The following is a 288,358-nucleotide window of genomic DNA, read 5'->3' on the forward strand; positions in this document are numbered from 1 at the left end:
AGTGGTCTAGCCATCCATGTGCACAATGGCAAAGGAAACCGATGTCATAGATTTTTAATAGACTTGCTCTACAGAAAGAGAGAAAAAAAGAGAGGAAGAAAGGATTTCAAATAACAGCAAACTAAAAATTACCCATTCCTTCATGGACAAAAGCCCAGGGAAATAATCTTGGACAAAAATGGGGCTGTTGAGGCCTCAAAGCTTACACATCTAGGCACATTCTGTCAGGGAACCGCAAGAAAGGGCTTAGGCAGGTCCAAGAGATGTAGGGCAGAAGAGACTCAAAATTCAAAATATACCAAATCAAGGTCATGGCTGCCATTGTCTCTGCCAAGGACTAGGAGCAGCTTCCCATGTGTCTCTCATCTCATGAGTCTCTTACAAGTATCTCTTTTAAGTGTCTCCTTCCGCTAGCACCAGGGTGCAAGTTGAAGCCGGAAAAGGAAGATACCATGAGTATCCAGTATGGCTGCTTCACTGCACCCCTAGTTCCCAGCAGCCCCCCATTCAGGAAGTCAGGTTCACAACATGCCGGGAGTTGTAGTCCTCAGAGCTTGAGCTCTCTCCTGTGTGAAGATGGGGTAGAGTCTAAAAATGTTAAGGGATGGAGTTCATTCAGAACATCATTTACAGGCTCAGAACTTGCTCTTTATTGTTCCTGTAACAAAACCTTTTCCATACCTTTCAGGCCATGTACTGCCATCTTGTGATGCCTTTACCCCTCCAACTTGCCTTGGGGTTCATTTAGTGAGGGTGAGGGGAAATAAACAGGATCTTTGCCTCTAAAGGTACTAATAAATGCAAGCTGACCTCAGCCACCAGCAGGTGTTGGTACTCCTTAGCAGGTGCTGCCTATTGGTCCCTGAATGTGGGCCAGCTCCAGGCAAGAGGAGAAAACAAGTCTGAGGAGCAGAACCTCCCAGTCTTTGGCCCTGCCATGTGGGTGAAGAATGTGGATTATGCTGCCCTTGTGAACAGAATACTCTATCAGTTGGCCTCGGACTAATCTGCTCAGGGACACGTGAAGGGGAAGGTTGCAGTGTGACCCTGGCAATCCTCAGCACCCTGGGGCTGACCAATACATCAGCACTTGATTTCTGTGTACAGTTCGCATACGTGGGTGGGCGGTCCAGGCCCTTATTCCAAGAGTTTCCAAAGTATATAATTTGTAAGTGTCTTTTTTTCAAAAAACAATAAAAACATTTTAATTATAAGATTAATAAATAGAATCTGCAGGCAAACATAAAAAGGAAAGATAACCACATATATATTGGTTTATATCAGTTTTGTGTTTTCAATATACATATATGCATATACAACACTGCTTTTTGTTGCGTTTGTGGGGGAAGGGCTCACAGTTCAGTTCATATCAAATTTTAGTCTACTTTATTGACTTAGCAAAATCTTATATAAGTACTTCTCTGTCATTAATTTTTAATGGTTACAGCTTATCCTAGCATATGTATGCATCATCATTTGCCTAAGCAAGTCCCTTGTAAATGAGACCAACTTGCAGGAGACTGTGGATGTGGCTCCCGGACACATGGTGTGGATACACAAACACAACTGATCCACTTAAGACTTGGAAGTTAGATGTTTGTTGCCAAAATGTTTGTCCCTCAGCATCCACCTCAGAGTCTGCAATTTATGGAGAGTGATTAATAACTTTGAAAGTAATAACTTTGAAAATGACTGAAATGCCAGGGTTCTTCATTGGAGAAGTGCCAGCAGGGAATGTGTTAGACCCTTGAAGAGAGGGTCTTCTTTGTGCCAGGGCAGCACACACCAGTACACCAAGTGTACTCAGCTAGCCCAAGAGGATGTCCTCCAAGATGCTCATGGCTGAGGCCTTGGTTGGCTTCTGACACAGGGCTCCAGAAGATACCTTGGTGCTAAATCGCCTCTTGAGGGAAGGCTGTTTCACATTCATGGGCTGGGTCATCTGTGGACTGGAACAGAACCCAGTTACACAGCTTCACGTTCCAGAACTTAATCATATGGGAGCACAAGGCAGTGAAATGGGAAAGCCCCTTGGAGGGAGGATCAGTTGTGTTTGTGTATCCACACCATGTGTCCGGGAGCCACATCCACAGTCTCCTGCAAGTTGGTCTCAAGACTGTGTAAATCACTGAGCATAATTCCTTCTTGTTCCATCCACATTGCTGCGAATGGCATGTGTTTATCTTTTTTGATTGCCGAATAATATTCCATTGTGTATATATACCACATCTTCTTGATCCAGTCATCTATTTTTGGGCATTTGGGTTGTTTCCAGGTTTTACCTGTTATAAATAGTGCTGCAACAAACATAGGTATTTATTGTGTCCTATGTTTATTGTGTCCAATGTTTTTGTGTCCTTTGGGTAGATCCCTAGTAATGGAATTGCCAGGTCGTATGGTAGCTCCACTTTTAGTAGACTGAGGAAACCCCAGACAGCTTTCCATAGTGGTTGGACCAGTGAAATAAGCCAGAAGGAAAAAGAAAATTGTCGGATGGTTTCACTTATAGCAGGAATATAGGGGAACCAAATAAGACATCAGCGTAAAAAAATAACAGTACAAAACACAACAAAGCAAAAATGGATAATTATAAATCAGAGACATCCTGCAGGGGAGGAGGTGGGAGAGGGATCAGAGGGAGGGAGGAGCACAGGGAACTGAGGTGATGGTGCACGGGTACATTGGTGAAGGAAACTCTATGGGGACTACACCTGAGGGGGTGGGGGGGAAGCAAATATTGTTTAAAAATGAACAATGATGTTAAAAAATTAAAAAATAAATTAATATAAAAAAGACTGTGTAAATCCACGTATACCCTCCTTCTCTACTTTGGTTAATAAATTAAAAATTGGCTAAGGGAAGAGGGTGGTTAACATCTTCCTGGAACATGATAGTCACCATATTCTGACTGGACAACAGGCAACAGAACCCCAGGGTGAAAAACTGAGGAGGAAAGGCCTAGAACTTGCTTCCTGACCATAGCTGACACAGCCCCTAAACTGAAACAACCCTTCCTCAGGGGGATGAGTTACCACTGAGGTATCTTTTGAAACCCTGAGTCACTTATCTCCAGGAAATATGGGTGTGGACCAGACTGGGAACTCTCTGGATCCTTCTCAGTGTAACTTGGTCCCACCCTAATCATCAGGGGATCTGGAAGAGACCCATATTTTCTGTCCCAGATGCAGACAGATGCAGACAAGCTTTAGGTTTTGTGGGATCACTAAGTCCACAATGGAATCCCAGAGGCTCAAGAGACCCCAGCACCACCTTGTTTCATCCCACTTTCTGGTTCTGCCAAATAGAAAAATGTCAGGATAAATGAAGGAATACATGAACAAATTAATTGCAGCCTCCCTTCCTCTGCCAAAGCAGAGCTTGGTGGTGCCCCTCTGCAAGGGTAACCAAAGGCCTGAGGTTGTTAGAGAAAAGACAAGATGTTAAGGGAGTCCAGAAGCCTCCCCCTCAGGGAGAGAGTGGCCTGTGGTCAGAATCCCAAAACTAAGCTCTACCCATGGGGGAGCCTGGACAACCACACCTCTATTCCTCAGTTTTCCAAACTCAAAGACAGGAAGAACAGTCACAGCTTCTGTACTTCATTAATGGGATAATAAAGACAACCATTTTCACTGAAATCTTATCAGGTGTGCCCACCCTCCCTGTTGACGGGCCTGACTTAATCTGTGTGATAAAACCAGATCATAAAAAAAAAAACAAAAAAAAACAACAAAAACCATGTTAAATGGAAATCCCATTTTGGTGTTTTTGTGGGGGAGCTCAAGAACACCAGGTGGAAGTTGAGTATGTTGATGAGAGATCGGAGAGAGCTGGTCTTAAAGGAATTCCTAGCCTTGGGCTATTGCAGGGAGAAGGGCAAGTCTTTTAGATAAAGCATCCAGGAGTTCTTCACAGAAAAGATTTGCCCCTGTTCCTTAACAATATTATGTCTTTCATCAATTTATTGGCTCACTGGAAAGTGTATTTAATATTCAGACCACGCACTCTTGCACGAGCGCTGGGGAAGAGAAGCACAAAGCAGTATTTTTGAGGACTTGGCTGTGTTCTCAAAGGCCTTGTGTTATAAGAAGGCCAGGAGGCCCGGTCAATGAGACAGTGCACAGAGGGCCCAGATTGCCTTGGCCCAAACCCGCCATTTATCAGCTCCGTGACAAGGGGCAAGTTACTTAATCTTTGTGCTTCAGTTTCCTCATTTTACAAAATGGGAATAGTGATAGTAATTCTTTCATGGGGCTATTGTTGGGAATAAGTGATTTAATACATGAAAAGCACTTAGAACAGAGCCTGGTATGTAGTAAGAGCTCAAAAATGTTAGCAATTATTCACGAGAAAGGGAATTCACAAGGATGGGTGGTGTCATCATCCCATGTTAGCAGATTATTCCCTGCATCTCGAAGTCCCATTTAACATTTTGCCCATGTTAAGTATATATCATGATATTACTTGTGTTGTCCTCAGATCTAACAATTGTCATCTTCAGCATCCATCATTTGTGCAAACATGGACCCTGGCTTTCAGCCCTCTGGCCTGATGACCTTCAAAAACAAAGTCCTTCTGAAAAAAAAAATGATAAAAAGGTAAGATCTCAAAAATCTGACTCTATGGTAAGATCCTCCCAGGTTCTGAGCGTAAGCAAATTGGGGCAGGGGGTTTTGCATTCTGCTGTAGTTTGTGAAGATGTGTGGCTTCATCAGGATTTCAGAGCCACAGGGTCACTGCCCAGACTGCCTGGCCCTTTGCAAGTAAGCTGGTGAGGATCCCTACCTCACGTGCTCACAGCATGTTATCACACGTATGCACGCACGCATGCACGCACACACACACATGCATGCCCAGGTTTGTGAGCAAACCCACAGTTGCTTCCAAGGACCATCTTCTTGCCAGACTATGGGAATGTGTCTTAGATCTAGAGGTAAAGCAGACAGGGTTGGCTCAGGCTCTGTCTGCTCTCTCCATGTGTTATCGCTAGTGACCACACATAGGGGCTGTCATTCCCCCAGGTGCTGCCTAGCAAGCTCACAGGCGAGCAGCCCAGGATCAGGGGAGGCTCTTCAGAAAGGCATCTTCCCACATGCAAGGAAGGAAGAGGGCAACTGGGGCCCAAAAAACTCCTTCTTTTGGACATATTTGTGTCAAGCTCCCTGTGCCAAGCAAGCTCCCTTCCTGAGCTCTTGGCCATATATCCCCCCCTCAACCCAAAGCTCTGTCTTCCCACAAAGCAAAAATGAAGACAGAGGACAAGTGGGGGAGTCAGACTCCCTCTGGAGCCCAGAGTAGTGTCTCACAACATGTGTGGAAGGAGCAAGTTTGTTTTGCTTTGGCTTCATGGGGTAGGTCAGTAGCAACTAAGATGCCCCTTGCATCTAGTGGTCTAGAGTCAAGGAAGCAGATCATAGACACCCAGTGGGACTTCTCAGAACACCAAACACTGCCTGGTGATGGCAGCCCAGGTCCAGGCTGGAAACAAAACGTGGAGTTCATCCAGACAGGGACCAAGTGCTTCACAGAAACCTGGTGACTAACCAGGTTCACACCTGGAGTTGTCGGACACCTGGACCCTGACGAGCATTGCTCAGCTCTGTCATGCATGACCACATTGGATGTGGTGGATGTCCTCTGTGGAGCCAAGTCACCAGGATCATCAAGTAAAGTTTCCTTTATTTGAGGAGGCGATATATGGCCAAGAGGGCAGAAAGGGAGCTTGGCACACACACAAAAATTAAGACTAAGTCTCACATTTTTTAGAATCACTATCACCATCATCACCATCAACATCATCATCATCGTTATCATCATTTCTGGAGGCCTGACCACCCATCAGATGCTATACTAAGCATTTTGCAAACAGTATCTCACTTAATCTTCCTGAAAACCTTGGGTGGGGAGGGAGTTAAATCTCATTTTATCCCCCTTTTCAGATAAAAATTGAGATATTTGGGCCTCCCCGGTGGTGCAGCAGTTGAGCGCTGGGCTGCGAAGCTGCCTGCAGCCTCTGCAGCACCGGTTCGATCCCTGGTCGCTGGCGAGGGTCCCACATGTCGCAACAGACCTCTCCTTCGGTGCCTACTGCTCCCCTTAGCAGCGTATCTCGTCAGTCTGCCTGTTCTGTTCCCCGCTGTGGCTCTGGTGAATTCTCTCACCCTCCCGTGCTTCTGACTGTACCCAGTGCTTGTATAATTAAAAAAAAAAAGAAAAAAGAAAAAAAAGAATGTGGAGAAAAAGAAACCTTTAAAAAATTTGAGATATTTAAGAAATTAAGTAACTTGTCCAAGTTATGTCTAGTAAATGGCAAATAAAAGTTGGCAAAGTAAATGCTTGAGCCTAAAACTCCGTACCTAGGCATCGCACAGTGGCCGTGTCCTTGCAGTTCTGATAAGGACTGAACTCCAGGGACAAAAAGGAAACAGCAAAAGCAGCTAGATTTCTTTTTTTAAGATTTATTTATTTATTTATTTATTTATACAAGCACTGGGTACTGTCAGAAGCGAGGGAGGATGAGAGAATTCACCAGAGCCAGAGCGGGGAGCAGAGCAGGCAGAAGGACCGAAGTACACTGCTGAGGGGAGCAGCGGGCGGCAGGAGAGGTCTGTGCGCCATGCGGGACCCTCCTCCGGTGGCCGGGGAGCAGCCGGGGATCGAACCAGTGCTGCAGAGGCTGCGGGCAGCTTCGCAACCCAGTGCTCAACCGCTGCGCCACCGGGGAGGCCCAAGCAGCTAGATTTCTAAGCTTTTGACTCAGCCAAGGGCTTGGCTTTCCTTCTCCTGTGGAGAGCTGAGGTAGAGAGGCCCAGTTATCAAGACCCAGGTCTAAAGCCTGTCCTTCCAATGACCAGAGCCTTCCATGCGTCAGGTGAGGAGAAAATCATAGCCATTCCCACCATCCCCCTGAGATACAAATACAGCTAAAATCCTTTAATCCTCTCTCCCCAAGACAAGCTTTCCAAGCTAGGCAGCAGTGGTTAAGAAAGTGCCCCTCCTCTGGCTGTAATCTTTCCCCTAGTGCAGACAATGAGCACCAAAAGAAAATGTGTCCAGTACTCTGTGATTTCACCTCTTACTCTCAGATGTTGGCTTCAGCTGTCTTGGAAGATTTGACTGAGTGGAAAAATAACATATTTTTAGAGTACTTCATTAAGAGTACTTCATTGCTGGGGTTTTGAAGGTCAAAAAGCAGTCAAATATCAATAGCTTCACATGGTTCAACTTTATACAAAATTTGTTGACTGACCGAGTTAATTAACCAATTATTCCAACCAGGCCTGCCAGGTAACTGGGGAAATAAAACTAATTCCTGCAGCCCTCCTAGAACTAAATTATGTAGTGATGGCATTTTACAAAGCAAATTTTACACCTGCTCTCTCATTTAACCTGCACATCTGCCCCCATTGTTATCTCTCTATTAGCAAGGGCACCAGCTCTACATAGCAGAGCCAGGTGGATGCCAATGTCCTTCTGAAGACCTCACATCCTCTGAGGTGGCTAGGTTGGTTCTTGACAAAGAATGGGAGGGGTGGGCCTTAGGTGGCCAGAGAAGAGGGAGGGGGTTCTAGACAGGGGAATGACATTCACAGACACAGGGTGGGACTATACTCTGCATTTCTGGGACATAGACAGAACACAATGGAGTAGAGGAAGCATTGAGTAGGGCAGGTTGACTAGGTTGGAAAGAGAAATACGGTTGAAATAAAGGAGGGTCTTTAAAAATGGGAAGGGGGGTTGCATTTTCAAAATCATCAACCCTAGTGCTGGGAAGAACCCAAAAAGATCATTTGTTCTAACCCAGATTTCAGACAGGAAAGATGCTACCTTCCTGATTTTACAACACAAATATTTGGTTAGAGTGGGAGGGTAAGCTAGAATTATGATTTCTTGCTTCCTTATCTGTTGCTAGTTAGATCTCATCACACTGAACCAGACTTTCCCTGAAGATTTTCGCCTAACGAACTGTCTTATTATAGGCTGTTACTATTTAAAACTGTTTCACGTTTCTAAAGTGGCAACAAGGAATCTTAGGTTCTTAATAAGAATTTCTTGGCAGTGACATAATGAAAGTGTTTTCGAACAATTAGACTGTCACGATCTTTCCAGATAGATCAGAAAGGAGGGAATCTGGAGTCAGGAAATGGACTGAATCAGTGAGGCCTCAGTGATGCACCGGATAGGGAACCCATGGGGAAGACAAGAATTATAGATGATGCCAGAAAAATGGTGATCTGCTGACAGAATGGGGGAGGACCAGAATCACAGCTGCTCTGTGTGGCTCTGTCATGTTTAAAGGAGGGAAGCTAATGTTTTGGAGGAGGTTGGAGACAAGCGCCTAGATGCCCATGTGGGCTTGATACTAGACAAGGAGATTTGGGAGTCATTAATGTTGAGGATGGAAGCTACGCCGAGAGCAAGGGTCTTGTGAAAAACAAGGGTTGTGGCCAAGAAGAGAAATGGTGGTCCCAAATCCATTTTTTTAATAGAATAGAAAAGTTACTGGGAAGGGTCTTCCCAGCCGTGATCTACATTCCCCTGCCCCTCTTGCATCTAGAAGAGGCCAAGTGTCTGGTTATTGCCTCAGGAGAATGAGCAGAGGAGATATGTATTACTCCAGGCCGGAGTCTTAAAGCAAAAATGTGTTCTCCATTCTCTTTTTCCCTTAGGTTGGCTGGATGCTGTAACCATGAGGTCCTAAAGTCTAGGGAACCAGTGAATCCATAGAATGTAAGGATCCCAGATCCCTGGGTGAAGGAAACCTTCAGCTAGCGGGGAAAGTTGCTGTGGGCTAATAACTCACATGAGAAATAGACTCCTTTTGTGACTGGGTCAGAGTAAGTTTGGAATCATTTGTTATTGAAAGTTGGTCTACAACAAGGGCAGTGAAGGAATGCCAGGTTGAAGGTGAATGGCAGGGGAAAGAAAATAGAGAATCAGTATATTCAGCTAAGGAAATAAGAGAGGTGGTTAGAGAAATAGAATGGGAACTCCAAATATGCAGAAATCAAGGGAGGAGCAGCCTCAAGCAGAAAAGATGTGGCCTGAGGGGTTAAATGTTGAAAGACAGGAGGAAGGTTGATAATGATGGAAAAAACATTAGACCTAGCACTAGGAAGATCTTTCACAACCTTCCAGAAACAACAACAAAAAAAAAAAGATATGGGCAGGCATTTCAGACAAGACCCAAGGCCACGTGGCCAATGTTCTCTTTCTTTCCACTTGTTTTGCTGTTGGACTTTTCTCTCCTGGCTCTCAAGGAGCCTGAACTTCAGAACATCCCCAAAGGACTATGCAGCACCGTCCAAAACCAATGAAAAAGTGACGTGAACCTTGCCATTATGTAATGCAGTGGAAGAGTCTCTTGGTTGGGCTGCTTTAGGGGAAACAACCCCTGACACATCTGGACTGCAAGTCCAATAGGACCAACAGGGGAGGCAGATTTCTTTGTAAGGAGAAAGGGGGGAGAAAGAGCTCTATTTGACCCAGGCTGACGGCAGCATGCCTGGGGGAAGCAGCAGGCCTGGGGGAAGCAGCAGGTAGGAATCCTCTGGACTGTGTAGCAACAGGCAGCACCTGCAGGTCAGGAGAAGGAGCCAGCAAAGGGGCTGGAGCCAGCGCAGAGCAGGAGGGAAGCCAGGCTTGCTTTCTGTATTTGGGGAGTTTTGAAGAAAATAGTGTAAGTCACACAGTCTGCTCTCTCCTGCCTTATTTAGCTATAGTAGTTTAAATGAAGTACAAAAACAAAACAAAGCCCTGGTAACAAAGTCTCTTTGAGCATCATGAAGTCAGTTGTTTGAAGCTCTGGATTCAGACCAGGGTCCAAATCACCCCACATGATGCCAACGAGTGGCTGGAGTGGTACAGAGGGACTCTGTTTCCATCTGTTCTGCCCATTAGTCACCCAAATACAAAGTAAAAATATCATCATATATGGCAACAATGAAACTGTGAATAACTGTATGTTGGGAAATACTCTGGAAGCTCAGCTACATCACAAGGCTCCACGTGCTCATTCCAAGCCAAATATTGCCCTTGAACTCCCCTTTCACTGAAAATGCAGAGTCTTGCTGGCTCCATGAATGGGTGTCTTCTTGTCCTTGGCATGTCGTCTCACCCTCTTTCATCTCAGGTTCTTTGTTCAGGAAGCAACCTCCTAGCACTGTGGTGAGGACTATATGAAAGCACATGTAACCACCTGTCTGCTCTTACTCCCCACTTTTCTGCAGAAGCTTGGGCCTGGTCTGTTTCAGAAGTGGCCTTTGCTACCGTGTGAGATGGGAATTGCAGAGCCCAGGAATCAATGACCCGGGCCGTTGTCTGGATGGAACCCAATGCTCAGAGCAGCTGAGTTCTTGCAGGTCATTGCTTTCCTTGCAGGGGAAGCCAAGTCACTCATCCAACCTAAAAGGCAGAAACCTCAAGTGCAAAGCTCCAAAAACAAAAGCATTAAAATACAGATGACAGGATATCTCAATTTCCCACCTACGATGGGTGATCAGCCAGGATTTTCTTGACCAGGATGCTCTAGAAAGAGTCAGGCAGTTCCCAGCCTTCTTTTGGGGGTGTCTACTCCATTGCCAATCAACCCTATGTTAAGCCAAATCCACCTTTTTGTAACTTCCTCCCAGGCATCTTTGTTCTGCTCTCCAGAAATAAGCACAACATATTTAATTCCTTTCCAGATGATCACCACTTGAGTATTTCACCATTGTTATCAGGTCTCTCTTTCCTTGACCACATCATCTCTTTTTCAAAGTTGTTACTACCTCCACTCCCTCAACATGATGTGTGAACTTTAACCATTCTTTTTACCTACCTCTAAACTTGCTCTTGTTAATTAAAGAAATTTTTGAAATTTTATTAATAATAGGGTCCTTAGGTGATCCCAAGATACCCAAATGCAACTTAAATAAGTCCAAGAGAACATTACCCACCTTGATCTGTATATTGATAGGATTTATTTATTTACTTACTTATTTTAGCAGCCAAGTACATTGCTGGCTCATATTCTTTTGGGTCAACTAAAGCTATTAATTCTTCTGATTTTAAACAACACTAGATTAACTGCCCTGGTAGAAATTTGCTGAATTTCCTCTAAAGTATCTGTGAAGCCACAGAAAGATAAAAACCCCATTTAACATCAAAAGCTAGGTCTAACTTCCCAAAATTTAGAAGGAATTTATACTTAAATTTTTTCTTAAACATGGAAAATCAACTGACTAACATCTGGCTTTTTCTTCAAGAAACAGAGGATCTCTGACCACCTAAAAGAAGATAGAAAGAGGTTTTTTCCCTCTTGGCTATTCTATTCCCCTACATAGAGACCTGGGAGATAGACACAAGAAACCTGGTCATTATTGCTTTACTGCATGGGAGTTACATTTTGAGTTGATGGAAGGTTTTTTTTGCCATCTCCATTTTTCAACATTCATTTAGAGACTGTTTCTAGGAAGTGTATGAGACTAGGGATATTGATGCATTGCATTCTCAAAGAAACAACCACCCAAATTAAATGCTGTAGCTGGAACTATAATGAAGTCCCTCAGTAGCAATACCTAGGTTACAGGGTAACCTAGGCCCAGGCATGGAACAGGAAATCAGCACAGCAGAGCCCTTACATAGGCATGCTATCTAAATCACAAGAGTTGGGTAGATATTCATTCTCATCAATCAATAGGTCTGAGAAGATTCCATTATTACCCAAGTGTCCAATCATAGAACCAAATGAAATCAACACACCCTGTCTGTGAGTGAATCTGAAACTGGTCCTCTCTCTTTTCATTCAAAAATGAGTAATGAGAGAAAAGAAAAACTGTCATTGGAAACATGAAAACAATTACACAGAAGGCCACATGAAGAACATTCCTCTGCAAATGACCTCCTACAGGGAATCAGAAAACATTTTTAGAAAACTATGTAATATCCTCAGGAAAAAAAAGCAAGAAGACTTGGCTTCTAGTAAGGTGTGGATAGTTACAACTGAAGAAAGACTGGGAAGCAAAGACAACAGAAAAAGAACAACAACAAGAAAGACTGATGAGATAAATGAAAATACTGATATTGCCAAAAATATAATGTTTCATAACAAATAATTTAGCATGAAAATATACATTGGAATAAAATAAGAATAGTACTAGCCATGTGGAAAAGTTAGAATTCTGGAGCTCACACTGGCAGTGTTTTTCTATAATACAAAGGAAAAGCATGAGGAAATGAAAATGGTGGGTGAAATGATGGTAGATGCAGAGGTCCGAACACAAGATGCAGCCTAATAAGCAGGCTCAAACAAGAACAAGAGAAACTGAGACAAATCAAAGACATAATTGAAAGTTGCTTTCTTGTGATGAAAAATCTTTGAGTATGAGACTGATAAGATCTATTATGTTCAAGATAAAATAAAGAAAGGTGATATATAGCTTAGCTGTATCCCGTGTAATTTTTTTCCTATAAAATCATATTTAATAAAAAATAAAACTTCAAAAGCAAGTAGTATTTAACCTAGGGTGCAAGGATGGTTCAATATTAAGAAATCTAGTAATAAAATCAATAAAATCAATAATGCTGTTAATATTGATCAAAAAGTCAAACAAGAAGTCACCTGATGCTAAGAAAGCATTTGTTAACATTCAACAACAATTCATGACCCAATATTTCAAACTCTTAGTTTTTATGCTCTTTGCTATTTCCAGCAAACTGTGAACATTTATCATCTTTATAACCAGACTAGAATATGTAAAAGGTTTTTTAAAAGCCCCTTAGGGAAGATAATGTATTTCTTTGTAGTCCAAGCTCCTAATTCATATAGTGGTGTCATATAATGAATTTTTTTTTTTAGTGAAGCATTCCATTAAAATAAAGTAGTCTAGTTTTTGAGAATTGTTAAGAAAACAGAAAAGAGAGAATTTTTCTTTGTCTCACAGGAGAACTTGTTTCAGGAGTGTGCCTTTTCCCATGTATAGCATGAATGCTCAGCAGTGTCTTTCGGAGATGAATTACATTTTTTAGGAGATGCCTTGGAAATTGTTCTCTTATTTTCTCCACAATTTGTCTATTGCCCTCTGAACTCTGACTACCCCCCCCACCCCCGTACTTACTCAATGCCCTAATCTGACCCATGTGCAGCATCTAACTGATGGCTAATGCTCTACCTGAACAACTGTATTTTAGATTCAACAGATGGGCCTGAGCACATCTCCCTCTCTATCCAAACAACCCAAAATGCCATGGAACTATCTTTATCTTCTCATTTTTTTTTTCTTATGGGTGTCCATAGTATGGCTATTCTGTTGTGCTTATTTGTTAAACACATTTTCCTTTTGAAGGATTTCCTTTCCTTCAGTCACTTGGGTTAAAAAATAATAATTTAGTTATAAAGGAACAGAAACTAGGGGCTTCCCTTGTGGTGCAGGTGGTTGAGCGCCGCACTGTGAAGCTGTCCACAGCCTCTGCAGCGTGAGTTCAATCCCAGCTGGCTGGCGAGAATCCCACATGGCACGGCAGACCTCTCCTGTCACGCCTGCTGCTCCCCTCAGCAGTGTGCTTCATCAGTCTGCCTGTTCTGTTCCCCGCTCTGTCTCTGGTGAATCCTCTCACCCTCCCGTGCATATGGCCTGTACCCCGGTTCTTGCATAAATAAATAAATCTTTAAAAATAATAATAAATAAAGGAACAGAAACTAATCTGATCTCTGACTTCTTTGCAATACTAATGACCAGACAAGAATATAACTGTAACTACAAACTTTGATGGATAAAGGATTGTGATCTGTGGATTTTAAATCTAACCATGTTGTGATTGATCAAGGAAGGCAACAGAAAGACATGCCTAAACAGTCAAGGACTCAGAGATCAGCCCATGGTCTCTTCCTGGACATTATTTGAAGACATTCGCTGACCAACTGATACAAAAAATTAATAGTAAGTATACATACACAAAAAAGCAGAAATTCCCTTAAGCCATTTGGAACCACATTTATAATTCAGTAGATTGTGTTATCTGGGACACCGTGTTGCTCAGACCAACTTTCCCTTTGTAAGAGACATCGTTGATTGTTACCCAGCATCTTCTTCCTTTTAACACAACCCATCTCTGACATAACCATGAGTCTCAAAGGAAGCCATCATCATATCCAGAAACAAAGCATGCACTATGATTAGGGCCCCTCCATTTTATGATGGTTCTAGGTATGGACATATGAAATCATCAATGAGACATGAGGGAAATCTGCAGATAGAGACTTCAGGGGAAAGTTTCCCTACTCTCACCCACGACTTGTCTTCCCTGGTCATTCCCATATCTGGATGTGCCATGTCTGGGAAATGCTGCAACCATGAGAGGAGGTGGTCTGAGGAATATGCCAACATATCAACCATGGCAAAGTTGGAAGAGAAAAGGACCTGAGTCCTTGCTGACATTATTGATTAGTTTAATTAACCAAACTTGAGCCTGCAGTGTGATAATATGATATGATATGACATTATACTAGACCTATTTATTATTCTGTACAAATGGGTCCAAATTTTCTGTTTTTTTTTTTTTTTAAAGATTTATTTATTTATGCATACAAGAACTGAGGTACAGGCCAGAGGTGCGGGGGGTGAGAGGACTCACCAGAGACAAAGCAGGAAACAAAACAGGCAGACTGACTGAAATACACTGCTGAGGGGAGCAGCAGGCGAGTCAGGAGAGGTCTGCTGCACCATGTGGGTTGCCCCTTGGCTGGTCAGGAATCAAACTTGTGCTGCAGTGGCTGCAGATGGCTTCATAGGTTGCGTCTTAACCCTTGCACCACCAAGGAGGCCCTAAATCTTCTGTTATTTATAATCAAAAAAGCATCCTAAGTGTCACAGTCATGAAGTGTTAACTAACCTATGTTTGCTGCCTCCATTCCTCTTTCAGTATCAAAAAACATATTTCTTGGGCCATATCCTTTAACCTACAGTTCATATGGAATCTCTTGCTTATTACGATCACTCATAACAATAACTGGTGCTGTTCTTGTCCAGATTTTTCTGACAATGGCTAAGCTTATTACATAGTGAAGACCCTGTGCCAAGAAAATTACTAAACAAAAGATCTTTTCTCTCCCTCCCCACAAAAGCAGTATTGCATAGAATGACATAATGAACTTTTCATTGCAAAAGAACTTGAGAAATGATTTTTATGCATCTTTAAGCCTCATGTTAAAATGACCTAACTCATCGGAATTTTTTCTTTTTAATGAAGAAAGACAATAAATCATCAAGGGACAGATATGTCAGTATATGTCAGTAAATGCCTCTTCCTAAATTACATGATTTGTGAATATTCCCGGATTGAATGGCACTTAAACCGGCTTAGTATAATGCATAGAAAAAAACTAAGAATATAACCTAGGCCATTTATGATGATTCTTTCTACATGGTGAGGCATGATTGATTATTAATTTCTTCCTTAAACATATAAATACTTGTATTCACATTTGTAATATCTTGTCCTTGTATTGTCAGTACATGGTCTTCCTTGACCCAGTTAGTACATGGCACCACCTCATTTTCCTGACAGGAGCAAAGTGGGCAATTTCCCCTTCTCTCCATTCTGAAAGGCAAGTATATTCTCTTCCCCAAGTCAGATTTCCCTGAATTAGATTCACATCTTCTACGTGTAGCAAGATCTTCCACACCAAGATCACAGAGTTGGCTGTTCTCCTTTTAATACCTTTGATGTACTCAGATAATATCCACTTGTTCCTCAAAGGGTTGTCCTATCAGAAGCACCAATTTCTGTTTATTCCAACCATGCTCTAACTTCTTCCAATAACTACTTTTTTTTTTTTAAGATTTATTTATTTATTTATTTATTTATTTATTTATTTATTTATTTATTTATACAAGCACTAGGTATAATCAGAAGCCCATGAGGGTGAGAGAATTCACCAGAGCCAGAGCGGGTTGCAGAACAGGCAGACAGACGGAGGACACTGCTGAGGGGAGCAGCGGGCACGGCAGGAGAGGTCTGCATGCCATGTGGGACCCACACCGGTGGCCGGGGATCGAGCAGGAGATTGAACCAGCACTGCAGAGGCTTCAGGCAGCTTCGCAGCCCAGCGCTCAACCACTGCTCCACCAGGGAGCCCCCAATAACCACTTTCTTGATATTTCTCTTCAGAATCCTTTTCCTGGTTTCTTTCCTAGGTTACTTCTTTCATGGCTAGACACATTTTATTCTTTGTGGCAAATCAAAAGACAGCGGGATAGTCCTTCAAGTCCACATGGGAGATTACCCTGCATTTGTAGCTCTCAAAGCTTAAGACCCTCTGGCAAGAACAATGGCCTAGCATTTACAAGCCTGTAAGTCTACTTCACTTTTCAGTGAACATATTAACTCTTATATCAGCCTGGTCCCCAGGAAACTGCCGCAGCAAACTGCCCGTGAGTTCTGCCTGGTCAACCCTTCTTAGGAAAACTGATTTTAATTCTCTCCTTGTAGATATATATCTAGAGGGCAGATCTAATAGGTTTTGATCACATGACACAATGGTTCCTACAAGGGTCTCCCTTAACTCTCTGCATGAGATCTTGAACACCATTGGAGCCCAAGGGTGGCAGGGCCCCTTCACTTGTAACAGATACAGACATTTATTTTGAGATGGCTGTTTTGATGTGGAAGGACAGGCTTGAATCAAGTAACTCAAGAAAAGGTAAATCCATTTATATATGTAAACATAAGGCCAAAAAAAAAATCAAGAATGACATCATTCAAGTAAAGAAACTATAGTATGGCTGGGTCCCATGGGGCAGAGAACCAGGAGCTGGAATCTACCAGGAGAGAAACCAATCTCTTTGGGCATCTCTCAGCTTCCTGAGCTGACCAGCATCCTCTGCTCACCCCTACTTTGAAAATCCTCCTAACATTGGAATGCCTAAGTTTTTATCATGGCCACCCAAGACCCTACCTAATGGCAACTCTTGATACTGATATATTTGACTTTTGCCTTCACTATTCATTGACTTCATTTTAAAATAGTTACAATTTAAATCAATAAAAATAGAGGATAAGAAGCACCCCCCCAAAAAAAAACCACCATCCCACTTTCAAGTATCAACATCATGTTAAACTTGAATCTCTCCACCTTTGAGTATTTTAAAGCAAATAACAGAAATCACTTTGTTTCAATTCTAAATGTATTCAGTTTCCATATTTTAAAATCACTGGACGTTTCCATCAAAGAGAAATCTGAGTAGCCTATCTTATCATTGCAAATTTAGCAATATAAGTGGTTACTAGATGTCAAAGATTGGATGTCTCTGAGTCAAGTGACCAACACAGTCCAATTGAGAATGACATGGAAAAGTGATTCTTGACCGCAAAATGACTCTCATGACATTGGTCCTCCAATTGAGTGGAACAGTGTTCTGTATAAGGAGGTCAGATGTGGTACACATCATAGCACCTGATCAAATAAACCCTAAATCACAGAGTCCCTCAAAGGGCCATGATTACAGATGAGGAAGGTACTTGCATCAGGTACAAAATTGAGGGTGAGTCAAAATAATTAATAATCAAGATAAATAGTATTTTAATGCAATGTTTTAAAGAATTAAAATTATTTTTTGAAAATCCATGATGAACAAAATACCAAAATGTTAAATAAGGGCCTCCTTGGTGGCACAGCCTGTTGGCTGAATGCTGCACTGTGAAGCTGTCGGCAGCCTCTGCAGTGCAGTTTCGATCCTGGCTGGCTGGCCAGCGAGAATCCCATATGGTGATGCAGACATCCCCTGTCTCGCCCGCTGCTCCCCTCAGCAGTGTATTTCTTCAGTCTGCCTGTTCTGTTCCCCTCTCTTTCTCTGGTGAATCCTCTCACCCTCCCATGCATCTGGCCTGTACTCCGGTTCTTGTATAAAAATAAATAAATCTTTAAAAAAAATGTTAAATAAGATGGCTTTGTCTACAAAAAGAGTAATAAACTTTTCATTGATTGATTGTCTTGCATATTTCAGGTACTTTACATTCATCAAAGCATTTTCTTCTCATTATAACCCTATAAAGAAGGTATGATGAAATAGCCTATTAAAATTTTAAATACTAAATTATATTTTCAATTTTTTTTTTTTTTTTTACTTTTAAAGATTTATTTATACAAGCACTGGGCACAGTCAGAAGTGCGGAGGGCAAGAGAATTCACCAGAGCCAGAGCAGGGAGCAGAACAGGAAGAAGGACGGAGGTACACTGCTGTGGGGAGCAGCAGGAGGCAGGAGAGGTCTGTGTGCCATGTGGGACCCTCACCAGCGGCCAGGGATGGAACCGGCACTGCAGAGGCTGCAGGCAGCCTCACAGCCCAGCGCTCAACCGCTGCGCCACCAGGGAGGCCCTTATTTTCAATTTATTTTTAATAAAAAATCATTTATTGGTAAAGTTAAATATGTCATCAGAAACTTCGACAAGACACATATTAAAAAGTGACCATAGTTTCTGTTTTCAAAATGTCTTCTTTAATTTTCTTTTTCCCGGTATGCCCAGTTCAATGACCTAACTTGCTTAGAAAAATAAGCCCTTTCCAAGAGAAACAACATTTAAATCAAACAAAATCCTTACAGCAACAAAAATTTTTAATACGATTGTTTTAAGACTCTGATATATCCGACGGGCTGAGTTTTTGGAACCTCAAGTTGGGGTGCTTTATCACTCAGGGAATTAAAACTTTAGGGGAGTTTTATAGCTGCAGTTTAGAAAGTTTTGGGGAAAGTTTATTTGCCTTTAAAGTAAAATACCACTTTAACAAAAGGCGGTTTCCAGTATTCCTCTTTACCCTGGAAATGTAGTGTTGACAGCTACTAGTAATCTTTTACTTATTTTTTTTTAAATATAGTTTTTTGTTTGTTTGTTTTTTAAAGATTTATTCATTTATTTATACAAGCACTGGGTACAGTCAGAGGCGCAGGAGGGTGAGAGAATTCACCAGAGCCAGAGCAGGGAACAGAACAGGCAGACAGACAAAATACACTGCTGAGGGGAGCAGCGGGTGGGGCATGAGAGGTCTGCGCACCATGTGGGACCCTCGCCAGCAGTCGGGGATCTTACCAGGGCGCTGCAGAAGCTGTGGGCAGCTTTGTAACCCAGCGCTTAACCGCTGCGCCACCGGGGAGGCCCAATCATTTACTTATTTAATAACTATTCATTACGTGCCTACATGGTCCAATGCACTACACTTGGGACACAGTTTATGAAATAAGACAACCAAAGTTCCTGCCCTGGTGGAATTAACATTTGATTTTAGTATTATGGTAGAACTCAGGGTGTTGTGTGACTATAGATTTTGTTTTATGATACTTAAAAGAAATCCATCATCTTATTTGTGCAGTTATAAGAAAAATAGGAAATGGATTCAACTTCAACTGGTTATAATTTGACTGCACTAGAATATCCCCAAATTATTAACAATCTTTAAACCTATATTATTATTCTCTTAAATATTCAAGCTAATTTCCAAATAATGGTTTATTAATCTCCCAACTAAACACTTAATAATTAACAGATTTGCTTGTGCTACATGGTTTGTGTGAACCGGGAAATCTTAGGATTTTCCCTCTCTTCTTCCAAACTGCTTTTCTAAAAACAATTCAAGAAAACAATAAGGAGTTAGTGAATGCTGACCTTTATGTTTTTATCATGGTAATGAATGAGGGTAGTTAATTTCATGACAACTTTAACCTCCTTTTCAAATTATTTATGCCCATAAAATGTTCCCACATGTTATCAGATAACTCCCAGCTGCTCTTTGTGCTGAGACATGGCTTTTCTGGTCATGACATGACTCCAGTGGTGGCAATCCCAAATACAGAGCTGCTCTTCCTGACTCTCCAGGTCTGCAAGACATTTCTTAGGAACTTAAGCCAGCACTGGTGGAGCAAACCTTTACTGAGGTAGGTGATCTTACTGGTTTCATAGTTTTTATTGCTGCCTTTGAAGTCTTGCTAATTTCCACGGACACATGTTTTCTTGAACAAAAATATATCAAGACTTCATCACTATACATTATTTTTGCAAAAAAAAAAAAGTAACTAAAGTCAGGAATGGACATCATTATTGATCATGGAGAAACAAAAAGAATTGTAAGGGAATACTATGCACAACTTCAAATGAAGTGAGCGCCCTTTCCATAATGCAGTGAAAAAGCCCCTTGACAAGATGACTTCCCCAAGCACATATTAGCTAAACCAAAGAATCCTCAGAGACCAGACCCTGTCCTTAAAATCATTCTTCACCTAGAAAAAGGGAAACAAATCTCCTTTGTCTTCAAGCCATTTTCTCCTGCTTTAGTTATATTATATCTGGAAATTTGCTGAATTGAGATCTGTGAATAAGGAATCAAAAAGCTCAAGAAAGTGTTATCTGGGGTGGGGGGTGGATTTTTTAAAAAAGAAGCTATTGTTGGGAGCAGTGGCCTTCACCCACTTCTGGAGAGAGTGGCACCCTCAGCCCTGAGTTGCAGTGGGAGGCTGAGGGCTGTTTTCTCTCAGCCATGAGAAGCTGGCCAGGTGTTGAATAATGTGTGTGTTAAACTTGGAGGTGGTGGACTGGGCTGAGCCAGCTGACCCAGTCAGAGTACCTCATGCTTGTCCCAAGTAGGCAAAGGTTGTGGGCTGCGTCCAAGTGGTGCTGAGAGACAGGAGAGGCTGGCAAAGTGGAAAGCAGGAATCTAGTAACTGTGAGCTCTCTCCCCAACCACGCTTGGGTCTTAAACTCAAGCAAGTTGACCTCGTTGAGCATCCAACTTTTCAGCATCTGACTGATGGAACAGTCCCTGCAGAGAAAGTCGAATTTCCTCATCATGATTGGGTTGAAGTCATGTAGTGGGATGAAGCAGAATTGGACACCAGCTCTGAATTTTTTCCTTACCCAGGTCACAAGACCTCCAAAAACTTTCTGGAGAGTGGTGCTTTCCCAATACCCAGACAGTTATCCCAGGGCCCCTACACCATGAACTTTACAAATCCTGGGCAGATTATCAGAGGCTGGGGAAGAAGGCTCCCTGACCACAACTCATAACCCTCCAGGAAATGTCACTTCTCTTGGTTGATAAATATGGATTCCCCTGGAAAACTGCCAACTCCCCCAAGGCTCATGGTTTTCACAGCACCCCTAAGGGAGTATCTTACTGGCTGCTTTTTCTTAGCAGCTGAAACAGTTGCTTTGTTTGAGTGGAGGCTACGGAGGCATCTATTTGCATGAGGCATCTCACCCATGGGATCCCCCAAATGCAAAACCGCCATTCTTCCTTGAGAAATGCCCAGCATCCTCCCTCCAGCGTTCTCACGTGGACCACATTCCCAGATGGTGCCCCCGCATGTGACCTGAGCTCCCGTGGCAACCCCAGTGGCTGCAGAGGCCCAAGAGCACAAGCGCTTGTGTCATCATGATCTCAGAGACCCACCCCTCGGGCAGGCGGGCTGGCTGTCACAGAATTAATTTAAAAATCTAAATTGACTGTTGGGGTGTGAACCCAGAACAGGCACCGTCATCTTTCAGGCTCCACCAGGCAGTGGGCAGCAAGAGATGGTCTGAGTCACTGAGCTCAGGTCCCTGTGGAATTTAAGAGTAAACAGGGAGTCACAGGCCTGGGTCACTCCCTGCTGAGTCAGCAGGTCTCCTCTGGGTCCCCCAGACCCCGAGACCTCTCTCTCCCCTGCTAGGGGCTCACCCCTGGAGGAGCTCCCCTCCCGCAGGAGAGGACAGAGTGAAGTCTGCTTAGGAGTCAGCAGACGGGAAGGAGGGGATAGCAGGTGTTCATCTCACACCAGCACTTCTGAGCATACACGCGCATCTCCTTTCTCCTTTCTTCCCCTTTTCTTTTTCCTTGCCTTCTCTTTTCTTTTATTTATTTGTTTGTTTGTTTGTTTATACAAGCACTGGGTACAGTCAGAAGCACGGGAGGGTGAGAGAATTCACCAGAGCCAGAGCGGGGAGCAGAGCAGGCAGAAGGACCGAAGACCGAAGTACACTGCTGAGGGGCGCAGCGAGCGGCAGGAGAGGTCTGCGCGCCATGCGGGACCCTCCTCCGGTGGCCGGGGAGCAGCTGGGGATCGAACCGGCGCTGCAGAGGCTGCGGGCAGCTTCGCAACCCAGCGCTCAACCGCTGCGCCACCAGGGAGGCCCGTGCCTTCTCTTTTCCCACATCCAACTTGGGGAAGTAGGAGTTGGCGATACTCAATGACCCAATACAGAAAAGTAGGAAGGACCCAATAACTGGTTGCAAAGTATCTGATATTATATAGATATTATCATATACACATAATTACACATCAGAAAAATCACACCTCTGTTTCACCTTTGATATATTCCTCGTGGTTTTGAATTACAGGAGGGTCCATGGGAACAAGCCCCCATCCCCATCAGTCCTAGCGGCAGGGCTGGTGGTGTTTGAAAAGCTGTGGTCAAGGTAGCAGGGATGGAAGGGAGACACTTTCAGATCTGAAGCTGTGTCCAAGAACTACAACAGTGTTAGGGATTGTTGGTAGGCATGAGCAGGGCCAGCTGCTTTGGGAGGCTGCATTAGAATGTAGGGGCAAAAGCAAAAACTTTGTGATCACACAGGCTTAGTTCAAAACCCAGCTCTGATCTCAGCTTGTTATTCAAAGTCCCTGACAATCAGTTTTGTCATCCACAAAACAGGTGGTCCTCAGGACTGGTGAGCTTAGATGAGTAAACCACTCGATACGTGCAGTATTTAGTCGATGATAATTATTATTTTGCAGCATAAGTTTTTTGTTTTGTTTTGTTTTGGTTTTTTTTTTTTGCAGCATAAATTTTAAAAGCAGTTCCGCTCTTTGTCTTATTAAAATTTTCACCAAGATAAATTAGAACTCCTTTAAAATGTTTTCTTGTATGTAAACTATTAGGGTTTAAAAATACCTTAAAATGTACAAAGACTCTCTATTGAGGGCTGTTAAATAAACCAAATAAACTTTAGATTAAGAACTTAAACCTCAATTCAGGCATAACATATTAATCTGCTCAGGTGAAGGAATTATTATCATCATGGACGTCAATTAAGCTAATACAGAAATTTCACCTGTAATTTTAAAAAAGAAGGAAGTATCTAGAAAGAGTGGAAGCACTTTCCTTATCTAGACTTTGTTCATTATCAATTTTTGTTGACTTAGACCCAGCGTCTAAGAGAAGCGAAAGGAACTGACCTGAGGTGACAGAGGGGTAGAAAGCTGGGGGAGGGGATTTTCTGTCTTGGAAAAGACCAAAACAAGAGCTTTCATGGAAGTAAAGATTCACACAGGAAAGGCCTGAAACCAACCGCTAAGTGGACGGCTCCCGGCTCCCTCCCGCTGTGGTCCTGATCCCTCCATGGTGACTGATAACCCCATTGTGTCCTAGCCTAGTGCTTCCTGGCAGGAAATCCCAGCCCCTGCTCTGGGATAAGACCAGCCTGGGAGCAGGTTCTCTGGGGGTGTCTCCCTGCCACTTCCCACTCTCCTGAGCAGGGGTCGGGGTCAGGCTCCCTTTTCCCAGGACCTCAGAGGTCCAAAAGGTCAGGCTGGTGTGGAATCCAGTCTCTTCTATGCGGAGGTCAGTCACTTAAGCCAAGCCCAGGGGTGGGAGTGGGGTGCCAGCCTGAGGCCAGGGGTCCCAGGAGGGTGAAAGATGAGAAGTGAGATAGAAGAAAATACAAATTTTGAGATTCACAAGGTGGCCTGTGATGGGGGCACACAATGAAGTCAAGAGTCAGGGTAAAATGTGATTCGAGGGTTGAGATAGGAAGACTTCTCTCTCCACTATAATTCTTTTCCTGGTTTTCATTTTGTATTTTGGCCAACTTGGCTAATAAGTGAGGACAAAATAAATTTGAGTTTCTGCATCTGCTTACTCCAGACATGATGATATTGAGCCCTGGAAGGCCCAGACCAGCCCTTCCCAGGGCCCTGTGCGCATGTCTAGTCAGCCGTTTGGACTAGAGGCCCAAATAAGCAGGCATTGTAGTGCCTGATGTAGGTTTGTCTCTGTGCATGCATTTTTAAAGCTGAGATGAGAGGATTTTTTAATAATAAAATTAATAATAACTACAATAAGATTAAGTAAGTCATACAGCGCTGTTATAAATCTTTTATAGGTATCTTTTTTATATATTTAGATATAATAGCTATTTTATCTTCACAACAACTCTGAGGAAGAAAGTAATATATATTATATATCATAGTAGTTTCATATATGGGGTGGGTGGAAGGAAGGAAGGAAGCTGCAATAGAAAGTTTTGAGGAGTTTGGTAGGCCCATCTAAATTCAACTTCCGGTCTCCTGATTTGCAGAACCCACAAACACTGACCTAGGAGACGCAGTGTGGAGTGTGTATGCATTAAGCTGGCTAATATTTGCCAGCTACTATTTGCCGAGCACCATTTCAAGAGCAGGTTATGCTGCCTCCTGTGCATTCATCAAGCTTTTTTGGAGATAGATTTAGTGTCCCAGGTCTTGGAGTGAGACTGTGCTTGCTCTGTCCCAAGAAGTCTAGCTTTATGTCTTTGTGCAAATAAATAACTTTGCAATCTGAACTTCAGTCTCTTCATCTATGAAGTACCTGTACCCACTTCATGGACTGTTGTGGAGATTAAATGAGATACTAGTAATGGTTTCCTAAAGTGTCTGGTAGGTACTAAGTGCTCTGCCAGTTATTATTAGCTCTGACCTGCCCTCCTGCTTTTACTGTTGAAGATTTGCCATCTGAAGCTCTAGCCCTATCTCTCAATTGTTTTAAACTTCTCTTATTTACACTGAAACTAACTCTTCTACTTTCTAGAAAGAAAGCAGCCCAGTTGAGGGGCCTCCCTGGTGGCACAAGGATTAAGATGCAACCTACGAAGCTGTCCGCAGCCACTGCAGCATGAGTTTGATTCCCAGCCAGCCAGGGAGCTACCCACATGGTACAGCAGACCTCTCCTGACTCACCCGCTGCTCCCCTCATCAGTGTATGTGGGTCAATCTGCCTGTTCTGTTCCCCACTCTGTCTCTGGTGAATCCTTTCACCTTCCGTGCCTCTGGCCTGTACCCCAGTTCTTGTATGCATAAATAAATAAATATTAAAAAAAAAAAAAAGAAAGCAGCCCAATTGAGAGCAACTGACAATTTGGTCAAGTAGCACACAACATCAAGAAAAAGGAAACAAGAAGCAAACAGATAAAAAGAAAGTTCGCAGTTAGCTTTCCAAACTACAGTAGATAGTCTTCAAATTCAGAGTCAACAAAACACAAGTGTTTAAGTTTACTCCGGTCAAAGAGATTTCCTTAGTGAGAGAAAATCCTGCCCCACGCCTCATGTTCCTTAGGGTTCAGTTTACATTTTGAAACTCTAAACCCTCCAGTTACTCTTCTCCAAATCCATCAGCTGTGACCTGCACAATGACCATGTCACTAATGCTTAGTGAGAATTCGGAGCCAGCATAGAATACTCTGTTCCAATCTGAGTATTGTCCATTCCTTTTGTGGTCAGGAGCTTCCTTAAAATCCAGGATTACAGAGCAAAAAGGCACTGAGGCCAACATTGAAATGATTCCCGAGTCCTTCTCACTCCCTCCCACAGGACAAAAAGCAGCAGCTTGGTTACTGCATTTCATCCTCATTCCTTGACATGGGTTCAAGACAAATCTTTTTTAGTGTAACTTCAATTGTTGAAATAGTAAAATACAGTCCAATAAAGAAATGAGATTTGCAAGGTGCTAACAGGAATCTAAGATTGCATGGAGCACGAGGGGCCTCCAATTAGCTTCCATATCTCCTCAGCTATTTATCCCCAGACTTTTTTTAAAAGCTGCAAACTAGGGGTAAGTAAAGGTGTCTCTGTAATCCCTAAACATGGTTATTGGTCAGGAAACATGACTTTAAGGCAGCCAAATTTAGGGGTAATTGAAGAGGCAGCACAATCTAACAAGCAGAAGATCCAACTGGATTTTCTGTACCTTCCTCCATGACCAGAAGGTTCTAGAATTGGCTCAATGTTTCCCACACCATTGATTTCATTTTCTCCTTGGTAAAATAGAGTCACACTTCTAGGTAATCTCTAAAGACCTGTACAAGAGTCTATGAAATATTTTTTAAAACATGTTTTTGCACATTTATTATATTTATAGGGAAGTCTAATAAATATATTTATTAATAATATGGGATGGACAAAGTATGAACAAACAATTAATGAGAAAAAAATACAAATAATGAATACTCTCAAAGGTCGGTTTTACTAATAATCACAATTCCCTACTTGTCCAAACAATAAATCTTTTTTGAAAATAGTTCATACTAAAAAGGTTTAAAAACATCCCAAGAAAGGTTGAGATCATCTTGTTTGCCTGGAGGGTCATGGAGGTCCAGCTGAACCCCTAGGTGGGGCAGGGTCTAACGTGGTCCAATGCCACCCCAACCTTCCCCTGGTCCTTGCAGTGATCGATAGGTTTTGTTTTACTGGAGTCCACACACCCTTCTACTGACCATTTGTTTGGGGGATGCTGGCCAGCCCCTAGTGAGTCCTGACATTTTTTTTTTTTTTTTTTTGGTCAGAATGAGCAGAAAAGTGAGGTTTCTTTCTGCTGGTACTGAGAGCTAGAAAACAGTAGAAAGTAGAATGGTGCTTGCCAAGAGCTGGAGGGACAATCAAGAGTTGTTTAATGGGTATAGAGTTTCCATTTTGCAAGATGAAAAAGTTCTGGAGAGCTGTTGCACAACAATGAGAACATACTTAAGGATACTAACTTGTACACTTAAAAATGATTAAGAGGGCAAATTTCATGTGCTTTTTAAACAAATAAAGTTGTTTTTTATTATAAAGAAAGAAAAGAGGTCATGGGACCCTGTGGCCCATGAAGAAAATCTAAATGAAAATGAAGCCAATACAGAAAAAGCAAAGCTGAGAAATTAGTTTCTGTTAAGTAGGCATGAGTCTCTAAATCCCGTCATGTCTGAAGCAATGCATATATTAAATTTGAAAAGCCTATAATATTGCAAGGTTTATGAACAACAACTCAAATCCTATGCGTATTCCTTCCCAATACCTTTATTGTCCTCTTAAGTCTTTTCTCCCACTTTGGATGTGTGTGTTCATATTTCTAATCATGGGGTTACACTGTTACTTCTCACATACCCTCAGTTTACCCCATACCTTTAGAATCCACCTGTATGTGGATCCTATAGACTAATAGAATTAAATATGTTTTCTCCTACTAATCAGTCTGATGTTAATTTGTTGCTCAAGGAGAACCTGGAGGCTCAGGGGAAATTTTTTCCTTCTCCCCAACACTTCCAGGGTTCAGTATGGGAATGGGCTTACTTCTGCTTTGTATTTCTTTGTAATGAGTGTAGGGGTGTACCATCCAAATGCCTCCTGGTTGAATGAGTTTCTAATTTCCCAACTGTGCAAGTACTGACTAACAAAGGCTTACAGCTGAGTTCCTTCCAAGAAACTGGCCCTGAATAAAAGAAACTTCTCCCAAGTTTATCTCCTTTCCAGGGGCAGCTGCAGCCAAAGACTGGTCACAACAGGAGCACGAGGCCAAAGCCCCTTGCCTCAATTTGGGACCACCCAGAAGCTTCCAGAGAGGTTAGCTGAGACCACGGTGACTGCGTCACAGCTCCACTTCTCTCTGCCCAGCCCTGCTTCTTCCACACTCCCCTCCTAGGGTGTGGCTCCCAAGATCTTTGCTCAAGAAACCCCTTGAGCATGTCTCCGTCTCAGGGTCTGTGTTGCAGGGAACTCAATCTAAGATACCTCAGTTCTTTCATCTGATTTCATATTCTGAAGGTTTCTTGGCATTTCTCACTGCTATTGTCTCCTCTCTTTGTTTATACTTATTTTTCCCCTCTACTTTCATTTCAGTGATACTTTTATAAGGCATCTGGAATAAACACATGTATGCAATCTGTTGCATTCAACCAAAAGTGTGAAAACAGATTCATAACACCATATAATGAATTCCACCCCCACTTCATATAGGTCACATGAAAATTATTCAAAAAACAAAACACAACAAAGCAAAAACGGACAATTATAAATCAGAGACATCCTGCAGGGGAGGAGGAGGGAGAGGGATCAGAGGGAGGGAGGGAGGAGCACAGGGGACTGAAGTGATGGTGCACGGGTGCATTGGTGAAGGAAACTCTATGGGGACTACACCTGAGGGGTTGGGGGGAAGCAAATGTTGTTTTAAAATGAACAGTGATGAAAAAATAAAAAAAATACATAAAAAAATAAAATATCAATTGGTTAAAAAAAAAAGAAATTAGTCATGAGAAAAAAAATTAACTCCATTTTTTGAGCACCATTCAAGATAGAAAATTAAGGAATGAGAAACTATTCTTTAATGGGTAGATGGTAAATGGTCCAGATCATCAATGGAAAAAGTTAGCGAGAAGCCACCAAGTTTTGCTGGCACACTCCTGCCCTATGAATCCACACCAAGGGCTGAGCCTGCCCTCCTTTCTCTCTAGGTCTGTGCACATACTGCTTTCTTGGCCAAAAATGTCCTTCCTTCATTTACCTGACTAAATTTTCTGAATCTTCCAGAATCCAGCATTGCACATTACCAACCTCCCACATCCAGCATGAGGTCAGGAACTTCCCTTTTGTGCTCAAAGCACCCACACCTACCTCCATAACACTTAATACACCAGAATGAAATTGCCTATGACTTTAAAGAACCTGAGCACAGGACCTGAACATTATTCATCTTTTTAGATCTAATATTTCTGAAAGTACTTGACAGATAGTAGATGCCCAATAGGGTCTGTAGAATAAATGAAAAAATAAACTAACTAGTGGACAGATGATTCAAACAGACTCTGCCTGAGGGTCAGTTGTGGAAGAACAAAGCCTCAAGCAGAGAAACAGTGTAGTTTCTTCCGATAAATGGGTCTCACCTGGCTAGTCCTCACCGAACATGGTAAATCAGAGCCCAGAAATTCTAGAACAAAAGTATCAGGCCTGCCAGGTGTTGTTGAAATTCAAGAAAAGGTGCCAAATTGGCTATTTTGTGATACTAACCCAGAAAAGACAGAGGAGATGTTAGGAAATATATAAAAATCATAATTATCAACCATAAATTGCAAAAAGCTATGAGAAAGACATCTTCGTAAGAGCTTAGAACAATAGCAAGAGCTACTAACACCTCTATTTTAGGGATTTTTAAAAGATCTGTACATGTTTTCACTCAACTGATCTTCAAAATAATATTCTGAGTTGGTTATTTATTTAGATTTTATACATGAGGAAACTGAAGCACAGAAAGTTTGTCCAAGGTCATTCAACTAGAACGTAACAGTGTCTGGATTTGAATCCAGGCAGTGTGAGCCACACGACAATGATTCCTCACCTCCCATTTCCTGATCTTAGCAACCCACCACCTCCCCCAACTTGCTGAAAGGAAATTCACCCTTTTGGATGGAACAGTAATATTCCCTCCTTGGCATATTGCATTCTTGACTGTTCCATCTCGCACCTACATACATAACAAGTTAGGTGAAGGAGAGAGCTGGGAGAGAGAGGCACCCAGTGTCATCCCTTGACAAAAGAATAATTGATAATAAAAAAAAATCAGTGTCAAGGAAACAGGGGGAAAGGATCCCTGGAGGGCAGGTGACTGACAGAGCTCACTGCAGAGCTGTCCCCTCAGCCCTGATGGCAGGGTCTCAGTGTCTGCTCTCAGATTTGGGGACACCTAAGAAGAAGGGGCCAAGATGCTGCAGAGATCAAGCCAGAGCCAGTGACTCAGCCCATTGGGACCCAGAGCTTCAGGAACACATCACAAGATCCTGAGACACGTCTCAAACACTTGCCAGCTGAGTCCATCTGGAACACAAGTTCTGGAGTGCAAAGAAGGGGGGAGACGAGGGAGGAGCCCTGTGTGCGGGGCAGTGAGAGCTGACTCACTCAGATGACTTCGCAGGCCAGCGGGGATGATCCACAAGTCTCGGACCCATCCCAAAGTGCTGAGAGCGGCCAGGAGCTGGCAAGGCTGAACCCGGAGGCCAGTTTCCCAAGTAGGGAGGGAGAGCCTCCCCAGGGTCCCTGCCTCTCCCCAGGCCCTCACCCTTAATCCTGTCAAGGCCTTCTGCTTTCTCAGGGTGGTCCAGCCCTACATGTGGGAGGCAAAAGAAAAGACACTGTCATCACAAATCCCTGGGGCAGTCTTGTGGCTGTTCCTCTGCATCCCTTCAAAGGATTCAGAAAGAAGCTTGTAAGCTAAGTCACACAATTGTTCCCACTTGACCAAGCGGAATTTTCGCTCTTTTAATTATTGAAGTCCTGATGTGGAATTATTTCTTCCATGTCTGTCTGTCCCTCTAGGCAGCAAACTTCACCAGGGCATGGATGGGGTTGGTTTTGTTCGCCAGTATGTAGGAGAGTGCCTGGTACACGGTTGTTGCTCAATAGATGTTTGATTAGTGATAAACTGTGATTGGACCAGATCTTATAGATTAGTATGAACAAAACTCTCTCCACACCACTTTGCAAGGATCAGCCTTCAGACGGTCTTGTCCCCCTACCCCGCTGACCAGGGATCCCTTTGCATTGGCAGCGCTGAGAGTTGTTAGCCTCTCCCAGGGAAAGACTTGGAGCCAGAACCTGTGTGAGGGCTGAGGCCCCAGTGACAACCCAGGTGTCAGGGACTGGGCTGGGGTGGGGGCTAGACTGGAGGAATAGGATCTCTAGGAATCACTTAGGGACTGAACAAATCTACTCAGGAGAATAATTTGAGAAGCTGGAGAATCAGCTTTTGAAAGGAAATGTCAGAAACTGGGGGGAAACAGCAAGTTCCAAGGGTGAGCTCCTTGGTTCTGAGGAAGTGTACTGGCGCCCAGTCAAACTGGCTCGCTTCCAGATTTTTATTTCTGGTGTTCTGTGGTTAAATAAAAAAAGCCTATAAACTTAACTCCAGTTAGGAAAAAAAACAACTATTTCAAATATTGATTCCGGATAATCCCTTCAAAACAGGCAGGCAGACCCCCAGTGTGAAGAGAGGGAAGGCTCAGGGGTGGGGAACCTGGGGAGGGGGAGAGGGCTGAGCCAAGTGTGGCTCTGTGACTGAAACAGAAGAGCCGAGTCCCCATGGGCCTGAGCTATATGGGTGACCTACCTTCCTCCCATTGGATTACAAGGACCAAGAGACAATAAGTCACTTTGCAGACATGCAGCCTCCAGCAGAGCTTCTCAAACTTTCTGCACTGCTTACATGCTAACCTTTACATTGACAATTGGAAACACTTACTCTTGTGCCAAAAATAATGCTTGCATATTTATTTTTAAAGTGGAAATTAATTTAACATAATTATATCAAATCAGTAAAAATATGACAAATACCAAATAGAAAAATTGATAAGGAATATGCACCAAAGGAAAACAAAAGCCCAATACACTGAAGAGACAGTTGTTACAGAAATGAAATGAAAACAAGGAGGAACCATATGGTGTATTTCCATAATGGAAAAGATCAAAAGAAATAATGTTCACAGATTCTATTAGAGAACCAGAGGCAAATGAAATAGTATAGAAACTGAGAACACAGTCAAAATAACACACATTTCTTTCCAAACACCCTCAATAACTAAGTATAAAATGAAATGAAAAAAAAAAAGTTTCATTTTTAGTAGCAACAACAAAATTTCAAATGCCCAGAAATTACTCTAACAAGAAACAAAGGACACATATGAAGAAAAGCCTTCTGCTTTATTGAGACATAATCAAAAGAACCATATTTCTAAAAATCTCCAAATGAACTAAATCTTTATGTGTAATATATGAAATCATAAAAGTTCTGGAAGAAAATATAAGTCATTCTGAGATAGAGAAGACTTTCTATAGATGACTCCAAAGGCAAAAACCTTTAGTGGAAAGTTGAATAAATGTCTATATGTTTAAAGATAAGAGAGATTTGTTTCAGTATGTTAGTAAATACATAAACCAAACTAAAAGGCAATTAACAATCCAATGACTACAAATACTAGGGATTTTTCTCGAGGTTCAAAGTTATTGCTCATATTATCTTTTGTTATGGAACAGTCATTAACATCTACTCTAAAGTAGCATTTTGGGGAAAATGTCAGTAAGACAGTTCAGTTCTTATTTCTCAACAGCAGACAATTCTACGGGCTTGCTTTCAGTTCCTCAAAACATATCGTTTTTCAGTCTTTATGTCTTTCACACTTGCTGTTGTTTTTGCTTAGAAAGTAAATATTCCTTCTCTCACCACCATGGGCAGCCGTGTCACATTTTCACATATTCTCAAAAGGCCTACTATAACCAGTCTAACTCAAGATACTCCTTACTCTTTAGCCCACAAATATGTCCTGTTCCTTGATAGCGTTATCAAAGCCATGCCTTATAATTATGGGTGTTCATGGGTGACCCTAATTGAGAGCAATAACTTCAGGGCAGCACAGGAAGACATCTATCCCACACACAGCGTAAAGCAGTTCCTGGCACAGACAGTACACATGTGTGCAGTGAATAAGCACTCATCTAGGCCTTGAAGGTAGACAAGACAATGAGACACAGTCCCTGCCCTGGAGCTGATATTCCAGGGGTTGACTCGTAAACTGAATTCATAGCTGAATGGATGGGCTGGGGTAAGCCTTTCATGATAGTGTTCTGCAGGGATCACTAATTCAGTCTGTGACTTTTCTAGGAACTAGACCCTGACTTGAATCATGAGGAATCTACCTTAAACCCCAGTCAAGACCCCAAACCCAGCCCCAACATTCTGCTCTATTTAAGGAAGTAAATACAATTCAACAGAGAAATTACTGAGAAGGATTTTCCTTTGTCCCTCATGTCTTAAGATTCAAGAGAGTCCAGGGCATCCCTGTTGGCGCAGGCAGTTGAGCACAGCGCTGTGAAGCTGTCCACAGCCTCTGTAGTGCCGGTTCGATCCCCACCGGCCTCGGAGCAACCCACATGGTGAGCAGAACTCTCCTGGCTCACCCTCAGCAGTGTATTTTGTCAGTCTGCCTGTTCTGTTCCCCTCTCTGTCTCTGGTGAATCCTCTCACCCTCCCGCGCATCTGGCTTGTACCCCAGCTCTTGTATAAATAAAATAAATCTTAAAAAAAAAAAAAAGATTCAAGAGAGTCCACATCCCTGCAGGATTTCTCATGGTCATTTTTCTCTGACCCCCTACAGCCCCACATGGATCCACATTAATATAGATTTTCTTCTTGCCAACTCTCCATTCCCATTTTTTATATTAAACCAGATAAATTTCTACTCATATATTTATGTGGTTGAAGCAGAAAGGAAAACAACACAAAATCAATATGTTTGTGGGTTTTTTAAAAGGAACATTTCCCAATACATTCCCCATGTTATAGAAACATAGATGGAACTGGAGGGGATAATGCTCAGTGCGTTGTCAGAAGAATGACAAAGACAGCGGGCCTTTATTTATATGTGGAACATAGAGAAACAAAACAAAGGCTCAGGCAAACCCTGGAATTCTGACTATGGAATTGAGTCTACCAAAGAGGGAGGTTGAAGAGCATAGTGTGGAGGGGGCCCAGTAGACTCTGGCAGAGGCCTGGTGGTGGGTGGGGTGTGGTAACATACATCTGAAGAGGTGTGAATCTATACCTCTCAACCATATACAATGCTGTATATCCAACATTAATTTTTTAAAAAGATGAAATCTTGCTCTTTGAGACAACATGGATGAAATTGGAGGAGATTATGTTAAGTGAAATATATCAGAAGTAGAAAGACAAATATTGGATGATTTTACTCATTTGTGAAATATAAAAAACCAAAGGAACAAATGAAACTAAAGCAAAATAAACTCTAGAAATCTGACTGCAAAACTGAGGCTACCAGATGGGGAGAGTGGGGGTGAGGAGCAAAGGGCCCAGTGGACTCTGGTGGAGGATATTTGGGTTCTTTCGTGGTGGGTGTGGTATGTGGACAAACTCTGAGGGAGTATCAGCTATGCCCCTAAGCCATATTCAATGTTACACTCCCTCCATAGACATAATTTAAAAAATTTAATTCAGCACATCAAAAGGAACTTCAATACTTGCCAATAATTTTCATTATAATAAGGCATTCTGTGCAGTGAAATAAGCATTATGCATCATATAATGAAGCAAGGAGCCACTGTTAAGCTGTTTTTTAACTTCAAACAGTTTGTAACGTGTTGTACAATTACTTTAAGTTTATCATCTTAGATTTCAGATCAAGTATCTGATGCTATATTTGAGCCTTAAGGAAAAGATAATTATAATATGTATTTTATCTTTATCATCTCTGAGAAATTTTTATGGCCAAAATACAATCACAAAACCAGCAACAATCTGCTTATCCATTATACCATTTATTCTTTTAAAATAAACTTAGTGTTTTTACACAAAAGTAAGTAAATAAATAACTAACCCCTGCATCATGGGAGGATGCTTCCCTATCAATAAGCTCTCTGTGGCAAAGGAAACTGGGTATATCAGTGCCTCGAGGGACTTCCCATCCTGTGTTTGTTATTGTCTTATCATCTCGTTCAAAATAAAGTTCTAAAACCTCATGGCTTCTAACCAGACCAACAGGGTTTATGACAAGGCACAACCAAACCCCTTTTCTCTTACACATTTCCCAAACACACATCCACACCCACACTTAGCCTTAGCATACGAATTCCTCACAGAACATTTTAAGGCAACCAAATATATAAAAATCTATATTTACACAAAGATTAAGAGGAGTTTATGTCTTTTCACAAAAGGATCCTTTGCTCTGGAAAAGGATTCACCACAGGAATCTTTTAAATAACTAGTTCAGCAAATGATTTAAAAATAGGACTTGGTTTCAATCATTTCCTCTAGAAAAAAGAAAGAAGGCTGTATTTAACAAATACCTACTTCTGTGCAGTCAATGGACCTGTACCATTGGCCATTATTTTATTTAATCTGGAGACCCTATGACTTCAGTGAGCTACGCCAGTTTATATCTAGTTATTATATCCGTTTGTTTGTATCTTTTGGGTTTCTTTCAGCATTACAAACCATCACATTCTTTCTCAAGAAATATATAAAAATATGTCATATGTCACTTTGTTTTGGGGCAAATAAGTCTTACACACCTCAAGAGCACTCCAGGAGGGGACATTCACTTCCATTGTGGTTAAGTCTAGTCTCCCCTTGTAAATAACGCTTAAGTGGCAAAAAGAAAAAAGAGAGAGAGAAAAAAGGTATGAAATTATTCTCATATTCTAGACAGGACTGTGATCTGTGAGAGAAGGAAACCCAAATGTGAAACCTCTCACTAGCCCTAACTTTCTCCCTGGAGGCCCCGTGCCCACTGTGATGCAGGAGGAACACACAGCTCACAGTCCCCAGGCGCACCCCAAGAAGAGAGATCAGAATTCTGGGCTACTTGAAGTGGCTGGAATTTGTGGGGCAAAACACTTGGAGAGGAGGGAACTCTGCAGAGAAAGAAATCTAAACAATGAGCTTAGGGTCTTTGGGACTCTCTGGCGGAATAGGAAGCTGTGTTTTCTTGGGGGCCAGACTCCACAAGACTGCGCAAAGAACAATTACCAGGGAAGGAACAATCACTGCAGTACTGTGAGCTAAACAACCACTGAGACACACGGGACTGAGAGATTAAAGTTCTAACCAACCAGATGGAGAAATTTCACAGGCAGACAATAGAGAGCCCAGGAAGGCTACATCTTGGAAGGGTTAATCTGACCTCAGAGTAAAAGACACAAGTTGGTCCGCAAATAAATGAACTGCCCTCTAAAATAAGATTCAACCTTGTATTGAAGATGACAACAAAATCCAAAATTCAACAGCGTAGCATTTATAATGTCCAGCATCCAATCAAAGATTATTAAATATGAAGAAGTGGGAAAGTGCAACATGGTACAGTGTTTCTTTTAGGACTGAGAACTCTGGTTTAATAAGAAGGGGAATAATATTCTGGTAATTTGGTTTAAAGCCTACATTTTAGAAGGATTTAAAACTGTTCCAAGTGGGGGGAAAAAAAAGAAAAGAAAGATTTTGTTCTTAGGGTTCTTTTTTGCCTCTTTCTGAAAATCATTCTTAAATCATATGAATAATTTACAACTTTATAGAATTATTATGCTATAAAGGACCAAGAAAGCAGCTATTCCCCTACTTGAGAGATGAGAAAACCAAAGCCCAGTGAGTTGCTATGGTAATAGCAGCTGGATAATTACCAAGATAGGTTAGCTTTTCAAATCTATGCCTTTTCCATGCTGCTTTTGGAACCATCTAGTCTTTTAAAATTCCACAGTGTTTACTGCAGACCTACTATAGAAAGCACTATTCCAGACAATAGACATAGAAAACAACTAAGTCAGATAAGGGCCTTCTTTCATGGAGCTCACATGCAGCATGCAAGAAAACAAACAAGAATTTCAGATTAACTAGACTTATTGTGGTGATCATTTCACAACATCTACAAACATTGAATCATTGTACTGTATACTTCAAAGTAATACAATATGTCAATTATCTCTCAATTTAAAAAAGGAATTCCAAATTGGGAGTACTCAGAAAACGGTAGAGGAGAAAAATGAGATACAGAGTGATTGAGACTGAGAGTTACCTAATTTGGTTTGTGTGATCAGAGAAGTCTTACCTAAGGAGGTGATAGCTGCCATGAGGCCCTAGTTATGAAAAAGAGCTAGTCCTGTGAAAATATATGAAGTAATTATTCCAGGTCAGGGGAATAGTGAGTGCAAATGCTGGGGGTGGGGGTGGGGGTGGGGAGGGGATGAGCTTGGTGTGACTATAGTAACAGGGGGTGGGGAGAAGAATAGTGATGAAGAATCAGGGGTTGCACATTGATATCCTGGACTCATTGCTCATTTACTGTACCACTTAGTAAAGTCTAAGCGGCCATTACCCTCCTGGGTTCTGAAATATTATGCCTCTCATTTATTGAGCAGGTACAAATGCCTGTGCAAGTATATGCCAAGCAGAGATTCAAGAAGTAAGATAATACCCTACGTGTGGTATAAGTAGAGCCTGGGCTTTGAAATCAGCTGGCCTCATTTGCACCTACATGTATGAATCGCATGTTCTTGGGCAACTTCTTTGGAGGCTTATTAGAGTCTTGGTTTCTTTATTGATAAAAGTGGACATAATGTTAACCAGCTTAGAGTCACCAGAAGGACTGAATGAGATGTATAATAAAACCTAGTCCAGTGTTTGGTACATAATTGCAGCTCCAAAAAAATGTTATTCTCAATCTTTTTTTTAGGGACTATGACAGATAGCATTCATGATAAAGACAGAGAGAATGAAAGGATTCATTAATTACACAGTCTGTATGACATGCATACTACATGCTAGACACTGTTTTAATCTGTGGAGGTAGAACAGTAAGGAACTTCCATTCTGGATAGGGAGTGACTAACAATAAACAAACTACATCACATAAAAAAATTATTAATGAGGAATATATGCTAGGCAAAGAATTAGACTGAATGATGTGATGGAGCAGAACTGAGAGTCTGGGTAATCTTTTCCATGTGATAATTAAGATGAGATCTGAATAATAATAATGAGGAGCTAATTGTGTAATAATCTGGCTATAGCAAATGTCAAGGCCTTTAGGTAAGTAAGAAACCACAGAGCATGTGGCTGAAGCTTAAAAGATGGGCAGCAGATTTATATTAACTGAGGTCCGAGATGAGGAGGGGTCATAGCCTTATGGCATTCAATGCTAAAAGAATCCAGATAAAGGGTAAATCTCCCTAAGATATAAAGAATTCCTAGAAATTGAGAAGGTAAAGAACAACACCAATAGAAGAATAGGTAAAGAACAAAAGAGACAATCCACAGAGAATGAATGATCCTTGTACATATAAAAGTATATGCAACTGCATTCATCATAAGAAACATACAAATTAAAATTATATTGTAATACCATTTTTATCCATCAAATTGACAAAAATATAAATACTAGATCTATACTTGGTTGGCACAGCTGTGGTAAACAGGCTTTATTGATAGAAGTGTAATATGGCGCAGCTTTGATAGAATCCAATTTGGTAACATTCATTAGGAATATAAATGTATTTACTCTTTGACCCAGTAATCCTTTATCTGGAACTTTATCCTTGAGATATGTCTGCACACAAACCAAAGAGCCTAGAAATGAGGCTTATTATGAGAGAAACAAGCCAACACTTGACTGAAGGGGACAGGTGAAGTAATTATGGCCAGTTCCCACAGCAGAATCCTATGTGGCTAGAAAAAAAAAGGGACAGAAGCGACCCTATATTCTTATATGGAAACAAAATTCATTAAGTAAGAAAGCAAAACATACAACATACACAGTGTGCCACCATTGTAGGTAAGAAAGGAGAAAATAAAAAAGGATTCCTAGTTGCTTGCATTTACTTTAAAATACATGATAGATGGGCCTCCCCTGGTGGCACAGCAGTTGAGCACTGGGCTGCGAAGCTGCCCTCAGCCTCTGCAGCTCTGGTTCGATCCCAGACCACCAGCAAGGGTCCCACATGGTGCACAGACCTCTCCTGCTGCCCGCTGCTCCCCTCAGCAGTGTATTTCGTCAGTCTACCTGTTCTGTTCCCCGCTCTGGCTCTGGTGAATTCTCTCACCCTCCTACGCTTCTGACTGTACCCAGTGCTTGTATAAATAAATAAATACATCTTTAAAAAAAAAACAAAACAAAAAACATGATTGACTCCTAACAGTGATCACTGATGGGGAAAACAGGATGCATAGGCACAGGAGTAGAAGCAAGTCTTGTGAGTATGTATTTTTATATTGTTAACCTTTCTAATTCTAAAAATTGTGGTTTTACACAAAACCTCACAAACAAAAAAGTTAGAAACAAAATGAACAAACAAGAAACACTACTTATTGGACTGAAAATAAAAGCCTGGATAAAGAACCTGGACTTTATCTTAAGTGTGATGGGAAGCTATTGTTTCAAGCAGGGGGTGACAATCTCTAGTATACTTTGAGATCAGGATCTAGAAAACAAGTGGGGAACGAAGTGTAACGGGACAGAAGTCTGGTATGTTGGTTCACATTAGAGATGAGAACAGCTTCAAATACAGGGGTGCAGGTGCTCTTTGGAATTAATGTTTCTGTGTCCTTTGGGTAAATACCTAGGAGTGGAATTGCTGGATCTTATGGAAGCTCTATGTTTAGTAGGTCCAGAAATCTCCACACAGCTCTCCATAGTGGTTGGACCAGTTTGCACTCCCACCAGCAGTGCAGGAGAGTTCCTTTTTCTCCACATCCTCGCCAACATTTGTTGTTGTTAGTTTTTTTTAATATGTGCCATTCTCACTGGTGTAAGATGGTATCTCATGGAAGTTTTGATTTGCCTTTCCCTGATTGCAAGTGATGTTGAACATTTTTTCTTATGCCTGTTGGCCATTTGTATTTCCTCTTTGGAGAAGTTTCTTTTTAGCTCTTCTGCCCATTTTTTGACTGGATTATTTTCTTTGTTTTTGTTGAGTCTTGAGCACCCCTATGTTTATAGCAGCACTGTTTACAATAGCTAAGCTTTGGAAACAACCCAAATGCCCAAAAATAGATGACTGGATCAAGATGTGGTACATATACACCATGGAATATTACTCAGTATTCAAAAAAGATAAACACACGCAATTTGCAGCAACATGGATGGAGCTGGAAGGGATCATGCTCAGCGAAATAAGCCAGAGAGAAAAAGAAAAATAGCGGATGGTCTCACTCATAGCAGGAATCTAGAAAACCTAAATAAGGGACCAGGAAAAAGAATAACTATAAGAAAGAAAAAATCAAAATCAACAAACAACTATGAACCAGAGACACCCTATGGGGAGGGGAGGAGGGGGGAAAGGAGGGATTGGGGTCAATATAAGGGGGTTGCAATTGTATGGTATAGGGTAAGGAAAAATGTCAGGCTTTTCTGCCCTCCCGCCATCAGGATAGATGATGGATCCTTGCGGTCCTGAATGCATGCCTGATGGCGGCACCTGGAGTAGGGTGTGGGCAGAGGTAGATGGGATTCACCTGGGCTGAGACTGGGCTTTTAAGGGCGGCGTCACAGGGACGCCAGCAGAAGCCCAGGAGAAGCCAAAAGAGAAGCAGAGATCACCGGAGAGCCCAGATAGAGTGAGGATTTGCTGGGAGCTGGGAGGCCTGCCTGTCCTGGCCCCCCAGCACCCTTGCCTGCCCTGTACCGGGTAAATCCCAATAAAAGACCTGCAAAACCCCTGAGGGCTCCAGGACTCCTCCTTAACCCCTTCTGCTGGATCATAGAAAACCTGCACTGTGGTCTTCCTGACCCTACATATGGGGAATATAAAAATAAAATTAAAAAAAGAGAGATGAGAACAGCTTCGATTAGGGATGAGGTGGTGCAGGGGCAGAGAAGCAGAATATGTCTGGGAAATAGGATTTGCTGAGGGATCAGCTATCAGGGGTGGGGAAAAATAAATTGTGTGCCTTGAGCAATGGGGTGGGTGATGGATGCTCAGAAGATGGTGAAATAACTTACAGGTGGGGAGGTTCATCAATTTCCATAGAGAAGACTCAGAACAGCAGAGCCATGGAGGACGGTAGGGTCCGAGGAAATGGTGAGAAGGTGCTGCAGATGGAGAGGAGGGAGTGGAGCGGCAGAGAGCACAGGACAGAGGTCAGGGGGCATGGGGGCATGCCCCTGCACACAGGGCAAAGGACAAGGGCAAGGGGAGAGCTCTGCCCTGCTGAGTGGGCGGGTCTCTCTCTCCTAAAAGTTTATTCTGTTTTTCTTCATTGCAACTCAGATCAGACACGTGGGCATGAAATGACCTGAAACCAAATCCTCCATTTCCATTACATGCTACTTTTAACTGCTTCCTACACTTCCTGTGACTATTTCCTTGAAGTAACTGAAGTTTCTATCACATACATTGGCATTCTGAGAAATACAGTAAAAGGGAAAAATCAAACAGTCAAAATGAGGGCTGTCTGGTTGGGTTAAAGATTTGTTGCTTTTTCCTTTGCTGGCACAATAACAGACTTTTAAAACTTTTTTTTGAAACTGTAATGGAATAGTAAAGAAAGGTCTATTTCCCTAGAGTCCAGATTCAACACTCCAATAGATACTTCTATTTTACAGCTCAGGGCTAGGCTAAGGAGTGATTTATTTTCATCTCTCCTCTCCACTTAAGAAGAAGATTTGCTAAATAGACTTCAAAGAAGAGACACCTCTGCAGATGTACTTCTCTTGAAAGAGTAGAGGTATTTGAAATGAGGATAGCAAATCTCTGGTTTCCATTTTGGAGTAATGTCTTATGATCTGGGTTGAGTTTCAATATCATCTTTCTCTCTTCCCAGCTCCCCTCCACACTCACCAAAGAGTGTCGATGTGTTTTTATCCTTGTAACATTCAGCAGTATTTCAACACTTCTTGTCAAGTGTGCTGTGTCCTTTCCAGCAACTATGTTATAAGGCATCTATGAACTGGGAGGAGCAGCAAAAGCTGCCTCACCTGAGTGAGTTATTAAAATTTTCATCTTTGGGGCTTTAACTGGTCAAGTGGAAGCAACCAAGTTGGATTTTAAAGTTGAGAAACTCTTGTTCTCCTTGTCCACCCTTCTTGTACAGATGATGTGTCATGGTCTATAAAAGGGTAATCAGTTCTGGGGAACCCGAGTTCAGCGAAAATATGGAGAACATGTTAATAGAAAGGAAAGAAGAAAAAGGCCAGGGGTATGTGTGTGTCTATGTGTGTATGTATGTATTTGTGTCTCTGTGTCTATGTGGGAGTGTGTGTCTGAATGTGTATCTTTGGGTCTATGTATGTGAATCTGTGTGTCTATGTGGGTATGTATGTGTCTATGTGTATGTGTGTCTGTGTGTGTGTCTGTGTGTCTGTGTGTATGAACTGCTGACCCTCATTTCTTTTTTTTATTATTACACTTTTTTTAATATTTTTTTAAACCCACACTGGATTTTTAAAAATTTTTTAATTTTATATATTTTTTACATCATTTTTCATTTTTGCACAATGTATGCATTTTCATCTTGGTTATAGTCCCCATACAATTCCCAACACCCCTTGTTTTGATCCTACCCCCCTCCTCCCTCCATAGTGTGTCTCTGGTTTATAGTTGCTTGTTGATTTTGATTTTTACTTTATTATAATTAGTCTTTTTCCTGGTCCCTATTAGGTTTTCTAAATTCTTCATTCTTTTTATATCAAGGTTTGGTTCACTCCAGTCATATGGTTCTATCTTGAAAATTCCACTTTTTCTTAAATGAAATCTCAGAGGCAATATATGGGGAAGGTCATCAAAAATCAGTTCAAGCTGTGACCTTCTGAGGAAAGGAAGATGATGTCATATGACCTTTATTTTAAGTGTGAAATAAAATCTACATAAAGTGCAGGGTTCAGTTCCTTTTAAAGGTTGAGACTGAAATTTAGACACAAAGTCAGCAAATATGTTAAAAACTTAAACATATTTCAATGACATATTTTTTAAAAATATATTTATGTATACAAGAACTGGAGTACAGGCCATAGTTGCAGGGGGTGAGAGGATTCACCAGAGAAAGAGTGGGGAGCAAAATAGGCAGAATGACTGAAATACACTGCTGAGGGGAGTAGTGGGCAAGTCAGGAGAGGTCTGCTGCGCCATGTGGGTAGCTCCCTGGCCAGCCAGAGGATAGAACTCATGCTGCAGAGAGCTTCATAAGTTGTGTCTTAACCCCTTGTGCCACTAGGGAGGCCCCTTCAATGACATCTTTAAGCCAGTCACTTGCTTTGAAACAAAAAAGATACCACGTTTTCTTTGAAAATGAGATTTGGTAATATTTCTTCATTTTACAGAGTTATAAGATTTGCAAGTGACGGAAAGAAACCAACTTTTTATAAATGATGCTGATTAGCTGTTGTTCATTTTTTCATAAACATATGTGGGGAAGAAGAAAAGCAGCAGCAATAAATTATCATACAAATCATAAACTTCTGCCTTAGTCAATTCATGCTGCTGTAACAAAAACCATAGACGGGGTGGCCTAAGTAACCAACATTTATTTCTCATAGTTCTGGAGGCCAGAAGCCCAAGATCAAGGCACTGGCAGATCTGGAGTCTGGTGAGGACCTACTTCTTGGCTGGCAGGTAACTGTCTTCTCATTGTATCCTCACAGGGTGGAGAGAAGCCAGTTCTCTTCTGTCTCTTCTGGTAAAGGCACTAATCCCATCAGGAAAGCTCCCAGCATCATGACCTAATTACACCCCACAGACCCTTTTTCCAAATAGCTTCACTTAGGGGATTGAGTCATCAACATATGAATTGTGAGAAGACATAAATATTCAGTCCAAAGCATTCCAATTTCCCATCCCTTCACCTCCACACTCTGCCTTTCTTATATGCTAAATCCATTTATTCCATTTCCAAAATGCCCAGAGTTTTAAGATATCAACTCAGAAGTGCTAAGTCTTATCTAGAATGCACCTAGATCTAATATGAATGAGAAGTATGTAAATTCATCCTGAGGCAAAATTCCTCTCCAGCTGTGAACTTGAGAAGCCAAACAAGTTATGTACTTCCAAAATACAATGGTGGGACAGGCATAGGATATAAATATTAAAGGGAAATAGAATAAGCCATCCCAAAATATAACTAGGAGTTCAGGATAAGCTACCCCAAATATGCAGTTTTGATATATTGATTATTTTGAGTTATATGCACTTGAAAGAGCAAATTCAAAAAGATGCTTTCTCTGAACTCACCCTTACCTGCCAAAGCCAGATCCTCCAAAGGATTGTAGTTTTAAGTCCCCTCCCCCAGAGTCTTCTCATCCAGGGAAGACTCACTCATTGAATCTTCACATATAGTCATAAACTATGGTACCTTCCATCTAGTCTTCTAAGGACCTGTTCATCTTTCTTTAAAGTCATTTACTCTCCCTAAAAAGCCCATATTCCACTTCACCTTTCCCTATAAAAATGGTATTTAATCTTGAATTTTAAAGTTACCTCCTCATGGGAACTTTGATGGTGGGGGTTGTGTGGTGACTTATATCTGAGGAGGAGCGAATCTCTCCCGTAAATCACAGTGTTGTAAACCCATGTTCTGGGACACCCTGGTGGCGCAAGGGGTTAAGCACCGCACTATGAAGCAATCCGCAGCCTCTGCAAGCACAAGTTCGATCCCTGGCCGGCCAGAGAGAAACCCACATAGCGAAGCAGACCTCTCCTGACTCACCCGCTGCTCCCCTCAGCAGTGTATTTCAGTCAGTCTGCCTGTTCTGTTCCCCACTCTCTCTGGTGAATCCTCTCACCCCCCACATCTCTGGCCTGTACCCCAGCTCTTACATGCATAAATAGATAAATCTTTAAAAAAAAATTAAACCCATGTTCTATCAATAAAATAAATGATGTCACCTCCTTGAGGCATCTCCTATGTGTACAAGAGGGCTGCATGTTAATCAATTTGTTTGCTTTTCTATTGTTAATATGTCCTTTATTACAAGGGTCTCGTAAGAACTCAGAAGGGTAGAGGAAAAAAATATTTTTTTGTCCCAACAATTCCCAAAATGAAGAAATAGGAAAGCAGAAATGGGGGTTAGGTTCCAATGAAGTTCAGAACTTAGAAAAAATAAATTCCATGAGTTCTTAAGGCTTCAGCACAATTCTCTCTGACTTGATTCTTCACCCTCCAGACCCCTAGGCTGGCAACACCATGCTTATGGCTCAGGCATGTTGAACTATAATAGGTTTGGGGTGGATGTTACTTAAATTAAATTTTTGTTTTTTCAGATGACTTCTCTAAATTCTTTAAATAACAGGGAAAATCAGACCTTTTTTTTATAATGGTAAACAAGCTGTATCTCTTGTTATGGGCCATGGAAATTTTATAGAATCTGGTGAAAACTATGACTAGTCATCATCTATTCCAAAAATTAGATCTATTTCTGGTCACTGTACCAGTTTGAATAATCTATTTAACTCTTCTTAAGCTAATCCTATACCACTTTGATTATAAAATTTTATATCAGGGCCTCCCCGGTGGCGCAGCGGTTGAGCGCCAGGTTGCGAAGCTGCCTGCGGCCTCTGCAGTGCCGGTTCGATCCCCGGCTGCTCCCCGGCCACCGGAGGAGGGTCCCACATGGCGCGCAGACCTCTCCTGCCGCCCGCTGCTCCCCTCAGCAGTGTACTTCGGTCCTTCTGCCTGCTCTGCTCCCCGCTCTGGCTCTGGTGAATTCTTTCACCCTCCCGCACTTCTGACTGTACCCAGTGCTTGTATAAATAAATAAATAAAAATAAATCTTTAATAAAAAAATTTTTTATATCAAATTTTTTATCTACTAAAACCAGACCATCCTCCTCATTGTTTTTCAAAATCTGAATTCAAAGGGAAATAGAGGGACTTTTAAATTAAATTCAGTAATTATCTGGAAGAAAACAAAATTAGACCTTTACCTTCATACCATCACAAAAATAGGAATAACAATCTAATTTTAAAAAATAAATTAGTAATATTACTAGTCCATAGCTAGATTATTAGTACATGTCTAGAGTTAGAACTTTTAAGCAAGACAGAAAACCCAGAAGCCAAGAGAAAAAGATAGGGATATTCAACTACATATAATTAAACATTTTACCTTGGCACTATCCATTATAAATAGAATGAAGAAAAAGACAATTATAGGTTAGAAAATATTTGTCATACATGACATGTGACATATTGCTAATGTGGAAATTATTAAGAGAAACACAACTGAATAGTAAAATGGGCTAAGGAAATGAACAGGAAGACATGAAAAGGCCAGTAATTGTATGATGGCAATTTAAATGGATCGGAGTGACTGGAAAATGAAGATACTACAAAGTCAAACAATGAGATACAACTTTTAACCATTGGCAAAATTTTAAACATGCACTAATGGTAACAATAATAGTAGATGATAATTATTAAATCATTGGTATATGCTAAATATTTTAGGTGAATTATTTAATATTTAGGGAAAAAAACGAGGAAGTTTGTTTGTTTTAATTAAGGAATTTGCTCAGCTAGCAAATGAGAGAGCCAAGATACATAACAAGGCAACCTTCTGCCTGGAGTCCAAGCTGTTTCAACAAGCCCAACGCGATGATGAGGGTAGGATAGTCTGATTTGCTAACAACCTGTAAAGAAAGTAATGTAGAAATAGATATTAATATTTAAAAACTCATTTGGGAATGACTTGCCAATCCCAAAACAAAAGACCACCATAATCCTAGCATCATCTATTGTTTGACATCTTGGTAGAACTTACCTGTCAAACCATCAGGGCTGGGCAGCAATTGGTTTCATAGTATTTTTTTTTAAGATTTATTTATTTATGCACACAAGAGCTGGGGTACAGGCCAGAGGTGCAGGGGGTGAGAAGATTCACCAGAGACAGAGTAGGAAACAGAACAGGCAGATCTACCAAAACACACTGCTGAGGGGAGCAGCGGATGAGAGAGGAGAGGTCTGTTGTGCTATGTGGGTCAGCTCCCTGGCTGGCCAGGGAATCAAATTTGTGCTGCAGTGGCTGGCAGAAGCTTGATAGTGCTGTCTTTAACCCTTGCACCACCAGGGAGGTAGTTTTTAAACCACTGATTTTCATAATGGTTAAAGATGTATTCTCAATTTTCAGTTGCTTCTTGAATCAGTTTTGGCAAATTATTTTTTCTAGGAATTCATCTATGCCATTAAGTTGTGTCTCCCAGCTAGGACTCAGCAAACCACCCCCAGCTTCAAGTTCTGACAATTCCCAGCCTCAGGGATGAAATTCCTCCTACCTGTGTTACTTCACTGCCCTCTTTTTACCTTTCCAGTCATCCAACCCCGCTCAACCAATTCCCCATTTTCACTGTTGCAATACTCAGTGTGGTTTCTGTTCACCAGCAGGACCCTGACTGATGCCTTGCCTATGCAGTCTAGATTTTCCAGTTTATTATAATAAAGTTATTTATGGCAATCCCTTATTTATTAAACTCTCTGCAGTATCTCATTTTATGTTTCATTCCTGATGTTTGTTGCTATGAGCGTAATATCTGAGAACACACTAAATCAGAATTATCTCTAAATGAGAGGATGACAGGTTTTTTTTTAATGTTACATATACCTACATTGTTTGCATTCATTTTATACATATATAGTATATACAAGAAAAATCATCATTTTAGAGGAAAGAACTAAAAAAAGGCATGGATTCTCTCACAAATGAAACAAAACACAAACGAAGGAATACCCAGACACATGAATGTAAATAGTTACAATTTCAGTTAATAGACTCTAAAACCCATTAATGGATGGTCTAGGTTTCTGCTCTAATGGATATAAGGAGAGTTTAATGGCAAAAATTGACTGCCAGTTTCTCCCTTATAGCAGTTGGAGACCTGGCTCCGCAGAAAAATGACAAAGACATTTCTCTTCTGTGACAAAAGACCCCAGCCTCGATGGAGTAATGTGTTCAGAGGTCCTTGTTCCTACTGTGTGGGCACCTCCATGTGTGAGCTGTGAGGGGTGGGCTGTCTCAAACCATCTAAATCACTAATTCTCAAAGGGGAAATAGGTAGGGACTTGAGTGTGGTTCATAAACACACATCAAATGTTATAATTTAATCTTTGAGGGCCTCCCTGGTGATGCACGAGGTTAAGTACAGCACTGTGAAGCTATCTGCAGCCTCTACAGCACGAGTTCAATCCTTAGCCAGGGAGCTGACCCACATGGCGCAGCAGACCTCTCCTGACTCGCCTGCTGCTCCCCTCAGCAGTGTATTCCAGTAGATCCACCTGTTCTGCTCCCCACTCTATCTCTGGTGAATCCTCTCACCCCCTCTGCACCTCTGGCCTGCACCCCAGCTCTTGTATGCATAAATACATTTTAAAAAAAATTAAATTAAAAATAATTTAATTTTTGACAATAGCATATTGTTTGCAGAAGATAATTTTGTCTGGTGGGGAAAACACCACACCGAACCAACTCCAGAGAGATGAGACAAGTAGCTGGGAAGGTAGGCAGATCATTCTCTTCACCCATACTCAGGGGGTTGAACTTCACCCTGAAAGCATACCCTGAAAGCAAATACAGGAATTACTTAAAGGCTTTAGGTTGGGAAAAGACATGATTTGAGTCTCTTTAGAATTCTTTTGCTGCAGGGTGAAGAGTGAATGTAGGGGAGGAAGCCCCGGAGTCAACTTTAGAGATAATGATCAGGCTTGGATAAAGAGGCATTTCAGAGGTAGGATATCTTTGGACTTATTCATTTGGGGGTGGATGAGCCAAAGAGGAGTCAAGTCAGATTCCCAGGTTTCTGGTGTGGGCAGCTGGGAGATGGTGCCATCTTGATAGAGAAAGCTGGCAGCCGCATGAGAGTATTTGGCGAGGATAAAAAGATTAGATCCAACACACATACTATTTTTCTTTCCTTGCCTCTAGGAGATTGAAACAAAGTCCAGGAATGGATTCCAGGGCTGAAACCCACCTCCAGGTCCTCTGCCACCTTTTCCGGAGAAGTGACCGCTTCTGTAGCACCACCCTCTGGGCTGCCCTCCCTTCCCCTCTGCTCAGTGAGCTGGAGTGTTCTCTTAGCCATCACCTCCAGTCTTCCTATCAGCATAGTTGGAGCAGATAATAAATTTAGGATAAAGTCACAATGAAAAAGGGTTATAGTAGCCCAAGGGTAGACTAACAATCAAACAAGACACATATTAATAATTGATATATATTTTTATTATGCACAGATAAAAGACTTAAAACTGTGGTTATCAAAACTATACATCTAAGCATGTTCACAAAATTGCTGACACATTGAACAGAGAAAAGAATACACTAGGGGTGTTCAAACTGGCCACAGGGATTTTAAAGGTACTCTTTTTACCCTCATAGATGATGAAAATCATCAACAAAATCAGGCTCATTCAGAAAAAAACCAGAAGAGAGAAGTATTGTATCTGGAAAGTGATAATCATCCTTTCAGTAAAACATCTGTCAGTTTCATGAACAACCCCCAGATAAACAGGACAAAACACATGATTCACCCAACAAAATGTGCTCTGTTAACACAACCAGCAGTGCAGCCATCACACAAACCATGAGGTAGTTACAGTACAAAAATACTGGCCCGTGATACGGGCCCCACACTCGCTCTCAATCATGCCCCCACAGAACACACACAGGAAATGGGTTTACAATCTTCTTACGAGACAAGGAAAAGACCATTTTTTTTTGTTTTGTTTTGTTTAGAAAATACAATAGAAACAGCTTAGAAGAAATCTCTGACTTTCAAAATAGAGACTGTTAAGTCTAGACCACATGATGAGAAGCTAAAGGCTATTACACAGGTAATCTGCCTTGGAGTTTAGAGCATTTCAACAATAGCTTTACATCAAACAAAACAAAATGGCCTCTGTGAATAAAGGGTGTAGCCTGCAGAAGTAACAAGACTCTGCAGATACAAGAGTTTACTGGAATATAACAACAGTTTTAAAGAAACTTGCAGAATGTGTTATAAAGTAGAGCTTGTAATTTGTATTAAAACTGTGAAGTAGGAAGCAATTGGAAAAATGCTGTAATGAGAAGTTAGGAAGAAATTTTTTTTTTTTAATGATCAGTTTTTAGAAATGTTTTCAGAAATGCTGAGTGACATTTACTCTCTGATTAACATGAAGTCAGGTTTCATGAACAGGGATTGCTGAATAATACTTGTGACAATAAGCTCCAAAAAAAATCAAAGATGATGATTTTCTCCCCTCTTTCCTTTAAAATCTTTTGGTTTGCATCTATAAATTTGTAAATTAATTTTAAACTATTTATAAAATCATTGGCAATGTAGCATCTCTCTTAAAAATATACATTTAAATATATTACAAAAGGTTTTAATCCCGTCCATCTATGCATTCAACCTTTCAATACCTCTTAATAGCTCATTTTCTTTTTCATAAGATGGAAAGGGTTTTTTAAAAGGCAAAGAACTGATCAAAAGAATTCACAGTAACTGAAATTAAACATCTCATATGGAGTAAGTTAAATTTATCTAAAACACTTAAATATATCTTTATACACATATTTTTGTAGTAAAATATAGCTATAAGTGACTTAAAGACTCTAGTCTTCTTTGAAGACATCTTTAAACTTTTTTTATACATAGAATATGCTTAAACAATACATTCTGCTGAAGGTTAGGCAAAGCGCATTATTTTTCAAACACAGGTAGCGTAATCTAGGTCCTCCACTCTGATACCATGTATGTTAGAAAAGAATTAACCAAAGGGAAAAACATTCTTTTTTATCTCACATCTTCATTTGAAAATGTGCAAAAATTTTCAATGTAGCAATGCAGAGAGCCTGAAAATCTTAGCTCTCAAGTAATCTCTTCTGGTTAAAATTATCCTGATAAATATCTACATGGAGCAAGTCAATCAGAATATTGTTTACTCTATGATTGTGTAACAGTGATCATTAATCTCCACCTACTTGTTTGCCTCGTAGACAGATTCTACTCTCAAATCTTGGGTGCCAACATTCCTATTTAGGGTTCCATTCACAGAGAACCAGGCATAACCTGCTTATTTTAAGGATGGTGAGATTTGCTTATGAATATGTTGGCGTACAGTCTAGCCTTGTTCTATTTGTAGAATTCTGAGTCTGGGGGGAATTCTAGAAAAGTGAGTACTATTTATTTGCAATGAAGCTATCCTCAGTAGTAAATTATTTGGCATGGAGATGTTCCTCTGGCATTCTTTTAAACATAGAGGTATCAGTTGAGCTTATTTTAGCTGCAAAGTGGCATCATATTATTCCATTTCATGAAATTCACCTCAAATTCTTCTTGAGTTTGGGATATATTTAAGGCAAGAGAACTGAGGCAACCAAATGGGTGCCTTTTTTCATATCTCAGTACTTTCTTGGCAGAATTGGTGAGATAACTGTTCCGATAAATGATCAGAACTGAGCTAAATCTGCCATGCCTTTTCATCTCACAAGAGCTTGATTCTTCCAAAAGGAGCTATTAAAATGGTTGACGTGTTTTGAGTGGAAACACAAATTCTACCAAACATATTTATGAGTAAGTTCCAACTCGGAAGGTGTAGGGCATTTTCAAAATGGGAATGGGTGTTCTCTTCAACTGGAAACGAATATACCAGATGACTTATTATCTACTTGTACTTGTACATATACCCCCATGCAAATTCCTCCTAACTTTACAACTGAATTTTGTCCCAATTTATACCCTAATTCATCAAGATAAAATGTCATCAATGGCACAAATCTGCAGTCTCAAAGATGCACCATTTTCCATTTCTCTAGGTCTGTAATGAAGTAGGAAATTTGCATTAAGACATTTTTGCAGTTGTCTGCAGTGTGGGCAGGAGGAGAACACTGAGGAGGGAATCAGCATGGTTTTGGCCCGGGGCACAAGAAAGGAATGTTGCCTTGATATGGGTCAGGATGCAGTCCCTGAGGGCAGCGGCCATCTAACCTGACAGATTAGCCCCCAAGGGGTGTGGCAGCAGGTGACAAGTGTCCATCCAGACAAAGGTGCAAATTTGACAGGGAGAAACTTTAGAAAGTCTCGAAGCATTTCTTTTGTTTTACATCCTGGTTCAGTTATAAAACCATCTTTGACCACATCTCCTCACTGGTTCTATTCTCTGTTTACCAACTTCTTAAATCTCAAGAAAAACTCAGGGTCCCGTTATGGATGTTATTACCTGGACAAAGCAGCATTTTAAGAACTGGCATGTGTTTCACATTGAAAACCCCCGAGCCTGTGAGGGGCTGGTGAAGAAGGCCACCACCTTAGCTTTCTCACATGAATTCTAGTGTGTTACAGTCCAGAGGTCACATTTACAGTAGCCCTGGGTGGGGGGAGGTTGTGAATACAACAGGTGATCTTTACATCAAAATTCATTCTCTCCTTGCAAGGGGACCACAATCGAGCCTTCGAAGTCTGAGTGCGTGTCAGTGCGGCATCAGGCCTGTCCTCCCCACGCAGGCGGGCTAGGCCGTGCTGCTGCTGGAGCAGGGTGTGCTCTGTGTGCTGCCGATGCTGTGCGCTGCGCTGCTGTTTTCTGATGCTGGTGGGGAGGTAGGGACTTGCTGCCTTCCTGCCGTCTCCCCTGCAGTCAATAAAGAAAAGGGTGGGGGGAGAGGTATGTTATGCGTAAGTACTCCTGTAGAGAACATTTTCCTGGCTGATGCTTTTCTCCACCATGGTTGGAAGCAACAGGATCAGAAAGTCTCACACCATCAGGTTGTTGTGTTTTTTTGGTGCTTTGTTTTGAAAAGCTCTTGCAGGAGAAAACTTTTCAAGCTGACTGATGGGGAGTTATAGTGGCTAAGATCCCAGCTAGTTAATGAATCCCCAGGTCCAGTGCCTTTGCAAATACTACCACCACCTGTTCTGTGTGATCCAGCTGACTAGCACCTGCATCCAAGAAGCTCCATCCATCTCCTCTCATGCAGGTACTGCACGAGTTGGAGGGTGTGATGTTTCAACCGGGGTAGGAGAAGCTAGGCAGTCCAGGGCCTCTTTCTGAATGCATCTGTATAAATGGGGGCGGCGAAGCCTAGATTTTACCCTAGCTACAGCAGAGAACTGTAGCTAGGAACAAAACTACCTGAGGGATGGAGGCAGGAGGAGGTTACTACAGGGTTGCGCAAAATGGAGGTGGAAAGGGGCCTGGTTGCTGGCACATGGGGACTGTGGTTGCCAGGGAACCTCCCACCCCCATTCTGAGGTTCATTGTGAGGTGCAACATGAGTCTCTCCTAACACATTAAGAATCCCACTTTTCATTACACACCCCAGTGCATTTTAGCTAAACCTATTCCTTATGCCAAATGTGCAATGCTTTGGAGAGGGAGGGACCCTTGGGTCACACACATGGTTTGCATTTAGCCCTGCAAAAGGCTCTAGAGCTAAATCTTTTCCTCAGCAAAACTAGCCTCAGGGCAGCCCTCAAAAATGGCTCTAGGTAGGGAAAAGTGATCAAGGCTCTCCCATGACAGACACTGCGTTTTCCTTGAAAAGTCAGCGCATCAACCTCCTAAACTTCTGGTCAGCAGTCTGCTCCCTTCAATATGGGAAGCCCCAGAGGGCCAAGTCTATTTATGAATGAGCCTCCTCTTTCCTGTCCTGCTGAAACACACAGCTATGGGCCAGAGATAAGCAAGCCTCCCTCCAGCTGCTTCATTAAAACAACACACAGAGCAAAGGCTCTGCCCTGCAAGAGCAGGATCTTAGCCGGTTACTTCCATCCCCTTTCGGGGGCCCCTCAAAAGCCTCTGCCAGAAAGCAGTTCTGCAAAACTTAGAATGGCTCATGCCCTTGGGTCTGGTTACAGCTGGTTACAGCTTTCCCTGACACCACTTTTACAAACACATTTTTGCATCAACCTCAGGGCATTTATATGCTTGTTGTGTATTTGGCAATTGCTATATTTCCTCTTGTTATTTTTTTTTTATTTTCTGAGAATGGTGGGATGGAGGGGGAATAAGGGGTCAATATTCCTAAGAGGCCATGAACCACTGTAGTTTCACTCTATTTTTCTGGGAAATCTGTATTTTGGACCATTCCCAGCATTGTCCTGGGGTCTGGGGGATGGGGGAGGAAGAGGGAGAGAGAGAGAAATTAAAGGTGGAAAAGTTTGCATCAACGACTGTGCCTTTCTGCCAGAAATTCACTTTTCCTAGAGTGGGAGCTTCAATTCTAGAAGGAAATCAAATCTCTTGGCTACACTGATATGTACCCAAAGAGCTCCCCCAAACCAAAACACCTCCTGTGATCTGAACAACTTTCAAAGTTCATTCCCTAACACCTCACATGTGGATCCACACCCAGCTGATCCTCACTGTCAATTAAGACTAATGTGAAGCACATTTTAAAAATATCGTTTTCCCTATTTAAACAAAGGATACACCAAAACAGCAGGAAGTCAGTCAGCCCCTCTTGGCTCACCTGAGCTTCAAGTTGCTCAGCTCATGCACGATGGCCTTGCCTCATCTATTGACAGTGAACAAGTCTGTTTCATCTAGAACTTGACACATACTTGATTATTCATATTCAGGAAAAATGCCAGTACTACTCCCTGCCCAGGAAGTCTGAATATTTGCTTTCCGATGTCTATTTGCCAAATATAATTTGTTGCCATGTCAGTTTATTTTAATCAGTGCCCATTAAGAAGGCCTTTCAACTTGCAGAGTTTTGGAAACTCTGGTGCTGCTAATGCAAAACACTGACCAAGAGGAAGCCCTGTGCAAAACACAACAAAGCAGCCCCCTGTACTCAAGGCTGCGGAATTCATGTCATCGAGATGCAGGAGTCAACTTAACCTAATAATCTAGTGACTCTCAATCAACAATGTGACGAGGAAAATCTTGTCTGAGGGTCTGCTGGGAAATGTTGAAAATGACTTCTTCAGATTATTCCTTCTACTTCTAGTTCTGGGGCTATTTTTACATGTCAGAAATGAGATTTCTTGATAGTAGCCATGTTGTTTAAAAAAAAAAAACTTTTACCTTTGGAGAGATTAAGAAAGCGTTTATTCATTGTCAGATGGAAGTGGCACTACAGAAAAATCCAACTGAAAGAAACAAAGTTTAAGGTATAGCTGCCTCTGCTTAAAAGCCAGGAAGTTAGTCAGGGCTGACCTGGATTTTCTGCTCTCTGTACCAGTGACCCTCTGATTACTTGGAGCACTGATTTTTCTCTAAAATGTCTGTTTCTCTAAATCAACCTGCCAGCTTCTGGGAAAGATGGGCGAAAAAAGCAGAGTAAGCCAACTTAGCCAGTGTAAGGTGTCTAAGGAAGCTTATCAAATGTGGCCATCAGAGAACGTTTCGTCTTCATGCCTTTGTTCCTAAAATCTCCAACATATTGAGGAAGAGGGCTCTGTGGAAGAGAAGAGTGAGCAGGAGAAGCAGGCATGCAGTGCATGTGCAACATCGGAGGAGGGTACATTAGGACAAGATAGAGGATTAATTTCATCCAGTTTACATATCAGCCCGTGGCTGAGCCTAGATATTGCCAAAGATGCTTTCAGAAACAGAAGAATATATTTCTTAAGGGACAACCTGTTTTATTTCTTTAGCTTGTCCTGGAGTTGTCCAGATCACGTTTTCTGCCACTTCTTTGGCAGTCTACTTCACAACTGGATTCTAATCTTTAACTTTTTCAGAAGAAACTGTATCTAAGAAAGATGAATAAATGAAGAGGCTCTACAGGGAAATAACAGAAGAATTCTAAAGACAGCTGAGGGGAGTCTCTGATTACTTAACTCCAAGGAAACTTCACAAACATTGCCTGTAGAAATTAAAGAGGAGCAGAGAGCTGTTCTGGATCTCCCTAGATGGGAGAACATTAGGAGGTGAGTTTAAATGGCAGCACTAGGGACTCAGGTCATATAGAAAAGAACTTGCTGATTATGAGGACTGGCTAGTTATAAGGGAAATTTATAGAATTCTCTTTCTTGAGAAATATTTATGCATGATTAAAAACCATATGCCTGGAGGTAATAGAATTTATGATTATTTGATGCCAGAAAGAAAACAAAGATCGCTTCCTCCAGGCCTAAGTGTTGGTTGCAATTTTGCACCCATTAGTGCCTTGAGTTCTTGATATCCTAATTGTAATTATTTCATAAGCTCCCTCCTGTAAAGATAGTGAACTAGACTCTAATACCTTTAATTAATTTTTTTAAAGTTATATTTATTTATGCATACAAGAACTGGGGTAAAGGCCGGAGGTGTGGGGGTGGTGAGAGGATTCACCAGAGACAGAGTGGGGAACAGAACAGGCAGATTGAAATACACTGCTGAGGGGAGCAGCAGGCGAGACAGGAGAGGTCTGCTGCGCCATGTGGGTCTGCTGCGCCATGCTCCCTGGCTAGGAATTGAACACGCACTGCAGTGGTTGCGGAGAGCTTTATAGGTTGCGTCTTAACTGCCACCCCAACACCCTCCACCCTCCAAGCTAAAAGACCTTTCTTTTGTAGACAAAACTCTGCAGAAAGGTGGGTTAGATGTTGCTGTAAGTTATGGGAAAAGGAGACGTGCTCCAAAGTAGGATTTAAAATCTTTCAAAATAGGGCCTCCCCGGTGGCGCAGCGGTTGAGCGCTGGGTTGCGAAGCTGCCCGCAGCCTCTGCAGCACCAGTTCGATCCCCAGCTGCTCCCCGGCCACCGGAGGAGGGTCCCACATGGCGCGCAGACCCCTCCTGCCGCCTGCTGCTCCCCTCAGCAGTGTACTTCGGTCCTTCTGCCTGCTCTGCTCCCTGCTCTGGCTCTGGTGAATTCTCTCACCCTCCCATGCTTCTGACTATACCCAGTGCTTGTATAAATAAATAAATAAATCTTAAAAAAAATAAAATAAAATCTTTCAAAATATCTGGCCTATCACTTTCTGTGCTCCTACAGCAGCATCCCTACTTGCGTGCACTTGCTCCTGGTTTTTCATGTGTGTATTGTTTTACCTTTAGCCTCAGCACTAGGGTGAAAAGGGTGGATCCTGCCTTTCTGACAGTCTCCTCTCTGTTCCAGCTGTATCCTCCCGACCCCTGCAAGATACAGGGGTCACACCTTAGCCTGTCTTCTTGCTGCTTCTCTCTTTACCTAGACTGGGCTTGGGAATTGGAGAAAATGCCTATCTGTCAAAACATCTCCTTAAACATTTTACATGGTGGTAGGAATTTGGAGTTCAGGTGGCTTTTCAGATGCTCTTTAAGTACTCTCACCTCCATGAAGTAGGGATCATCTCTGTGTTTATTTACTAATATGATTAATACACCTGGCTCAGGTAACAAGACTAGCGATTGAACAAACTACAGCTTTGAATCCAATCTGAACAGACCCCAGCTAAGGGCTGTACAGATACATCTATAGGAAACGCTTTCCTCCACCTTTCCTGCTTCCTCCTCTTACTATATCAGACTTGGAGTGTATCCTGTTCAGGAGCCACAAAAGCAGGGTAAAGTAAGATCTATTATAACAACATCTAACACACCCCTCCTGCAGACTTTTGCCTGTAAAACAAAGGTATTTTAGCTTGAAGCAAGGGAGGGACAATTTAAACAAAATTTTTTTTTTTTAAAACAGTAAGTGACTGAAAGCATCTCTAAATTAAAGGTAGTCTTCTCTAGTCAACATTTCTTACAGCAGTGAGCTTATGAAATGGCAATTTGAATATCAAGCAATCAAGACACTAACTGATACAAATGGCAACCAATGTGTAGGCCTAGAGGAAAATCCACCATCATGACAACTTGCTGATTTTTTTAAAAGGCACAAACCAACACAAAAGAAAGGAAGCAGAGGTAGAGACAGTAGCACTAAAACACTGAATCCTGGTGAGAATGTGTATGAACTGAAAACTGAGCTTGCAGATTTTTTTTTTAAAACATTTATTTATTCATGCATACAAGAACCGGGTCATGTTTTAACAGGCAGACTGACTGAAATACACTGCTGAGTGGAGCAGTGGGCAAGACAGAATAGGTCTACCGTGCCATGTGGGTATCTCACCGGCTGACCAGGATCGAACCTGCACTGCAGAGGCTACAGACAGCTTCACAGCATTGCACTCAACCGCCTGTGCCACCAGGGAGGCCCCTGAGCTTGCAGATTTAAGAGAGCAGGAATCTAAGTTACTGATAGGAAAAGCTTAAAACAACCAATTCAAAACAAGAGAGATCTTAAAGGCTCTGAGAACTCTGGAAGAGAGAATGGACATGGGGCTACATACAGTGGGGACGGGGAATTTCTATGAAAGCAAGTGAGATTTCTCTAAATCTCCTGCCTTACCTCCTGTAGCTGGAACCCCGGCCTCCCTCATCCATGAGGAAGACAGAAGTTCACTCTCGGAAAAAGAATGAAACTGAGAGTTCCTGGAATGAGCAACCCCAGGGACAGCTGAGGACAGAGACCACAGGAGGGATTAAATGAAAATCTCCACATTGGCTGTTGTAATCCCCAAAATGCTGACAGGCAAACCTATAGCCTTCAGGAAGGAAACAGGAAAACCTGGCTTTATAGAAAACATGATGAGCTCACGAGGAAAGCGCCAATGATGTGATATCAGGGGCTCCTCAATAAAAGGCCCAGCCTAATCAGCCTCAGTGAAGTTTACAGTCATCATCCTACCCACAAGCTCAGGATGTAACCACTCTGAAATAATCCCATATCAATAGTCTCAGAGAGAGAAGATATTGCACCCTGAAACAAGGGTGATTTTTTAATTCATAGGAAAAAAATTCTTGGAATTAAAAGTTTGAAGGCAATATTAACTGGAAACTGTAAGGTAAAGATGAAGAAATCTACAAAATAAATAAAGATGGAAAACAGAAAAGGGAAATCAGAGAACCATTCAAGAAATTCAATTGCAAATAAAATTATTTCTAGAATAATAGAACAGAGACAATAGGAGTAAAAGGAGAATAAATAAGTCTTTAAAAATCTCAGCACTGTAGCTCATGAGGGCAGAATGTCCACAGTAATACAGGATAATAAACCTAAATCAAGGACTTGATTATTGTAAAATTTCTTATAGAAAAAAAAAAATCAGGAATCTGAATGGCTTTGACTTTCCCAAAAACAAGCTTCAGAGCTAGAAGACAAACAGAAATACTCTCAAAATTCTGAAGGAAAATTATTTATCATCTACAATTCTGTGCCTTGCCAAATTAGGAAGTATTTTTATGAGAATATTTTCTTCACACACACAAGGTATGAAAACCACTGATGTCCTATATACCATTTAAACCAAGAAGGGGAAGGCCTGGGTACAGGTCATCTGTAACTCCAAGTAGTGCTGGGGATCCCCAGGATGGTGGTGAAAGAAGACAGGAAGAGAGTACTGTCCAGACACAGAGCTGAGAAGGGAGCAGAAGGGGCTCCAGGAAAGATCTACTGAAGATAATGAATCAGTAGAAACCTGATGTCAAATACATTAAGAAAAGACTGGGATAATCAGCAGAAAGTCAACAGATGTCTGAGAGACAAGTATATAGAAAACCAAGTTAATTTGGGGCAGTATGGGGAGCAAGACAATTCTAGGGAAAGTTCAAAGTCAAACAGGGTAAACAATGTATATACTATGTGGCTACATTATGATTAACATTTAGGGAGTTATTAATTATGTGAACAGTAAATACCATCTAACCAAAATTTTGGTATAGTTTTATTAGGGAGATCATGGGAATTGGGGCACAGAATGTAAACTGGGACACAGAGGTCAAAGAACTAAATTCTCAGGCTCTATAGGAGGCGGGCTACAAGAAGGGCCTAGCATTGGTTAGGTCAAGAAGTAGCAAGAAACACTCAAGTGGTTTAGAGAGATGGATTAGTGAATGTCAGAAAGAATGAGCTAAGAGTCAAAAATGGTACCCTGCGAAGCAAGGAAAGGGAGTGGGGCAGGAAGGGACTCATGTCTACATCACAAGTCTTATAGACCTATTTTAGTCTTAAACTGTGTACGCAGACTGTGATAAAGTCAAGAAGTTTTACAAAAAAGAAAACAAATATGAATGCTTATGCCCCTTTCCTAAAAAAAAGACACAATTTTGTACTTGTCTTTAGGGACTTTCTTGGACTAGTGGTAGGGATCCCCAAACCAACTATGCTCCAAGGAGCACAAAGAATCTATGGTGCTATTTCACACCATTTCCACCCCAACTGCCCGAAGAACCTTCAGGAAGGATCCTTGATCGTGCCCCAGTTGTCATGGGATAAATTGGACCCAGCTTCATTCCAGGTATGTAAATAGATCCATACATCAATCATGTGAGCTGATTTTGTGCTTTGCACTTGAGAGGCAATGGAAAGCAAAATTAAAAGGAACTATTCCAAATTAAGGATTGTTTTTTACACAGAGGCAGATGCTGCCTGAATCCCAAATATACCATATAAGGTCTAAGTCTAGATTATTACTGAAATTAAGTGGAGTGAGTCAGAATTTGTATACCCATCTCTCCCCAGTGCCCCCTGAATTATGATCTTCTCTTTTTATCTAAATTTGCTGTCAGCATTCTCATGTATAAACTGAGGGGGTTCTGGACAGGAAACTATCGCTTAGTCCTGAAGTATTTTAAGACTTTTCAAGCTTATATGACACTGCTATTCCTTATGAGTCTTTAAAATGAACCAGAGGCTATAGCTTTTAATAAAAAGTCACTTGAAGCTGTATCACATGAGGCTAACAGGCTTAGAGTCCAAATAACAATGTCTATGAACTAACTTTTACCTTCCAAATCAGCATAATTTCCTTTGCTAGAAAACCATCACAGAAAGGATTTGGGTTTCTCTTTAATCTACTTACAAACTTACTTCTACATTAACTATACCTAAAACCCCCTTAAGTCGCTGGTCTGGGAGAGAGGAGAGCTGTCTCAACAAAGCACAGAATTCAATGAGCAGTAACAAATGCTGTAAAACCAAGACTTTGCTTTTTATGCGTCTGGGAGCTTGGCTGTGGAAAAGAATCTGGGATTATCAAAAAAGGAGTTCAGGAGGGTGTATCCCAATAGGAAGTGTCATTCAGTGGCCCCATATCTGGCTTCTTGGCCTGCCTGGCCAGAACTTGCTGTCAGGGTGGAGAGTGTAGCTCTATGTCCAAGGTCAGCCATGGCACAGCAGGCATGTGGCAAGTGTCTGTGGGTAACTAGTCCCCATCAACTCCTCAAGGCAACACAGAGTCTTCCTGGAGTGCTTTCCAGCCCATTCCCAGCATACGCATAAGCTGCCAAGACCCTAAGGCGTCAGTTATGCGGGAGACTGGAAGAAGTTGTAGGAAATGTGAGATCAAGATCTGAACGTGAGTGCTTCTGTGACAAAATTTATTTACTCCAAAATGCAACTCTGCTAAGAGCTGTCCCCTCGGGCACTGTGTGAGCTGTTCATGAACAGTCCTAAACCGATTCACAGATGTCTGGATAGCCTCAAAATCATTATACTTATGAGTCTTATTTTCTCTTTCATGAGAAATAGATGTCACTCAAAGTTGTTAATGAGGAACAATAATTTGAGGACTCAACCTCTCCTAAACATTTGCTTCGAATTGTGTGATTTTTCTGTGCTAGACACGAAAGGGTTCATGCCTCTCTTTCTGCCATAATCTAAAACAAATCTGAGCAGCATTAGAAGTGAAGCTTCTCACGAGGACTAAGATATGATTTCTCAAAATGCTCTGAATTATTTCCCTTTAAAGCAGTCATCATTTCAGCTTGGCTAGCTGGGCAGCCCAAGATAAGGCCCAAGGTCATGACTTTCATTGGTTCCACAGAAGATGAATGAAGTTCTAAACTGAAAGGGAGGACCTGCCACTGGTCTCTGACTGGATTAATCTAGAATAGTTTACCTAGGTTCATGGTGTAAACTGCAAATAACCCAGAAGAAATAAAATGAACCAGCTTGCTAGACATGCCTCAAAATGCATGTCTTTCCTTCCCATATTTGGAAAGGACCTAAGAAAGCAGCGACAGGGGACAGCCCATTTGTGCCTTCTCCCTCGCAGAACTCCCCTGGCAGGACCTGTGGTCAGAACTGGTGCTCAGTTCAGGCCAAAATGCTTCCACCCTGGGATTGGAGGAAAAGAGTAGTAGGAAAGGCACATGGGGATTTTGGAGGGTGGAGACGCATAGCTTGAAAACAAAGTGCTTTGCTTCACCATTTTTGTTCTCAATTCATGAAAATGTATTTTGGAAAATTTAATAACTTTATAAAAAGACATGAGAATTTTATATTTATCCGAGATCATGGCTTGGGTTTTGAAAATTTGAGAAATTTTGGTTCAAGCTGCTGATTAGGGACTTTGGAGCACAGTGCTCAGCACTTTGGCAGATGTGGTAATAAAACCTTGGCTTCCTTTTTCACTGGCTGCCCATTTATATGTCTATTTAGAAGTCTTCAGCCTTAGGGGAATGGTTCATATTTTTACTTTATCTATATTAACTTTCTTTCACTAAAGCTTAACCATAAAATAACTATACTAGAAGCTGAGCTTCACTAACCTTTCAACTGCAATTAACATAAATACCATAAAAATTCCTTTTCTAGCACTGCTTAAAGCAAATTGGTTTTGCAAAACTCAACTTATGCCAAAGACATCGTTTTGAAAATCATGGGAATGATATTCTCTGTCTTCGATTCAATGTTTCAGCTATTCATTCTTGAAAGTGATTGAACCTTAGTGTAGAAAAATTTAGGATGGAAGGTCTCACAGGGACAAACACCAGAGGTGGGGGGAGGGAATGATTAATAAACCTTAACTAAAGCAGATATGGAGATTTCCAGGAATCTAAAATGGGGTCAGAGAAGATTATCAGCTAGAGGTGGGGGCAGACAGGATTACTGGTCTTAGAAGACCAACCCAACCTGACCACAGTGGGGTAATTTCCACAATAATTCCATCAAACATCATAATAAAAGAACATCCCTTGCCCTGGCAAAACAGTTCTTGTTCTTTAAGACTAACCATCTGTGTCCATGGAGGTGTCACTGTCTCCTTTTTCCCACTTTCCTCAATAAACTTGCTGTATGTTGATGAATGGGAAAGTCTGCTGAATTCTTTCTCAGAAGGACCTAGAACCTCACACACTGAACCCCATGATCTGAACTCCAGCCAAAGTAAACAGTGAGCATCTTGTGTGTACAGCACATGGGACGAGCACCAGCCAATACCCAACAGCCAACTCACCCGTGTGAGAATAGATGTACCACAAAGCCCCCGTCAGCAGCGCCCCAATCACGAACGCTGCAAACGCAATGCCCATCACAGTCAGGGTGTCCAGGCCGTGGAAAACTGCTGTAAGGAGAAAATCATGACACACCATAAGTCAGTCTGTATCATACACTACAATTTTATATTTGTTGCACAAGCACTGTAAGAAAGGCTGAGCAGTGGCTGCTAAAATCTGAGGACAAAACAAAGATTCCAACAAAAGACTGTATATACAAATACTTTCCTTTTTGTTTAAAGATTTATTTTTATTTATTTATGCATACAAGAATTAGGCCAAGGGTGTAGGGGCGGGGGTAGAGAGGGAGGCAGTGAGAGGATTCACCAGAGAGAGAGTGGGGAGCAGAACAGGTAGATCTATTGAAATACACTGCTGAGGGGAGTAGCAGGCGAGTCAGGAGAGGTCTACTGTGCCCTGTGGGTAGCTCCCCGGCTGGGGATTGAACTCTTAAGGCAGTGGCTGCCCAACAGCAGAATAGCACTGACTTTAACCCCTGCGTCACCAGGGGGACCCTACAAATACTTTCTTAAAAGACATGCTCAGTCTGCAACTTATTTTGAGCAACAAATGTAATGAAAAATCAGATTTGTAAACTCTGTGGTCTGGGGTTCATTACCTTAATCTGAGGACCCACCATTTGAATTGTAAAGTGAAAATCCAGAGGTTACTGACTCATTGCTTGTTATTCAATGGATACTATCAACCACAAGACACTACAGAGAAATATACATCCAAGACTTTATCAACATTTTTGTGAACATTTAAAAGTATGAAAGATAACAGAAAGAAAGGAAGGTGAGAAAGAGAAAACAAAGTAAGGATAAACTATTTCTGTGGGCATAACATTTCACTGATTTCCTCATACTAAACCTAAAATCTTAAATTACATATTGTGTCATTTAAAACAACCTACTTTTTAATACTTCCAACCATGATCTTTCTATGAGGCAAACGGATATACTTCTCAGGAGGGAGTGATGTCAGTTTTATGGTCAGCAAAACACATAAATAGAACCAATTGTTTCTCCATTTGGCAAAGATTTTTATATTTGAGATTAATTCCAGGCCACAGAAATAGAACATTTCCTTTCATTTAAGAGAACTACCTTCTTTGGTCACTATAAAAAAAAAAAGTTAAAATCAGATTCTAAGGGAGAGGAGATTTGGTGGAAAAGAAATTCTAATTTGTCTGGTTTTTGTTCAATACAAATGAAAGGTATAGGATCCCCTATGACTACAATACGGTTTTGATGTGCCTTGCCACTCAGAAACAACTCAAGCTGACTTCTACATTTAACTCTTTGCCTTTCAATTCACTTCAGTTAAAATATCCAATTAGAGATAAATGTGGACTTTGAGCAGCCCCAGCACTCAATAGGGAAGAGCATGTCATGGTGGAAAAGATTCTGCAAGGATCCAAAAGCCTTAACGTGGGTCCTTATTCTTCTAGCCATGCGCCCTTTTGTGCATTCATTTACTTCCTAATAAATGGGGGCACTACTTCACCTGCTTAGAGCAGGAGGGAAACAAAACTAGTTTGTGAAAGTGGCTGGGGATTCCCTAGAAGGAGCACAATCTGGGAAGAACTCTCTGGAGGTTAAAATAAACCAAATCATCAACCTAATTTAATCTAGTCTCTAGGTTTTTAAAAAGGTGACTTGCAATTTGTGTGCATATGGATGCAAAAGTGGGACACGATTAAGAGTTTTTAGTGAAAATATTTTTATTTTTATTTTTTTTTTAATTTTTCTAGAGGCATGTTTTATTTATTTATTTGTTTGTTTGTTTGTTTTGTTTATACATGCACTGGGTACAGTCAGAAGCGCGGGAGGGTGAGAGAATTCACCAGAGCCAGAGCAGGGAGCAGAGCAGGCAGAAGGACCGAAGTACACTGCTGAGGGGAGCAGCGGGCGGCAGGAGAGGTCTGCGCGCCATGCGGGACCCTCCTCCGGTGGCCGGGGAGCAACCGGGGATCGAACCAGCGCCACAGAGGCCGCGGGCAGCTTCGCAACCCAGTGCTCAACCGCTGCGCCACAGGGGAGGCCCATAGTGAAAATATTTTTAAATTCTGAAGGTGGAGCTATCATGTATGAAAATCAGACTAGGTAAGTACAGGAAAACATGATACTGTTCCATGGATACACTATTCCATGAGATTGTTGAGATGATACACAGACAGTTAATTAAACAGCCATGGAGACTAATTTAAGAATCTTAGGGAAGAAAAACAGCACAAAACTCCTCAGAGGTCTGCTATCAGCCAGGAAGTCCAGGTTCTAGTCCTGCCTCAATGCCAGTTGCAACCACAGATAAGTCACTTAAATATTCCAGGATCAGAATTTTCTTTGGTATAAAGCAATAAAATTAGCCCAGATAATTCCAACTCATAATTTGGTAGTAGTTGGCATTTCTCTTTTTATCATACCTGCCTCCTTTCTCCCCATATTGACATACACACACTTGGACTAAAGTTTGTCTTGCAGGAACACAACTAACTCCTTTATATCTACGACTTTGAGCAGGTAAATATTATTGATGCCACATAAAGCAAACCACTCCCACAGTTGTTATCTTAATGCTTTCAGACAACGGAAATAAGAAAGACACAAGCATGCAAATAAAAACTTCCCTAATACTCAGTAAATTGCTACCTTGCCATTAACACCATATAGATCAATGGGTCAAGGAGTTCATCTTTTAAAATGGCAAAGGTAAAGAGGAAAAAAGAAAGGAGAATAAAAGAAGGATAAAGGGATGGAAAAAGAGAGTATGAGGAAAAAGTGGGGTGGAGGAGGGAATGAGAGCAAAAGTCCCCTTATCAAAACTCAAAGTTTGGCAAATGTTCTATAACCAACGTATTCTTATAAAAGCCCAGGAGGTTTTATTTCGAAATACTGCATAAAGACTTACGTGGTGGAATTGGACCCAGTTCCTTCATGCTTGGATCTGTTTCTGAAACAAAAACATAAAATCACAATGCATTCCACAGAGAAATCAAATTTTAAGCAAAGGGTCATCAAAATCTCTATTTGCTAATAAATACTTATCTTGTGAAAGCTTAGCCTCTTTAGATATACAACTGTAACAAGGGTTATTCAGAAAGTTTAAGAACTACACCTTGCTAACAATTGCACAGACTCTCTAATTTTTTTTTTTTTAAAGAAGGCCTGTTAATTTTTTTTATTTTTTATTTTATTTTTTTTAAACATTTATTTATTTATTTACACAAGCACTGGGCACAGGCAGAAGCGCGGGAGGGTGAGAGAATTCACCAGAGTCAGAGCAGGGAGCAGAGCAGGCAGAAGGACCGAAGTACACTGCTGAGGGGAGCAGCGGGCGGCAGGAGAGGTCTGCGCGCCATGTGGGACCTCTCCTCTTGTGGCCAGGGAGCAGCCGGGGATCGAACCGGCACTGCAGAGGCTGTGGGCAGCCTCGTAACCCAGCGCTCAACCGCTGCGCCACCGAGGAGGCCCACAGACTCTAATTTGATGAAAACTTGAAGGCAAACATCTACACTTAAGGCACTTGAATCTGACAATTCATGTATGCCATTTATTTATAAAAGGATTCCATATCTTTAAACACTATGTTTTCCTGGTGTATTCAAAATATTATTCCACTTTCAAAGATTTCTTTTAATTTAGATTTTTGTTTGAGTCTGCATTCTTCTGTCCTTAATGCTACTGTCCTTAAATTCAGCTCTTCCTTCTCACTCATCTGCATTATTAGAGATTTCCTAACTGGTCTCCTTGTCACCAACACTGTTCCTACTCCAAAAACTCCTTCCTCCACATTTGCCCTAGGAGTGAATATTCCAGAGCCCAAAGGTGATCATGGTCCGGCCCTGATCGAACTGGTCATGTTCTCTCCCTCATTTATTGGGAGATAATCCAAACTCTTTGGTATGGCACACAGAGTCCTGCCTCCTTCCTCTACCCACCTCTCTCCAGCCTCCTTCCCTAATGGGGTCCATCAGCCATGCTGGGTTCCTCATACTAGGTTCCCCAAATTCTCCATGGTTGCGCCACGTCATCCTCTGAAATACCCTCCTCTTCCAAACCCACTGAGTTGGCGTTTTCACCCGGGGCTTCCCCTGACCCCTGCATCTTCACACAGCAGACATGATGGTCTCTCCCACTTTTGCTCATTTTACCCCTCTTTTGTTACACAGATTCCACATTACATTGGAATTCTTTTTTCCTGCCCCAAGGGTGGGGTCAAGTTCTTACTCCTTTGTCTATCCCCAGGGCTCAGTCTGGCAAGAAACAGGCCTGCCAGAAAAGTGAAATGCTTAGTGAAGGATATTGAGTACATGGATTTGCTTCCTGAAATGGAGGCAATAAAGGAAACTTGGAGTAAAACTATATGAAAATGCTCATATGCCTCAACGTTCCTGTCATGCTTTCCCGCTCATAAGCGCTAGCTGCTATGTTCACTCTCATTTGAGGTTCACACCAGCCCTCAGGGAGGCAGAGAAAGAATTCTTATCACTATTTCACAAATGAGCAGCCTGAGACAATGGTACCATGTGACTAGTCCAAGGTCACAGCTGGAAAGCATCAGGGCAGGGTTGAACTAGAATCCCAATCTGCCAAGTAGGCTAAATGACTGGGGCATGCTGCTCAGTGCTGAGCTGGGGAAGCACTGAGAGGCTTCATGCCATCCTCTACCATGACAACAGCTTCAAGCAGGGCCAGCATACAGTGACCTGCCACTTCCATGGCCGATAAACTAAGAAAAAACTATTTTTAATGATTGAAAAAATCAAAATAATATTTGATGACATGTGAAAATGACATAAAATTCAAGTCTAGGGCCTCCCCTGGTGGCACAGGCGGTTGAGCACCATGCTGTGAAGCTGTCCGCAGCCTCTGCAGCACCGGTTTGATCCCGGTCGGCGGGTGAGGGTCCCACAAAGCGCAGTGGACCTCTGCTGTTGCGCCCGCTGCTCCCCTCAGCAGTGTATTTCATCAGTCTGCCTGTTCTGTTCCCCACTGTCTCTGGTGAATCCTCTCACCCTCCCGCAAATCTGGCCTGTACCCCGGTTCTTATATAAATAAATAAATAATAAAATAAATCTTTAAAAAAAAATTCAAATCTATTCCAAAAATAAAGTTCTATTTGAACACAACCACGCTCACTCGTTGACACGTCATGTCTTTGCTTTCCTGCTGCTGCACCCGTGTGGAGTAGCAGAGGCAGGCTCGGCATGAGCTGCCAACCAAAAAGATTCATGATCTGGCCCTTTATAGAGAGTGTGTGGAGTCCTGGCACAGGCTCTGCCCATTGTTTAGAGTTTAAAAGTGGCATGTATTTAGGGCCTAACTCTTCTCATCTCCTTTTTCATTGGGAAGAGAAGGAACACACATCTGCCGCAGAATCCACAGTGAAGCAAAAAAGAACTTGTGAAAAACTGACCTCACAATGGGTACTTGAGGTGATAGTCACAAAAATAAAAAGGATTGTAAATTCTCAGGATTTATGCTCTTGGTGGGGTTGCTAGCATTCTCCCAGAGTGAGGTGTCAGGCCCAGCTCTAGGGGAAGGAATGTGACCAGATGACTCAAAGCCACTGGGACTGAATGATGCCCCCTGGAGTTGTGCAGCAGGGGGCCCCTGGGGGAGGAGATATGGGAAAGTCACGCTTCCATAAAATTATTAAGAAAATTAAAATCGTTGTGTGTTTTTAAGAAAATCTAATTCAGTGTGCAGAACAGACAGCAACTAAAAATGCATATAAGAGTCTGTTTCCTGGAAGTGTGGTCCTTTCTGCCTTTTGGGGAGCAATAAAACAACATTGCCAATGCCTTAAATTTGTACATTTGTCAAGTATTTCACAACTGATAAAAAGCCTTCACTTACATTTTCTCATTTTAAGCCCCAAGAACCCTATGAAGCAGGGGTCTCTAACTACAAAATTCTCCTGCTTTTAAGAAGTAGTGGTTTGAATCACTGAACAAAGTCCAAAGGCATTTAAAAGCCTCCATGGGGTGCATCATGCAAGAAGTAGACACAGTTTGGGGAAGAGTTCTATGCAGTCGACCGCCCAATGTTCAACTTTGTCACTCAGAATCTCCAAGAAGTTTTAAATCATGATTCTCCCCTACCGAGACCTCACATGTGAGAATTTTGGTTTTCTAACAAGGCCTGTGTGATGGATGGCATTGCTTTAGAAACCTTAATGGACTTGTGTTATGATCTAATCCTCCTCCCCCTTACCAAATAGGGGCCTTTTCACAGGGCTAAGCAGAAACAGTTGTTGCTTATTTCCCTGGAGTAAAGTGCCTCTATGATTTCTGTATATAAACAATAACAAGCACAAGCTGCAGAACTGAGGCTAAAGGATTTTATCCTCTCGTATTTTTTGTTCCCAAATTCCCAATAACCCCGAGTATAACTAGAATAGTTAGATCTCCACTGAAACCCTATAATTGAGTTGGCATGCCGAAAGGGAAAGAGTGGACACAATAATATTTACTTTTGGTTGAAGGGCAAGATTGTAAGAAAGGAATCCCAGCTATTGCTGTAAAGGGAATTTTAACAATAAAGATTTCTTCACAGAAAGAACAAGCTATAATCAACATTCTGAATTAAATCTTTTCATATACTCTGAGCAAACTCTGGTCTACCTCTAGAACCAAAATTTCCCTGCTCAGATGGTTAGGCATGGTTTTCATAACCGGGAGAGACCTGGGGTTATGCATGAGTAACAGGCCACAGCTTCAGCCCTCCAGCTTTCCATTCAGTCCTAAACATGGTAGGACTGAGCAAAGATGGAAGAATGGAGAGATGGAGGAGTCTCTGCACAGGACCCATTAAAACACAGCTTTTACTAATGTCTTTGTAAATGAACCCTTCCTCTGGATTCTTTCGATATTTACAGCATTCATTGCAATTACCCAGTCACTTAACTGCAAAACCCTCCATTAGATCAGTGGTTCTCACCTGCAGGTGATTTTTACCTGAGCTTCCCCTCACCCCCAGATCTCAGAAAGGTCTAGAGTCATTTGGGGCTGCTACACTGCTGGTAGAGGGGCTTGCTCGGGGTCATTTAGTGGGCAGTGGCCAGGTATGCAGCTTAACTCCCTACAACTGTAGCATAGGACAGCCCATGACACAGTTATGCAGTCCAAACGTCAATAGTGCTGAGGTTGTAAAACTATGCACTAGACTGTAAAAGTCTTAAAGACACAGCACTGCATATAACAGTTACTCATTGGCACTTTTTGGAATAAATAACCATAAATATCATGTATATCTTGTGATTGTGCATCTTCCGAGCAACCAAACCTCCATGCTGCTTTAAAATTTTTCTGAATGATCTGATCACTGATTCCCTAACTCTAGATCTTTTGATGATTCTTATTAACTTTTAGAGGCTCATATTAAAATATTTACAGTTAGGCCTCCCTGAAGGCATAGGCGGTTGAGCGAAGCGCCGTGACGCGGTCTGTGGCCTTTGCAGTGTAGGTTCGATCCTGGCTGGCCAGGGAGAAACCCAGATGGTGCAGGAGACCTCTTCTGTGTCAGCCGCTGCTCCCCTCAGCAGTGTATTTCAGTCAGTCTGCCTGTTCTGTTCCCCACTCTATCTCTGGTGAATCCTCTCACCCTCCTGCACATCTGGCCTGTACCCTAGCTCTTATATAAATAAATAAAATCTTTAAAAAAAAATTTATGGCTAAAATGAAATGAAATATCTGGGTTTCTTTCAAAACAATGCAATGGGGGATGGGAAAGGATAAAAACAAGATTGGCTATGAACTGGTAATTGCTCAAAACAGATGGAGGGTTTGTGAGATTGCATGCTACTATTCTGATACCTCCTCCCTTACTGGGTAGGGAGGTCTTGATCTGTCAAATATTTCTACCAACTTTCCACTCGGTTTCCCTTCATCTCTTCCTCAGCCTGGGGTAAAAGCTGGCCATGCTTTAGGGTGTTTCTGTTCTGGAAAAATCAAGTGTGTTCCCAAGTAACGCCTCTTTTGGATTAACTTCCAATTGACGTTCACAACTTTTCCTTCCAACCTCTCCCTGTACCCCCCTCCCAAACCTAGTTAAGAGGAAGGAAAGGAAGGAAATTAACATTTACTGAGGGCTGATGGTATGTCAGGTGCCGTTCTGAGCACATGAATTTTTAAAAAGTTATGTGGTAGAAGATGAAAATTCAGTGCCTTAAACATTTAACTTGCTAAGAATTACATATTACATAAATTATGGCAATTTGGGAGATATTTTCTTTTGTGCCTGTTTTTTGGGGGTATAGGTGTGTTACATTTCAGAAAAGTGATTACTCTTCACTTTCAACATTTTAAAAAAATCGCTGACTGACAAGGTGTAGCCATTTTTATCGTGTAAGCCCAAGAGTTCTCAGATGCTGCAAAAAGTGGTCACAGCATCCAAAGCAAGTCCCACTAACATGCCTATACTTCAAAATATTTCAGAAAATATGGTAGGATGGCACCACCTCAACTATTTTAATTGCTTTGCCATAAACCATAATTGCACCAACTATTCATGTTTTCTGGGGTTTTTTTGGTGAGTTACAATCCAAAGTCACTTCTCCTAAACTTTAACACTCTCTTAAACAGTTTACGTGTTTCCCCACATCTTAACCCTTTGGAGGAACAGACTTTCTTTTGCTAAAGCTCTTCATCTTCTTTTCAGTTTATAATCACTGGTGTATTTGGACACTATCTTGCACACCGATGTGATAAGGCATGAACAGGGGAAGAGGGAGAGAAGCGGTTATAAAGAAACAGATGTCTCTGTTGCTTGTAGTTTTATTTATTTATATGTTACATCATTTTTCTTTTTTCTTTTCTTTCTTTTTTTTTTTTTTGGCAATGTATGCTCTCTTTTCTCAGGTGTAGTCCCCATAGAATTTCCACCACCAGTTCATCCGTGCACCATAGCCATAGTCCCTGGTGCTCTTCCGTCCCTCGTGCTTGTAGTTTTAATTAAAAATTAGAATAGTGGAAACTAGACTTTGCTGGTGGTCATGATATAGCATATACAGATGTTGAATCAGAAAGCTGTATAGCTGAAACTTATTTAATGCTATAAACCAATGTTACCTCACTAAAAATGTATTTCTTAAAAATGGAGGGGGAAAAAAACCAACTAGAATCAACCTGTCCTCTGGGAAAAGGCATGAGGCTTCGGGGTACAGGCGATGGAACCAAAATGCCTGAATCTCAGCTGCACCATTTATATGTGGTGTGACCTCGGCCAAGTTATTGAACCACACTCTATACCTGCCTTACAGAGGGATTATGAGGATTAAATAATCCACATAGAGCATTCAGCTCAGACACTTTACAAGTAAATACACAATAAATGTTAGATCACTGTCAAATCCATCACCACCATCACCATCATCTATTGTTGAAATGTTTAAGCAGCAGCAGAATTCTAACCCACTGCTGGTTCCCACAGGGCTGAAAGGTTAAAAGTGGCTTAATGTGCTGTAGAAGCTAAAAAAAGTTCCATTAAAAAGAAACCTTTCTTTTTATAAATTCCAGTGGCCCAGAATTATTTGCGTAGGTGGATGGTCTATTCTCCTCATCCACAGAAGGAAGAAACACCATCTGAAATGTACATGTGCTACTGGCACTGGGAGCCACAGAGCCGCTCCCCGTCTGGCAGGTAACAACCAGAGCTCTCGCAGCTTCAGAAAACTCAAGTGTTGAGAAATAAGATCCCAAAAGATATGGGAAAGCAGGAGCCTTGGCACAACTGTCAAAGAGTACCAGTTTACCTGATAGGACAGTGTAATATCCCATTGGTCATGAAATTTTTACCCAATGGGCAAAATTGGACCCCAATAAGAGATCTGCCCACTTCCACAGATTCTGCAGTAAATGTACATCTACAGTAACACACAAAGCTGTCTGGCAGGAAGAACACCACAATCCTATTATTATACAAATAAACCACTGCTATTAGGCATTCCCTTTTCAAATGACTATTCCAATTCACTGACAGGCAGAAGGAAAGCAGACTCTGGTGGCCTGCATTGAGGAGAAATTATTTTAGAGTCAAAGGAAAATAAACAGAAAAGTTGAGAGAAGTCACTCACTGAAGGAGCTGAAACTGCTAGAAAACCAACCCATTCAATGTAAAGTTAGAAAATGTATTTGCCTACAGCCCCTGGGAAGCTGGCCTACAGTTTAACCTCCTCAATTTGTTTAACAAACCTAAGCAGTAAACTTTTCTTCACCATTTGCTTCTCCACTAAAATCTAGTCTCAATTAGCAAATCTCATGAAATTGCTTTGATATTTGGTAAAACTTTCCTCTGAACTTTTATGTAAAGAAAACATAAACTTTCAAGATAATTACACTAAGTTTAAATAAAAGTCATTACCTAATTTACAAGAGGAATTACTTAGAAAAATACCACCAGACTTGAAAGAATGAATGAATTACTGGAAGTTATACTGCTGTAATATTAATGCCTAATTATCGTCTGGCATAGGAAAAAGCAAGCTGCTGCCTTCAATTACAGCAGAATTACCTTTCAAACTAGGTAAGAGTAACAGATGGAGTGCGAGGTAGCTGTTGCTATTGTTAAACCACATTCACAGTACAAAACAGAGCCAGCTGTTATTCAATTGTGATATACTTTGCAACACAACTTGTTCTTCTTTCCCCTGGACCCAGTAAACAAGGCATTATCTGAGCAATTCATTTCTATTCTGTGGGCTGCAATAGTTTCTTCAAATAGTTGAAAACCAACTGATAAATGTAAACTAAGCAACAATGTCAATGAGGAATTTATAATCCCCTAGTGTACATTTCGTACCAACTTTAAGATGGTTAGAAAATGAATTAAATTTATGTTTGTTTGTTTCTTCAACAGTGGAAGTCATATGGTCCAAATCTCTCCTTTTCCAGATTGAAAAAATGCAACATAGGTACACGATGGGACAGCTTGAAAACCCAGAGAGTTGTGCCCAGGGTCCTGGTTCTCGGTCAGCACCCTCCCCACTCCACTGTACTACCTTTCCCAAGGGGGCATGTTCCTGGGAAGGGGAAGATGCTACCACTGTATGACAACAGGAATGACGCTGCTATGTTTACAAAGGTCATTCAACCAACGAGAAACCGGATGACACCCACAGGGCTCTGTTCTGTTACGAGTTGTCTGCTCCAGGGCTACCCCTGCTGCCTATTCTTGCAAATCCAACAACGCTCAGGTCAGAAATGCTGACCAAGGTTTCCCCAACCCTAGACCTGGGGTGACTACCACCCAGTAGGTCTCCCAGCTAATGCGCGGCAGCCAGAGTCTGGCTACTTGCAGGATTTTGTCAGAGCCCTCAGGGCCAGGCTTTGCTGCCTCTCAGAGTGGTGGAAGGCGGCTTGGATCTCTAGCTTACAAATGTCTACCCTGGAGACTTAGAAGGCACTTTCACGGTCTCAGCGCTTTCTCGGTCTGGGCCCCTTAGCAGCCATGCTTCTGGACAGTGACAGGTTCTGAGACAGTAACTGCCCAGATGGTCTATGGGATACCTGGTTCTACCGCAGACGGCGACAGCTGCCTGGATGTTTTTGACTATTCATGCCCTTGGAGCTCAGATGGGGTTCCCTGTCAGAAGCCCTCCACATGGTCCACAGGGCTTGACTCTGCCTCTCTGCTGGCTGGGCTGGCTTGCCCTGACTGTCCCCCCAGGTACTGATGTTACACCTCTTAGGGCATGCCCTTCGTTCTCTCCTAGAAGGTTCAGCTTGCTGAATGTTCCTGCATGTATAGAAAGAGGCACTCTTGGCTTCAAGCAACAAAGTGACTATAAAATTCTGAAAGCTGAATTACAAAAATGCATCTGGACAGTGGTTCTCAGCCTTCTCTCTCCTGTGCCACCTAAGGGGGTTCCATGAATACCCTCCCCAAAGGCATTGACGAACTTGACAATGAACTACAATAATTTGCAGCCAGTGCAGAGACCATAAAAGGATAGGCTGTGGACCACATGCAGCCCCAGGACACCACAAGGACCCTAACCCTTTCTTGCACCCTTGGGGAAGCATATTTGAATCCAGCAGGTGGGGGCTGGGGGCTTAACATGGTGACAGGGACAGCCTGGACACTGATCTGATACCTGCAGAGTAATCATTTCTGAATGTATTCCTTACAATTCAGCCACCTGGCGGTAGAAGAACCAACTATCAAAATAAAGGACATTTGGAGCAAAGAATCCTTTTCTCAGGTTATATACTGGCCATTCGCTTAGTTTTGTTTTTAAGTATAAATAACCCTTTTAAGAAGCAGCCCGCCGGCCCCTATTTTCTGACTGAGCCTGCCATGGCTTACCTTTAGGTACTACTTCATGGTGGATCACAGCGAGGGGCTTGGTGAAGGTCTTCTTATTCTGCATCATGGCCCAGATCATGGATGCATCCAGTGAGGTGCAGGCTTCATCGGGAGGAACGCACTGCAGAAGCAAAGCAAACACAGCATGGGGGTGTGCAAAAGGCTCCTGGGCCGCTCAGCTGCACAGCTGTCTAGAGGCTCCTTATCAGACAGCTCCCAGCTGTTTACCCAGAAAAACAGGAGATTCGGGTGTTTTTTCAAAGAACCACAAAGAATCTGGGAGTTCAGTGTATTCTCAGCTGTGCTTAAAGATGCAAATATCACTGGGCCGTTTATAAATACTGCCCTCCCCCCATCTTCCCACAAAACAACTAGAGGGTTTTGTCTTATTTAGTCTGAAAAATAAAGAAACTATATGATGAATGTTGGCCCTTCACCAAACTGGCTGCACATAAACGGTTTATGTTTGTGATTTGTAATTGTGGGAAACTTCACAGACTGCATCACGAGGGTGACAGCTTCCACATCTGTTGTCCAAAAAGATAATCATGTTGTCAGGCTTGCTTAATTTTTTAAATCCTGGTATAGGCTCATGCAAAATGAAGCTTTCCAAGGTCATCTGCTTTTAATGTTCCAAAATGGAGTCCTGGGGAGTTGTATCCAGGTGTGGAGGTCACAGGGATAGTTGCTTATAGCTATTTTAAGCCCCCAATTATAGAATTAGCATGCCCAAGCCCACTGCAATTGTTTTTTAAAAGTACAGTCACACTCCAGCACCTTTTTTTATTAAAATAACTTTAATTCCCGGTCTATGCTCATCAATAGGTAAAATGCTAAGGTAAAAGATACCCATTTGCTTTTGTTGTAGGAATAGATCGATCCTTTTAAAAAGTCTATTGCAAAGCACCATGGAAAGCTAATAGCTTCCAGCTCTTCCAATCACAACAGAATGAACACTTTGGGTTCACTGTTACTGCTGCTCTGAGCAAGAAATTATAAGACAACAACCTCTCCCCCACCCAAAAAAAGACAGAGAAAAGCCTTCATAATAGCCCTCTTTTAGAGAGAGGAACAATGGATTTTCTCTGGAGAGGCATCATTAGTTGTAAAGCTTTGCATATTAGGAAGAGGCTTCCTACTTTCCTATGTGTTCTTCAGTAAGTCAGAGTCTGTGGTGTTGTGTCTAACTCACTGTGTGACCACAGACAAGACAGTCTGTGGCCTCAGTTTCATCAGCAAAGGGCAGAGTTGGACTCAACCATCTCTGAGACAACTTCCCAGAAGATTCCTTGGCTCTGTTGATTGTCATGAAAACCACTTAGAAGCCACCAGAATTAGAAATACCTACCATCAAGAGTTTATACCTACTATCAAGAAAGACAGCGCTGAGAGCTGATTCTAAGTCGCTGCTCTAAAAATGATGGACTGTTGTTATATCTACGGTCTCATTGTTCCTCTACTAGGCAGGAAGCCAGGTACTGTTATTTCAATTTTATAGATAAGGAAATGCTGTTTCCAAGAGGTCAGGGACTTGCTGAAAGTCTTGTTAGTAAGCAGCACACATCACTTCTCGGTGCCCATGCTCCTTCCACTGTCTCTTACTTTGGTTGTAAACAGTAACTTTCAGTTTAAAGTGACATCCACATTCTCCCCTGGAAGTTAGTGCTCTTCTTAGAATGTTCTGAAAGGAATTATTAGGCCTAATTTTTACAGATTAACACAGATAAACAAACTGGGCAGCTCCAGGCCAGGCTCAGAGAGAGGTAGCAGCCGCAATCATTAGTAAAGGCCCCTGGTAACTGCCAGGCCTACCCTCCTAGATCCCTAACTCTTTCAAGTTATCTGCCGCCTGCAGGAAGTAGCTGGGGCCCACAGTCAATTACTAAGTTCCCATGGCTCGCTCCCATGGTCACAAATGGCTTCTGGCAGGTGAATGTAAGACATCACGTTTCCAAAGCAACCTAAAAAACAGTCTAAATCACCCTATATATATATATATATATATATATATACACTCCTTCATGATTATGATGAGATTCATTGTATGTTCATATGCCTTATAAAATTTTCTTTGGTGTTATCGGAAAAATGGATGCCGAGAGAAAATAATAGTGCAAATGATTCAGATCCATGGAAATCTATCCAATAATGGTACTTTTTTCCCTACACTCTCTACACCTATCTTTGACAACCTACCTATTAAAGGGATTTCGATACACATAGTATACTAGTAATAACACATTCTGACTTTTATACTTATAGACAATGATTGATATGTGATTGATTACAAAAGCAGCAGAAGTCAGCTTCTGCTGACACTACATGAGACATCTACAGAATAAACATACATGTGACATTATACATAATCATGGCAGATCACAAAAACAAAACTACAGCAGAAGACACTTTTCATGCACAAGGCCAACCTAATATGAACTATCATAATAACTTTACAGCTCTCTCTTTAATAGCTGTCCCAGCAAGGTCAACAGGTTCTGATTTTTGTTGTGGCAACAGAAAGAACTGGTTGAACACAGGGACTGCCATAGGCAAACATGATGAGCTGATACGAAACTGAGAAAAATTAAAATATTTGTTAGTTTCCCTTAGATTCCCTCCTGAGACAAGTTAACCTTATAATTCACACAGAGAAGGTCAAAAAACAATTGCAGTACAAGTCCCAGTGGGATCTGGAAAAATTAATCCGCACACTGGACTTGTCCTTTGAGCTCTCAGTGCTCTGGCACCATATGCTATCTGAACAACACAAGCCAAACCTCTCCCTCAATGGAAAACAATCTTGATTTATCATTTGTAAGATATTACTAAGTAGCATGCATGGAAAAAAATCATTCTGTAAGAATTCATTCCCTAAAACTCCATAAAAATCAGAGTTCTCTGCTCACGTGGACTTCATTCAGTTGGGATTTCCAAACCCCCAAACTTCAATCTGCAATAGCTCTTGATTAAACTTCTTGGCTAGGTGGCCGTCTCTCCTAAAAATGTCAAAATCACAATATAGATGGATGAAGGCCCACTAACCTTAGGTAAGCCCTGGGGGTCCCTTTCCTTCTTGGTGCACAATGTGAGCTCACACTGTAGGAAGAGCAGCGAGGTGTTGAAGACAGACTTAAAAACAAAGCTGAATCGCTTCTTATCTATCTCAGCTTGTGGGATAGGAAAGAGCACTCTCTTGGGATTATAGAATTTCACGGATTCATCTTTAGGACAAATGTTCTCAATGATGGTGTAATCAGACATCCTATCAGGGTTCGAATAGGGAGAGATAAAACATGTTTGGATGGCAAATCCCAGTTCTTGGTCAGCCTTAGTAACAGACACCTGCAAAAAACACAGAAAGATGAACAAAAACAAGTCAGTATCTCTCTTTTACTTTAGGCACAATGGTAATATACCAACATGACCCTTTTATTTGAAAAATGAATCAATTAATTTTCTTACATTGTTGTTAATTTTTGGACAGTATTTGATTGCTTCCCTCAGGTGCAGTCACCACAGTTCTTCCACCACGATAGAACCTGTGATCCATCACCACAGTCCTTTGTGCTCTCCATCCCCTGTTTTGATCCCTTCCTTTCCCCTGCTACATGCCTCAGATCTATGGTCAGCTTGCAAGTTTTGTCTTTTTTCCTGACCCTTTGTTTGGTTTCTCTATATTCCACATATAAAAGAAACCATCCCACATTTATCTTTTTCCTTCTGAATTGTTTTGCTTAGCATAATCCCTTCCAGCTCCATCCATGTTGCAGCAAGTGATGTGAGTTTATCCTTTTTGATCACTGAGTAGTATTCCATCAGCACGGCCCCTTTGATGAGACACATTGCTTTACCCTGACAATATACTTATACAGCCTTCTCATCGCAAAAATCACATACTCATTGAAGAATGTCTTCCCTTTAGACTTGATATGGATGGTGTCGATGAATTACTGAGTTCAAATGCTAGCCTGGAAGAGTCCAACGCAAGATGCATAAGTCTCTTCCATACAACGTCTGGGAGATAAAAATAAAAATAAAAGTACACTGCATACCTAAAGTAGATTTTCCAAAATAAATAAAATGACCACAGGTGAAGCCCCTCATGTTGTGATAGTATATTACTTGTAAGGCAAGCTCTTTTTTAAAAATTGCTCAAAAGATTGAGTACAGAGGTAGAATCTATTTAGCCTAGGCTGAGAGGACTGACCTCAACTGCTGCAAGTCAGAGTGAGTATGAACCACTACAAGAGTGCTGAAGCTCCGTCTAAACTCCTGCTCCATGTGGGCAGGCAGAGCTGTCCCTGGGGGTGGATTTCAGAGACTGTGCAATCTGGTGGCAATCAGTGTCCCAGCTGCTCCCAGGTCCAAACCAGACCTTGCCAAGTACTCTCCCTTCCCTCTTTAAGCCCAAGGGTATTTTAAGGGAAATTTAATCTGGAAATGTTTCCGAGTCATTTACACTTCCCTCTCACAAAACATTTGTATGGGCAAAGTCCAAACCATGTTAAGGTTCTTTTCTTTAGACGCAGGAAGTAGTGCTTGGCCAAGTATAAACAGAATTCAAACCTCAACTATCCCGAACTCAGCTAAAATCCCCAGACTAGACTGGATTCTCCATTTGGTGACATATGGATCACTGTGTGAATTGTCCCTCCCTACTATGCCTCATTCCTTGACTAAACTTAGGCTTAAAATAAACTTAAACAGTTTAGAAGTAAAGTTAAAGTTAACCTTTGGCCACAGGTCAATATCCCCAGAAGACTTTCAAAAAGTGATAAAAACACATTTTCCATTGTGAGACACCCTGGGGAATTCCCTGATGTGGCACGGAGCATTCAGCCCCTGATACTATTTTTGATAGGTCCCTTCATGGGTAACTGCAAGAATGCAGCAGTGACGATTGACAACAGTCATGTCCTTTTGTTGTGTCGTAAAGCTAATCCCTCAGAACAATCTTGCAATAAATATTTTCATCTTCATGTTATAAATGGAGGAAAAACAGAACACAGAGGATAGGGAACTTGCTCAACAGCATACCTAGTAAATACTGGATAAAACCAAGGCTCAAATCCAGGTCTTCTGACCCCTTGTTCATTTTCTCTTTATTATTTGACTGTAGCCAGAGGGTCAATCAAACCAGGCCTAAGATGTGGCCTGAGGAGAATGCTTAGTGAGAAAACTTTCTAGGAATAGTGGTAGATAGTTATGTAAATATTCACACCTTGTTTTTATTATGCTATTTCTGAAAAACAAGATATTTTATCTTGGAAAGTTACATATATCCTGTTATTAAATGATGCCCTTGAACACTAACTCAGAACCCACATACGACAGAAGAAATTCAAATCTTTCCTCTAACTTCAAAGAAAGCATACAATGATAGAATTAGTCTAAGGTGTCCCAAAAGTAGGTTTTTTAAAAGATTTTTTTATTTTTAGGCATACAAGAACATGGAACAGAACAGGCAGACTGACTGAAATACACTGCTGAGGGGAGCAGCAGGCGAGGCAGGAGAGGTCTGCTGCACCATATGGGTTGCTCCCTGGCCGAGAATCGAACTCATGCTTGTAGTGGCTGCTGTAAGCTTCATAGGTTGCGTCTTAACCCCTTATGCCACCAGGGAGGCCCCCCAAAAGTTGTTTTACAGGAAAAAATATCAGTAAATTTTTTACTTTAAAATGGATGGGAAATGAGTAGTAGCAGGACTAGAGGCTTTGGAGCAGACAAGCACCAGGAAATCACAGGTTCTGCTGCTCCTGCACTGGGAATCCTGAGCCTCAGTTTCCTCCCCTTCAGAATGAGGGCACTTGTTCCTATTGGAAATAGTTTTGTGGGAATCTGTAAAGTCAAAATTACCTGCAAACAACATAGCTCCCAGTGCCTGCTATGATTAGCAAAATTATTTTAGATTTAAATTTGAGGGGTTATATGCTCTTTAAAAAAATTCCCAAGACAAATGAAGTAAAAGAAAAGCTGCCATCATGTGACAGCTATCACTCAAAGACAACCAAAGACAGGTGGCAGAACTGAAAATGTTCAGACTGAAGGAAGAGGCGGCAGTCTAGAGGTAAGAGGGGATTCTGGGAGGGGTACGAGAGGAAGCAAGTCCAGGAGGAGAAACCTGGAAACAGTCCTTCAGGCCAAGCCTATAATTTGGGAAATTTTACTTAACCTAAGGAAAATATTTTTAAATTACTGCAAAAAGATGTGGTTCATTTCTTCACTTGACAATTAGATTTTGGTGAAATTTTAATTATGAAAAATATCAATGATATTGAAAAAGTATTAATGGGAAAATAAAATAAAATAAAATAAAAAAGAAAACCATATGTCAAGTCAGTCAGCACTGGCACTGGAGCAGTGAGGCAGAAACATCAAAACACCGATGGTTAAGTTATATGAGAAAGACTGGATGCTGATTAGCAGAAAGCAGAAAGGCCATAAATTAGCAAAGTCAGGCACACGTTTGGAAAAGAACCAATTGCAGTTAAGCAGCACCCCTGAAATCCATAGCAAGGCAGGGAGTCATGTGGATTGTGCAGCCAGAAGAGCAAAAGAAGAAATGATCTTAGATCAGGGAGATCTGTGATTAGGAAAAGAACATAGGAAGCAGTATCTTTGGGCTTCCCTGGTGGTGCAGCGGTTGAGCGCTGGGCTGCGAAGCTGCCCGCAGCCTCTGCAGCACTGGTTTGATTTCAGGCCGCCAGGCGAGAGTCCCACACGGCGCGCAGACCTCTCCTGCTGCGCCCACTGCTCCCCTCAGCAGTGTACTTCGGTCCTTCTGCCTGCTCTGCTCCCCGCTCTGGCTCTGGTGAATTCTCTCACCCTCCCGCGCTTCTGACTCTACCCAGTGCTTGCATGTATGTATGTATGTATGTATGTATGTATGTATGTATAAATAAATAAATAACTCTTAAAAAAAAAAAAGGCAGTATCTTTTCCCCAGAGGAGAAAGAAGGTTGTACCCAAAGAAAAAGAAGAGCTCTCACAACAGGGAATCATAGAAGAGGAGAGATCCAAGAAAACGTCCACAGCCAGTGGGCTCTGTCCAGAATCAGCACAAATGTGAGAGTTATTTGTCTTTCTAAAATAGAAATATGTGCACTGAAGTCACTTTTAATATATGGAAGTATCCCATTTCAACCCCTTAAGCTGCTCGCCCCTTCCACAGTGAGGCAGAACAGCTTGCAGCTTAACACCAAACCCAGCTCCTCAGATGACGACTTCCCTGTAAGACCAGCAGACATCCTGGGGCCATAAGGATATTTATCTTCTGTAGAATCCAATCCATGAACCTGGATATTTGCACAGCTAAGAGGCTATATTTTCTCCCTTTGCAAAGGGCAGTTTAAAGATATAACAGCATCCAGTGGATGACAGTGTGGTCTCTGCAGCCAGTCTGAGTATGAACTATAAACTGTACCAGAGATTAGCAATGTGACTGTGGACAAGAGTATGCCTCAGTTTTCTCCTCCATAAAATGGGAACATTAATAGTCTTGTCTCATAGGGCTGCTCTGAAGAGTAAATTCATTATTCGAATACTTAAAACAACTGGAACATAATAAATCTGTAATAGATATTAATGATTGCCATTTCATTATTACCACCACTAATATTTTCTTAGTTTTTCCATAGATTTATGCTATGCATGATTATTAGCATTATATCTAAGAAATAGTCTTAATAAGTTTATTATTAATTTATTATTTAATAAGATATATTTTAATAATGATCTGGGAATAAACAATTTCATCATGAGATAAGGCAGTACCAAGCATTTCACTGAAGTATGTGCAATTTAAAACCTAGTATGTGAGGTACTCTGGAATATTCTCTGATGTTGCAACTACTGAATTACTATTCTAAAAGTGCTAAGGATAAGCAAGGACAGAGCTTTATTAACAGAATTCATACTCTGTTGATTTCTTTTTTTTAATTTCATATAAAATAGTCTTTCCATTTAGTGTAATGTAATGAATAGTGACATTTCCTGCTTTGGTTATAAATCCACCTGGAAGTATTTTTGAGCCACGCCCTCACCCAGAGCAGGTCAAGGATGCTTTAGGTTCAGGAGCTACTGTGACTCAGTGTTAACCCAAAAGTCCAAGGCCAACATTCGTTCTCACCTCAACATAAACATGTCCATTCTCTGCCACGGAGAAGACCCCCTGGGAGGGCACCAGGAAGAGGTCCGTGTTGTACAGCTCCATGTTGAAGGTGACGTTCCTGTTGTGTGGGTCCTGGAAGCCACTGGGATTCCTCACCTGCCGCAGGCTGCAATTAAACTGGAATAGAACCAGGTGGATGTAAATCAATCAAATGAAGAATGAAGATCCTGTATTTTATGAGTTTTGGCCTTTATCACCATTTTCTTTTTCCAACAATCTCTAATTCAAGTCAACCCAAACAAACAAAGAACTCTCCAAAGACTACATATTGCAAACTAACACCTACTGCCACAACTTCTGGTCCGACAAAGAAGGGAAATTCTCCTTCCTCCAACTCTCCTGGGAATCCATTGTCACCTGACTCCAGGTCTTCAAAACCCTCTGTCCCACCACTGCTGTCCTCAGGGGAGGGGACCTGTATCACGATCTAAAAGGCAAAGAAAACACAGATAAAGCTAAAAAAAATATCACAGGTATTTGCTTCTACCTCACATACACTCATGTACACATTCAGCAGCAAAATGAAAATGTGGCTTAAAAAACTCCTAGTTTTTTATGATTTTTATCTTCAAAGAGATGAAAAACAAAGAGAAGCTCAATGAATATTTAAAATAGGATCTGAACTAAAATATCACATTTCCCTTGTGAAAAATACAAATTATTTCAAAAGTGGGAGAACTGTAGACACTAATGCAGGGTAAACGGCATTGTCAATGAGAGGGAGCTTTCCCTGAAGAGTCTTTATACTGAAAACTCTAAGAACAGCAAGAATTGACTGATGCAAGGAGTTTTTGTTATTTGCATTCATCAAGATGTGTAGAAAGTTTGGTTTGAGCGAGAAGCAAAGGAAGTATTGTTTGTCACTGAACCATTCTCCAGGCTTTTCTCCCCCCACATCTTTCTGCATGGTTTACAGATGCAGGAAAGAACACTGTACTTTCAATTCATGACAATTTATCCTAACCTTTGTTGAAATGATTATTCCTAGGTTAGTTCTAGAGAAGATGAAAAAAATCACCTAAGGATCACAGTTCCATGAACAAAACCCTAACTTCTTTGTATGTGTAGGATAGTCATACATTTTTTAGATTTGATTTTTGGCTTATATTTTTAATATGTTGCAAAATCAGTAGTATATATAGCAGGTCTGAAAATTATTAGAAATAATTCTAATGGGAACATATAATGAAAATATTCACTGAAGGGACTAGAATGGGAAGAGAATGAAGAAAAATCACCTCTCTATGTACTAGGTTCTCAAAAGAAAGTATTGATGCAGCTGATGCAAGTACCAAGGATATTACATATATATATATTTTTTTAACTGAATAGACAGATTACCATAGCTTCTTACTGATATTAATTCAGACACCAGTTTAAAATTCCAAATTCAAGTACATCAGTAATACATGACATTTATTGTATCTGGAAAACTGGATAATGGCAAGCAAAGCAGTGTTGGAATTGGCAAGAACATATTCATCACAGAGTCAAAGGTTAATACATTATTCCAGTAACAAAGGGAGATTAGCAAGGCCAGCCTGGTGTTAGGGAAAGGTTAGTGGCTCAGAGGTCAGGAAGCTGGAGTCAGTCCTGACTGCCATTAACTAGTCCCTCAAACCTCACTGAGTCTATTAACTCTCCAACAGTTCACCTTCCTTGCCTGTGAAAGAAAGTTGAATGAGATCATCGTAGGGTTCTTTCTAGCTCAAACATTCTAAGATGGCCTAAGGAACAATATACCTGGGCTCATGGGAATGCTGATCCCCACAAGAGCCACACTGGGCAGAGAACTGGATCACTGCGCTCTGGGTGGATCAAGCGTCATTTGGCAGTGGAATGAATTAGCAATCATGCCCCGCCCTATCCCAAGCCAAACTGACACAGTGTTAAAGCTGGACACAGGGATCTTGGAGCCTTTGTACCATCAAAAGTACGACCTGAACTGTAAAATTAACACTATAGAGTTATTTTGAGATTTCATGTTTAAATTCTTTTAACATTGGCTGACTAGTCTCCATCTCGGCAAGAATAGGTTTAATTGAAAGAGAAGACTTAGATGAACTGCTAAGAATGATTTCTGGAAAGTGAAGTTTAGTTATTGCAATGGATTATCATTGAATCTCCCTGCCAGGATCTTTCTTAGAGGTGGAAAGGCTTAATAACTTAATTATCATTAGTAATTATAATAATTTCTTGAAGGCACATTTCAGATTTCTCATTTGTTCCTGGAGGGAGAGTTTTCCTATTTTAAGATATAACACAGCAAGACCAGAGAGACCAGGATCTGGTTAGCCTAATTATTTGGATGTGTTCACTCATGAGCCTGGATTTTATCCTCGTAAGGACAGGTCATTTGACCCTGTAGCTCGGCCAGAGAGAAAACTCATAATCACCTTGCAGTGAGCCCTTTGCCACCAGGAGATGCAAAGGGCAGACGGGAGACATTCACCACAAATGTTCCCATCGAGAAAATAGTTCCTCCCAATTCCCACACATTTGCCAATGAAACAAACACAAGAATTCAAGATCAAATTACATTCCATTTTGTTGAGAAATGACATTTGGTTTGTTCAAATGTGGGGTATATGCCCCCTGCCATTTTCACAGAAATCTTGCCTAATTTTAAGGTAATACCCAACAAGTTTCTGGCAAAGGGCCAGGCTTAGTTCTAGAGAACACTCACAGAGTTATAGTAAACCACCCCATCAGGGGCTGAGAGCCGGTGGGAAGTACCACAGCCATTCAGCGGAGACTCCAAAATGAAGTGGGTGCCATTCATCCTGGCCTTGCAGGTAGGATCCAATAAGGTGAGCTCCATTCCTGAGTAGCTGTTGGCCTGAAATAATAACCACCAAAGACATATGAGAGGCAGGTTGGCCCACAGGCAGTCTGCTGCACACAGTTAATACATTTTGCCTGATTTCCCAAGTAAAGGTTCTGGAGGCTGGTATTCCCCCTCATCCTTAGTTCTTCCCGGACTACAACCTCTCATCAGCTCAATGATTATGTTTGTTGGCCTTGAAAATTCAATAGCAAAATATTGACACACAAGGATCTGGAACCCCCCTCACTGAAAACAACAGGAACCGGGTGAGAATCCCAGCCAAGGGGAAGTGAGCCCATCCAACTGAGAAAACAGTATCAAATCATAGGAGTTCAAAAGTGAAAGAGTTTGCGGGAATAACTAACACAGACTGGGGCAGGTTGGGGAGGAGAAGGCCTTCTCTTCTCTCCCTTAAGGAATGCACTGACCTGGAAAGAATCTTTCTCTATGGCCACGATCATCTTTTCATTGTCACATTTGACTGACAGGGCAACATCCATGCTCCCTTGCACCTCCTCGGGCTCTCTGGGGCCAGGAAACAGCTGTAAGCTGGGAATGGCAGGGTCCTTGGGCCTGGGGATGTCATCTTCTCCCACATCCTCATGGCCTCTCATGGAGATATCAGGAAAAGGAAAGGGGAAACCTCCACTTCGGCCTCCCCCTCCCCGGATGGGTGGGTTCTCCAGGGCAGGCAGGGTGCCAGGGTCCAGCAGGATCCGTAGCTCAGGAGGGATGGTGTGGACTTCCTCATCTCTCATCTCCTCTGGTGGTGACAGAAGGCAAGAAATGATCAGTGGTTGATGTCAGGCCAACACCATCATCATGAGAGGCACAAACAGGAGGAATTAGCACAGAATTGGCGTGTGTAAAATCACCCATAACAAGCAATGCATGAAAGAGATGACATGTCTAGAAGCCTGAATTCTAGTGCTGTTCCTTCTAACTGACTGTGGGCAAATGGCTTACTTCTCTGTGTCTCAGTTTCCCACTTTTTTAAAATTAAGGAGTTTGAATAAATCACATGTTCTCAACTTCGGCTACACACTAAAATCACTTTGGGAACTTAAAAACAAATCCCTATGCCCATGCTGTACCCTAAATCAATTAAAAATTGGGCTTTCTGGGGTGGTGCTTAATCGTTAACCGGTGTGATTGCAATGTGCAGTCAAGGTTGAGAACTACTGGAAGAAAGGATTTCTGGAGCCTTACAAGCTTTAGGTGTCTATCATTTAAGTAAATTATGTGGGAAAATATTCCATTCAAATGCCACTGAAATACTTCCCTTGAATCTAAAGACACTTTAGATAGTTTCTCTATACTTTTCTTGAAACAATATTGGTAGTTTACAATTATTTGTTACCTCCTTTTTGCCACTAAATTCTTACAGGGACCTGGGTGCCCTAGCCTTTGAAAATATAGTCCCAAAGAAGAAAAAACTATATTGGTGTATTTACTCCTTCAAAGGGAGAGACATATTTTCATACAATCAATAGTCAGAATTTTGTCATATCCTCATAACAAATTAGAAAAAAATTTTTTTTTCCAAGTGTTCACTACCTCTGCTCTTCAGAGCCAACAGAAGTATGTCTCAGTTAACCTACTCAGTGGCCTTTAACTCTCCATCAGTACTATCTTTTTTTAAAGCATGGCACAACTGTAGGGGTCCAACCAAAGTCAAGCTTGGGAAGATTTTTAATTTGTACTTTGTAAAAACTTTCACAAAAAGGCTGTGAGGTAGATCCTATTGCTTCCCCCATTACTGAGGAAGAAACTGAGATGCAGAGGTTAACTGGCTGCACCCTAAACAGCGAATAAATGGCAAAACTGGGACTGACTCCCCTCATTCTGAAGGGAATATCATGAGGTACCACGAGGGATTGATCTAGGGATCAGAAAACCTGGGGTTTGAGTCTTATTGACTAGAAGACTCTTGAGGAAAACCTCAAGAACTTTCTAAGCCTCTGCTTTCTGCTCCATCAAAGTAGGATAATAACTCCTGCATTTCCTCTGGGTGGGAATAAAAAAAGTATGCATATGAGTCTTTGATACAGTTTTCCCATAAGCAAAAGCTTTTAACCTCAGACCTTTCTCCTTCAGTCTCCACCCCTCAGTATCTCAGTCATAAGTGATTACGAGGTACCTCTGAAAGAATGCAGCTCATTTATCTTTAGTGTAATCACAGTGAAAGTAATCTACAACCTGCTCAACTCCATGTTACTGAAAAATCTGTATTTTACTTTCCTCAAAATAATCTATCACAATTCTCGACAACTTTAAACTATAGTTAAAAAGTAGCCAAACAAGTCATTAAAATTTGCAACAGAAAAACAGCACCATCTATGTTAAAATGAGAGTTCCTCTTTGGAAAGTGCCATCTGAGGGTTATTTTTTACACACTTTTAATGTCATACTTACCATTCTTTGTTTTTTTAAAAGATTTACTTATTTTTATACAAGTGCTGGGGTATAGGCCAGAGGCACGGGAGGGTGGAATGATTCACCAGAGACAGAGCAGGGAGCAGAACAGGCAGATGACAGAAATACACTGTTGAGGGGAGCAGCGGGCGCAACAGGAGAGGTCTGCCTCGCCATGTGGGATTCTCGCCAGCCAGCGGGGATTAAACCCACACTGCAGAGGCTGCGGACAGCTTCACAGCGCAGCACTCAACCTGCTGCGCCATGGGGGAGGCCCCCTTACCATTATTTTCAAGCCGAAGATGAAATCTATTAGCCACAGGAGCCATGGTGTATGATGTGATGGGACTATAGCCATTGTCCAAAGCCCACTTGATGAGATTTTCTTGGGTTGAAGGGATGTCATCTCTTATTGATTTGGTCATTACCATGGATCTTTCACTCTCTTTACCAAAGCCAATACTGTTGGGAGCCTACAGATAATAGCAAAGTTTCACTTGGGAGTAAAAAAATCACAGTGCTTTAAACAAATATCTGCAGCAAATAGATTCTATATTGTCCATGTGGCAATTTTTTCTTCTTTTTGTCCTTATTTTCCTTGACTAAGAATACTAATGTGAAAATTCTTAACAGCAGATTAAGAGACATTTATTCAGGCTTTTTGGTCATTTCACTTGGCTTGTATATGTTGATAATAGTAATCCAATGACAGCTGAGTAGTCACATACTAGAATACTTAGTGTCTTACTAGGCACACTTACACATACCAAATATGTATACTGACCTTTACCTTATTTTAATTTAAAATTATACATAAAGGATACAGATGTACATATTATGGTACAAAGAAATAGCTATGGTTTGACTTCCTTTATGCTAAATTCTTATATCCTAGATTTAGCTGAAAAAATGCACAAATGAGATATTTCAGTGGGGAGACAATTCCATCTTTGTAACTATTAAATTCCATGTGGAATTTAATACTTCACTTATAAGCAACCAATTTTATACTTCATTTATAACTCATGGTATTTTTAGCAATCCTGTAACAGTATTCATTTGCCAACTCTATTAATTGAATATGGTTAGATTTATGTTCCACATATTAATTAGTTCAAATTACTTTTCCCCTAAGTGCCAGTATCTTATCCAGCAATACAAGTCTTAAAAATTGGTTTTCACTTGGCAAACAGTTCAAAATTAGAGGTAGATGATGATATCTTTTAAGGAAAGTATATAAAAGGATTCTGAGAAACCAAGACATGGAAGGTAAATGCCACATTACCTTCTGGCTCCTCTGGCAGTTATCTTGTCAGAGGATGCGGGAGCTAAAAGCTGCAAAGGGGACCCCAAAGGGAAAGCACCATATTTTTCACAACTGCTCCAATAGGGCTGGAAGGCCTGTTCAGCATGCAGCTTACCCCATTTTCATGCCATATAAAAATCACTTTAATTTCCATGCCCAATTATTTTCTCTTGCATACATGCAGCATTTTTCCTAAATTCCCCATTTGTTTCCCTTTCTGTGTGCCCCAACATGACTAAATATTAATCCTTTCCCACTATAAAACCATAGACAATTCACAGGCTCTAAGTTCTCTTGGCCTTTTCAGTTGTGAGATATTGGCTGAGGACACACATTTTCAATTTAAGGCTTACCAGGATCTCACCCAGTATAATTTTCTGTTACCCAAACTGCCTATCTGAGGAAAAACTGCCAGACAGAGACACAATCACGCATGCAAAGGAACCAGACAAGAGCTTTCACCAAATTCTGGAGCCATTTGCAAAATAAGTTCAGTTGCACAGGTGCTGATTATTTTAGTTCTTATTCTGATTTAGATCCTTGGGAGAAGAAAGGTTTAATTAAAAAAAGAAAACTAAAATAAGGTAAAGAAGGACACAATTTGTTCTTAGAACTGTGTATTCATTTAGTCAACAGCAGTTTCTTAGGCACAGCTTCTTCCAGCCTTTCAAAGCAGCGTGTCGTTTAGATTGGCCCGAGTTGTAACACTGGCCTAAACAATACTCTTGGCCTCATCTGCCCTCGTCTTTCATGTTGTTGGACAGCTGAGAAAATACTGTACACTCAGAATACTCTCATTGTAATTGCCACCTGTCCTTTGTACCAATATGAAATGACTTGTTTACACCTTTCCACATTAAATCGAGGAGTTGTCAGTACAACTCATTAATTCTGCCTCAGCTCTTTCAAGGCTGGAAAGCAATCTACATATTTGTGAAGCAGCAAGGCTTGGGAAGATGGCAGGCAAGGTGGTTCCAGCAATGAGGGAAATCCTCACCCTGTATTTCTGAGGGTCCCCAGATTTTTCCAAGGTCTCAGTGTAATTACTGCAGGAAGAGCTGAAGGGGGTCTCCAAATATCACCACCATCTTTCCAGTGATGATATCATGAATGATGAGGAATTAGGTAGAGTCTAGCATCTCTCCCCCCAACCCTGTGCCCCCACTGCCAACACACATTTGCATCAGAACTGCTGGTGGGGGAAGGAAGGGGCACCTGAAGGAGGGGTGGCCAGAGAGTGCAGTGCATCCCACTGGGATTAAAGCGTGTTTTTTTCTTAGAGCAAGCTGGCTATTGCCAACCTGGAAGGTCTGAGGCCACATGAATTAGTACAACAGGAAATTTCTAACAAGTTTCCCCCATCTATTCTTTTATGTTTTGAAGTTCTTCCAAATGTGATTATGCATAGTCCATAAGGGGCCTGAAGAAAAAGCCAGAATTGGGCATGTCAAGGTGAACCTCTCTTATATTCCCCTTTGTGCTCACTACACAGTCCTCTGAGTCCCACTGAACCATTCTGGCATTTGGAGGGCACATTCGGTCCCACCCCCAGCATATACACATAAACGACCCAGGTTTAAGTGTACTTTAAATGTAGCCCATCAAGTTCCTTATAATTCCTTTAGTTGGAAATTTTCTTTGTCTTCCCTTTGTTTAGATATTCCTGAAGACAAACATGTAAAGAGCTGCTTATAGAAGGATATCAAGCCCCCTTCTTATGGCAGGCACTGTGCTAGCAGCATATTATCTTTATTTCTCCTCCCAAATATAAGGAGATGGGCATTACTATTTCTTTGTTAGAGGAGAACCTGAGACTCACTGCAGTTAAATAACACAGATAGCTGAGAACTCACCTGTGCAGGCGCAGGCAGAGTGCTTTAGGACTATCCACAGACCCTTAACGAGTATTTTTTGAATGAATGAATGAACAAATGAACTCTGCTAAGTAACTCTAACTCTCAAGATGAGTGTGTCATCATACCCATTTCACAGGAGAGGACACAGACTCAGGGTTCAATTGGATGGCCCAACAGCAACTGAGGTGAATGCCAACTGGAGATGGGTTTTGAACACAGCCCTGTCTGGCACCAGAGTTGGGATTCTTTCCTCTCTATCTCAGTGTCCCCAAAGGAAATACTAGAAATAGGTCACTGAACCACTTTCCTCTTTCCAAGCACAAACTTATACCTTTTTTGAGCAGGTACCTTACCCTCAAAGCACAGTCAGAACTCACATTTGAGACGGAGAATAAAAAATTACAAAGCATGAAACTGATTGGGGGAATAAAAAAGAAGATTGTGAAACATTACCTAATTGTTTAGTAATGTTGTCATGCATTGTCCAAAATTGGCCTGGAACAGGAGTCCAGCCAAGGAGAGGAATATAAACAAATCTCACGCTGGGGATGAGCAATCTCATTTCTAGCCTTTCCGATGCTCTGAGAAGTGGGGACATTCAAACAGAACTCCAGGACTGCCGTGGACCAGGGAGAGAGCCATGTAAGGGTCAGGCCCAAAAGAACATTTACACAAGAACTCCGGCAGGGAATTAAAATGTACCGTATGTTTTTCCCTTTCAAAGCATAATTCCCTTTCCTGTTTTTGTTATTCTGAAATTAAAAACATTTGCTTGGTGTGCCAGGCAGCAAAGGCTGCAGACACCCCAGGTCACCAACAGCCCTCATGCCCTGCCAGAGAGGGCAATCAAAACATCTCTGACTTCAGAAAGACACGGCTGGCTTTTGTGCTTAACACCAAATTAATGTATCACCATTATATGTGATGGCTTATTGGGATCCTCTCAAAGTTTTAAAAAAAGAAAGAAACCACAGGAACCAGCAGTGATTACTTTAAAATTCAGATGTGTGCACTTGGCTTTCCGGCTGCCACTGGTGGGGGCCTGGCCATGATGTTGCCTAGGGGACTGTTGGCCTTGTTCACCACTGTACCACACAGAAAGTGCCATGAATGAATAATACTCAAACCAAAGGCTTTGTTTGTTTATGTTATGAAAACATAAAACCTGCCCCAATGGAGTCAATGCAGGTGCTGAAAGCAGAACCGGTCACAATTTTTTTTTTAAAGATAACCAAAAAAAAATGAGCCTACGACAGAAAGAGATGGCTAAAGAGCTCATTATCACCTTTAAAATGATCTTCATTAAAAATGTGGGATTTTTTTCCCTTTAAAGTTGAATATAATTCACTCTTCCTAAAGGTATTTGAAAAAGACTCTTTCACCACATTTGAACATTCAACTCGTCAGGAAACTGGCTACTTTTTGCCTATCATGACAACCAGTTAGGCTCTGAGGTATGTCTCCTTCATGAAGCACAATGCTCAGGAAAATGGCCAGGGTATACTTTCCCTGCATCATTTCACTAAACCCTCCAATACTGTGATTCTTTTACCAGTGTTCCATCCTTAGAAGGAAGAAGCAAGCCAAAGGGCATGCTAATATGACATATTTATTTCAAAAGGAAAGGCTGACAGTGTGGGCCTACCTAATTTCCCACACCCTAAATACCTGGCCCAAAGTGAGAGCTGATACTCAGGATCATGACATCACTCAGGCCCTCACAGGGCTGTTAACAATGAAAGGCTTGTGTTCACTATTTCAGACTTGCTATGGCTAATACATTTTCATTTACACAAATGAAGCAACTGGGGTCCACAGAGGTTAAGGGTGTTGCCCACAGTGACAGTTTGTAAATGGCAGATTCTGGACCCAAATCCTAATTTGTCTTGACCCAAAAGACCATGCTTTTAACTACCACACTGCCCACCTTGTCAGGAGAAGTTAAGGAGCAGTCAATTCTACAAAGTGAAAAATACTTGAGAGCCCAGACAGAGAGTTCAAAGGTGCAGAAACTTTACAAAAATAACATTACAAGCACAGCTTAAATGATTACCATTCATCAAAACAAAGAAATGCTCAACCAACTTACAATCACTTTCAGGTTTCCCTTAACATCGAAAGATTTGATCACCCAGTTGACAGACTTTTTGCACTTCAAGATCAGGATGAGATTTTTGACCACCTCAGGATCTTTTCGAGAAGGTCTTATGTCAATTATTATGTCCACCTGGAAAGCACTGTGAGTGGAAAACAAAGGCGGAGTTAGGACCCAAAAGAATGCCAGCAAGTTGCAACTATCTCCCCTCTTCCAAGTCTTCGCATTTCCACTGTCTGGCCAGTTGATTAAAAAGCTGGAGCAGATCCCAGGCCAGTGACATGTGCAAAACACATTGTTAGTACACACACAACAAATGACTTTACATAACAATAGAAAAATACGCCTGTTGATAATTAGTCCCTAAAATTTTTCTTCTTGGGGGGAAAAAAAAAGTGGTTACTTAAAGTAGTCACTGTTTGCAATGAACTTGAACAACCAGAACAGTTCACTCTAGAAGGAGAAATGTTGCTTTTTCAATCTTCAACTCCTTCAGTGTATAATTTTCCAACCTGCTACACGCTCAGCTATATGGGTAGGGGGTGCAGGGGGGAGGGAGGCATGGCAATAAAAAAAAAAAGAAAGAAAACTTCAGAATAAAATAAGAGGCAAAAGGTTGGAGAATTTCTTAACTTATATAAGGTTTGCTTAAGCCATTAACATCTGCTACAAAATCCTATCTGTACTTACTTGCCCAAGCTTCTGGATATAGAGTTATTAAAATAAAGAAAACAGATGGTCAACCAAGTGATTACTGGAAAATTGATGAACACAACCTAAACTTCTAAGAATTCCATATAAAAGAGAATTTTTATTGACCAAACAATAACATCTCTGTCATTCTGAATTTAAAGGCAAGTCTTTCTTTCTAGGTTGGTTTTACACACTGGTAAAGCATAAAATGAATGATACACTCCAATGAAGCCTGAAGCTTAGTATCTAAGCACATTTGCCAGATCATTTCTACCCCCGTTCGCTTTTCTTTTTCTATGTAATTCATGATGTAGGACTGAATGGACTCTTACCCAATCTTACTGATGTGCAGTTTATTCACTTTTGAAATTAAACTTGATTAAAATTTTAACTTTGGAATCCTTATACAAAATAAATTTACATTTGTAAGTCCCCATCCACAAAAGATAAAGACTAAAGTAGAAGAATGGCCTATTTTCTGGCCCCTATTTCTTGTTTTAATTCCCTGATCATTCTTGATAGGGAGAGTTAATTTCCAATTCCATGAGCAGGAAGCTGAGGGTGGGAGAGAGAGAACAAGAACAGGAGGAAGAGGAAAGTTGTACCTAATGGCTATATAGTGTGTCACCACCATGAAGGGCCTCTTCCCCACACACTTTCTCTCTCTCTTTCTCTCATACACACACACACACACACACACACAGATCTTTATAATAGTTACGCAGACTCTCAACATAACTTTACTAAAAACAGAGTATCATTAAAATGATTATGTTAATAAGGCACATTGTGTAATTTTCTTATTAGGGAAAATCTCAATCAAGGGGGATAATAATGGAGCAAGAGTGACTGTGTCCTCTAATTAGTACCCAGAAGCTTAAAATAGGCTACAGGAAATCAGCTGGAATACAGACCATTTAGAGAGAGATGCAGAAAATAAAACATACCATCAGTGCCTTACTCCTTCCTTCAAAGCTTCCATGAACCACAGAAGCATGGATGGCTTGACCCCACTGCACAGGGGAGGGCAACGCCTCTCCATGCCTTGAGTCAGGATATATCTTTACTTTCACCTCTTCTCAGCTCAGAACACACACTCACACTCACATACTCACCTATAGGGGTTCGAGTTGGGGGTGATTAACTCAATGATGTGCACTTCCTTATCCTGGGGCTGGTTGGAGATGACACATCCTTCTGCCGCTTTGGGCTGAAGATACTCAGCGAGGTAATTGAGGGAGAGAAAATTCTTCCCTATGGTGCATGTGGGAGGGAACACTTGATCTGGAAGGAAAGAAGCACAGGACAATCTGTCAAATCACTGAGCTGTGGTAGTAGCCAGACTGGAAGGAAAGAAGGTGAAGTGGTGTTGAGTAAGCACAGGACACAAGGACCCTTGACCACTGCTCTGAAATGCCTCCCCTTAGGGTCACCAGTGTTCCCCTGGCTGACAACCCAGAGGCCTCTTGTTATCTAAATTGTCTTCTTTCTTGTTTAATGTGATACTTCTTTGTCCTCATCTATTTCCTCTGACTTATCTTTCAGCTTCTTTCATGGGCTCCTTGTCCTCTGCTCATTTGCTACTCCCTAGTGGTCCTTAACCTTTGACGCACATCAGAAGCCATCTGTTTGTTCCCATCCCAGAGAGCATGACTCAGGAGATCTGGAGGGGAACGGGGTACCTAAACAGCTTTTTTTTTTAAGTTCCACAGTTGATCCAATGCTAAGCAACTTGGTCCTGTCCTCAATCCTCTTTCTGTCTGCTGTTCTTCCTAGATGATGCCAATCACTCCTATCTTCAACTTTTACCTGCATCATCAACTTGGACCTCCTTCTCTGTGCTGCAGACTGTACTGTCACCAGTCTACCAAGCACCTCCCACCTACAAATCCAGAAGTTATTTCACAGTCAGCATACGCAACACTGAATCCAATGATCCAATCTAGCCCCAAATATGCTCCTCCTCAAACATTTGCTATTTCAATTAAAAGAAGAATCAGCACCTGATTAATTCTCTGGCCCACCATGTAGAATGAATCATTGCTGTATTTATTCCTTACAGCACTTTATACTCTTACAGACTGAGGTAGGAATTTAGGGTAAACTGTAAGGAATTTAGGGTAAATTTTTACTCTTTCTCACCATCTTGTCACAGACTATTACTGTTTATATGGCACTTTACAATTTGTAAGGTGCTTTCAAACACATCTCATCCTATTAAGGGCTGCTTATCACCTCTATCAGGGACAGCAACCAGTGTGAAGATGCTCCCCCAACCACATATGCCGTTTGCACAGCATTGTGGCTGATGAGATTTCCATCCAGTGGTTTAAATGTTTAAACAGAACTTGAACTACTGGCAGTATGACAGCTGGGAGCAGTGTCAAGGAAGTTCTAGGTGCAGCAAACTTTTTTCAAAAGGGGTAATTAATCAGAACCCTGGCATTTTAATGAAACAGACTTCTGCATTTTTCATTTAATAGACAGGATGCCAGGGTTCAAATCCATATGCAAGTCTCACTCAGGAGATTGGGTTGCCCTGCCTCTACCCCCTCCCAAATTGTGCAACCTTCCCTGGGCTGAAATCCACGGCACACACTGTGGTGTCAGACCCTGCACACCTGGACACCCTCAGGGATACCCCTAGATAAGGAGCTCACTAGGCCCCTATCTGCAGGCTTGTGGCAAGAGAGTACTGGCTCTGCACTCTGCATGCTTCTCTGAGACCCCTCAGCAAGAAGTGGCCAGGGCTCCGCCAACTGGAGCAGCCTCCCCTGTACATCTGCTGAAGGTTTTGCCAGAAGAGCAGATGAGGAATGCACATTCTACAGCTGCAGATGCCTCCCCCAGATCACAGGATGGAAAATGATATTGGGGTGGCCAAGGCTGAAATTTAATCAAGAATCAGAAAGTGTGTGTGTGAGCCAGGGAGTGGCCCTATGGATCTCAGGAGACTAGGACCCTCTGGGGGCACTGGCCTGTCTCTGCAGTTCACAGGTGTACTGCCTAGTGTGCATCTGGCCAACAGCAGATACCTGGCATAGGTTTCTTGAATCAACAGTGATGAGATGTGAGACAAAGAAGGAAAAAACTCATCCAGTTGTGACCCTCCTAAGCCACTAAGAAAGATCTAATTGTTTAAAAGCTGCTGTTATTAAGAGCTCAAGTCCCATAAGCCATTGTCATGAAATTTTGGTCTGATCACTTTTGGGGGTGGGGGATGGTGTGTGTGTGTGTGTGTGTGTGTGTGTGTGTGTTTCCCTCCTCCTTCCCCCACCCCCCAAATCCCCAAACGACCTGCTGCATGCCTGGCATCAAAACTCACACCAACTGCCAAGTAGAAAGGAAACCACAAAGGGGAATCCCTGGGTAGAAACCTGGCAAGTTTGGGGGGAAAAAGTCACATGCTTGTTTGTATTTTAGGAAAGGGTTGACAAATTACTTTGAAACCTACAGTGATATACTCCGAGAGCCTGGAAGGTAATGCAAATTCCTCTTTTTCCTGCTATAGAAACTGAGGCTCCAGTGATAAATCAAGAGTGTTGTTTGATGCCTCCAAGTTAATGTAACCAGAGGGGATAATAAGCAAAACTCCTCAACCACTGTGAGGGTACAGTCTCCAACTTATGAGGGTTTCAATTAGGATTTTTGAACTTTACTATGGCAGGAAAGCCACAGGAATTCAGTGGACACCTGCGTCTGACACTCTTGTGATGCTGGGTGGCGGCAGAAAGCCACAGCAGCGAGGCAGCATTTCAAGTTATGATGTATTTATCTTATGATGAGTTTATTAGTAATAACCCTACTCTTAGTGAGGAAGATCTATATAGGTTAGGGTATTGGAATCACTAGAGTTTCTGATTTAGTTGGTCTGGGTGGGCCCAAGAACTGATGTTTGTAACAAGTTCCCAGGTGATGAGGTAGCTGCTGAGACAGGGACACTTTGAGAATCACTGAGGAGATAAAAAGAAGAGGCTCATGGCCCAGGACCTGGTACAGGCTGGGAAGAGGCAGATCAGGTTCTCAGAAGCCAGAGGATGAAGCCACCTCAGTAGTCTTAACCATAGTGATAAGTAACAATACCGTGGTCCACAGGCCTTATCAAGGATCCTCCCTTTCCCCAACTGCTCTCTCCACAGTGACTTTTTCCCAACTGGTAGCTGGAGTCAAGATTCAAGGACTCTAAAGCTATTACCAAAGAGTTAAAAAGTTCTTATTGAACTGGACCAAGGTTCCCCAACCCAGTGTGTGGCCTTGGGAGAGTCATTAAACCCCTCAGGAGAGGTGGCTCCTTTGTGGAGAAGCTCACACACTATCTAGATTGGAACCCAATATTCTAATTGTTACCATAATACATTCTCGCACTTTAACAAATTCCAAGGGGGCAATCAACATTCCTTCATGCTGCTAGAATTCTGCTTCAGCAATGCAGATCATTGGCCAGGGCTCAAAACCCTTATAAAAAGAGATTGTTCATTTTATCCCAATGGGACTTGATCTCTATTATTAGCTACCTGACTAACAGGAGAGATTAGTAACAATGTCAACTTTTTAAAATCAACTCCCATCTAAATCTCCTCCTCCCTCTGCTCCATTAATAAGTCTTTTCAACTAGGTGGCCTGCTTTCATTTTTAGGTTTTGCTTACTTGGCTAAGACTTATAATACAGCATTAGGCAAAAAGCATTAGACTCAAGATTCAGGAAACCTGGGTTTGAGTTCTGGCTTTGCTGTAACCAAGTAACACATGGATTTGAGCAAGTCAGCCTAATCTCCATCAGCAACTCCATAAAATGGTGGAAAGAATGATTACCCCTGGTATTACTGATGGGGTAAGGAAGGGTGTGTGTAAAAGTACCTGTTATGGGCTCACCTAGTACACACAACATCACTGTCCACCTTCCCTGCATCTGTCAAGCAGCCCTTATCCAAACAAGGGATTCGAATAAGCATTCAACAACTCACCCACTACTGCCAAGCTCTGTAGAGGAGGTGGTAACAACTACAGAACTCAACAGAAAGCACATGGATGATGAAGGCCTGAAATGCAGTTTTCATACGAGCAGCTGACAATAACAAGGACACATTCACGAGAGTTGTTCTTTCTAGTAACTTATGGGGGCTCCAAAGAGATTCCACTTAAAAATGATGAAAGGAGTTATAAAAAAATACTCTTTCAAAATTGAGTCACTGGATATTTATAGCCCTCTTAAGGAAAGGAAAGTAAAAGAGGGTAATCTCTTGTCAAGGCCGTACAATTCTTCTCTCCAACAATTTGTCCCCGTCATGGGCATTGGTATTAAAAATATATTTAAATACATTTCCTCTGCCATTGTCCAAAATTTAATTGATGCCTCCGGACCATAAAATGACACTGACTTCAAACGCTTACACAATAATAGGTAAAAGGAAGCCCTAACTGCTGACCCGTCCTGCCAACCCCACCTTCACCCATCAGCTATCACCTCCTTCCCATACCCTCAGCTTCTCCACCTCCACTCACTTCCAGCTTCTGTGCATGCATGTCTTCTGACTCCCACACGATTACCTCCCCTCTATCACCAGGTTATTCTCTCATTTCCTATGTGGCCATTAGAGTCCTGCTTCCTCAGAAGAAAAAAAGAGGAGGGAGGGAAACCCCACTGAGCCCCCAGGTCCCTGACAGCTCCAAAATCCTGCAATTCAGTGATTTCTTGTCCTAACCATCTGGTCGCAGAAAAGAAAACAACAGACTGTCATAAATCAGTCATTAATTAAAACCACATAAGATTTACCTTCCCCCACTTTAATATAAATGTTTCTTGCTATCTTGAGTTCAGTGAATGAAGTGACTGCTCCATACTCCTTTCGAGCCCAATTTAACAGATGTTCGTTTTCATGTGGGAAGCGCCTTTCTTCTGTTTCTGCTGACAAGGAGAAGTTTCCTGATGAAAATTGGACCACAGAACCCTCAGACACCTAGAGGAAATAAAATTTCATATTTAATGGGCTACACTCACTCGGAGCAGAATCATAATTAGAGAAAGCACTTATCAAGCAACTAATGGGTATTTGTCAATCCAAATTCTTCCATTCTTTCATACAACTGATTCAAGAAATAATTCCAAGACTACTTCTCCCAGGTAATGACAAACCGTCCAAGAGTGTGCTGATCCCTTTGAATTTTCAAAGAACTTTGTGATGAGAGAAGCAGGGGACATTGTGAGTAACCATAAGAATTATCACTGCTCTTTCCAGGTGTGTATATTAAATCGGCTTTGATTATGTCAGCTGAATGTGAAGGCCACCCTCCCAAGTAGTGTGTTTCAGGTCAAGTGGGAAACCTGTGAGTGTTTGCAAGGACTCACAATGGGCTTTGCGATAGGGGCAAGGAATCCCAAAGGCTTGCTAACATCTGAACTTGACTTCCAGGTTTCCCACAGCAGCAGCAACTGCTGACAGTCACTACCACACAGCAAGACTCCCCTGACTTTATGTTCTCTGGAGCACAGATAAAATGAATGGCCAGAGGTTGCCGGTCTTCTACCACATTACACCACTTCCAGGCAATGAGATGAATGTGTATTATAGTTTATTTTGTAAGACCCCCAAATTCCCATAAATGATAAAAAGGCCGTTAGAGAGATCCTCGTAAAACTTTTGGGATGATTCATGCAAGCCCCACATTCTTACTGAATTCATGTAGACCATCACTGACCTAGCACATCATGGTATACATAATTAACACATACAACACGAATCATCTTGCTGCTATACTCTAATCCAATTTGGTTGCCGGTGACAATATGCACATTGTCTTTATTGACCAGCATTTATAAAATAACTGATTTTACTAATGTCAGGGTGAAAACTAAAATTGCGAGCAAAAAGTCTCCCACATTCACAATTCATAAAACTATAAATGTCCCATATTAAGTTTCACACTCATTATCATTAATTATAGGCAAGCTGTTTTGGAAATCAGTTGAAGGAAGGGATTTTGCTTATCCCTTACACATTTTTCAGCCCTAACACACAAAATAGCACTTATCCTAACTGTTATGTTAGGCATTCATATTTTCTGTTCAGTTAATACATGCATCCACTTGTTTAATGCTGGCAAAGAAATACTCCACCAAATTGATCCCATGAACACTAATGCTGTGGTCTCCCACTTGGCTGAAAATCAGGAAAACCTAAAGAGCTTCAAATTCCGAGGTGCAGGCCAATTAGTATCTTTTGGGACCAGGCATCAGCATTTTTGTAAGTTCCTGGGGAGATTCCATTGTGCAGTCAGGGTTGAGGGGGACTCCTACCTTCCTGGGTACCTGGTGATCTATAGTTTGAAAAGCACTGTCTTAGGACAGGGCCCAGGATGGGGCACAGCAAAGCTTTCACTACACCAGTGGCTCCTAACCAGGGGTGATTTTGTCCCACAGAGTACATCTGGCAGTGTGGACTGCCAAATGCTATTAACTGTTACAAAGCACAAGGCAGACCCCCCCAAAAAGGAATTATCCCTAATGTCAATAGCACAGTGACGGAGCAACCCTGGTCTACACTTTGGACTGACTGAAGATTACTGCTACCCAAACCTCTACTAGACCCCAAAATAACAGCCCTTTCTGTGCTAGAAAATTGGGCTGTTTAATCCACAATAAAGAAGAAAAGTACCTTTCTGCTTTGTATTGACTCGGGAGGCCCAGAACTAATCATTACTAATCTGGGTGTAAACTGTGAGCATTAGTAACAGTTACCATTTATTGGAAACCTACTGTGCAACAGGCACTATGAAGTGCACCTAGTGTGGTAATGACATTGCTAAATGCCCCAATACCAGTTACAAGCAAAACCAGGGGGTAGGTGTAGCTTTGCTCTTGGATGGACATCACCTGCTCCAGCCACTCCTGAGCCACTTACCTGCCAGGAAACCACCAGCAGTCGGGGCCTAAGTCCTCCAAGTCTTAGCTACTCACCAACACTGGACTTCAAACAACATTTATCAGGTTTCTGACTTTAACACTACAGTAAAATCATCTTTTCACTGAAAACTACTTGTGCTAAAAACTCATTTTTATCAAGCCTGTCACCAAAAAAATCCCACAACAGTCCAAAGGCCTCTGTCCACTGCCAGCACAGTGAATGTTTAGGCAAGCATCCCTGGACGTTCTGCTTCTTTTGTTCTCATTTGTATTATATTCATAAAATAAAACATTTGGGTTTTAAAAACATAAGACATAGAGTACTTTTTTTCCCCAGCGTGGAGGGTTGGATATTTTACCCTGGTGCGTTCCAGAGGCAAGAATGCAAACATAGTAAAGAAGAGAGGACTGGAAGCAACTTCAGCTTGTATACTGAAGTAAATGAAAAGTGAAAGGCGAATATTGCTGATTCTTCTAGAAGGAGCAACTCCCAGGTGACCCCTCCATGCACCAGCAACCCTGCTCAAGCCCCTCTTCTCCCAGTAGCAACAAGACCCTACATTCTGGGCTGAGGAATTTGGAAAAAGAGTTAACTGCCACTCCTCAGGCACATTCCAATAAGAAGAAAGCAAAGCTGCCAGAGGCAGTGAAGTGTCCCTGACTGCAGGTCAGTGGAAATTTTCTGCTATAGCAAGGGATGAGTCAGCAGTCCCCCTGATCGCCAGCTCTGCTGGCTTTGATAAAGCTTGTCACCAACAACACCCTCCCCACAGCCCCATCAAAGGTATTGTTATTTCTATCTTATCCTCAGGATGACGTGTGAGGCAGGTTACTATGATTTCCAGGGTAGAGAGAGAATCCTCAAAAAGCTAATGACCTACCCCAGGTAAGAGAATCAACACCGGGACATGAGCAGGAGACTTCTGACCCCTGTCATAGCTGGCCCGTGCTTGAACTCTTCTAGAGACCTCACTAGCCCCTAAAGCAGATTTCTGTCCTTACTTTCCAAACGTAAGATTTGCCATCCATCCACTTATCTGAGATTAAGAGAATTCCTTGCTCTTTCTTCTACAAGACAGACTTCAAATATTTGACTATGTCATTTCTTCAAACAATCCACCCAGATGCCTCAGTCTTTCCCAGACACCAGGACTGTTGGATCTTGTCTATCAAAGTCTCTGAAATGTGGTACTTAGAACAAGACCCAGGACCCCGGGTATGGTCTGACAAATGTACTATGATGGTGAATTTTGTGTGTCAACTTCACTATGCTACCAGGGTACACAGAAACTTGGTTACATATTATTCTAATAATTTCTATGAAGGGGTTTTGGATGAGATTAGCATTTAAATCAGCAGACTAAGCAAAACAGATCATCCTCCCTAATGTGGGTGGGTCACATCCAATCAGTGAAGGCCTGAATAGAACAAAAGGCTGACCCTCCCCCAAGATAGAATTTTCCACTGATGGCCTTCAGAGGACACAAATTTCATGGTCTGCAGTAGCCAAGTGGACTGCAGACTCAAAGTGAAACATGAGCTTTGCAGATTTTGGACTTACTGGCCCATATAATTTTGTGACCTAATTCCTTACAATAAATCTCTTTCTATATAAATGTGGACCAAGATCACACTAGCTTTGGGCCTCCCTGGTGGCACAGGGGTTAAAGTCTCAGTACTATCAAGCTATCTCCAGCCACTGCGGTATGAGTTTGATGCCCAGCCAGGGAACTAACCCATATGACACAGCAGACCTCTCCTGTCTCACCTGCTGCTCCCCTCAGCAGTGTATTTTAGTCAGTCCACCTGTTCTGTTCCCCACTCTGGTGAATCCTCTCACCCCCCGCAACTCTGTCCTATACCCCAGTCCTTATATGCATAAATAAATAAATCTTAAAAAAAATTACATTTATTTAAAAAAAATCATACTAGCTTATATATCAGCTGAGCCTTGCTATCAATTCATGTTAATTTGTAAACACTCATCCACAAAATATTTATTGAGTGCCCACCTACTGTGTGCCAGGCATGGTTCTAGTTGCTGGGTATGTAATACAGGAGGTGACAGACAAAATTCTCTGTGTAGAACTTACAATCTAGTATGGAAGTCAGAGGAGCAAAAGAAATAAAATATATAATATGGCAATACATGCCATGGCAAAATAAATTAAAAGAAAAGTGGTACTATACTTTTGAAAGCTGTGATGGAGAAAGTCTAACTGAGAAAGTCGCTGAGCAGTTGAAGACCTAAAGGAATAAGCCATGGAGACATCAAGGACAAGAACTCAGTTAAAACAGCAGCGCAGGGAAGGGAAAGCAAGGAGACAGTGTGGCTGGAGCGCAGGAATGAGCGGGTAGGGGTGGGCTAAGATCAGAGAGGTCACAGAGGACACCAGTAGGTCCAACAGGACCTTGCAGACCATCAGTAAGGACTGTGGTATTTCATTTGGGTAAAGACACGCTACTGTGAGTTCATTCAAATATCTAATAAATGTTTTAATGGGATCAATCTGGCTGCTATGCCTAATTTAGACTGAAGGGAAACCAAGAACAGAAGACTAGCAGTTACTTCTGGAATAATCCAGAGGAGTGATGATGGCAGCTCATACAAGGGTGGTGGTGGCAGCTCATACAAAGTGATGGTGGAAGTGACAGTACCTCAATCCCCAGGTCTTTATTTTTAACAGGTGGAGGCTCTCTGCAACCTTCCCTTGGAAGATTCTTTAAGTACAAACTCTTATATTTATTATTGGGCCTACATTTCAAGTCTGTAGAGATCATAAAGCCTCATTGTTAAGCTGTCAATATCTCTATATTTCCTACTAGTATCTTTTACACATTCATCTAGAAGATAAACAAGACGTGGCCAAGGTCCATGACTCACAGGCACACTCCCATGTGACTACAGTGCTTGCTGGGGCCTCGGTGGTTCACGGCTGCAGAGCAACCCTACAGAACTGCCTTCATTTTTGTCATAAGGACATCAAGACCTGTCACGAACCCTACTGAAGTAAAGACATGATACACCCATGCCATCTCTCCTCTCCACCCGTCAACACGCTCATGTCACCTACTCTCCAGTAGCACCTCATGGGAGTCTAGTTTGGGTAAAAGATGTCATGAGAATGGTGAAAAACAAGAATAAGAGGAAAGACGGTATTTTTCTGATACTTGAACTGGTTACAATCACAACTGCAAGGACAATGACTACATGAGTGGAAATGGAATTGTTATTTAAAAGTGTTGACAGCAGGGTTCATATTTGGATAAAATGGCAGAAATTTCCCAAGATTATTTATTCCGTCTCCCATCCTCCACCTTATTTATAGGTCCCTGCCATGTTGCCACCCCATTTCTGGCCCTGACATCTGAACAAAAGCTTTCTAGTAACTTCCTACCCTCCAGCTGTCAATGTGATGAACAGGGGCAGCGCTCCATCCCTCCTCAACACTGTCACCTGGGAGAGCTACCTAAAAAGTAAACAGGTGATAATAAAGGACAGTACCCTCACATCTGAATGGGCACATGACTCAAGAAAGCCTCTGCCACCCAACCCTGCCTAGGTTCCCAGGTACCCAGGACTCATGCTAGGGAACCACATCTGGCTACTTCAGGCTCCTGAGTCCTCACCACCCTGCTCTCTGCCTGGACTGCTCTTCCCCATCTTGCTCATCTGGTAAAGAGCTCCTTGTCCTCTCGCAGGCCTCACCTTTTCTGTTCACACCTCCCAGGCTTCCTTCCTCTCCTCAGGGTGGAGTCTTGAGGTCCATTACTATTTCTCAGCATTCCTGCCACTGCATTTGAAAAAGAACAACTAGAGGGCCACGAAAGTACCTTGTTCATTCTGAATCTCTTGGCTAAGGCCAGAGTGTGGCACACGGTGCGGAGTTAATAACTGCTCGCTGATGAAAGCTCGATGCTGTTACTTACAGGAAAGGATATGGCATAATTTCTTCGTTACTGTAACCCAAGCCTTTTACTTCCCTCACTGCCCAGGAAATGATCTTCGGCCAAGTTTTAAAGCCAGTGATTTGATTTTTCACCCAATAACTTCACCTAAAAGCCAATTATTAACTAATTTTGTAGTTCCATGTTCCCCCCCAGAACCCACTGAACTTTCCTCCAGCTTGCTAATTAAAACCCAATCCTCTGACATTCCCTGACATGACAAATGTCTTCCTGTGGGAATGAACAGAGCACTGAGCTCCAAGAATGCTAATTCTTCGTGAGCATCTATCAAAAAGGCAATCACGAAGCCCTTTACTGCCCAACCAGCCCAGGACTGCTGAGTCGTTCCCCGTACTACCTTCTCTCCTAAATGCTCTTCCCTTTTAAACCATGCACAACATTTGTATTTTAAATTCTGGTTATGTTACCAGACTTCTTTAAAGAGCAGAACTTTTTTAAAGAGCAGAACATTACTCTATCTGCCAGTGCTGGGAGTTTTATTACAAGAACTTACGGCTAGGCAACAAGAGCCAAGTTTATTATTTTTTCTGGATCAGATTCAACAACCTTGTCCAAAAGAGCAAGAAAAAAGCAAAGGAGGCAACCAGCCCTTTTGTTTCCACACCTGCGTTTCAGCTTTAACTCTTAAAGTTCAAAGCAGATCCAGTGAAATCTCAAAACTGATCTCCCAAGCCTGACTGAAGTGAACAAATCCTGCCTGATGGGTACAGACACCATTTTCCTAGAACTGAGGTTCTTCGTTTTAGCACTTATCTCAGCACATCAGCTGACTCAGAGGCCTTGGCAGCTGTACCACAGCCTCTCTCTGGGCCACCCCTCCCCATGTCCTCAGTTTGGTCATCAGTGAGGAGGGAGAGAGAAACTTTGCTGAGGACAGTGCCCTCCTGCCAGGCCCACCTACTCCCAGCTCCCTCCTCCCACCTCTTTGGCCCCCAACCTGAACGGCATGCTCCTAGAGGGATGGCCCCCTATAAGGCAGGCCGCTCTAGATGATGGGGTCACACCTCGTCTGAAGTTTCCCCCACCTCCTTCAAGACCACTCACATGTCCCTTTCTCAATGGGGCCTGCTTTAAATTACAACTCAATCACGCAGCAGCCCTCCCCTTTCAAAATTCTGATCCCTCCCAAAACCGCTTTATATAGTATTATTTCTATGGCATAGTATAGTACAGTCAACTTCTAAACTATCATATAATTTATTTATCCTAATTCTTATTTATATAATTTATCCTACTGCCCATCTGCTCCCACTGGCATTCCTTCAGTGTCTCAGACCTTACTCTGCTCTGAGAGTGTATCCAGAGTACCCACAATGCTTAATGAATGAATAATTCCTGGGGTCCAATGAATTGGCAATGCTGAGCTACAGTTCTGTATGGAGGATTCTGAGGTCAAATTCAGGAGTGGAGAGGTGGGAATTAGGGCACAGGCAGGAGCAAAAGGCAGGCTCCTCGAGGGCCACCCACAGACCACCAATTGAGCACTTGAGAAGTTGCTAGTTAAATCGACCTGTGTTGTAAATATATACAGCAGATTTTGAAGACGGAGTACAAGAAAACAGGAAAACGACTCATTTAACTTTCACTGATTACCTGTAAATACTATTTGGCATATACTGGGTAAAATGACAGCTGTCATGAAATTAATTTCACTTATTTCTTTCCTTTTTTAAACGTGCTTACAAAACACAAAAGTATACATATTGCTCGCTTTACATACTGGATGACACTGCTCTAGCAACTCCAAAAGAAGCCTGAGGAAGGAATATGTTGATAAACTGCCCATCCAGCCATCCAGTAGTTTCTTAGTCTGCTTGAAAACATAAGTCAATGTTAAAAGACTTCTCAAGCCCAGTTCTTCCCAAAGTGTAACCCTCAGACCAGTGTATCAACAGACAGAGTATGTTCAATGCAGATCCAGGGAAGGGTGGGAATGTGGGGAGCAGGAAATTGCATTATAGTCCTTCCCCCATCACCCCTTGATTCTGATGCATTTCTGAGTGACACCATTCTAGGCCACACACATATATTATACAAACTCCAAATAACCTTCATAAAGCTTAAACAGGGTTGCTTGGAGAACAAGTAAGAGCCTTTCCCCCTATGCTGGCTTAAAAAAAAAAAAAAAAGCCAAGGAGAGGACAAAAGTCAAATCATGGATGGAGTTATCTCCTTGCACATCTAACAAGAAATGGGGTTTGTGAAATTAGAGAATCTGTAGTTCCCTAGTGATAAAGAAAAGCCTGCTGAGATCTCAGAGGAAAATGTGTTCCAGAAATCACACACACACCCAACAGTTCCACTGGAGCTTGCACTATCAGTTGGGTGCATGCCTGCTATTCAGGTTACCACAGCTCCTCGGGGCTGCTCTGACTCACACGCCCAACTTCACACATTTACATGACTTTGGCACTGGTGTAAGTTCAGCACTTGCATAATTAAGATCAGTTCTTCTCCTCTGTCCTGCCCACCACCCAACTTCACTATTCCTTTCCTTTTTCCTAACTCTTGCAGAAGTTTCTTTTTAGAGCTGCCTGTTTAAAAACAAACAACAACAAAATCCCAGAAAGATTTCAGGAACACTTGCTGTGCCATTAATTGACTTGGTTGATTCTGGCAGGGGAAAGACATATGGTAAATGATAGACTTTTCTCTAGAATTTAGTTGTATGTGTAAGCCAAGGCCTAGAACTCATAACTGTGTCCACAAAAAAAAAAAAAAACAAAAAAAACCGCATTAAGGAGATTATGCCTGTTGTATTTTGTGCACGAAGTCCAGTAAAAACAAACTGTATACATAAAGAACTGGAACACTGTTGAAATATTTACCTCCCAAATGAGGATTGGACCCTACATTCCGAAAGAGGGAAATCACACATTCTCCCTTCCCAGTTCCTCAGAGGACCTTGCTTTGCCTATTTCCTCCAAAGCCATGTGATATGAAATAGGATCTGAAACATGTTTTCTATTAACCATATATCATGACTCAATGTTTTTTTTTTTTACGTTTGTTTTAAAGAAATAATAACTTCCATGCTCATGAACCTACAGTCATAATTTGCAAAGCTAAATATTCATGAGCCATGTGATTATGGCATCTGCCAATTGTGCATTCAAGAAACACAAATCCATGCAACCATTTTCAAAATTCTTGGGTGTTTTTAATTTGTATCCACCACCAGATTACTTTCCTCCAATAAGATGACTTAAAACATATTCAACAATTTTTCTCAAAACATTCATGACGATCATCCTCTGCTTTTCATTTTTGCTAAAATATAAAGAAAGGATCGTAGCTGCCCTCGATTCTTAATGCCCTACATGTTTACACGTGTCCGGAAGGAAAGCTCTGAGATGGTGTCCTCTGACTATTAACATGCACAAACTTGAGTGTGAGCCAGTGCAAAAGCAGCACTCTAATCTCCTATGGAAACGTTACAAATAGGATAGTGTGTGCGAATATATATATAAAAAGAAGCAAAGCAGCTCACTTCATTTCAAAGACAGACTCTGTCCCCACAAGTTACCAAATTAATGAAGCATGAGCTGCTTTATAATGTCGAGTTTTCCAAAGCAGAGTCCAGGGCCACACAGGGATCCTCAATAACCTTACGAAATGATCTCCCTGGACTCCTAAATTTCCCTTTCTCATCCTCCAACATCAGCAAATGTTAGGAAGAGCTTGACCCCAAATTGAAAGTGCATTCACCATCAAATGGGCGTTTATCAGGGGAAAAAAAAATGTTGGCATTATTATTATGATTTGCCACATTCCTCAATCTATTTTTGCCCTCCAAATGTGCTTCTGGGAAACCCTCATGAGGGAAGATTCTTTTATTTTTCTTTTAAGTTATATACAATCTGCCAACCCAGCTTCAAGGGTATGACCTAAATTTTACAAAGACTGGGCTCCAAACAGCTTCCTAGAATTTTCTTTACAGAGTTCCTTTTCTAAGTTCCACTTTACAGAGAAGGAAAATGAGGCTCAAAGAATCTGCCTGAGGCACAGAGCTGGTAGAAAGCAGAGTTAACAATGGAATCAAAGACACCTTTCTCACTTGAAAGTTCTTTCTACTCTACCACCATGGAGTAGTCACCACTGAGGCTGACAAGACGTCACTGGGGAGAGAAGACGGGACTCACTCAGCCCTGTATTAATAAATACACTGGGGGAGAATAATCATAAACAATCTTGCTGGGCCTCCCCTGGTGGTGCAGCAGTTGAGCCCTAGGCAGCGGCCTCTGCAGCGCCGGTTCATTCCCCAGCCGCCGGCGAGGGTCCCACCAAAAAAAAAAAAAAAGTCTTGCTGATGATTTATAAAGCACATATTTCAAAGATTCTGAAACCTCACATCTCACTGTTAAAGGGCTATAAGAGGTTACGTAAAGCCCCAGATTATTTCAGAAAAAGATGAGTGTAAATTCATCTTTAGGCTCCAAGAACCATGTAGTGCAAACCCAGGCCTTTCAGAGCATGAAAAGAAAAGTAGTGAGGTAAAATAGAGGGTTATGTCCATCTCTACCTTTTGCACAGAGATCCCTGTTGGGTGGTCGCCTTCTCTTTCTCCCCTGAGGAGACTGAGGGGCTATGACGGTGCAAATGGAGCAGAAAAATGGAAGGAACAGATAGAAATTGTAATGGCTGTTAGAGAAACAAAATAATTGCTTGGCTGGAGGATGAGATATGTGTTAGAGTAAACAAAAAGAACTGTCCAAGGATTGTGAAATAATTGAATGGAGACTATATATACAGCATGGCAAGGATATCAGGCTTGCAAATTTAAGACACAAATACTCCTATGGTGGTCAGCTTTATATGGCAACTTGTCTGGGCTATCATCTCCAATTATTCCATCAAACACCATGCTAATTGTTGTGGAGATATTCTGTAGATGGAACTAAAGTCCATAATCAGGATCCTCTACGTGAGGGAGATTATATGCCTGATAATCTGTGTGGGGCCTGATTCAATCAGTTGAAAGGCCTTAGCAGTGGAGGGAAGGCCGTAGCAGTGGAGGGAAAGCCTTAGCAGTGGAGGGAAGGCCTCAGGAGGAGAGGGAAGGTCTCAGGCGTAGAAGGAAGGCCTCCTTGAGGAAGATTTCCTCCTGTAGATGCTGCTTTGTCCAAAGGACTTGCTTTTCCGATTTGCTTTGCCTGTCCCCACAATGGGGTAAGCCAATTCCTTGCAATAAATCTTTTCAAATATCATCTCCTGCTGTTTCTCTTTCTTTGGATAACCCCTGACTGATACAGCTTCTGTGAATGGCTGACACAAAGTCCCAAGAGAAACTGGGCTGCATATTCTGGCCCAACAGCCACAGACTTAAGAGCAGATTAGGGGAAAAAAGGTTCTGATGTACTTTTCTTTGGGGGAACAGGATGGAGATAGGATCTTCTGTCAAAAACAACTGAATGGTGCCTTCTTTAACTTCCCTTAAAATTAACTCTCAACCAAGCAGGCTGTGTTTCTGTGTCTACCTCCTTTTCCAGGCTACATTTAATAGTCTCTGGAGAAGTAAAATGATGTCCTGCGCCAAAGCAAGAACGTTGAACTTAACCTATTTAACGCTGATAAATGACCCCCCAAAGTCTGAGGATATATACAGATGCTAAGCAAAGCATCCTGGTGGAATGATCCAGAGATGGGTCAACCAGGGGAACAATGTGGTTGGAAGGGAGTCAAGAAACAGTTTTTAAATCCTTACCCAAGTGAAATACTGGCACAATCTAGATGCCAGTTTCAAAACAAGCCATTCACAGTACACTTTGCTGAAACAAGACCAGACTGGAGATTCCACACTGGCTCATCACTGGGTCAGGTGAAGATGCCCTATTTAGACTCTAAAGGTTCACAAGCCTGAAGGTCTGTCCTTAGGACATTCATTAGTGGCTCCAGTTGGAGACCAGGGCTCCAGATTACAGATTACCTTCCAGTTATGCCCTTGAGTGAGGCATGTGACTGTCCCCAGTGACGTCCCCTTTACCCTTCTAAAAAGTATGGGGCAACTGGATTATATCTGTTAGGAGGCCACCTGGCTACTTTCTTTGCTATATATACCTAGGACTGGATGATAATGACGGGGGTTCCAAGTAAATGGGGGAGGGGGGGTGCTAATCAGTGGAAAATGGGCTCAAATGGGCTCAAAACACCTTGGGAAGGATTATTGGCAGGACAATTTCTGAAGCTCTACATGGTATCAAGGTGTATATATACTACTACTGTAAAGAGTTAGATCTGATCAGGACCATCTCCTGCATCTAGATCTCGTGGGAAATCATTTAACCTAGTTATCCTGCTTTGCAAAAGGAGACTCCTGGCCCAATGGCAGTGGGCAATTAAAATCTAATCTCCCTGGTTATACCTTTTTCCCATTCGAAGTATAAGTACACTCAATCCCAGGATCAAAATCTTGGACAAGTGATGAAAAAGGAAGAAAGTAAGGGAAATCTAACCCAAACTATTGATACCCATCATTAAAAAATTATTACTGATATTACTGCTAACATATACTGAACACTTACTATGTGCAAAGCACTACTCTGAGAAATTCGCACCACTTACCAGTTGTATGACCATGCACAAGTTAACTTAACCTCTCTGTGTGACACCTTTCTCATCTTAAAATGAGAATAACAATAGTACCTACTGCATAGTTTTCACAAAGATTAAAGAAGATAACACATGCATAGTCTTTACAAGAGTGCCTAGCACATGGCCCATCCTACATTTTTTAAATATATACATACATGTGCACATATCCTCACAACAGAACACTAGGGTTGTCTGATAGATACATAGTTTTCTTGCCCAATCTCCTAGAAAAGGATGTATGTTTTCAAGGGTACTGGCCCCATACAGTAGCTCTGAATATCACCCAGCAGCCTGCATCACTCAGAAACTACAGAATCTCCATAACAGGTTCTCTGTGACAAAGATGAGGGACAAGCCATCAAATGAGCAGTGACGACTGTGGCCTTTTACAGAGATGGGAGATGGATGAGTCCCTGACTTCCTGGTACACCCTGATGTGAGTCACCACCCAAAAAGGGACAAAGCGCAAGCAGACCAATGATGACACCCTGGTCCAGGGGCATTAAAGCCCAAGTTTGCAACAAAGACCCCAGACCATCTGGGACAGGGTGTTAGGATTAAGGGCCAAGCAGATTGGGGATACAAACTACTCTGGGCAAAGAAACAAGAAGGCTAACAGAATCCCTTCCTCCAGTGCAGAAAAGTTTCCAAAGGAGTTAGCTGATAGACCCTAAAGTTTCAGAACCGATTTGTCGCAAATAAATCCAAGACCCTGTGCTCAAGACAGAGTGGTCCATTTCAGAGATAGGAATGTGGGCCACCTGTGGGAATGCTTATCGAGCACCCCACCATCTGCAATCTACAAGAGGCCTGAGGACCAGCCATGAGCTTCAAGAGCCAGTCTCACCAGAATCTCCCTGGAGACAGATTTCCTCCTCCCATTACATGGAAAACTATTCTGCAACCTCCCTTAAGAAAAACACTCACTTTTTCTACCAAACTGCTCTCTGGGGGTTGTCCACCACATTAACCAAGGGCAGCAGAGACGTAACATTTGATGCAATTGCACAATGCCTGGGAAGGGCAGATTCATCAGATTACCAGTGGCCTTAGACAATAAAGCCATAAAGGATGTCATAGGACTCTACACAAAAAAAAACACCAACACCAGCCTTCTCCCCTCAGAGAAGGCGAGTTAACCTCAATTTGTTGAATGAAAGCTAAGTTCTTACAGAGCTGGGACACATGCCTGCTCTAGAACATGACAGCAGGTCCAGGGGAGCCAGGAAAAGCTTACGCGTGCACCAGCCCTCCAGGACAGGATGTCTTGGTCAGAAGGATACACCCATGCAAACTTCATAAGGTCAAGGGGCCACTCACCGGCAACACTCACCAGCCTTAATCCAGTGAGATAGGATAAATCCTAGGAAACCTTTCAAAAACTCTTTCTGGACCAGGAGTACCAGCTAAAATTGGACTCCTTCCAATGCTTGAATCACCACAGTGACATTTAGGAAGAGCTCGCTCACCACAAAAGGGTCAGAAACTCATTCCTAGGAAATATGGTAGTTGACTGACCCTAGCTCATGAGGGAATCAAGCCACTTATAATTAAGGTTCTTATGGACTAGCCACAAAACCAACAGATAAGCAGCGCCTGGAACCAGAAGGCATCGGACACAACCACTTGGATATCCCACAGGGCACAGTGAGTCATTCCACTAGAGACATTTCTAAAAAAAGAAAATAGAAGAACCAATGCTGAAACATTTCGTTATTTAATCTGCTATTAGAGAGAACTGATATGGAGAAAGACCTCACAGGAAAATCCAAAATGGTATAGCTAGACCCTCGTCAGACAGAGGTAACACTTTTGGCTGAGCAAACACCGTGCCTGTGTCTGCAATCCTGACCTGCCACCCTGCTCCTCAGTCAGTCTCATGGAAAAAGCTGCCTTCATTGCATTTGGAAGAAAAGCATTCTCATTTTCTCCAATTTTCAGGATCCAACAGTGGGACTTATTACACTGAGCTGCAATTCCCCATCTCTTAGCCATCTCTCCCACATAATGGGAAGCTCCTTGAGGGCAGGTAACCCACTCATTCCTCCCTGGATCCTCCACACACTTCCCAGCCTCCTGTGGACACAGAAAACTGGATATTGGATAAATGAACAAGTAGATACTTAAACCGTGATGCTAGGGTTGCTAATGTTGTGTTTCTGTAAGTGCAGGGAGAGCTGCCAAACAAGAGAGAAATTAGAAAAGAAAAAAATTATTTCCAGATTTTTAAGTGCAGCTGAGTAGAAAATACAGACTTTCAAAAAAAAAAAAAAAAAAAACAACTCCCTCCTGCACAAGCAAACGTGAATGTCTGAGTTATTCATAGGGCAGTTCTGGACACTATACCGTGTGTTACACATCACTTGGATTCATGAAAAGGGACGACTGGACATGCGCCGTGGGACAGGCCGCGTGCGTCCCTGCTTAGCAAGGCGCACATCTGGGGCCATTTAACAACTGATTGGAAATTTTGCCTCCTGATTTCCAGTTAAATACTGGGCACAAGAAAACAAATAGCACTTGTTTTTCACTGAGCCTTGTCACTCATCCAAACTGCAGTGCACACCAGAGAACTGCCTGTGGTTTGGTGGCAGAGGCCCAAAGTATTTGGACCTTTTTCCCCCTAAGTTTAAGTAAAAGGGATAAACCAGATTTTGGCAACCCTGGCTTCTGAGCCCCCCTCCCCCCTTCTGAGAAACACAAAACCGACTCTAAAGTATTAAGCTTGTTCCTGGTATTAATTTACATTTTCATTAGGATTAAATTTTGATTTGTTTTTAATCCAAAGTCAATAGCATAGAGTTTGGTTTCTCTCATTTATTTCAACTGCCCTGCCCTGATATTTACTTGGATTTGCTGAAGAGGCAATGTTCAGATTGCCATTTTCTGTTTCCAATTAAATGGGGATATAATATCCAGCAGTTGGATTATCAAAGAATCAGAAAGTTTGAAAGTTAGGAGGAACTTTAGAGATTAGCTCGTACAACCTTCTCATTTTAGAGATGAGGAAACTAAGGTTTGAGTAGTCAGGTGAGTTTGACCAGCAATGTATATATAACTAGTTAGTAGCAATGTATAACTAGTTAGTAATGTAAGACTAGTTCTCAGGCTTCCTGACACCAAGGCCAGGGTGTTAACTAGAAACAAAAACCTGAGTTACCTCTGAGTTGAGGTGTCAGACTCAATACAGGACATGCTATTATATTTGAATTTCAGATAAACAATGAGGTTCATGTATTGTAGGGAATACTAAATGGATAATTTATTTACCTGAAAGTCAAATTTAACTGGGCGGCCCAGTCTTTACTTGCTAATAACTGGCAACCCTACCAGAGACCAGTATCCCCTTCCATCCATACCTCCACGCCAACACACATACATTTATATATTTACATGTAGTTCTTCCCTGGTTTTAATGATAAATAGCTGGGAAAAATAAATCACAGCACAGTAATCCCAAGAGTGGATGAATTTGGGGGAACGTGCTGCTTATTTCTTAAAACATTCCTATTCGCAGATGCCCTTTTATTCATTATGAGCACGTAAAACAACTAAATCTGATGCAAAAATGTGAGCCATGATACTGGACCAGACATTCTATGTTATTGGAAGCCAAGCATTAGGGTCTTATCTCAGAATCTCTGCCTGTTCCAGGGTTCCAAGTGTGTAGACCTTATATAAGAGAGTACTCAGGTTTGGAAAGCAAGATTATTTTTCAAATCACATAGGTACATGAAAATAACAAGATATATCTTAAAATGTTATCAATTTTATTCCATCACTTTTAAAAAAAGTGTTGTGGCAATTTTTATTCTAATAGCTTTATGGTATAATTGATGTCACAACATTCACAACTTTGAACTGTACAAACTGTGATATATTCATTATTGTCTAATTTCAGAACATTTTTATCATCTTCAAAAGAAATTTCATACCATTAACTAGTCATTTGTCTTTCTCCATGCCCATCAATTCACATAAAGGAATGCTGTGGTATATGTATTGGAAACTCATTTTTTTGATGACCAAATAATATTCCACTATATGAAAATATCACACCTTTAATCCATTTAACAGTTGGTGAACTATTGGGTTGTATCTACTTTTTTATGAATAATGCTACTATGAATATGTGTGGACAAGTTTTTCTGTTGATGTTCTATGTTTAGCCAAACTGTTTTCTATAGCATCAGTTTACACTTCTACCACAGGGAATGAGAATTCCAATTTTCCTACATCCTTCACAATACTTGTAATTATCTGCCTTTATCATAGCTACTTTAGTGGGTGTGAAGTGGCCTCTCACTGTGGTTTCCATTTGCATTTCCCTGATGACTAATGACATTAAGCATCTTTCCATTTGTTTACTAAACACGTTTTTTTTTTCCCTTTGGAAAAGTATGTTTTGTTTTTTTAATTTTCTTTTTCTTTTCTTTTTTTTTTTTTTTTAAAGATTTATTTATTTATTCATACAAGCACTGGGTACAGTCAGAATCGCAGGAGGGTGAGAGAATTTACCAGAGCAAGAGCGGGATGCAGAACAGGCAGACTGACAAAATACACTGCTGAGGGGAGCAGCGGGCAGCAGGAAAGGTCTGTGCGCCATGTGGTACCCTCACCCCGTGGCCAGGGATCAAACCGGTGCTGCAGAGGCTGTGGGCAGCTATGCAGGCCAGCGCTCAACCGCTGCGCCACCAGGGAGGCCCTCTGTTCAAATTGTAAAATGTTTTTTGAAAACAATTTAGTATTATGGCCCTCCCCCAATCTTTTTTGGGAAACTCAGGTTGAATGTTCAGGTATTGCTGAAAGTTCAGGTATTGAGCTACCCCACTTTTTCTTCACTGTGGAAATAACTGCATAAATAAAAATAAGCTTTTATGTTCTTCATGAGATTTTTACTTGTAGTTTAAGTATGGCAGATGAGAGGGCAGGCTTATTTTTATTTCTTACTGTACTGGGGGATGATAGTAACTTAGCTAATAATTGCTGGGCAAAATTAAGAGGCTACTGATATACCACAGGGGAGAGAGAAGGGTGTATGTGAGTCTTACTCAAAGACCCACTTCTTGATTCAGCCTGATATAGTTACTCTCCATCCCACTCCCATTTCCTAGTGAACCAGAGCAACAGAATTGAGGAAACACACTTGCAAAGAAAACAAATCCCTGCCTGACACACTCCCTCTTGTCTACACTGTAGAATCACAAGGATGGAATGATTTCACAGAAAAAAGACAGGTAACTATCAGATAGCATTAAAGTATAATGTTTTTTAGCATCCCCACGGGTAACTAAGATATTTTGAGTAACACAAGACCCCACTAACTATTATGAAAGCTTTCTTGTTTTATTTCAGGCAGTTATAACAATGAAGACAGGTCAAATTAAATGAAAAGGTGACCTTGACAGATGAGTAGATGCTATTACCTGAACTTTTCTCATTGCCCTACAAACAAAACTGTTAAAGTATTATAACCACCTAGAGAGTAAAGACCACTTGAAGACAGTCATGCACATTCTTCAGCAGCCTGGGGGTATGGGGCAGTACAGCAAGGATGCCAGCATCTGAATGTGAGAATCAAGAGATGCTTGATTGTGCATCTCCCAGCTCCACAAAACCTCGGAGATGACAGTGATAGAGAAGGCTAAGCCTCCATTTCCAAAGATTCCACAGGCCTTCTGAAGTGTTTGGCTGAAACACTGTACATAAACTTAGTTATCTCATCCCCAAACTTTAATTCTTAACCATTATAAATGGATAAATGGGCACACCACTGGTTTTCTCTCCAGCAGCAGATTCTTCTGCTACAAAAGCTATCAAGCATTTGAGTAGAACCTAAAATTGGTTTCAGGAGACAGAGAGCAAGAAGAGCCTGCCTGCCCTTCTTCAACTCAGCACATGCTCTGTGCCGAGGAAAGCTGCCCAGCTTGTGAAAACGTAACATTCATCTAGAGATCTGAGAACCTCTACGAGCAATGGCTGTTCTACCATTTCTTCTAGGCCATGAAGAAATGTCCAAGTGGGAAAACCATTTTCCCTAAAGAAAGCCTGTGGGGCAAAAAACAGGGTTCTGGAATCTCAGAATTAAATCCTTAACTTCCGGTGCTGCCTCTCCTGTGTTGGAATCAAGATTCATCACTTGTTCTGTAATCTCCTTTACACAGGATTAACTCCAAACAAGGTTGATGTTGATGCACATGCTAAAACGGTTTTCTTTCATTGTTAGTGTGTCTTAAACTAATGGGCAAGAAGCCATTCTCAGAGATCTGAAGCAAAATAAAAGCAAATAAATAATAGCTAGAAGCAAGACACTGTCCCTGAAAATCCATACTTTTCCTGAAAATCCAAAGGCTGAAGAAGGAATCCAGAAAGGAACCAACACAATTATGATATATGTTATCCACACCTCTCATGTGGATGAACAGCCCAGAGAAAAAGAATTCCTTTCAGTATGGGAGCAATCAAGACCGACATTTCATAACTAGAAATTTAAATCCAACATCCTTCACTATGATGAACAGTAAATCACAATAACAATGGCAGATGTCTGTGCAGCTATCAGTGCCCAGACCCTGTGCTAAGTGTTTTGCGTGGAATCTCACTCAAGAAAACAATCCCATGTAGGATCTACTGCTATTCCCATATTATAGCTGGGGGTAATCAGGCTTAAAGAAATTAAATAATTGGGCCCAGGTTACTGCTTGAATGCAAACCAGTACCAGCAAAGAATTTGCTTATAACCTCTCCATAAACCGCCCAATGAGTGAGCCACTAGCCTGAGTAGCTAATTTAAATGGCACCTACGACATTATTTTTACAGCTGTATACTATAAGAGGTAAATGTGCATAGGACTTCTGAGCATGGTCATTACTGACTTACTATAACAAATACTTTTAATTTCAGAAGATAACAGTGATTGTGAGTAAGGAGGAAGCCAGTCTAGCATAAGGGATTTTGAGTCCCACTGAGGTGATGGTGCACAGGTGCACAGGTGCACTGGTGAAGGAAATTCTATAGGGACTACACCTGAGGGGTGTAGCAAATATTGTTTAAAAATGAACAATGATGTAAAAAAAAATAATAATAAATAAATAAATAAATAATAATAATAAAAAAAACCAAAAAAGAGGTTTGAGTTCCAGTTCTGTCAGTAGTTAGCCATGTGATTTGGATCACTACTTGACCTCTGTAAGTTTTAGTTCCTCCTTTGTAAACACACCTTTAAAATATGGTAAATACCCTTACTACCACAGGGTTATTGTGAGGATTAATGAGATAAAGCATCAAAGCAGGTAATGCAATACCTGGACTGCAATAAGAACTAAAGAATATGCTAGTAAGTGTGGTTTATTTTTTTTTTATTAAATTTATTGATTTTCTTACACCATTTTTCTTTTTTGTACATCATTTACGTTCTTCCCTCAGGCCTATTCCCCGAGTTCTCCCACCACAGTAGCAATAACAACTAACTCTAACTTTTCATTTAAAAGCAATCAGTGTCAATTCCCAGAAAAGACTACAACTTCAGTTATTAGTTTCTCCCACTTTATCAATGTACTTGTGAGTTAAATTTTTTTTATTGCGAAATTAATTCAAAGTTGCAAACATAGTACAGAGAGCTCTTGTACACCACTGAACTTGAATCCTCAGTTCTCAACATCTTGTACTGGTTGCTTTATATTTTATATATACATATCTTTTACTGAACTGTTTCTTTATCCCTTACTACTTAAGTGTGTTATGCTTTCTGAAAAGGCCATTCTCATATATAGCAGTACAATTATTAAAGCTCAGAAATGTAACACAGACCTAACACCTTAATCCATAGGATCAATTCCAATAGCAAGAGCCCCATTCCCTGCATAGCAGAGCCCAGTTCAGGATCACAGGTGTCCTCCTGAGTCTCCTTTAATCCAAAACAAGGCTTCCTCTGTCTTTCATGATTAACATTCTTGAAAAGCATAGGCCACTTATTTTACAGAATTTACTCAGTTGGGTTTTGCCCAATGCTTCCTTGTGATTAAGTTAGGTGATGCATATTTTTGGCTGAAATATCACAAAAGTGATGCTGTCCTTTCTCAGGTTATCTTATTTAAAGTCACACATCTCTCATCCGCACTAGATCACTAACAATTTTGATCACTTGATTAAGATACAGTTGGGGATCTCCACTGCATCTAGTACTGTTTTTAATTTTGCCACTAATAAGTAATTTGAGACTATATAAATACACTGTTCCTTAGATTTTATTCACCTCTGCTAGAATTAGCATCTACGAATAACTCTTGCCTACTCAACTTCTGTTATAATATCCATCATTCCTTCTACATTTACTAGTTGTCATTCTACTATAGAGGAATTTTGCCTTCTTCCCTTGAATCAGTTATCTATCTATAAACTGTATTGATTATGGATTTTCTTCTTTTAGTGAGTACCTCTGAGTTTTTTTTTAAAAAATCCTCAAATACAAGTAACAAAAAACTATAGTTCTATATTAAGTCATCAATTAGGCAAAATATATTCATTATGCAAGAGGACGACTACTAACTGAGGCCTTTTCTTATTATGGATGCTTGTGGGCAAGAGAACTTTAAAATTCTAAGACTCTGCGGTTGAGGACATTAGCATTAGCTCCAGCAACGGACAATGTGAGTTATCACTGCAAAGTGCAGTGTTGTTCATCATCAGACATGATATCATAACCCAAATATTCAATCCAAACAACCCATCAATTTCTCCACAACTAGCAAATTTGAATGTTCTGGCAAACTCAAAAGGACATGATTTACAAATAGTAGGTAATATTTGGATCTCTGCAAAGAGCTGGGTTCCAGCTTTTTTATAAAACACAAATGTTTTCATTTTGGAGCTCCCTGTGTCACTTTCTCAACAAACAGATTCACATATCAGGAATTAGGCCTGTGCTATATACAAACAGAATGGGCTTGTGCGTTATTTATTTTGTGGTCAGAGACCACACACCTAGTGGCTATTTACAATATTTACATTGCTCCTGATACTACAAGGCTGTCTCAGAGACCAAAGCACTCCACACAAAATATGACTGCAGGCCTGTTCTAATGTGCAAACTAGACTTGATTCTCTAGCCACAGAAGATGGCATGTGAGTGGTGTTTGTTTTCTGTGAATGTTTATCTACTCCATTCAAATATCACTAAGAATATACTCCGGCTTTAACACTCTACGTACTTTTATTATTTCCATGAAATAGGCCTTTTAAAAAGTTTTGCAAAGTTTTAGGGGTCATTATATTCTTAAACAAAGAATTTGGGAGGGTTTCAAACACTCACCAAGAAAAGCCTGGAGACTCCAAATGCAAGCCTCTCTGTTTTCAGATGCCAAACCAGGGGCTGCGGGGAGTTGAGCAGGAACACAACAGGTTTATGATGAATGTGGACTGAGGAGATGGGATTCAGGTGCAGAGTGACCTAGGCAGCAACAAAGAGACAGAAATCTTAGCACTGGCTTTCCATTAAAATCACCAGAACACTTTTTCATAGTTCACAGCTAAGAGATACAAGTTACAAGCTAGCTCAGATTCTATTGAGAAGATATATTAGGCTGACCTTGATGATGATGCAAATGTTTGGCCTTTTTAAACTATAAAAATGGCTATATGGATCACTGGCTCAAGAAGATGTGGTATATATACACAATGGAATACTATTCAGCAATCAAAAAAGAAACTCACGCCATTTGCAGCAACACAGATGGAGCTAGAAGGATTATGCTCAGTGAAATACATCAGAAAGAATAAGAAAAATATAAGATGGTTTCACTTATAGGAGGAATATAGGGACCAGGGGAAAAATAATAACAAAATAATTAACAGGCAACTTTAAATCAGAGACATTCTGCAGGAGAGGGGGAGAGAGAGGTATCAAAACAGGAAAGGGACTATGGTAATGGTGTACAGGTGAACTGGTGGAATTTATGGGGACTACACCTGAGTGGAGAAAGCAAACATTGTGGCAAACATTGTGCAAAAATGAACAATGATGTAAAATACATAAAAATAAATTACATATTTTTTTTTTAAAAAAATGGCTTTATGTTGTCGTTCAGCCCACACTGATCTCAACCAAAATGTGATTCAGCTCCCAATAATGCTGGAGCACAAATAAACAAAACGCTGCAAACAAACAGAACACATTCTTTTTCCAAAGTTGGCAAAGACAAAGTAAAAGTTACCTTCCCTTCACATCCAAAAAACTAAGCTGAAAATTGGAGTAAAAGAATCCCTTGGGAAGGTGGGGGGAGGAGCATCTCTCTGGAGCACCAGAGCGATGGCTTTCTTCTCTTCCAGGTAAGCGCCAACCTCTATAAAGTTAGGTGTGTCTGCCAAAGAAAAGTGCCGAAAGCTAAGGGAAAGGAGCTGCCAACAGGAGCTGCCAGGGCTTTCATCAACCCAACTATTAGCTTGAAGGGGTTTTCCAAAGAAATGAAGGACAGAGATCACACTGAAATAAAACTGATTGTATCTCGTACCAGTCCAGAAAGAAAGAAAAAAACAGGAAAGAAAATCATGAGCCTGGATAGGAAAACTGTGGCCAGTTTTGGCAGCAGATCAATTGTCATTAGCATCGTCACAAATCACCTGTGAGAAGAGCTGGACCGGTTAGCTCAACAGCATCCTGCTGGAGCACGTGAGCCAAGGCCGGTCAACATGAACTTAGAGAAGCAAAAGAGGAGATTAGGAAACACTGAACAGATGCTTTCATATAAGCTTGTCTCACTCTGACTTTCTGTGCAGATGGGTTAGGCAACATGCAAGAATTACAGACTTAAACAAGCTGAACTCACCAAAAATTGGTAATGGGAAAAGACAAAACAGGACGTAAGCTGGAAAGATCCAACGGGACTAATAGTATATCTCAGCAATAACCCTTAAAAGGATTAAGTGGTCTGGATCCATGTTCTGATTCTATACAATCATGAGGGATAGGGCATTGAAAACTGGACTACTTTACCTCTTGGCAGAGGTGGCTGGCTGCTCAGTGTATCTGCCTTTTACGGTAGGGACTGCCTATGGTAATACAAATGTCACTCATCACAATATATGCTCAGGTCACTGACAATAAGGCACTAAACTTTCAATATCCATGTCTCAGCACATGGTAGGCCCTCAGTAAATGCAAACTAGATACCTAATTCTTTATTTTTCAGTGCCACAAATGTACTTAACCCCATGAATAATTTGCACTATAGTATAAACACCATCTCATTCACTAATTAATGAGTATGTGTCTTAATTTCCAAAAGAGAAATAGACAAAGATATATCTGACACTCAATACTATGCGTTACCTAATGTTTAAGTGACTAACTTATCATAGCAAATTTATGTTACCCAAAAGGCAAAACGGGCTGAATACACCAATAGGTTCAAAGAGACTCAGCTAATTTATAGAAAAGTAAAAGACACAGAAGACTCACACTATCATGACGTATTTCTGCAACATAGCTAGGGTCATTTTTATCTTTGGCATAATTATAGTACTGTAAGCAGTGTCCTAATGAATAGTGATGTCATGTATAGCTACAGCAAAATACCACACTCCATAGTTGTCCAGACTCTGCCTCGCAGCACTTTGGAGAGGCTGTCCACATGTAGAAATAAACACACTGATCTTCACTATAAACAAGAAAGGCTAAAGAAACAGCAGAGGCAAAGATTCAAACTGTAGCATGAACTAAACAGAGATGTGCACAGCCCAGAAAGCAATTTAAGGAGAAAAAAGAAAGGAACTATAACAGTCACTTGTTCAAGTACCTAAAATTTTTTTTAAAAATTTTACCACTAATAGTATGGGTCAGTAGAAGGATTCCAGGCTGACTCATTCAAAAACTACTGAGCACCTGGCAGCAAACTGTAGCAATGTAGGTCCACAGAGGGCACCCAGCTCTTTTTCTAGTGATCTCCCCTATAGCTCTTGGGGATATTATTCTTTTTGGTGCTCACAGATAAAATAGTATTAAATAAATATCTCAAATGAACAAGAATTTGTTTTTCAAAACTTAGGAAATTAGAAGAAAAATATGTAAGAGACAGATTATTGGTGCTCGGATCCAAAATATTCCAGATGGTCGAAAGTGTGGCCGATCCAATCACGAAAAGATTTCTAGGAGCCGTAGCTCTCTGCGCTTTCCTGGAATCGGCTCCCTCTTCGATATGCAGCAGTGTCTGGCCAAGATGAATCCCTGACTCGGGCACACAGGGCCCAGGCAAAGCTCCAAAAGCCATTTGGCCAAGAAGAATTCACAATGTAATTGGGAAATTAAAAGGAAAATACTCAATACTATATTTTTTTAAATGATCTCTTGGCAGGAACAGAGAGTTCCCCAAGCACTCGCTCACCTAATCCCTCAACAGCCTTCCTCTTCTATCCACTTGAATAAATCTTGCTGAAGGGAAGATAGTGGACAACCAAAAACAACCAACAAAAGAATGAAGGTATAAATGCTCCCGGAAATGTGGGAAGAACATACCTGGAATAGCTCCTAAAGAATTCCTGGCTAAGGTGCTTAATTTCTCTCTGGCTGGGGAGGAAGAAAAAGAAACCAAGAAAACAAAAACCCTTTTGAACCAATTAAAGCTCAAGGCAGATCTGAACATTCTGCTTAGGCTTTTCAAGGGTAGGCTGGCCAATAAGGATGGCCTCAGGACAGAGTTGGGGCAAAGACAAAGCCTCTAGAAAGAGGGTTCAGATGGTATCTAGTCATTACCAGCTTGGAAATCAAAGCAAAAGCTTAAAGAATTGACTCTCAACCTAAATCAAACTTACACATAAAAATGTGTAAATCATTTAATCTCTGGACTTCATTAAATAATAAGTAGCTGAACCTAGGAGCTAAGTGCTGAAGCTGGGGATAAAGGAGTTGTCTTAAATGAGGGAAGAATGACTGGCCTCTAATTCAGGCTTCTACATTAATTTTTGAGAGTCACAGAGCATTTGAGAATTTAATGCAAATTGTGAACCCTCCCTGTATAACAACAACAAAAACCCTAATATGCACACAAGATTTTGCAGATGTCCAAGAAATATATCCATTTCAGGGCCCATGAACTCCAGATAAAGTGTGCATTAACCTAGATTAGGAACCTTTAAGGAACAGAAAAAATTCTAATGGTAGAAATAGAAAACTCCATCCAAATGAACTAGAAATTACACCTCTGGTCTTCAGATGTCATCCTCTGGGGAAAGAACTTCTTGGATAACTACACAGAACTAAAAACTTTCACATGCAGCTTCTGGGGATTCAGTGACCTCTTGAAACCATGCTTTGACCACACCGTGGTTCATAAGGCCTGATTCAAGAGTTCCCACTCTAATCATATTGCTCTCAAACATTGCTAAGTAGCAGTCTTCCTAATTGCGTGGCAAAATGCAAGTGAATCAGATCTGTCACATCCGTATGTAGATACTAACTCTCCTACATTACTGACTCCTTCCTTAAATGCAGGAAAACTAATTGGTCTAATCTGTTCTCTAACATCTATTTATGCTAGGTCTTTTGAGGTTACCTGAGCACTTCCACAAACTACTAGAGATAAATAATGTATTTCTCCTTTTTTATAAAGAAATTCAAAGTAAATCTTTCCTGAGTACTTCTCTGAGGTATCAGAACACAGTTTTGACCAAGTCAAGGTCAACTTTAAGGAGCATAAAGCCTCCCAGTGGAAAGACAACCTTCTTATCACCCACTTAGGAAGCGTGCTCTTGCCTAACATGAGAAAACAAGAAGACAATGAGGACAATTTTTCCCTTGACCTTGTCATGATGAAGACCTTTCAGTTCTTTAAAGACTGTCTTTGATAAGGAAAACTAAACATTGTCTCAAACTCGGCAAATCACTTTATGAAAATGAATTATGTACTTTCTTACAGGAAAGAGGAAAAAAACTTACTGTCTTTATGGAAAGATACCATATGAAAACTGCTCTGAGTTTCCCAGGATTTATAGTAGAAATACAAGCTATTTCTACCATAGTGCTTTAAAAAAAAGGGGGGGATTTTTTTTTTTTTACATTAACTCCCTACTCATGGGATTTGTTAAAACAAATAAAAACAAGAAAGTAAAAAACCTGTATTATGAAAGTCTAAGAGTCATCCAATTTAGCCAACATGTCAGTAAGGTTCCACTGCAACATTTCTGATTCTTGTAAAAGCCCCTTTGGATGCAGGAAACAATGAAGTCATCCAAAACACTACCAGAGAGACTCCTGTTCCCTGAAACCAGACCAAATAATGCTCTGAAACAGATAGTCCAACAATCAGTTTACACAAAGACAGATAAGGGCAGAATCCAGCAGTGTGTCTATTGAAAGAACCAAGAAGCACACAATCACACGCTGCTCTGTATACAGCCATCATCTCTCCCCTCCTCAGACTTAAGGAGATGTCCACTTGGCAACAGTGTTGACAATAACTGAAAATGGTGAATCTGAGTCTCCTAGCACCCATAATTCACACAGACAGACAGTGAGACACAACCTTATTTCAGGACACTTTGTACCCCGGTTGAACTCGAATTTCACTTACATTTGGATAATATGACCTTTAGAAACTCAAACCTGACCCCAGCAAGATCTGAACTGTGCATGTCATTGCTGGTAGTGGAGCACAGTAGCTTGTTGCTGCTGTAATGTTTTATATGGATTTGGGTCTGATGAACCCCTACAGTTGACATTATACTAACCATTGCTTGACTTATGCCATTTGGGAATTGATATAAAAAGATTCCCTTAAAATATTCTTCAAGGGGTAGTAGACACTTTTAAAATTTTCCTTATTACTTTATTTCTACATTTTTCTGAATTTCTAGGCTATCAATCCCTCCATGCAGAATTCAATGAATCTCAAGAGTCTCATGCCTCCACTACAACTGGGGAATCAGTTGACTATTCTCCCTAGTCTCAGCAGCATTAGGATCAAAGATTTCACACTTCTATGCAAAGCAATGTCAAAAAGATTTCACACTGCTGTGGCAAATGATATCCACAAGCTCCTTCCCAATAGCTTGTCATGAAATCACTTAACATAAGAGGGACACACACCTATTGATTCTAAGACTAATCCCTCTTCCCCCGCCCCCCACCAACAAAGACAGGATTCAAGATTTTCTGAGAGCCTCTGGAAATAATCTAATATGACCATAAAATAGGAAAAAAAAAAACTTATAATGAAAGTCTGATATCTGATGCAGAAATAAGTCTGCCCTCTCTGCTCTATATTTTGAATGCCCTGAAAAATGCTCAGAACTAAATTTGGGTTGGGGGTTGAGAGACAAGAGCTCATATAAACAGAAGAATATTTCTGCAACTATAGGTCATGAACCTCTAACGGGGTCCTGGGAGAGTTGCAAGAGGATTTCAGGGACCCTGGCCCTTCCTCCCCAGAGCAGCTCATAGCTCAGTCACTATAGGGAGGAGAGGCGAGAGAAGGGGGAAACCAAAGATGTTCTGGAACAAACCACTGTTGACCACAAATCTGAGACTGGCAGGCACTTTTCCACGCCTCTGCTATAGGCCATGCGCTACCATCTGCCCATCTGAATGCAGTACCGTAAACTAACACATCATGGCCCTTCAGGATTCTGGCCTGCAGCCCCGGCTGCCAGTCCCTGAAGGGACAAGTATATCCTGATCAAAGTGCAACTTTCAGTGAAATTTTACCAAACCCCTGGGCAGAGCTGGCACTGCAGATGCTCCCACAGGCCTAGCATGCTCCTGTTTCTAGCTAACTCATACTTCTACTTACACAGGCCACTATAATTATCTGCCTACAATGTTTGTCATTTATCCCTTTTCCTTACAATATGGAATCCTCAAGGCACTATTCAAAAGCAGCCCCTGTCAAATTCATCGCTGCATCCGTGGGTCCAGTGCAGGGTTGGGCATCTAATAACCAGTCAACATGTTTTCTGAACAAGTGATTAAAAAGAAGAGTCAACACAAGTCAGTGAAATGTGACTCAAGCTATGGCACCAGAGTCACACTATCATGTATGTCACAGATTTCTTTCTGGCCAAAATGGGAAGGGGGTGTGACTCCAGGAAAGAGAGCATTAACTTCGCCTGCAACTTAAAGCACAAGAAAAGCAAAAGAGATGCCAACTCATGCTGCCGAAACCAACAGTGGGGGCTGCCCAGAGCACATGCAGGACAGGACCCAGGCCCTCCAGTCTGGGTGGGAATAGGCGCCCTGACCGCCACCCCCTGCTGTGTGTGCAGGGCAGGCCACCCCCACCACCACCCCTTGCTGTGTGTGCCCTGGATGGGCCCACACCAAGCAAAGAAAACAGAGTTGTGGGTTCTCTTTCATAGTCATGCAAATACAAATATGGCTAGTGTGAAAAGCCTTGGAGTGTGATTTCCTTCTCAGGAAGGTAAGATAGATAAAAAAAACTGTGACCACATGTTCTATTGTCCTTTAGAAACACAGGGCTTTAAGTGATTTTATTCCAGCAATGAAGTATGTTAGAACCGTTAGAAAGTAAAATTCTAGGCAAACTGAAGGAACTCAACATTTGCACACTGATTCAAGTGAGAAAGTTTGCTTTTATTTCTTATATTCCTTGATGCACCTAGTAAACCCATTCCCATCACTTTATTGTTGTTCCCAACACTGATATATAACCAACCAAAGTCCCATGTAACTATGTACCGTGCAAATTTACTTTCCTCTCAACTTCCTTCTCCAATGGGTTTGAAATTTTTACTTTTGAATTGTTTAATAAACCAACACTTTCCATGTTATGTCTATAATAACAGTATGTCAGAACTTCTTGTCAGTACTGTGGTCAGCAGAACTGCAAAATAAAGAGAATCATCGGTCTGATGAGTAGAGTGATTTCCTGTTTTCTTCCCCTACATCCTGAACATATATCAGTTTTCTTGTTGCCTCATAATCATCTTTTTATGTGTCTGTCTTCCCTTTGTACTATGCAAAAATTGGGGGGGGAAAGTCTTCATCTAACTTATCTTTCTGTTGCTAGAAACTGGCATATTCCCTGACACATCATAGGTACTTAATATGATTAGAAATGAAAAAAAAAAAAACTGCATGGGAAAGATAAGTTACTCTCTGAATCTAGCTTAGTGTGTGGCACAGCGCTAAGGGCCTGCTAGGGGCCTCGGGTCTGATGTTTTGAGAACTGACGTGACCCTTTAGCCTTCTGAGATAAACTGAGTTCCATGCAGTATTCCATGGGTGTCTTTCCAGGTGAGATTTGAAACTCAGGACCTGGGCTGATTATCCTGTATGTCAGTGCAAATCACTTTTTTTTGGGGGGGGGAGGGGGTAATAAAAAACACACAAAAGTTAACACTTATCCATTTAAAGTCCACAGTTCAGTGATGTTAGTGTATTCACGTTATTGTATAGCCATCACGACTGTCCCATTCCAGCACATTTTCATCACCCCCAAAAGAAACTCCCAATCTGCTTTCTGTCTCTATGGATTTGCCTGCTCTGGACATTGCATGTAAGTGTAGTCATATAACCTTTTATGTCTGGCATTTTTACTTTAATTTTTTTAAGGTTCATCCACATTGCGTCATGCACCAGTACTTCACTGTTTTCATGGCTGATTAATACTACATTGTAAGGAAATACCACAATTTGTTTATTTCAAAGCATATTTTTGTAGAGATTGTCATTATGAGTCAAATTTCTTATTTCTGCCTGGACAGAGATAAGGATGGGAGAAAACTTCATTATCTCTATAAGACCCCGATAATTTTGGAATATTTAAATTTATAATCTAATTCTGAGTATTTTATAATGCAACCCATCCCTTCTTCTGCATTTCCCATTTTGACTTACTGCTATAATAATGGTATTTTCAAAGACTCATCTAGAGACAGAATGGTAGACTACAGTTGTTTTTGCTGAGAAGTAGACTTAATAGGCATTGAGCCTTGACTGACATAAAATAGAGCTCAAGCTATCTGATCTTGATATCTTTTAGGATCTTCCAGACTGGTCAGAATTAAGAAATTCATGAGAGATGTGTTTTTGGATGAGTAACATGCTCATTTGCATACATCATTAAGCCTTCAATAAACTTCACATTATCTTAAAGTGCAGGTAGTCCAGCTGAGCCTTCTTGTTCAACACAATGAGTAGACCTAGAGATTACAAGCTTATTTTTTCTCATTTGAAACATTAAAAATGAGACTGTATGAATTTAAGACACAATTAGTATTCCCAAACTTTAAGACCAAACTTCATTTTTCCCAATGTCAAACAGGTGAAACAATTTGTTTAAGTGGTTTATTATCTGCTACTAGGCATTACTTTTCATAGCTTCCTGTTTTTCAGTATGGAAGCATTATTTCTTCAGGTTAGCAAAGGGGATTTAAAAAAAAATTTATCTTGGAAACGAATTCATATTGTCCTTTTTTCTTTCTCTTCCTTTAGCATGCTCACTAATTCTCAGTAATATGAATCAAGACCCCAACACTTACATTTGTTGATGACATGTATAGTTTCCACAAGAGACAGTATATTCCTCATTGCAGAATGAATAAATGGAATTACAGAACTTGAACATCTACACCTGTTTTCTTCAAAGATAAAATCCATCCTAGTCCCTGCCATGGCAATTTTGATTTGACTATAAATTAATGTTGATTTACTTGCTGTAAATACTAGTAAATAAATCTTGATCTAATAAAGAGCATTGTTTAGATATTCTACAATGGAGGTATTTTGCTTGCTTTTTTCTTCTTCTTTATATCTTCCTTTTCCTTTGGGTTATTAATAAAAGCTTAAGGCATCTTTGTGGGTACAGGGTAGCTATAATAGTTACTGGTATTTACTGGTCCTACTCTTTATTGTCGGGCTGGCCTTTTCCAATTAGAACAAACGTATTGAATTATTTTTAATGCTGCCCCAAGAAAATATGAAACGTAACCCCTCGACTCTGGCTTTAGGAAGATGATATACTATCTTGGACACGAACTATAGCATACCAAATTCTGTGGCCTATTTTGGCAACTTTTCCTGTGCTTTTCTATGAAAACCCATTGCAGGACTCAAGGAAACCAGAGGCTGAGAAAGAAAACAGGCAAAATTATTGATGTCTAATGTAAATACTACAAACTGCTTTTGTTCTATTATGCAATAGGAGTTCATTCTGACACAACTCACTTCCTGAATCAAAAGCATTTACAATCTCATGCCTGTAAAACTTAGTGGAACATTTAATCAAAGCAAATGATTTTTTTTTTCCCCAAGGAAAGCTGCCCCCAAAACACAGATTGATAATATATTCTCCTACCTTTGACCTTTGGGTCATTTCTTCTCCCTCTCTCAAAACAGGCCATGTAATATTGAAACTACAGTTCCTCTAAAAACATTTCCACTTAAAATTACCACCTGGCTGGATGAGACCAGAACATTCTTAGGGGGGCTGCAGTTGTTTTTGTTAGAGCTTTCAAAGGAAACCAGACTTCACAGAATCCCCAAGGTTTTCCTACCCTGACCATAATTTAGTTTACTTTGAGAGTAATTTGGTCTGATCTACATATCACCTGGGAGCCTCTAGAGCTAACGGAATATTGGCTTTTGCCTCTGCTAGTTCCATGCTTATGAAGTCAGAGGAGGGTGTATTTCTGCAAACTGTCTTGCAGTTCTTGTACAGCCTTGTAGTTCTCACAGCCTTCTTCATTTCCTGGGTTTATAGTTCTACACTGCACTGGAGTATACTTACTATGTGTCTGACTCCTGTGACTGAGATACACTTGATATCCTTGGTTTAAAATGCAACCACAACATCCTTTTGAGTTCCATAGTGCATTCATTCATGAGAACAGCAAGCCTTATTAAAAAATCTTTATTAGAAGACAGAGGAGGATTTACATCAAAGCAACTCAAATTTTAGCTGACATGATAGATATCACTGTTTATAAAAATACATGTTGAAGGCATAAGAAAAAATGTTCAACATCACTTGTAATCAAGGAAATGCAAATCAAAAGTACAATGAGATACCATCTTACACCAGTGAGAATGGCACATATTAAAAAAACTAGCAACAACAAATGTTGGCGAGACTGTGGAGAAAAAAGGAACTCTCCTGCACTGCTGGTGGGAGTGCAAACTATGAAAAGTTGTGTGGACATTCCTCAACCTGCTAAAGATAGAGCTTCCATATGATCCAGCAATTCCACTCCTAGATAATTTACCCAAAGGACACAGAAACATTAATTCAAAAGGGCACCTGCACCCCTATATTTATAGCAGCACTATTTACAATAGCTAAGCTATGGAAACAACCCAAATGCCCAAAAATAGACGACTGGGTCAAGAAGATGTGGTACATATACACGGTGGAATACTACTCAGCAATCAAAAAAGATAAATTCATGCAATTTGCAATAACATGGATGAAGCTGGAGGGATCATGCTCAGCGAAATAAGCCAGAAAGAAAAAGAAAAATACCAAATGGTCTCACTCATAGCAGGAATTTAGAAAACCTAAATAAGGGACCAGGAAAATGACTAATGATAATAAAGTAAAAATCAAAATCAACAAGCAACAAGCAACTACAAATCAGAGACACACTATGGGGGTGGCAGTGGGGAGGAGGGAGTAGGATTAAAACAAGGGGGGTGGGGACTATAACCAAGATGAAAATGCATACATTGTGCAAAAATGAAAAATGATGTAAAAAATATATAAAATTAAAAAAATAATAATAAAAATACATGTTGACCAATCTCTCCTGAGTTTCACTGATTTCTCAGCTTGTGCTAGTTTACTTATGCTGTCTACAACTCAATCTCCTTACTTTCTTCCTTCTCTTTCGCTCCTTTCCAGAAGCAGAATAGTTCCTACCTCTTACTTTTCTACATCAGTGTTCCAGCCCTCTCTGATGCCCCAAGATTAAAGGTTGAGTGGGTAGGTAGAGAGACAGAAAGACAATGACAGACATTAATTTTACTCCTAGTGCTATCATTTTCGAACCATATGACTTTGGATAAATTATTTACCTTTAAGAACCAAATTTCTTCACTTGTAAAATAAGTATTCAGAGCACCTCTTCCTTTTTTTTTTTTTCAAAGATTTATTTATTTTTATACAAGAACCAGGGTACAGGCCAGATGCGCGGGAGGGTGAAAGGATTCACTGGAGACTGAGCAGGGAACAGAACAGGCAAACTAAAGAAATACACTGCTGAGGGGAGTAGCGGGCGAGACAGGAGAGGTCTGCTACGCCATGTGGGATTCTCACCAGCTGGCCGGGATTGCACCCACGCTGCAGAGGCTGCGGACAGCTTCACAGTGTGGCGCTCAACCACCTGCACCACCAGGGAGGCCCCAAGAGAGTACCTCTTCCAATGAGAGCAACAAGTCTTAACTCAATAGACAAAGACACCTGGGCCTGCCTGTTTTCTTCCTTGAAAGACAGTAATAGGGCCTTTCCTGGTGGCATAGTGGTTGAGCGCTGGCCTGCGAAGCTGCTGTAGCCTCTGAAGCACCAGTTCGAGCCCCGGCCACCTGCGAGGGTCCCACATGGCACGCAGACCTCTCCTGCTGCTCCTGCTGCTCCCCTCAGCAGTGTGCTTCAGTCCTTCTGCCTGTTCTGCTCCCCGCTCTGGCTCTGGTGAATCCTCTCACCCTCCCGCACTTCTGACCATACCCAGTGCTTGTATAAATAAATAAATCTTTAAAAAAAAAAAGAAAGAAAAACAATAATAATGGTCATAAGTACTGTTGCCACCATATTCTTATTAACAGGAACTCAGATGTGCTGCCTTTGGACATCCACATGCCCTTCAGAATTCCTTCCTAACTTCAGGTCAATGTACAAGCCCATGGGATCCAAATGTCACCCTTTGATGTTTGGAGCACCTTAAGTCACTACTAGAATACCAGTACATGTGTGCTTTTTGTTATTGCAAATTTATTAACTTTAAGATGTATTTAAGTAATCTTACTTGAAATCTGTTGACTCCAGTTGTTAGAAATGATTCATTCAGTACTCAGATTATGTGGAAATTCGGTTCTGTCTATGGCTACTTTCTAATCTGCTACTACTTGTCAGACCAATGATTCTCTTTATTTTGCAGTTCTGCTGACCACAGTACTGACAAGAAGTTCTGACATCTTATTATAGACATGGACATGGAAAGTGTTGGTTTATTAAACAATTCAAAAATAAAAATTTCAAACGTGCTGAACAAGGAAGTTGAGAGGAAAATAAATTTGCACGGTACATAGTTACATGGGACTTTGGTTATATATCAGTGTTGGGAACAACAATAAAGTGATGGGAATGGGTCTACTAGGTGCATCAAGGAATATAAGAAATAAAAGCAAACTTTCTCACTTGAATCAGTGTGCAAATGTTGAGTTCCTTCAGTTTGCCTAGAATTTTACTTTCTAACACTTCTAATACACTTCATTGCTAGAATGAAAAGCATTTAAAATCCCATGTTTCTAAAAGAGAGTAGAACATGTGGTCAAAGTTTTTTTAATCTATCTTACCTTCCTGAGAAGGAAAACAAGCTCCAAGGCTTTTCACACTAGCCATATTTGTATTTGCATGACTATGAAAGAGAACCCACAACTCTGTTTTCTTTCTTTGCTTGGTGTGGGCCCATCCAGGGCACACACAGCAAGGGGTGGTGGGGGGGGTGGCCTGCCCTGCACACACAGCAGGGGGTGGCGGTCAGGGCGCCTATTCCCACCCAGACTGGAGGGCCTGGGTCCTGTCCTGCATGTGCTCTGGGCAGCCCCCACTGTTGGTTTCGGCAGCATGAGTTGGCATCTCTTTTGCTTTTCTTGTGCTTTAAGTTGCAGGTGAAGTTAATGCTCTCTTTCCTGGAGTCACACCCCCTTCCCATTTTGGCCAGAAAGAAATCTGTGACATACATGACAGTGTGACTCTGGCACCATAGCTTGAGTCACATTTCACTGACTTGTGTTGACTCTTCCTTTTAATCACTTGTTCAGAAAACATGCTGACTGGTTATTAGACGCCCAACCCTGCACTGGGCCCACAGATGCAGCGATGAATGTGACAGGGGCTGCTCCTGAGCAATGCTCTGAGGCATTTCGTGTTTTTCCGACTCCTTCCCAATTTTTGAACTACCTGGATTAACTGGCTGACTACCAGCTGAAGATATTTTAGAAACAAAAACATGGCAGTGAAGGGACGCTAGGATCAAGTTCTCCCATAAAAACATCAGATAGGGAAAAATACCCGTGAGTTCTTGGCGAAACCCAGACACCTCAGATCATTGTTTTTAGCGTGAGAAATCTGATAAAAGTCAAAAGTCACCATCAGATTCCACATCCTGAAGAAAGCAAACTTCTTAACAGGAGTTATCAAGTAGCAAAATTGTATGTTTTGTGTTTTGGAGTCACTACCCCCTCACCGTGGAAGGTTCCCAAAGAGTAGAGAAAAATAAAGTATGAATGACGAATGATGTGCAAAACGGTGATCATCCCTCTAGGTGTTTCAGGGGAAGGAGGGTCTGATATTAGCTTCAAGCTGCTCTAAGAATGTCTTAGCATCTAAGAGACTGTCTTTTGATTAATACTTTATAGCTTAAAATGGAAGCTATAAAATGAAAAATGACCGATAGCATACATAGCATAATGACTGGGAGTTTAGACACTAGCACCAAATTCCTGTATTCAACTTCAGCTCCATTCATTACTATCTGTGTGACCTTGGGCAAACTGCTTTACTTCTCTGTGCCAGTGCTTCTTTATCTTAAAAAAAAAAAAAAAAAACAGGCTAATAGTAACTAACTTTTTAGAGTTATTACGAGTTATACATGAGTTAATGCTAGCAAAGCACTCATAACAAACTCGCCCAATAGTTTAAAATTACGTATTAGCTACAGATAGGTCCACAATGGATTTCAGGAACTTTACAGTCATTCCCTGAGGAATCTTAGAGATTTCTTTTATAGAGATGGATCTCCTAAACCTTCTCAAACCCTTTTCCTTTTTGTGAAGTGCTCTCCATTCGCTACCCTGAAAATGACTGCCACTAGAGTTGTTTTTGAAGTGGATATACTATTGTACTGTGGTCTGGAAATCCTCAAGGACAAGCTATATATGCAAATTTGTCACATTAGACCTCTCACCTCTACTTACAAAGAGATAGTATTAACATACTTAATTTCATTACAGTTTCATATTTTTACATGGGAACAATTCTATTCACCTCACACATAAAAAATACCACACTCTTTAGGAAGCCTTAGTGTCACCAGTGGCCCCAAAGGGAGCTCTTCGCAGCAGTCACCCCTGTCCTTTGCCCACCTGACCCTGCTCTACAGCATCTAGCACCTGCTGCCTTATGTTAAGTCTGTGGATATAAACTTTCTAAGAGGAGGTGTTGGGACTTGTCTTTTTATCACTTGAGAGCCTAGTCTAATACCTGGCACTTAGAAGGTATTTTATGGTGAATGAATAAATGAAATAAATGAATCAATAAACACATTTTTAAAGCATAATTTAATCTCTTCTGAGATCTACATTTGGCCAGTGTTTCCTGTAATCCAAGTCTCTGGGGTCACTCTGCCTTTCTTCCTAAATTACAGGCAGTCTGACCTGGTAGTTAAGAGCAGTGACTCAGAGCCAGTTGGCACCTCAGCTCTCCACTTACCAGCCTTAGGGCCTTGAGCACGTTAAGACTCTATGGGCATCAGTTTCAGCTGCTGTAACATGGGGATAATACTCGTGCTTGTGCATCTATTACGTGTCATATGTATAAACACTCAGAACAGTGACTGACATAGAAAGTGCTCTCTCATTAGCTCTTACTTCTTCTGCACTCTAAAACCATGGCAATTTTCTATGTTGCCTTTTTTTTTTTTTTTATAGAAGAATTGGTGTGTAGGCCAGATGTGCCGGGGTGATAAGATTCACCAGAGACAGAGTAGTGAGCAGAACAGGTGGATTTACTGAAATACACTGCTAAGGGGAGCAGCAGGCAAGATAGGGGATGTCTGCTGCACCATCTGTGGGTTAGGTCCCTGGCTAGGATCAAACTCAGGCTGTAGCACTGACAGCACTGAGACCTAACCTGTAGGCCACCAGGGAAGCCCCTATGTTGCTTTGATTCTTACAAAAGGCAAGAGTCATATATACCGCCCTCCACTGAGGATTAAAGTCAAATGGTTCTCCTCACAGCACCAAGGATGACTGTTGGCATCCTTGGTCTCAGCTTATACCTTCTTCCCAAACCAACTTCTCCTCTCTGGACATACACAAGCCCCAATCAATTTCTCCTTTTCCACCTCTCTCTCTTCCTCACCTGGCAACTCTCAATGCTTCATCAGCCATCCTCTTACTCATCCTTATCATGACCAACAGCATCTCCATGGTTTACTAAACTCTGGCTTGAGCCAGACTTGGAGATACTTCAAAGTTCCCATAAGATTCGGGAGAAGGATAAAGGAACCGCTTGTTTTGAAATATAACATGTTCTGAATGACATGTCCTGATCCCACATACTTGTTTACCCTGCATAAATCAACCACTGTCGGGCTTGCCACAAAGTTGGTGAAGACCTCCCTTCACCAGATACAATGCTACCAAACAGGTTGAGACAGCTGCAAAGGTTTCTGTTTCCCTGGAGATGGAGTTTCATGGAAGGCTAAGAATCACCACAGCAACCAGACTACAAAAACAGTCCACGGGCTTCAGCCCCATAACTCTGGTAAAGCAATTTGTACTCCGTGAAAAGGCTAGGGCACAGAAGTTGAAAAATGATCAAAGTAAACACTGCTCCTCAAGCACCATTCTGTTGTGCTGATTTCAAGGCATCAAGTCATAGCATCAAAGTTCTGTTAGGAGAGAGGCACACCAAATGCCAGAGACTTGCAAGGCTGAGCTAACTGCTCTGGTGAGAAGGTCTATGGGATAAAATTCATAGCACATTTTCCAAAACAACCATTTCAAATGTGCTCGAAGAGCAGACCAGGGTAAAAATGTATGCCATTATATCAAGTTACCCTGCCATGAAAGGACAGCTGTTGATTCCAAGCCTGGATTTTTTTAAAAAAAAAAGAGAAAGAGAATGTGATTTTTCTGATAACACTGTAAACAGGCTTTAATCCCATACATGACCTTACATGAACTAATTCCTATAAATTGAAGGGAAATTTTTTTTAACTTTATTTAATAAAAGCAAGAAAGCAGCCTACTCTCAGTCTCTGATCTACTACCCTTAATCTATATTATAATTTAAATAGCAAATAAGAAACTACATTATTTCTATACCACACAGAAGCAGCAACTACAAAGCAACTTAGAAACAGAAATCTGTCATGGACTTTAAAAAGCCATCAATGCTTGTAAACATGCTCACGATTACCTACACTAAGGATAGCTTTAAGACACAAAACATTTCTATTTTATTGCAAGGGACCTTATGTGTTATATCCAAATAGCCACGCAAACTCTTCAAAAGTCAAGAAAACCATGTAAGTCCCAACAGTAAAAATTTATTAAAATTATCCCCAGACTCTTGATTATATTGGCAGTATACAACGCAATCATAAAAAACACTTAGTGGTAGTGAAAAATCTCAAGCTAAGCTGAACAGAACATCTAGAAATCTGATTAGAACAATGTGATGTGTGCACAACACAGAACACAGTCCTCTAGATGCATTCCCTACATAGTGCTTTCTTCTGGATTTATTGTGACAGTGAGTCCAGTTGCACAATTGCTGGGGTTTCAGCAAGATGCTCAGTGAATCAGTAAGGAGCCTGCTGTCCACAGGACTTACTGTTCTGCTGGCCCAGCAGTTTGTAATATATAAGGAAATGGTTAGTGAGGTCTAACATCTAAGTGCTTCCCACACAGGAAAGAACAGCTCCACTTAAAGGCTTGCTCAATCTTTCCATTTGCTCCCTGTTTTATCTCCAGGATAACAATGGTGAAATTTTACTAAGCAAACAGGGAAAAGATGCTCTTACTTTATATGCTTTATCCAGTCATTTATTCATTATGCAAATACCAAATGGCTACTATGTACAGGTACTTTGCTAAGTCAATCTTTCCCAAAGTGTGGGCCTACCTAGGAATTCTTTTAAATATAGTTTATGTATTTTTAGATTTAGAGAAAAAAGTAGATGGATAACACTGCAAAAAAGTGTAAGGACAGAACATATATACTTATATTTGGGAAGAACAACTAAGGAATGAAATGTCTTCAAATGCATATTAGTACAAAACCTTCCCTCAAGAAGGTCACAATTTCATGAGGCAAAAAAGGCAGATGTAAGTAAGTGCGTGGAGCACTCAGGTGGGTCCTGAGGATGACAAGATGGGACAGAGGAGGGATGAGGGGAGAGAAAAGGTCCAGAGAAATGTCAAAGCAGGGATGGCAGCACAGGCAGGTTTGTGGAATGTATAATTCAGACAGAGCTGAGGAAATATACAAAAGACTATAGAGAAATAGTTAGAATGGCAGACTGAGCCAGATCACAATGAACCACGAAAGCCAGGTTTAACTAACCAGTGAGCGCAATCACAAGAATTGCATGTAATATAATTCACTTTTTAGAGATGTGGCCATGGATTGTCTCCTAATAACAGGTACAAGAACTTCTGGCATATCAAGTGTCACTGAGTAATCACATTAAGGTGTTCAGTTTACTAAACCCACTTCAATGACCTCAATTATTTGCCCAGAAGACTATGTATCAGGAACAGAGTCTTTAGAAAAAATATCCTATTTTGTCTAGGAGCCCATTCCAAGTCTTATTTAATATCGCTATTACTGAATTACCAAGGTGTATCTCACAAGGTGAGAAAATTAAATCTTCATCTTCAATCCCAAATCTCCCAGACTGAGGAGTGTGTTCCCTGGCTTTGTCCCCAGCCCATGGGCCCTCAATAAACACCAGCTGAGTGTGGGGTATATTTTAACCATAAACAATCAATGAATCAGGCAATTACTGTGAATTACTAGCCGTGAACGTTTTTACAAGTAACAACACATTGTGTCTAGTAATTCCAGTCTTGGTTTATTATTCCATGCAAAAATCTTGAAATCCTACCCTTAGTTCTCTACTGTGTAAAAAATGAGTCAGATGGAGTCACTTATCTCTACCCTACTTTACCTGAAATCCCTGAAGTGAAAACAGGTCACCATTCTTTCCCTACAAACATCTTTCTCGAGATGCCCTCCTAAATCTTAGAGAGATTTCACAATAAATTTCCAGCATCTCCCATACACCTGAAACAATTTTGGATTAAAAAAAGAATACAAGTAAACTGTTGGTAAGCAATTTTAGGATGAAAATAGGATTGCCTGATTTCTAAAAAAAAAAAGATTGTTTGGCCTCTGGGAGAATAAGTTAATTATCCTTGTCTGAGAAACAGGAAAATAACTTCCACTATAAACCACAAACATTGGTGGCGTCCTAATCTTGCCTTCCTCCTGATGTAGGATTCCAAACATTAATTTTAAAATAAGTTCTGCTAAAATATCTTACTTTGGGATTCAGTTTCCCCATAAATGATGAGGCTAAACTATATGGCCACCGATAGCTCTAAGGCCTATAGTTTCTTCAGCAACTGGTGGGGCCCATAAACTGTCTTCAAGACAGATAGCTCCCTAGGCATAGAGGCAGCTGACAAGGAAGAATCATCAATTTTAAAATGCCAGGTCACACTAAATGATTTGTGTACCCAGTTAAAAGAAAAAAGATTGATAATAGTTTAGCTTAACTTGTCAAAATGAATACAAGAGAACAAAATAGAAGATTTTTCTTTTTTCAAGAAGTGAAAATGTGCCGAAATTAATTTATTGAAGATTTCAGCCAGTATGAACATGTTTTAGAGAATTTCTTTCCTCTCCATTTTTCTTTCTTTTTCACTTTAATTCTGGGTCAGTGTGTGCCCTGTAGTCTTTTATGCTTGGCAGAAGCAAAACAATTCATGAAATACTCAAAGTTAATCCTATGGGCAAGCCATGATTTACAGTGTCTTTTAAAATAGATGGTGTTGACAAGATAATAGTCTGAAAATAAGTCAATCTATTAAGGTTTGCTAATTCTTTTAGATATAATTTTTAATGAGAGCTGCCATGATTTATGCTGAATTTCAGGAAGAATGGCATTTTCTCTATGTTCTATTGAAATACAGAATTTCTAATATATCAAAATATGATTTGAAAATAAAAGAATCAGTGCCTGTTGGTGGGAGTGCAAACTGGTCCAACCACCATGGAGAGCTGTGTGGAGATTTCTGGACCTACTAAACATATGATCCAGCAATTCCATATGATCCAGCAATTCCACTCCTAGGTATTTATCCAAAGGACACAGAAACATCCATTCCAAAGAGCACCTGCACCCCTATGTTTATAGCAGCACTGTTTACAATAGCTAAGCTTTGGAAACAACCCAAATGCCCAAAAATAGATGACTGGATCAAGAAGATGTGGTACATATACACCATGGAATATTATTCAGCATTCAAAAAAGATAAACACATGCAATTTGCAACAACATGGATGGCGCTGGAAGGGATCATGCTCAGCGAAATAAGCCAGAAAGAAAAAGAAAAATACCGGATGGTCTCAGTCATAGCAGGAATCTAGAAAACTTAAATAAGGGACCAGGAAAATGAATAAGTATAAGAAAGTGAAAATCAAAATCAACAAACAACTATGAACCAGAGACGCTCTATGGGGGTTGGGGGGCAGGGAGGGGAGGGACTGGGGTCAAAATAAGGGGGTTGCAATTGTATGGGGAATATAAAAATAAAATTTATTTAAAAAAAAAGAATCAGTGCCAACAACATTATTACATTGTCAGTTTCTTTAAAAAAAAAACAACAACACCATTTTGATAAGCTAGTCCTCCTTAAAGAGGACATCGGCTGCTCTTAACTAAACCATACATCATTAGCCTGAGAACAAGCCTCAGTCATTAAAATGAACTCATCTGGTGACTGGAAATTCTCTCAGTTGAAGGGGCAATTTGCCAGCTCTGGACCCATATGTGCAAAGTTATAAAGTTCTCTCATCTCCCACTGTTCACTTCTCCCATTTTCTCCCAAGAATTTCACTGGCTGTTCCTGAAGCATAGGCATATGGGGTGAAATTAGAACCAGTAGACTTGGTTACCATGAGTAGTACTGATAAAAATCTGAAAGAATTCAGAACATAAAGCCCCAAATGAAGTATATACATAATAAAATCATTGGTTTTTAGTGATGGGGGCAATTTTTTGAGATAGTCTACTTCAGATATTTGTTAAAGCCCAAAGATAACAGCATGCCCAAGCGTCACCGCTGCTTATGGCATGATTGGGAAAAGGACCCAAATATCCATTCCAGCAATCCAGGGTCTACATATGCTGCTAGTCAAACTATCTGTGTCTCTCTCTTCAGACAGGCAATCCTGTTCTTGGGAGGGACTCCTCAAGTCTTTAGAATTTAGAACCAGCCTTTTCAGCCACTGGACAAGAGCAAAGAAATCCCAAGAAACAGCTTCCCCCCCCCCCCCTACAAAGCACCACATGATGCCACCCTTCACAAACTAATTCCATCTCCCAATTTTCCTCCTTCCTTACTCTACCCAGCTGCCCTGGCCTTCTCACTCATCTCCAACAAGCTGCTTCCAAGCTTAGGTCCCAGCTTGACATCAGAAGATCCTTTATCTAGCATGTTCTCTCCCCCATGACCTGTGCATGGGTCACTCATCTCATGGTCTCTATACAAGTGCACCTCCTCAGAGAAGACCATTACAGCCAACCCACCCCTTCAACTGAATACCTGGGTATCCTAGATTCAAAATGTCTCACAAGAGCTAAAGGCTGTCTTACTTACCAAGCTACCTCCAGTTCTAAAAATGTGCCTGTATCCGGAAGCACTCACACATTTTTAGAATGAATATATGAAAGGCAAAGAAAAGACAAACCAACCTTTGGGGTGGTTCTACAACTTGTTGCAGGTAAATACTTTCATTTATGTTTTTTATAAAACTTCAGGAAAAAGAAGGCATCTATAGATTTAGAAGTTACTAGAAAGTCTTTTGGCTTCCATCTAAAGCATATCTCCTGGGCAGTTTTGATAAAAGGTCACTTTCAATAAAACAAAAATCAAGGCCTTTCAGCCTACTAGAGATGCACAAGAATTGGAAATCAAAGTCATAAAGTATCTCAGAGTTCACCTGATTCACCAGCAGGAGCCTGCAGTGCTGTTTTTGGACATGTGAATGATACATTGTTTTATTGAAACATTTTCCAAGATTCCATTTCCAAATTCAACTTCATGGTCTTCCCCCCACCCCCCAAAGGGCAAAACACTAACCTGTTTCCAAGCTATTTGGTAGTATTTTGGCACAGATAATCCAGTAGAGAGAGTTGTTTGTATAGCACACACCTATCATTAGTAACAGGACGCCCCAACCTGCCCCTGGTTCTAAGCTCTTAACCTATAGTCAACCCATCGACCCACATGTAATTCTTACCAGATGGCAATTTCATTGCAGCTCAAAGAGTTATCTCCAAAATAATTAAATAAACAAACAACATCGGGAGGGATATTTAAGTTCACATTAAAGGAGGGCAAAGAGGCTGAGATCATCTAAATGGGAGCAGGGTCAGGAAGCCAACTTGCAATCCATCCTATCTTTGCTACAATTTTTTAAGGTTAGGGGACTTCCCTACCTACAAACAACTGGGCTTCATAAATATCAGTTTTGTTTTGTTTTTTTTTATTTTATTTTTATTGATTGATTGATTTATACATACATGCATACAAGCACTGGGTACAGTCAGAAGCGTGGGAGGGTGAGAGAATTCACCAGAGCCAGAGCGGGGAGCAGAACAGGCAGAAGGACCGAAGTACACTGCTGAGGGGAGCAGCGGGCGGCAGGAGAGGTCTGCGCGCCATGTGGGACCCTCCTCTGGTGGCCGGGGAGCAGCCGGGGATCGAACCTGCGCTGCAGAGGCTGTGGGCAGCTTCGCAACCCAGCGCTCAACCGAGGCGCCACCGGGGAGGCCCCATAATTATCAGTTTAACTGTCTACCTTTGGGAAAGCTCACCCTGCCTCCAGTTACTTACTGTACACTCCCCATCTGAGGAGGGGTGTGCTACAAATTCAAGTAAGGGTTCCACCAATTATTTTGTAGCTCATAACCTTAAGGCGAGCATTTAACCTCTTTTAGTCTCAATTTCCATGCCTGTAAACTAGAGCGAACATCTTCCTTGGGGTGTTGAGAAGACTGTCCAAAATATAATTTTGTGATCCTCTGAGATAGTGACTTACAAGTGTTTGTCTTTTGAGTCTGATCTATATAACTACCAATACCTCCTGTCCCTGGTTTTGAAGCAGGGTGACAAACCTGCATACATAAGCCTCAGCCATCTGGTTTTCTAATAAAACACTCAGGCTTCCCCTCATTTGGGATTTGGGTCGCCTAGAAGACCAAGTCCAAAGACTCAGTGCCAGCAATGCAAATGCAACCATCTTCACTGTTTCTTCCAGGTCAGGCAAGACTAATCAAGGCAGGCTCACGTCTGTTGTCCAAATTTGATTGCCATTTTGGGGACTTTAGAATCCAACAAAGGAGGGTCTTGAATTGCCACATCATTCCACACCCCACCCCAGCAACCACATCCATCCCAAGGGGACCCCAAATTTCTGAACAGATGCCTGCATTTTCATCCGGGGCTATATGCCTTCCAGAAAAACAGAAACACAGGTACTAAAACCGTTTACAAACTTCCAAGTCAACGGAAGTCACCAGATTATGAGGTAAAGGCTAGAGGTTTCTCTCTATCGGTGGCAGGGAAGTTTAAGAATAAACATTTATCTTTAGAGGTCTACCTAAATTGACCCTTCCAGTATTAATGATTATATCATTTTATCTGGCACTGAAAACCTGCAGTAGCTCAGTCGAAGACCCATTCTTGCACCATAAACACCACCAGGCAAGGCCATCAGACACACGCTCCCTTCCACAGCTGCCAAGGTACTTGCTGTCCTCAACATATTTCAGGCTCCTCAACTCGGCTCTATTTTATTTACCAGTTTCCTTCCCTAATGTTGGAAAATTCTCCCTTAGCCCGAAGCCAAACCACATCCCTATTTCAAACCTCTCCAAATACTCACCTCCAGAAAGGGTTGCCAGCATAGCACACCTGGCTCCAATTACTCCAGCAACCAGCCTCCGCCGGCCCCAGTCACCCCACATCCATCCAGCACGCCTGATTCCTTAGCACTCATGTGTTTATCTCTGCCCAGCTGCATCAGATTAGGTTTATTTGGTTACGTTTCTATCATGTCTGTTGAGGACAATAATGTGTTTCTACATCTCTGTCCTGTTTACAGGTGTTGTTCTTTGTTCTGCACATCGGGGCGTGAGCTCCGCGGGCGGCTGTCTCCCTCACTCCCACAATGCTTTGCACTGGTGCGCAGGCCGCAAAGGCGGTGGCCCATGACCACCCCCTGCCTGGTTCTAATTACATGGGGAGGGGCCTTCACTCTGCAAACTGAAATAAGCAGTTCCTCTCATTTTCTGTATTCCAATAAATAAGAACAGGAGAGAAGGAGGGTGGAAGGAAGAGTTTGTGTGCTCTGTCCTGATGAAACAGTAAAGTTGTTTGGAAAACCATAAAATTTCTACTGGGCAAGGGAGTGATATCCAAGCAATGAAACTCAAAAGCATTTTCTGAAGTATTTGGAGGCCAGATTTGTCCCAGAGCTGTAAATCCTACTTAATCCAGGTTAAAAAAAAAAAGGTAAGAAAACATCAGATACCCTTAGTTTACATTTCAGCTATTCGTGGTTCCTCACCATGTGCTGAGGGTTTCTTGAAGAATATTTTCTAGTTTAACAATTCCAGAAACACTCTGAATTCTCCTTTTCAACTGGTGCTTTTTTCTCAATGCAATTTATGCTGTCTTTCATTTTGAGGCCTACACTAACCAGATTTTAAAAATAGGTCCTTAATTCTCAATGTTGACTCAAAAAGCAAGAGCACTGAAAGAAGTATTAGAGCCTAATCTTCCCGGCCTCCTCATATTGACAAATGGAAAAAAAAACAAAACTGAGGCTCATCATCTCAGGAGAAACCGGGTCTACGGATTTGTTCAAGTTTAAACAAAAAAGATCTTGATAAATGGAGCGTTAATTCCTCTATTAAGACTCACATCCAGTGTTGTTTTCTATGCCTTGAAACCTCAATTAAGAAACATTACCTACACACAAACATCAGTAACCAGATTTTTCCATAAAATAGAGGAAATCTCCAAATTCCGAGTAAAAAAATTCCAGATAAAATATTCTAAAGGTAGTCTACTTAAGTAAAACTGTTACAATTAACATATTTATGTGTTTCATTAAAGCTGTTCCATATACATTTACTGAGTACTATGTGCTGGGTACTAATTGCTGGAGGTATTACTGAACAAAATGAAACATCTATCATCATAGATATTCCAGTGGAAGGGACAAATAAACACGTTTTAAAATACATGAATATCAGGTGATGGTGAGTTGTTTTTTTAAACAATAAAACATGGTCTGGAGATAGTGGGGGGTTAATGCTGAGGGGGTATGGCTATTTTAAATGGGATGGTTAATGAGGGGCTCTCTGCAGAAATCTTGCTTAGCAGGGTCTGGACAAAGGGAGGGAACAAGTCATATGAATAATTGGGGACAGCACTCCAGGCAAGCCATGGAAGGCAGGAGTGTGCTCTGAAGCTTCAAAGGACATCAGAGCTACAGCACCGTGAGCGAGGGGGTAAAAGCTTGCTAGGGATTGGGGATCTTATTTGAAACGTAATGGGGAAGCCATTGCAGGAACCTGAGCTGGTGAATTTTGTGACCAGACTTAAGTTTTATTAATGATCATTCTAGCTGCAATCTGAAGAACAGAACTTATTAGCTAATAAAGATAACAGCTAACAATTACCGAGTACAATGGTCACATTTTTAACTATCTGTCAGAGCAATATATGAAGTAGATACTACCAATAATCCCTTGAGAAGGAAAATGGAGCCTAGAGAAGTTAAATAACTTGTCCAAAGTCACATAGTCCACAATCAGTGAAACTGGGCTTCCAGATTGATACCTTTTTTTCCAGACCCTTCCCTCTTAAAGGGAGATGGGTTCTAAGTGGACTTCTAAGTTCACTGTGTGTCCAGTAAAGATGCGATGGTGTATCACACCACAGGTGTGCAGTACAGAGTGGTGAAAGGTGGGTGGATTCAGAATATATACATTTTTTTTATGTTTATTCTTTTTTTTTTTTAATTTATTTATACAAGCACTGGGTACAGTCAGAAGCGCGGGAGGGCGAGAGAATTCACCAGAGCCAGAGCAGGGAGCAGAACAGGCAGACTGACGAAGTACACTGTTGAGGGGAGCAGCAGGCGGCAGGAGAGGTCTGCACGCCATGTGGGACCCTCACCCTGCGGCCGGGGATCAAACCAATCGAACCAGCGCTGCAGAGGCTGCAGGCAGCTTCGCAGCCCAGCACTCAACCACTGAGCCACCGGTGAGGCCCCAGAATATATTTTTAAGGCATAATAAATAGGATTGGATGTGACATCTGAGAAAACATAGGAAGTCACGGATAACGCCAAAGTATTAGGCTCTGGCAAATGAGTGTTAGTGATTTTTACCAAGATGGAGAACACAACAAGGAATGAACAAAGTAGGACAGGAAGGCTGCCCAGGGGTTCAAGATAATCTCCCAAACTCATGTGAGATAATTTTTTATACAGTAGTTTTCTGTGGCTGCTGTAACAAACCAGTAAAAACTTGGGGGCTTAAAACAACAGTAACTTATTCTCTCATAGTTCTGGAGGCCAGACACCCAAAATCAGCATTACTGAAGTCAAATTCAGGGTGTCAGCAGAGCGGGGCTCCCTCCACAGGCTCTGGGAGAAAAGCTGGCCTTTGCCTCTACAGATTCCCATAGGAGTAGGTGCTCTTAGATTTGTGGTTCCCTCACTTTCACTTCTGCCTCCATGACCACATCAACTTCCTGCTTCTATGTCAAATGTCTGTCTTATAAGGACCCATAGGATATCATGTTGAGGTCACCTAGGTAATTCAAGAGAATCTTCTCACCTCAAAATCTTTTAGTTAATAACATCTACAGTGCTCTTTTTCTGTGCAATATTTCTATAGTAATGCTCACAAGTTTGGAGAATTAGGATGTGGGCATATTTTGGGGAGCTATTATTAAGCCTATCACAGACAAGAATACAGATAATAAGATAACCCATAATAAGATAATAAATCTTTGTGTAGACAAAGTTTTAGCAAAATATCCCTCTTTTCCATGAGAATTTGATTCTCTGTCAACTCTCTAAACTCAGTAACCCTGATAATTTACAATAAAATGTCAACTATGTAAAAAGCAGCTTACTTAGGAGAAAAATAACCCCTGATTGGTGAATTGTATCAGGAAAACCCTGATAATTTACAATAAAATGTCTACTATGTAAAAAGCAGCTTGCTTAGGAGAAAAATTACCCCTGATTGGTGAATTGTATCAGGATTGGAAAAATTAAACATTGCCTTCTGGGGCCACCATGAAAAATAATTCCTATAGAGCTCAGCTATCTATGTGCTCCTGGGAGGGAGGAGGCTCATAAACCAAGGAGACACCTCTATCCCCCCCCCACCCCCCATGCAGGTCCTGGTCATCAACTGAAGAGCTCCAGATGGTTGTTATGAAACAATGTATAGATCCTAAAAAGCATCCAAAAAAGAGAAAGGCCATTCTGCTGGGCTGCAAGCTGCAGGGCCTAGCCCATATCCTTTTGAGTAGACTGAAGCCACCTGTGGCCTGTGATCCTCTCTTGGGTATGAATGTTTATTTGAACCCAAGAAGGCCCCCTGGGTGTTTATTGCCACATGTAATATAGCTATCATTTAAGTTAATTGTTTCCAGTTCTTCCTCCCCAAAAGCCTCTAACAGTTACCAACAGGGAAAAGGACTGGAGCATTTGTTCCTTCTGGCCACCCTCTGGTGGTCTTACTCATAAGCAGCAAAATGGCTAAAGGGGACAAAAAGAATGGAAAACACAAATTAATAAGCGCACAAAAACTGAGCTATTTCCTCAAGGAGAAGTAATAGTACTGTCAGATGAATATGTCATGTTTCCTGTACTATGCCTTCAAGAGACCTCTCCTGCAGGATTAAATGCAAAATCCCCAGCCCACATCTCTGCTGGAAATGTATAAGTGGGCTCATTACTCCGAGCCAAGATAAAGGATAAATCTTTATGAGTACCGTAAGTATGAGTCATAAAAAATAGGAAACACATGTAGGGTATATACACAGTAATAGTACCCAGCCAGGGAAAGTGCTGGGGAAACATATATAAGAACACCTGGTAAAAACAGGACTAAAAATTAACATTGTACATTACCCCAGCACACATCAAATAAGTTCACAGCAAGTCATGGGTCCCTATCTGGTCTCTAATAAACATTAGTCGTTTTCACATTCAGAAATGGACCTTTAAAAAAGCGGATAGGAGGAGAACTGAATTTAGAAAAAGTGACTCGGAGTAGGTTTTGAAAGATTTTATGATTTAGCAAATATGAACTTTCCAATTGAAACACTGAGAATTAGATTTTAACGCCATTAAAAATTGTCCCCAAAAAAGATCTTTTCAGAGAAACACTTTTTCTGATAACATACCATTTCATTTAGATCTCACTATTCTAATAACCAGCAATGATAAACGGGAAAAAGAATGGAATCTTCAACTTTGACTACATGAAACTAGGAAACAAAAATAAACAGCAGGGCCTGCATGCATGCACTCTAACAACATACAAAAAGCAATAAAGGACCAGCATTAACATCTTCTAAAGGGTGCTGGGTGCAGCAGGAAACTCACAGCAAAGAAAAACCAGGGGTCTCAGGCCAATTGCACCAGATGAAAATTGGGTAGTCAGAAAAGAAGGTAAGATAATTGCCCCCACCCTCCCCCCACCCCGCCAAAAAAATCTTCTGGGGCCAGATGACAGAAGCAAAACATCCAAGCATGACTCATCATTGGAAATTAAGCTCCACAATCACCTTTGATTTTGGAAGACCCCCAAATGTGAGATTCAGCATGGCACCAAAGAGACAGCCTAAGTGTCCATACATCCTCCACCAAAGCATGCCATGTCGAGATGGGCCTTTAGCTCCCTTGGGTTTCCAACTTTCTACCTTATTTTCAGAATCTATTGATCCCCAAGAAAAGCACTGTCTGTGCATCTATCTCCTAGGGGTTGAGAGTAGGAGAAGACTAGGTTAAGTGTTACATTTTATCTAAGACTTCAAGAAAGTCTTAGATATGGAAACCTGAGGTAGAAATCAAAACAAACAAGCAAAAACAAACCCAACTGTAGACCATGAAAAGCACACGCTCAAAAAGCATGGTTGGCACCAAGGAATGTGACTCATTTTCTCTATCCCTTTCATTTTTCAGCAGCTCCCCTATCTGTTTATGGCACCTGTATATGCACTCACATCATTAGAAGGGAGTGAGGCCACACAGAGGCCACACACAGGGGCTTCCCCCTCTTAAGATTTAAAAGATACACAGGTATTGAATACCTACCCTGTAAACAAAGTGCTAGGCATATGAAACCCATACAGCTGCATCACCAACTTGCTATAGATTCAACTTGCTGTAATTCTAAAAGAACCAGGTGAGTGTGCACATGTGTCAACACACAGAGACGACATGCTAATGTGAATAGCACAGTATTTAGGCTCCAGGCAAGAACAGGCTGTTGCAATGATCCTGGATGCTAAACCTGCCTCTCTTGGCTCACATTACAACAGGTAACATCTAATCTAAGCTCTTTATCTTCAAAAGAAATCAGTTAATACCTGCAATTTAACTTATTCCCCATCCCCCCCACTCAGTGTAAAAAATATCTAGATTCAGTCAAATGACTCTGTGGTTAGTTGTTTTTTTAAATATCATAAATATAAAGCACCATTGCAGGGTATCTTGGAATAGAACCCATATGATTGAGGGCCAAGAAACCATACCCAGGAGTCAAAAGTGTAGCCATTTTACCAATTTTAGCATCCAGGACTGCACTCAGAGCAAAATCCTACCAAAACACTAGGAAATGGTGACACTCTTAGAACTTATAAAAAAAAATTTATTTAAAAAAAAATCAATCTCACTCTTAATGCATTCAAATGGGTTATCTGGTATCTACACACTGACATTGTATCATTTCAGACCAGCTCAGGAGAGCAGGGCAAGGACTACTGCAGGGAGCCAGCCATCTCCCTGAGGTGCCCTAGTAGTCTGGATAGGAAAGCCACAGAGCATACACTGCACTGGAAGCCAAGGTGGTGGGTCTTCCACACACAGATTCAGATTCCTGTGCCTTTAAGACCAGCCCCTCATAAGTAGATTGCTTCTGCTGGACATCATGCTCTAAATAAACAGACTCTTCTGGCCGACACACAACTTCCTGTAGGCTTCTGGTGGGTAAAGCTTAAAAAGGTTGCCAAATCCAATGACCAGCAACTTTTGAGCTGACTTAGAAAACAAGCTACAAAGACTTGAGTCCAGAGTAAACAAAGGAAAAAGCCACATTAAACAAGGAACAAATTACTATACGGGTAGGGATATTTTAAGTGCTCACTGAGCAAAAAAACAAAAACACAAAATCAGGTTATTAGGTACTTAACAATACAGGGTGAAGTAAAATGTCCTTATTCAATTGGCGGAATCAAGGTTAATTAATTCCAACAATATGAAGAATTGGCTGAGAGTCACCTCTCTACATCATGAGGACAGATCATTCTCAATGGCGCAATTTCAAACCTGGCTCAGATCAAATGAACCACTCAAGGGAGCAGCATGGAGTTGAAAGCCATTTATAGTTTTTGCCCAGCTGGGGGAAAGGAATAACTAGTTTACCAGCAGATTGACTAAAACCTATAAGAATAAGGAAGAACAAAAACTTAGAAATGGACTGGGGAAAGAGTGAAACAGAGATCTAAAGAATTTAGAGTAAATTGCAACAGCATAAGATTTAATTAGGAAAGATAATACGAAATGGAGGCAACCTGCAGAGCAGTAGCGGGGCCCCCAAGTGCCAAATCCACTGATATAATGCAAACGAAATAAAAGTACACTGTGAAAAGGGAAGTAGTTTAAGACAACTTACAGTTTCACTTTAAATAACATCCTTGGCACCATGCAGGACTCAAGATGCAGAATGAAAAAGGGTCCGAGATTTGATTCCTTCCCTTAAGAGGTCCATTTACCAGCTGGATGTACAAGGTTAACACACAATTCATTCATCATCAAATAATGCAAGAAAACGCATAATCCCCATACTCTGGGGAAGTGCAGAGTAACATTCAGAAGAGTGTAGTTGGAGGAGGTTAAGGGAATCAGGGCAGGCTTTGTGAGGAGGTAAGATACACACAGGGACTTCTAGCAGTTAAGAAAGTTAAGGGAGAAATAAGAAAAAAGGTGTGGGGTGATGGATTCAGCTGACAGGTCAGGGGGAAGGCGCGGGAATCTGTACCTAAGCATGTCCAAGGGATTCAAATGCAGAGGGTTTACAAACCATATACACTTAGAGAAAGTGCGCCACAGGATTAAGTTGAAATCCTTACTCATTCGGTCTCTCGTAGCTTCCTCTTCCACTTCCAGACCCCTTGTCCCATCTCTCACCCATCCCCATCATTGTCCCCACACCCAATTCCACAGGGGTGCAAACTTTTGTGCAAGTGGTCAGATCATGATTATTTTAGGCATTGCGAGTCTGTCACACACCTCTGCTACTGCAGTAGAAAGCAACCACAGACAATATACAAATGAATGGGCATGGTTGCGTTCCAGAAAAAAACTTGTTCACCAAAAAAACCCATTTTATTTACAAAAATGGGCATCAGATTGAATGCATAAGCAAAATATGGTATAGCCATACAATGGAACCCTATTTAGGAATAAAACAAAACAATTAATACATGCTACCACATGGGGTGAACCTCAAATGCATTTTATTAGGTGGAAGAAGTCACAAAAGTCACAACACATACTATATAATTCCATGTGTAGAAAGTGTTCACAATAGACAAATACATAAAGAAAGTAGATTAAGAGTTGGGTTGGGTAGGGGTTCAGAGGAGCCCCAGGAGTAGGGAGTGATTGCTAGTGGGTACAAAGTTTCTTTCTGGGGTGCTGAAAATGTTTTATATTGTATTGTGGTAATGATTGCAAAACTCTAGAAATACATTCAAAACCACTGACTTGTATACTTTAAAAATGTGGACTTCATGGTATGTAAAATTATACACATGTAAAAACTGGCAGCAAGAAAGATCTAGCCCCAAAGCACTCCCTGGTCTCGCTGTGTAACATGGAAGCTCTTTTTAAAAAAATAAAATAAAATAAAATAAAAGATTTATTCATCTATGCATACAAGAACTGCGGTACAGGCCAGAGATGTGAGGGATAAGAGGATTCACCAGAAAGAGAATGGGGAACAGAACAGGCAGATTGACGGAAATACACTGCTGAGGGGAGTAGCATGTGAGTCAGGAGAGGTCTGCTGCGCCATGTGGGTCACCTCCCTGGCCAGGGATCGAACTCATGCTGCAGTGGCTGCGAACAGCTCCATAGGTTGTGTCTGAGCCCCTTGTGCCACCAGGGAGGCCCTGGAACATGGAAGCTCTTAACCCCACTTGTGGCTTCCACACTTGCCCTGTGTATGTTGAGGCCTCCTTTCTCTCCTGCCTGGCAACTTCTACTTCACTTTCAAGCCGTTCATCAAATGCCCTCTTCTGGAAGTTCTTTAGGGAATTACCACTCCCTCTGTTGGGTTCCTGCAAATTTTTGTTAATTTTATAAAAGTAATGACGACATTATTTGTCACAGTTACATTTTTCTTCCTCCATCTCCAACAAGTGCTGAAGACATAAAGAGAGTAGGGATCAGGCAATGTTTCTCTAGTACACAACAGGTTCTCAATAAATAACTCATTGAATGAGCCCGTAAATCAATGGACAAATGAATGTATTTTGGGAAAATTATTTAGAGAGAATGGGTTTCATGAAGTGACCCACAAGCTCAGAACCTAAAGCTAGAGATGCTGGTCCCAAGAGAATGGTGAAGGAAACTATAAAGTGGGAACAAACACAAAAAAAATCAAAGAAATTTCAAAAAATTCAAAGGAAATGTAAAAAAAAAGGGGGGGGTAACTTCCCCAATATAGGGTTTGAAGGAAATAGGTAAAATCCAGTGTGGTTCAAAGCCCCAAGGGATAGCAGTGGTGATACTGATGGGGCAGCAAGTTGGACTGATAAATCAGCATTGGGGGAAGAGACCAGCTGGGGTGCCTCTTACACTCAGTTTTAGAAACATTAAAAAGAACTAGCATCTGACGGTTTATTGTGTGTGTGCCAGGCACATGTGCCAGCATGGAGTACTAGAGTGACATCTGTCAGTTGTCAGTGAACCCTTTAAAGGACAGATGCTATCATCTCTGTTTTCCAGGTGAAGAAAAGGGCAGCTCAGAGAATTAAATAACAGCTGGGAAGTGGCAGAGAATCCTCCCTCTGACACCAAGCAGAAGGAAGCTGACAGCCACTCCCCCACTGGATACTTCAGGGACCTGAGAGTTTGAGGAGAGTTCCAAGATTTAGGTGATTTAGAGAACTGACTAGAGCTCTGCTTAAGAGAATTTGAGTAGTCACTAGCATGGAGGGGACAACCAAACTTCTGAAGACAAGCCACCGCAGCGGAACACACAGGGGATAACAGAGGGTCCACGACTGCCCCTAAGAAAAAAGAAAGATAAGTTGGGGAAGAAAAAAAAAGAGAGAGAACAGGTTAATGTAACATCCTGAAACCCAGAGAGAGGCCAGAAAAGGGGGTATTTAACCACATTGAAGGGGTTAAGGAGAGCAAAGCTGAGACAAAGCTTTGGGACAAAGAAGTCTGTGATAGGAGATTTCGGCACAAGTCCAGCACTGGCACCGATTTCTTGTTTGACAGTGAGGAAGCTGTCACTTCACTCCCTGGCCCTAGTCTCCCCCATAAAGTGATTAGGACTATGGCTCTAGGGATTCTCTCCAGTCCCAGCATCCCCTGAGCTGGTAAACAGGACATCAACAACTCCCCCCAGATAAGCTCAGGGAAAAGCAGATGATGCCAAGAGGTGATTAGCTGGATCTAGTTCAGACATAACCTCTTCATCATGGGAGAAAGAAAAATGAAACAATTAAATGTGCATCTAATATGCACAGAAGTATTTAGAAAATACAGAAGGAGGGTGATTGAAGGTAACACAATAAATGCTTCTGCAGCATTTGAGTATTTAAATCAGAGCTATTAGCAGTAAATTAATTTCCTTTAATTCTCAAACAAAATGTCAAGATAGCAGATAAGCAATGGAAACAAGAAAGTACAAGCTGGATGTTTGGATACTCTGCGCACACACACAAACTGGGCATCCGCCCAATTAGCGCATCTGGGTCTCAGATTTGCAGACCTGCTCCTTACTCTGGTCTATTGCTTTTTTTTTTTTTTTCAAATAATCTTTTTTTTTAAAGATTTATTTATTTATTTATACAAGCACTGGGAACAGTCAGAAGCACGGGAGGGTGAGAGAATCCACCAGAGCCAGAGCAGGGAGCAGAACAGGCAGACTGACGAAGTACACCGCTGAGGGGAGCAGTAGGCGAGGCAGGAGAGGTCTGCGCGCCATGTGGGACCTCGCCAGCGTAGGCTGCGGGCAGCTTCTCAACCCAGCGCTCAACCGCTGCGCCACTGGGGAGGTCCTGGTCTATTGCTTTTTAAAACACTCTCCAAAAAAGTTCTAAGAACAAAACATCCCATCTGTAAATGTGGAAGGTGCTCCTGTAGAATCATGTCTAATTCAGGAAACTATACAATTTCTAAAAGTCAAGAGATTAGTTACCATGGCAACAATAGTATAGATCAGGGTGGTAACCCTGCCCTCCCCAAAGTCAAATTCTATACTGGTCGGAAAATGCTGCCGCTGGACAAATACTAAAAGGTATCATGGCAGTTGTTTCTCCAGCCTGGGGAAGAGGCAATCATTAGACTTTCAATCTGTCAGCTCCCAGCCAGCATAGAATGCAAGTCGGCATTACCTCATGCTGAAATGGCAGAGACCAACCAGGCTCAGTCCCTTTAGTGGGTAGGGGCCGTGCTTTCCTACAGCAGTTTTACAGCATCTGGACGTTACTGTGATAAATGCCTGCGTTTAAGCAACATGGCCAGCCAGCATCTTGGCAGCAATGCTGTCACTTCTTAGCCTGTGTCCTGATTTGTTGGCTAACCCTGGTGTTTACTACCATCGCTGTGATTTTTGCTTTCACTTTTTCTTAACATGCCAAGACTGGGTTATTGGACAGTTCTTATTCGAGAGTTAGCTATAGTTCGGACTAGCAAACTTGCACCAACATGTTAAAATTATCCTTGACTAGTGTGACCAGTTCTCACTGATCTGCATTGCCCACTGTTTGGAAAGAAGCCAGAATTCTAGTTAATTTGCTGACCTGACCCTGCTCATCTGTCCAGTCCTGGCCTGGCACCTTCATGCTGCCCAACAGGGGGGTCATCATTTAAACTGCACTGAGTATCTTCAAGTGAAGGGTCAACTTTTATTTTATTTTTTTAAAAGATTGATTTATTTATTTATACAAGCACTGGTTACAGTCAGAGGCGGGGGAGGGTGAGAGAATTCACCAGAGACAGAGCGGAGAGCAGAGCAGGCAGAGTGACGAAGTACACTCTGAGGGGAGCAGCAGGCGGCAGGAGAGGTCTGCGCACCATGTGGGACCCTCACCCGGCGGCCGGGGATTGAACCAGCGCTGCAGAGGCTGCAGGCAGCTTCGCAACCCAGCGCTCAACCGCTGCGCCACCGGGGAGGCCCAGAAGGGTCAACTTTTAAATGAGTGTCTTATTCATTCAGGGTCTCCAATCCTAGGTGAGACTCAGATTTCTTTTTCTTGCAAGTAAATGAAATCCTTTCCACAGCAAAACTCAAATGAATGGCGGCATGGAGTGGGGCAAAAGAAAGAGGGTTTGCAAGGAGAGAATGGGAGAGATAAGAATGCCTTTGGAGAAATGTGACCCTTCTTGTCAATGTAACTACCTGCGGTAGGTCTGTGACAAAGTGACCAGTTCAGAGATAAAATCTTACCTGCCAGACTGGGAAGACTTCAAAAACAACCTCCATTTAAATAACCCCCAGGCAGTGTTTATACACAGTAGGTATTTGTTTAGTAACTGAATCTCACCAGTTAGATTTGGTGGGTGGAGGTATAGGAGGCAGTTTACTTCAACACTACTTAGAACACATAACATATAAAAGTCCTGAAACAGAAATAGTACAGAGTTTTTTTGGGGTTTTTTTCCTACATGTACATAGGACCAGCAATGGGAAGTTATTCATGAGTAACAGGAGAAAAAAATGCCCCAGATAGAGAAAGAATGTAGCTAGTGTGCTAGGGCTCATTTGCTATTTTTGTGCTCATGCTGCAGTCTCCAAAACACCAGTCTTAATACTTTGCATCAGTCCTTTTTGAGGTAAAGAGTAAAAAGCAAACCCCCACACACACCCCTCCTCCCATTCCATACCTATATTTTAATAGTGGAGGAGGAAAATCAAAGTTATCCAGCTACAAATACTGTGGAAACTGGGTTAAGACTAAATACAGAGATCATTAGCATATAGTAATGGTCTCTAAAATGTTCATCCCTGAACTGCCAGATTCTCAAAGTAAGCAAAAAAGATGTCAAATCAGAATGACCACATACTGAGGCTCATGCATTTCATTCATAGCATGTGGAGCCCTTGAATGTGTTCATTCTTTTTTTTTTTTAAGATTTATTTATTTATTTATTTATTTATACAAGCACTGGGTACAGTCAGAAGCGCGGGAGGGTGAGAGAATTCACCAGAGCCAGAGCGGGGAGCAGAGCAGGCAGAAGGACCAAAGCACACTGCTGAGGGGAGCAGCGGGCGGCAGGAGAGGTCTGCATGCCTTGATTACACAGTTCAAGCAAATTTACAAAGTAGAGAACCACAAGCAGAAGACAGGTGAGTTGCTTCTGTGAAGGCAGCTGAAAGAAGTGGGGGTAGCAAGCTATCGACCCTGAAAAACAAATGAGGTAGCATTTAGTGTTGGGGTTAATAATCACAAAGAGTCCAAGGGCCCTGCATTTTGTAATTACTGATGTCAGATGTGATACTCTTCGAAACCAAAAAGGAAAGAACAGACACTGCCACACACAGACCAACCTTCATAGTCCCCCAAAAGACCTAAGAAAGAGAATGAAAAGGGACTCCAAGCAAAGCTGGTAAGAGCTATCACAAACCTAGGCACAAAACCCACTTAGCAGGAGGCCTGCTAGTTCACCTAACAAGTAGATTGTCTGGCTGGCTTTGTGGCTAGAAAAAGAGCTAAAACTTCCAAGGACATGGACTGGAGGTGTACAGAAAACTCGGACTGTAGCTAATAGACCCTCTCAGAAGTGGGCTCCATGACCAGCCTCCCTAAAGCTCCCTCCCTCCCACGCTGACGAAGACGGGCAGGCAGGTGGCTGGACCACAGCGGGTATTTCAGCACCACTATTGCTGCTGTTAATAGTTACTTGGGGTGTCAGGGAGCTGTTAAGAAGTAAGTAGAACAATCAGCATTTCAGATGTATTTACTTCCTTCTCTTTCTCCCAATTGTGGTTTTTCTAGCCCTCAAAGAACCAGGAAAGGGACAACTTTATGCCACAGTTCTCAGAGAAGCTACAAAGTAAAAGTGACTAGGAGCCACATGTGTGATTAACCACATTCCCACTTGGCCTTGCCTGCCAAGAAAAAGCTTGGAGCCAAATTTCAAAACCAATCATCTCAACCCCATTCGCTCCTACGGCTAACAAACTATGCTTTTCTTTTTTCTCCTATCTCATTCTGTACTAAGGTCTATACTCTTCGTGTGTCTCTGTGTGTGTGTCCTTATAAGCCCATCCCAAATATTTTTTTCTTCCTGAATGAGGCAGAAAATAAGCAAATACACAGACCTATGGAGGTTCTGAGCTTTCTAACAGGTAAAGCTACGTGCAGTTATTCAACTTGCTCCCTTTCCTGTGACCATGAAGCCTCCGAATCTTCACTCCACCCTGTGGGGCACTAGCATATCCATTATAGTATGTCTAATGTCAAAATGTTAAAATGTCCATCTCTGTTACATATGCTTATATACCACTGTAGGGCTTACCCTCAGCAGTTTTTCATAAGTAATTAGACAGGTTGGAAGTTGACCACATAAAAGCAAGTCACAAGTAAAAATCAGATGATAGGAAACAAAATTGCTGCCATTCCAGCAATTAATGAAAGTATGTTACTGTAAACAAGCCAGTGGTGGTAATACAACCTTTCTCAAGAATCAGGAAGCACCCCAAGGGGAACAGCTCTGACAGGCGTGTGTGCAGGGCGTTTGACTTTGAAGTCAAAGGACACAGGAGCTGGTTTTCATAGGATGAAAATGATGACACCAGCAAGCGTATTCTAAAAGACAAAGCTGATCGCTCAGAGATGTTTACCCACATCTGCCCTCCCTCTCTGTCGCCAGACAGTCTTTTTCAGTTTCCTGTTCACTTCCAAGGCTGTTGTTTCCAAAACCAATGATTACAAATGAGAGAGGTGTGGTCTCAGATGAAAAACACAACTCAGTCTGTGCTGTCCTGAGGAGAACCCAGCAATGAGCCAATAGTAAACGGTGTTTTGCTATAAGAAGGCTTTGTATACATTATTTTTTTTTTAAGATTTATTTATTTATTTATACAAGCACTGGGTACAGTCAGAAGCGTGGGGAGGGTGAGAGAATTCACCAGAGCCAGAGCGGGGAGCAGAACAGGCAGAAGGACCGAAGTACACTGCTGAGGGGAGCAGCGGGCGGCAGGAGAGGTCTGCGGGCCATGCGGGACTCTCCTCCGGTGACCGGGAGCAACCGGGGATCGAACCAGCACTGCAAAGGCTGCAGGCAGCTTCGCAACCCAGCGCTCAACCGCTGCTCCACTGGGAGGCCCTGTATACATTATTGTAACAAGTGTATTTTTGATAGAAATTCTCTGCTGGCCTATAAAATTGTTTATCGAACTTAAGTATAATTGTTTCCCCAAATCTTGTCAAACTGCTGCCATTATTACTTCCAGGTGTAGGCTCTGTCACCAACTCCACCAGAAAAGCAGCAACAGCCTCTCCTCAGGTGAAGAACTTGAAATACAAGGGAGGCAGAAATTTAGTAAAATGCCGGAGAAGAGATGATTTATAATAGATCTTAACGCAGATCCTGTACCAGTAACACGCCAAAGGGAAGTAGGGTTGATTTAGTAATTCCCCAACAAGGAAGGACACCATGAAAAACAACTACGTCAGACAGACATCAGAGCCCAAGTCATCTGGATCTTAGAGGCAGCTTGGCATTCTTTTTGCTAATTTATAAGCCACAACATTTATTACTTCATTTTGAAAAACATTAACCTTTAATATTCAATAGAGACATCTATAAAAGCTGACTACAGTCCACACCCCCCATTACCCCACAAACAGATCAGCTGCAATTTTTAATACACACCATATGATAGCATATCTATAAAAATCAAGTTATCCATTGAGGATAACACATAATGTTGGGTGAGCTTAGTTAGGAGGCAGCAGTCTTGACTAAAAAAAGAAAAAGAAAGTGAATAGAGTAGCATTCCCACATCCCAACCCAGGGTTGCATTTTTTGCAGTTTGTTGTGCATGATAAACCAAGGTCCGAAAATATTGTCTACAATAAGATATCTTGGGGGTGGGGGGGGGGTTCCCTGGTGGCCTAGGGGTTAAGTCTCAGCACTAGCACTACAAAGGCCCACCACAACGGCCTAAGTTTGATCCCTGGCCTGGGAGGCGACCCACATGGTGCAGCAGACCTCTTCTGTCTTGCCCACTGCTCCTCTCAGCAGTGTATTTCAGTGGATCTGCCTGTTCTGTTCCCCACTCTGTCTCTGGTGAATCCTCTCACACACCCCCACCGTTGGCCTACACCCCAGTTCCTCTATGCAAAATAAATAAAAATGTTACAACAAAGGACTAATTCTTTTTTTTAAAAAAAAAAAGCTGTTAGGAGAGACACCCCCACATAAAGTACTCACAATACTTTTATTACAGTATACTGTTATAACTGTTCCATATTATTATTAGCTATTGTTGTTAATCCCTTACTATGCCTACTTTATAAATAAAACACTATCATAATTATGCGTGTATAGGGAAAAACATAGGATTCAGTACTATCTGCAATTTCAGAGGTATATTCCCCAAGGACAAGGCAGGACTACTGTAGGTTTAAGGTAAAGTTTATGGACTAATTAGAATGATGGCAGGTTGAATATTGTTTTGTTTTTTTTTTAAGATTTATTTATTTATTTATACAAGCACTGGGTACAGTCAGAAGCGCGGGAGGGTGAGAGAATTCATCAGAGCCAGAGCAGGGAACAGAACAGGCATACTGATGAAATGCACTGCTGAGTGGAGAAGAGGGCACAGCAGGAGAGGTCTGCGCGCCATGTGGGACCCTCACCAGCAACCTGGGACCAAACCTGCGCTGCAGAGGCTGCGGGCAGCTACGCAGCCCAGCGCTCAACTCAACCACTGCGCCACCAGGGGAGGCCCTGAATATTGTTTATAAACAATTTTTACTGAGATTAAAATTCACATATTATTAACATTTACATATTTAAAGAACAACTCAATGGGGCTGAGTACATTCAAAAGGTCATGTAACCATCACAATTCAATTTTAGAACATTTCCATCCTTCCCAAAGAACCCTGTACCTGCTAACAGCCAATCCCTAATTCCTTCTTTTGCCCTTCAGCCCTAGTAATCATTACTTTCTGCCTCTATAAATTTGCCTCTTCTGGACATTTCATAGCGATGGAATCATGTAATATGTAGGCTTTGTAGCTGTTCTCTTTCACTTAACACAATGTTTTCAAGGTGTGTACACACAGCAGTCTGTCCATATTTCATTGCTGGGTAGCATTCCATGGTATGGATAGACCACAATTTATCCACTCATCAACTGATGGACATTCAGGTTTTTCTACTTTTTAAATTTAGATATAATATTTATTTTAGAAATATAGCTGACATCAAACATATTACATTGAGGTGTACAGCATTCAATGCGTGTATATACTGTGAAATGATCACAAGTCAAGTTACCATTCACCATCCCACAATTAGAAATTTTTGTTGTGGTGGTGGGAACTTCAAGAGTTGCTCTCAAGGATGTGGAGATAAAGGCATCCTCTTATACTGCTGGTGGGAATGTACACTACTCCAGTCACTATGGAGAGCTGTGTGGAGGTTCCTCGGAATACTGAAAATGGACCTACCAAATGATCCAGCAATCCCACTCCTAGGAATCTACCCAAAGGACACAAAAACACTAACTGGAAAGGAAATCTGCACCCCTATGTTTATTGCAGCACTATTTACAATAGCCAAAATAGGGAAACAACCCAAATGCCCCAAAATAGATGAATGGATCAAAAAGCTGTGACATATTTATACAATGGAATATTACTCAGTGATCAAAAATACAAACTCATGCCATTTTGTGGCAACATGGATGGAGATAGAAGGGATTAATTATCTTCTACTGAAATTAGTCAGAAGGAAACAGATACATACCAGATGGTCTCACTTATATGTGGAATATAGAGAAACCAAACAAAAGGACAAGAAAAAAATCAAAAACTAGCAAGCTGACCATAGAACTGAAGCATACAGCAAAGGAGGAGGTGGAAGGGGGGCAAAAAGGGTAGGGAGGGGGGATGAACACAAAAGTAATATGGGGATAGCTCATAGGTGATACCAGGTATACCTTATACCTATGGTATACCAGAGGTGATACCTGGTAGGGATTACATTAAAGAAAAAAAATTAATAAAAAAAATTTTTTTTAAAAGATTGCTCTCAGCAACTCTCAGATGTACAATACGGTATTATTAGCTATAGTCACTGTACTTTGTTATAAATAATGCTGCCATGAACATTCCTGCACAGTTTTTCAGTGGATATATGTATTTATTTCTCCTGGGTACAGACTTAGGAGTAGAGTCATATGGTTCAAATGATTTTGAAAAACTGTTTGCACAGCTGCAGTAATGTATCTCCACCATCATATATGAAGACGGTGAGAGAGATTTAATATTTCTCCACCCCCATCTTACCATCTAGAAACAAACTCTCATTCTTTTTTGTCATGGCCCACTGCTATGCTGTTTATTATCTACACTCACCTGTGTACATAAAATACTCCTCTACTATAGGAGGACCACTCAGAGTCCATGAAATGGCCAACAATCACTTATCCCAACTGCTTATTTTCAAACAGGACTGAACCACAACCATCTAATTCTTAAAAGTCCCCATAGAAGAAAAACTACAATTTCTCCCAGTTGCCTAGTTTCACAAACATCTTCAAATCATTAACCCAAAATCATACATGCACTATACAAATATTGAAAAAAGAAGACTATTCAGGTTTTCACACAGGTTTTCAAGACTACCCTCCACAGGCCCTCTTTCTTTACGTCCTCACTGAACACACAGTGACCCCAACAGCAGCTAATTGCATGTGTCCTCAGACTGTGCATTTGATCTAACGTAGTAAATATGAGTGTGGGTGAGCTTAGATGTCATTCCTTGAGGTATATTTCTTTTGGCTGCAATAGTATTATTTGAATCTATTTTCGGAGTCAACAACTGTACCGCACAATTTAACTCCAGAATTTTCTGCCATTGCTGCTTCTGTATTAATAGCTTGGACTTTCTTTTCTCTCTCCATTCCTCTGAGAGAACCATATATAAAATGAGTAATTATCGCTGCTAAAGAACTGCTGGAGTCAGCAACGCTTCATAGGAACTGCATTTCCTCCTCTTCTCCCTTCCCTCCCACCACAAATTCCCCCCCATAAGTTAAGAATTAAAGACACATTACTGGGATAAAGAAATCTGACCTGAAATATGTGTTGCAGCAACAATGGCAAGCAACCAAGAGCATTAACAATAATTTCCAATGTAGCTGGAAAGGTTAGATGATTTGTCTTTGAAATGAGCCAACTCTGCACACTTTCATGAGATTAAAATCAGTTTGCTTTTCCTTCTGGACACCTCGCTTCTTCAATTGCTATTCCCCTTTCCCCTCAAAGGCAGAGTGGTTGAGAAATATAAACAAATGATTCTGGAAATGACTTTCTTGACCAGAAGAAAGATAAATTCTGTCCTGCATTAATTTCCTTGCAATTCTCTGTGATCAGATTTATTGCAGTTTCTCTCTCCCATAAGTAATACCTGAGTGATAAAGCTTCTGACACACAGAAGCTTAGAAACAGAAATAATAACAACTGTATGTTATCTTAAAGGAAGTATAATAACTATTCACCCACAATCTAGGTTCTTTCTGAACCACAGGAGCTTCTGAGAAGGCCATTTCTCTCTTAAGGGGATGAGTCTATCTCTGCATAAGATTGTCACCCGTAAAATAAAGCGCTAACAGGACTTCATGGGGTGAGTGAATGAGTGTTTTAAATGGTGCTGGCCACAGAGTCATTACTGAATCATCATTGTCACCACCTAGACCGTCACCATCTTCCAGAAGCTGCCTCACAATGATCCCATTTGCCCCAAACGCACCTGTTGGGGCAAATGGTTCATGAGACAAAAAGCAAAGAAAAGAAGCAAGAGAGGGCCCAGGAGGAAATGGGAAAAACATTTTGTAATTACCAACAAATGGCACCTTTTCTGTATTTTCATACCCATGTTTAAAAGATGAAGTTCTTAAGAATACGGCAAGTCAAGAAAGTTGGAAAGCCAAGCAATCTGGGGAGAGAGAAGTCCTAAAGTTTCCCAGTCTAGAGGGCCAGCTGTTGTTTGAAATCTTCCTTGCAGAACGTACATTGTATCTTTCTCTCCACTTTCATCCATAAATGAGGTCCTTATTAAATCCATAATGGGAGAAACAGTTTCTCCATTCTGAAAAGTGCATTACAAGCCCAGAAGGGCAGTGGATGGAAGCTGGCACTGACACCTACCTCTCTCTGCAGCTGCCCCAGCCCCTGGTCGCTGGAACGAAGGTTCAGGATGTGCACCTCCTGGGGCAGCCCCGTCGTGCCTCTGCTGGCACAGCCAGACAAGACCGTGAAGCTCTCCATCAGGGCCTGGACTGGATGGGAGGCATTCACCGGCGACAGCTCACACTGGGCACCGTGCTCCGGCCCTGCAGAGGAATCACAAACACAAACCTCTCAAAAACAGCAATCAATTGAGGGTGTCCTGGGTGATCAAGCCACGGCCAACCCACCAGAGGAGCCTTTCCAGGTAAGTTGTTTCCAGGACTAAATGGACAAAAAGCTAAAAAAGCTATCCTACTCTAAAACCCCAACTGCTTAAATTCCTTGCAGATTATTTTCTGACACACAAGTCACAAATGTATCCCTCTGGATAGAAGAAACCTCCCATTTAACATCTGTGTTCAGTTCTTTCTCTCTTAGGGAAAAAAAAAAAGAGATAAAGGCAATAAATTACCTAAGATTCTAATAATAATATGCATAAATATTAAATACTTAAAAGTTGCACCCCCCAAAAAAATATAAGATATAGTCCCTACCTTTAAATGTTTCCCCTTCTTACAAAAAACAAAACAAACTTAATACAAAGCAAGATATAAGGAGACAAGGCAATGAAGTCAGAGTTGTACAAAAAAGTGTGGGCCAGAGATCAGAAAAATCCTCCCCAAAGAGACGGGATATGACCAGAAATTCAAATATGAAAATGGGATCTTGGTCATATACTTGGTTCCAGCTTCACCAGCCTCCCTTCCTCTAATTAATTAGAACTTAAATCCTCAATCCGTTCATTCCTCCCCATTTCCACTTCCCGAAGCCCTTGTCGGCTCTGTCCCTAAGCAGTCACACATCTTCCTCAAAGGAGCCTCAGGTCTCAAGTTATCTAAGCCACCGTCCATATAAGCATGGTCCTAAACCAGGGGTTCAACTGAATGGTTATTCCTACCACGAACGCCAGCCCCCTTTCCATGTGTGTGGCATGTCTGTCTGATTCATTACTGAATCATCACCACCACCAAGACTACCACCATTTATGCTGCCTAAGACCTGAGCTCCCTTACCTGCCACCCAATAGACATTGGATCTAGCCCTTTGCAGTCTCTCCAGCCTCACCCGTTCCCACTCCAGCAACCCCAAATCCATTAACAGTCTCCAAATCTATCATGTTTCTCAACTCCTTGTCTTTACTCAAGCTGTTTTCTTTACCCGAAGTCCTATTCACCCCTATAACAAACATCCCACACTGAGGGAGGTACCCATCCCTGTCTTCACGTTATTTCTCTGCCTGCTCCTGATGGTTCATATTCCACACTAACCAAGGGTACACACATTGGTCTTTGCCAGTGCAGTGTGACCTCCCCAACAGCAGTGAGTTACTCATCTTTGTATCCTCAGCACCCAGCACAGTGTCTGGTGTATAGGAAATACTCAAAATATATTTGTTAATGAATCGCTGAGTTTAAAAAACAAAAACAAAACCATCCCCTCTGATAGGTGGTAATGGCACCATTCTAGGGACTGGGATTTGGTTCCTAAGAACTAACATGGGGAGCACTGCTGCAGTGATGTGCTGTGCAACCTCACTAACACTGCAGCCTCATTTCACACTGGTTAGACTGATAGAAGGATATGCAGGAAGAAGGTGGGTGTGAGAATACTTAAACCTCACACATGTCTCCATGAGCTTGCTGTGGTCTCCATTTGACAGCTGGGAAGACTGAGACTTGAACATACAGTGGCCACTAAACCACAACCTTCCAAAATGGTACCCAATAAAAGACCTAAATATAGTCCAATTTACTTCTTCCAAACTGCTACATAATAAAGATAACTTCTAGGGTGCAGCTTTAGTCTGTAATGCAAATGTAGTTCAGAACCAGGCAATCCTGCACCCACGCTGCTATGCTAGCAGATACCCTGCCTGGGATGCCAGGTCTATTTCAGAACCTATGGAAATTATCTAGGGTGATAACAGTTATCTGGTTTGAAATGAAGTATGTACCTTCTCAAATAATCACGCTGCCCTCTGTATTGTGTGTGCTGTGCCCAGCTGCTTTCTGAGAAAGAGTGGTGGTGACGAAAGATTTCACAGCAGCAGAGGCAGGAGATATTGGATATGATTCCCTGAAATCTCCCCCCCTCCCCCAGACAAGCAGTGTGGTGTCTGGTGTGTTTCACACTCTGGAGCTTCAGAGAAAGCCTCCTACTCCTAGACAACTCTGGGCACACACAATATACAGTTACCCACAATGGGGATCCTACTGAATTGATTTTATAGCCTCCGCCCCTGAAGTTGCCATTATCACAAATTAAGCATAAGAAGAACACATTTTTCAGTGGTCATGTTGTGTCCATGTTGTAGCCAACTGGGTTCTAGTTCCCCCCAAAATACATTTGCAAAAAGACTTGCAATCTGCCTGACTTGCCCTCTACCATAACCCAACTGGGTCTTCCTTAAATCACCACATAGCCCACTGGGGCTGGGAACAAATCCTGACTGGAAACAAATCAGGAGACAAGATTTTACCCAAAGACGGTGGAAGTCCTTGAGGGAACCAATACCCCCAATTCTGAGGGCAAGTACTATTCACCTCAGAGGCTGTGTTCTCTGTCCTGTCAGAGAGGAGGGCAGGGCAGACCCCGCAGCTCTAGCCATGGGACATACAAGTCAGTTCAAAGTCCAAGAAAAGAAAGAGCAATGCCCAGCATACATCCTGATCGAATGATTAGATAGATGCTCTTTACAGAGACCCACTGGGGTAATGTTTAAACAATCACTAGAGTTTATCCCTAACCATTAGACCCACTTGAGTAGTATTTGGTTTTGAGGTTTCTTATTGAAAATTTCCCCTCCAAGTTTAAAAAAGAAAAAAGCCACAACATAAGATTAAGCTATTTTTAGATTAAAAAGAACCCAAAAAAAATCAGGAATTACAATTCCAACAAACAGTGTCAGTCTGGTTTGGTGAAAATAATAAAATAAATTGTTCCCATTTAGTAAGTGCTTACTATGGACTGGGCAGTGCTTGGTGTCATTCAGCCTTCCTACACCACCATAACAAGGTGGTGCTAACCTCACTTTAACAAAAAGGAAAACTAACTCAGTGAACTTAAAGTAACTGCCCCAAGGTCATCCCAGTCACCCAAGATCTGAGACTGTCCCACCACCAGCACCATTATCTCTGTATGGTTAAGTTTTTTCATGAAACATCTCATGCATTCAGATGGTTCTTTGGAAAATTCTATCAAACTTTTAAGGAAGAAATTATACCAATTCTCAATTAATGATACTGAAACTCTTTCAGAAGATAGAGGTAGAGAAAATACTTCCTAACTCATTCAATAAGGCCAGCATTGCCCAGGTATCAAAACCAGACAACTTTACCACAAGAAAACTACAAACCAGTATCTCTCATGAATGTAGATGCAAGAATCTTCAAAGTACTAGCAAATCAAATTAAATAATGTATAGAAAGAATTATATACCACAATCAAGTGGGATTTATCCCATATCTGCAAAGGCTGGTTCAACATTTGAAAATCAGTTAATACAATCATCACATTAACAGCTTAAGAAAAAGAAGAAAAGTCAAACAAATGTATCAATCGATGCAGAAAAAGAGTTTAACAAAAATCTAACCGTCACTTAAGATAAGGAAAAAAAGCAAGCCATTTATGACCCAAACTGGGGATGAATGGGAACTTCCTTAACTGGGTAAAGAATATGTACAAATAATCCACAGCTAACATCATACTTCATGAAGAGAAACTAGAAATGTTCGTTAAGATCCGAAACAAGGCAAAGATGTGCCTCTCACCATTTCTCAACTTCCAGTATGGAGAATTCCAGTATTTTCTAGCCAATGCCTGCAGTTAGGCATGGCCATGTGACTAAATTCTGGCTAATAAGATATAACCAGAGCTGATATATGCAAATTCCAAGAAGCTTCTTTTTTTTTTTTTTAAAGATTTATTTATTTATTTATACAAGCACTGGGTACAGTCAGAAGGGCGGGAGGGTGAGAGAATTCACCAGAGCCAGAGTGGGGAGCAGAACAGGGAGAGGGACCGAAGTACACTGCTGAGGAGCAGTGGGCTTGGCAGGAGAGGTCTGTGTGCCATGTGGGACCCTCGCCCAGCGGCCGGGGATCGAACCGGTGCTGCAGAGGCTGCGGGCAGCTTCGCAACCCAGGGCTCAACCGCTGTGCCACCAGGGAGGCCCCCAAGAAGCTTCTAATGAAAGGAAGGAGAGGTGTTTTTCTGCCCTATCTTCCTGCCTGCTGCTTGGAATACAGATATAATGGCCTGAGCTAGAGTGCCCATCTTGGGCCACCGGTGGGAAGCAACATGCTGGGTCAGGCAAGGGAATGGAGCAGAAGATGTTTGGGTCCTTAATGAAACGGGCCTGTTGGATCAGCTCCGGACTGTTGCTTTTTATATGAAACACATGTAATCTTTTATTCAAGTCAATACTAGTTGGGGGTTTTTGATGCCTGTGGCTTGACCTACCTTAATATACTGGTTTTAACTTCATCAAAAGTGCCCACCTTCTTCCCACCAAAGCATCCAGGGACACTTTCCCCCACCATTCCAGATCCTTTCCCCTGCCCTGGTGCGGTGAACTCCTACTCAGATCTCTCTAGAGAGTTTCTCTTCTTACTCTATCAAATGTATGTTTTTTGATACTCTCACAGTACTTTCTTTCTACTGCACTTCATATGGTTATACTTAGACAATTATTTTGTGTGCTTATTTGTTTAATGTCTGCATATACCCAAAGACTGCAAACCCACAAGGATGGAACCTGATAATTCTGTTTGTTGTTACATCCCTGGTCCCAGCATAATGCCCAGGATACATTCAAATATTCACGTAGGAAGGATGGTGGCAGAGAAAGGGGAACTGAACCAAGAGGGGATCCAGGCACAAAGGTTTTCAGATCAAGAGGAGAAACTAGAGTTCCTTTGGCACTTCACATAGTAGCCAAACCTCAAGCTTACATGATAGGAAAAAAAAAATATCAATCATGAGATGAAGATTGTGGTAGTTTGGGGTGCTAAGAAGCAAGTCCCAGTTGGGGCTTCCTCACCCTCAAATGTCACAGAAGACAGGGCAAGTCCTCTCCTCCCAAGCTCTCTTCTGGCAAAGTGCCTTTCTTCGGGGACAAACAGTCCAGGCACTCCCATCAACATTATGCATCCCCAGCCTCATCCTGCCGCCTGCTCGGTCAGCCCCAGGCTTCCAGTCCCTCTTCCTCAGTCACAACCTGGTCTCCCATCTTTCCCTTTCGTCCACATGGTGGTTTCTCCCACAGTCTGCCCACACAGAGCCAGATCCCAGCCCACTGAGAAGAGCCTCCACCTGGGAATACTGTAATCCACCCCACATAATCTATCCCACAAACCGGGGGTTAACGAGGGATCTATGATTCTCACTTGATCACCATGGGGCCCAAGTGCTGCACCTCAGGACCATAAAAAACCAGGGAAGTGACCTACTTATTGGTGCAAGGGTTTAAGTCTCAGCACTATGAAGCTATCTGCAGCCTCTGCAACTTGAGGTCGATCCCCAGCCAGGGAGGTGACCCACATGGTGCAGCAGACCTCTCCTGTCTCATCCGCTGTTCCCCTCAGCAGTGTCTTTCAGTAGATCCTGTTCTGCTCCTGACTCTGTCTCTGGTGAATCTTCTCGCTCCCTCACCTCTGGCCTGTACCCCAGTTCTTGTATGCATAAATAAATAAATGTTTAAAAAAAAGGCAGGGAAATATGGTTCTGAGCCATGTCTGACTCTGCTGCTCACTTTTGTGGTGGCCTGTGAGCTCTGAGCAGCCCGTGGAGGTGCTCACAAACCGCCTCAAAGGCTGGGGTTTCTTTTGTGGCTGAAAATCCACAGCTGGCCCTCCCCTGAGCAATCTGTTTCCCCCAGTCAAGCAGCAAGTGAGCAACATGCTCTGGTGATGATTCTCATCAGCACAGAAAGAGCTACTCTATCACAGAAAGATCAACCAAGGCACAGATGATAAACGCTGGTGGAAGAAAAGTGACATTATCCTAAACTCACACTCCTGGTAACCCTGCACCATACTTTATAATTAAAAGGCATTTTACAGGTATTTTACATGAAGCCTACAGAAACTCTACAAAATGTGTAAAACAGATTGTAGGGTAAAGAAAATATCAGGCTTTTCTGCCCTTCCGCCATCAGGATAGATGATGGATCCTTGTCCTGAATGCATGCCTGATGGCAGGCACCTGGAATAGGGTGTGGGCATAGGTAGATGGGATTCAACTGAGCTAAGACTGTGCTTTTAAGGGTGGCGTCACGGGGACGCCAGCAGCAGCAGTAGAAGCCGAAGCCGAAAGAGAAGCCGAGAAGCAGCAGAACGAACTCCAGAGAGCTCAGATAGAGTGAAGATTTGCTGGGGGCTGGGAGGCCTGCCAACCTCCCGGCCCCCCAGCACCCCTGCCTGCCATATGCCTGGTGAACCCCATTAAAAAACCTGCAAAACTACTGAGGACTCTGACTCCTCCTTTACCCGGTCTGCATGGGATCAGAAAACCTGCACTGTGTCCTGTCCTGCCCTTACACAGATATATTCCCATTTTGAGGAAAATCCTTACAAGCCTCAGAGTGGGTGAAAGGTCACTCAAGTGCTTCATGGCAGTAACACAAGGTGTTACCTCCGCAAACATTCCTCACTATTACTTCCAGTTTGGACATTTGTTTATTCCCAGTACCTAGTGCATGCCTTGTCCAGGATTCTAATACAGCCTTGCCTGCTGCTCAGGCAACTAATTTCAAAATCTTGCTGGGTGTGGTGCTTTGCTTGACTTGTTTTCCTCCCTCCTAAGCTGAAGTAAGACTTTCTCCTGTTCACACACCCTCCTCTAGACAGCATGGATTAGAGAAAACTCTGTGATGAGAAACTGACCAGGTGGCCCAAATGTAACGCCTCCTTTATAAAGTCAGCAGCTGGGCCACCTGGGCCAACATGGTCGAACATGGCAGTACCCTTCAGTCTCCACGTCCAGTGATAAGCCAGGGTTTAATTCCTTGCTTATACCATCATTTATGCCCCTTTCTGGATCACTGTAGGGTAAAGAAAATGTCAGGCTTTTCTGCCCTTCCGCCATCAGGATAGATGATGGATCCTTGTCCTGAATGCATGCCTGAGGGCGGGCACCTGGAATAGGGTGTGGGCATAGGTAGATGGGATTCAGCTGAGCTAAGACTGTGCTTTTTAAGGGCGGCGTCACGGGGGGACGCCAGCAGTAGCAGCAGCAGCAGCAGCAGAATCTGAAGGAGAAGCCGAAGCAGAAGCAGAGAACGCCAGAGAGCCCAGATAGAGTGAAGACTTGCTGGGGGCTGGGAGGTCTGCCAGCCTCCCAGCCCCCCAGCCAGCACCCCTGCCTGCCATATGCCTGGTGAACCTCAAATAAAAAACCTGCAAAACTACTGAGGACTCTGACTCCTCCTTTACCCGGTCTGCATGGCATCAGGAAAACCTGCACTGTGCCCAGGTCCTACCCTTACAATCACACATCTCTATTCCTCAGAACACCACTTAAGACAGAGTTAAAATCCCATTTTAGAATAGTGGGAAGGGGCCCAGAGAGGTTAAGTAACTTATCAAAGGTCACACAGCACCAGAAACCTGGGCCTCTCAGATTTCACATCCAACCTCTTCCCAACACATGGCACTGGCTGCTTCTACTCTGCGCTTTTCCAGTCTTTCACCTCAGGACTTGGTGAACAGATTTATCAGCCAAGTGTAAACATTCATTAATGTCTAATAAAATAAAATAGACAAAGTAAACTGGTTGGTACTACTTACCTTTTAGTTGACTTTAAAGATCATGAAGTTTAATGAGAAAGCACAGTAATTTCTCATTTTACCAAATGTCTTCTTCCTCTTTTTCACTAATGCTTGCTTATCTACATATCAGGGAAATGTTCCTAAGACCTGGCTACAATGTCAATGTCAAAATTCCCAGTTCCACTTAAAGAAAAAAATGCAAATGGACTCACCATTTCATTATGTCCTTCAGCTGCCACAAGCATTCCAATCTCAGTTACAGAACCCCCACATCCACGCTGGCAGGACGCCAGCCCCGAGACTTGACAGAATGCAGACAAAGCATTTGAGAACAGATGCATTTGCTGCACACACTTTAAATTTAATCTGTCCCTAAAGAAATTAATATCACACCTCATGCAACACAGAGTAAAATATTGGGGGGAGGGAGTTATTGTTTGGGGAAAGGTATAATAAGTAATTTTCACATTTAATAAATGTGATCTTTATGCATTTTAAACACCAATGCATACCAAGTTGACACAAACATCTGGTACCTATTCCACATGATTTCCAGCACACTGATTCCCCATATCACCCAGAGTACTAATGAGGAGCGTGTGTTCAGCTGTAATAAAAGTGGTAAAGATGCAGAGGGAATCAAGGGGTAACATTATAGCCTGAGACCAAGACATTGCAATGGGGAGCTTTTATTCCAACAATGCTATTGGCTATTAAGGGTTTCTGTTATTGTCCCACAGGGAATTCTGCAATGCTGTCAGCTGCAAAGAGGGACAAACTCCCACAGACTGTGAAACTAGACCACAGATCTAGTCGGCCCTGAGCTGAAAATCCCTTCAACCCCCATGAGATGCAAGAATCTGTAGGAAAGGGCACCCAAGATGATTTCTCAGACAATAGCGCAGACTGGCTCTAACTGAACTTGATGAGAGGGAATGTGACCAACGCCAGGATATGCTGCAAAAACAAGGCTCCAAGAAGAAACACCTGGAAGGCCCTAAACTCGAGAGGACCAGAGAGGACACAACATATGCTCATGTTTACAACACCACAAATTACAACTCATTGGAGCCAAAGCCCCTTGGGAATGGAGCTGTAAAATGTTCCACTAAACTCCAAAGAAGGCCCCCTCATCACTGCCCCCCACCTGGGTTTTGCAACAATAAAACTTGGCATAGAGCCAAAGCTTGTCTCTGGAAGGAAAAACACAGGCAGAAGGGTCCTAAAATCTGTGAGTTTCTCAAAGAAAAAAAAAAAAAAAAGGCCAGATTTTTCTTCTGCCACCACTCCTTGGGCATAGCTTATAGTTTCTTTTATCCTCCAAGTGAATATTTAAATCTAAACCTTCCTCTTGACAAGCAAACCTTCTTCCAAGAAGTCAACTGCCAACTAGTTGGGCCAAAAGCCAGCGCATACTTGTATATTGTTGTGTTGAAATCATGGTGTAACCAAGTTAAAGAATTTCCTGTGTTCAAATTGTGTTTTCAAACGTTGAAAAGGAAACGAGGCAGAACTTCTTTAAGAATCTAAATTCTCAAAGTGTTGGGAAGTGCCAAGCTATAAAGGCCACTCATTCTTCCAACTCAGCCAGATACCACAATATAACCAAGAATCTGTACCAACACAGGGGATTACGCAGCTCTGCAAGGAAGCAGGCTTTGGTTTTATGTTTTCATGAACTGACATAAAAAGGCAGCCAAGGGGGCATGTCCTAGAAGTCACCTCTGGGCCTAGCAAGAGAACAACCCCTGTATTGGGTACATGGTGGTATAGAAGGGGTACTGGAACAGGGGATGGGAAAACTATGTTCTGAATCCAGATCTGCACTTACTCGTTGTTTGACCATAAATGTAAGTTTCCCATAATCTCTATTTTACTTTACAACAGGCTCAACTTTGGATCAGATGAGACACTGTATATATGAAAGGCATCACAAAGTTCAAGTATTATTAGAGGCATAAATTCCCCTGGGGAAAAGAAAGAAATGAATACAAGCAATGGAAAAATGTTTTCTTTAGGAGTTTTTAGAATGATTAATAAAATATCTAAGGTGTTCTTATACTACTCCTTAGCCACTACTTCCCAAAATTTATTTCTAAGAATTGCACTGGAAGATTTGAAATAAAACATGCAGGGGCCTCCCTGGTGGAACAAGGGTTAAGACGCAACCTATAATGCTGTCCATAGCCACTGCATCACGAGTTTGATTCCCAGCCAGTCAGAGAGCTACCCACATGGTGCAGCAGACCCCTCCTGTGTCGCCCACTGCTCCCCTCAGCAGTGTACTTTGTACACTTTATGACAAAGTGAGACGTGCAGGGCCAGAAAACTCTCCCTTATGAATCCTGAGGATGATAGCACCAAACCTATTCTGTTCCCCACTCTGTCTCTGGTGAATCCTCTCACCCTTCCTCCCTGCGCCTCTGGCCTGTACTCCAGCTCTTGTATGCATAAATAAATAAATCTTTTTTAAAAATAAAAATAAAATAAAATAAAACATGTACTGGGCCTCCCTGGTGGCGCAAGGGGTTGAACACCGCACTATGAAGCAATCCGAAGGCTCTGCAGTGCGGGTTCGATCCCCGGCCGGTCAGGGAGCAACCTACATGGCGAAGCAGACCTCTCCTATCTCGCCTGCTAATTCCCTCAGCAGTGTGTTTAGGTCAGCCTGCCTGTTCTGTTCCCCATTCTGTCTCTGATGGATCCTCTCACCCCCCGCATCCCTGGCCTGTACCCCAGCTCTTGTATGCATAAATAAATAAATCTTTAAAATATATATAATAAAATAAAACAAAACAAAACATGCACAGTGTTAGAGTAGAAATTCCTATTCTCTGAGCACATTCTGAAAGTACAACTCCCAAAGGTGAAAACAGGCCATGTTCTGCCCTCAGGGAATTCCAGCAATCCAGAGAATAATCTGGCACTGTTTTAGCTGACTTTCTTGTTTACTTCAACGTATAAGATAGTACACTATTCCTGGTCTTCTGACAAGATCTAAGGAAGCTGGGAATGAAGGGGCCACTGGCTACAGTAATCATTCATCAGAAGATTAGGATTTATGTTATTGCCTAAATGCTCAGCACGGAAACCAAGAACAAATCTGAAAAGCCGGAGGATAGAATCTTTTCTCCTACTCTGTAAGTTTGAGATACACAAAATAATTAAGAGAAAGTGGGCCTCCCCAGTGGCGCAGCTGTTGAGCGCTGGGTTGCGAAGCTGCCCGCAGCCTCTGCGGCGCCGGTTCGATCCCCGGCTGCTCCCCGGCCACCGGAGGAGGGTCCCACATGGCGCGCAGACCTCTCCTGCCGCCCGCTGCTCCCCTCAGCAGTGTACTTCGGTCCTTCTGCCTGCTCTGCTCCCCGCTCTGGCTCTGGTGAATTCTCTCACCTTCTGACTGTACCCAGTGCTTGTATGTATGTATGTATAAATCAATCAATCAATCAATCAATAATAAATCTTTAAAAAAAAAAAAAGAAAGTACCCTTCTTTATTAAAAGAAAAATAATTGATCTGGACTCAAAATATTAAACTTAATTTAGTCACATAACCAAAAAAATGATAATTTAATTTCTACTAACTTAATCCTTTATGACAAAGTGAGACGTGCAGGGCCAGAAAACTCTCCCTTATGAATCCTGAGGATGATAGCACCAAACCTTTCATCTTTCAAACCTCGCTGTACTTGCCCCTAAGATAGTCACCAAACTAATTTTCTTTTTTATCTATAGCAAATCAGTGTCTGCTGAGAAAGAAAAAGAAGAAACAGAGATAAGAAGGCACACAGAGAACAGCAGGAGGACACCTGTTCAGCTTCTCAGCACAGGTGAGCCCTCAGCTAAGGCTGGCACGCGTGGTCTGGGTTGGAGTGTTCCCAGAAAGACAAGAAGCCGTAATGAGAGGAATGATCAGGAAGGACAGAAGGAGGAAACCACAACTGCCGGGAAGCTGAATCAAAGCCTGTAACCACCGGTCCTGATTACAGATAGGAAACGCGAGATTAAAAAAGAAAAATCTACAAATTCTGGATCATGCAAAATATTACTAATTACAGTTGTGTGCACAAACGGGGTCATGAACTGAAATACATTTACTTTAAGGATTTTATGCATAATCAGGGCATCCAACAATCGGTTGTTAAAGCAATGAAGGAAATGCTTAACATGAATGCCAAATTTCCAAGCATCAATGTATACGTCAAAGCCAATTACAATACTAAACCATAGCCCTTCCTCTTGAAGCTCACTAACCTCAATGCTCAAGGGCTCTGTCAGGGGGGAAACTGAAAGCTGAGGGCTTGTGGCAAAATCTGTGAATTATTGTGCTCCTTTCACAGGGAAGCTAAAAGTTGAGGAGAACCTTTGAAGTTGGTATTTCAAGAGTTTACAAGGCTTATAGGCCAAACAGGCAGATCCTTGATAGAACCACTCAGTGTAGAGTGGGAAACGGACTTGAAAAGACAGCAAGCTTGTGCCCAGCTAAGCAGCCCTGGCACAGATCATTTTTTTATCTGGCTAGATTCAGAGACCCTCTTAAACAGTTATAGCTATTATACTTTTCATTTATAAACAATATCAGCTTTAATTATAAATCTAGAGTTTCATTCTTTAGATATGTGTCCATGTGTTTCTTACTTAGCTGAATCAGATAAGGGTAAGGACCAAGTTTCTTTTGCTTATCCTCTATCTCAGCCCTCCTTTATTATGTACATACTCAATTACTTCTAGAAAAGAAATTGAGGTGCTAGGTATTTAAAAAATAAACAAAACAGATCTAGAAAACCCACTTCAGCTGCCAATCAATTAAAAAGAGGCATGACCAAAAAAAGAAATCTTATCCAAGAACTTAAAGAAAACCACTTCATTTGAGCATCAGACATAGGTCTGAGCTTCCTAGTAGCCAAGGTAAAAGAGAAAATGTGATGCTTATACATAGCTCATAATAAGGAAACAAATCAGACCTTTGGATAGGAAAATATTTTTCCTAAGTCTGAATTTAAGAGATGTGTAATGATGCAACAACTGATGTTTTCAAGAGCCATTTTACAGAAAGTATAAGCACATAACTTTTCTCATATGGCCTCATTATAAACAGGGACGACTCATTACAGTGGATTTCATTCATCCGGTCAATTATGTCTAGTATGCACAAAAACTCCTTTTCTAGAATTGGAAGAATTTTCTAACCAATAATTTTTTTAAAGCCAATAATTTGCATTAGTGTAGGTATGAAGGCAAAAAACAAAGTAGCATTAATTTTTGAAAGGGATATAGGGGAACTTGTGATCTTGATTCTCAAAAACTCAAGATGCAATAAATCAAAAGTTTTGGATGTTGCTCTGCCAGGTCAACAAGCAATTTCTAAAATGTAAAATCTAAACAGAGGTATCAATTTAATAAAAGGCTAGAAGGGAGTGATTCAATCAAATTATACTTAGCCTAATGATAAATATAAGATAAATGTACTGTTGTTTGATAAAGTCTCCCCCCAAATTTAAAATGGAATAAATGAGATACCTGTTCAGAAAAAACATCTACTTAGCATGCTCATGCCAAACTTAACACACAGTAAAGTACTGTAAAACACACATCTGTATCTGACAAAGCAACCTTTCAAAACAGATGTGTCATATGATGTTTCAAAGCGTAATGTTTTTTTTTTAAGTTTGTCACATTCAATCAAAGCAATTTCTGTTTTTCAGAAATCTGTATGTGTTATTTTGGGGAAAACTTTTCTTCGGTGTTTTTCCACTCTGGATCAACTAGTCCCTCGCTTTTCCTCCCAAGTGAACCTTGGGAAACCACTCTGCCAGAGGGAATTCACCTTTTCTCACATTGAGGCAAGCTGTAACACTTTCAAATGGTCAATCTGAAAATAAAATCCTTTGCATGATGCCAACTCCTAAAACAGAAGGACTTTGTTTCAAGATTTGCACAGAAAAATGCACCAAAACTACTCTAAGCCATGAAAATACATAATAATTAATTCCTTCTCTAGGTATTTCATATCCTACTCCTGTGTTCCCACCTTACTTCATCCAGCCCAAAGACCATCTTCCACAACAAAATAAATACTTCATTTATTTAGCATTAGCTGGTAATGAGATATTTCACAAAATCAATCTTCCAATATCTAATACTTTCCTCCTTTCAAGAAAGAAAGGGACATTTGTCCTATTTTATTTTTTTTTTTTATTTTTTTTTTTTTCACAATTCACAGGAGATACAGTGCCCAATTTGGTTGTAAATACTGCCCATGGATTTTTGGTTTTGCTATCTAGTTTCTCTGTCTTTATGTGATGTTCCAGCAAGATCTAAAAACTATACTGCTGCTGTACTATCTCATCTTCAGACAACAATTTAATGAGTTCTTGAGGAACGGTAGACTTTTGAATTGGGTATTTCAAGAGGAAGCATCATACAGACAGATTTTACATCTGTTGCATAAAGGGTTAGCAAGTGTATCTACAAATTGGCATCTATGATAAACTAAATCTATACTTACTATGTATTTCTAGTCATGAAGCTGAATTTCTGCCTAAATCCATTTACTAAAAGGCAAAAACTGCTTCCCTTTGGCATTGAAAGGTTTTCATTTCTCCAACAGATTGTTGCCTGTAACCTAACACCATGAATTTTATTACAGGATACTACATTTGTTAAAATATTTGGGGTAGAAAACTGTTCTCTTTGAGTTTTTTTAATCTGGCAGCAAAGGCTGATTTTACCCATGAATTTTGGAATATTAAAGTTATATTCTATTGCTCACACACTTTACTCTGCAATTTCACTATTAGATAAGTGGCTATACTTGTTAATTCAGAAAACAAGTCCTTTTGTTTTATTTTATTTTTTTTTTTATAAATTTTATTGTTAGTCCTATTTTAAAGGGAAATCTACCTAAAATCTACAACATTGGTAATTATTTCCTGACCATCTTAAATATTTTGAGCATCCTGAATAATCACTTTACATATGAGACAGGGTCATCATGATAATACTAGTTTCTAAAACTTGGTCTGGTGTTTCAGTTATTATCTCTACCCCAAATGGGCCCAATTTCTATTTTTTTAGAGTTTTGCCTCTATTTCCCATACTTCTGTTTTCTAGATTGTGGGTCTGTGTCGCTACCTCAAGCCCATCACATGCCATCATTTACACTCAGCTCTAAGTCCACATGTTCTCCATGAGGCCAGGGGTAGCTTCCCATTCCTCAAACAGAGTAATCTATACAGACTTGTGACATTCATCTTCCCTGTACCTCACCACCCACATTGGTAACTTCCATGTGCTCCAAAGCCATAAGCCTGCTGAAATATCTGATCCTGTATAATGGTGTTATCATATAACATAATATAAAAGTGACAATATTAACCACATTAGCAGCACTGTTCACACTAATTTGAATGGCAAGCCATCAAAGAAAGTGAAGCTTACGTACTAATTCCAACAGGAATTAGTCAGTTCAGAAGAAAACTGTGCTAAAGCCATAATCTCCTATGGCTCTGGGGCTTCAAGCATTTCAGAAACTCTTTTCAAGAAGAGAGAATAAATGTATAACTAAGTCTGACAAAGTTCTCATGGTGTCTCCTCCCCTCCCCATTTTTTTTTCCCCAGGATGAAGAGATCCTAGATCCTGCACATCCTAAATTCATTACAATTTTAGCATCATTTGCAGATTCTTCCTACAGTTCCTCCATGGAGGTTGTAGCTCTCAATCCTTCCCATTGTCACCCACACCTCAGTGCCAGCAGCCACCGTCCTGGAGATCAGACACTCCTACTGGTGGTCCCTGTTCCAGGTCAGGACAAATGACCGGCCATGCCCCACACAGCAAGGGGCAGTCTGCAGGCTGGACAGTGCCATCTCACAAAGAGAGCAACCACGGCCACTTAGAGTCCCTCTACGATACAAGCCTTCTAATATCACATCATGACATGGAGCCATCCCTGTCTTCTCATGACAGTTAGAAATACATATCAGACTCCACTATGCAAACCATGATTATCTAAGGAATGGCATAGAGTGAGAACTACTATAGCTTCAGAGACTCGGGGCGACTCATTTTTTAAAGCTTTTTTCTGAAATTAAGTGGAATTTCTTTGTGCCCAGAGATAACTAATAATTTATCCTAGATTTCAACTTTTTTACAGTAAAAAGTATAGGAAGTTGCGTGAAGACAATGAATGGAAGTACATTTTTTTATCAAACAAGAACAGGAAACTTTCAGTAGTTTATGGTAAAACTATGTATCTGAGCCAAAGAGAAAATTAAAGTCTTTTAACTCCAAATGTTTTACCCTCTCCCATCCAAAATACACAAGAACATGCAAAACTGACACCCATGAAACAAATCTCAAGATCGAGGGGAAATTAATAGTTGGCATTTTCCAAAATATATTTCCCCCAAATTACTTAATGAGACTCTTCAAACAGGGCCGCTGCACCTACTTCTTCTATTATTACATGGCCAAAATGAGTCATAATAAAGCTCTGGAATATTAAAAGACAATAAGTGAGGAAATTCCAGAAAATATAAAAACTATTTCAAGGAGCCAAAACAGAACTATATTTATTTTTCTATCCCAACACATAGGAATGAATAAAGTAGCAAATAAAACAGGCTCTCACAAAAAGAAAATCTATCTGGCTACATTTCTATATCACAGTCTTCTAAATTTACCACCTCCTCCTCCATACTAGAGAAATTATTTCCTTAAACCAAGTTAACCCCTAGAATGCCATACACCCAAACTCTAAGAACCTGTGCTATCCTGTAACCAATTCAAAAACAGGTATTTTTAATCCACAGCATCTAACACAACAACTGGCACATAGTAGCGCTCCACATGCATTACAGAAAAGAAAAGCCCACATTTAACTCTCATTCACTTTAGTCTTAATCCAAACCTGCCTGGAATATGGCCCCAATTCCACTGTAACACATCACTTACCTGAGCCACAGTTTTCCCATCTTTAAATAGTTGGATAACACTTACCTTATCTAATTTCCAGGGTTGTGAAGAAAATAAATAAGGTTATGCATTTGAAAGGGAAGTATGTTTTTTTAATAATAAATTTATAAATATAGAGATGTTAATAATAAAAAGATGAAAATCAATAGAAAACAACCTTCTTTCTCCTCCCTATCCACCTCCCCCAAAAGATGAAGAGCACAACATAAAAGTGAGCCTTAGGAACAGAGAGGACAGAAGGTTGACCCAGGGAGACCCAGGGTCCAGTCCCAGGGTCCAGTCCCAGAGTCCAGTCCCAGCTCCGCCACTAGCAAGCTGCTTGACCTGGGGCAGCTCACTTACTTTCCTCACCTCTAAACTGGGGCAAATTCTACCTTATCTTGCCAGAAAGAACTAAAGTAGTATTTTACATAGATAGCAAAGAATTCTATAAATTAAAAATGAGGTAACTATTTAAGAGATTAATTAATGAGACTTGCCTTACAAAAAGTCTGGACTTAAATAGCTTTGTTATAGAACCGATGGACAAGGAAAAGAAGCTGGCTATGATCAGACCTGAAGAAAGCAGAAAGAAGGCTAATCAAGAGAGAAGAGTGGGGAATGCCCTGGTGGGAACTCATGTGTTAATTACATCAAGAAATGGCTGCTTTAGAAGCAGGAACTTCAGCAAATAACTATGGATCACAATTCTTTTTGAATTCACTTATACCTATGAATTGAAATATTGGGTCAGATTTTCTCCAATCCTGGTTAAGACAGAGGCAGGCAAACCTTAATGCTACACGTGGACGCTGCCCTTTGTTCCAGAACAGCAGCTAAGGCAGAAAGCAACAGTTAAATAAAACAATAAACTATAACAGTTTGGTCGCCTGGTAATTAAAAAGAGAAAACGAAAAGAACCAGTCTCAAAATTCAACTCAAGGCTGAGCTCCTAGCAGAAAACTCCTAGACCAAAACCTACACCTGCATTTTTTTCAATTATTTTTCTCTCCCTACTCACTTTTCTTGATTATTTTTCATACAGAACCCTTGAGTTGTACTGCCCATCAATACTTTCTCAACTGCAGTAAGCATATATGCAGAAATGGGATCTGAACAGCCCCTATATAACACATGCTTTCATTTCTAGTCTACCTTTTCTAACTATTATTTCTCCTTTATAACTGAGTGAGCAAATACATTCAATAGCCAACAAAATGGCCTGGTGCACAGCTATGCTGTCAGAATTACCCCCGGTCCCCCCAGACTAGCAAGTGTCCACTCACACAGAGCACAGACCTGTTTCAGTTGTGGGGTCTCTTCCATCTTTATAGGCTATTTTTTTTAAATCTCTAAGGGGTCTCCCTGGTGGCACAGCGGTTAAAGACAGTGCTATCAAACTATTGCCAGCCACTGCAGCATAAGTTCGATCCCCAGCCAGGGAGCAACCCACATGGTGTACCAGACCCTCCTGTCTTCCAGCTACTCCCCTCAACAGTGAATTTCAGTAGCTCTGCTTGTTCTGATCCCCACTCTCTCTGGTAAATCCTCTCATTCCCCCCACTCCGCATCCCTGGCCTACACCCCAGTTCTTATATGCATAAGTAAATCATTTTAAATAAATAAATAAAATCTCTAAGGACTATGGTTTCCCATTATTGCTCTCCTGAAGCTTTCGGCTCAAGCTATAAGTGTTAACATTCAAGGATAATTTTACCTATTAGGAGCAAATCAATAGTGAAATTTAATTGCATGCATTCTTTTATATCACTGTACATAAGCTGAATAAAAAGTACTTATTTTACTTTTATCCTCAAAATTAATACAGGATTTCTACTACAATAGGATATAGTAATTTTTAACCACTCTCATATAATAGATACTCTTTTTTTAAATAAGATACATTTAATTTGCTCTTTAAAAAATCTTGCCAGCTTAAGTTTCATATGCATTTTACACATTTAAATTTATTAGTGTGTGGAATCTCTAATTTGCCGAACTTCCTATGGAAATTCCTGTTGATATATGCAGATTTCTTTGGAAAATTAAAGTTTACATTTTAATGTATCCAGTTTACTTTTCTATGGATTGACTCCAAATGACATTTTGGCCAACTATGTAATTTAGCAGTCTGCTGAGTACAATGTGATGTATAAACTTAAATTTTTTATTTTTTTATTTTTTTGGATCATGTTAATTCTATTTTTAATTTTTTACATTTATTTTAATATAATAGATATTCTTATATATCTTTGTGTCACCAGATATGAATTCATCTAATCCCTAAATACCTTATCATTTATCCTCATTGCAACTACATTTCTTGACAATCAACTTGTGGTCTGCAGGAGTGAGAATTACTTGCCTAGCTAAGAACTCAAGAACCCTGTTAAATATTTTGCTTTAAAATAAGGATACCTTAGGCTTTGGACTCTGCCTCTGACCAGATTAAAAAAACTGTCATGAGGTTTAAACTCTAGTTAGCATTAGTGTTAATACAAATCCTAACCATCTGACAGTATTTTTACAAACAAGTACCATAAAGAACATATTGTTCAAAAGGGATGGAAATTGTGCCTTCCAAAGTTCATATTTGAGAATCTTTAGGACTACAGAGATTAGTGCAGTATAATAAATAAGATGTGATGCCCTCTACATGACAAGGTCACTTGCAAAAGAACACTCTGACCTTGGCAAACTTCTCAAAGGCTTAGACAAATAGGAACTCAAGAAGTGGGGGTTTTTTGCATGTGGGGCTTTTTTTTTTTTCCCCTGCTTGTTTGTTTTCAAATACCACATGTTTTAAAGCACTGCCCTGATTTTAAAGTCAGAAAGGTTGCAAATTTCTGAATTACTGTAGTCACCGTCCTCTCTCTGCTTTTAACTGCCTACAAAATGATCCCTATGGACACCGGTCTGAAATTGCCCCGGCCTTGCCAGGACAAATGTTGGCCTGTGTATTCCAGAAGGGCTGTGAATATTCTGAAGGTCAAACAAAAAATGGATTCTTTCCAATCAGAAAGGAAGTCTGTGCTTTCTGGAAGGTGGCCCCCAGTTGAAACTTGACTTGGTAAACTAGGAGGCGAGTAAACCCAGAACTGGAGACGACCTTCACATCTAATCGGCACTCTCTGAAGGATGCTAGTGGTAACGGGGAAATGTGAATGTTCTGGATGTTGACCCTCTCTCTCTCTCTCTCTCTCTCTCTCTCTCTCTCTCTCTCTCTCTCTCTCTCTCTCTCTCTCGGCTTTTCTCCTTCTACAGACTCACATCAGATGTTTGAAATAATCACTAGCAAAGCCTCGTGTTTAAAACTACAACGTGAATATGGATTTCTGCGGCACTTGTGAAGAAAGTTTACTTAGGTTATTTTTCCTATTTACCAAACAAGTTTCCACAAATCCTTCCTAGTGTAAACAGAATGCTAGTAATAATGGTGGTAAACCAGCACAATGAAACAAGAAAAAAATCTCAACTGTGTTTTTTGTTTGTTTGTTTTTGCAGATAAGGAAACTTAGGCCTAGAGAAATCAAGGTACAACAAACCCCTCCTTCTTCTGCCTTCCCCAGCTCCAGCTCCTCATCTTCACTCCTTGTCTTCAACATGCTGCAAAACCACCAGCTTTTAAAGTACAGCTCAGTGGTCTCCACTGCCTCTCTGCAGTCTCTCCCAGTAAGCAGAACTTTGCCCTTTCCTCTGAATTTTGGCAGCAGGTGGATTTTTCTGTCAGGCGTGCAATACAGCACAAAGGCAAACACTGTCCTTATGATTCTCCCAGCATCTTAAAAAGTCACAAAAAATGTTTTCTTACTAATCCTCCAAAGCACCCACATAGGCCAGGTACATAATAGGCATTCAATAAACACCTATTAAATGGAATGAAATGATTCATGAATAAAGTGATATTTCCAAGGTTATACAACCAGTGGGCAGCAAAAGCAAAAATAAGAAATCATGCTTCGTGAAGACAACGGTAACATAGCTTGTACCATATGCCACAAAAAACCACAGCCTCCTCAGTATGTGGGTGTGACAAGGCGGGCACTGGGTTGCATACGACCCTCCAGGCCTCACAACCAAGCAGAGAGCAATGATTGTAAATCTCCCACAGCCCCAGCTGCTATTTTATATTTTCACTCTTTACTATTTTTAAAAACTGGATCATTTCCCTTTTTTCCCAGTCTTTTTTTTTTTTTTTTTTTTTAAAGGAAAGTTTAGGACAGCAGGAAAACTGCTGAGCTGAGACACAAAGAAAAGCTGACTCTGCACATGCCTCATTGTTTTCTATTTTCATTCCAGCACAGTTGTGACTGGAAACCAGCGTTTAGGATTCCAGGTGGACTCCCATCCCTGGTGTCCAAAACGTTACCTTTATACACTGCCGCAGAGGTGTGAGTCAATTGAGTATGCTTCCTCATATATATCATGTATCTTTAGGGAAGTAACCAAAATATGTGTTTGGGGAAAGGAAAGGGGAAAAGGGACCAAGGGAGTCTTCTGAGATGTAATTACATGCACAAGTGGGACCTTTGGGGGGGGGCTGTGTAGAGGTGGGAGGTTTAATGTAAACATTCACTACAGTTGTAAGCTTTTGACTTTTATATACCTACTGCATCACCACATGCTGAGTACACATCTGTTAAAAGTGCTGACACATTCATTTAAGAACACCATTTATTTACGAATTTTTGTGTGTTGTTTGTTATTGTTTTGGGTTTCTTTTTCAGGATTTGCTTAGCTTTTTCTTCCTCAAATACATTTGACGACTTCTTTTAATTTTACATTACCAACAAGATCCTCTTATGGCCCATGGACACCGATTATTTAGTCAAAGAGGGGGACTCTGGACTCATTCCTCTTTCTAAACTGCTCAGATTCTGCCTCAGAGGAAAGGCTGCTCACCCCTACTTCAGAGGACATAAAAAAAGCAAGGTCCAGAAGAGTTCAGAGAGAACCCTTAAATCCTGATCACCATCCCATTCCACTGTCCCTATAAAAGAGGCCATTTCTCTAAGCTGCCCCACTGAAAAATAACCTTTTGATCCACAGAAAAATTAAAACTCAAAGGAAATGGAGATAATTCATCTGCTGAGAGTCATTCTCCTGTTAGGAGACGGCCTCCAGAGTCAGCTGCATCTAAACATACAGCCTTTCCTGATGGTGATTTATTTCTTAGCACGATACTAAATCCACAGCTCACAATAGCAGGACACTGCTGACAGGGCACCAAGGTCTCCCAGAGCAGCCATTCTTACAGATTCCTAAGGCCATGAACTACACTTCCAGCCTGAGGATAGCGGTAGAGGATTCACCACCACAGTCTCCCCATCTAGAGGATATCACTCTTCCTTTTCCTATTCATGCTATGGTTCCATTATTTCAAAGAAATTTCACCTTCTATGATTTTCCCCTTAAAGTCTTTATATATATATATATATATATATATATATATATACACAATAGCTGGGGTATAGGTCAGAGGCGCCGGAGGGTGAGAGGATTCACCAGAGACAGAGTGGGGTACAGAACAGGCATATGGACGAAAGCACTGCTGAGAGGAGCAGCGGGTGTGACAGGAGAGGTCTGCTGCACCATGTGGGAATCTCCCTGGCCGGCCAGGAATCGAACCCGCACTGCAGAGGCTGCAGACAGCTTCACAGCCCAGCTCTCAATCTGCTGTGCCACTGGGGAGGCCCACTCCTTTAGTTTTTAAGAAGAAAATGGACCCCTTAGAAAGATGGAGAAAGCAACACTGAATTGGTGAGCTTAGAAGGTGAGAATTCAAATACTAATCTGGCTTCTTAGGAGCTATTGTTTCATGCAAGTCACAATCTTTCTGAGTTTTCATTTCAGATAAATGGTAAATAGCAGCATATTTTTCACAGGACTGTTGTCTGTAAGGTTTAAATGAGATAATATATAAGAAAATATCTATCACATATTAAATACTTTTCCCTATCAGGCAATCGTAACACTCAATATTTTTTGGAGTTTGTGATCACAGGAACCGTTTGGACTTTTCACAATTTTCTCAACTAGGTTTGGGTAACAAAAGACATGTCTGACATGTCTGGGAACATAACTGTAATTATACCATTGTAATGGCATAATTGTAAATACACCAACCATCTTACCCAATAACTGTAAAGGTATTCCAGGGCTATTTGTACTGACAGAAATATCAAAATAACATTAAGGTTTTAATTTTCAGAATATGAAAATTATGCAATTTATTAACTCCCTAAAACAGTATGCATATGTATATGCATGTGTATTAAGTACACAGAAAAGGACTGAATGCAGCCAAAGAATGTAAAGAGGCAAGCTGGCAGTTCTGGGACATTCATGCTTAAGAAAGCTAAAAGCAGGAACTCCATGGCAGCGCAAGGGGTTACGCACAGCACTATAAAGCTATCCGCAGCCTCTGCAGCAGAAGTTCAATCCCCAGCCGGCCAGGGAGCTACCCACATGGTGCAGCAGACCTCTCCTGTCTCGCCTGCTGCTCCCCTCAGCAGTGTATTTCGTCAGTCTGCCTGCTCTGTTCCCCACTCTGTCTCTGGTGAATCTTCTCACCCCCACACCTCTGGCCTGTACCCCAGTTCTTGTATGCATGAATAAATCAATCTTGGAACAGAAAAAAAGAAAGCTAAAAGCAGCATCACTCTACCAATGACTGTAAATAACCTCACAGCCCTGATACTGACAGTCACTCCTACAAGCACCAGCACATCTATCTTCAGTCACCATGACTCGATGGCCAGTAAAGAGGACCGACAAGACAACATAAGAACAGAATGAAATTACACAAGTCTCCATCTCCCAGGAGCTTTTCAAAGTCCCCAACAACGTCATCTGATGCTTCCCCTTGCCTTGTTGATCAGGAAGCAACTGCAGAGCAGAGACTAGAGGACACATCTCTGCTTCATCTTCTCCCTTAGCATCTCACCTGTAGTCAACTATTAGAAGTCACATATTGGGCCTCCCTGGAGGCGCAAGGGGTTGAGCACAGTGCTGTGAAGCTGTCTGCAACCTCTGCAGCACGAGTTCGATCCCCAGCAAGGGAGCTACCCACATGGCACAAGACCTCTCCTGTTTCACCCGCTGCTCCCCTCAACAGTATACTTTGGTATATCTGCCTGTTCTATTCCCCACTCTGTCTCTGGTGAATCCTCTCATCTCACACACCTCTGGCCTGTACCCCAGTTCTTGTATGCATAAATAAATAAATCTTAAAAAAAAAGTCGCATCATGAAAGAACAGCAAACAATGGTTTTTAGTCTTCTTATTACACTCAACCCTAAATATTCTTAAATTCAAAATTTAACAGGGAAAAAGCATTGACCTAACTAAAGGTTAACTTTCCCTATTAAAACAGACAAGCACAGCTTCCTTCAGTGATTCAAGCAAGGACCACATTTTACAAGAGATGATTCCTGTCCCTTCCCCTCCACCACTTCGCACAGTGCCCATATGGAAAAGGCCCTGGGCTTTCAGGAAAGGTAAGCTGCTTGGAGTAAGGACACTGTAGGTGTGATGTAAATGCCAGGCATAAGGCTGGCATCTGATGTTAAGCATCATAGCAACAATCACAACAACAGAACCAGAGGGGGCATGTATGGGCTGGTGATTACAACATGGAATGGTACTGGTTTCTATTCTCAGCATGTGTCACTGACTTACTGACAAGACAGTTAAACACAACAAGGGGCCATTATCAGTAGCAACTGGCCCAGAGTCCCTGGGTTGGTAGGAGTAAGAAAACTCCAGCAGTAATCCCCCAAACCTCCTATCTCTCAATAGTTCAATTTCCTGCTCCAAACTTTTTCTAAAACTGCTATTTCCAAAGTAAACCAATTTATTTTTTTTTTTTTTTTTTTAGAGGCATGCTTTATTTATTTGTTTGCTGGTTTGTTTGTTTTGTTTATACATGCACTGGGTACAGTCAGAAGCGCGGGAGGGAGGGTGAGAGAATTCACCAGAGCCAGAGCGGGGAGCAGAGCAGGCAGAAGGACCGAAGGACACTGCTGAGGGGAGCAGCGGGCGGCAGGAGAGGTCTGCGCGCCATGTGGGACCCTCCTCCGGTGGCCGGGGAGCAGCCGGGGATCGAACCGGCGCCGCCGAGGCCGCGGGCAGCTTCGCAACCCAGCGCTCAACCGCTGCGCCACCGGGGAGGCCCAAAGTAAACCAATTTAAACTGACTTCCACTTCCTTTCCTTGGTGTGAAAGCATCAAAAGATGAGCAGGAAGAAACACAAAGGATCTCAATTATCCTCCCCTTCCTGAGGCTTCTTTGTATGCCTGTTGCATGAGGTCATTCATTAACTAAGAGTGAGTAACTACTGGTTATACTACATAGTCCCTGACACACAGTAGGCACTTGATAAATGTTTACTGAATGACTACTGGAAATTAGGAGAAAATATCTGAGTGCTGAGGAGAGAGGAACAAAACCTTCACCCTCACAGGTTCACTTTTTAACCAACTGGATTACAATAGTACATGTCATCAAAAACATGGAAGTAGCTGGTTTGGCAGCTGAGGTTGCCATTACTGCTCACTGAATGAATACATCTATTTAGTTTCTCTGACCCATGTAGAGAATACAAGTGAGTTATGGCCAGTCCAGGCTAACTTTTTATTAATGTTACTAGCTAACTCTGAGAGAAATGGAGAAACCCATTCAGTTTTAGACTATCCAGAAAATCAACTTGATTCATGACTTCATCTAGTCCAAGGTAGTGGCTTTTTAGATCATCCTGAGGTCAGTTTCTCAAAATCTAACAGTATTCAGCTCAGGACATACAACAATCTTCTTCCTAATCCCTCCCCCAAGAAAACTTGAATGTCATGCTACCTACAGAACAAATCTGGGAAAATTTTACTTTCTCCCTGATTATAACTGTTCAGAGAGAAGCACTGGATTCACCTGTGCTAATGTTCACATCCATGAAGAACTCTCAAACAGAACCAATCAACCCTGTCAATATTCTAGCTTCGTTAACCAGCCAGAGGAAAAAGAGTTTGCCAAATGGCAAACGCACATTTCACACAGGTGTCTCAGCCAAGACAGGACTGAAACATCCATTTCATAGCCCCGTGTACAAATGTTCAACGCTGACATGAATGGAAACCAACAGGATATTTGTGGTTATACTTTAATTGAATTCCTCAGTTAAAGGAAAACTACCACTGATTTGGTTTGCTTTATTAACAGGGAAGTTCACAAGGAATTATCAAGAGCAAGCAGCAGCAGCAAGGAGTCTCTCTCCCTCTCTCTCTCTCATTCATATTTCTGGGCATCTCTGCACTGCTGACAAGTCACCCACGCCAGTCCTCTAACTCTCCCTCCTTCTACAGACACCTCGGCCACACAGCCCAAGCAGACCCACATGACAAACAAGGTGTGGGGAAGGGAGGTCTGGAATGGCACCGGAAGACCTGCGTACTGCTCTGGCTCTGCCAGACTGGCCAAGTGACTGTAAGCCTTGGCTTTCACATTTTCAAAATGGATGAATGTGACCTGATGATTCCATGGGCTCTTCTTGATCCAAAATTCTAGGAGCATTTGATAAAGACTATAGCTTTTGCTCTCTATCACTCAGTGCAGTACCCCTGTGAGCATCTAAGTGAGGCCAAAGGACACATATAGTGGAAGGGTCCAGCCCTGGAATCATGAAACTCTTCTAAGAAGCACCCAGAGTATAGCAGTCCCCTCAAAGGCAACTCTGGGTTTCAATGTATACTTGAAGATGTTCGTGGCGCCCCCATTTCCCATGGGGAGTTATAGTTACCAGAGGTCCTTTGGACATGGAGGACCATTACTGTGAAAGCAGGGTCTCAACAAGCCTTGTTTCCCAAACTCAGCTGTTGCAGATCAGTGTTTTCTAAAGGTACAGACCCAAGAAGCCGCTTTATAGTTTACATAAAGGCAGGACCTAAAATAAGATTTTCAAGAAGTCAGATTCTTCTTACTAAACACGGCTTCCATCTAAACCATCTAAACCCCAGCTGAAGGCTAAGCCCGTGGAAGCATATGCTCAGAAAACCACCTCTAGGGGCACAAGGGTCTTCACTTCCATCTGTGCAGGTAAAAATCAAGGTAAGGCGGCCTGGCTTGTTCTGCGTGGTGAAGGCAGCCACTGCCTCGCATGTCCTCCGGGGCAGAACACTTCCCGACTATTTTGTTTGGTATGCCTTTGTTTTGGTTTAGCCCTGGCAATCTGGCAGGCGATCTGTTTCCAGGGGGAGCTCTGTCCATGGTGTGGATGCCCCAGGCTTGAGGTCCTCATTAATTTCCATAAACAGAGCCCAGTTGCCACAGTGACTGGTGCTAGGAGCAGCTGCTAAATAGCAGAGGTCACCCAGAGCTTTCTTTGGGTTCCACAGTGGGGGCTCTCCGCTTCTATGCTTCTGTCAGTGGGCAGTCACGTCAGCCAGTACAGGCGCCTGGGCCCTGTGGAGGAGCTGACAAGCAAACTGCCAAACTCAAAAGTGACTTCGGGTGGGGCCCAGGTCCACCTGACAGATCCCAGCCAGGGGGCGAAGGAAGAGCAAAGTGCGTAAGAAGTAGCCACTTCCTCCCTGCTGCTTCCACAGTTCCCAGAGCAGTCAGAGGGGCAAGGCCAGAGCTCAGCACTGAGAAAAGGCTCTTGGAAAAGTAAATGGAGATGTGGACCTGCCTGGCTTGTGAATCACACGTCCTCTCCCTTCCCACAAGGAGGTAGGACACCCCTCTCCCCACCCCCACAGCAGGAAACACATTAACTAGCACATACAGGTTAAAAAAAACAAAATTATGCACTGGAATCCCAAAGGTCTTTTGAGGTCAGGGACCATCATTATTGTGTTTCCACCTTCCCAAGGCAATTCCATCCAAAGGCCACAAGATCCACTTAGCCAGGAGAACAATCCAAGCAGGTGTGAGACACAAAACATTTGGAAACATAAGCACTCCACCGCTTCCCTGGTGGCGGTCTATTTGCTAAGATCAGTAATAGCTCTTTTGTAACAGGGTGGTCCCCAGGAAAGGGGGAGGTTCCCTGGCCCACCCAAGGGAGGGTGGAGCTGAGCAGGAAGAGGAGAAGCTGCAGAAGAGACTGAGGAAGGAAGCAGGATGGAGCCAGGAGACCTGGAGGAGGCGCATGGAGCCTAGAGACACGTGAAGAAACTGCGCTTGTCTTTTGGTCGTGGACGGGGTGACACAGATGTGGGTGAGACCCGTGGGGAGGTGACAATGGCAGCTTTTATCTTGATGTTGATTTTGCTCTTTTCCTTCCGGGCTTGTCGGGTTGTTTCTGGCCCTTTTCTGTGGGTCCCCACTGGAAGATGCTTTAGACTTGTGGCAGGCTTTGGGGCCTTGCTCTGGGCCAATCCCGTATGGATGGACTTTTACCCACGAGGGGACGGGTAACTTTGGGTGCTTCATTTAGAAACTAGACTCTTTGCCTTACCTGTATTGTTTCCTAGTTTTATTAAAGTTCCTTCCCATTAAAGTCTCCTATGTTTTGTGTTGATGCGGCGGATGGCAGAACCCATTTAGAATAGGCAGGTTTGCAGGGTTTGGGCTGCCCCTCTCCCTGTCTTATAACACTTTGACTCACAAAGTCGACCTCCTGTCCTCAATGGTAGATAATGTCACTTTAAAACAGCTATGGAAAAAAAGGCTACAGTATCAAGGTGGGTTCTCTTGGCTCATACAAAACCAAATCGCCTTGGTTGTAGCTCAAAGAAGTTATAGAAGTGAGCATAAGCCTCACTTAACATCTTTCAGACCCACTCCCCTGTTAACAACATGGAAGCAATAAACTTTCTTTGGCCCCAGCGCCAGTACCAGAGAGAAGTGATCATTTAAAACTTAAATAAAATTAAGGCTTACCTTTCCCAGAAACATACACTTCTGTCTTTATCAACATGAACCAATTAGACCGTTCAAAGGAGAGGAAAATAGGATGAAAGTTCCCTGATTCATCAGCATAACTCAAAGGCAAACCTGGAAACTTGAATCAAACATGTCTTGCAAACAGGACCCAAATTTTTACACATAGGATGTTTCTGTGTTCTTCCCACCACTGTAGTTTATTACAAGCCAGAGGAAACCTAAACAGCAGAGGTTTGTCCTTAGGCAAAGAGTTAAAAAATTCCAACTTCAAAGACTCCATATCAACCTCTATTTACACAAAGTAATGTGTTTCCTTTGCCTGCAGAACATCAAAATGCTTTACAATTAATTATATCTATTTTTTTAATTAATCCTGTTAAATATAATGGTCAATATAGTCTAATCTCTGCTCCGTTCTCTGCAGAGACAAAGTGATAATTAAGACCATATCCAGGGAGCCTATAATTAATGTAGGCAAAAATAGTTTCCCCTCAAAATTTTAATTTTTCTCCCTTTCTATCTTTTCGAATTTGCCTATGAATACTATGAATCTAATAATGGAATTGTTTTTTATCCAGGTACTTAGAAATTCAACAAAGTTAAAATATCAAATAAAGGTATAGCTTAGAAAACTGAAGGTCATTTCATTTTCTTTTTTTTTTTTTTAGAGGCATTTTTTTTTATTTATTTATTTGTTTGTTTGTTTGTTTGTTTATACATGCACTGGGTACAGTCAGAAGCGCGGGAGGGTGAGAGAATTCACCAGAGCCAGAGCGGGGAGCAGAGCAGGCAGAAGGACCGAAGTACACTGCTGAGGGGAGCAGCGGGCAGCAGAAGAGGTCTGCGCGCCATGCGGGACCCTCCTCCGGTGGCCGGGGAGCAGCCGGGGATCGAACCGGCGCGGCAGAGGCCGCGGGCAGCTTCGCAACCCAGCGCTCAACCGCTGTGCCACCGGGGAAGCCCCATTTCATTTTCTAACTAGTCAGTATTAAAACTTTTTTTCATCAGAGCATTCCTAGTGTCTGATGAATGGAACACCCTAGAAATTAACTACACCTCCCACATAGTGACATGTAAACAGAATCATAGCAAATGATGCTAAATGGGATAGAACTTTCTAACACTAAGGTCCTGGAAGAGACAAAATCAAGACTCCTCTGAATCTGTATGGGAATCTTAAATTTGCAAAGTTCTTTAATCCACTTTCTGCTATATTACTTCCAAAATACTCATATTTGGGCCTCCCTGATGGCCTAGGGGTTAAGTCTCAGCGCTGTCACCAACATGGCCTGAGTTCCATTCCCACCACATGGCACAGCAGACCTCTCCTGTCTCGCATGCTACTCCCCTCAGCAATGCATTTCAGTAGATCCGCCTGTTCTACTCCCCACTCTGTCTCTGGTGAATCCTCTCACTCCCACACCTCTAGCCTACACTCCAGTTTTTCTACGCCAAAATAAATAAAATCTTAAAAAAAAAAAACCCACATTTGACAATAATAGCATTACTACCCATGGAGTATTTTCTATGTATTCTAAGTACTTTAAATGTTTTTTTCTGACAACAATAATAAAATACACTAATATGTCTCCATATGACAGATGAAGAATCTGAAGTAAAATGACATTAAGCAACTATTCAAAGTCAAGAAATTATGCATAAATTTATTGACTTAGTCAAATGACTAAGCTAAGGCCAACCTCCAGAGGGAGAATGAGCCTAGGCTGAAAGGCAGAAACCAGCCTTCAGGTTCCAGAATCAAAGGATATTTCTTCCCAGAGAAAACAGTGATTTAAAATATCCCCAGTCAGGGCCTCCCTGGTGGCGTAAGGGTTTACGAAACAGCCTAAGAAGCTATCTACAGCCACTGAAGCACGAGTTCTATCCCCAGCCAGGGAGATACCCATATGGCGCAGCAGACCTCTCCTGTCTCGCCCGCTGCTCCCCTCAGCAGTGTATTTCAGTCAGTCTGCCTGTTCTGTTCCCCGCTCTGTCTCTGGTGATCCTCTCACCCCCCACACCTCTGGCCTGTACCCTGGTTCTTGTATGCATAAATATTTTTTTTAAATAAAAATAAAATATCTCCAATCAGTTCTGATCAAAATATATGCCCTCATTTTATGGAAAAATCAGATATCAGCACATTAAAGAGAGACAGAAATAACACAGGAAAACGGAGGCTCAAATTTCCTGAATTATCTCTTCGAACTCTCAGTTAATGTCATTTTAACTTTATATATATTTTCTACAACCTCTGATATTCTTTGCAAATTACCAAGGAAACATTTTAAAAGCCTTCAGAAAAAGGAACTGTTTGGACATTATATGTTGGAATTTTCACTACATTCTTGTCCTACATTGTAATGTTTTGATGGCTTTTTACAATTGAGGTCTCTGGCAAACTTGTTTCATTAGCACTTACAGTCAAGCTAAGCTCATATAACATCACTGGGGCTACAGGCTAAAGCTGCTATCCAGCTGGACTGACTGGAAAACCCAATTCTGATAGCATGGGCTACCTGGGCCTTTGATGAAATTAGACACCTTTCCTTCCTTTCTAGCAAATTCTCACATATCAAAACAGAAAGAAAAAAAAAAGATACTTCTCTCTGAACGTATTGGCAAACTGCAAATATTTTTAATAATAGGTACTTTTCCTGAGACCTCAATTTCTATCCTCTTACAGGTTCTCCCTCAGCTCAGGCCCAAAAATAGGCCATGACATATAGATGAAAGAGACATTTACTGTCCTGCACTAAATTGAAAATATATTCACATGAGCATTCCATCTTTAATTCTATTATTTGAATACTCAACATCTACTAACGCCCTGCTATACTAATACTGCTAGAGAGAGAAACAATAGTGAAAAAGATAAGCAGTTTCTCCTCTGCTTTCATGGAGTTTCCATTCTGTGCATAAGGAAAAATAGACAATAAACACATATTATATATGGGAGATCACATTTTTATATTTTTTTAAGATTTTCTTTTTATTTATACAAGAGCTGGGGTACAGGACAGAGTCGCGGGAGGGTGAGAGGATTCACCAGAGACAGAGCGAGGAGCAGAACAGGCAGACAGACTGAAAGCACCACTGAGGGGAACAGTAGGTGAGACAGGAGAGGTCTGCCTCACCATGTGGGATATTCCCTGGCCAACCGGGATATCGAACTGGCGCTGCGGAGGCTGCAGACAGTTTCACAACACTGCGCTCAACCCGCTGCGCCACTAGGGAGGCTTAGGAGATCACTTTTTTTTTTTTTTTTAAAGATTTATTTATGTATTTATACAAGCACTGGGTACAGTCAGAGGCGCGGGAGGGTGAGAGAATTCACCAGAGCCAGAGCAGAGAGTAGAACAGGCAGAGTGATGAAGTACACTGCTGAGGGGAGCAGCGGGCGGCAGGAGAGGTCTGCGCGCCATGTGGGACCCTCACCCAGCGGCCGGGGATTGAACCGGCACTGCAGAGGCTGCAGGCAGCTTCGCAACCCAGCGCTCAACCGCTGGTGACATGAACAACAATGCATGGGAGTGTTCTGTAAGAGAGAGGCCTAGAGACCCAATACTGCCTTCCCACGCTTTGCAACACCTCCCCACTACAGGCAAATTTCTGTTCCCAACTACCTCAAGGCAATCCCTAGTTCTCGAAACTGACATACTTTTTCTACCCACAAGGAGCAAAGGCCATTGAGTCCCCTCAGTTTTGATACTCTATCCGGTCACTTTCAGACAACTCTTAATTGCCCAGAATTCATTTACTTCAATGTCACCATCCTACTGGCTTTATTTGTTCACCAAATTCTATGTAGTTCTACAGGAAAAAACCAGGGGATAAGAATGGAGGTTACAATCAGGTGGATTATACAATGCAAGGAAGAATTTCCCAAGAGTCAGAGATATTTTAAATTCAAGCAAAGGTTATGGGGCTCAGTGAATAGGATATTAGAAAGTTGATTTATGTATCAGACTGACTCAGAACAGATAATCTGTAAGGAGACATGAAAGACCAGCAACATACACAGATCTAGAACCCTAGTGTGTTACATGTGTGCAGCATCTTCCCAGATGCAACTTCCTCTGAAACAATACCTGAGGGGGCCTCCCCGGTGGCGCAGCAGTTGAGCACTGGGTTGCGAAGCTGCCCACAGCCTCTGCAGCACGGTTCGATCTCCGGCCCCGGGGCGAGGGTCCCACATGGCACACAGACCTCTCCTGCAGTCCACTGCTCCCCTCAGCAGTGTACTTCGTCAGTCTGCCTGCTCTGCTCTCCGCTCTGGCTCTGTTAAATTCTCTTACCCTCCCGCGCTTCTGACTGTACCCAGTGCTTGTATAAATAAAAAAATAAATCTTTAAAAAAGAAAATGTTTAAAACAATAACTGAGGATATTGTTACACATGAAATAAAAATTTGAATGTCATGAAGAAAAAGTAACTTAAAATGTAGCACATGTTCACTAAGCAATGATTTTAATAGCACACAAATACTAACCACTACGGCTTAGCAGTGCTTAATAAGAGCCAGACGGGGTTTGAGCAATTAGAGCAGAATATCTCATTATCAGAACAACTCCACAAGATGGACAGTACCATAAGTTCACTTTACAGATGAGGACACAGAAGCAAATAGACTTCATACCTCCAGGCCACTGGCTCTCAAGTCCATACTCTGAAGCACTATCCTCTGTTAAACTATCTAGCTGGAAAGTAGAAGAGCATCTTCCTTTTAGACTGGGTTACATGAATATCTTAGTATGGACACCTTTGAGATTTGATGAATTTTTTTATATAAGATAACCACAAATTTATGTTCTACATATAATACATACTAAGTTTACCTTACCATCATTTACTAAACTGTAAATTATATTTATAGATATATACTGCAAAAAAAAACCACCAGTTAGAATGTATTAAGAACCCCAAACTTTGGAACTTATGTTTTTCATTTATATCTTAAATGAGACAACACTTGCTGGCTTAGCTTTTAAAAAATAAGGAAAGAGCAAAGAAAGGGAAGCCGACAGTATATTGTCATATTAAGTGTGCTCAGAATGTTAGTTCAGATTCTAAATCTTATTTCCAAATAATAGTTTAAACACTAGAAGAAGTTGGCTCAAAATCAGTTACAAAATTTTCCTATGACAGTATAACAAACACACTGCATTAGATATTTATATTTCTGCTAAATATCAGAGATGCCCAAATTGGTGATTATAGACAGAGCTGGCTCTCAACTGCAGCAGTTTCCATTACAAAATCCACTTTCCAAAAATGCAAGATCCTGCTTAGAAGTTAATTTAGAATGACACTTAATATGACAGTATACTATCGGCTTCCCTTTCTTTGCTCTTTCCTTCATTTTTAAAAGCTAAGCCAGCAAGTGTTGTCCCATTTAAGATAAAAATGAAAAACATTATTTCCAAAGTTTGGGATTCTTAATATATTTTTTTTAAACATTTATTTATTTATTTATTTATACAAGCATTGGGTACAGTCAGAAGCGCGAGAGGGTGAGAGAATTCACCAGAGCCAGAGTGGGGAACAGAACAGGCAGACTGATGAAGTACACTGCTGAGAGGAGCAGCCAGCGGCAGGAGAGGTCTGTGTGCCATGTGGGACCCTCACCCGGAGGCCGGGGATCGAACCGGCACTGCAGAGGCTGCGGGCAGCTTCGCAACCCATTGCTCAACCGCTGCGCCACCGGGGAAGCCCCTTAATACATTCTAACTGGTGTTTTTTTTTTACAGTGTATATCTATAAATATTAATAATCAACAACTAATTTTTTAAGTGAAAGTATCAAAATAAACTCACAAATATCATAAGTATATAATGAATATAAGCTGAGCCAGTGATATATGCATTAAACAGTCCTAACAGCTACAATATTTTATATAAATATCTACATAATATACAATTATTAATGATTTATATTTATTTTATCTATCAATTAATTTCATTTTAAAGATTTATTTTTATTCATTTATGCATACAAGAAATGGGGTGGAAGCCAGAGGCATGGGGGGTGGAGGAAGGGTCAGAGGGTCCACCAGAGACAGAGTGGGGAGCAGAACAGGCTGATCCACCAAAATACACTGCTGAGGGGAGCAGCAAGTAAGACAGGAGAGAGGTCTGCCATGCCATGTGGGTTAGCTCCCTGGCCGGGAATCAAATTCATGCCATAGTGGCTGGTGATCACTTGATAGCACTGAGACTTTAACCCCTGTGCCACAAGGGAGGTCCGCTATCAGTTATTTTAAATATCCATACAAAATAAATTTATATGTAAACAGAGAATATAATAGATAAATTCTAGGAAAGCATGTACTTTTTAATTTGTGACATATATAAACTGACAAAACTATTCTGCAATAATTAAATATCTTTCCCTTACTCATTATCATAAAACCCAATAATTTAAACAACTTTTTGAAGGAGACAGTAAAAGCAGTAGTTTTACAGACCCAAAAAGTCAGAACAAGACTCTCAAATCCCTTCCTCACAAATATTAACAGGTCATATCCTCTAGACGTGATCTATACTATTAAGCTCACAAACATCACCCTCTGGCAACTATCTCTGTAGCTCCATAATAACCTATGCTGCCAAGCTGCCATCTCTGACAGCAACAGTAATTTGGAACCATAGAACTTAGGTGCTGAAAGAAATGTGGAGATCTTTAGGTCAATTTCCTTCACCTGCCAGGTGAGAAAACTGATGAATAGACAGATATAAAGTGAGTGACTTCCAGCAAAGTCACGTTTTCTGGGTGAATCCTTCATTTAATCTTCATTTAGGCCAGAAGACAAGATTCCACCACCACCACGGTATCTGTTTATTATTCAGAAAGCAGCAGTTCTGAAACTTTCTGATCTTAGGATTCTTTTATGGTTTAAAATTACTGAGGACTCCAAAAGGATGTTGATATGAGTTATAGCTACCAACAATTCTTGTTGTTACTTCAACAAAAACAAAAACTGAGGAACCTTTTTAATATTAATTCATTTAAAATCATAAATAACAAATCCACTGTATGCTAGCATAAAAGTATCTTTTTATGAAAAATAATTACTATTCTACATAAAGTATAATTTAATGAGAATAGCGACATTGTTTTACATTTTTGTAAATCTCTTTAATGTCTGGTTTAATAGAAGACAGCTGGGTTTTCAAATCTACTTCTGCATTCAATTTATTGTGATACATTGTTCTGGTTGAAGGAAATGAAGAAATCTGGCCTCACACAGATGTGTAGTTGGAGAAAAGCAGCAAATCTTATTAGTCTTTTCATATACTTTGGGCTATTTCATCCTTGGTATTAAATGTAAACTCAATAAGCTTTCTTAAAGCTCAGTTGCAAAGTGGAATCTGAATTACATAATGAACTTTTCATAACTTGTTACATTAAAATCCATTGCTCCCCACAAAATACTAATAATTGTATATCATAAAATAGTAACTTTACAGCAGAGAGTTCTTTAGCAGACACCCCACCAGGGCTAACATCACCAGTAATAAGGCACATCAAAAATGTAATCCCATTTTCACACCCTGAGAAGGACACATTGCCTCTGTGACACACTTCCCAGCAATGCAATGGGGAGAGGACATCAGACAAACCCAAACTAAGGGACATTTTCCCAAAAACTAACCAGTACTCTTCAAAAGTATCAAGGTCACAAAAGAAAGAGCTGCCATAGTTTGGGGGAGACTGATATTTGATAATAAAATGCTATGGGATTCTGAATTGAGTCCTGGAACAGGAAAAGAACACGAGTGGAAAAATTGGTGAGCTCCAAATAAATGCTATACTTTAGGTAATAATATTGTACCAATTTAAATTCTTAGTTTTGAGCAATGTTCTATCCACATTAAAGAGTTATCATAAGGTGAAGCTAATGAAAGGAGAAAGGAACGCGCCACTATTTATTCAACTTTTCTGTAAGTCTAAAATTACCTCAAAATATAGTTTTTAAAAGTCAATTGATTTATCTTATACTGTCAAGATGTGGGATCTCTTATCTCCAATGAATTTATAACTTCATGTGTTGGTGATATATGGAAAATAATGGTTCATTAAGTTATGCACATATGCCAAATGTTGACATAACCCTTTTGTAATATTAAAAAAATTAATCTCATCAGAAAAAAATCTCCACTAAGCTCATCAGAAAAGTATTTAATGATTGAGAAACTACTATGCTCATAGTGACAGATATAAGGTTTTCCAAAATGTTAAATTTTGCTTGAAAAATAAAATTTTATCATTGGCAACAAATATATCAGTTGTTTTCCTTAAAATAACCAGCTCACTTTGTTCATTTTTTTTCAAATGTCTGCCAAATACCTAAGTCTGGATAACCATCATTTGTCTGTCAGTCATTCTTTCAAGCAAAATGGTAGTCTATGAAAAACAAAGTTCAGCTCACCATTCAAACAACTGCACAAGTGTTTTCCCCAAGACAACCACCATACTTTGGAATGCAGAAGTGCTATTTCTCAGTTCATTATACAGAATGTGACAAAGACATGTATTTGCAGGTTTTTACCACTTCCTCAAGAACGTTAGTGAATGAAACTGGTGCGTGGCAATGAAGCACTGCCTTGATTCTTGATAAAACACCAGCAGTTTTAGACACTGTTGCTTTTAAAACATCAGTGCAATGTTAACCTAGTAGAGGAAAAAAAATAGTATCTTAGAATGATATAAAAATAGTAACTCTACAGGTTCTCATAGACCTCTTGTAAGGTACACAGATCCATGAACACATTTTGAGCCACTGATTTAAAGGGTTAATCTTCAACTCCTGAATAAAATATACAACCACAATGCCAAAAGAGTACTAAAAAGAATTTAGACTAAGCCTTATAGAATGTTTTCCAAGAATCAATAGCTTCTTGCTGTCAGACACCATAATAACCTAGTGATATGTGCAGTACCTGTCTTTAAATAGACCACCACAAGTCACTCAGACACTGAGAATCTAAAAGATGGTGACTGCTTCCCCAGTCTTGATGGGCTAGCCTCCTTCCCAACACTGACTCAGAATATATTAAGATTCAGATTTATTATTTTGGTAAAGCTGTTTTACCTTATATTTTATGAATGAGACAGAGTTGTAATTCTTGATTTATGCAATAATTATTAAGCATTTGGGAAAGGAATACTATAACCTGGTTCCCTCATACATAAATCTCTCTAATAAAGTCTTGCCTGGTCTGACTACAACTCTCTTTTTAATTTTGAGCCCTTTGAGTCCTATAACATACCCAATTGTGCCGGAGACTAGGGATTTATCAATGAACAGTCCCTATCCTTAGCCTTGAAGGTGACAGTCAAGCACATACTGACAAAGAAGACATGGAAACGCCTCTACTTGAGATTCTTCAACTATGTGGGAAAACTACTCTAGAGCAAAAGTAAACCAATTTGACTTTTATGGAGCTAAAATTTTAATGGGATAAGACAAGCAACGAACATACTAAGTAAATTATAAACATGTTTTATGGTGATAAGTGGTATGAGGGTGGGGAAATAGAGCAAAATAAAAATTAATAGGAATACCAGGGATTGAGGGGGATTCCAGTTTTAAATAGGATTCTATTTTAAATTAAATAGGGTGCTGGGGGTGGGGGGTGGGGAATGAACCCAGAGGCACCGCATAGATGAGGCAAATTATGCACAGGCAGTCTCACTCCACAGTTATTCACCAGCCGCAATCATCAGTGCCACTTCTACCTTCATTGAGGATTCGTGCTTACCCTCCAACTTCCAACTGAAGGCTAACTCACTTGCTCAAGCAAGATCTTTTCCATTCTGGCTCCAGATTTAGCCCTTCAGCTTCAGGTTAAGCTATTCATTTCAAAGCTTCCTGATCCCTGGCTCAGCCAACAGTTCCTCAGCCATCTCCCAAAGAAACACCCTGTCTTTTTTCTGTTGGTAACACAAAGTTAACAGAAAACTTATTCTGCCTATGACAAGTTTGTTCTAGCTCTCACTTCTCCTAAATAGGCAGATTTTCAAAATAAGGATTAACTTTGTGAAGACCCACTATGTGTCCTAAAATGCTGGTATATAGTCAGACTTCACTCATAATAACAGAGAGTAAGTATAAACAGCAGTATTTTATAGATAGGGCAACAGAAATGCAGCCATAAACTTGAGACTCAAAATCAAGTATTTAAAGCAAGAAGAGAACTTATAACTCATGCCTCCTCCCACTTCATCAGCCCCACTGGGTCACCTTTGTATTGCTCTACACAGAATATTTGGGAAAAAAACAAAACAATTCTGGGCTCTAAGAGAGCCTGTCTTAACTTCAACACTGTAGTTCAAGATCAGATCTGATTTTGGCACCCAAAAAATGCCTGAATAATACTTACAACGTAAAAGACTGGAAAAATATGTTCAGCAAGCTGACACTTGCAAAGAACACTATTTCCAATAGTTTAAAATAAGCATGACCCTCTGATTTACATCATTATCTCATTTATAATCCTCACAAGAACACAGTGAGGTAAGTATTACTGATATCTAATTTGCATATGAGGACCCTGCAGCTGTGGGCATTCAGCCTGGAAACAGCAAAGCATGGGCCTGAACTGTGGGTCTGAATCCAATTGCCTGACATCACAACAGTTCAACCCTGACTCTCTGAGTTGAATGCATCTGTCAAGACTGGACATTAGGATGGAAAATTACTTTTCCTGAATAAAAGTATAACCATCCCACAGAGTTCTTCACCTTGGTTAAGTCCCCAGGCATTCTCACATTTGGAAGGGGAAATCTCTATAAAATTCTTTAAATGTGCGTCCCTAGTAAAGAAAGCTTCACTGAGTGACTGTGCTCCAGCAGAACTCTGCTGGAAAAAAATCAAAGACCTGGCAAAAGGGCATAACATTCACCTCAGGTTCTGAAACTTCCTCTAACTCTGACCTTTAGTCCAAAGGAACAAAGACGCTCATTTCATCACAGCCAAGAGATGCTATGGCTCTCCCCTGCTCAGCAACACTAGTTTTAATCTCAGTAAAAGAACATATTTGTTAGAGTCCACACTAAGCTCTGAGTTCAAAGCTAGTCAGGCCAATAACTCACTTTTAGCGAGTGGCCTTACTTATCTGTGAATGAGCTCACCCTGGATGCTCAAAGAGAATATTCATTCTCATCATTATTAATAGAGTAGTTTGAAGAAGGTAAGAGTTGAATTAGAGATTTTCAAACCTATTCTAATAAAACATGGTGAATATTGCTCGCATTTGGACACACTATATGTAAACTATATACAAACTATATTAGGGTATCCCTGGTGGCACAAGGAGTTAAGCACCACACTATGAAGCTGTCCACAGCTGCTGCAGTACCGGTTCGATCCCCAGCCGGCCAGGGAGCTACCCACATGGCGCAGTAGACCCTCTCCTGACTCGCCCACTGCTCCCCACAGCAGTGTATTTCACAGATCCCCTTGTTCTACTCCCCACTCTGTCTCTGGAGAATCCTCTCACCCCCCACACCTCTGGCCTGTACCCAGTTCTTATATGCATAAATAAATAAATCTTTTAAAAAAGCAATATTAAGATAAAATACTGAAAACTACAAAAAACGTGCTGAAAGAAATTAAATCAAAACAAATGCCATGTTCATGGTGGAAAAACAGAGAAGACATGCTACAGATTCTGAGCACCCTAACAGTGGCATTTCTAACCCCCTTCTCTTTTACTAGCATATTTCAATGCAAATAATCATGCTTATTTTAGGGTAACTAAATTTTGTTTTCTTTTGAAAGACAATCACTCTTTAAACTCATCGGTTTAAATAATCATAGTAACATTATTCACAATATCTCACAATTGACCTGGAATATACCAGTAAGTGTTGACAATTGGCACCAAATTATACAATAAAAGGGTAGTTAAGATGGAAAAAAAAATTAAACAGCTAACAAAAATCCCAATCATTTATTGGTGCAAAGGCTTTAGTTCCATTGTTTAAATTATCTTTAATGATCCCTCACACCTCTGAGAGCTGCATTACCAGCTCCCTCACAGCGCCAGGTTATCATTTGCAGAAAGGGTGAAAAGTCCAAAGTTGTCCTCCCAGGCCTGCTGGCTAAGGAGGAAGATTGCCCAGGACCTCAGGACAGTCAGTCTCACACAGAGTGAGCAGAGGCCACTGTGCACTCAGGAATAAATTCCTCGACCAGCACATAGTCTCCTGAGGTTTTCCAGTAGATTCCAAGTTGAGTAACAAACAGAAATAATAAAATGGGGCTGGGGTGTGTGTGTGTTGGGGGGGAGGGGAAAGGGGGAGGTTCCTTGACTTCAGGAAGATCTGACAATATAGCAAAATAGCTCAGCACAGTCCTCTCAAATTTTTCATTAGAATTCTTTTCTTCTGAATCATGTTAATAAAGTACAATCTGGCCTGGGATTTGTATGTAACTACTTAATTCAAGCTGCTCGAGCCCAGAAGACAGGAAAAGATGCTAAGGCTTAGAGTAGGAAGCAAGGCCAGTCCCAGAAACTGCATTATTTCTAGATGGAAGTTTTTTTTTAACAGAATCATCTAGTGCTTTGAAAACAGTTCCCTGATGTAACACTTGATTGGCTCCAAGATAGGTCTGGAATATTCTCCACGACTTTCGCCTTCAACAGTCCACACTGCTCTGCTCTCAGAGTCACCAAACTGCATGTGGCTCAACAAGTTTCAAATCACTTTCATTTTTAAGGGGCATGGAATGAAGATATATTTTTTGTTTTTACAATTCATCTGGCTGAGTTAATTCTAAGCATTACTATTCTATAAGATATGTCAAACATAGCAAAGTAATACAAACTTATTTTTTCTTTCATATACAGTATACGCTGACCTTCAGTGGACATGTACTTAATTTCAAATAGAGACTTCTGAACACCACTATCCAAAGGCAGTGGCATTTGCTGTCCTGGACCAGCTAAAGAGAGAAAATAAGGAATCTGATTTGTTTTAAGAAGAAAAAGGAACTATCTACAGGCCTAATCTTGGTGTCTTTGAACATTTAACACTAGAAACCTAAACTGTTTCATAACAAACTAGAACTCTTTTCCTTTCTCTGAGAAGAGACCCTTGGGAAGTATTTATTTAGTTAATGAATGTTAAGTAATTGTATTTCTCTCACAAAACAAAAACAAACAAAACATCTAGAAGATGCTCTTTGGGTTGCCTCAGCTCTGCAGGGTCCATAAGAGCTCCATTAGCCAGCCAAGAATCTGGAACGGTCAACTGGAAATTTCGGGAACAATATATGGCCATGAGCACTTCCCCAAAAAGAAAAACAACTCCCCTCTTGGCCCAACTCCAGAAGGCAATTGAGCTGGGTAAGGTCGAGGCTAATCTCTGATCTGCCTCTCTGCCAACTTTCTCCTACAGGGCTTATGCTTTTCAGCATGGGCTTTGCAAATGATCTACAACAATTAATTAGTGCTTTTGAATTCACCCGTACCATTAATGAAACATTGCCAGCAGCTTTTGATAGCATATTTCCAGAGCTAATTAAACGTGGCAAAACAGAGGATGAAGACTCCCAAGCACTGAGAGGGCCAGGCTGAGACCTGGCCAGCGACAGTGAAGCAAGACATCCTTGCACAGAATCCTGGGCTGATAAAGTTAAGGCTGATGGTATCAGACTCCCAGGGTCCCCCACAATATGATAGTCTCTGCCTCAAGTTATATAATTATCAGGCCCTTGAAGTTCAAACAATACTTTCATCCTAAAGGCATTTCTTAGTTCTAATTAATGGCAACAGTTGGCTTTGTACTTAAAGTTTAGTATTGCTTCCAATCTACACCTCTACCCACCCCAACAACTGATTTAAAAAAAAAAAAAGTGGTTTTTAAATTAATTATTGAAATAAATCTTATCCCAACATACCCTTATTTTAATCAGGGAGTCATGCATAATCCAAGATGCTCCATTCCCATAACTGCAGTCAGGCGAGCAGCTTGATATTTTTTTCACTATCTAATGCCACAGAGGATTCCAGACTGCTCCACATGCATGGCCAGCAAGATAAACACATTTTCTGGGAGGCCTAGGAAAAAGCTAGTGGGGGGCAAGAAGTAAAAATGCTATTGCATTCCTCTGGACTTCTCTGATTCAATTTCAAAGACAGAATGCCCACCACTTGGGGCTCGTGGATGCTCCGGGACTGAGCTCCAGTTGCTCATTGTCCCCCTCAATGACAGCATCAAGATCTGAGAAAGCAAATCTGAAAACTTTATAATCTACTCAGTGGCAAAAATAAATAAATGAAAGTCCTTTTAAAAGACAATTTTTCAGCACAGAAGCTAAATCATCTCAGTGTCTTAGCCCAAGTTTTAATAAACATAGGCTCAGGGTGCTTAATAGATATCAAAAACAACTTGGGGATTTTTTTTTCCCCTACAAAACAGATGTTACTTTTTTTTTTCTTTTAAAGATTTATTTATTTATACAAGCACTGGTACAGTCAGAAGCATGGGAGGGTGAGAGAATTCACCAGAGCCAGAGCAGGGAACAGAACAGGCAGACTGACGAAGTACACTGCTGAGGGGAGCAGTGGGCGCGGCAGGAGAGGTCTGTGCACCATGTGGGACCCTCACCGGCAGCCGGGGATCGAACAGGCGCTGCAGAGGCTGCGGGCAGCTTTGCAGCCCAGCACTCAACCGCTGTGCCACGGTGGGGGGGGAGGGGGGGCAAAGAGGTTACATTTTTAAGGCCTGGTCTGGAGTCTGATTCGAAGGATGAAGTAGGAGTCAGTGAGGAAGCCAGAGTTTAAAAAATTTTAGCACCTGTTAACCTCTCTCAACTCCCTCTTTCATCCAGTCAGCTATACCATCCCGCACTACAGACTTACAGAGGAGAGGTACCCAGGACCCCCAAACCTGTACACTCTTAAGGGGTCCAGCCATCTGGGCACATAAAGACAAAGCATAGCCTTTAATAGATTACTGTGCACAGAGAGGAAAGGATAATATGTTCCCAATAAAACACTCAAAATTATCCATCCCCTGGTGGGTAAATCTCCAATCAAGAGTGTTGACCCAGTGCCAGGCTGCCGAGTCTCAAAAACTTGTCACAAACCTAAGACACCTTTTGGCAGGAAACCACAGGAAGGGGGCAAACGTGGGCAGGCAAGTTGGAGACCACGGGAGCAATATCGAGGTACAAATCAAGATAAAGGCCACCATTGTCAGTCTCCCCACATGTCTCTCACCCATGACTCTTGGTTCCAAGTGTGTCTACTTGTCTTGACTCCATAGTTCTCCTCCAAGCCCCAAATCCCTGATGCGTGTCCCAAGCTGAGAAGCAAGTGCCCTTCTCTTCCTGAGCCCACCTGCTGTCCGCGTTCTATAGCTGTACCTCGTTAAACAGGGGTGGGGTTCACCATATCTCTCCTAACAGAGCCTCCTCAGCCAGAGTTGTCTGTATGAGTCCCAACCCCACTGAATCAACACAAGTCTCTGACCTTGACCTACTAAGTCATAAGGTAAGAAATAGGAAAAGGCAAAGAGGCACAGAAAAGGAAGAAATGGAGGGAAATGCCTTCTTTAACAACTATGATGATTATGTCAAGATATAGCCCCAATAATAAAAAATGCACCTGGTTTCTGCAGGTGCACTATACTTAGAGCATACAGCTGGGAAGCTAGAGGTGTCTCAAGAACTCACTTCCTAAAACCAACTTCCTCTCCAGCTCATGGATCCCTTTGACCCAAATGAGTTTAACAAAAGGTTCTTAAGGTATCTCATAGGGAAGCTAAAACCAAGCTCTCTCTTATAACTGTAAAAAATTGTCTAGAAAGTATTTGCAGGTTCTGTTATAATGTACACTAGAAAACAGGTGATATAACTATTAATTCCAACTTAGAGAAGTTTTTCCCCACTCTATAAAATGTTAATTTTTTAAAGTTCTAGGCTGTTTATAAGAAAAAGTAGGACCTCAGACCAGCAGCATTAACATCACATGGCCTATTAAAAATGCATAATGTAACCTCAAAACCCACTATAACAGAATCTGCATTTTAACAAGATCCCCAGGTGATTTCATACACACATTAAAGTTTTAAAGGCACTGGGTTAATGTCTGTTTATAACTTCCAACTTCAAAAGCAAGATGGGTATACCTATCCTCAGGCAAAACCAATATAAATATCCATATTATAAAACATATTTTAAAGTGCTCATTTTCTTTCAGAAAAAAAATTTTGCCATAGGTATAAAGTTACTTGCTCACATGTAATATGTAGTTTAATCTATAAAAGTGGGTTTATACACAACACATTTATTTACTTCATAAAGCTGGAGGCAACAATATTTCTCTGAAACACTGGTTTGGCTACAGAAACACAATTGCAAAAGGTGGCAAAACCCATAATCCTGAAAAAGATAGGGAATGAAAAGGATGAATCTTGGAAACCAGGAGAGTAAGAAGGTTGGGAAAGCAGTGATTTTTCAAGACAGTTTATTCACAACGCAAAGAGATTGTCTTTGTATGGGTGGTGGGATACGGGGCTGTTCTGTGTTTTAAGTTACAACTTTTACTGTTATGCAGAATTTTTTTTTTACATTTTTAAAAGGAATGTAATTAGATTTTTATTAGGAAAATAAGAAAACAAGAGGCACCTGCATAGACACAGCGGGGCAGGAGAGCTGCCAATGTAGACTTTTTTCTTTACTCTTTATGGCAGAGTATCCCAGTGATATGAAATACGTGTCTTTATCCAATTTCTTCTCCAACAGGAATGGATTGGGGGAAAAATCACAAAGTCATCATTCTAATTTCATAAGCATGTTACTCCCAAGGGAGTGATATGATCCTGTGAATCTTGAAAACAAAGTAAAAGAAACCAGTTTAAAAAAAAAAAATACTTTAGATTCCACTTATATAAATGGTCCAGAACATACAGGTAAAGACATATAGAGACGAAGTAGATAAGCTTAGTGCTGAGAGGAAAGAGGAGACTGGAAACATCACTCTAAATAAAAAAAGAAAACCAACTACAAAGATGGCATATAAAGTTTATAAGAATCCATTTATAGGAAATGTCCAGAATAGGCAAATCTACAGAGACAAAAAAATAGGTCAAGAGTTGCCAGAGGCTAGGGGGAGGGACGAATGAGAGGGACCACTAATGGGTGTGGAATTTTTTTGGGGGAGTGTAGTGCCAGCAAGATAAGGGGCAGGTTCTCCATGGATTCCAGAGATGGGTAATGGAGCCCCCTGTGGCTTTTTCAGGCTTTAATGATCTTTCTACACCAACTCTATGGGGCAAGACTATAGGCTGGCAAGGCAGGGAGGCTGGGGGGGTGGGGAAGCTGGCAGGAATCTTTACTCTTTATCTCTGGGCTACTCCTCTCCTAGCTGTGGCTTGTCCTCTCATAGCCATTCTGTGCCACACTCCTCTCTGTGTGATAGCCCCCTTAAAGCCTCAGCCTCCAGGCTCAGGTGTGCCCACTCACACATGCCCACACCACACTCCAGGTGTCCACCATCAGGCATGTGTGCACCGAGCCCACGCTCCCAAGTGCCATCTGCATTCAAGGCTGCAGGTGACAGCCACAGAGAGCAGCAGCGTAAAAGCCTGACTGTTTCACTTACCTAAAATATCCTAAAATGGGTAAGGATAATGAATATCCTAAAAGCAAGTGAACTGTACTCTTTCAATGGGTAAATATTGTGGTATGTGGATTACATCTCAATAAAGTTGTTTTAAAAGATTTAGGAGAAAAAAACAAAATGTGATCCTGGCCACCATCATTTCTTACCTCAATTATTACAACAGCCACACAAATCACCTTTACCTTAGAGTTTATTCTCAATACAGCAGGCAGAGTGATCCTGTTGAAACATCTATCGAATCATATCATTTCCTCTATACAAACCCTCTGATGGATCCCTCTCACCTACAGTAAAAGTCTTACAATGGCTACAGCCCCACACCAGCCCCCAGTTAACTCTCTGACTCTGCATTCCAGCAGTCTCCTGGCCTGCCGACTATCGCTTGAGCACTTTAAGCAAACTCTGACCTTAGTTTGTATTTTTTCTCCATTGAACCTGTTGAATTATGTTGAATTATGTTGAATTATGAACCTTTTTTCCATTCTGTTTCTCCCCATAAGAATGTAAGCTTCATGAGGGCAAAGGATGTATTAGCCTGTCTGGCCACCACTGTGTCACCAACACCTGAGCAGTATCTGGAACGCTCAGCAGATGCCTGTTGAATAAATCAATTGGTCCGAATTGTAGGCACTCAGAGTTTTTGATCAGTAAGGTTCTCACCTAAACTTAGCAGTTATTTGAAATTGGAAATAAAAAATGAAATGACAAATGTTCTTTCCTTTAGCTCAAAAGAAAAGAGCAGGCAGGAACAACAAGGTCGCCACCCCATAGCAGATGCACGCACCAAACTTCATCACAGGTGCATCAACTGAAATTTTCAGCAGCAGCGACAGAGGCCGCACGCACAGCTGCCTCCCCTGGGAAAGCTGGTCTCGGGAAAAGTACTGCAGCAGTTTGGTGATGTCACTGATGGAAAGAAGGGGGCAGAGTTTAGAAGTTGATGCTCTGCTGTCCCCTGAGGCCAGTGCCACCTGGGCATCCTTTTGGAGGGGGCAGGCGGGTAGAAGGTGTCACTCCTAATGGCTTGACTCTATCTTCTAGACCAGGACTAAGTTATGCAGGCAAGTGAGGACAAAAGGAAACAACACAAAGGAGCTGAAACAGTTTTACTGGACTTCCTCCTTTTGCCATAACTACCACTTATCACTGCGTGGCTCCCTACATTGCCAACAGAGAGAATAACTTTAAAAATAAAAATTAAAAAAACTTCCTTTGTAGGTAGTAAGATTTTCCACATTCCACTCTAGATTTTTTTTTTTTTTTAAGATTTCTTAGAGTTGGCAGGAAAGGGCAGGAGAATAGCTGGGCCTCGTCCCCAGAGCACCTGCTGCTTAGTGCTCAGAAGGAACATTTGAGAGCCAGTGCATTTTTGAGACCTCTGGAATTCTGCCTCACTTACAGCATCCTCTCAGTTAACAAAAATATGACTCTACTGGATTTCAAGAGAAATCTTATTTAGGCCATTCTAGCAGACAATGTTTTTAAAAATGAGACTCAGTGGCTCACACTAGACAGCACGAGCTGGCACCCTCCTGACAGGGCAAGCACTCCCTGCCTCGATGCCCCAACACCTTATGCAAAGCCATCCTGAGGGGCCTCCCCCCAAACACTTCCCAGAACACTCCCTGAGTCACCCCATCGGTGACTCAAGGTGACCCCAGAGCATGGAAGATGGTTATCAAAGCAAACAAGAAAGTCTAGTTTCCTCTGTAATAATTGTGTAAAAGCATAAGCTTTGAGCAAGTAAACAGTCATGTGGGCACACACAGATAGCTCTGTCCTGATGGGACATAAACCACATAAATCAGGAGTCCAAAAAGCAGGGTGGCAATTACCCAGTCTAGGACAAGGGTGCAGAGAGGAGAGAGAAACAGGTTCTGCTGATTTGTCTGACATCAAATCGATGCATAATCTTACATCTTGGTAAATGTCTTTCTTATACTACATGCACATCTGGCTACCCAACCACCTATTAGTAAATTCTTGTTGAAAATGGGAGAAAGAGCAAAGAAAGTTTGTTCAATAAATGGTGCTGGGAAAACTGGGTCGCTACATGCAAAAGAATGAAGCTTGACCACTACCTCATACCATACACAAAAATCAACTCAAAATGGATTAAAGAACTAGACATAAGACCTGAAACCATAAAATACATAGAAGGAAATATAGGCGAAACACTACGTGATATGCACATCAAAGACATCTTTGCAGACACATCACCCAAAGCAGTGATAGTGAAGGCAAAGATAAACAGCTGGGACTACATCAAATTAAAGAGCTTCTGCACAGCGAAAGAGACAATAACAAAAACAAAGAGAAACTCCACCGACTGGGAGAACATTTTTGCACCCAACACTAATGATAAAGGACTGATCACAAAAATCTGCAAAGAGCTGATGAGACTCAACAACAACAAAGAAAATAATCCTGTCAAAAAATGGGCAGAAAAGCTAAAAAGAAACTTCTCTGAAGAGGAAATGCAAATGGCCAACAGGCATATGAAAAAATGTTCAACATCACTTGTAATCAGGGAAATGCAAATCAAAACTACCATGAGATACCATCTCACACCAGTGAAAATGGCACATATTAAAAAAAAAAAACTAGCAACAACAAATGTTGGTGAGGATGTGGAGAAAAAGGAACTCTCCTGCACTATTGGTGGGAGTGCAAACTGGTCCAACCACTATGGAGAGCTGTGTGGAGATTTCTGGACCTACTAAACATAGAGCTTCCATATGATCCAGCAATTCCACTCCTAGGTATTTACCCAAAGGACACAGAAACATCAATTCCAAAGAGCACCTGCACCCCTATGTTTATAGCAGCACTGTTTACAATAGCTAAGCTTTGGAAACAACCCAAATGCCCAAAAATAGATGACTGGATCAAGAAGATGCGGTACATATACACCATGGCATATTACTCAGCATTCAAAAAAGATAAACACATGCAATTTGCAGCAACATGGATGGCGCTGGAAGGGATCATGCTCAGCGAAATAAGCCAAAAAGAAAAAGAAAAATACCGGATGGTCTCACTCATAGCAGGAATCTAGAAAACCTAAATTAAGGGACCAGGAAAATGAATAACTATAAGAAAGTGAAAATCAAAATCAACAAAAAACTACGAACCAGAGACACTTTATGAGGGGTGAGGGCAGGGATTGGGGAGGGGAGGGATTGGGGTCAAAATAAGGGGTTGCATTTGTATGAGGAATATAAAAATAAAATTTATTAAAAAAAAAAAAAAAAGTACCTCCTGGGCCTCCCTGGTAGCGCAAGGGGTCAAGTCTCAGCACTATGAAGCTGTCGTCAGCCACTGCAGCATGAATTCGATCCCTGGCCAGGGAGCTAACCCACACATGATGCAGAGAAGAACTTTCCTGTCTCACCTACTGCTCCCCTCACAGTGTATTTCAGTCAGTCTGCCTGTACTGCTCCCTACTGTCTCTGGTGGATCCTCTCACCCCCCACACCTCTGGCCTACACCCCAGTTCTTGTAACAATGAGATAGCCACAGAAAGTGGAGGTTTCAGATTCCCTGTTCCAAACAAGGAACAGTGGAGCTGAGCAGCCAGGAGAAGCTAGAAAAGAATGGGAAAATGATTTAGGAGGAAGACTGGAAGAACTGGAGGAAGCATGTGGAGGAGAGACATGTGAAGAAAAGTCGTGCTTGCTTCTCGGCCTGATTGTACCAGGGACTTGGGGAACATAGAAGGAGAGAGTTAAAAGAGACAGAGACATTGGTAAGAGAGACCCATGGGAAGGCTGACAATGGCAGCCTTTTTCTAGATATATTTTTGATTTTGTACTTTTCCTTCCAGATGTGCCTGGCCCCTTCTATACCTTTTCTGTGATTACCCACCATAAGACAGCTTAGACTGTGGCAAGCTTTCCGGTTTCAGTGGCCCTGGTTTGAGCAACCCTGTTTGGCTGGGCATTTACCCACGAGGGGATAGCTAACTTTGGTTGTTTAATTGGACACTATTTTAACTATTTTCTTTCCCTTCTATTGCACACTAAATCTATTAAAGTTATTTTCTATTAAAGGCCTTAAAAAAATGGGGGAAAGCCTTTTATTAAGTATCAAATTATATTCCACTCACACGCACACCCACCAGGCCCAGACAGATTAAGGGAATTTTTGAGAAATGAACTCATCTTCTTCTTGACCACTGTCCCAAGTCTGGATATGGACATGTGAATGCAGGCATCGCATGCAAAAACCTAAAGGAAAGAGTGCAAAAACCTAAAGAAGGGGAGCATCACATTTGGAGGTGCATGGGATCCCCAAAGGGAACACAGTCTTAACAAGCAAGTCACTCTGTCCATGCTGGCTCTTTCAATACAGTTTTTTGCTCTCTGAAATGGAAAGTTGGCACTGTGGGGACAGCTGGCATCGCAATTGACATCTTTTTTCTATGCATGCAAAAGCAGAATTCAACACAAAAGTGACTCTAGTAACCACCTTAAAACAACAATAATCACAGATCAAATCAACTACCTGTGTCCAAAGGGACTGGGGCAAGAGAAGGGCCTTTTGAATTTGCTCTGAACCTACAAATCTGTTCCTCTTCTACCCTTTACACTCCCCAGTGGCAGCCCAGCCAGCACTGCCCCCCTACCCTGTTCCTGCATAATGAGTTACAGCCTGTGGGCACTGAGTTGGTAAAGAGGAGAAAGTTATGGCAAAACTAGCTCTGTGGTCATTAATCTCAAGTCCACAAGAAAGAGTTTCACTTCCTTTTTGGCAGCATAAAAGAAAGAGCATGAAGTGTGGAGTTGCTGGCACTCTGCTCCTTACCAGTTAGTAGTATGATTCTATAAATCACTATAGTAAGCTTTTTAAAGTGTATCTGTCTCTCCTTGGGCAGACAGAAGGTGATAGGGTATTGCTAGTATTGGAGTTTTGTGAAGCAGGTGCACATAGGGAGGGGTGAAGCTGCACTCCCCAAATTATATAACTATGTAAATGACTGGCAAATTAATTTAATTGGGGAGAAAAAATGCATTTGTCTTTCATTGTATATTATATTTTTCTGTGACAGGAACATTGTTGCCGCTTTGCAGTGGGAACACATTGAGGGACACAGCAGTTGCGGAGCAGGTTTGCAAGGCAAGACTGTGCTACTTGAGCAGAAGTTCTTGTGCCATTAATTGAAAGCACGCAGGCTAGTAAAAGCTGATCATGCAACATTGGTATGAGGAATAGGGTCCAAAGGGTGGGACAGGAATGGGGGACAAAGTTTTACGAGAGACAGGGAAGGGGACATCATGGCCGTGCGTCAAGAAACACTTGCGTCACCAAAGTATTTGATGTTATCACAGGCAGAGTTATCCCAAAACCACCATGGAGATAGTCACGTAAACAGGTCAACAGCGGCCTAGGCAGTCCCAGGCCTGCCTCATGATACGGGCTGTACTCTGTAGGTAGTCAAGGAATGCTCTGCTGTGACTTGTAAATAGCAAATAGGTCACAGTTGAGCCCATGAGTGGCCAGCTAGTCCCCAGCTCATGGGAACCCACAACATTCTCCTTCTCTCAGCCTCAGTTATCTCATTTGCAAAATGAGTATACTAATAAGAATGGTGGACGCGGTGATAGTTACAGAAAGAATGATAATGGCAAATACCTAGCTCTCTGGATTTGTGGAGGTAAACTAAGGAGTGTGGGGTGCCCTACAGGGCTTGGCTGACACTTTCCTTAGGTGCTATGAGTGTGTGCAGCAAACAGACCTCAGGACTTTTAGTCTGGTTCTTCTGCAGAAGCGTGTTTGTTTCTAGTTGGATCAAGAGCTAAGCCATCTTTCTACCTTACTCAAAGTCCCATTACTCTTAATCTAGAAATGAAGAAAATAATCACTTTCTATCTCAGGGGCTGCTGTGAGAATCAAGTGAAACAGTAGTTGTAAAAGCATTTTGAAGCATTAAAATATAAGAGGTTTTATTATTCCTTTAGCCCCCCCCCCACTCCAGTTAGCCACCTTGTCCCATTACACAGCAAGTATCAACCAGCTAAAATCTCTGCTCGCTGGATACACACACACACACACACACACAAAAATAAATAAATAAAAAACCCCTTTCATTCTGTCTTCTTACACTGAATTTGGCTTTTATTGACATTAAAAACAATGAAATTAAAAATAAGAAAAGTAACAAAAATTGGAAATTTGCTAGCTTTAATGTCATCATCAAACTTTTTTATCATTTCTTGTTTCAATTTAATTGTAATTTTCTTTCTAACATTCTCTTTAGGGCCAATGATTAAAGTTTAGCAGGCCTTTCTTTGCAGGAAAAAAGCTCCAACCAAAAATGTCTCTATTTTCCTACAGAGCATATCTGGAATTTCAGGTATATCCAATAGAGGTGAAAAGAAATGTGTTTGCTCAATAGAAATGTGTGTGCAGGTCAGGTCACGGGCAAAACTCCAAACAGTGCATTGAGGAGACACTGGACAGAGACAAAGGAACAAGGCAAACACCCACCGTCCTGTCAACGGCCCCAAGGTTCCTGCTGAGTTCATTTGAGCAGCACCCCTTTGACCTGGCACAGGGGCACGTGGGGTCAGACAAGTCCATCCCTTGCAACCAAACTGATTTCCCTAAATTCACATGTGCCTCTTTTTCTCATTAAGGCTCCTGGGAACACAGCCCTACCTAACTCAGGCAAGCCTCAGAGGCAGCAGCTAATATTTTTTAAAGATGTGCAGCAGAATCATTTTTATTCTCTTTTTATGTAACAGAATAATTTCTGAAATAAAAACTTAGTAAGCCTTAAGCCCGCAGGAGCAAACATCTACATTTTTTTCCCAATTTTCCCACTTATCTTAGATAGATTACAGGATCTAAGGTGCTAACACCAAAAGTCATCTCTAATTAGCAGGCATAAGGGTCCTGTCACAGCTCACTAAAAGCACAGCCTGCCCTCCCCACCGCGCTGCACAATATCCAAGGAGCCAGGGAAGGAAGGGAAGGATGAGTTTTGTCAGAGTAACCACCAGCGCTGGGGGCCAGCTTACTGTCCCTGCTCCTTTACCATCAGCCACAAGCAGAGAGGAAAGGCTTTCCCTGGAGGACCAATCAAACCCCTGGAGCTGGAACAAGAAGGATCCCACTACTCTGACTCAGGCTCATTTACGTGCTCTGCTGTGCTCTATCCATCCCTGGCTGGGTATCTAAAGGAGATCTTGACAGCCTTTACCCCTTCTGCTGCCGAGAACTCTTTGAGAGAACTCCATGATCATGTCAATGAAGTATGAAAAGAAGGCCTGTTTAAGTAAAGTTCTTCCATTCTGGTGACTTATACACATCTCTCGGAGGTCACAGGAGCTTAACTGGGATCCAGGATGTCTCATGGGTGGCTACTCAAGTAGTGTTTAATTAATCAAACAAAAGAGTTTGTTCATTCCACACTGAGGGTCTCTAACAGAGACTCCAGTGGAATGGTTGATGGGTTGGGCTCTAGAGCCAAACTGTGTGGGTTCAAGTCCCAGCTCTGCCACTTATTAGTTGCGGGACTTTATATAAATTATTAACCAAATTGAGTCTGTTTCCATGTTGTAAAATGCAGATGATGATACTAATACCCACCTCATAGGGTTTCATAAAGACAAAATAAGTTAACCAACAGAGAGCAAATCCTTGATAAAAGTCAGCCTATGTGCCAGGCACTGTTGTCTCTGAAGCTAAGGAGACCATCTTCCCATCCCAGCCTCACACTGTAAGGCCACCATCTGAACTGTTAAGCAATGTATAGGGGGATGGAAGAAGATGGGAGAAAAACTCAAAAGGAAATTCACAAGTCTCATTTTTATCCCTATCCTTCCTTCCAAACAGACCCTGCTATATTCCCATACAGTTCTCCAGGTCATCCATTCAGTAAAAAACAGTGCCTGTACTATCTTAGGCATTCCTCTCCCATCTGATCAAACCAATGCTTTCTCCTGTCTAGAGTCTGTCTGGCCTTCAAAACAGGGCTCAAGACCTAGTACTTCCATGAAGTCCCCCTGGCTCCTCTAAGCCACTTCCCTTTCTCACCCAATTAAGGTCTTGGATCTCACTTGGCCTCCACCATATTTGGATTACTTGGTAATACAGCGATATGTTACATGCCTAACTAAAGTGCAAGTGACTCAAAAGAAAGGATGATTCTGAGAATTCTTTGTATATCCCTGGTACTAGGTTTTGCATTTAGCAGGGACTCTCTGAATAACTGTTCTGCTTGATGTTTCTAAAAGGCACAGTTTGCATGAAGCAAACCCATTATCATTCTTTCAAAAACCAACACCCTTCTGATCAGTACTCCCTAGCAGAATAGAGTCTTAAAGGTATAATCTGCAGACCCAGACTAAGTATATTTATGGTTAAATCTGCCACTTCTTGGTTATATGACCTTGAGAAAGTTACTTAACCTGTCAAGGCTTCAGTTTTCAACTCATCCATAAACTGGGGAATAAACAAAGTACCCATACGTCTTAGGGTAGGTATGAATATGAAGTGAGATAATTTATATAAAGCACTTTGAATGGGGTCTGGCACACAGTAATTATTTCATCTATAAAAATTCATTATTATTATTATATTACTATTATCTCCTTGAACTCATCCAGAATGCCCCCCATGAGCATTTTGTAAAGTATGCTGGGCCTACTCAGAAAGCTACTGAATATCAGAACATACAAAACATTTCTCCTTCCATTCATTCATTAGTCCCATTAGGTTGTTCAAAAAGTCATCTCTACCTCTACACTAGCAATCAGTTACCTCATACTATAAATACTGTAATTTTACTGTACCTTCCAGCTCAGCAGAGCTCTTGAGTGTGTTTCAACTCAAAAAAAAAAAAAAAAATTCCCAATCGCTTGAAAGAAGAAAAAACATTTTAAGGAAACTCACTGTCAAATATATCTAGGCTACACAGAGCATCCTCGTCAACACTCTTCCATAAAGTACCTCCTTCAGTTATGTTTTAGTCTATCCCAGGCATCCATGAAAGCAGAAAACTTAGCCTCAGTTTACCAGGTGTGATTAAGCACGTCATCAAAACAGCAAATGTTCCATCAAGGGTCCCCCTTTTACTATTTTTTTCAATGGGATTTTCATTAATATCACTTTTAGCACACAGGCTCAAACGCAAATAACTCTTCATGAGACAAAATGAAACTGCTGACAGATGAAATGATAAGTTCTAATTCTCACACTGGGCTCAAGAGAAAAAAACTAGCAACTTTCAGTCAAGATATTTGTGATGAGGGGAGTATTCTGATTTTCAATCTCACAAAGCAATTTCTATCAACTAGTTTTCACTCATATGACACATACGACTCCTAGTTGGAGTTTACTGGAGCCTTAATGGTTATCTGGCTTCTTCAGTATAATGCAGAAGTTAAAAGCATAGAGGAAAAGCTGGTTCACCACCTCCTAAGATAGTATGCTTTGCAAGCTACCTAATCTCTCCATGTCTCTTTTCATCATCTGTAAAATGGGGGAAACAATCCTATCTACCTCAGAGTTGTGACTGAATTCTTTAAATAAGAATATCCTTTTTGGGGTTATATTCTATAATTATCTAGCCCAGTGCTTAGTTACAGTGCACACTCAATAAATGGTAATAAGTGTCACTATCTCTCATCTGCAAGTATAATTCAATAGCTGAATCCAAGAAGCTAATCATTTTTTTCAAGTCAATGCAATTCCTGTTGAGACCAGTGAGTTTTCAGAATTGGTCCAACAAATTGGTTTTACAAAGCTCATTGCAGAACAGATACAGAGCAAATTCTAACAAAATAGAGCAAGTTAAGCTTCCCAATTTGTCAAGCAATGTTAAGTAGGATATTATATAGGGGATCTGATACTCTTTCTTAAGCAAAGATGTTCCAACAAAGTCACTTGGTTGTTACCTCCAACCTCAATACTCTGATGGCCTCCAGGAAGCACTTCTGTACTTTTTAAAAAGTTGCCTATTAAAGTATCCAAAATAAGGGGGGCCTTCCTGGTGGTACAGAGGTTAAAGTCTCAGCACTACCAAGCTATGGCCAGCCACTGTGCCATGAGGTCAATCCCCAGCCAGGAAGCTGACCCACATAATGCAGCAGACCTCTCCTGTCTGGCCCGCTGCTCCCCTCAGCAGTGTATTTCAGTCAATCCACCTGTTCTGCTCCCCACTCTTGTCTCTGGTGAATCCTCTCACCCCCCACACCTCTGGACTACACCCCAGCTCTTGTATGCATAAATAAAAATAAATCTTTTTTAAACAGTTTAAAATAAATAAAGTATTTGAAATAAGCAAAATTAAATATTTTCCATCTAGATGGTCTCTACCTAGATTTGTTTAGTTTGCATTAAACAAAATAATGAAAAGGATTGTCTGAAAATCTTATTTATAACAAGAAAATAAATGTAATCCGGGTATGTAACAAAATTATGTGAGATTAACCATTAGCATATTTGTTCTCTATCCACCTCAACACTGAGGGCTGGTTAAGCATCTGCGTTCCCCATGTCTATATGTCTAGTACCAGCCTCCTAATACAGAACATAACAAATGTACTAATTATCAGTACTGTATTTCATTTCTGTGAAGAACCAAATACTCAAGGAATATGTCCTAAATTTTTCTAAACTTAAGAGACTGAGGAAAAATATATCCAAAAGAATATGATGAACATGCAATTTGTATTATACAACTTACCTGCAGTAGCGAGACAGGAACTCATCAGGGTAAACACGACAATCACATGACGAGAAGCCATTTTTATTTCTTCAAAAATGTGTCTCAGCAGTTACCGCAGCCTCTAGTTCTTCAGATCACAGATAATCTTTACAAATCAGAAGTGGCCTTAAAAATCCCTCTTTCCAATTTTCAAATTGCCTGTAAAAATAAAAATATTTTCAAGAAGAGAACTTGATGTAGGAACATGTTTTCTTAACCCAAACACATTAAAATGAAAGAATTTCTAAAAAGTTTAAGATAAATGTACCTTAAATAAATGCTATGAGAGCACTCAAAGCAAACTGAGGTGGGGTAATAATTACCTAACAAAGATTTGTTTTAAAAGACATGCTTATTTTTGACATTTTAACTCTTGGTGTTTCTATAATATTTTCAAGAACATCGAGGAAAATCAAGGTGTACCTGTAACACAATATCAGATATGCGGTGGCACTAAAGTCATTGGTGACACTTGATAACATTGAATTCCCTGATGCCAGGAACAAACAACTCTGATTAGAGACTCCATCTAATGTTATAATGACAGAGAGATCACAAGAAATCAAATTAAAGTACTCTTAGAATCAATCTGAAAAAATAAAGGACCATTAAAAGGCAAGATTCTTACCTCAACTATTTGCCAACATTTTAACAGGAGAAGCCTTCCCTGTCTCTCAAGTCCACCTGAGGCTATCTCATTACCCGACTACAGCATCCAAAATGTCCTTTCTAACTTCTTCCTATTTATAGTCTTATGTGGTAAGTTTTGTGGTGGTATGCTTAACCGGAACATCTTGTGGCCCTAAACCTTCCCTCTTTGAGCACATCTTCCTGCCCTATAGCCCTGAGCTGGCATAACCCACAGGAGTTCTTCAATTTGACAACCATTTATTGAGCACCTACTATGTTCCAGGCACCATATTAGAACATGATCCCTTTTCATCAGGACTAAAAGTGGCCCCAAAACTGGACAAAATCACAGAGACCTGTATGCCTGATCTAAACCCTGGGCAAGACAGGGTCATAGGCTTTCTAGGAACCACCTCAAACAGCTGGGGTTACAATCTTGTTATCCTCAGAGGAAATAACATTGGCAAAGCTAGCTCCTTCCTTCAGAGACAAAGCTAGTTTGGGCACTTGGAGATCCAGTACAAAAAATACAGAAACAATAGTTAATGAAATTCTTATAAAATGGTCCACTACATCACAGTTAAGAAAAGGATATTTAAAATGGCCTTTTGCAGAACTACTACTAAGTACCTATAAGAAGAAGGGGAAAAGGGTGATTGGTAGGAGGGGGCAGGATCCTTTTCACTGAATTCCCATTTGGGTTTTATAGCATATCCAAGTGTTACCTATACAGAAATAGTAACAATAAAATTCTAATTTCAAAAAGAAGTTTGTATGTATGTCTTCAAATTATTTATTATATATACAGGAGGCACTGTGGCTTAATCTTTCTATATGATAGTGATTAATATTAACACTATAATTAATTAGCATTAATAGAACATGAGTTATGATGATAGGTAAAAGTCTGCCTGGCTGTGAATCCACTGGGCTACCTACCAAATGGGTGAAGATGAGCAGATTATGCTGATGTTGGGCTGGTTATTCTGTATACTCTATGGGTTGCTGCAAAAGAGTTAATATGTGTCATTAATATATATCATGCTTACAACAGTAACCTAGCACATAACATGCTGTCAGTAAATGTTAGCTATTATACCACTACTGGGTCACACTCTTTCGGGTATGTTTTTATTTGTAAAGTAGAAAAGTTAGAGTATAGTTATTTATGTAATTCTTAGCTTCTGTAAAATCAGGTCAATCTTTGTTAGCTGCAAAATAAACATTACAACAGACCAAAAACAAGGAGACAAGTTAAAGACTGGAACCACTAAACAAATAATAGTGCCAGTCAAGTTGAGGCACAAGTCACTGGTGGCATAGACTTATCTCGAAAATTATAACTGACGAAATCATTTTGGAAGCTATAAAGTTGACTTCGATTATCCCTTCAAGTCCAACATGTCTGTCACCAAAATGCCACATCACCTCAGATGAATGGAAGTCTCCTCTGTCAAGTTAAAAAGTCAACAACAGCAAAGAGAGCCTGCCCCTACTTTTTCTATTCAAAAACTTGGATTTCTTGAATGGACTGCTGTAAGGAAAGCCCTCTCTAAAAGAAGACGCCAAACACAAAGGGCAATTTTTATAAAAAGCAAAATCCTGTAAGGAGCTCTCAAAAGAAGATGGCTTCCCGGGGGTGGTTTGGAACACAAACTCTAACTAGCACGCAGCTCGTGGGAATGTCCAGCGAGCCTGCATCACCCCAGCCCAAAGCTACAGAAGATCTGTGGGACTGCACGTGTTAATCTAGGGGTTTAAACCAAGCCTAGGCAAAAGGTTCTGGTAAAAATATAGACTGCAAATTGCTGACGAGAATATTGGGCAATTATTAAAATGCAGCAATTATTGACATAATAGTGCCAAGCTAAACAATTTGGTGCCCAAAGGCAAACCACAGCAAGTTTACAGCGGATCTTAAAACATCTCCAAGGAAGTCCAAGGCAAGTTGAAACTACGCACTGCTGCTTATAACAAAGAGGGAGCTTTTCTTCTTTTAGCTTAAAAGTTCCTCCATAATGTAACTTGTTCAAAAAGAAAATAAACTGCAGAGAGCTTTTGTCTAATCTTCCCAATGTGGTGACAGGATCCTAAGGCAGAGAAAAAAAAGTTCAGTGGAACTTTGGTTTAGGCCAAGACCAGCACTCATAGTGCCGTAACACAGCACTCAGGCATTGCTTGCCCAATTAGAAGAATGCAGGATGGTCAGAAGCTTCCAAAAAGTTGTAATGTGAAATAAAACTTGAGAAATACAAACTCCTCTTTCTTTTCAGAGGTTATATCACAACATTCGATTTTTAAAGGCCAGGGACTCCCCACCCTGGTTTTCTAACCACACTGAATCTCTTTGAACTGTATAAACTAAATGCTTCCTTTAGAAATATAAATAGGATATTCTGAGATCTTGAAAGGACAATTTGGGGTCAACTGTGTAAAAGTCATTTTGCCCCAATTTCAAATTAGTATGTTCCAGTCAAAGGATACCAGAACATTTAATGTTCACAAATGAACAAAAGAAAATTCTGAGAGCTAAAAAGATTTAAAAAAAAAAAAAAGATAAATATACTACTAATTCTTTAAATTCGAGTTCCTCTTTGTCTATTTCTAAGACCACTGAACTGAGTGCCCTTGCCACATTACCCAGGGAGCCAGCAGAGTGCAGTTAATGTCTGGGATTAGCTGGAAACCCCTTACCCAACCAGTCCTTAAAATAATAATCTGGGGCCTCCCTGGTGGTGCAAGGGGTTAAGCACCGCACTATGAAGCAATCCGCAGCCTCTGCAGCATGAGTTCGAGCCCCAGCTGGCCAGGGAGCAACCCACATGGCGCAGCAGACCTCTCCTGTCTCACCCGCTGCTCCCCTCAGCAGTGTATTTCAGTCAGTCTGCCTATTCTGTTCCCCATCTGTCTCTGGTGAATCCTTTCACCCCCCACACCTCTGGCCTGTACCCCAGCTCTTGAATGCATAAATAAATAAATCTTTAAAAAAATATTTTAATAAAATAGTAATAATAATAATCTGGGAAGTTTTTCAATTTTTTCTCTTAGAGGGAAAATGTGGCAAAACGATGTCTGGTTGTAGGTTAAAAGGCAGTAAGGAAAATGACTAATTTTTCAGATGGCTAATACAATCAGTTACCACAAAGTAGGCACCGGTTTCTCCCCATCAACACCCAACCTGGAAACAGAACATTCTGTCTGAGAGAGAGGGATGCCTGCAATGGCCGCTATCAGGCATCAGCACTTCCATATTGACACATGAATTCCACACTAATCATCATGATCACAAACTGTGATTTCACTTCAGGACTGTGGACGACACCTACAATAAATAATTGATCCGTGGTAATGCAGGCGATGCCAATTTCTTTGAAAATGCAAAGGGCAGCAAGATGAAGCACAAATCTCTGTGCTGTCTACATCCTGATGCTGAGACCGTTAACACCCCCATCAGGAAAATATTCAAATTTGAAGATAAGGAAAGAGATCGATTCAGTGGAATAAAGACATTTCCATTTCCTAAACTCAGACAGTAAATAACACTTGCTTCTTTAAAGTTTTTGGTATCTTAAACATAAAATTGCTTTCTAACAGATCATTAAAATGTTTCTGCCATTTAGGTGAACTTTCTGAAGAGAAATACACCGTTAGGTCAGCAAATGGTTACATAACAGCTGGTAGCAGAAATGTTCTGATGGTTTTTCAACATGTGATCTAGGGGACTTCAAAAAGAGGCAGGATGGATGACATGAGTATCTAGTTTGGCAACCTGTAAAAGGGGTATACAGGATGTAGAAAAGATACTGTTGTTTGTCTGATGACATTTGGGTGCCCTTTAAGAAATGTACTTGCAGAAAGCAAAGCCACCTCACTGAGTCACACTCCAACTCTCAGATTTCTCTACTACACAGAGAAACTGGATAATTCCAAATCCTGTCTTCAGAGAGATTTGGCACACAGGAAAATTCCTGGATTTGGATAATAGATCTTTGGAATCATATTCAAGCAAATCGATATGCAACAAAGATATTTATAACTACATGCCAGATACTATTAAAAGATATAATAGTTAAGAGTTAAAAATCCTGCCTTCACGGAGCTTATAGTCTAGTAAAGGTAACACCATTTTCTACCTAGACAAGATGAGTCATTCCCTGTACTTTACTTCTGCCTTCAATAAATCATTATTTATTGTTTACCACATGCCAGCAAATGGGACTATAATGGCCAAATAACAAGCATGTTAATCACAAATATGTAATTACATGCTGTAAGTGTTCTAAGGGAAAAGTATTCAAAATCTAAAGGAAAATAGTTTAAAAGGTCAGGGGAGGGATGATATTACAGATAGAGGAGGCTTTCTGGAAGGAGCAAGGCTGCAAAGCCCAAACAGCAGAGTAACAGGGTTGAGAAAGATATAAGCATGGAGGTGTGACCGATTAAGTTTTGAAAGATTTCCCTGGGTACTGTCTAGAGAACAGACTGAAGGGAGCCCATGATGCATGAAAGATGATCAGTTAAAACTCTTAATAGCAGGTCAAACAGTGGAGGTTTAGATCAGAATAGAGCCTCAGTTTCTTCATTTATAAGAAGGTACTAACTAACTTTATCTATATCACAGGGTTGTTGCGAGAATCAAATTAGATTGTACATGCGCAGTATAAGAGCTACTACTTACCATTAGCAGGCTGTCTCTACCAAAGAGAATTATACCCTGAGGCCTGAGATTAAAACCCCCAACATTCTGCAGAGACCAAAGACAAGGAAGAAGAAGAATATTGCTCTTGAACTATTGCACTTGTGAACAGGAATTCCATGTGAAGACACAGAGAGGGAGGCAGGGGGCACAGAAGTACAAGATATACAGAGACACTGGACTCTCCTCTGCAGCTCTAGGGCCCAGGCCCTCCCTCCTAGCTGAGAATGTGACCAACACATCTCTGACCCCTGCATCCATGGTTTCCTTGGGGCTGAAATTCAGACACTCCTTACAAACCCTCTGTCCACCCAAGCATACAGATCTCACTGCCCAAGTAAAATACAGCAAAAAGGGGAGAATGGGCAGGAACACAAGGTTGTGAAAAACCATGCTTTCTTTAAGTTCACAAATTAGGATGAATTATTCATCCACCCTTGCAATATTCCAAGAACCACCTTTCATATTTAATACTGCGATCTGCAAAGATTTCCACTGTTTATCATTTTAAGCTACAATTAAGAGAGAACTATACTTAGGGGCTTATCCAAATCTGGTTTACCCAAATGTATTAGACTGGGCAAGTCATTTAGCATCCATTACCCCCATATCTGTGAAACAACAATGATACCTTGATTACAATGCATGAGATGGGACACCATTCATCATCCGTTAGGCCCTAGAAAGCACAGCCCTTTGAAAAAATTTTTGAAGACTATTTTGTACAATATACAACTATTTACTAAAACAATTGATTCACAAGTTTACATTCATAGGGATTCAGCAAAATATATGAATTCAGAATAAACACTATAGCAATAGCCTATTCATGCGAATTAAGTGCATTTTTTTAATTCCTCCTGCTGAGTTCCAAAATAAAATTCTCTCAGAGTGGGTGTAGTCCCTCAACGGATACATTTCAGCTATTTAACTGGTATTATTTAGTGAGGAAGGAGTTCAGCAGATCAAGTACATGAAACATAAAGAATTAAAATCCTTCTTCAATGGCTGCCCACTGCTGTCAGGATAAAGATCACAACCTTCACATCGCCATTGGACACTACTCACTCTGACCTCATGCTCTACACACTCCAGCTTCAATCAGTCCCACAAAAAGGCCAAACCCTTGCTTCCAGAAGTGATGTCTGTTGTGTTGGAGCTCAAGGATCCTCCTTGGTCCCCCCAACATGGCCACTTTTTAACATTTTTTGTGGTTTTTTTTAAAGATTTATTTATTTATGCATGCAAGAACTGGGGTACAGGCCAGAGGTGCAGGGGGTGAGAGGATTCACCAGAGACAGAGCAGGGAGCAGAACAGGCAGATCTACTGAAATACACTGCTGAGGGGAGCAGCGGCTAAGAAAGGAGAGGTCTGATGCGCCATGTGTGTAGCTCCTCAGCAGGCTGGGGATCAAACTCACTACAAAGACTGTGGATAGCTTCACAGTGCTGTCCTTAACCCCTTGCACCCTTAACATCTTTTAGGTCTTGGTGTAAATGTTACTTCTTTAAGGAAGTCTCCAATTCCCTGGAAGTTAATACTTAGACACCTGGAATGGAGAGTCATTCAACCCTGCAGGTGAGTCTCCATGTAATTCTTTCCTTCCAGATATGGGCTTCCCACTCATCTGACCACTCCAGCTCACCACTTGGCACATAGTAGGCATCATCATAATGGAGAGCAAAGAGAAAATACTACTGTGTACATTATGATTAAAAGTAGTATGGAAGAATGGTGAATTAGCAGAATATTATAAATGTTATTATAATTGATATTATAATATAATATTATATTATATTATATTATATATTATATAATATTATAATATTATAAATGATACACCAACAAATAACAGTTGTGAGGCAGGAGCAATGGCATCGACAAGATTTTCAAGCTCAGACCAGTCACTTTATTCTGGTCTTTAATTTCTTCATCTCTAACATAAAGAGATAAACAAGAAAAATTTTTCAGTCCCACTTTATTTCTTACTTTACTTGCAATTCTATGAACTAACAAGCAATGTGAATCCTTTCTATAAAATGAGACTTTGAGACCACACTTGAAGAAATTTGAAGTGCACGATGGTGTAATGGCTAGCAGGAATGACTTAACAAAACTGGGAAGTGTTATCCAAGAAAAACATTCAGCTTGACAACTTAAGTGTAAATAAAATACTAAGACTATATTAGCTATTTATCATGCATAATTTATATAACAAAAAATACTTAGATGAATTATCTTCTGAGCAATATAAACATAGAGAGTCTGAATTTTGTGGGATCTGCCCACTTTGTCAAAATTGCCATTTTTTTTCCTCTGTGCCTCAAACTCCAACTGGTTCCCCTCACCTCATTCCAAAAGCCACTTGTGTTTAATCCCATTCCACTGTGAATGGTCTGTCTCCTTTACATTTTGCATATAATTTGTTCCTTCTTATCTTCTACTTGGAGCCAACTCAGAATGTCAGAAATAGATAACATCTACTCCAGCCCTTTAATTTTATAAATTAGCAAACCAAAAACAAGAAAGGCTCACCAGTACACAGCCAGGACATGTCACAGGCTGCTCTGTAATTATTCTGTGGTGGTTCATGTGTTCACACCATGTTCCCCACCCCATTAGAGACTAACACATTATTTTTTGACCCCACAAAACATCTCAGTTACCATCTACTGCACACCTACTGTATGTTTCACAATTTCTCATTTCATCAGCTCAATGATCCAAAGGGATAGATGTCCTTTACATCACTTTAAAATGAGAAAAATGAGGGCCTCCCCAGTGGCGCAGGGAGTTGAGCACAGTGCTGTGAAGCTGTCCGCAGCCTCTGCAGCATGGATTCGACTCCCAGCCAGCCAAGGAGAATCCCACATGGTAGAACAGACCTCTCCTGCCTCTCCCGCTGCTACCCTCAGCAGTGTCTTGGGTCCCCACGCCTGTTCTGCTCCCCGCTCTGTCTCTGGTGAACCCTTTCACCCTCCCACACCTCTGGCCTGTACCCCAGTTCTTGTATAAATAAAAATGAATAATAAAATACTAAATTTTTTTTAAAAATTTAAATATTAAATAAAAAAAAATAAAATGAGAAAAAAATATATGCTAAACCACCACAAGCTGGTGACAGCTAATAATTCCTGGCACCAGGTTTTTGGCCTAGGTGTATCTGATTCTATACTCTTAGTCACCACAAGCAAAAGTTCCTCCATTGTGGACACCAACGGAACCTTCACAGGCAGCCACTTTCAGGTTGAGGCAGTCTGATTAGATCTGACATAAGTGATAAGTTATCTTGTTTTGAACTAGGTAGTAAGATTCAATCAGCCCTTTTATTTTACTTCAACCATTCACTCAACAAACATTTACTAGCACCTTCCACATGCCAAGCACTATGCAGGGTGCCAGGGACTAAACATGACAGTGTTTTCATGGGGTTTATCTACTAATGGGGGAGATAGACAACATGCAATGTGTCAAGTGATGGTAAGTTCTATAAAGAATAATAAAGCAGATTAAGGAAAAAGTGGTGAGAAAAGAGATGCTACTTCAGACAGGATTATCAGGGAAGGCCTCTTGGTGAGGTAACACTTGAACGGAAGAGACAGATGTTGTCAGAGCTGGGACAACATCTGAAGGGAAACCCCGGGGCAGAAGAGACAGATGTTGTCAGAGCTGGGACAACATCTGAAGGGACACCCCCGGGCAGAAGCTATATATAGCAAGTGCAAAGGCCTTGCAGGGAGGCCAATGCAGGATGTGTGCTAGGATCAGGTGAGAGAAGAGTGCAAAGTGTGGGGACCTCAAGCCTCTTCAAATCCCTGCACTGCCTCTTCCTAGCAGTGTTAACTATGGGCAACTTACTAAACCTCAACTGTGGCGATAATGATTCTGTTTCCCTAATGGGGTTGTTATGAGGATCAAGTAAATTAGTAACATGCAAAGTACTTAATAGCTAGGATGTCCTTAGGGGGTCAGGAAATGGTAGTTATGATTTAACTAAGCCACTGATACCTCAGCTCCATTCGAGACAATTATATTCAATTTGATCATTTCGAATCCCAGCATTAATTTATGCTGCTGGCTTTGTACCTGGCCAATAACTTCCTCCCAAGTCTTTGACTTCCCTGCCTGGCTTCCTGTCCTGACAAGGAGGGCTCTGGAGAAGCCATACTGATGTTTATCGCAAAAACCAAAGGCAAATTACTCCAACATCACTATTAGATTAATATAAATTATGCTCCACAACCACCCAGAACAATCAGATACTTCTTCATTCAGAACCATAAGTTACATCTCTTGGATTTAAGAGTTGGGTATCCCAGGACCAGTCTTGACTCCTCCCTGGTTCCACTGACAAAAGCAGGTAGTCTTCTGTTTTGAGGAAGGTTAAAACTTCTCTTCAAAATGATGGTGGTGATTTGACTTTAAAAATGCTTTCTGCAAAGTGAAAATCAAAATCAACAAAAACTATGAACCAGAGACACTTTTAGGGGGGCGGGGGCGGGAGGGGAGGGATTGGGGTCAGAATGGGGGGGGCTGCAATTGTATGGGGAATATAACAATAAAATTTATTATCTAAAAAAAAAAAAAAAAAGCTTTCTGCAGTGTCCTTTTCCCAAAAACTTAACATTTCTTTTCAAAGAAACTGGAATACCAAAGCAAAACTCAAGATTCATCTTGCCTGGTGGTCTCTAGACTATTCCTTAGAGCACAGCTCCAAAGCCCAGCAACTCTGGAAGGGATGATGAGCAGCCCTCAACACAGGCCCAGAGCCAAGGAAAGATGTCAGGGCTACAAGGAAATGCTGCTTCTCTGCCCCATACCCTCTCCCCCAGCTCTTTTCTTTAATGCTGTGTTTACTTTTCATCTGTGGAGGCCCACGGGTTAAAGGACAAACCACAAGCAGAGAGAAACCAGAGCAAGCCCAAGCTTGCTGGAGGTACAACGGGAATCTTCCCAAACCACTTGTAAGGCCTGGGCGTGTCCCTGGTTGCTGCTTCAAGTCAAACAATTAAAAAGAGGTCAGTGCTCTAGTCTGACAGGTCTTTAATGAGGCTTTTTAAAAATCAGATTCTGCTTCCCCACAGATCTGATGGCTTTCGCTTTTTAATGCAGCACATGTATATTTAATGGCAGTTTTGAAATAGTCACAAAAATCTTGCTTCTTCTCATTCACTTATTCATCCAATAAATATTCACTACCTGATTCATACCAGGACTGTTCCAGGTATGGGATTCAACAGGAAAGAAAACATCTAAAAATATCTGCCCTGGTGGAGCTTATATTCCTGTCAGTGGAGGCAGAATAAGTATGACATGTAATTGTATGTGTGATAGAGATAAATGTTAAGAAAACAAACAAAGCAGAGAAGAGTGGGGAAAGTAGTAGTAGAGATCTTTTGTTTTGAGTAAGGGTCTCCAGGAAGTGAATTCTGTTGACATTTGGGAGAAAAACATTCCAAGCACAGAAAACAGCACAAGCAAAGGCCCTGAGGCAGAACATGACTGGCATTCTTGGGGAAGGGCAAGCAGGCCAGGTGGCTAAAGCAAAGTGAGCAAATCAGAGAGTGGAGAAGTGAAGTCAAAGAGGTAACAAGCAAGGGATTCATGCTGGCTGTGTAGGGCTTTACAGATCATCGTAAGGATTTTGGTTTTCACTCTGATAAAGACAAGAACAGTTCTAAGCAAAGGAATGATAAGATCGGACTTAGGTTTGGTCAGCACTATTTTGGCTATTGGGTGGGAAATATTACAGAGGAGCAAAGAAAGCACTGCACCCTGCGCTGTGTGATCTTGGGCAAGTCACCTTACCTTTCTTTACCAGGTTGTTCTCAACTGCAGTGTCCCACTCTAACTCCAAGTTCTAAGATGCTGAGATTATTCTCTTTGCTTTTCTAGAGTTATAATGTATCAACAATAAATTTGATCTTTCCCCAATGCTTTAATGGAACTGAGCCAAAGAATACAATCTGACAGCATATATTACATGTCAAGGCCAGGCCACACACCCAGGATACAAAGGTGATAAGACTCTATCCTGCTCCAGTTAAGCTCACAAGCTGACAGAGGAAGAAATTAAGTTCTCACCAGAACTAGTATAAGAGAACAACTGTATAGAAGAAATACTGTAAGAGAATTGGAGGCCAGGAGCAACTAAGCCAGGTAGAGCCTTCACCAGAAGCACTGACAAAGGACAAAGCCTGAAAGGATAAGCAGACTCTTAAACATACATCTGTGTTTTAGAATATACCAGCCATAATGGATGAATAATTAGAGATAAAGATGCTGCAGTTGGTGGCGCAAGAGGTTAAGATGCAACCTATGAAGCAGTCTGCAGCCACTGCAGCATGAGTTCAATCCCCGGCCTTGCCAGGGAGCGCAGCAAACCTCTCCTGACTCACCCGTTGCTCCCCTCAGCAGTGTATTTCAGTACATCTGCCTGTTCTGCTCCCCATTCTATCTCTGGTGAATCCTCTTGTTACAGGGCAGGGAGAGGGGCAGCCCAAACCCCGCAAACCTGCCTATTCTAAATGGGTTCTGCCATCCGCTGCATCAACACAAAACATATGAGACTTTAATGGGAAAGAACTTTAATACAACTAGGAAACAATACAGGAAGGCAAAGAATCTAGTTTCTAAATCAAGCACCCAAAGTTGCCCGTCCCCTTGTGGGTAAAACTCCATCCAAATGGGATTGGCCCAGAGCAAGGCCCCAAAGCCTGCCACAAGTCTAAAGCATCTTCCAGTGGGGACCCACAGAAAAGGGTCAGAAACAACCAGACAGGTCCGGAAGGAAAAGAGCAAAATCAAAATCTATCAAGATAAAAGCTGCCATTGTCACCTCCCCACGGGTCTCACCCACATCTGTGTCACCCTGTCCACGACCAAAAGGCAAGCGCAGTTTCTTCACGTGTCTCTAGGCTCCATGTGCCTCCTCCAGGTCTCCTTCTGGCTCCATCCTGCTTCCTTCCTTCCCCAGTCTCCTCTGCAGCTTCTTCTCTACCTGCTCAGCTCCACCCGCCATTTGGGTGGGGCAGGGAACCTGGAACCTCCCCCTTTCCTGGAGACCACCCTGTTACACTCTCACCCCCCACACCTCTGGCCTGTACCCCAGCTCTTGTATGCATAAATAAATAAATCTTTAAAAAAAAAAAAAAAAGATGCTGCAGTTACCAGAAAAATCCCTGGAAGTGCAGACATTAAGACCCTGCTAACTGAGGGCCTCCCCGGTGGCGCAGCGGTTGAGCGCTAGGTTGCGAAGCTGCCCGTGGCCTCTGCGGCGCTGGTTCGATCCCCGGCTGCTCCCTGGCCACTGGAGGAGGGTCCCACATGGCGCGCAGACCTCTCCTGCCGCCCGCTGCTCCCCTCAGCAGTGTACTTCAGTTCTTCGCCTGCTCTGCTCCCCGCTCTGGCTCTGGTGAATTCTCTCACCCTCCCGCGCTTCTGACCATACCCAGTGCATGTATAAACAAACAAACAAACAAATAAATAAATAAGACCCTGCTAACTGAGAAGGGCTAACGGTAAGCCATGGTGGGCTTGGTGGGATTCAGCTCTGGGGAACAAGTAGAAGGAAGCTAAGTATGGCTGAGTCTCCTAGTCTGGTCCCATTTACCAAATGGTAAATAAAGGAGGTGAGAGTGGGAACCACAAAGAAATAGTACATTGGGTTCTGAACCTAGTTTTAACAGCGACACTTAGAGAACCAGCAGGTAATCTGCTGGAAATAAGAATCTGATGGGAATGACCAGCCTGCACGTGGCATGGTCCCTGAGGCAGGGGAATGTGAGTGACTAAATGACTCAGAAGAAAAGGGAAAGAGAAGATGAACCGTTGTTAATGCCAGCACAGAGAGGATTAAGCATTGAAGAGGAAAGCAGAAGAGAGGTGAATCAGGAAGGTAATTAGTCCGGGGGAGCAAGAAAATAAGTCAAATTTGGGGGGCAAAAAGGTGAGTTAAAAAGGTGAGTTAAGTATCAGAGAGGATGATGAAGATGCTGACTGAGAACAAGCAAGGAATTTCATACTTTGCACCTTTTCTAGTGCTCTGTGGGGGCGTTGTGGGTGTTCCCACACCTGCCAGCTGCAGGCAGAGTTCACAGAAGTGAGAAGAAAAGAGACAATAGTTAAACCCCAGGAGCCCTGAAAGACTCATTCCGGTGGTTTTCAAAGACTACACCATCAGGAAAGTTTTATTCAACACTCTGTGGAGGTGTAAGGTGTGAGAAACATGAACTAAACTCTGCTGGGGGGTAATGTCTTCTGCTGGTGGAAAGGAGACGTCTCAGTTGACGCCTGGGTATCATGGAACCACTAACTCATCCAGAAAGTGGCAGCAGTGCTAAGGACAATGTACTCACCCACATACCATCCAACTTCATTCAGGCTTCTTCCTGCCATTCTTCTTCTCACACTAGCATCCCTACTTTTTCTCCCCTAGCTGAACAATGCTAAGCAGCAGGCATCCCATTTCTGTTCAAAGCATGCTAAGCCATTTAACACCAACCACCTGGTATCATCCTGGCAGCCCATAACCAGGCACCATTCAGCGAGGAAAAAGCTTCACCACCAGCTGGGTCCCCAAACCCTAGGACCAAAACCTATAGTGTCAGCAGAAGCTGCCTAACTGTTCTTCTCCTTGCTTTTTGGAAAAACAAAAAGCAGCTGAAGGAGGACAAAGTCTTTAATCCCAAAATTACTCTTCATTTCTAATATAGAATGCTTGAGAAAAATTTGAAAGCCAACAGAAAAACTAACCCATTTTTTTAAACATGTGTCTATAAAACTTTTTCCTCTACTCTACAAAAAAGCAGCCCAACCCCCAAATGATCATTTTTCTTGGCTTAATTTCCCTATTTTTGTGATATATAATTGGAAACAGACTGCTTTTTCCTGGCTTCAGAGAACAGGATCTTCGGGGTTATAGGAGTTGCCAACTCCAGAACCTCAACCTTAGCAAAATTTCTTTTGCAGAACTTTTACCTATATGCCTACTTGAAATCTGTATTAATTCCAAAGAAAATATTTAAATCCCTTATTATCATGCAAAAATGAGTTTCCTCCTAACAAATTAGAAATCCCACTCCACTAACCCCCTCTTTCCTAGTCTCCGCTGGGATAAGCTAAGGCGGAGCCTGCTTTGTGTTCAGTTTGAACATTATCAAAAGCTCAACCTAGCATGCAACCTATGGGGGATACTTTCTGGAAGCATTTTTAAGAATTGGTAGAACTGGTTCTTCAGGAAACCACCTTTAGCCCACACACTGAAATACCTTAAAACCTTTAATGTCTTTGAGAGCAACTACCTAATAGATACCACAAACTTTCAAGACACAAATGAAGAAACGTATGGAATGATGGAGTAGGTCATCCTTCCCCAGCTCCATGTCAAAAGCGTGGTGCATCCACCCAATAACTGCTGCACCTGCAGTGAATGCATAGCATTGGTTCAAAACAAAGAGACAGGTGTTCCTTCACAAAATAGACAATAGCCTAAGTACTTTTTCATGATGCAGATGGTATACTATGAATACACCACAAGTAACTACATCTCCATGATGAAACAAAAATATGGAAACTAACATGAATGTCTGCACAGAAAGATCTTGACAAAAGGCTGGCAATTGTAAACATGCCCTGCCCATTTAGTAGACCAGAAACTTCTCCCACACACAAGGGAAGACCTCATACAGCAATGATGCAAAATGCACATAATGAGTCAATGGTGCTTTCCCTCAACATTGAATTTGCCACTCAAGTGCATGGTCTAATATAACAAAATGAGAGACAATTATTCATGATGGACACTCAGAAGAGAGTTGTTTTGTTTTGGTTTTTTTCTTATATCATTGTTCATTTTTGTACCATTGATTTATCCCCTTGGGTATAATCCACATAAACCTCCCATCATCACCTCACCCATGAACCATGGCCATAGTCCCTTGGGCTCTTTCTTCCCCTGTTTCAACCCCTTCCCTCCCCCTCCAGTGCTGTGTGTCTCGTCAATAATTTACCTGCTAGTTCTGTCTTTTTTCTTTCTCAACCCTTTGTTCGGTTTCCCTCTATTCCTCCTATAAGTAAAACCATCTGATATTTTTCAAAAGAGTTTTGTATTTGAAGACGTTTTGGTTTAAAGAAAAAAAAAAACAGAAAAGAGATAACTCTTAAGAACACAGAGGTAATCACACAGAAGTATTTAGGGTTTTGAGATTGGAATCTAAGTATTTCACCTCAAAAAACCTTCCAAGTATAAAAAAAAAAGCCACATTCTGTTCAAGCAATCATCAAACAGTTAATTATGAAATGAAATTTGCAAATAGTCACCAGTGTACTTTTACATCCAAAGACCAATTCCATACTGTCAAAACACATAAATCACTAAGACTGCTAACAAAATTATACTCCCAAAAGGAAATCTTTCAACACACCAAATGGAATTAAGAATTCATCAAGTTTCTATTAATAAAATAATAAGATTAAAAAAAGAAATCCCAAGTTCTGCTAGAGCCTCGGTGTTCTTACGCACTAACACTAGTCATCACACCTGTAAACCTGGCCACCTTCTCATCAACAGAAAAGTCAAGGACTAGTAACTATGGGTTTCTAGAGATCATTTTTTCAAGGACTAATGAACTTACGAGTGGTTTTTTTTTAAAGATTTATCTATTCATGCATACAAGAACTGAGGTACAGGCCAGATGTACGAGAAGGTGAGAGGATTCACCAGAGACAGAGCGGGGAACAGAACAGGCAAAATGACCAAAATACACTGCTGAGGGGAGTAGCGGGCGAGACGGGAGAGGTCTGCTGTGCCATGTGGGTAGCTCCCCAGCCGGCTGGGATAGAACTAGCACTGCAGAGGCTGTGGACAGCTTCATAGTGCTGCACTCAACCACCTGCACCACCAGGGAGGCCCATACAAGTGATTTTACAAATGGTCCATCTGCAATTTCACACACACGACTTCCTGCATGCACCAGGGAAATGAACTACGTACGTGTGTTTTGAAAGACAAAAGAGCAGGTGCTTCTCCCTCCTGCTGAGTCCAGTGTCCAAGAGTTGGGGAGAGTAAATGCTGCTGTATTACACTAACAGGACGGACCCCAGGAAAGGGGGAGGTTCCAGGTTTCCTGCCCCACTCAAAAGAAGGGTGGAGCTGAAAGAAGAGAAGCTGCAGAGGAGACTGAGAAGGAAGGAAGCATGATGGAAAGCCAGGAGGAGACCTGGAGGAGGCACATGGAATGGAGAGACATGTTAAGAAACTAGGCTTGCCTTTTGGTCGTGGACTGGGTGACACAGTCTTGATTTTGATTTTGCTCTTTTCCTTCCAGACTTGTCTGGTGGTTTCTGACCCTTTTCTGTGGGTCCCCACTGGAAGATGCTCTAGACTTGCGGCAGGCTTTGGAGCCTTGCTCTGGGCCAATCCCATTTGGACGGAGTTTTACCCACGAGGGGATGGGTAACTTTGGGTGCTTGATTTAGAAACTAGATTCTTTGCCTTTCCTGTATTGTTTCCTAGTTGTATTAAAGTTCCTTCCCATTAAAGTCTCATATGTTTTGTGTTGATGCAGTGGATGGCAGAACCCAGAATAGGCAGGTTTGCGGGGTTTGGGCTGCCCCTCTCCCTGCCCTGTAACATTACCACACTTCTTCTTAAATTGAAGACAGAACTAACATTTCAGACTTAATTCTAAATTAGTATTGTGGCAACAGTTTAACATTAAATCCCAAGAATGAACTTTGTCAGGCTCTACCATCAGAGTCCTCTTTCCAGAGGTGAAGCAGCTTTCAAGACAAACACCTGACTACCTTGTTTTCCCCCTATAATTATCTTAAGCAAGAGATAACAGGGTAGCCTGAGGGCATGGTTCTGGAGCCCAGGTTTCAGAACTTCAGAGACAAACTTGATTTTAAATATGATCATCATCCCTTGTAAGTTTACCCATAGTTGTCTACCTATTAAATCGTGATGTTTGGCCTGGAAAACGGAAGAATAAAAAATGAAAAATTGGGTCCAAATGAGAGTGATCGCATGCAGAACTTTTATGAATGTTGCTTCAAATACTGGATATTGCACACATCTTGTGTAAGAGATAAAAACCATTACCAGCTCTAAGAGAAGGAAGAATGCTTGGAAGTGCATGCTTGAAACTGAAGCAAGGATTTTTGCAAACAGAAAATAAAGCTCAATGTCAGTTAACAAACAAATGTGCTATTTCAAAAGATATAAAACAAGAAATCTAGAAATGGCCAGAGTCCAGGAAATGGACACAGATCCTTTTTGGAAGGCCCTTCCAAGCTGTGATTTATTTCAGCTTGACTATAAACCAAACAAATTAGCAATAACATGTGTTTTATGAAATGCTACGAAGAGAAGATGCTATCATTCCAAGTGTTACTCTGAAGATGTGGAACCAGAGAAATTACTGCCATGGATTTGGTGCAGTAATTTTCTTTCAAAACCACTAATGCCCTCACGGAAACTGTTAAAAGGCTGTTATTTGTGAAAGGCTAGCTTTTCATATAATCTTCGGGTCACTCTTGACATTCCAAACTGCCCCTGTTTCTAAAGGCAATACAAGACTGATTTTAAATTTAAAAACCCTAAAAATTCTTATCTAACTGGAGTCATGCAAATTTCAAAAAGTCATTAACATTTATTAAGTTTCAAATTTTCAAGTTTTTTTTTAAAAATATAAGAAAAATGCTGTAGGGGACAGACTGAAACAGCAATAAAACCATTTTTTAAAATAACTTACAGAATAAAAAGAGACTGTCCTCATTAACTAATGAACCTGACAATTTTAATTAGTTTTAGCCCAATAGCACTGAAAGGGAAAAAATACATTTTCAAAATGAATTACCAAGAACGAGAGTAATTCCAAATGACCACCAGGCAAATTCATTCAGGAAAAATATTACAGCAATGTTAATTCTTACCAGTCATCCTCGAAATTCTAACTGTCCTGTTCGTTAAGTCTGAAACCTAAAGTCAGGACTCCACAGATTTATGATCCCAGGAAATTGGTCATCACTTAGGTACTAAAGAAGTCAGTGGTGATCGCCTGATTAGCACTCAAAAGACATCTGAGGTCCCTGTTTGCCAGTAGATTCTGCCCTCAGAAAAGAATGCTGTCGCTTGGCTTTTACAAGATATAAGCAAGCTTGCATGCAAAAGGGAAAGATTAATTCCTCTGAGTCTTGCAAAGAATGGGGCAAGAGCTTCTTTTAAGCAAACTGATTTTGTCAATCTATTAAGGCTTTCTGTAACAAAATCCTAGGAAGCCTTAAGGCCTCTTGGCCCCCTGCTATCAGAGGATTGAAAGACTACAGCTAATTTGCCAAACTCCAAGACCAGGAACATAAACCCATTAGGGAGTAGGGGGTTGATAAACATTTGCTAAATGAGTCAACTAGCTAAGAGCATGAAAGACTAAATTAAATTCTAAATAAAATGCTACAATGTTAAGATTTAGTAGAAAGGGACTAAAAGTTTTAAAATAGAATCTACCGGACCCTAACTTGGTAAATGAAAATAGTTAAGTCAATACTAGACAAAATACAAGGAAACTGGCTACAAAACTGCAGGCAAAGATTAAAAACCTTTTTTGAAATCAGTCTGAGTATTTTTCCAAACATGTTAATTTGTAAATATTGTCTAAGTTATACTTAAATATTGTCTATATTATATATTGGTATTTTATACTTGTCTAGAGAGAACATCACACCTATACTTGACAAATATACTTCTGAACTATTACTATGTTAAATACAAGTCTCTGAAGCCTGCATTGTTACTCGGGCTAATAATCACTTATTGTCTTGCACTTGGAAGATGTTAATGGAAAATGATAATGACGAGAGATTGTGAGTCTATCAACCTCCCAGAGATCAAACTCACTCTATGCAGTTTTCCACGAAAGACAAAGATCATTACAAAAGAACACAACAGATTTCTCTGGACTACCAGTTCTCCTACATAACTTGAAATATTATTCAAAGTACATAAAATTATTTCATACACCTCTTAAGGAAGACACATGGGAACAACTACAGGTGGGTATACTTAACACTGCCCAGCCACCAAGGTTCTTGACCCTTAGCCAACATATAGGCCCTACTCTCAAAGTCATTCTTACTGCAATCAGTTGAAATTACATCCAGGTCTCCACCATAAACTCTGAAAGTGCCTTGGTGATTTTGCTAGATAAAGCCACATTTTCCACTTCTGAAGTGTATGTGTAATACCCTAAAAACTAATTCATGTGTCTAATAGACATCAAGAGTGTGTTATGCTCCCCCTATTGGCTAATAGTCAAAATAACAATGAATTCACCAGTGGCTACCTTTGAAGTGCAAGGGTTCAAAAAGTAGGCGATTTTTATATTTAAAAGCATGAGCTGGATCAAAAGTTGTTAAGCAAAGCTGCCACATAATGGTCAGATTCCATCAAAACAGGAAAAATTAAAGTTGACAAATGACAAAGACAAGTTGAAGGGCTGAAAATATGCTGAAGCCTTGAAATACTAAACAATGCAGCGTCAAAGCCAAAAGCAGAAAACACCAAGAAACAGAGCAACATCCTTTAACTAACACAATGGCATGAAATCAATTTCGTTTTAATAGCCCTTCAGGGGGTAAGAATTATTTCCCTGCCTCCTGTGCCAACCTCAAGCTGTTTCCTAAGGAAGCCAAGTAATGCTGACCAACATTGTCTGGAGAATTAATAAGAGAAATTAAGAATAAAGATCCATATTAATTAACCCCAAACAGAGTCCCATTTATAACAGAGAGCCAATTTCAAAGGGACTGTAATTTGGCACCCAACTATCACTCAAATTAATTACAGATGCGTATTTGTGTTTCAAAAGATAGTGTCCCATTCAAGAGTGAAGCTAAAGGACTTAAGACATCTGGGGTGTCCGCACACAAATCTGACTGCCTTTAGAGTTAAGCTCTCTGTCCTGCCATGAACACTGGATTCTGACAGAACAGAAGGTTGTGGAGGAACTTGGGCAATTAACTAATCTCCAGAGTTCCATCTGTAAAATGGGGTAGTTTTACCACCGCTGGTGTGAGCATTAAGTGCGATGGTGTTCCTAAGGTTTTCAGTAGTGTGTCTGGCACACACTCCATCAACCTTAGCTTTTATTTTTACCCGGAAGAAATAGCTAATTTCACACTGAAGTCACTGCAGTCTAAAGTACCATTTACAGAAAATAAAAAGGTCTAGCCACGTGCTTTGCTACTTGCAGAGACTTCTCCCAAACCGCTTGCTTCCTTTTCTTGGAAAGGGGATGGAGCTCCGCAAGCGCATGCTTCCTCGCTGTCACTCTTACCACCACCCTCTGCCTCCTTCCCCCGCCGGTACCTCCCGAGGGCTCGCGATCAACAGCGCTAACCCCCGGGCGCTGCTCGCCACGCGCTAGGCACGGAGTTAGCACTTGACACATATTAAATCTCTCCGTCTTACAGCGCGCGCATGAGGCCAGAACTATTATTATTTCCATTTCACACCTGAGGAAATGGAGCGATGTTTCTATTCTCAGGTTTCCGCAGTTTTGCAGACACTATATCCATTAAGTTCTATTCTTTTTTTTTTCAGATTTATTTATTTATGCATGCAAGAGCTGGGGTACAGGCCAGAGATTGGGGGGGGGGCGGGCGGTGAGAGGATTCACCAGAGACAGAGTGGGGAACAGAGCAGGCAGATTGATCGCAGTACACTGCTCAGAGGAGCAGCGGGCGAGACAGGAGAGTCTGCCGTGCCATGTGGATTGCTCCCTGGCCGGCCGGGGCATTGAACTCGTGCTGCAGAGGCTGCAGATAGCTTCATAGTGCGGTGCTTAACCCCCTGCGCCACCAGGCAGGCCCCATTAAGTTCTATTCTAACGAGCTGTCACGCTTGACACGCCGGCTCCCTGCACGCTGCGCTTCTAGAAACTGGGGCGCATGTCCTAATAAGAACAAGACTGCAAGCAGAATCTCCTAGCGACAGTCCAAATTTTCCAGTTTCCTTTAAGCAAATGGACATGCTAAGAAAAGCCTTCAAAATAAATTGAGTTGGACGATGACTATGAACCAGGGGCGCGTTTCTGGCGGGGGCTCCAGGAAGCGGCGCTCGGCCCCGCCCGCAGGGCACCCCGAGGGCGCGGTGGCCGCGAGCGCAGCTCACGCTGGCGCGCGCATCCCCGGCCGCAGCCTCCGCAGCAGCCCCGAAGAGCAGCCCCACAAGCCAGGCGCCCCGCGCTGTCACGCGCCGGGGAGAGGCGACCAGCGCGCCCCGCACCGGCCAGAGGAAGCCGCGGGAGGCGGGCGCGGAGACGCCGCCCCGGCCACAGCGCATCGCCCGAGCGCTGCCCACCCGTGCGGCCACTCCCCACGCACCGCGCGCCCCCGCTCCTCCCAGCGTAAACAGCGCCGGACCCACGCCGCCCGGGGGACCCCCGCCACCCCGCGGGCACGGAGCCCCGCGCAGCAGCCACAGGCACCCCGCAGCCTGCAGCGCCGGCGGCCCGGGCGCGCGCTGCGCTCCAGGCGAGGCAGGGGACGTCCGGGCGCGGGCGGCAGCGCCGCGGGACCCGGCCCGCACGTACCGTGGAGGCGGCGTGTCAGGCGGAGACCCACCCGCCTCAAGTTGGAGAGAAGTTTCCCCGCCCAGCGCTCGGCCGCAGCGAACTCCGGCAGCTGCAGCGCCCGGCGCAACTACGCCATCCAGACCGCGGGGACTTTCACCTCCTGCAGGGAGCTCCGGGGCGCGCGCGGGGAAAGTGGCCGCGCAGCAGCCGCAGACTTCCCTCCCTCACTCGCAGGGAAGAGGAAAGCGCCGCTCGGCGTCCCCGAAACCCTCGATTACCCCCATCGGGCTGACCCAGCACGCTCGCTCCCTCGCACACACGCGGGCGGGGACGGGCAGCGCGCCACAGCAATCAGCGCGCGGGGGGATGGGCGCTCCTCCTCCGCCGGCCCCACCGAGGGCTCCCGGCCGGAGAAACTCCTCCTCCCGCCGCCCTCCTTTCTCTCCACCCCCTTTCCTCCCGGGCTGATGGATGAGCCCGGAGCGCAGCCAGAGCCTGCTGTATCCCTTCGGCCCTGCAGGGAGAGAGAGGGGGAGCAGGGAGCACGGCCCGGCTGCAGCGCGCCCGGATTGGGGTGGCGGTGGGGGGCGCATCCTCTAGAGAAAGCGGGGGGAGGTGGGGGCGTGGACGCGGGCGCTAGCAGCAGAGAGTCTCACCCTCAAAGTGGAACTTCAAAGAGTCGCGGGCTCACTTGGATACGTTGGTTTTTCATTTGGGTCCTCGGTATTGATATGAAAAATTAAATTTGAAACCTCAAGTATCTGATCACCCACTCCAGCCCAGGCCCAGCCCATTCCACACACACGCGCACACACACACACACACACACACACACACACGGGCGCACAAACACACATTCTGTCCCAGTTTGCTTTTTCCCATCTCCTGTCTTGTTTGTTATCTCAAGCTATGCTCTGTTGGGGGTTCAGTGCTGAGACTACCTTACCAGGTCGTCCCCACTGTTTGCAAAATAATTAGTACAACTAAAGAGCTGGGTTAACCTTAGTGGCGTTACCCAGAGGCTGTGGCGGCCGGGCAATGTCTAGCATACGTGTGCGGTGGGATGTATGTTGCAAAAGTTGGTGACTACAGTCACCACAACACTAGTTCGATACTTCTATTTGCATCACGTTTTTCTTTTAAAAGATGTGTTTAGGCGCCTCCCAGGTGGCGGAAGGGGTTAAGACACAACCTGTGAAGCTGTCTGCAGCTGCTGCAGTATGAGTGGAGCCCCTGCCAGGGAGCTAACCACATGGCACAGGAGACCTCTTCTGACTCGCCCACTGTTCTCCTCAGCAGTGTATTTCCGTCAACCTGCCTGTTCTGATCCCCAATCTGTCTCTGGTGAATCCTCTCACCCCCCCTCCCACACCTCTGGCCTGTACCCCAGTTCTTGCATGCATAAATAAATAAATCTTAAAAAAAAAAAAAAGATGTGTTTAGATCGTAGGACACTTGTACTAAAAGACTAGAAAAATTATCTTAGGCTGAAAGGTTTCAGAGACCAGACTTAACAGTCCTGACTCTACACTTGAACTAGCTGTGGGACCTTAGATGCAAGGGTGAAGGCCTTTTATCTTTGTTTTTACCTCTCAGAAAATGAGGAGCAAGGTCTAGGATACCTCTTCCCATTTATAAGTACTATGGGAATAGATCCATAACATAAAAGCATGGAATAGCAAGATTTCTCCTATTATTACTTACATTGCAAAGTATACGTCTTTGGAAAGTTGCTGGAGTTCCCCACTTTGAGAGGAAAGGAAGTCTTTTCTCATGCCTTTTTTCTCATTTCTATACTTAGAGAATCCATCCAGTGAAGAATCTTTCACAAAAGTCATAACCTCATGGGTCATCTGGATGACTGCAAAAACCTCGCCAGTGGGGCCTCCCTGGTGCCACAAGGGGTTAAAATGCAACCTATGAAGCTATCTGCAGCCACTGCAGCACCAAGTTTGATCCCTGGCCAGCCAGGGAACTAACCACATGGCGCAGCAGACCTCTCCTTACTCACATGCTGCTCCCCTCAGCAGTGTGTTTCAGTCAGTCTGCCTGTTCTGTTCCCCACTGTCTCTGGTGAATCCTCTTACACCCCCATACCTCTGGCCTGTACCCCAGCTCTTGTATGTATAAATAAGTAAATCTTCAAAAAAAAAAAAAAACCTTGCCAATGAACTATTTATTCCTTATCAATATGTATTGAGTGCCTACTGTGTAAGAGAACTGAACTGGGCCTGGAGATTGATACAGACAATGCCCAGAAGGAACAGAGGAGGTAGAGTTAGCCTCTACTTTTACATAGTCTCTCTAGATTTAAGGCCTTCAATAGCTCAGACTCAAATTACACAGTATTCATGCCTCAGATTGTCAAATTTAATTTCAAGTGCAAACATGAACACTTGATTTGGGTGTAAATATTTAATCCTATATTTACCTTTATCAATCGCATTATGGCTTTCTATGTAGAATGGCATGGTAGAAGAGAAAAGCCAGTCCTAGATAAATCCAGAGTGTCTTGTCTTTAAAGAGTAACCAAGTGACAGTTTATAATGGAGCCAGATTCTGAATCATAATCATCAACAGCTATTGAGCAATTCCTTTCTCCCAGGCATAGTCCTAAACATTCCTTTCATGGGAATATATTTACTTCTCTTAGCTCTATATGGTTATATGCAAACTGCAGCCTGTGTCCAGACCTACCTATGTACTTAGGTCTTATAACTTGCCAAGATGCTCTACCTAGTAAGTAGGAGAGCCAGGATTCAAACCCACACCCATCTAGCTGCTTCCGTCTTCAAGCACCTGATCATACTGTCACCAAAAGCTTTATGTATTGACAAAACTAAAGGTTTGAGAAGTTTTGTTTAGAAGGTTGGTAGGGCAGAGGGGGAGATCTGTTTTCTTTTTTTACAAAACATTTTTTAAATTCAGGGCTATTTGTTTCAGTAGATGATATGAGAAAATACAATAAATCATGTCAGTATTTACAAAACCACCATCTACACAGGTGTTTTCACTTTCATTTTTTACATTAATTATGTGATATTATGGCGCCTCCCTGGTGGTGCAGGGGTTAAAGACACAGTGCTATCAAGGTATGGGCAGCCACTGCAGCATCCCCTGCAACAGCCACTGCAGCACCAGTTCAATCCCTGGTGGCCAGGGTTGCAGGGAGCAACCCACATGGCACAGCAGACCTCTCCTATCTCACCCGCTGCTCCCCTCAGCAGTGTATTTCAGTAAATCTGTCTGTTCTGCTCCCCACTCTCTCTGGTGAATCCTTTCTCTCTCTCTCTCTCTCTCTCTCTCTCTCTCTCTCTCTCTCTCTCTCTCTCTCACACACACACACACACACACACACACTTGCACCTTTGGTCTATACCCCAGTTCTTGTATGCATAAATAAATAAATCTTTTTAAAAAACAATGTGATATTATTAGCAGAAAGCCAGACACCTGGGGAACAGAGCAAAGGTTTCAAATAAAGCTAAATTTTTATTTCCTCAGCAAAGCTATAGAAAAAGAGTTCCCCTGCCTTCTTTAATGGCAATATTAACTGACTGCTTTCTTACAACTTAGGACTGTATTCAAGTTAGAGTACTACTGTAAGGTAGAAACTTCCTTTGGACCCTTTTGGTCAATCATTTGTTCTGAATTTTTTTCAAACAAATTATAAACAGGGTGGTGAAATGAAGAGGCTCACTTTATCTCACTTGCAAAAAAAAAAAAAAAGCTTGACAGCATGAAGTCTCAGTGATTTACTGAGGTTGTGCTTCTCGTAAGGAGCCGCCCCTCCCATAGGTGTGGGTGCACTCATTTGTGGTGACTCAGATTTAGTGGCCTATCTCTAGAGTCTGTCATTTAGCAGACAACTGAACAAATTCATAGTAATCTGTTTATGTTCCCTGAAGAAGCAAATATCTCATATTTCTGAAAGATGTCACTAGAAAATTGTTTCTCTTTTTAAGCTAATCTTCCTATAGGTCTTAGCATATGCTTTGCACTCTATGAATTCTAACTCATTAAATCCTTATAGCAGCACTGTTATCCTCATTTTACACATTAGAAAATGATAAAGGGAGATTAACATATCCAAAGTCATACAGCTAGCAAGGGACAGAAGCAGGCCCCAGGGTTCCAGAGCCTATGCTCTGAGCTGATGCTTTGTGTTGCAACAGGTGAAGGTCCTTTCCATTGTTTTTTATATTTTTAAGCTCTGTTCTTTATCATTAGAATTTTTTTTATTTTATTTTTATATTCCCCATACAAATGCAACCCCCTTATTTTGACCCCAATTCCTCCCCTCCCCACCCCCCGTCCCCCATAGAGTGTCTCTGGTTCATAGTTGTTTGTTGATTTTGATTTTCACTTTCTTATAGTTATTCATTTTCCTGGTCCCTTATTTAAGTTTTCTAGATTCCTGCTATGAGTGAGACCATCCGGTATTTTTCTTTTTCTTTCTCTTTTTTGAATGCTGAGTAATATTCCACTGTGTATATGTACCACATCTTCTTGATCCAGTCCTCTATTTTGGGGCATTTGGGTTGTTTCCAAAGCTTATAAGCTCTGTTCTTTAAAAGGTTCATAAGGGGCCTCTCTGGTGGAAGAAGGGGTTAAGATACAGCACTATGACACTATCCGCAGCCACTGCAGCATGAGTTCGATCCCTGGCCAGAGAGCACCCACATGGCACAACATACCTCTCCTGTCTCGCCAGCTGCTCCCCTCAGCAGTGTATTTCAGTCAGTCTGCCTGTTCTGTTCCCCACTCTGGTGAATCCTCTCACTCCCACACCTCCGGCCTGTACCCCATTTCTTGTATGCATAAATAAAATAAACCTTAAAAAAAATAAAAGGTTCATAAGATAAAAATAAAAGTTTGTTTGGGAGAGATAGTACCCCGCCACATAAAAACAGACCCCATTCACCCACTAAAGAGGAGAGAAGGGACACCAACTTTAAAAAGTTAAAAAGTTTGTCTTAAATAGCTAACATCTTGGAGGCAATTGCATAACTACACTTAAGAATGTGTGACAGAACATGAACCAAATGTTGTTCAAAATTTGTTGTGACAGGATACTGGTCTACAAAGTACAGTAGGGACTCCTATTTTCTGCTCAGTTGACCTATAATTACAGACAGATTTACTACTTTATTTCTAAAATTCTCCCATAAACATTCCAATTCATACCTGGAGGTGTTTTTTATATCACCATAATCTAAGGCCCTAATCTAAAGCCACATTTTCTACATCTATCTCCAAGATTACAATCTGGTTTTCACTGACAAAATTTGCAGCTGGCAAATTTCAAATTAATGAGGAAAAATACTATCAAATGAACCCATATGCAGAGCAGAGCCCAAAACCTATTTGATTCAGGACTGGGAGATTCCTCAGAGAATTTGGAAATAAAAGTCCAAAGCAAGTTCCCTAACAGAATAAGGGGTTCCTGCAAACTTGTCATTTCCTGCACTGGTGCAGGAGCCTCCAAAGGTTACCCCTACACACCTTCAATTTCCCTCTCAGTGTGGCTTCTGACAAAACAGGAAACCTCACACCATTTACAAGTAACAGCAAAACCCCCTGAAATCCCTGTGGTCTTAACTCTGTAGGGAATGTAACAGAGACTTTGCTCTCCTGTCTCAGAGAGAGGGGTTCCAGAGGGAAGGCTTCACCCTGTCCTCCTTCACCCTGTCCTCCATAACTCTCCTTCAGCGGACTATTCCTCCCCCTTTTCTTTTTCTGATTTTATTGATTAGATTTTGGCCTGAAAGAAGAAAAAAAAATCACAAACTTTGTTATTTTGTGTTCAGGGGTAGCAAAGACAGAATAAGGAGCACCCAAGACCTATGTTAATATTTGTGAATGTTATCAATCTCATCACCTTCATTTTAACAAACACAGGAAATGCTGAAACTCTACTTTAAAAACACTCAAATTTTAAAATTACTATTACTATTGTTATTAATTTGTTATTGTGGTTATTACTGTCCTTTGTCTTTATTGAGTACTTACCCAGTGCAAGGTCTTACTGTAAGTTTGGTTTCTTAAAATTTTTGTTTTAACATATTTTGAAAATGGGTATTTCTGTGTATTTTGTTATAAAAAGCATCTGCTCTAACATTTCTGTAGGTCATCATTCTTTTAACTTGGAATCTAAAAGAGAAATAGCATTTCTGGGTTCTACAGATACACCCTTTAGAATTCAGTAAAAAGAAATTAGGTTTTTTTGCATTTTGTTCTAATAATAACCTAAAAAATGCTTTCTTTTATCCTCTCTTTTTGAGGGGGAGGAAGGATGATTAGAAAATAACAGCTTTCCCAGAAAAAAAAAAAAAGGCTTTCTTAAGTCAGTGTTTTTTAAAGTAGAAAACTAATTCCCAGTGACCCCTAAGAATTTTTTTCTTTTAACAGGGCCCATCGTTGTTAGCATTTGAGAAATATGCCCCAAAATTTTTAATTAAAATTTCCTTTTAAATTTTCCCAGTTTGTTCATACAATTTATGCTGCTTTCTGGTTGATGTTCACCCCTTTCGTGTTACAAAAACCAACCAATATTCATTGAAATGTGCTAATCATATTTGGAACCAAAAGTCACATTTAGGGATGACAGGAAAAGATTTAAACTAAGGAACAAAAAAGTATTATGTGTTAACTATTAAATGGGACTTAGCGCTAGAAAAATTGAGATACCCTTTGGTCTGCAATGATCAGACCTAGGTAAGAAATGAAGCAAAGATGGGCCTCCCCGGTGGCACAGCGGTAGAGCGCTGGGTTGCGAAGCTGCCCGCGGCCTCTGCGGCGCCGGTTCGATCCCCGGCTGCTCCCCGGCCACCGGAGGAGGGTCCCACACGGCGCGCAGACCTCTCCTGCCGCCCGCTGCTCCCCTCAGCAGTGTACTTCGGTCCTTCTGCCTGTTCTGCTCCCCGCTCTGGCTCTGGTGAATTCTCTCACCCTCCCGCGCTTCTGACTGTACCCAGTGCATGTACAAACAAAAAACAAAACAAACAAATAAAACATGCCTCTATTAAAAAAAAAAACTTCAAAAAAAAAAAAAAGAAATGAAGCAAAGATTAGTGGATTAGAAAATGGAGGCAATATTCTGAGTGATGGCAAAGTGATGCTAAGGCTGTAAAGCAGGAAGAGACTGGTGCCAAGAAAGAAGCTGTAATAAGAACAAATTATTCACCTCCCCATAAGAAACTGAAGCTTTCACAATCCTGTTTATATCAGCCTTTCTAAGAAATCCAAGCCTTCCAAGTCATCGCTCATCATGTGAGTTCTTGTCACCACATAGCTCTGAACATCCCCTACCAATCCAGACTTTTCCCCTTCTCCAAACTTCCTGACCTTTTCAGTTTGGCTTTCATTCCCTTGACTTCTCCCACCCAGGTACCTGTTATTTCACCCTATTTCACTCACCTAGCACTATGATCATGTCCAGACCATTTTCATTAGTAATTACCACTCCACCATTAATAGAGAGAAATTTCAAGCATTCTTTTCTACCCACTAATCTCTGCAGTTCCAAATCATTGCTTCCAATAATTTGGTTCCACCAACTCTTTGACCCCACCAGGATCTCTAACTCATTGTCCTTACCCCTTTTTTACCATCCTCAAACATTACCGATCTCGTCTAAACTTAAAACCACCATCCTGCAAGGGCCCTAGAGTGCTACTGTAGTCCTCTTATCACCTCACTCTCTTATTCTGCAAGAGGTTTATTGTACTTTTCTTGCTCTTTCCTCAAATCTTCAATACCTTCCACTGCCCCTCCTCCAACTTTGCTGCTAACCTTGCTCATATTTTACTAAGAATAATGATGTCCTCAGAAAAAAATGTCCTTACCACATCTGCCAGTTTATCTTTGTTTATTCATTTCTGCTCCACTTTCTCTTTTTACCCTGGATGAATTGACATAGTTCCCGCCATCTGTGCACAGAATTCCATTCCTTCAACAAATCATCTCTCTTTTCATCATTCTCACAACTTGCAAACATAATGTTTTTCACTTTAAAAAATCTTACTTGGGGCCTCCTTAGTGGTGCAAGGGATTGACACACAGCAGTATGAAGCTATCCACAGCCACTGCAGCACAAGTTCGATCCCCGGCCAGGGAGGTGACCCACATGGCACAGCAGACCTCTCCTGTCTAGTCCGCTGCTCCCCTCAGCAGTGTATTTCAGTCAATCTGCCTGTTCTGTTCCCCACTCTGTCTCTGGTGAATCCTCTCAACCCCCACACCTCTGGTCTATACCCCAATTCTTGTACACATAAATAATAAATCTTTAAAAAACACATAAATAATCTTACTTGACCCCCAAATACCCATCTCAGGCCCATTTCTCTACTCTCTTTGTAAGACTCCTTAAACAGAACACGTGCAATTGTTGCTCATCCTTCACCAGCCATTTCCTACTCAACCAGACCCAATCAGATCACACTTGTCAAGGTCACCCTTGGGCCACAACAGTGGCCAAATCTCAGTGTTCACCTTACTTAGCCACTCAATTGCTTATGACTCCAGAAGTCACTCACTCCTCCTTGAGAAATTTTGTTGATATTTGGCTTCTGGGATATGGAATATTGGTGGGTTTCATTCCGACCTCACAAACTATGTTTCCAAGTCACCTATGCTGACTTTCCATCCTGTTCCCAGGCTCTAAATGTTGATTTATTCCAACACCGTGTCTTTGGTCGTCTTCTCTGTTGAGACTCTCCCTCAAGGTGTTATCATCCAGACCCACGTCTTTAAATGTATACATATTGTTAAGTCTCAAAATTTATCAACAGCCTCAACCTTTCCCTTGAACTCCAAGCTCATGTATTTAGTTGCCATCTCAACGTCTCCTATTTGTTTAGTATAAAAAGCAAATGTTACATCATTTGTCCAGTGACTCAGGTCAAAAAAGACCCATATGTTTTTTGTTTTTTTAATTTTTTTTAAAGATTTATTTATTATTTATACAAGCACTGGGTACAGTCAGAAGCGCGGGAGGGTGAGAGAATTCACCAGAGCCAGAGTGGGGAACAGAACAGGCAGACCGACGAAATACACTGCTGAGGAGAGCAGCGGGCGGCAGGAGAGGTCTGTGCGCCATGTGGGGCCCTCCTCTGGTGGCCGGGAGCAGCCGGGGATCAAACCAGCGCTGCAGAGGCTGCGGGCAGCTTCGCAACCCAGCGCTCAACCACTGCGCCACCAGGGAGGCCCAAGACCCATATGTTTTTAACCTAAGTGAATGACTCATTCACTTAGGTTAAAAACAGTCATGCCATTTGCAGCAACATGGATGGAGCTAGAAGGGATCACGCTCAGTAAAATAAGTCAGAAGGAAAAGGAAAAATATCTGATGGTTTCACTTATAGGAGGAATGTACAAGAACCAATTAAGGGTGCTAGGGAAAAATAACAATAATAATAATAATAATAAACAAAACTAGCAGGCAACCATGGATAAGAGATATTATGCAACAGACAGGGAGGAAAAGGGATCAGTGCAGGGGAAAGAAGAGCCCAAGGGACTATGGCGATGGTTCACAGGTGAACTGGTGGTGGGAATTTTATGGGGAATACACAGTCATGTAAAAAATATAAATAAAAAATATATATATAAAATAATTTTTAATGGGTCTCCAGTGCTTCCTGCATGTCACCCCATACCCAATCTGTTACAGGGCAGCCCTAATACAAAATGGGTTGCCATTGGTAGGGTAAGGAAAAAATGTCAGGCTTTTCTGCCCTCCTGCCATCAGGATAGATGATGGAACCTTGTGGTCCTGAATGCATGCCTGATGGCAGGCACCTGGAGTAGGGTGTGGGCATAGGTAGATGGGATTCACCTGGGCTAAGACTGGGCTTTTAAGGGCGGCATCACGGAGACGCCAGCAGAAGCCAAAACAGAAGCCGAAGAGAAGCTGAGAGAGAAGCTAGAGAAGCAGAAGCCGAGAGAAGGCTGGAGAGCCTGGATAGAGTGAAGACTTCCTGGAGGCTGGGAGGCCTGCCAGCCTCCCGACCCCCCAGCACCCCTGCTTGCTGTGTACCGGGTAAATCCCAATAAAAGACCTGCAAAAGCCACTAAGGACTCTGATTCCTCCTTTATCCGGTCTGCTGGATCAGAAAACCTGCACTGTGTTCATTCCTGGCCTCTACACCATCCTTTCCCCCTAACAAATCCATCAATCTGTTCTATTCACTTTCAAACTACCACCTCTCACTATTTCCATTGCTGTCAAAATACCATTATATGTATCCTATTTGTTTTTTTAAAAGTGTGCAATTATAATAGCTGTAGACACCCTGCTGCTAATCTTGCTTCCCACCCACTAACACACACACACACACACACACACACACACAGACGGTCACATTAGTGAAAGAATCTTGGCCCCTCACTAAAGCAGACTTCCTGTGTAAGCTCACATTAAACTACAAGCAACATGAGGGCACGGACCAGCAGCTACATTAATCCACACTCTATTCCCAGTCCTAGCATGATGTATTATATGCAACAAACATTACTGAAATAATGGATGGATTTACTCTAGAGAGAGCTACCCACAACTAAGTGAATGGGGGAATAAAAATATTGAGAGAGCCAGCTTAAAGGCTCAACAAGGAAGGGACCCAAGGACTAGGAATGCATTGCGGGTCATGATTTGGGAGGCAGCAGAAGACATCTGACCTGCAAGAACTGGGACCACTTGGTTCAGGCAGGAAGCAAGTATGTGGAATAAACATGAGAAGTGAAGCTGGACCTGGAAGCCAGATATCCCAGCACCAGGAAGGGGCTTTCTGAAGGCAGCAGATAACCACATCCCCCCAGCTGAAGCAAATAAGCCTGTTAGCTAAAAGAAGAAAAAGAATCAGGTGCCACTAAGCACGGAAATAATTTGTAATGCCTTAGTATGTCATTCACTTTTAGTCTATGTTGTTAGAGATAAAAGTCACACCCACGCTGTTATTATCATTGTTGGAAAATGCTGAATATGTTAAGATACTAAAAGAAAAAGAAATAAGTCTTAAAGGGTCTTTGGCTACTTCCTCATTGTGAGAGAGAGGAAGGAAACTCATTAATTTAAAGGATCTTCTCCCTTCCCGTTCACCTTTTCCCTTTGAGAAAGGGCAACATATTTCCTCCTTTACCTCTGGTTCCATTATCATCTCCTTGGTTTTCTCTATGGAATGTCAAAACACCTTCAACTCTGTTTTAAATATCAAGCAAATCAATTATTTTAATCCTTGCTTAAAAACCTCACAGGTGGCCACAGGTTAGCTCCCTGGTGGCACACGGGTTAAGTCTAAGCACTATTAAGCTACCTGCAACCACTGCAGCTTGAGTTGGATCCCCCCTCAGGGAGCTACCCACATGGTGCAGCAGACCTCTCCTGTCTCATCCGCTGCCCCCATCAGCAGTGTATTTCAGTAGATCCCCCTATTCTGCTCCCCACTTTGTCTCTGGTAAATCCTCTTACCCCCCACACCTCTGGCCTACACCCCAGCTCTTGTATGCATAAATAAAATTTAAAAAAATTATAAAAAGCTTCATAGGGTTTTGTGCATTCTGTATGGCTTTTTATTCCTCTTCTTTTTCTTCTTTTTTCCCTTCACCAAATTTCTCCTGCTTTTCCTTAAATGTGACTTTACTAAATTTAAATGCATAAGCAATGCATATATAATTTTAGAGTTTGTACACAATTATAAAAATGAACATAAAACTTAGTAAATTTTATAGGTGTCCCTCCTCATATAAATTACATTTCAATGTCTCATTGTGCCATCAATCTTGAAATCTTCACTGGATATCCTTCAATTTTTTCTAGGCCTGACATCTTTCAAAATACAAAATTTACAGGGGAGAAAATTTCCCTGGAAATGCTGAAGTCCAACTTTGCTTTTGACCTGGGAAGTCTCAGATTTCATTCTGTTGCATAGAAATCCCTTTCAACATTTTTTTTTCCAGAAAGCTAAGTGGCATGCATCTAAAATTAAAAAAAAAAAAGCTGCACCTCCCAAACTGGCTCTTCAGATATTTAACTTTTCTTCAATACCTCTAAGTTCAACTTTGCTGGAATTTTGAGTGTTGCTTGAGTGCACTTGTATACTTGCCTAGTTGCTTTTCTCTTTCCTGTATGTTTTACTAACTGGTATTTCAGATTATGAGACCTTTCAAAGGAGACTATAATGGTCTTTTGAATAGAATTCTGCAGCTCCAATGTACTGTTGAACCATAGCCTGCTAAGGTACAGGGTGGCATTTGGGTATTTAGGTAGAAGAGGTACACAATCACTAGATTCTGGGGCATGACAGCTTGACTTGGGTAAGACATGTATTATTTGGAAAGAATGATATGCCTTAAAGGCATATTTTTTAAAAAAAATCTTTAGGAAAACCTCATGCAGAAACACTCAGAAAAGCGTCATATCCCAAGGGTTTTGATGTGGCAGTCTGGTTACAGCATATTTTCCTTGTGTATATTGGTTCATTAAGCTCAAACCAACCTCATAATTATGTGATTGTGATGAGATTAACTGAATGGATAATCCAAAAGTCACGAAGGTCATCTGGAGAGCCCTCTGTCCAATAATACTTTCACTCCTCAGTTATTTTTAGATAGACTTAGTGAGAATGTGCCGTGAAACTATGCAAAGGATTTTGCATGTTTTGTCCCAAGATTCATTTATTTCTATTGTTGCGACAGGAACTTTGATGGTTATCAAGAGATCGTTAACTGTTGCCTGCCACTTTTAAGAGATCCTGCAATTGTTTTTTAAATTGTTTTTCCCCACACATTGGTGTATTCCCCATTTTGCAAGAAGTTAAACTTGTCTCCAAGATAAGGAAAGAACAAAAAAGAGACAAGACAGGGCCTTTCTGGTGGCACAAGGGGTTAAGACACAACCTATGAAGCTGTGTGCAGCCACTGCAGCATGAGTTTGATCCCTGGCCAGGGAGATACCCGCATGGCGCAGCAGACCTCTCCTGACTTGCCCGCTGCTCCCCTCAGCAGTGTATTTCGGTCAGTTTGCCTGTTCTGTTCCCCAATCTGTCTCTGGTGAATCCTCTCACACCCCCACACCTCTGACCTGTACCCCAACTCTTATATGCATAAATAAATAAATCTTTAAAAAAAAAGAGAGAGAGAGAGAAGACCGCCACTTAGATACCTGACAGGGGATCTGAGGCTGGGGTAGGTTCTGTATCAGATCTTTATGTCCTGTCACAGGACTCTGATGGCAACCACCTAATGTTTAATTGGCCGATCAGTGCCCTTTTTTATGTGGCCTCTTAATTGGCTCTGAGATAAAGATGTTTAGAAAGAGGAAAAAAAAAAAAACAGTCCCCAGGTGAACCGTTTCGGTCTACTTAAAACATACATTAGACTTTTCCAGCCTACTTTTTGTAAAGAAAACACAAGGAGTGTGTGAAAGAAAGCAAGCCACAAATACCGTTTAGTCGCAGACTCAAAGGTCTGTGGGGCCGCGGTACAGCTGAGGCAGACGTCCTATCCCTTCACTGGGTCAAGGAACTGCTCGTGATCCCTGCTCAAATCATCTCTGGTCAGTCCGGACCAACCGGTCACTGATGAAGTCCTACTTTGTTGCAACAGGAACTTTGTTGCTGCTTTGTGGCAAGAACTCGATGAGGGACGCAGCAGTCGTGGAGCAGGTTTGCAAGGCAAGACTCTGCTACTTGAGCAGAAGTTCTTGCAGCATTTATTGAAATCATACAGGCTAGTAAAATCCAATCACATGACAATGGTATGAGGAATAAAGTCCAGAGGGTGGGATAGGAATGGGGTACAAAGTTTTACGAGGGACAGGGAAGGGGAAATCGTCACCTTACGTCAAAAGCCATTTGCGTCAGCAAAGTATTTGATGTTATCACAGGCAGAGTTATCCCAAGACCACCAGGAAGATAGTCACGTAATCAGGTCAACAGAGGCCTAGGTGGTCCCATGCCTGTTTCATGATATGGGCTGTACTCCACAGGTAGTCAAGGAATTAATTCTCTGCTGTGATTTGTAGATAGCAAATAGGTCACAGTTGCCCATGAATGGTCAGCTAGTAGCCAGCTCATAGGAACCCACATATTGTGTGGCCTGAACATATTGGTACCAACAATTTAAACAATCCTGGGCACAAGGGAGATTGATCTCCAAAAGAGAGAACAGATCTTTTGATAAGAAGATTTCAAAATACAGAAAAGGTCAAGGAATGTCACAAACACCCATGTGTCCCATCCAGAATTGATCGTGGTTAGCATTTTCACAAATTATTTGCCTTTCTGAACAAGAAATAAAACATCACAGGTAAAATTAAAACTCCTTTAACCTCTCCCTCAACTCCAGACCAGTTCTTTTACCCTCCTAGTTTCTTCAGAGGAAACTACTTTTTTTAATTTAGTGTGTATCTTTCCAGTGTGTTTTGTTGTGCCTTTACATGTACATGCATGTATATGTATAGACATATATACATATATATACACACACAGATAACTCACTGGAGCAATCCTATATAGTATGAACATATGTGTCCACTTTTAAATGTTGCATAAATAGTACATGATCTACAACCTGTTTTTTCATTCAACATTATTTTTTTTAAGATTTATTTATTTATTTATACAAGCACTGGGGTACAATCAGAAGCACGGGAGGGTGAGAGAATTCACCAGAGCCAGAGCAGGAAGCAGAACAGGCAGACTGATGAAGTACACTGCTGAGTGGAGCAGCGGGCGGCAGGAGAGGTCTGCGCACCATGTGGGATCCTCGCCCAGTGGCCGGGGATCGAACCGGCGCTATAGAGGCTGCGGGCAGCTTCGCAACCCAGCACTCAACCGCTGCACCACCGGGGAGGCTCCAACATTATTTTTAAACTCACCTGTTTTACATATGGATTTAGTTCATTTCTCTTAGCTACTAGATAATATTCCACAATATCAATATACTATTTTAAATTTATCAAACCTCTTAAATGTGGCTATTTGCATTGCTTCTTGAATCTTTTTTTTTTTCCTAATAAAGGCAATATGCTTCTACTTTATACTAGGAGAATGTTTCAATGAACAAGAGATTCTTATGCTTGTCTTCCAGTTCACACATGCAACAATTTCTCAAGTTTGTGGTGCATAACTAGAAGTAGAAGAATTGGGCTAAAGGATAGAAATAATTACAATTTACAGGTATTGTGAATGTGTGCTTTATAGGATTTATATTTAGATTTCCTCTGATGGAATGAACAGTTCACTTTTCCACTTCCTCACCAACAGTTGACACTGTCATACTTTCCAATTGTTTTAATGTAAAGAGCGATTTTCTTTGCCTTGACTCTTAGCATAGGTGAAAATGGTTGTGTGTTTGTTAACCAGTTTTCCTCTCTTCTATGACACATGTTTTGATGAGCAAATCATAATTTTAAAAACAATTTTCTCAAAAAGCAATAGTATTAAAATGCTGACATTAGGAGCTTTCTCAAACTGATGTACCAAGAACTGGTTCCTTGATAAAAATGGGATTAGGAAAAACATATTACTAACATGGACATTAATGAATAAGTACGTTAGCATTAATATCAATATATTAATATCAATATTAACTATTGGTAACATTAACACGGTGAAGCTTTAGAGAAGCTCTCGAGTGAAAAGAAAAAATCCTATCTGTATCTCTTTTTAATGCTACATTTTCCAAACTTTTTAGCCTGAACCCTCACTTTAAATGCAATACCTGTGGAACTAATGTTCTACTGAGCACAGTTTAGAAAACTCTGATAAAAGATAACACGCACTATTTATTATCTGATATAAACTATGGATTTCATCAGTGTATTTCTTGAACAAATAGTTTATTTACTGGTGACTAGTACTTACTAAAATAAGGTTCTAGAATGCTGTCTGGCTCACATGTTTCAGAGAAAGAATTCTGGACCAAAATGCAAAACTCTTCCTTCTACATCTCCCTTTACTCTCTATAAATGGCCTTGGATTTAACCCTAATCTTTCTGACCTGAGATTTCACCTTCATCCTTCCTTTGAGTCAGGTCTGGGTCTCAGGACCTCTGTCCCTCCAGCTTCCTGTGCAGAGTCGCCTGATGAAGGTAATTACCATAAGACTTCAAAGATAATAAAGGAGTGTTCTGAGCCATCGCTCAAATTAAACTGTACCCATACGTAGATTTTCTTTAATTGTGGCTAAAAAAATACATAAGATAGGGCCTCCCTGGTGACGCAAAGGGTTAAGACTCATCCTATGTAGTTCTTATATGCATAACCCCAGTTCTTATATGCATAAATAAAATAAATCTTTAAAAAGAAATACATAAGATAAAATTTGCCATCTTAACCATTTTAACTTTACAGTTCGGCCTTGTTAAGTACATCACACTGTTGTACAACACATCCCCAGAATTTTTTTCACCTTGCAAAATGGAAATTCTATACTCATTGAACAACTCTCCATTTTCCTTTTCTTTTTTTTTTTAAAGATTTATTTATTTATGCATACAAGAACCGGGGTACAGGCCATAGGTATAGAGGGTGAAAGGATTCACCAGAGACAGTGGGGAACAGAACAGGCATATTGACAAAATACATTGCTGAGGGGAGTAGCCAGCAAGTTGCAGTGGCTGGGGATAGCTTCAGAGTGCTCCGTCTTAACCCCTTGTGCCACCAGGGAGACCCCAGAACTCTCCATTTTCCCCTCCCTCCAGCCAGTGACAAAGTGACAACCACCTTTCTCTTTTCTGTGTTTTTTTTTTTTTTTTAAATGTTAGGTTTCTTTTTTTTTTTTTTTAATATTTATTTATTTTTATACAAGAGCTGGGGTACAGGCTAGAGGCGCAGGAGGGTGAGAGGATTTACCAGAGGCAGAGCCGGGAACAGAACAGGCAGACAGACCGAAAGCTCTGCTGAGGGGAGAAGCGGGGCACAGCAGGAGATGTCTGTTGTGCCATGTGGGAATCTCCCTGGCCAGCCGGAAATTGTATCTGCGCTGTGGCGCCTGTGGACAGCTTCACAGCGCTGCGCTCACCCCACTGCACCACCAGGGAGGCCCCTCTTCTCTGTTTTGATGACTTTGAATACTTTTGCTATCTCATATTAATGGAAAATACAGTATTTGCCTCTTGTGACTGGCTTACTTCACTTAGCAAAATGTCCTCATATCTATCCATGCTATAGCATGTGACAGGATTTCCTATTGTTTTAAAACTGAATTACATTTTGTGTGTATACCACCTTTTGTTTATTCCTTCATTCATGAATGGACATTTGAGTTGCATGCCACTCTTGGCTATTTTGAATAATGCTACAATGAAAATGAACATGGGTGTTCAATTACCTCTTTGCAATCCTGCTTTCAATGTTTTTGGATTAATCACCTGAACTAGGATTGCCATATTACATGATAATCATATTTATTTTTTGAGGAGCTTCTTTATTGTTTTCCACAGCAGCTGCTCCATGTCACATTACCACTAACAAGAAACAAGGGTTCCAATTTCTCCATTATCTTCATAGCACTCGTTGTTTTCTGGATTTTAATACTCATATATATTTATTTATTAAAAAAAATTTTTTTTAATAGAGGCATGTTTTATTTATTTATTTGTTTGTTTGTTTTGTTTATACATACACTGGGTACAGTCAGAAGTGCGGGAGGGTGAGAGAATTCACCAGAGCCAGAGCAGGGAGCAGAGCAGGCAGAAGGACCGAAGTACACTGCTGAGGGGAGCAGCGGGCGGCAGGAGAGGTCTGCGCGCCATGTGGGACCCTCCTCCGTTGGCCGGGGAGCAGCAGGGGATCGAACCGGCGCCCCATAGGCCGCGGGCAGCTTCGCAACCCAGCGCTCAACGGCTGCGCCACCGGGGAGGCCCCCTCATATATATTTAGTGATTTAGTCATATAGTATTTTTATTGGTTCTAATGCTATAAAATATGTAATAACTCTGCATTAATCTAGATATATAATTACCTGGAACATATATAAGTGATCTTAAAAAAAAATAGTGACTTCTCCAGCACAAATAGAAAACCCTTAAGAACCAATATCTGCAAATATGCCAATAATGGAAACTACATCCATAAATCAGACTGAAACAAGGCAATCATGTTTGCAAATACTTATAATTTACATAATTAAGATAACAAGGCTCTAAATCTGTTTGTACTCAATTATCTATTTAAATAATAACATTATTTGAATATTACATATTATTTGTAATTTGTTTTCCACAGCAGCTGCTCCATGTCACATTAACACTAATAGTGCAGAAGGGTTCCAGTTTCTCCACATGGTCACAGCAATTGTTGTTTTCTGGGTTTTCAAATAATGATATTCAAATATTCAAAATATTTTCTGGGTTTTCAAAAAATAATATTCAAAGAATATTATTTGAATATATAACAGTCACTGTTATATACTGCATTATATGGTGTTTAAAGATAGTAATCTAAAAAAAAATTAGCTGACTTTTCAACTGTTGTTGAAATTTTTAAAAATAAACATCACAATGAATTGGGTCTGTTGAGAAAATTTACAGGTGATTTTTCTATCAATATAAGAGGGTCTATAAATTTATAATGACTAGCCCTTTAAAATTTACAAAGAACTAGTGCACATGTTATTTTATTTAATCATCCCAATATCTTTATGGGTTAAATATTATTGAAAACTGAGGTTCAAACAATCTGCCCACAGGCATGTATTTCATAAATGGTTAGCAGAAACTCAAAGCTAGGGGTTTTTGCTATAAATCCGTACTCTTTTCCCTTCTCCATTAGAAAGCGCAGTTCTCTTTGAATTAGTTTAGTTTTGAGAATATTTTTCACATCTTCTTGGGATGTCTAAATACACAAAACACATTTTTTTCCAAATAAGGCTCAGTTAATTACATTCTGTACTTGGTGCTGGGTAGGAAGTTAAAACAAACTTGAATTTCCCACCTGTGAAGAGTCAACATGAAATCAAGGCTTTGCCCCACATCCAGGTGACAGGGCCAGGGGTACAATCCACACAAGAGATGTGATTCTAAAAGACTTGAGTGGGGGCCAGGCCAGTCTCCCAGCCCGCCATGCTTAGGATCTCAATGGCTCTGCAGAGATATGTTTGAAGTCTTCCAAAATCACTGAGAGTTTGTACATTTTTGGAAAAAGCAGACAATGCAAGATGTCAGTTGTTTACAGACCTTGTTACTTCACTTTTCTTTCTTATGCCAACCTGGACCTCTTTTTCCCATCAGACGATTTAAAAATCAGAAAATTGAATTGTTGGTGGGAAGTTGTGATTTATATATATGAGTTTTGAAATAAGAATGCCATGTGAATTAGAAATTCTTTTTTTATGGTAAAAATTTGTGTTGATTTAATGAAGCTTTCAGACATTCAGTTTGAGGAAATTAGTGATTATCAGGATTTGAATATATTACAATCAAAATGGTAAACTATACCAAAGAACTAGACTTATTAACACATCTCAAAACATGATTAAGTTGCAATTTCTACATAAAAATTTATTCCTATGGGGCCTCCCTGGTGGCGCAGCAGTTGAGCGCTGGGTTGCAAAGCTGGTCAGTCTGCCTGTTCTGCTCCCACTCTGGCTCTGGTGAATTCTCTTGCCCTCCCCGGCTTCTGACCGTACCCAGTGCTTGTATAAATAAATAAATAAATATTTTTTTGAAAAAATTTATTTCTATGCTAGATTCATTTTGACCTCTTATTTTCTGATTTTTATTTCTGATCATAGGTTACAAATAATCTTGTAGTTAACGCCCCGTCTTGATACTACAATGTCATCTGTTTTTACCTTGGCTATATTTTTATCATTGACATAAGATATACTTAGTAAGACAGCTATATTTGAGAAACTTCAAGAGAATTAACATACAAAAAACATCAAGAGAAAAAACATCAAGAGAATTAACATACAAAGGACTCTTTATTTCACTGAACCTCCTTTTAGTTTAGGAAAATTACTTCCCTAAGCAGCAATTCTGCCTGATATATCCTTTTTTGTATCTAAACAGAAACTGAAGCAAAAGCGAAATTCTGGGAAACCTAGCATAGGTAAACTAGATATTTGTGTGCTTTTCATAGTTCAACACTGGTAATACTTGATAATCAAAGAGTAAATTAATAAGCTAACATTTAAAATATATAATAAGTTATGATATATAAACATTGTTATGATATATAAACAATGATGTAAGCTTGTGGAGACGATGACCAGATACATACATTAGGAGATACAAATGTTCATCTAAATTTTCTGTATTTCTTTTTTTAAAGAATATTTATTAAAGTTGCTTGATAGGCAATCCCTCATTTTGGAAGTCTTTGTTGTAGAGGCTATTCATTTGCCTGATGACAAGCAGCAGCCACATTTTGTGTGGATAAATTTATCCACGCTGGATAAACTCAATTTCTTTTTAAGACCCAGGTTTCCCTCTGTATTTCTGAGGTAGTGTTTTCATTATTTATGCACTGTCTGGTGGACCCTGATATAGCAACCGATCTATTTATATTTTTAAAAATGTATTATTTATGCATACAAGAATGGGCTACAGACCACAGGTGAGGGGGTGGGGGGAGTGTGAGAGGATTCACCAGAGAGAGAGAGAGTGAGGGGCAGAACGGGTGGATTGACTGAAAATACACTGCTGGGCCTCCTCGGTGGCCCAGCGGTTGAGCGCTGGGCTGCGAAGCTTCCCGCAGCCTCTGCAGCGCCGGTTCCATCCGCGGGCGAGGATCCCACAAGGCGCGCAGACCTTTCCTGCTACACTCATTGCTCCCCTCAGCCGTGTATTTCGTCAGTCTGCCTGTTCTGCTTTCCACTCTGGCTCTGGTGGATTCTCTCACCCTCCCGCGCTTCTGACTGTACCCAGTGCTTGTATAAATAAATAAATAAATCTTTTAGGAAAAAAAAAATACACTGCTGAGGGGAGCAGCGGGCAAGACAGAAGAGGTCTGCTTAGCCATATGGATCACCTCCCTGTCAGGGGATCGAACTCCTGTTGCAATGGCTGCGGATAGCTTCATAGTGCTGCAACTTAACCCCTTGTGCCACTAGGGAAGCCCCAGCCTATCTGTTTAGATGCTGTCATATTGAAGAAGAGTAAAGTGGTAGTATTGCTGATACCAAAGTTTCTGATACATTGGGTTTCAGATAGTCTCTTCTGTCTGGGACTCTTCTTAATGGAGTATGTGTCTTGATGCCTCTGCTTACTAATGCCATATTGGTATCCATCACCACCCCCAAGTAGTTGAATTACAAATTCTTATACCTCACTCATAATGCATGTGCTTAAAACTTATAGATACCTACTATATATTGCAAATTATGTCTCACATTTATTAATCACACACACACACATCTACTATAAGCCAGGTATCTCTCCAAAGTATCTTGAAAAAAAATATATTAGATTCTTAGAAACTTTGGAAACTTAAAAAGAGCACATCAGTTAACCCAGGCTCTGAAATTAAGATTTACTATTTGCCAACTGTGTGAACTTGAGCACAAAGCTGAACCTCTCTAACATTTCTTACCTGCAAAGGGGGAATAATAACCTATCTTTTAGAACTTCTGTGAGAATTAAATGTGAAATAATGACATACTTTGCACATTTCCTGACACATCAGGATGTGCCAATATGTTGTATAGCTGTTATTAGTACAGAGCCTTGGGATCACTCCTCTTGGCATCAGTTCCTGTAGAATAATCCTATTAATGTTGAAAATGTAAGTGATTAAGTTGACTCTATAATGACACTGACATAACCTGGAATTACATCTTTGAATAATCCCTGGGATCAGTTGGTTTATTTAACATTTGTCTCTAGGGTACAGGAAAATGTTAGTTATATAAGCTTTCTAAATTTAGGATTCCAAACCAACAAAAACTTACTACTTATCCTAAAGAGATTTTGATAAGATTTTCTATCACTCAGAATTGTTGGTCAGTTACTTTTATTTGCTTGATCATTCTCCCCTCTAGATGGAAAGCAATATTCGAAATTCTTTTGGTTTAAAGTGATAGCTGTGCAACTCAAATTAGTTTACACAAAAGGGAATGTATTGGCTCCAGTACTGGGGACTTTGACGGTTGATCTCGCTTCACATGGAGCAAATTGTTGTTAGAGCTCTGGTTCCCTTCATGTGTTGCCATCTCTCATCAGAGGTCTTCTTCCATGAGACCTGCATTGAGCTCATAAGCTTTAGGATTATGTGGTTCTTTCTGCTTGAGAGGCCTAAGAAAAGAAACTCCTTTCTAGCAGGAATAAATCAATCTTATGGAAGATTCTTAGTTCAAAGTAGGTGGGGCACTGTGGTGAGTTCACTAGAACCTGGTGAGCTCACTAGAGCCATGTGACCTAAAGAAAGGGGATTTTCCACATGAAAATCAAGATGTGATTCCTGACAGAGGAGGATGGTAGAAACATCAGGTAGAAATAGATGCCCACAACAGATCATTTGGGTTGGATTGTTGAAAACAATGACTTCAGCTTGGCCATCATGGATCCTATTAAAATATGTACTATTTCTTGGAACCACATAAAAATTTTTCAAAGGGGCATTCTTGACTCATGCTTGTTCTTCATGCTAAGCCCCACATGTGGTAAACATCTGTAAAAAAAAAATAGATTTATCCTCATATGTTCTGTATCCTAAGCAGAAGAATATGTATGTCATTATGTGAAAGAGAAAATCATCTTTTCCATATTGAAAAAGTAAATCAGATCATTAATAAGTAACAATCATGTACACTTATCTCAGAAGGAAACAAAGGAAATCTTTTCTCCATATTAAAAAAGCAAATTAATAATTAAAAATATTGTTAAATTTGCCTATTTCAAAATAATAGAAGAGTTAGCATTCTACAGTCAATTTCCACACTATTAAAAATATAATAAAAAGAAGACATCAGCAGTATTTGCATTAGCATTGGTTAAGTTTGCTAAGTGAAACAGTTATATTGCGAGGGAAAGTAAGCTATTTTGAAAATAAAAAAATGCCAAAAAAGAAAAATCTTCCTTTGTTTAGTTCCAATGCTGAAAATTACTTTTAAACTCTTGATTTTATTTTTTATCATTTTGGTGTATCGGTACATAAAATACTGGTGCCTCTCAAATTAGAAGATTCTTGCTGAGACCTCACTGTGCTCTGCAAACATGATCTCATCCTTCAGCTTGGTTATGTTCCAGATCCAGGAGTGAGGGCAAGTTTATGATCAGGGAGGAAAAAAGGAAAATATTTACACAAGCTCCATAACACAACTTTTTTAAAAACCAAAAAGAAATCCAAGCTATATATACAAACTCTCTGAACTTAGTATAGGGGGGCACATCACCCAAATAGGGAATAGTGGTAGGTGATGGGAAAGAAGTTAGTAAAAAGAAAAGTGATCTTTTGCACTGGAAATGCACAAACCGGAATGAGATGAGCCATCTGAAGATAGCTTCTCAAGAGTGACCCGCCCAGAATTTGAAAACTTACTGCTGATAACACTAGAGTGACTTCCTAAATCAACAGGATATTGCATAAAAATCTCATCTGGATGTCATCAAAATCAAATATTAATTATTAATTAATAAACTGCATCCTAGAAATATTGCAATGATGAAAGTTTTTCAACTAGTGAGTTGAACACGATGATATTTTTGGGTAACCTCCAGACATCTTTTGAAGGAGAATGGACTTTTTATGCCCTCTTACAGATGGTAAATAAATATAATCACTTTCTGAGAATTTAGTTTTTCCTCTAATAGTCACAAAACATTTACCAATTTCTATCCTGAGAAGTACCTGAGAGTTTAGTATCTTACCTGTATCATCCCATTTTATCCAAGTGGGGTGATTATGTAACATCACTGTTCTTTAGTAATATCTATACAAACAAATGTGAAAGGCAGACTGGGCAATTCATCCAATATAATTTAGAAAGTCATTCTATTCTAGATAATTCCTGTTAAGTCTGTGTTTGAATTACCAAATTTCTTCTCTAGAAACTCTAATCCTATTGTAAGCCCCCACTTTGACTTTCAGATTTTATTAGATTTGGATTTAGGCTCAATCTGTTGCAGCTTTCTCTTTTTTACTTTCAATACCCTGTAAAGCACGAAGTGTGTCTTCTTGTCCCCCATTCTAACTAGCACAGAGCCACCAGGTGTTCATAAAGTATTCCTTAAAGGAATCTCTAAAAGCCCTGAAGAGTGATGGGGGAAAAAGTATATTCCCCAGCATGTATATTTAACCAATGTTTACACTGTTGCCAACCAGCATTTGCTGTGAGGAAACCATTTTTTGTTCTTTCTTTGGAGTATTTAGGAAATACTACTCCACCAGAAAATGGCCCCGTTCTGTTATCTTCCAGAGAAACCCACGTAGTTCTTTACCCCATTCAGGATAATTTACAATAACAAGTCTCCAGCTGAGATTTCCTTTAAGTCATCTTTTTTTTTTTTTTTTAAGATTTATTTTTCTTTATACAAGAACTGGGGTTTAGGTTGGGGGGGTGTTGGTGAGAGGATTCACCAGAGAAAGTGATGAACAGAACAGGAGGATCTACTGAAATACACTGCTGAGGGGAGCAGTGGGTGAGACAGGAGAGGTCTGCCGCGCCATGTGGGTATCTCCCTGGCGGGCCGGAATGGAACCGCCGCTGCAGAGGCTGAGGACAGCTTCACAGCACTGTGCTCAACCCGCTGTGGCACCGGGGTGGCCCTATCTCTATTTTAGATTCAAAGGGCAATCTAAGTTTAACTGTAGCTTAGAATGCTGGAAAGCTAAAGATCAAGGTTTGAACTTCAGTCCTGTTACCCTCTATCAACTTGCCTTCAGAAAAGTGTCCTCTTCTATGAATTAGGTCTGATCTTTCCACAAGTGATGGTAGGAACTTTTTTTTTAAAGATTTATTTATTTATTTATACAAGCCCTGGGTACAGTCAGAAGCGCAGGAGGGTGAGAGAATTCACCAGAGCCAAAGCGGGGAGCAGAGCAGGCAGAAGGACCGAAGTACACTGCTGAGGGGAGCAGCGGGAGGCAGGAGAGGTCTGCGTGCCATGTGGGACCCTCACCTGGTGGCCGGAGATTGAACCGGTGCTGCTGAGACTGCGGGCAGCTTTACAACCCATTGCTCAACCGCTGGGCCACCATGGTAGGAACTTAGTAGGCTCATAGTAGGTACTTCCTAAGTGTCAGGTCCCACACTCCAGTTCAGATCACTCTCAAAAGATTCTACCTTTTGTATCAAGTGCATTCTTTTTTTTTTTAAAGATTTATTTATTTATTTATTTATACCAGCACCGGGTACAGTCAGAGGCGCGGGAGTGGGGAGCAGCCGGGGATCAAACCAGCACTGCAGAGGCAGTGGGCAGCTTCGCAACCCAGCGCTCAACCGCTGCGCCAGAGGCCCAATCAAGTGCATTCTTAAAATGCCCATGTCATTACTCGATTAAACATAAAATAAAGTGACTAATAAAATCAAAGGACAGCAAATAAACATCAAAGTGTGTTACCAGCTCTGCCACTAACTAGCTGGCAAACTTTACAGTTTTTGGCTCTTTAGTAAGATACAGAGACAAGCATAATTTTCTAAGGAGATGTATACAAATGTAATAAAAGAAAGCCATCACTTACATGGTAAACTTTAAGTGAGGTAACAAGATAAACTTTCACTTTAAATTCAGCATAGACCTCTAACAATGAGATCTGTGAAACTGAAATGAAAGTTCTGAATAATAAAGACAATTATTATTATAGATCAGCTGTAGTAATCATTTGCTGTTTTTCCATGCACACTTCTATATTCAAAAGTATTATAAACATTTCTTGCTTGAAGTTTAAACTTCTGACTCAAAATATCAATTTGAGACAAAAAAAGTAAGCACTTTCTTTTCTATTTCTACATCCACAAATACAGAGAAAATACAACAGCCTTATACAGAATTTTTTTAGAGGAAAGAAATATGTTCACAGTGGAATGTCTCTTTGTTTACATTAAAATGAATGTAGATACTAATCTCTCAAAGGGTCTCAAGACTTCCTTTCTGTCCTGGACATGGAAGAATACTCTGATTTAATATTTAGTTTGTTCATTAATCATCATAGCTCTGCCTTGAAAAAAAAAGTCCAATATATTTTACAAGGTAAAAACTGCTGACTCCTTATTTACTTAAAATATGGAAGACTCAAGCATCAATGAATCATAGAAAATAAATTCTAGTGATCAAAATACAAAAGATTAAAAACACATACTCGGTTGACGTTAATAAAATTTTCAAAAGGATCACAACCAATTCTGTCAAAGCCTCAGAAGTTCCTGTTTTGGCAGTTAAAAAGAAGGACATGAAACATCTTGTGAATTTTTTCTTGGTGGATAATTAAACACAAGCCATGAGAAAATAAATGCACAGATGTGCACCATATTTTCATCACTCTGAGGACTGGAACCACGTAGTAGAGATTAATATTTAAAAGAGGGCCTCCCAGGTGGCGCAGCGGTTGAGCGCTGGGTTGCGAAGCTGCCCGCGGCCTCTGCTGCGCCGGTTTGATCCCCGGCTGCTCCCCGGCCACCGGAGGAGGGTCCCGCATGGCGCGCAGACCTCTCCTGCCACCCGCTGCTCCCCTCAGCAGTGTACTTCGGTCCTTCTGCCTGCTCTGCTCCCCGCTCTGGCTCTGGTGAATTCTCTCACCCTCCCGCACTTCTGACTGTACCCAGTGCATGTATAAACAAAACAAACAAACAAACTAACTAATAAATAAATAAAACATGCCTCTATTAAAAAAAATATTTAAAAGAAAAAACATTTGAACTATGTTTAAGATGTGTTACTGACTTTTCCCCTACATTAACGTTCTTTGGTAATTTTATCAAGCTTAGATGCCATGTTCTTTTTATTTAAAGTGATCGAGTTTGATCACTTGTAATCAGGGAAATGCAAATCAAAACTACCATGAGATACCATCTTACACCAGTGAGAATGGCACATATTAAAAAAACTAGCAACAACAAATGTTGGCAAGGGTGTGGAGAAAAAGGAACTCTCCTGCACTGCTGGTGGGAGTGCAAACTGGTCCAACCACTATGGAGAGCTGTGTGGAGATTTCTGGACCTACTAAACATAGAGCTTCCATATGATCCAGCAATTCCACTCCTAGGTATTTACCCAAAGGACACAGAAACATCAATTCCAAAGAGCACCTGCACCCCTATGTTTATAGCAGCACTGTTTACAATAGCTAAGCTTTGGAAACAACCCAAATGCCCCAAAATAGATGACTGGATCAAGAAGATGTGGTACATATACACCATGGAATATTACTCAGCATTCAAAAAAGATAAGCACATGCAATTTGCAGCAACATGGATGGCGCCGGAAGGGATCATGCTCAGTGAAATAAGCCAAAAAGAAAAAGAAAAATACCGGATGGTCTCACTCATAGCAGGAATCTAGAAAACTTAAATAAGGGACCAGGAAAATGAATAACTATAAGAAAGTGAAAATCAGAATCAACAAAAAACTATGAAACAGAGACATTTTTTGGGGGGTGGGGGGAGGGAGGGGAGGGATTGGGATCAGAAAGGGGGGGTTGCAACTGTATGGGGAATATAAAAATAAAATTTATTATTAAAAAAAATAAAGTGATCGAGTTTGGCTAATATCTTTCTTTTTTCAAGGAGGCCACATTCTGAACTAACCTGTGCACATTATTGAGGGGGGCAGGTGAATCCCTGCACCAGGGACATCACCCTTTTACTGGCTTTCATTTCTTTCCTAACAGTCACAAAGAAACCCCTCCTGCTCGTTGCTAATCACAAAAGCCACACCTTTCCTCCTGCGACCTGTAAGAATATTTGGAGGTGAGCATTGATGCTCCTAAGTGGAAACTTAAATAATAATATGACCCTTCCCATGCCCTAGGAATGGTTTCTCTAGAGAGGGGAGAACTCCATAGCATTACTTATTACTTTTCAAACCCTAAAGAGCCACATCAAAGTGACCCAACCTGAGGATTCTTAGAATTTGTCTGTAATTGTAACTAGTGGCAACTAGTTCATTTTATTAATTCAGCCAATGTACAACGAGACCTTGCAACAGGCCAAGTGCAGATGAATGCTAGGAATGTCGCCCAGAACGGGAGACATGCCCTCATGAAGAGTAAAGTCTGGTAGGAGATAGACATTAATCCAAATAATCCCATTTAAAAGATACACACACACATATATAACATAAATAATACATAACATATTTAACACATAATATGGCATATATTCTATATTAAAAATAACATCTATACTTATATAATTTTTAAAAGATTTATTTATTTATGCATACAAGAACTGGGGTGTAAGCCAGAGGTGCGGGGAGTGAGAGGATTCACCAGAGACAGAGTGGGGAACAGAACTGGCAGATTGACTGAAATACACTGCTGAGGGGAGCAGCGGGCAAGTCAGGAGAAGTCTGCTGCACCATGTGGGTCACCTCCCTGGCCCGCCGGGGATTAAACTCGTGCTGCAATGGTTGGTGATAGCTTGATAGCGCTGTCTTTAACTCCTGCGCCACCAGGCAGGCTCACTTATACATATAATTAAACTATCATAACGACGAGATAGAAAAGGTACACAAGACCATAAAGCTGAAAATAGGGGTTCGCTATAGTGGGGAAGGGAGAGGTGGTCAGGTCAGCTTCCCTGAAGAAGTGTACTGGCATGGGAAGGGGTGCCGGGAACTGGAAAGGGGAGTGTTCCGGACACCCCATGCCCCAGCAGGTAGAAGAGGGCTTGCAGAGTTGGAAAAACTGCCTGGATGTCAATGTAGCTGGATGTCAGAGAGCAAAACAATCAGAGGTGGGAAATGAAATGAAGTCGGAAATACAAGCAATAGTTAGATCAAGAAAAGCTAGCTGCAGCCACTGAAGCATGAGTTCGATACCTGGCCAGGGAGCTACACACATGGCACAGCAGAACTCTCCTGTCTTGCCCGCTGCTCCCCTCAGCAGTGTATTCAGTCAACCCACCGTTTCTGTTCCCCACTCTGTCTCTGGTGAATCCTCTCACCCCCTGCACCTCTGGCCTGCACCCCAGTTCTTGTATGCATAAATAAATAAATCTGAAAAGAAAAGAAAAGAAAAGAAAAGAAAAGAAAAGAAAAGAAAAGAAAAGAAAAGAAAAGAAAAGAAAAGAAAAGAAAAGAAAATATCAGAAAGGATGAATCTGTTTCCCCACAAATGCCCTGAAATCATGCAGGCCACTGTTCACAAGTCTTCCAAGGCCCTACTCAGTGCTTTCCAGGAGATGGCATCAATGTCAGTGGCTTAAATGTAACCTGGGAGCTGACAATTCTTTTTCATTTCTTCTCTCATGACTCCTCTGAGTTTGAGACTCCTCCATTCAACTGCTTAGAAACCCTTCCTTGGACACTTCACAAACATTTCAAACTTATCCTGACCAAACTAGAACTCTTGATCCCCTCCTCCCATGCCAGATTCCCCCAATTAATAACGTCAAACATCCAGAAACCCAGGAGTCAGAGTGGTAACAGAGAACATCCCTCTCAGTACTGTGGCTGCCACAGTTAATTGTCACACACTTGGTGGTTTCAAAATAACAGGAGGAATTTATTTTGTCACAGTCCTGGAGGCCAGAAATCTGAAAAACAAGTGTTAGCTGAGCTGTGTTCTTTCTGGAAGTTCCAGTGGAGAAAAGTTCTTCCCTTTTCCACCACATTTTTGGCGGCAGATGGCATTTTCGTGGGGGGGTATCACCCCATCTCTGCCTCAGTCTTCACATGATCTTCTCCACTCTGTCTCTTGTCTGTTAAGTCTTACAAGGGCATTTGTTATCGGATTTAGGGCTCACGTGGATAATCCAAGATGATCTCATGTGGAGATCCTTAATTGCATTTTGCAAAGAACTTTTTTCTAAATAAGGTCACATTCTCATGTGCTGGGATTAAGACATGGGCCTATCTTTGGGGGGGGGCAGCAATCAACCCACTATACTCTCCATTACCCCTCAGAGCCAATTCATCCAGAAATCCTTGAGAATTTACCTTCAAATTGCATCTGGTATACAAGTCCATCTATTTCTTTTTTTTCTTTTTTTATTTATTTAAGGTTTGTTTATTTATTTGTTTGTTTGTTTGATTATACATACAAGCACTGGGTACAGTCAGAAGCACGGGAGGGTGAGAGAATTCACCAGAGCCAGAGCGGGGAGCAGAGCAGGCAGAAGGACCAAAGTACACTGCTGAGGGGAGCAGCGGGTGGCAGGAGAGGTCTGCGCGCCATGTGGGACCCTCCTCCGGTGGCCGGGGAGCAGCCGGGGATCGAACCAGAGCTGCAGAGGCTGCTGGCAACTTCGCAACCCACCGCTCAACCACTGCGCCACTGGGGAGGCCCAAGTCCATCTATTTCTATTGCTCAGAAGAAGTTTTGCTTCATTGTTTCATTGCTATCACCCTGATTTTAGGCATCCCTGTCCCTCTTGAGAATTTCTACCATGGCCGCAGCAGCAGTGATTAAACTGCTTCAACTCTTAGCCTTCCCCCTCCCACAGTCCATTCCCTATAGAGAAACTAAGAGTAGGTCTTAAAAATATACATGGGGTTGGGGGGGAGTGTGGGCAGGCCTCCCCGATGGCTCAGCGGTTGAGCGCTGGATTGCTAAACTGCCCGCAGCCTCTTCAGCGCCAGTTTGATCCCCGGCCACAGGCAAGGGTCCTACATGGCGCACAGACCTCTCCTGCTGCCCGCTGTTCCCCTCAGCAGTGTACTTGTCAGTCTGCCTGTTCTGCTCTCCGTTCTGGCTCTGGTGAATTCTCTCACCCTTCCGCGCTTCTGACTGTACCCAGTGCTTGTATAAATAAATAAATAAATGTTTAAAAAAAAAAAAAGAAACAGAAACAGAAAAAATACATATATACATCCATGGTGGCTCAAGGGATTAAGACACAACCTATGAAGCTATCTGCAGCCACTGCAGCACAAGTTCAATCCCTGGCCAGGGAGCTACCCACATGGTGTGCCAGATCTCTCTTGCCAGCTGCTCCCCTCGGCAGTGTACTTCAGTCAATCCGCCTATTCTGTTCCCCACTCTGTCTCTGGTAAATCCTCTTGCACCCCTCCCCGCACCTCTGTCCTGTACCCCAGTTCTTGTATGCATAAATAAATAATAAACCTTTAAAAAACAATAAAAATATGTATCAGGCCATATCACTCACCTACTTAAAAACTTCCTTTGCACTTAAAACAAAATCCAGCTCCAGCTCACCTCCCCAGCCTTTCCTCCTAGCTAATGTTAATGGTATTCTAGCTATATGGGCCTCCTACTAATTACTCAGAGAAGCTGTCTCTGGCTGCCTGTGACTCCAGCACAATCCATGATCTTCAAAGCATTTCTTTATTTGTAATTAATTTACCAGTTCATCCTCCATCTCTCCACATTAGATTGAACCCAAGGTAGAGTCCAAACCCCTTTTGTTTAGAGCTATATAGCTAGTGCCCAGCGGAGCACAGCACACAGTGGATGCCAAATAAACTCCTGTTAAACAATGATTGGATGAATTAATAATGCCCATTGGTTATAGAATTAAGAACAGGACTTCCGTGGTGGTCTAGGGGTTAAGTCTCAGCACTATCACTGCTATGGCCTGAGTTTGATCCTGGCCAGGCAGCTAATTCACATGGTGCAGCAGACCTCCCCTGTTTTGCCTGCTGCTCCCTTTAGGAGTGTATTTCAGTAGATTTGCCTGTTCTGCTCCCCACTCTGTCTCTGGTGAATTCTCTCACCCCCACACCTCTGGTTTATGCCCCAGTTCTTCTACGCAAAAAGAAAACAAAAAAACCTTGCTTGATTTTTCATGCACCTGACCTCTAACCCCACTTACAATGGTATTCTGCCTCATTTGCCTAGTCTTTTTAATGGGGAGCTTTAGCTCCTACAAATTCCATCTTCTTATCTTCCTTCCCTCTTTGATTTACACCTTCTTCTGCTTCTGGAATGTATTTCCTTGTTTTACATACCACATCTTTTTTTAAAGATTTATTTATTTATGCATACAAGAACTGGGGTACAGGCCAGAGGTGTGGGGGTGGTGAGAGGATTCATCAGAGACAGAGTGGGGAACAGAACAGGCAGGCTGACTGAAATACACTGCTGAGGGGAGCAGTGGGCGAGACAGGAGATGTCTGCTGCACCTTGTGGGTAGTTACCTGGCCAGGGATTGAACTCGTGCTGCAGTGACTGCAGACAGCTTCATAGTGCTGAGACTTAACCTTTTACGTCAGCAGGGAGGCCTGCTTTGGGTCTTTAATACTGTAGGGGCAGGAAGGGACACAGAGCAGGTTTTCTATGATCGGAGAAGACTGGACGGGTAAAGGAGTCCTGGAGCCCTTGGTGGCTTTCTCAGGCTTTTACTGAGCTTTACATGTAGTGTGGCAAACAGGTACACAGCAAGCAGGGGTCCTGGGGGTGCCAGGCCCCCAGCAAGTCTTCACCCTGGGCTTCTCTGTTTTCTTTTCTCCCCTTCTCTCACCTGCCTCTCCTGCTTTTTCTTCTCTTGGTGACCATATCAATACTGCAGTCATGGCCCACAGAGGTAAACAACACAACTTATAACAATGTAGCAAAATGCAGGTTGCCCATCAGGCAGGGCAATCCTAATGGTGGGAGGGCAGAAAAGCCTGAACACCATTTACCCTACAAATACTAATGTGAATCACACACTCAACTCTTCACAAAAACACCCCACCATTTAAGATGCAGAGACCTCGCTTGTCATGTGGCTAGGTGCCCTGCTACCCTGAGACTACCTGCTAACAGTATGTAGAAGATTCATAACTTAAATTCCCCCCAAACATATTCTGACTTTTGGGAAGATCCAAAAAGAGATGCATTTCAGGATCCATCTCACACCAAAATAGGAGGTTGAACAGATTTTATGGTCAGCTCCCCTTATAAGAAGCTAAAAGGATTTGCATTTTCAGACTATTTCAGCAGGGCAAGTTTACAGTTAACATCAAGTTGCTGGGAAGGCCGCTTTCACCTGAGTGGAATTATGAAGATACCTGGGCACTAGCTGGGCTGTTTACTTCTTTGGGTAAATCCCTTAAATTCTGAGCCTCTTTTCCTCTTTAAAAAATAAACAAAAATACTTGTCTCCTCTACTCCATGGAGGTAGATCATGAGGCATTGTTTGTGAAAGCATTTTCTCTACTATCAAGTAGTCTTCAAATATAAGGGGCAGGTGTTACTGCTCGGTAACGGTGAATTGATACTGACGCCTCCATTTGCCAGGTGTGTGCCTATCCTGCCACCTAGTGGCCAAATGAAGAAATAATTTTAGAGTATGTTTCGGGTTACTAACATTAAATTTAGGAAAAGAAACTTGTCGGTATTTTTAGGGCCTTATAAACAATTCTCTCAATTTATCCAATTTTTAATCAACTTTAACTGACTCTATCAATATTATGTCACTAGCAGCAAAAAAAAAAAAACCACAACAAACAGCACCAGAAGTATAATTACTTAACTGTCACTTACTTGAGCTAACATTTATGAACTCCTCTTAGTACTGTAGTTTTTCAAATCACATCTGGTTCTTTTCCTTCCCAGTATAGACTCATTGAACATGAGAGTAATTACTGGGTGCCACTTTGTGCAGGAGATACAGCAGAGAGCCAAAGTTTCTGCTTTCAAGGGAGCTTGCATTGCAGAGCTTACATTAATTGGGAAAACAATAAAGCAGGTGTGTGTGTGTGCGTGCGCGCGCCACTTGTGATAGGGATGTCAGTAAAGAACCTGAAGGAAGTAAAGGAGCAAGCCATGCTGATAATTAAGGTGCAAGAATATTTCAGACCAAGGGAACAGAAGACATAAAATTCTGAAGGTGGAAAAGATGAAGATCAGTCAACAGACATTAGAGTGGAGTAAGGTGTAGGTGACTAGGTCAGAGAGGTGACAGGGATGCCAAACCAAGGTTAGGAATTCGCATTGAGATCTCTGGGTGAGGTGGGAAGCCCCTGGAGGGTTTTGAGGGTTTTTGAATGAATGCACTGACAAACAAAATGAAAAAAACAAATAACCTGACAGACAAATTTAAGGGAATGCCAAGGGAAAAATGGTTTCCATAAGAACAAAGAGTTTTCAAAATGTTTGTAAAAACAGCTCTTTTTAGATAACTCACAGGGAGGGTTCTAGAGAAAGAACATAGCATCTTTTCACAGAAACAAGTCAGGCTAGTCAGTGCAATCTCCCCTCAGGATTGCTTCAGAAAAAACTTATAACCATGGTGTGTAAATTCTAAAGCACTCTTAACGGAGAAATTAATATTTACTGAATGTCCACTCTAGGCAGGTGACCTGGCGTTGTAAGTTCGGCTTACTAGACAGGGATCTAACCTTTAAAGCTTTAAATACATCTAATTGTGTTTTTTTTCTTGATTCCAACTGGAAGTTCACTTTGGATCCTTCCACTGCCACCACACTGTTAAAAGACAAAATTTACAGATTTAGAGATCTAATTGACTTTACTAAATTATTCTGGCATCAGGGCTACACCGAATGAAGGGTCTTAATAGACAGGAATTAGGCATGACAAGGTTATGAGCAAAATATTTCAGGTAAACCCACCTCCCCTCAGGAGAAGGCAGGGGTTCTTATAATGCAGATGACCTTGCTGGTGCTGATTAGGAAGTTCCTGACAGAAACAGTATTAGACTTTTGGGAGATGTTGAAAGGGCAATCTCTCCCAGTTCACAAAATCATTGATTGACATCAGGAAAGAAATTTACTGGTCAAATTTTAAGAAAAACTGACAGATTGGTGGATTGAATTGAAAGCCAGATGTCAAGATTTAGTAGGTACAATATTTAGTAAGTACAATATTTCCATTTGAAGTTAGACCTTGGACCTCTTTATCAGCTAGAGTGTCGTCAAGATCAAATATCAAAATAAACTGAACTTGACCTTTAAATTTCTATGTCATGAAGCACTGACCATTCATTATATTAAATATTGTAGGTGCAGGCTAGAGTTTGTTTTTACAAAAAAAGTTTTGGATGGGTCTAGTCGAGGATTTTTCAAAGTTTTATGAACCTCTATGAACCTCTACATCGGAATCCCCTAGGGTAGTCTTCAGTCTAATGCTCTCCCAACCCAGTTATTTTGACCTCCAGTCCCAGGTATTCTAAACACTAGGGTCTGAGCCTTGTGTTCAAGAACTAATAGCACCAAACTGAAATAATCAGAAGATTGAAAGAGAATCAAACATGGAATAATATTATTATTGTCTGTGAAGTATCTCATATCACTGGTGAAATGTTTCCACACTTTAAACCATTGATTTTGGGGCATTTCAATATACATTTCCTATTATATTAAAATTAGTATTAATGAAAGGCCTGCACTTTGAAAAGCCATCAGTTACTTTATTTAATGGTTTTTGTCTACTTAGTGAGTTGGAAGAAGAAACTGAAGGCAGACACGATATGGATAGAAAGAAATGAATGAAATGACCAGAAGAACAGCTGAAAGGGCCGTTCCCCAGGACACTCTCTCCCTGTTTCTCAATGTCCCAAACGTCAAAGACATTCATTTCCACATCTTTTCACCCACATACTTTGGACCTGACCCTCACAATTGCGTAACCTGTAGCACCTTGAAGGGAATTTGCTTTCTCTGATTCCCTCCCTTTCCTTTTCCATCCCTCAAGTTTGTTGAACTGTAACAGAATGATATCCAGAGAAAACAGAGATTCCAGGTTCCCTGCCCCACCCTAAGGAAGGGTGGAGCTGGCAGGAAGGAGAAGCTAGACAAGACAGGAGATCAAGAAGATCTGAAGGAGGCACATGTGAAAAAACCGCACTTGCTTCTAAGCCTTGGACTTGTACCTGAGACTTGGGGACATGGAAGTGTTATAGAGCAGCCCCGATATTAAACGGGTTCCTGGCTGTGGGTCCTCACCCGCGCGCTTTAAAGAGAATTATGAATACTCTACTACAGACACATGCAAAAGGGTTAATAAAAGGTTTATTTACAAGAGGAAAGGAAATAAGGAAAATGTACAACTCAGGGAGAAAATAGGGAAATAAAGTCTTTAATGCGTCCTACCCGATCCGACGACCTGGAAACCCAAAGTCACTCTCAGAGCTGGCCGGACGCTCCCAGCTGGCTGAGAGCCCAAAAATGGAGAGCCCCCCAAAGCCCACGTGTCTGCCTTTTGTATCCACCTGGCTGCTTAACCCCACCCTCAGGTCCCAGCCACCTTCCCTTTGGTGGTGATGGGATTTGGAGTTCCCAGTGTCTTTGGCTTTGACCTGGGGTGGGGGTGGAGTCCACAAAGCCTGTATGAAATTTGCTTTGGGACCGCCTTTTCCCCCTAACAATTCCCCCCTTTCACTTTTTGCCACCATTTCCATGGTGATGAAAATCAAATAGATGGAGGTTGGGATGCAGTCTCAGATGAACGTTTTGTCAGGTTCCAGTGTGAAAGAAAACCAGTCTCTCCAGGTATTTGTCCATTGTGGAAAGCAAAAGTCCTCCACTCCAGGAAAAATAGTTCATCAGTTTAAGCCAAAAAAAATCTGGAGGCGTTAGCCAAAACAAGTCAGCAGATATGTAAAAATTTCAGGAAAAAAAAATCTTAAAATGGTTCAACTGATGTAAAAACACAAATTTTCTCAACCTTGATCCCAAACTTTTAACAGCAAAGCAAAAGTTTGCAAACTAAATCTACTTTTAAACCATTTTTCCTATTTTTGCATAAAATCACAGGGTAGAAATAACTAACAGCAATTTTAGCTGGCTTTGTTGAAATATTCCATACAGGATCAGAGCGAACCGGTGGCATCCAGTCGATGTATGCTTCAGGTATAAAGTTGGTCTCATCAGACTCCACCTGGGCTTTCCTCTTCTCGAGGGTACCAGGGCATTTTCGTTGGCCGGGTTGTCCAGTCCTGCCAATGGAGGCAAGCTTCCTCACCTTCTTTGGAGGTCTCTGGAACCCTACAAACAAGGGAAACAGGTTCTCCTCTTCTTGGTTCAGCTCTTTTTCAACTTTCTGGAAGAACTCCACACAAAGCCACACAATCAAACTCACGTCCAATTTTTGTTAAAACAGACAAAATCCCTATGGAAGTTATGCAAAAACAGACTCTGAAATAAGTAGCAAAAATTACTACCACTATTTGTATGCTGTGTTGGTATCAAGGGGAGAGAAAATGTGACAAGTTAGCTTTGCTGGAAAAAAAATTACAACCTTTCTGCAGATCCTGGTTACTCAAAACAAAACAAAAATTTCGTGGATTCAGGACAGAATGCATAAAAAAAAATTTCCAGTATTATGTCAAAGAAACCTTAGTAAATGTCAGGTGTATTTCCAGGTCTATTCAGTCCTTTGTAGGAAAGTTTTTTACTCTCAACAGTTCCATCAATAGGAATCTGTTGAGACCTTTTCTCCCTATATTTCCGGAAACAATTTCTGTAGGTGTGAAACAATTGAATTATACAATATTACAAGGTGACAATCACCATTGACAATTTACATACATACCAGATACTACTGTTAACATCTTGTACATACCAAAGTTTTACCATTTTCCCAAGTGACAATGCTTCCCTTTCAGTTTTACTTCATTAGGTAAAAGCCAAATAGAACAAATTCATGTAATGCCTTCCCAGGAGGAAAAGGAGAAACTTCGTGGAGTGTCTCAGGAGCTCTACTGAGGTTCCACAAAATTTCCTTGCATCAGTCAAATGACAGGCTACCAAATTTGTACTTGAATTTAGATTTCTGGGAAGCTGTGCCATAAATATCAGAAAATTAACAGAAACAACAATATTAAATCTCTATGAAGGCACCGGCTTAGTTCAGTAGCACAATGTTGACAATCAAACCATAACTTTTTGTTTTTCTCATAACTGGAGACTCTTTTTTTTTTTTTTTCAACTTATATGGGCACCATGTATACCAATTTGTCGATCACTGGAGGTCAAGACGGTTAGACACAAGGACATACAGACAGACAACATACAGACACAAAGAGCTCTTTAGTTACCATTCATCACGCGTGGGATATCCCATACAACTGCAGTTTGTCTGATAGGCCAAAGTAACAATAAAAAAAACAAGCAGAAAAAAAACTTCAAAGTAAAAAAACAAAAGTTGACAGGAAATAACAAAATCAAGATTAAAAACCTTTCTATGTAAAAAAAATACTGTCAGCATATGCATGATCCTAGATGTTATTTCACATCTCCTAAACTTTGAAAGGAAGAGATTGGTTAGAGCATGTTAGTTTTTTTTCTCAGGGTTCCTTCAGAAAAAAAAAAAAAACGAGTTCTTAGGTATCCTGCAACAATAACTGGAAAAGAAGTCGGTAACATTCAAGTTTCTTTCTGTTTCTTAAATAAATATCTCAAGTCTTCAATGGGTTCACAAGACCAATGGGACTTCGTCTCTGGGTCAGTTCCTTCTGGCGCTTTCTTAACTCTGGAATGATGTACCCAGGGTTTTATACCTGCAAGTTTCAGAGAAGTATGTGTGCTTAGCAAAACGTCATATGGACCAGTCCATTTTTCTGACAACTGGTTTTGGGCATCCCCACTCTGCCAGGTCTTCAGTAAGACCTGATCTCCAGGTTTGAAGGGATGCAATGGTTGATCAGGAGGCATAGAGATTCTCGAGGTTGCAAAGTTATGAATTACTGTCAGAACCTCCTGGATGTGTTTCACATATTGTGTGATCTGGCAATCTTGAGCTATTTCCGGACTGGCTTTCAGAACTGAGGCCTGGAAGGGTCTTCCAAACACAATTTCAAAGGGGCTTAATTGTAGCCCACTTCTAGGTGCCACTCTTATGCGGAGGAGGGCAAGGGATAGTACCTGGTCCCAACGAAGCTGTGTTTCTTGGCACAGTTTCGCCAAGGTTTTCTTCAAGGTGTGGTTCATCTTTTCTGTTTGCCCAGAAGACTGCGGTCTCCATGCAGCATGCAATTTCCAGTTGATCTGTAACGCACTGCTTACTGCATGAGTAACATCAGAGACAAATGCTAGCCCATTATCACTCTGGATAGAATCCGGCAACCCAAAGTGAGGAATTATCTCCTTTAGCAGCTGTTTTGCAACCTCGGAAGCTTTTTCCGTCTTTGTGGGAAATGCTTCCACCCATCCCGAGAACGTATCCACAAAAACCAACAGGTATTTGAAGTTGCCTGTTGTTCTAGGCATTTGTGTAAAGTCCACCTGCCAGTCCTCAAAAGGGCACTTGCCTCGATATTGAACCCCAACGACTTTGGGGTGGGAGTCAGTCTTGGGGTTATTCCTGGCACATAGTTGACAACCTCGGGTGATCCGTTGTGCTATTCTATGCAAATATGGTCCCTTCAAATATGGGCGCACAGTTTCTAATAAGGCATCTCTCCCATAGTGGGATCCTTCGTGAAGATGTTTTAGCACCGGATATACCAGGGCCTCCGGGAGGAGTATCATCCCATGGGAGTTTACTCTCCAAGTAGAGCTGGGGTCAAACTCAGTAAATCCCCATGCACGAGCTCTCTCCTCATCCCGCTCGGTGTATTCAGGAGCATACTGAGTCAGGTCCACAAGAGGGATGAGTGCACCCTGGAGGGCAGAACGGGCAGCGGCCTTAGCTGCCCGATCAGCTGCCCTGTTGCCCTTTGCCAAGTCAGACCCACCCTTTTGGTGGCCAGGACAGTGCATCACAGCGACAGCTGATGGTAAAGCTACTGCCTTTAACAAGGCCAGGATTTCTAATGGGTGTTTGACATCCTTGTTACTAGCCGTAAGAAGTCCCCGCTCCTTCCAAATGGCCCCATGCATGTGGAGAATCATAAAAGAGTACTTTGAGTCAGTAAATATATTGACTCTTTTACCTTTTGAGAGTTCCAAGGCACGGGTCAGGGCTATTAATTCGGCTTTCTGTGCTGATGTACCTGCCGGAAGAGCCTTGGCTTCTACGGTGTTCTGGAGCGTCACCACTGCATATCCAGCACATCGACAGCCTTGATCCATAAAGCTGCTGCCATCTGTAAATAGCTCCCACTCTGGATCCAGCAGAGGCTGGTCTGTTAGATCTGGTCGGCTGGCATACACTGTGTCTATGGTTTCTAAACAGTTATGGATTAAAGTGTCATCCTCAAGTCCGTCTGCATTGCTTGGAAGCAGTGTGGCAGGATTCAGGGAATTAGAAACCTGCAGTTTCACATTAGGATTGTCCAACAGAGCTGCTTGATATTTTCCCATTCGCCCAGCGGTTAACCAAAGTCCACCCTTCTGCTCCAGCAATGTCAAAACCTGATGTGGCACACACACAGTGATGGGCTGACCCAATGTAAACTTCTCTGCCTCGTGTAGGAGGTCACAAGTGGCAGCCACAGCACGCAAGCATGAAGGCCATCCCTTAGTGGTGTGGTCCAACTGTTTGGACAGATATGCAACGGGCTGCATTTCCGGTCCCAACAATTGGATCAGCACTCCTAGGGCAACCCCCTGTCTCTCATGTACATAAAGTCTGAATGGCTTCCTAAGATCCGGAAGTCCTAATGCTGGTGCTGAAATCAACTTTACTTTTATTTCATCAAAAGCCTTTTGACATTCCGGAGTCCAAGACAAAGGTTCAGAGTCCAGGCCTTTGAGAGCATCATATAAAGGTTTTGCTATTAGTCCAAAATTAGGAATCCAAATCCTACAAAACCCAGCCATACCCAAAAATCCGCGCAACTGTCGCCGGTTACTGGGGATTCTAAGGGCTGAAATTACCTGTTTTCTTTCCGTCATCAGGCTCCGTCTGCCTTTCTTGATTTCAAACCCCAAATACGTCACAGTTTGTTTGCATATCTGTGCCTTGTTAGGTGACACCTTGTAGCCACATTTTGCCAGGTGGTTCAGTACCACTATGGTATTTTCCAGACAAGATTCGTAGTCTGGACTTGCAATCAATAAATCATCTACATATTGCAATAAGACACCCTGGTTTAGTTGAACCTTCCTGAGATCCCTGGCCAGTATTTCCCCAAAAATAGTTGGGGAGTTCTTAAATCCCTGTGGAAGCACAGTCCAGCAATACTGGAGAGTGCTCTTGGACTTAGGGTCCTGCCACTCAAAGGCAAAAAGCAGTTGATCCTGGACATCAATTGGGATACAGAAAAAGGCATCCTTCAGGTCTGATACTGAAAACCACCCATAGTCACCAGGTATTGCAGTTAATAGGGTGTACGGATTAGGCACAGTGGGATGTAAATCCTGAACAATATCATTAATAGCCCTTAAATCTTGGACAAAACGGTACTCGCCTGTATGGGGTTTCTTCACTGGCAGAATTGGAGTATTGTACGGTGAGCGACAGGGCCGAATGAGTCCAGATTGAAGGAACCTTTTCAATACTGGCTTAATTCCCCTCAAGGCCTCCTCCCTTAAGGGGTATTGTTTCCTTCTCGGGGTTTTGCTCCCCTCTATCACTTCTATCCTTACAGGCTCCGCATTTTTCAGGGACGTGGGGACAATGGCAGCCTTTATCTTCACTTGGGGTTTGATTTTGCTTTTTTCCTTCCAGACTTGCCTGCCCCTTCTGCCCCTTTCCTGTGGTTCCCTACCAGAAGGTGCTTCAGATTTGTGGCAGGCTTTTAGGTCTCAATGTTCCTGCTTTGGGCCAACCCTCTTTAGCTGGGCATTTATCCACGAAGGGATGGGTAACTGGGTGCTTCATTTGATAACTATATCCTTTGTCTTCTCTTTACCGCACACTAATTGTATTAAAGTTATTTTCTATTGAAGGTCTTATGCACTAAGAGTATGTCTGTCTTTATGCGGCCCATGGAAGAACCCATTTGGAGCAGGCAGGTTTGGGGGTCCTGGGTGCCCCTCCTGGCCATAAACAGAACTTCTCTGCCTCTTATATCTTCTAATTCCTCAGCTTCTCTTCTCTATTCTTTTGTTACAGGGCAACCCCGTCCTTTTCCTCCTAACACTTGCAGCTGGACAACCCATTTCCAATTTCCTTTTCCCTGACCCTTAGCCTGAAATGGATCTAATAATGGGAAAAACTTATAGAGCCCTTTTCTTCAACTGCTTTGGAGCCCTTTATGCTACTTGACCTCATTCTTTTGTGTGGAGTGCCCTGCAAGGCCTGTTTAGAAGTTGCCTAGGTTCCCAGGGCAGACACTCTGGCATGGGCACAACCCAGGGGACAAGATCTAAAGCTGAAACTGTCCATCTGGGATTCTAAGATTTTTTTTTAGCTCACTTGAATGTCATCCAAAAGTATAAAAAGTTAGACATGGAAATTAGATTCTACATTCAAGTATTTGTTAAATGATGATGGAAAAAAAAAGAAAATTATTCATGAATAAATGTTTTCCAAGTAAGAAGCATTACCAATTACTTCTTTGAATATTTTATTACTTTATTGTACTTTTGAGAGGTGATTGCTTCACTTTGTGGTAAAACTTAGGATCAAGAAACAATATTGATTCTTACTGTCTAGGTAAATAAATATATACAAGTTAAAAAATAATAATAAATAAATATATACAAGTTATATGGTTGAAGATCTAATTATATAAAATTTTAAGTCAAAACATTTTACCTTGTTGTAGTTAAAATTCCTCTTTTTAAACACTAGTACCATTTAAAAATTTACCTATGTATCAATAATGACCTTTCAAAAGTACAGTAAAACTAAACCAAAGGAAAATATACCAATATGAAGGAATAAGAATTTCTTTTCCTTTCAGGTTCTGGGCTCCAGTTTGTCAAATTAAAATTCTTCTAGTGATTATTTGATCCTTAGTTGTTTTTGAATATATTATAAAATTTACTGATGTATCAACAACTTAGGAAGTGGCTGAGTTGCAGTGTGCAATTCTCCAACAGCAATACATCCTTAGAATTTATTAGGTCTGGGAAAGGGGTCAGACTTCATTAAATGAACACAAAGGTTTCTAAGAAACAAATGAAGCATAAACAAAAGAATTTTATTCGAACAAATAGGTTTATTTTCCTTTGAGTTTGTTTTACACACTAATTTTGCTTTCACGGTTCTTTCTCTGATTCTGTCAGAATTACCCCCTTACAAACCAATTTTGGTTCTGATCAAAGAATTTGGGAATGGAAAAGTTACTTTAGTCTCTTGACATGGATCTTAGCTGCTGAAAGCAGACAAAAGACTAGGTGGTTGTTTTGTATGTAAATTTTTCCTTTATTTGTTTTTTCAATACAATAGAGGCTATATTTGCTAATTTCCAGTCAATTAGTGAGGGTTTAGATACTTAGAGTTGTGATAACTTCACCCATGTTTGGAAGCTGGTAACCTGCTTACATTTCTGGGCAATTCCAGTAAATATTTAGGAACTCCCTCCCTCATCCATCCTCAGTTCCAGATAATCACCTCTGCAGTCAACACAGAGGCTTGTCACGGCGCTTTGGGCCTCTTCTCCTGTCCAAGTAAGGGCATAATCTTCTAC

General features: G+C 41.4%; 1 protein-coding gene across 1 annotated transcript; it reads right to left on the bottom strand.

The window, feature by feature from the left end:
* Nucleotides 1–51,965: 51,965 nt before the first annotated feature.
* On the bottom strand, nucleotides 51,966–223,030 carry TGFBR3 (transforming growth factor beta receptor 3; the record flags this gene model as incomplete). The annotated part of the gene is made up of 16 exons (XM_084242829.1): nucleotides 222,967–223,030; nucleotides 165,956–166,140; nucleotides 122,135–122,272; nucleotides 100,137–100,320; nucleotides 95,479–95,647; nucleotides 93,665–93,812; nucleotides 88,697–88,886; nucleotides 86,427–86,761; nucleotides 85,858–86,010; nucleotides 83,458–83,598; nucleotides 83,130–83,288; nucleotides 78,044–78,343; nucleotides 75,002–75,122; nucleotides 65,604–65,645; nucleotides 62,651–62,758; nucleotides 51,966–52,084 (listed from the first exon to the last, which is right to left on the bottom strand). Exons 1-16 carry the CDS (start codon nucleotides 223,025–223,027, stop codon nucleotides 51,966–51,968), a joined length of 2,553 nt encoding a protein of 850 aa, XP_084098955.1. The 5' UTR covers nucleotides 223,028–223,030.
* Nucleotides 223,031–288,358: the final 65,328 nt, after the last annotated feature.

The sequence above is a fragment of the Talpa europaea genome (assembly GCF_964194135.1).
Source record: "Talpa europaea genome assembly, chromosome: 9".
Classification (NCBI taxonomy): domain Eukaryota; kingdom Metazoa; phylum Chordata; class Mammalia; order Eulipotyphla; family Talpidae; genus Talpa; species Talpa europaea.